This window comes from Rhea pennata, chromosome Z (genome assembly GCF_028389875.1).
Source record: "Rhea pennata isolate bPtePen1 chromosome Z, bPtePen1.pri, whole genome shotgun sequence".
Taxonomy (NCBI): domain Eukaryota; kingdom Metazoa; phylum Chordata; class Aves; order Rheiformes; family Rheidae; genus Rhea; species Rhea pennata.
In genome coordinates this window covers 7,841,626-8,129,983 of record NC_084702.1, presented here as the reverse complement: position 1 = coordinate 8,129,983, position 288,358 = coordinate 7,841,626, and the positions used below count along the sequence as shown (strand labels likewise).

The 288,358-nt window shown below is 39.1% G+C and overlaps 1 protein-coding gene and 1 long non-coding RNA gene across 6 annotated transcripts in view; both read left to right on the top strand.

The window, feature by feature from the left end:
- The first annotated feature begins 150,426 nt into the window (after positions 1-150,426).
- SMARCA2 (SWI/SNF related, matrix associated, actin dependent regulator of chromatin, subfamily a, member 2) lies at positions 150,427-259,827 on the top strand. 5 transcript variants are annotated; one of them, XM_062599040.1, is made up of 34 exons: positions 150,427-150,548; positions 160,368-160,628; positions 167,357-167,480; positions 173,293-173,622; positions 174,547-174,648; positions 176,711-176,960; positions 183,784-183,910; positions 185,192-185,365; positions 185,591-185,764; positions 189,843-190,013; positions 191,617-191,670; positions 192,932-193,062; positions 193,270-193,330; positions 195,498-195,598; positions 195,867-196,014; positions 197,638-197,801; positions 199,691-199,757; positions 200,234-200,344; positions 201,979-202,221; positions 202,512-202,625; positions 204,649-204,756; positions 207,171-207,257; positions 208,105-208,151; positions 211,521-211,687; positions 214,095-214,258; positions 216,293-216,520; positions 219,178-219,255; positions 222,996-223,214; positions 240,916-241,133; positions 253,544-253,649; positions 254,324-254,425; positions 256,451-256,583; positions 258,128-258,270; positions 258,898-259,827. In XM_062599040.1, the coding sequence occupies exons 2-34, from the start codon at positions 160,404-160,406 to the stop codon at positions 258,931-258,933; spliced, it is 4,707 nt and encodes a 1,568-aa protein (XP_062455024.1). In that variant the 5' UTR covers positions 150,427-150,548; positions 160,368-160,403; the 3' UTR covers positions 258,934-259,827. The 5 variants fall into 5 exon arrangements, with proteins under 5 accessions (XP_062455024.1, XP_062455028.1, XP_062455026.1 ...); XM_062599041.1 differs by lacking the exon at positions 150,427-150,548 and adding an exon at positions 151,581-151,787; XM_062599044.1 differs by lacking the exon at positions 160,368-160,628.
- A 23,782-nt stretch (positions 259,828-283,609) lies between these two features.
- Positions 283,610-288,358, top strand: part of LOC134153981 (uncharacterized) — a 9,637-nt gene continuing 4,888 nt past the window's right edge. The window contains exons 1-2 of the long non-coding RNA XR_009961288.1: positions 283,610-283,773; positions 283,971-284,163. This is a non-coding gene — a long non-coding RNA (uncharacterized LOC134153981). The remainder of the gene's footprint in view (positions 283,774-283,970; positions 284,164-288,358) is intronic.

Here is a 288,358-nt window from a genome sequence, read left to right as displayed (position 1 = left end):
CCCTGCATTGTTACTTCTGGTTAGAAGCAATATGAAATTTCCTTGTTACTAGCTGGGCAGGTTTTTGAATACAATCTGAAAAAGACTTCAAAAAGGAAGAATAAGCTACTATCTCGATTCAGAATCCTCCCATTAAATCCCTTTCTTTGTCCCACCAACTTCACTAAATCATCCCTCTCTTGCCGCTCTCCACTGCCTCTCCTTGCTCTACAGTTTAGCATAAAACACATGATTTTACTTTCAGAGCCCTTCACAGTCTCTGCACACCACTCACCAATCTCTCATTGGTGACTCAGATGTCAGTTTTCACCTCTACTGCTAACATCCATCACTCAGTTATTAGCTTCTCAAACAAGCGTTTTTGTGCCTTTTTTCCATGCTGCCTCTCTTGACTGAGAGTAGTGTCTTGTCAGTCTTCAGAAATTAAGACTGTTGTTGTCCTTCAGATCTCTACTTAAAACTCACCTTTCTCTTCAAAGCCTTGCCTGTCTGCTGGCCTGTCATACTAACCATTGCTGTCTTCTTCATATTTAAAATTTGGGATGAAATCATTATCTTACAGAGTTTTAGAAAAGGTTTAGAAAGTGTTACCTACAGATTGTCTGGCCTATCATCTTTGAGGCAGGTATTGTATCACTTAGTAAGATCTGAAAAAAAAGACCTAAACACACACACACACACACACACACACACACACACGTATGTATATGTATATACATACATACATATGTTTCTGTTACATATAATTTCTTATTGAAAATAACTTCCCTTGAAAAGGTGGAGCTGATATATCCAATTATTAGCAGAAATCAAACTTTCAGTAGTATCAGGCAGGAAAACAACTTGTCAAAAGTACTTGAAAGAAAATGGGAGTCATTTATAACTATGTGATCGTTTTGCTGTTCAAGAGCCCTCCTGGAGAGGTATAAGAAAAAAAAATCAGAAAGATAAGCAGTTTTAAAGCCTGCATTTTCTTCACTCTCTTATTGTGTACTTACACATGTGAGACTTTAACACCACATTGGGCTCGATAGGTACAGCATCGTGATACTGTCCTGCATCGTGATACTACCTGCAGACTGCTCTTTCTCAAAAAATCTCACATGTAGTTTTGTAATAACTCAAACATAAGACAACCTTTGGCTACTTTTTGCTGTAGTTATTTTCTGCTGGGAAAAATGGAAAGAGTTATTTTTAATGTGTCATTTAAAACAATTCAGTGAGCTAAATTGTAAAGCCCTCATTTATTTCTTTTTATTAAATCCCATGCAATTTGAGTTCATCAAGACTTTAGTGGCAAAAAGGATAGCTTATCTATTTGCACACTAAAATGGAAACACGGTTTATGAAAACGTGCTACTGATACTTTTTAACAACTTATTTCATAGTCTCTAGACTAAAAAGAGAAGAACATAAACAGACTTTAACAACTCCTAGCACCATAGAAATATAAAAGTAATTATAAATGTCCATATTACTTTACCTTATACAACTTCTTCATAAATCCACAGAGAGCATCTGTGGAATATAGTCAGTCTTCAGACAACGCTCCTGTCATTTTATAATGAAGACTAGCCCCAAAATTCAAGACTAGATGTTGAATTGTAGCATTTAGAGGAGTACACCAATATGCCCTCGAGCTTCCGGATGCATGTTCCCATGACATGTTTGCTCTCATGGTACTTGACTGTACTGAGAGCAGAGTAGTGCTTATTTTCCCAACCCAACATTTTTCACCACAAACGGCTGTGACGAGAAATAGATAGAACTGGGCCTTTGAATTAAAGACTGCCTTGAACTTTTTATCCTGAAATTCAAACGGAAGAGAGCTTATTAGTAAGTTTATAAAAGTTTCATAACATGCATTTGTGGGTATCATAATTATTTAGCATTTCTTTATTTTGACTAATAAAACAGTAGCACAAAAAGGATGACACTGCACTTCTATTCAGCCCAATAAAAACTAATGGCAGAAACAACAGAAAAATGTGACTGATAAAATTTTTACAATTATCTGTAGGTACAAAATGAATGACAAATGAATTATATTTCCAGACTCTGAGCTGCTAAAACTTACGGGATTTTACCTTTATCACCAGATGCAAGGACCTGTAGCATCTGATGGAGTTTAGCCTTCCAAACTGGTATAAAGATATGAACAGACTCTTCTTTCATGCATCATGCAGAAGAAATCAAAAGTAGAAGGACTTATACCAAGAGCTAAAGCCATGAATTTATTTAGTTTTTCATTTTTCTCTAGAAGGAAATAAAGTTTCATCAGGTTACCTACTAACAACTCTGAAGAAGAAGCAAAACTATTGTCAGTAGTTGTTTGGGTTCTATGTTTAAATTCTATATTCTACTAGGCATAAACCTTGATATATGTGTGTTGCTGTCTATCTGTATATCCCTACAAACACGCACATACTTGATTCTTCATGTAAGTGAATGAATATTGATTTCTCTGTATCATGCTACAAAACACAGATTATGCAAATGCAGAATACAAACTTTTCCTTACCAGGGCAGAGAGTCCAGTAATTACAAACATAATAGCTTTCCTGTAAGCAGGATTATTTTCATACTAGAAAAAAAATGCATATGTTTGTCCTTTCTCTTTCCTTTATTTACCTTTCACTTGGTTGTTCTTTCTACTTGTTAAGGAAATAAACGATCAAATAATTTTTTAGCTCTCAGTGCTCCCTTCTAAGCTGAACTTTTGACATCTTTCATTTCAGTTGTGAGAGACTAGGAAATCATAAAGAGTACAGACTGCAACAGTAAACCTAGTATAGAGCTTAAACTAAACCTGAAGGCTGGATAACCTCAGTTAGAGGGAGGAAGAGAGGGAGGGAGGACCAGAGTTTTAGAATTTCTACCCAAACCCAGAACATGTGGCTTGAACATATCTTCTGAAGAAAAGCTGGGTGGCAAGAAAGAAAGAGCAAGTTTCAACAACAGGTGAGGATGTGTCTTTTTTCTGTATTTTCTTTCTGAGAGCTACGCTTCATTGTGAAAATTCAGCTCTCTAATGCTTCCTTTTTGTCATTCTGTAATACTATAAATGTTCTGCATTCAGACAGAAGAGAGAGTTAGTGTGTTTTTTCCTCATTTAAATAGGTCATTGTCTACAAACCTGGCTTGGACTATTCTTACTTGAGGGTACAGGTGGCACCATCTGTCCCTATGAGCTATGTGCCAGATGATTCTGGCTTTGCTTCATATGTGAATTTTTTTCCTGCATAAAATTGCCGTATGCAGGCCATGTGAAACTGACTCTGCACAAAAGGCTATTAAATGCACAAAGTATACAAAGTAAAAAAAGAATTAAAGGATTTCTTGTATGTCAACAGCATATGAAAAAGCAAATTTCTATTTGATTCTTTCCCTCAACTTACCTTTTTCTCCATTAAAAATGATGGCCTACATCGCTATAGGTCAAGCATAGATTGTTTTTAGAGATTCCTTTCTGAAGAACCCAGACATTATCTGCCTTGTATTTCTTCCTAGCCATTCTGAGAGTAAAACATCTCTCTCTTGTGGCCAAGGGACTGGTGGAAGGCAGCCGTGTGGAGTTCATCTCCTGTGCCCATGCTGTTAGCACTCTGAGATCAACCTTGAACCTGCCCTAGGGATGCATTGGTATCATCCCAGTATCATCCCAGAACAGTGAAGAGGCACCCAACTCAGAGAGACTTGGTTCAGGTGCTGAAGATGATGAACCTGCTGCCCCATGGAAAGCCATGTCTGATTGTTGTCTGAGAGGCAGGACCCTGGTGACCTCTTGGGCCCATTCCCAGGTGCATATCCCGTTAGCAGTAGCTCCAGAACTAGTGTTCCCCACTGGATCTGAGCCTTCTCATCAGTCCCACATGCTGTAACAGAGGATTCATAGAACTCTGCCTCTTGGCAAGAAAATAATAGAACCACATTGCAATATTTACTTTAAAATCAGCCCACCAATCTGAAGGTGTTGAGTAGCAAAATCCACTGTCTGTCAGAATAACCATCTTTAGAGGAAACTTTCCATTCAGGGCACCACACTGGTAAAAGGATTTGCTCTCAAAGGTGCTTATCAATCAATAGGGCAGCTCTGGTCTCAGTTACACCCCTATGACTCCACTGAAGTCCATCAAACTTAGTCACTGGGAAGCACAACAGAGCTTCATCGGGATTAAACTCTCAGTTACATGCAAGCAACCCCAGTGGATTCAGCAGAGATGCAAAGACATATATGATGGCAAAAGCTGGCTTGTTGATATGTATCAGGATACAGGTGGCACCATATGCAATGGCTTTCTAGTTGCTTGGCAGATGTTCACAGCTGTTGGAGAGCAGAGAAAAGACACATAGTGCAATTCACATTTGGGCAGGGATCTATTTGAGAAAAATTACATTCATTTGCTTTTTCAGTTTGCTGATGTTATTTTTCACTTTGAAGTTTTCTGCTATTACTGGAGAGAAAAGGGGGGAAAAAATCCTACATGCTTCATGTAGTTACTGTTTATAGGAGAAAAATGAAGGGATATTTACTCAGATTTTATATATTTTCAATGTACAGATCGGCTAAATATAAGTTACTGGCTGTTTTTCTGCTCAACACCATTGTTTTTGTTCTGAGAGTCCTTTAATCTAATCTATTTATCTGTGCAGGTTTAAAAGCTTGAACTCAGCATGTATTTTGGAACGTCAGAAATGTATATTACTGTTTCATAGGAAACCTAACTAACTTTGTTGTGGTAAAGGACATGGGAGAGAGAAGTGCTTAAGTGTAAACAATTGTGATTTTATCCTTTGGAAAATTCAAGGGAAGTTATGTTTGTTGATAACAAAGTTTGTTGCTCTGCATAGCATAAGCAATTTTCTAATCTTCACTAATATACTCAGTTGCTTTCTTTCCTTCCCTCCCTTGCTCTTTTTTCTCCAGGAATACACTCAGGCAGATACGTACAGTAAAATGATCACCATCATCACACCTGCAGTGTAGCTGCAGAGTATAGCTCTTTAAATGATATTGCACTAGTTTGATATCCTGGATTTGGATGATTTTTTTTCAGCAGATTGCTGCATTCTGACCAGCCTTTAAACTCTCCCCAGTCACACAAACAGTATTACAGCATTTACAGACAAGGATGGGAAGCCCAGGCATCCCTCTGCTAGTGCAGTTCCCCAAAAGCAAAACCAGAGCACCTCAAACAGCTTCAGGAGGAATGAGACTATTTCACTGTTATCCACTAACAAAACGAAGGCAGAGAGGAAATTTTTGTGTTTTTCTCCAGCAAACAGTGAAGGCTCACTGCCATCTGTGGGCAGTGACTAGCATCAGCATGTAGTCAGTGCTGGGAAAAATCAGAGCCAAGAGAAGTTCAGAGAGCCACGATGTCTCTGTTGGGGAAGAACCTTGCCACGCTCCAAGAACTGCAGAGCACCGACCCGCAGCACCCTTGGTTGTAAACCTGTGACCTTCAGATCAGCTTCTTTAAACCAGAACGCTCTGTGAGCCATGGAGCAGGGGAAGTCTCCCCCGGGCTGGTCTGCTGGTGGCTAGACCCTGTTAAATCTGGACGCGAGCTCTGATTCACTGCTTCTTGCTGTGGGTAAAGCATTCATGGTGGCTCCGCGTATTCCAGGTCCTCTTGCCTCCTATGAGGGCATACATCCAGAAACTGATGAGTAGCCAAAAACACTTTCTTTCTGAATCATGTGTTTCTGGGATGGCAACTCTGTTAGTCAAATTTCATGTGATTTTAGTAGGGGTAAAACCAGTCTGTGTGTTTTGAATGTCCAAAGGAAGGAATCCTGTTGGGTTACAAAATACTGCCTTGAGCCTAGCTCATTTTTAAAATAAAATTCCAGCAAGGCTGGAAAATCCAAACAGAACGAAAAATGTTTAAAAAGGAAGCATACAGGCAAGGAATATTCTGCATTTTAAAAATTCTTAAACTTTTACAACGAAAAATGTTGGTAAACAAGAATAAACGTTTGTTCATTACTTTATGTGTTCTGTATGTAATTTTTGGTCTGTATGTATAACTTTATAAATATATCCTATGAGAATGCCAAGGTAACGCTATGCTTGGTTGCACTGAGCAGAAAGGCACTTTGCACAACATCGATCAGTTAAGACCTTAGACACTGCAAAAAGCAGAGTTCAGCCAGACTTCTTGGCTCTGAGTGAGTTGCCGAACACCACAATAGGTATGTGATCTTATCTTCCTAATAGCGTGTAAAAAACTTAGCACATTTTGGGCATAATATAAATATTGTTGACAGTGTTCCTTAACAAAATTATTCAGAGCAGCTTAGTTCCAGCTGCATAGCTCCTGCCATGTCTGTTTCTTGATAATACTCCTATAATAAACAATAGCAATTCAGTACCTATTTTCTCAAATGGTGCAAAGATATTTTTCAATGAATTTTTCTTAAATTTTTTTTTTCTCTGTATTTCCAGACTTTGCATAACTTATTACAGTTTTGACATTATCTTAGAAGGCTGTACATAAAAGGATTTAGAACATCTGTTAATCCTAGGAGATTTAATTAAATACTACCGCATAAACATAACATCTCACCACATATTTACATGTTGAGTAATGTGGAGCTATGAAATTTAATTTCATACCTATTCTTCTGAAGACTGGTATTTTCCTCAGCGCTCATGAACCTGAACTAGAAATTTCAAATAGAATTTTTTCTACTTCTCCCAGTAAATACAGGATGAGTCATAAAAAAGACAAACTCCTCTAACCTGGAGAAAAATATGCATGTTTGTGTTTGTGTGCAATACACATCTGCATAAAAGCAGCTAGACAAATTCAAGGAAGAAGAGTTATCAAGAAGTGTCTAACACAAAGACGCTGCCTCCAGCTCTGAAAGCCTGTGAGCTGCAGATACCTGGAATTCAGAAGTTTATGTAGGAAGCTCTCACTGTATGATTGCTTTTTTTCCTATATTGTTCCATAGACCCCCCAGCGCTGATCCCTGTGAGACAGAAAACACAGCTAAAGGGACCTTTTGTCTACCATATGATGGCTATTCTTATGTTATGCTTGTCTATTCCTAAAAAATACAATTTGTTACAAAACAATAATTTCTTCTGACTTCCTCCCTCTGCTGCTTTACAGACTGGGAATGGGCTTGGGGAGGAGCAAGGGGCTCCATCTGTAGCAGTGCAGACAGGCTAACATTTTTGAAGCAGGAAAAGTCACTAGAGAGAAACAAATCTGTTTCCTCCAAAAAATGGAACAGATTGCCCGTAAAATAAAAATGTGCCTTCATGCAGTTCCAGTCTGATCCCAGCTAGTCTTACTGATGCTTTCTTGTCAGTATAATTGCATTATATGTTCTTGGTCAATGACGGAGATAACCAATTGAAAAGCCAGCTGGCTCTTGTCTGCTGATCCCAATTCGACCTCTGTTTTCTACCTGCTACCTAGAGATCCAATTTTTCCTTATGAGTAAAAAAAATGTTTTTCCTCATAAAAGATGATGTTTGAGATGAGATACCATAAAAGGCAAGCTCTTTTTTTCAAATCTTTGCTACACTGACATTCCTGGTACAGATAAAAATATCTGCTCTGTCTACATGGGTTCTTATGCTCCTCTGAATACTGAAGTATGTGAAGGAAAACAGGAGAAGGCAAACGAAAGAGCGATAGACCCGGGAAGTGAACCTTCCTGTGGCCTGCTGTCAGCTCCCAGAAATTGTGCACTTTGACTTCACATTATTTCCATTTCCACCTCATGTCAATTTCTATTTGTCCTTCTCCCTCTCTGAATAGCTGGCAAACATATACCTGCCTTTACGTATCTGCCTTCTCTCTAGAACCATTCTGAATGAGCCCTGGAAAGATAACAAATGCAAACAAAAGGCTCGTAATAGGCATTTCCTCCTCATGCACCTGCAAACAGTGACAGTGCTACCTCCTTCTGGGGACATGAGGTCCTCGCACCGGTTCTGCTGGAAGGAAAGGCATGTTTCAATATTACACTAATTTCTTTTCACCTTAGTCACTAGGGCTTTAAGAGAGACATCACCATGTGAGTACAAAATACTTTTAGTAGCATACTTCTAATAGGTTTTCTTCACCAAATTAATTGTACTGTGTAGTGATCAGAGTAGCTCTGACTTCTTTGCCCCTCTTCTGTGAGGTAACATGGAACATACCCTCAGGTTCTGTGATCAAAATTTAATAGCTCTCCTCAGTACTGAAGATCATGGACCAAACAGAGACGAGTATGTATTTTCTCCAAGTAAGCTGGCTAATCTGATTTTGAGGCCTGAAGATGAAGGTTCAAAGGAAGTAATGAGAGATGTGGAGAACTACAGGGAAACTGGGAGCCCTTTTCTACCTTGCACACTTTCTTTTATGATTAATGCCACTAAAAGGAGCACCTTACCTAAAGCCTGGGTTGCGAAACAGAGATATGAAGAAAGGGTTGCCCTGAGACTAAAGCAGAGGAAGATCCCCTCCCTGTACCACACAGTGGGTCTTGTATGATGATGAGATGTGGCAGTGGTTAGGGGCAGGGTGCTCGACAGCTCAGGTGGTGGGAAATGCCTCTTTAGCCTGGGGAAGAGAAGACTGAGGGGAGATCTTAGCAACGTGTGTAAGTATCTGAAGGGAGGGTGTCAAGGGGATGGGGACAAACTCTTTTCAGTTGCCCCGTGTGACAGGACAAGAGGCAATGGGCAGAAATTGAAGCACAGGAAGTTCCACCTGAACGTGAGGGGGAATTTCTTCCCTGTGAGAGTGACGGAGCACTGGACCAGGTTGCCCAGAGAGGTTGTGGAGTCTCCTTCTCTGGAGATCTTCAAGGCCCACCTGGAGGCAACCCTGTCTAGCATGCTCTAGGTGACCCTGCTGAGGGGGGAGGTTGGACTAGATGATCTCCGGAGGTCCTTTCCAACCTTACTGATTCTATCATTCTATGATACATACCTATACTGTAATTCTGCTGGCTGCTATCAGACTGCCTCAGAGAGAGAGAAAAATTTGCCCTGCTGCATTTACCCACTTCAGGCATACGAAGCAGGCTCAGATGATGCAATTTCCAACTGGAATAAAGCTGTCACCTTGTGTGACAGCTGGGTCACCTACATGTCCAAGCTTTTTCCACTGCTTATAGTCAGTTTGGGATGTCCTTCCCCTTGCTGGCTTTAACTGGTCTCCTCTATTCTGTGAGCTTCTCTTTTTCTGCCAGGAAAATATAATAATACATACCAAACATCAACAAAAAAAAGTCATATAAATACATGCGGATGTCCTCACTTTTTCCATTTTATACGGCTTGCTCTTGCTTTTCTGACTCTGTTACTGAACTTCAGTCTTCCCTTTGTTTTCTGTCTTCTTTTCTGCCAATAATTGATTACAATTTTGCATTAAAAAAGAATAAAAGCTTGGATGACCTGACAGTAATTAAGCTCAAAATAATCACCTAGCTGTATTTTAAACTGACTGACAGGTCAGTTAATTTCACTAATGTTGAGACTTAAATGATCAGACTAGATAACTACTTCAACTAGCAAACAAACAAACAAACAAACAAAAAAACTTAAACTGTAGAAAAATCTCCCGATTCTTCATGTCTCCTGTAATACATATTGGGAGTTTCTGTCCAAAACCCACTGAATAACATTCTTTCTGTCCAGTCCATCTTCCCTCTTCTTTACTTCCTCCTTCTTCACCCTCCCTTCCCCTATCTGGATCTCCACCAGTTTTCAAGAAAGTTTTCTTTCCACAGCATTGTCTCATCAGTTACTCCCTTTCTTTTGCCTTTTCTCACATTGCTCCTGGCACCAAAACTTCTGCTTTTGCCTCCTATCCCCCAGCATTTCCCTTTCCTTCCTTGCACCACACTTCTACCTTCTGCACACTCCTGACTTTTGCAGTCACCCTCTGGCACTGTCCCATCTTCATGTTCAGCACTGGTTGTCCTGCTGCCACGTTGCACAGTGGGTCAGATCTTTTTCAGGCTTTCTAGCCCTAATTCTACTATATAACCAGTTCGCTATAGGTAGAGGCCTATTTTGATATTGCTTCCTGTTACATATTGGCCCAAGAGTCTAATTCCTAACTGGAAATCTAATGGAAGAGCAGCGACACATGCAAGCTATCCTGATGCCAAACACTGTACAGTTGCCATGTAGTTCTGTGATATTTTGAGAGTGCTAGTCTGGGCTCAAGCTTGCTATGAAAATGTCTCTATTTCTAACTTGTTTTCTTAAGAGGAAAATGTATTTTATAACATGCTAAACATTTCCACCTGGATTCACATTATGCGTGATTTATTGAATCATCTTTAACTTTGTTTATTTCCATGATGGTTTTCCTTCTTCTTTTTCTTTTCTTTTTTCCATTTGCATGCATGTGTGTGGCAGGAGAAAGGCATTACTGGAACATGTGTGCAGTGGCTCTTTCTGCAGTGTTTATTCTGGCCATGAGATTGGAGAGATGAACCTGGCCAAGATCTGTCAGACAGGATGAGTGGGTCATTTTTTTTTTCCAGGAGATGGTAGGAATTGCCTGACCTGAGGGCTCTTAAAAAAGGAGCTGGGTTTTCAGCAAGCAATGATTGTCTTCCTCTTGGAATATAGGTGTATTGACAGAGCAGACATTCAGTTGCTCTCAGTGATGTCTCAGTTCCAAAGATACATGGGCAAAGCCTGGCAAATGGCAACAGGCCAGAAGATTGCTGAGAGAGCAGCTGCTTCTTCCTGTCCCCCCAGGTCCTCTTTATCCCCCAGAATGGCCCAGAGTCTAGGACCATTACTATCACCAGAAACAATAAAATTGCTCCTCCTGGAAGAGTTGAGGTTGGAGGTCTCTGTTGGTGAGAAGAGCCTACAGCCTGAGAGTCAAAGGAAATACAAGGCTCTGGAAGGAGAAAGGAGTATCTTGGTCCAAGGATGAGGGCTGCAGCAGTGAGATGGTGTGGTATTATAACTTGCAATTAAACAGTAATGCCAGATCCCAGAGGGGGACCAGGAATAAGTTTTCCTCATTTCAAGTATGTGAGTTACTTGAAAGAATATCCTAAGCTGAAAATCATCCCCTTGTTTTCAGTTAACAACACTGTAAGTGTGACTGTTCCCTGTCACTGCTCATGCTTGCTCCCTTCACCTAGGAAAGACCTATTTGTAGACAGTTTCAGTGCAGTTCTTGTTTCTGTCTCAGAGTATTCAGCTGCACCCCCAAAGTAGCTCTGCTTTTTCATGAGCAATATGAGTTTTCTTTTTCCCATTTCCAGCCCTTCCAGGGGAGTTTAGTGTGAATTTCAGCTCTCTTGGCTTTAAGTGCTTGGTTGAGGACTGGGCACTAAAAAACTTCAAAAAATGTTTTGCTGCAGAAAGATGAGTACAGAAAAGAGCTTGCATGGAAGGAGTCCCAGTCTGTTACTGGAAGGGAAGCTTAGCAGCCTGTGCATGCTGACAGTTTCTCTGAAGAGCAGGTATTGCCAATGTTATCCTGAGAGTTCCTGTGGTTCTGTGCAAAAGCTACTGCCCATCCATCAGCAGAATACAGGCCTTTTAATTTAGCCATGGTGATATACATGTAACTGAGCCCAACAAAAAAATACAAGGAAAAATGCAGTTCCCCACTTCTAACCTCTTCCCCAACCCCCCGACCTCCCTCCTTCATCTGCAGTTGGAAAGTGAAAACAGAACTTTAGCTCTGTTTTCTCTCTCCTGGTAATCCTCTGTCAAGAGGCCGTCTGTCACTCTTTCCACCTCAATGAAAACATCATCAGCTTTTTCATTTTAAGTGTTGACTTGAGAGACAAACCAGCCCTCATTTGTACCTTAATGTTCGTCTAGAAAGTGTTTTAAGATTTCAGGTTACACTCAGCAAGCCAATGCCCACTGGGTTTAAAGGCTTAGATGGAGCTGGCCTCTCAGCTAGGAATTTATTGATTTGATACAGTTTCTTTTGTTACTTCTGTAACACAAGGCATGGGACAGGGGGGAAGACCTCAATTAATAAAAGCATGAAATAAAATGCATAAGTAACGGGAGGTAAATAATGGGCATGAAGCAGAAAATGCATGTACGTAGGAGTTGAGATTGCTAATAAAATGTAGTTCGTGTGGTTAGAAAGCACCAAGACATCCTCTAAATTGCTGTTGAACTAGAAAAGATGAAGAATTCCCAGCTTATTGCTCTCTGCTCCCCGCGGTCCCAGACAGCGCTGCGTGCTTCGAGGTCCCATGCCGGGCTGGTGGCACTGCTCACCAGGGCAGTCTGTAGCTCCCTCCTCTGTGTTTATTCTTCTGCAGCAGAGTTTATGATGTAGGAAAGAGTTACGGTCTACAAATTTAAGTTGAAGAGAGAATCAATGCAGCTAGTTAAGCTGGGTTACCCCAGGCTGCATAAAAGTCATTATTTACCAGCTGTTGTCATTTAGCAGTATATAACACATTACCAGTAAGAAAATGGGACTGTGTTTTGGATAATTTTGGGTGGATAACTGCAGGTTAGCACGGCCCTTTTGAGAGAGACTGTGCTCGCTGTAGTCATTCACTCCTATCTCAAATGTCTATGATTTTATTCCTGAAACACATGCAGTAGATATTATTTTCTTTCCCCATATAGAGGCTTGGTGGCTAGAAATGAAGTTTGTTGAGGCTGTATATTCTGGCATGCAGGAGAAGGTATCAGACTGCCCCAAACCAGCCAGGATGGCAGACAAATTGATTTAAAGCACAGATTGAGCATATCTCTGTGGGATGCTTATGGTGGTAACGATGATTGATAGAAACACGTAACACCCACATGAGCAGAACTGGGCAGAAGAGAGGACTCAAATGGCTATTCAGAAGAAAGTCAGAACATACAGATGTTTTCTCTTTTTTGTTACAGGACATCACCAGTACCCTTATGGACTAGTCCCTGATTTACATCAGAATGGATGAGGGAAGGGGGCTTTTACGGTTTAATATGATGGCGACTGAATGACAATAAACACCCAATAATGCTTGTACAGAATTTAGAAAATTGCAGAAAATGATAGAAAAATAGAGGCTGGGAACAAAAGGCTGAATGCTGGAATAATCATTCTCATGGGAGTATTTCAAAACTGTAAAAATTTGGAAGTCTTTAAGTAACAATAGCCGAATTGGAGCAGCACTGCTGACAAAGACAGACAATAATGTAATAATGAGGTACAAAGGCTGCTTTTGCTACCACAGTATTTATTAGTTTTATTAATGTTAGCTCTCTGGGGGCATTCACTAATTTGAGGTTTAAGATTTTGGTATTTTTATACTTACTTCATTATTGCTCTGCATCAATTTTTAAGGAGGGTGAAATAACAAACTTATTTCATTAGTTACATGGGAAAAGTCTGCAAATGATCTAGTCCAGAGGCATAGGGGAGCCTAGCCTTCTCTCACAGTAAGAGAAGATGTGCTTCAAAGTGTGTAATTTCCATTATATGAATTTCTTTGGTATCAGTAAATGTAGCTTCTCAAAAGAAAATACTAGCTTGAAAATAATTTTTCCTCTCTCTGTCTTTTTTGTAGCAGTTTAATAGTAGTCTTGAGCCACCACTGCTTTTCCCCATGAATGAAACCTCATGGAAAGTAATGTTCACATTTTTTGCAAAGGATATATTTATAAATGAGTTTAACATATAACTGATATTGTAATCCATGGTTAATCTACTTCTCTAGATCCTTAAAGAGTTCAACAACTCAATAGATAGTTTATAACCATCTAGAATACATTAATGTCTATAACATGGCTATAACATCTGTTAATCATTTGTTACTCCCTTGTACACCATTTATAAATGCAACCTTTACATAAAGTTTGACTGAAATATTTTGTGTTTGTACAACACGTTCCTTTCAAGGAATGCAAAGCACTTCGTAAGCATCATTTAGTGGAGGCTTATTACTCCCACATGTTATAGGTAAGCTGTACTCTTGCTTTACCAAGAGACAGACCAAGAAGTAGAGTTAAATCCACATTGCAAGAAGAAAGCAGGACTTGTGAGCTACACCAGATCAATAGGCTCCTGTATCCCACAAACTTCCTCTGCAAATTCCTGCCTGTAACTAATACCACACAGTATCCATATCATGCATGTGAAATCTCATGCCCACGTATGAGACTTTAGGCTCCTGCAAGCTCTTGATAAAATAGAGATGGGTGGATTCAAACCTACCAATGGGCCAGCATGATGATCTGCTTAAAGCCAGGCTCTGCACACAGGGCTTGCATCTCCTGTGCTGCCTCGTAGACTGAGTACAGAGGTGAAACTGGCCTTGCCCATGGTCATTCGTCCAAGCTTTTGACCTCTGAAACTTGGGTTAAAGCCTCACCTCAGTGGGAATTTGTATGTTAAAGTGTGAGTGGGCATGTGTGTGGTGGAAATCGGGTCCTCAAAGCAGGCGTCGACAGTATTCAGTTTTCCTGCCTGTAATACCTCAAGTCTTGCTGCTTTTCAGGAGACAGCAGAGGAAGGTGTGGCATGACTGAAAACAGAGCTCAATCTCTCTTGTACCATCTCAGCCACAAATTAGTTGTTTCCCCTGAACAGCCAATAGGTTGTACAAATAGCAGGTACATTCTCCTTTCTTCAGAGCCAAAACTACATGTTTCTGGGCTGAGTGGAACACCGATAACTTTGCAAGTCCTCTTTCCTATTTATATTAACAAAGACCTGTTTACAAACCAGCAGTGGCGAGTCTGTTGCACTGAACACTCTTTATTTTTTCCCCAATCTTGACACCATGCATTTATGCATTTCTTGTTGACAGCACAGTCTTCACTAACCACAAAAAAAAAATAAAGAAAAAAGGTGTCTTCTGTTTGCTCCTGAGTAAAGCTTGTCAACAAGCCACTAGTGGAAGAAGGGTTAAAGTTCAAAATGCAGTACAAGAATCGAGCTATTCAGAAGGTGAGGAATTCAAGTATGAATGATTGTTCTGATTGCCAAGCTCAACTCAGCTCATTTCCAGGTCCTTGGATGTATCCACATATCTGCTTTCTCGCTTGTGACAGGATATTTTACTGACTGTCTTACACATAAGCCTCCTATTCTTCTGAAACCAGGACATTTTTTATACCCTTTTCTGCCTAAAAAAACAATATACCTCAATATCCCATGCTTTTTTTGGATCTCTTTTTTGTATTTAGAATGAGTCAAAAGGCTATACCAGAATAATTTTAGAAGGAGTGAATTTGATAAATACACCTGGCCTGAAAAGGTTCCCCAGCCATGGAAACAGTTGCAGAAAAGTGAAGCCTGCTGATATCATGAGTATCTCGTAGCGGTTGGTTCACCTCAGCAACCCCTTAATAAAGCAGGATTTGCTGCTCTGTGGAATTGGAAGGAGAAGTTGTTGGAGTGGGAGATCCAGGGAACATACAGCCTCCCTCTGTGAGATCCTCAGCCACAGTTTCAGAGGAAATCAACTCTTAGGTCCCTATTGTGACTCAGCCAGCCTCGTGCAGGGCTGCTATTTACTTCCACAGTGAAGCTGTCTGTAACCACTCCTGCTCTGGGAGGCTCCATTCCAGGTAGCAAAATAAATACTGACCTAACCAGCCTCAACCCTGCACACTTAATCACAGCACAGTATTACTGCCTGCACCAAATCTGATGGGAATGCATAATGTAGCCCAAAGTTTGCTCACTAAAACCAACTTGTGATATATTTGCCTTGCAGACTGCTGTATGGGAGAGAGAGATCTGGGCTAACTCTAACCAGAGCTGGACTGAGTCGTGAATCCAAGGTAGCCATGATAGCAGAGAGTTTAGCAATATTCTGAATTAGAAACTAACTCATGCTGTTTCTTGCACAACTTTCAGTCTTTTTCTCTCTCTCTCTCTCTCTTTTTTTTTTTTTTTCTCACTTAGGGTTGACCATTTGGTGATGGCTTCCCTCATAAGCTAGTATCTGTTATATTATTCCACGACTCCATCACATGGTGATAGCTCCCCTCTGACCGTGATTTATCTTGTGGCATTCTATTCACAAGTGCTCTATCTTCTCCCTCCTTACAGAACTTCCTGGCTGAAAAGAGATTATTTCATTTTTGTGTGAAATGCAGCTTTTTGCAAATGTCTACACCACCATTTCATAATTAGCTGTCCAGGCTGTCAGTTGTCTAGGTTAACTGAAAATCATTTAACACCCAAAGCTCCTCAGAAGTGGTTATTGTCAGAAAGAAATTTTCCTCCGGGTGTTTTTTTTTTTTTTTTGCTGGGACTCATTGCAGATATGTAAGCACAGGACAACCAGTTGCATAAAGCTTCTCCACTTCAGCGTTACGCTACCATCTCAGGTTCAGTGGTGGCTTACATTGCTCTATGCTGCTGCACTGGGTATTTTCTAGCTCTTCACTTGATGCTCCAGGGTGCTTGCTCTGAGTGGAGGAGCCTGGCAGAGACACTTTCCCTGGAGTACCATGGTAACATGTAACATGAGGATGGATGGAGAAACCAAGGAAAGGATACAGTAGGTTTCCAGATTTCCTGCATAAAAGAAGTAATAGGTTGTTTCTCTGTAATACCTATCTGACTACTTTGTAACTCCTCCTTTCAGGTGCAGGCTCCCTGACTCAGTCTGCCAGATCAGCCTGAAAAGGTCCTCTCCCATTTGACCCATCTCAGGAGCTGAGCCTTGCCCCGTGCCCCACTGCCCACCTCTCCCTCCCTCAGAGGAATTAAGGCAGCTCAGCATTTTCAAGATTTTTTCTTCTTTACAGGAGATCTGTAAAACCCAAAGGGAGAAGCTCATTCCAGGGAACATGTGATATCTTATTCTGAAAGCCCTTTCTGCACTATGTGCAAAATACCAAACAGACATGGCATCCATGTGGCCATCTTGCAATGCCTGTTATTGCTGATTATTGCAGAACAAAACCAGAGAAAGACCTCTGGAAGCCAGCCAGACATTTCCTACTTGTTCTTGAAGCTCTGAGAGTATTTGGGCTGCTCTTTGATCTTTATGGAGTCCGGAAGTGCCAAGTGTGCATAGTTCGATACATATTTCAGAGGTTATATATTCAATATGTATGTAAACTGTAGGCTTGATAGACCAGAAAGTATAAATTCTTGCTTTTGGAGAGGCATCTTTTTCCTCAGTGTCTTCAGCTTTTTTAAACACCTGCCTTTGTGCATTTTGTTCTCTTTTGCCCTTCTCATGGTCTATTTCACACAGAAGTCAGTATGTAAATGCTGGCTGATCCCACTGTGAATCAGCTGAAAACCTTGTTTTGTGAATCTCCTGTATTTCTTAACTTTCCTTAATTATTGCATGTGCCCATGACAACTTCTTTCTCTTGAAGTCACTTGGAAACTTATTTAATAATAATAAAATAATAACAATAATAATAATAATAACATAAACATCTTCTGAAGTTACACGGGTTACTGCATATCTTTTCTATTTTTATTAGTTGATGTATTTCAGGCGGATCTTTTCCTTATGATCAGCTTCCCATTTCTCATATCAACATCTGCCAGTGGTAGCAAGAGTCCTGAGATTTTGTGACTGATTTTCCGGCAGAAGAGGTATCAGTGACATAGTACTGAAATTAGGGACAGTTCAATGCTCAAAGACTATGGTGTGTATTTCTCACGGGTGAATATTGGATGATTCAGCTAAAAACCAGGGAGCGTTTCCAGCAGCTAGAATTCTCTTGAATGCTAGAACAAAGTACGTAGAGATCAGGGGATAAAACCTTTACCTTAATGATATTGCATTGTGTATGTTATTAACATGCATGAGGCTTGTACAAGACAACAAGAAGACTTACTGTAGTTGCTGTTTAAGGAAGTCCAAGCTCAGCTTCAAGCCATAAAAGATTGGCCAACTGGCTTTCAAACAGAAAAGAGATAGCAGATCTGTGATAAGCAACTAAAATATAATTAAAATCTGGCTTTAAAACAGTTCATGTTTCAATTACTGCAGGCCACATCTTCACATGCCCCTCACTTCTAAAATCGAACTGTCTCTGTTATTCACTGCTCAAAAGCATGGCAGCCTATCTCACAGCTTTGAGAAGGAGGTATTTAAAAAAAAACATAGATCAGGTTTAATTTGAGGACCTGTTTCTGTTAAATGTAAAAATAAATTGAATATTTTGATATGCATATTAACAAGATTTGGCAATAATTAGCAACCTTCTACAGATTTAAAATGTTGTATAAGATCATTTTAAAAAATCAAAGTATTAGCAAAACTGTTGGCTGTTAATTAAGATACTGTGTCTCTCCTGTCAGTAAGGCTTCATGATTCTCACACCTCATAGCTTCCTGACAATTGCATAGATCATGATCTGTCTTAAAAATATGCTTTATGGCGTGCACAAATAATGAAGTCACCTGACTGACAACTTTCTATGCTACCTTCTGATATGAGGCAAACACTGTCTTAAGACCGTGAAGAAGTTTCATGCTTGCAGTTTGATTTCCAACAGGGCACATTCCACCTTGAGTTAGTTTTCAACTACTTGCCAAAAAAGAAAAATAAACTGCTGCATTTGGATATGGAGTGTGAAATCACCCGGATGGGAGCAATGTGAGTGCACATAATTGTACACCTGTTAGCTATTTCTGAGGCGCTAACCTGCTCGTGCTACAATTAGGTACAGTGTAAATCATGAAGATAGAAAACATATTCAATCAGTTGGACATGGTGACAGGGAAAAAATCAGATTTCATGGCTTGATAGAAAAATCACATTAGAGTTAAATGAATTATTTCTGAAACTCAAATAAATTATCATCCAGGCTTACATAGGTATTAACAAGAAGAACATTGTGGGGAGACAGCCTTATATACTCCTGGGAAAGGGAGGTGTAAATCACTGCAGTCAAAGACACAGAGGTTTAGCTAGGGTATGCACTGAGAGTTGCTCTTAGCTAGGGAAATGCACTTCTGGGGGGAGGCCAATGGGAAATTTTCTTGATGTGAATGGTAGCACAATTGGTGCATTTTCCAGATATAAGCCTGCAGAACTTCCAATTGCAGTGTCAGGATGATTTGCTGGCATCACAGCAGCAAGCCTACACTTCAAAGATAAATGTAAGCCAAGGCTGTGGCAACACCCTTCAACACCAAGTCAATAATGGGAAAGCAGTTTGCACTGCAGTGTTTTGGTGCAAGAGAGAAATGAGTGAGCTCTAAGCACTGCCACTGAGTTTGAAACATGCCCATTCATTATGGGCAGCTGCAAACACTGGGTTTGTGGTGGCAACGCTGGTAGCTTCACATGGTGCCATGTCCCTTTTGCGGTGGCTGCTGCCTCGCAGATCCACTTGTGTGCAGCTGCGGCATGAGGGATCATGTGTCAGGGCCAGGCACCTTCATGCACAGGCTTCCAAAATGCACAGCGCTTCTACGAGAAGTTGCTGCATTGGTTCAACCCTGTCACTCAACTGGAATGCATACAGCATGCCAAGCAACTGGTTTTGCAGGCTTCTGCAGGGTTGAACTAAAAATCACACTTTATCCATATCATCTAAAAACTCTTACAGAAAGAAATCTTCTGTAGCGCCTCAATGTTTTTGCACAAGAAGAGTATAAAAGCTCCTAGGTGTAAATACAGAGCTGTTTGGTGCAATGGTCTTTTCCCATTGCTGTAAGCCCTGAAATAATCACTTAGTTAAATCATCACAACAAGAATTGATTAAATAACATTGTTACACATAGTCCATTGGCCCTACCAGTGCTGGACTTTGCTTTGACTGCATAAGTCTTCATTCAAAACCGAGCTCAAGGCAGGATAAATCTTCTGTTGCTTGCAGCGGGCCTTGGATCAAACACACAACTAAGTACTGAACGTTTCCAACCTCCTTTTAGTAACAGTTAATCAGATGCAAGGCTAATGAAGTCCATGGAAGCTCAGTTACGTAAAATGACTAGATGATAAACAGGGGGCAAGGACATGCTGTGACTCTTAGGAGTCATTTAATCATCCATCATTTAATTCATTCTAACATACGTAATTTTACTTTGATTTGAGGCTGTTCCAAGCCAAAAGAGACTGACACAGAACCAGTAACTTAAATATCTCTTGATAACTATGATCCTCTGTGTGTGTATCCACTGCTAGTATCAATTCCACTTAGACAGGCCTTCTGAGGAAGTAGATGGTCCAAATAAATATTCTCCTCTACTGTGTCTTCAAACTTCTGGCATTTGGATTCTTGTGGAAACAAGTCTTTCTTTGTCAATGATAAAAAGCTTTGTCTGCCTGTTTATGTATCAACAAGGGTCAGCCTTAGGCCTGGTAAATTTGGCATAATCAGTTCCTGGCCCATGCAGTATTAAGCACCATTCTTCTCTTGATAAATGATAGTAGACCAATGAAAGTGAAAGGGATTATCAGAGCAGAACAGGTGGTGGAGTGACTTTGGAGCTTTATTATGTCATGCTTACTACGCAGTTTTAAATACACAAGGTATGAAGCAAGTTAGATTTAATGATGTTTTATCAGAATATTAAAAATGTAAGTAAGTAAGTTATTTATTAATTTAAGGTTATTTTAATGACATCTTAGTATGCTGTGAGACAGAGGATGGTCAGCATTAATTCTAAGATTAATTCTAAGAGAGTCAGATCATTCTCCGGAGCATATGCTGCTAGACCTCTAACAAGAGGAATTGCCTCTCCTTAGAAGGAAAAAGAGGAATGATAGAGTAGGATGGCTGTTCTGGGACTTACAGAGTTTATTTAGGATAAAACCTAACAGGACTTATAAGCACGCTTAAAAGGAGGATATGTACAACCTTTGCATACCAGGGCCAGCTTTGCACTACCACTTTCTTGCCATTAGTGGACTATGGGCTAATGCTAGCCACTTTCCAACTGAGGGGTAGCAGGACGGTGGCTACCTAAGTGCAGCTGGGGCTCGGCCTTTTTTTGTGTAGCCAAAGTAACTACTGTGCTTTGAGCAGTCTGTTACAATAATAAACACTAAGATGAATGATGGCAGTGGTGAAACAATCAACTGCACTTTCTGCTAAATTCATCCTGAGACTCTTTGCAGACTGCATATTTTTGATTTCATGTTAATGTTGAAACCACAATTCCAAAAATCCAACCTGGGAATTGTGAGTCAGATGAAATAAGTGTTAATTTGGTAAATTCTTGTACAAGATCCTCTTTCATGATTAGCAACCAAGGTGTGGACACTGGGCCTCCTGGAAGGGGTGCATCTGTCACCATTAACAAGATTAGAGCACACAGGCTTTGAATCAGAGGAAAGCTGATCTCCCAGTGTAGCTTGATTCCTTCAACACAATTTCCAGGGAATCAGCACATCTATAAGCAAAACAGAGAGAGTCATGGCAGCTGAAACAGTATGCGAAAGTGCAGGAGAATAGACAAGTCTCCAGTCTTCCTACCCTGCAGTGACAATACCTGCAGGGTCTAGCTAGCAGAGAGACACAAACCAGAGCGAAGGACTCATTCTTCCCACAGGGAAGAAATCTCCTTAGGTCCTACAGGGAGAAGAGCAGCCTGGAAAAGAGGAGAGGGACATTGCTTTTGCCTTCTGAAAGTGTAATGGTTGTTGCATGAACCATTAGCTCAGATAATTGCTTAAGGTAACTGACTCCAGCAATGAGCCAGAACAAGAAGCTGCAATTTGGAAAAGTGGTTTCAGCTGGTGGAAAGTAGCAGCAAATTTATCTCCCCCCAAAAAGGTATTTTTACTTAGGAAATTTGAAGAAATGACTGAACTTCACTTTCTATGGGAGATACTGCTGTGCAGCTTGGCTAACTCAAAAGGAGACTTCAGTGATGGCCTAGCTGCCAGAGACAGCATAGAGAGCCAAGGAGACCTATTGGTACTGAGCTCCTGCAGAAGCCTATTCATTATATTTAATATGGATCTGGGCAACCACCTCTATTGGAAAAGGGTGCCATGAATTGTTTGTTCTTACGCTGGCAGTGTCTGCAGTAAATATAATATGGCAAAAGCACAAAAAAGGAGATTTTTAAAGCTTTGAATTTCAAAAGTAGTTCAATGTGAATTAAATTGTATGCATGGGACAGAAAAAAAAGGGTGGAAGGTGAACGTTATGAGATAACCTGAATGATTCAGTCTTCAGATGGCAAAGTGATTTATATTTCTTTTTTTCTGCTTTTCTTTCTAAATCTATTTATTGCCAAAGTCTAGCAGGTTCTCAGTGTCAAACTGATATAATAGCTTTGCTCTGTCAAGAGAGAGAAAAGGGTTTGCTACATGCTTGCCTGACACTCCTCATTATCATCTGTGCAAAATGAACACTGAAAGCAAAGAAGTAAGAAAAACTAACTCCTTCTTCCTGGAGTCATTCATCAAGAGCTTTAGCAGCAAATGTTCCCAAACTTGCAACACAACCTCTTGAAACAAGAGCTGACTTCTTGCTAAATTCCAATATTAGTCACAGCTCTGTGGTCACAGCTCTTTGTTTTTAAATAGAAACCTTTCTCATGGCTGTGACAAGTTACTTTGGGAAGGTAAGAAAGGAAGGTACCAGGGCTTAGGCAACTGTTTGCCGTTCTCCACCGCAGGTGACCACAAAACGCAGCAGAGGGCAGGGCCGTGGGGGCAGCAACAAAACGGTCTCTTTGGAGGCTGACAGACACCATGCTTTCTGAAGGGTGGACAATGCAGGCAAATGGCACCTTTCAACACCCTTGGAAAGGAGAAAAGTTAAAAAATTAAACACTCTGCTGAAGGCTCCTAATGACTTATGCTCACCACCAGCTGTAGTCAAACAACCCTGCTTGTATAAGCTTGTTAATGGGGAGAAATACATCTGATTGGTATGTCATTTGAAGATGATTAATGTGAAGGCTTCTGACAGGATGAACTTTCTTTCCTTTTATATATCCTTGGCTTTAGGCGGCACCTGCTTGCTTGCAGTGACGCGCTATCTGGAGATCTGTCACTGCAACCCACCACCTGTGTTAGCCCAACCTAGAGGACTCCTGCACTGAGCAACAGGTTAATGTCAGCAACAGCAGGCACACGAGCAGAGGGTGCCAGGGCTCAGGTCACCCTGGACATGCACCCTGACTTGCTGTGACCACATGGAATAGCCATATAAAAGCTCATGTGAAACGTGTGACTGCAGCTGTGCTACCACTCGGCATATTCCCACCCACCAACCTCTCCTGAGGACAACAGGAGCAAGGTTTCTGGCTCCAAGAAGCTGGAAATTGCTCTGTCAGTCCGAGCTGGATCCTACTGGAGAGGATCCTGCTAGAAGGGCTGTGGTGGCAATTTTCTGCAGTATTAGCATAGCCTCTCCCTCTAACCTGAATGCTACCAGCAGTGCCCGAGCCAGAAGCATCCCAGCGCTATCTTCTCAGTTCACTGGCCTACCTGGAGAAGACTCCTGTAAAAGAAAATATCTGGAAAGCTAACTCAGTAAAAAATAGGTATCCACAGGATCAAAGGTCTTATCTTCTTCACCTTACTAGTTCTCTATGAGGAACAGTAAAAGGTAATGCAGGTCCTGGTTTTACTGTCCTTTTCCACCCTCTTTTTCCACCCTGATGCCTGTACTTCTAGGAGGCATACATATGACTGGAACTGCCAATGTGTCATAGCACTGAGGCAAGAGACTTAGTACAAAGCCTAGCACAAAAATCCTTAGAGTCCGAGGCTCAAGTTTTATGCTAGATATTCCCCCATCTGCTATGGAGGAATATTGGCAGAAAATTCACCAAAAGAACATGAATTACCACTTGCTGGCATGAACCTCCCTCATTTTTCTTGAAGTGTTAGCAACATGGGCACAATCATCTCAGGTACTGCTAATTTCAGTCCATGGGAATTCACTATTCGGTAGTAAAAATAAACGATTTGTATCTCATTGCACTATTCTAATTATTCCCAGAAAGTGCATGCCTTTTTTGACTTACACCCACAAGAGGCTGAGCCCAATTTGATTAAGAAAGAATGAATACTGCTTTATTCAAAAGTACTAGCTTGAAACTTTCACCAAAAAAAATAAAAAGACAAATAAAATCAAAACTTAAAATTGCCTATAAAAATGAACAACCCTACACGGAGGAAAAAGCGTATGTGCTAGTGTTGTGCTGCAAATTTGGACATCAAATTTAGCCTATTTATATCAACATAGTATCTGCAGGCAAATTTTAAACACTGAGATCTGATTATTTGGCACAGCCTGTAAGCAGAGAACCAAAAGAAGTGTCTCTCTTCCAAAAAGCCTGCAACAAAAAGAAGTAATAGAAAGAGATAGTCTGATCAGGGCACAGTGATTTTTAAACACCCATTGCTGCTTTTGCAGAGAGAAAGATGGTAAATGTAGGCTATACCTGTAAAAAAACTGCACAGCTACAGCAATTTGAAGACATCTCAACCTGGGAACCAACAACTCAGAATCTACATCAACGTGTACGCCAGCATATCTGGACTTTGGGATGATTAAAGACTGTGAAAAGGCCTCTGAGCACCAAGGATCATGCTGTGTCACTGCATGTCGAGGCAAATTCAAGAAAAGTGAGAAAGATAGTTAGGTATCTGCATGCTCCAGATAATCCACTGAGCGCTGCCTCTCTGGCAGAGCAAAAGTTAGAGGTGGGGAAAGTAGCCATACGACAGTTCTAAGCTTTTTTACAACTTCACAAAGTTAGCCGAAAGATTATTGCTCTATGGGTACTCAGAAAACAAATCCACCGTAACTCCTCAGTTTGGGGAGTATCTTTGAAGACCTTCCAGTTGACTGCTCCAGTGACCATTCTTGGGGTATAGAGTTTGCTGGTTCATGGTGCACATGTTTGAACATGCTATGAACAGCAGAAACAGCAGTAATTCAGTGTGTGTTTTCAGGTTTTGAACAACAAGGTATTTAAGTTTGGATTATACTCTTAGATATGAGTAATTTTCTGCCTTTAACATTGTCTATTTTTTTAGACTTCTGCAGGATTTCATTTAAAATCATGCCAAATTTTTTCAAAGACTTTTTAAATTTTAAGTATATGTTTGCCTTACACATGTAGCTCTGCACCTACGTAAAATATGACAATATTTGTTAACCATGGAAAAAGTGAAAATGTGTTCTTTCCTGTGAGAGTGACAGAACACTGGAGGAGGATGCCCAGAGAGGTTGTGGAGTCTCCTTCTCTGGAGATATTCAAGGCTCACCTAGATGCAACCCTGTCCGTGTTATAGGTAAAAGGAATATCTACAGAGTTCATTGTGTTGAATTTGCATTTTAGACAGAAATCTACCATTCACCTTTAATGGAACTAACTCTGTGTTTATCTTTGAATGATGAATTTATAACAGAAAAAAAATGTATCTTATATAAGAGCAAAAGAATTAAAACCAAACTCGAAAACTGACGGAATGGATGTCAGGAATTAATTCCTAACACTCGATACTAACTGAGCCATGGGCAAGTGCATAATGAAAGATATTACAGGATTTTAAACCCAGCCTTTTCACAAAAGGAAAACAACCATGCTCACTCTTTAAATTGTGCTAAAGTTAGGTCTTAGAGGCAGAGAACTAGCCTCTTTTTTCCTGCAATTGCACACTTACTTATCAACTTACATAATTTCAAATTAATTGATTGTAATTAAACAGTAAGGATAATAAATAACTTTCTTCTGCCAGTAACAACAGGCTAGAACTTTCCCAGCTTTATGGCTTATTTATTTAAGATGAGAGAATTTGGTAAAAAGCACCCAGCTATGTGTGGATGCAATGTTTATTTTCTATGAAAAGGCAAAAGCAATCAGTAGAAGCCAGAGTAAACAGCTGGCATAAGAGATGACAAGATGCATCAGCTGGAAAGAAGAGAAACAGTGAAATATGAAAAGGTTATAAATGCTCCTTCAAGCATACCATTTGGTCAATAAACATTTCAAGGGCCAGTGATGTACCTGGGAGATGACATCCAAAAGCAAGAGGCAGCTAGTGTGCTGTTTGGAAGAGAGCAGTTTCATACTGTTGATGCTGCAGAGCAGAATTTCAAAGAGTTCCAGACCAGAGTTATTTGCTGAAATATATGTATATGAATAACATGACTCCCCTGAACTTAAGAGTTAAGATAAAAATCTAAAAGTGAAAGTTCACTCTTCGGAGGGAGCACAGCCCAAAGGGTGATGTTTGGGAGTGTTTTCTGAAGAACCGAGGAGAGTTTAGACAGAATAGACTCCGACAGAAGGAGCATATTGGAAATATAAAAGCACCCATTTCAGCTTATATTTTCATTTGTTTCCATTCAAAGATGCTAAGTCCATAAGGAACAGATTGTTATTATCCAAAAAATTGATAATTGTGCCCCCAGGACAAAGCAGAACACTTCAGAGTTTTTGGAAAGGTATGAGGGACGAAGAACAGATCTGGCCTCATGGGTACAAACTGGCTTCTCTTCAGCTGGGCTCTCCTGCTGGAAGTGGCCTATCCAACATGCAGGCAGGGTTCACAGCTGACTGAAGCTGCACTGGCAGCTGTGCACTGGATGCATCTGGTAGTTTCTGTGTCCATCCAGATGGGAAACAACAGGGACTGGGCCCAAAAGGACTTGTGAGTAGCACACTTTTGAGAAACACTTAGTTGTTCACACAGCACTGCATGACTGGACCGGCGCTCTGCTTGAAGTCTGATGTTCAAGAATAAAACTGAATAATTAACTACATCTTGTAGGGAACACATGGAGCCCAAGTAACTAACTTTTCCTAGACTGGAGCTTGCTCAATTAAAGAAAATCTCTGTACTCTATAATATATCTTCTCTGCATATGTATCTTGTTTGCACTAGAAACTACTAGGGCCTTATAAAATCATACTCTGATCACTAAGCTCAAGTAATGGATTTTCCTCACTTAGTAGGAGTTCCAGTAATTGCTGGTGCAAAGGATTAAGAATAATGGATCAGACTTACCATATGGCAATGCAACAATCTGGTTCAAAGAAAAAAAAATCTTTTACAGACAATGGAAAGTTAGAAAGAATCATTTCCAGATACAATATTCATACAATACTCCTGGTTCCTGAATTCAAGTTTGCAGTTTCCATATGGCTACAGAGACACACTGCAAACAGAAAAATCTGGAAAAAATCTGGCTCTTAAGGAAATGTGTGCACTGTACCAGCTATTGCTGGTACATATTTCTCATTAAAAGGTCTGTAAGCTACCAATGTTTAATAGCAGCATTTTTTTCTAGGTGAGGGTTACGGATCACTTAAATTTCCCCAGACTGTGAATGCATAACTTGTGGCATTGCTACAGTGGTGAAGTTCAAAGATCAGGAAAATAATAGAGGAAATAACTTTTTGAAAGAGGAACTGTATAACTGTTGGGGGCAAGAATCTCACAATTTTTGCTGGTGTAAAATGAAGCAAGTAACCCTCTTATAAGGTAATTCTACAGGTTCCTCTATGCATCTTTTTCATGATAATTTCTGCCACCTATGAAGCCAGCCTCTGCAAAATGTAGTTCCCTTACGCTCATCATTGTGCCACTTTAACTTCAGTTGTAGACTTTTTTTAAGTCTCCAAAGACAACTCCAAGCAAATAAAAAGCCATTTTCTTCAAGTAGATAATAACCTTAAGTGGAAAAAGACCCCCTCCCCCCAACTTTGCCTGACTGCCATGCTAATATACCTGGGACAAAAGCTGCAGCAAGATAAAGAGGGCAAAATACTTCATAAAAACTATTAGATCTCTTCCTTACAAACATTAGAACCTTAGAACAAAACCATCTGAGAAAACTCCAGGCACATCCAAAAACACTTTTTAGTAAAGGAACACTAATCTTTTACGCTAGTGTAGACATTGTCAGCTCTGTGATTCCTTGAGTTCTTTTAATTGCTTAGCATTTAACAATGTAATTCTAATCATGAAAGGAATTTTGCTCTTTATACTTCAGTGATGAGGTGCTAGTATGTTTTCAGTCTGATTCCATTTCATTTTGAAGGTTTATGTTGCAAATCACACACGGAATGGTAGTAGTTACCTTGAAAGGTGCGAATGCTGCCAGCAAGTCTTTGATGCAAATAAAATTGTGGGCTTCCTCAAACACTACCCACTTGTCTTCAGGGTTCAATAGAAGGAGCAAAAGAAGTAAAAAACAGTCTTGGACAATATCTGAAGCATCAGCCACACAGGAGGCTGGAGCTGACCATGTACAAATGGAGCTTGTGGGTCAGCTGGGAAGGACTTTTCAGGCAGTCCAGCTATTGTTCGCTGATTTCTTTACTGTTTTACAGCCTGTGCTTTAACTGCAGGTAGGAGGCACTCCAGCATACAGCACCAGCTTAAGCAGAGGGAGCTAGCCAAACTGGAAAAGAGAAAAAGTAAAAATAAGCCATAATTGAGCATCCTTTTGTCCATGATCCCACCCTAAACATCTCTAAAGATGATCCAGATGTGATTTCTGTTAGTGTGGTGTAGTCTCTGGTACACTGCTAAACATCAAAACCCATGAGAGAATTACAAGATGAGAGCAATGTCAGAAGCACTGTTGTTCACAGCTTGTAGAGACCTTCTTTATTCTCAGACAACAGGAAACTTTCTGTGTTTTTCTAGATATTTACTTAAAATGGAGACATCAATGATACTTTAGGTATGCGTGTAACAAAAACAATCTTACTTTGTTAGTGAGAAGAATTATCATATTCTGTTTTCAAAGATTAAAAACAAGCATACCTGTTGTCAAATCTGGCCAGAACTTTACTGAAGTGCAAGTCTGCTGCAGCAGCAACTGAGTCCCGCTCTAAAACTTCGAGATTTGCATCCAAAAGGATCTTTCTGGTCTAACACAGAGAATGAAAGGTAGGATCTGATTTTCGTACCTAAGCCTTCCAGAAATCAAGTAGATACTTTACTTTTTATGGAATGGATAACTTTACAAGCAAAATAACAGACTACAATGATAACTGAGACAGCAAATTTCTGGGCAGATACAGACTGCTTATGAGCGCCAGGATCTTCTCTTGCATGTCACAGCTACTGTGTGTTCTCCTTTCCTTGCATGCCTTCAGAAGTACATTTCTGTCATCTTGAAAAAATGGCAACTCTAAGCCAGTTGGACAACTATTAGGAAGAAAACTTCTGCAAGATCCTGCAACTGGAAAATCCATACTTTCTATACTGATAGTCCAGGGTAGACTGCTTTAAACTGTGCCGTTGTTGCCATAGTCTGATTATTGAAATCAAGGTTATAAAAGCATCAAGACTGAGCAGCAAGCTCTTGGGACAAGAAGTTGGCATGGGTCACCCAGGATTTTTATGCCACATGCACCTCCCTAGGTTCTTCAAAACCAGGCCTTGCCTAAGCCCCTACTCAACATATATCTACATCCACGCACTCAATATGCACCAAAGCTCTGAAATAGTTAACCACCCGTGCTACACATGGATATTGGCCTCTATTTTGAAGTTTAAAGGAAGGAAAAAACTCTCCATCAGTAAAGATATTGCAAAATGCTATGCAAGTTCCTGCAGGTACAGCATAAAGGTGAAAAAGCCCTTACACATCTGTGTTTATTATGATAAATACCATTTAATCTCCCACCTGGCACTGCAATTGCTGGTGATTTTTAAAAATATGACAACAAAGAGGGAAAAATGGAAGGTGTGTCCTACCCTCCATCCCATGCCATTAACTGAAGAGCTATTCTGAGCAAATTACTGTGCAGGGTTATCTGTCAGCCTTCCACTGTCAATGTCAAACTAAAAGGAAAGACAGGAGACTAGCCCTGTGTTCTTTACATCTGAATAAGTAAACACTTTCCCAGCAATGTCAGCACAGGGATGACAGAAGTCAACTGTTAATAGACAAATCCACTCACAGGAAGTGAACAAACTAACAGGCAGGTTAACTTAAGTCTTAATTAGGTGATCACATCTACTGAATTTCCTAGCTCTGGAAATACAGAACCAGAGAGAAAACTCAAGTGGAACAAGAAGACCCAGAAGTTATCCATGTTGCTCTGAGTTTTCTGGCATCAGTTATGGGTACAAGATATGGGCAGTGTGTGGTGAAAAGCATCAGGTCGCAAGGACTGACATTTTATAAACCTTTGCACAGCAGGAACTCCCATATACTGGGATGGTCCAAGTGGAAAGCTGAACAAAAAAGTTACTGTGTAAAAACTCCTGGTACACTGTGTGGTGTGGAATTTCTACAGAATCTTCTACACATGGACTCAACAGTTTTTTCCATCTCATCTGGAACAAATGTCTCCTCAATATGTGTTTCTGTACTTATACCTGCTCCATGCCTCTCTGGCCTTGTGAATCTTAAAAGACTCAGTCTAAGATGAGTTCAGGTGTCAAGGGGCCCTAAGACAAGGAGGCACACACTGCACTTCCTTATGTTTAGCCTGGAGCCACCTCAGCTTGGACCTAAGGCTAGATACGGGTCATTGGCTGACCCCAGAAGCCTTGTAAAACCACACTTTCTGATATCTAAGGTATCTTGAATTAATATGTCCATTCAAGCCATTAACACAATGGTACCAGTACAAGATACTTTGGGAATTTTAGGACTGTGACTTTAAAATAGGTCTCAGAGAAGTAAGGCTAATCTTCACTGCATGATGAACCTTTTCAGCTTCTGTATTACTTGACTCATAAAGCCTGAGTTTTGCACGGTTATTCTAGGACCTATAAGCTCTTAAGAAAGATTTCCTTCCAGTACTTCAGTATTTATTCTCACAACATTGTTGTATCCTTACAACAAATAATAGGAAAAAAAAGAATTGCTTAGTGGCAATTCTGGCACTGGCAGTTATTACCTCCAATGAATTACTTCCCTTTCTAACTCATATGAGAGTTCATATTTTGGTTCAACTGTGAAAATAAAATGCTACTCCAGCATTTTAACCCATGATGTCCTCGTCAATAAAATACATGATCTAGATGTCAAGGTCGAAGGTGACTGCCCAGTCTCCCCAGGCATCTCTCTCCCATACACTCCCTGTAGTGCAGTGTTGCCGCTTGTGGCAGCATCACAGCACAAAGCGCTTACAGCAATGCCACACGATGCCTTATGATCCGCCACAGCTTTTTCCTACCCTCTAATCCAGCTGCAAGAAGTGTTACAGGAAGTTCTCATTGGAAAGTAAATTGTAAAGAAAACACCAGACAGCATTTTCTCTTCATACATACACATACATCTTTTTGTAAATCTGACTGGTGCAATCTAATAAATTGGATAGATAACTTGATGTATAAAGGCAGTTCCAGGAGAGATTAGGATCTGTATTACCCATGAAACAGCATCTCCCTGTCTGATGTGGAAGAGTATCTTTCTATCCCTCATCTGTATACTTTAAAGGAACACCTGAGTTAGAAATAATGAGATTATGATCTGGCTTTCAGAAAAAGACCAGTTCTGTTGCTCTTGAAGGTCTATAGGAAAAATCTTCAAAATGGAAAAATACGCCATCTTGATCAGCTGATATTTCTCTCAATACATACAATTGCTCTTTCATTAACATTGTTAGGCAAATTATCTCATTACTTTTGTCACTGTAGTTAGATGAATTGTTGTGTTTGGTTATATGTTTAGCTTCAACAGCTATCTGGGACTCCTTGTTTCGTTTTAGAACTGCAGTATTACAAAGTAAAGCTTACCATGGTTTTACTACTGTTCATTTGGCTTGGAAAAATAAAATTACAATTTTTCTTTCAAAATCTATGATTAAATGACTGTTTAAATTTTAAAGTTTTTCAATGACTTGTCAAGAGCATGTTTAGACATCCAGACCAGGGTGATCTACAGCAAGGTTTGTGGAAGAACCCTGAACTATCAAGAAATTAAAATGGAAAAGGATCACAATAGTTGTCCTGAAATACAGGACAGCTAAGATACATACAGAACACTAAGATATGTTTTTAAGAATCTTCCACTAAAAGCTTGATCCTGTCAGTGATTGTTTTTCATAGGTACTAGAGACACCTGTAACTTCAGATAGCAAGCTATGTAAATTGCAAAACAGCAAAATATTTCTACTTTTTTCTGTTCTGCAGTTTTGATGAAAAGCATAATTTTTCTATTTTTCTCTGAAACAGAAAACTTTTCTTTATTCTTTTTCTTTTCAATTCTAAGATTAATTCCATTTGCTATATTAAGAGGTTATTCTTAGATGCAACACATGAAACCACTTTATCAGCCCTGCTTCTTCAAAGTTGGACTTCCAAATTCTCAGGTCTACACGGGTATAGAGCCAAGTGTTACCAGCAAGCAGAGTGAAATGGTAAAAGGTTTCAGGGCAGGGGGAAGATGATTAAGTAAAAAGTGTGCTGAGCTCCTACAGGGAACTGAGTTTTCTCTTTTTCATGACATTTCTTCTGTGGGAGCATGGTATCTTTACTTTAGGTGGGTTCCATTGATCATGGATTTACTAGGAGAGTTTACCTTCTAACATTTTATCATAAAATGATTAGTATGAGCATCCTTCATTAGTCTGAGAACTGTCACATGGCTGCCTGGAGCAGTCAAGTGCCTGACCATAATGAAACTGCCTGAACACATCACATTGACTTCATTAAAGCTTGGGCTTTACTTAAAGGTTTTGTGAAATTAAAATGGAGAATAGCAAAAATAACCTTAGAGAAATCCTGATGAGTACCCTATGTCTTTTTGTGATGTACAAGAGTTGCTGACAAGCAAATCTCTGTCAAAATGAAAATCTAAGACATTTTTTCCCTGACCTGATTATGTGTCTTTGGGTCAGAAGGGTCTGCGAATACTTATACAAAAAGATATCTAGAGTTTAAATACTATTACAAGTGTGTACAGTGGATTTTGGATCTCCATGATGAGAGTGGCTAATCCGCACACTGATGGAGTCCTTGTTTATATTCACTTTCATGTAGAAGCAAACCGTGGAATACTAACCAATTTCAGTGCTATGTTTTTCTAGTGGCATATTCTACTCTTAAAACATGGTTAAAGGCGTGTTCCACACATGGTGACTAAGCTGTCAGAACTCTCCATAAACACAGAAAGACATTTTTTATTGAAGGTATATTCAAATATAAAATAATGAAATCTGGCTAGAATTTTTGTTTGGTCAAAGAAACATTCTTGAAATTTCAAAAGGAAATGTTCTCCATTAGTATGAATGCCTAAGGACTTTTGCTATGACAGTATTTTCTATTGCTATAGGTGTGTTTCAGTGTCCAAAAATTTAGAAATTTCCATAAGTATCCATAAGTAATGACACTGCAACATGGGGTCTTGGGCAAGAGACTGGTTATGATATCGGTATCCTTACTCCCATGTGGACTTTCTCATCTGCAGCACCATTAAACTCTCCAGAACAGGACAATGATGAGGTTTATTGTAAGCCATGTGTGCTCTAAGAGGGAGGAACTGTACATGCCGAGGGCTTTGCTAAGCCCCGGAGAGAGGACAAGAACAATGAAACAGGGGACTTGTAAAGGATTTATGATGCCTAGGATTAAGGAAATGTGTGAATGCTCTTGCTTAACTAGTCTGAGGAAAGAGAAACATGTGGAACACGTCAGTGCTGCATTACTGATGTTTCAGTGCAGGTGCTAAATAAAACAAATACTTCTACCAAAGCTGTTGTTCCAGATATCGCATAAATAAACAGAGTGAAAAACATAGTTTGAAAGTGAACTTGGAAAATGGTTTCAGTGACCTTAGACACAATGGTACCTCCCAGGCTATTATAGTGATTTAAGCTGTATTTCCAACCATGATTTTACCTGGCCTTACTTGCAATATCAGGAATCCCATCCCAACAGTCTTTGGGCTGCTGTTTTCATCAGAGGGTGAAGGACTGGAAGCATCTGCCACCGAAGAGCTAAGCAAAAGATGGACCCCATTGCTAATCTGTTATCTCCGAACCTGTGGTGATCAAACTCCTGCTCTACCTTAAGCTTTCCAGGAGACCTTAGGAAGATTATTTTATCTTCTGTGACCTGTCAGGAAATGACGGCAGTAGAACTCTGCGGATTAACACCTTTTAGTATATGAGAGGGCCCAGAGATCATTTTGCTCAATATCACAATGACAAAGGCTACAAAACTTTCCCCTATGCCTCTTGCACCATCTCATCGATGAAGCAATATTTTTTGACTACAGGTAAAGATGTTCTCAAGAGGGCAGAGATCCAGAGGTTTAGCAATGTGACATAAATGTGGAGGTCCCTGTGGCACTTGTAAAGCTATTTGCTGTGTCAAATGCAAGAACAACAGCTCTTGCCCACTCTCAGATCTTCTGCCGTCAGCCAGAACTGGCATGTTTCTTTTAACTTTATTATTTTGAGTTGTCTTCTGCAGGTGCTGAACAGTGATAACAGCTGTCACTACTGTATCAGTCGATCTCTGACTATTAACGACAATTTCTTATTTCTGATGTATTGTTGAATTTCCTTGCTGTTGGATCAAGAGATCCTCTCTGCTGATGGAGTGTACCTGTTCCTTCAGTCAGGTCACAGCTGCTGGAAATTTCACTGTTCCTGACTATGATTAAAAGACAATGAAGACATCTACAGCTAGCATTTACAAATGCAAAATCCTGCTGACAAAGGTGAGAGCATTTCAACAGCCTAAATTTAAGCAAATTCCTGTACCTCTACTCTTGTTGCTTCCCAGCCACCACCTCACTCTACGCCTTCTCCTTCCTGTATGCAAACACTGTATAGAATCCCTCTCCAGTGATGGATGCATGAAACTTTGTAAGCCTGAAACAAATTACATTATTGGTGGAGCCAAAGTCTCATTTGCCTTATCAGAGCCTTCATTATGCAACTGAATTAGTGGTGTTTTCAGAAGTTAATGTTCCCAAACTACTGCAGAATACATCTGTTGAGTGGTATAGCACCCTTACTGTTACTGGTATCTCTAATATGTTCTACTTAAAGGGCTGCCTTTTCAGAGTAAATCAATTTACGCATTATTAATTATGAAATTGTCCTTCTGAGCAATGTTAAAAAAGACCCTTTCCAAAGAGGGGATGCATGGGATAACGTAAGCGGTAACATCTGCTCAGGTTCTGTCCTGAAAAACAGACGTGATAGTCCTGACCAAAATACTACTCATAAACCTTTCCACCATCTGGCTATAGTAACTGTTGTTTGAACACAAGTGATCTACAGAGCCATGAACATCTTGCTTGATAAAAGCAGCAAGATGTCACAAAAGCAATAAAACTGACATTTCTGCAAAGCCAGCTGCACTAAGATGGGTCACATACCTGAGAAAGAAACAGCTAAAGTTCCTCTACATTCCTAGTCCTTGAAGTTAGAAAACATGTTATTATTGTACAACACAAAGAAGTGTTATAGCAGACTCTTGTTTTCAGTCCTCACAGTGATTTTATGGGCTTGAAGGAACTAGACAGTATTGGATTTTTTATATAGTAAGAGCTCATCCCTTTGAAAACTAATCACCTAGTTTTATTTAGTGAATGTAGAATAATGGCTTTCTGGGCAAAACATTTTTTTTTTCCGGCTGTTCATTTGATACTCCCTCACTTTAAACTGAAAAGTGATATGTGACTTTAACTTGTTAACAATGGCTCCAACAATAATGATATGATATGTCTGACACAGCGTCTGATGCACAGCATTTGGTTTTTAAGGCAGTATCCAGAAGAAAAATGCTTTATAGTTTTTGGATTTTTTACAGGTCATTTGTACTCAGCTGACAGTATTTCACTTGTCTTCCCCCAAGGTTATTAATGATAAGAGGCTACCATCTTCCTCACATGCTTATGAGGTGCTACCAAAAAAAGAGGCATGACTAATAACAGGAAAACCTCTTGTTCCAAGCGAACTATGAAGTATGAAAGCAAATAAATAAATAAAGTCTTGATTTGAGATGGCTGCCTTGCATTCTGATTCTAGCTGAGAAGCTTGTAAGAAATCTGTATGCTGTGACTGGTTCAGGGAGATTTAGAGCTGCTTCTCCCAAGAAATAAAACTCCCGTCATCACAAGGCCTCTTCAGCTATTTTTATAAATAATACTAACTGCACTATGGCACCACACAGAACTGACAGACAAAGATCTGCTTTCTGGACAGGCACTGTCTGGTCTCCCTCTTGCCTTGAACACACTGTAACTTTTAGAAAGCTCTTTTACCTTTTTTGTAAAAGCAAATGTTTAAAACATCAGAGTTTGCTATTTTACATCTTTTCTGGATGCTCCTGGTGTTGCAGTTCCAAAGGACTGGGGGAGGCAGAACAGGTCTTTAATAGATCTGGTTAATTAAGTGTGAAGGCTGCTTTCAGCCTAAAGTCCCCTCTTTCTGGTCTCCTGTTTCCTCTCTCCGCATGTCCATCTTTTCTCGCTTGCAATTTTCTGAATCCCTGCTGCCCTCACCTGTCCTTCCTGGGCAAGCTGCCCATTTCCCAAAGCACTTTCGAATTACAGCTTTGGATCCTCAACATCGATGTGCATCTGTTTTGTTCCTGCTGCTGAACAGGGGGTGTTCTTGTTAGAGAGCCTTCATGCAAAAGTGTCATCTTGTCAGTGTGCTAGCCACAAAGTGATGAGCAGCAAAGAGACAGAGTTGTGAAGAGAAGTTTAGGTATCTTGAATCTTTCATATATTCTGCAGGCTTTCCCACCACTCATTTCTATTCCTGTGGCGCTGAGTTTTTGAATAGATATGGTTTTCAGAAATAATAACATTCTACTCTTCTTTTCAGCCAAAGGAAATGTGTTAAGCTAACTTCACTTACTAACTTTAAAGACAATCTCAGTGGATTTGGTCTCAAGTAGGATAATGATACCACTGGGAATACTTGGAGAAATGACTTTTACTGTTTGGAGCAAGGCTTACAGAAAGTAGTCTCTGAAAGATAATGAAGAAGAAAAAGGATGTAGAGAAATAATAAAATATAGTGTAATCTCCTTGAGTCTAGCCTGCAGAAATTCTTCAAGTTGAGAACAAGACTTATAGGATTGGGCTCCTGAAAAAGGCACATAGTACTAGTCCCACAAAATGATGCCAGAAAGTAGCTGGAATTTAGGGATTTCTAACAAGCATTTGCTTGCTACCCACACTCAGATGTACCAAGGTTCCTCACATACCTAATAGTCTGCTTCCAGCAGTGGCTCATGCCAGCCAGCTCTGAAGCAACTTCAAACCCTACTCCTACCAAAAATTACAAATTGACACCAAGAGGCTCCTGAACATGGGTTTCTTGCAGCCACAGAGGTTGCACCAAATAGTACATAAAAACAGGCTCCATCAAGCTCCTCTGTTACATCTGGAACAAAGTGTCTGCTGAGGTCATGCCAGCTTCGCCCTCCACAGCTGACACATCCTTGGCTCTGGCCTCCGCGTCTGCTGCCTCCTGCTTTGGGGAGGTGAAAATTTATGTGGGGCTGAGCCCGGACTGCAGGGGTTGGCATGTTTAGAGCAGTTATGTGGTGGTGTATTGTTGCTTTGCCACTGAAATGTTCAATTCTCACTGCAGGGAAAAGGGTTTATTTAGTGAAAAATTCAGCTGTAGGCCACAACAGACCAAAAAGCAGACTAGTGTAGCTTCAGTTTTCATTCTCATGGCATCTTTGGGAAACAAATTTTCCTAGTTTGATTTTACTAGACCACCTTCCTGTCAGGCAGTACTCTTCTACTCCAGTTTTACACTAACTCTCTAAATTAGAAGATGAGTAGGCTAATGAAGCCACTGTGCACCTGATAGTTTTATTTGAGCTCCTAAACAATTCTCTTTTTTTTTCTCACACATGACAACTGCAGTGAAGAGCTACTTTTAGTCTGGAGTTTTTATTAACCTGTCCAATTTATTTCCTGAGGAAGTGTTTATGTCAGAAGAGATTTGAATTGTTTCTCTCCTCAAATGCTTCGATTTTTTTTCCTTAATCACTCCACTTTAATGAAACATCCCAACTGTAATCCCAATTAACTCTTAAGAGTGAAAGTGACCCTAGCAAAGTGTCTTCTTAAGTACATACAGAGTTGGGGCCAAACAGTCAATAGTTACTGTCTGAAATGTCTCAGAGGAGAACCATTCTGTGCCCAAGTGGTTTACATTGAAATTAATTTGCATTTAAAGTTTCATGGCAATGTCTAGATTATGGTAATAGGAAAAGCCATAAAAATGGCTCCTTGTGACTATCTGCTGGATTAAGAAAAAGAATGACGTTTAAGCAGAATCAGCCCTTAGACTTCAATGATCACTAAAAGTAGGTAAAAAGAAAACTGAGCTAAAATAAAACATTTAAAAGCCTGTTCCCAATAAACAAACTGTTTTTGTGTCTATAGCTGCCATGTGTTTAAGACTAAGATGAAATACACAGTATCAACCCACAGAAGCAATGAAGCCACTATTGCCTAATATGGCAATGACCTTTGGCCAATAATATTTCTAAAATAACACATCATAGCTGGTAGTTTAACTGAACTGAAAGTTTATATGGCTTTCATGAAAACGTACAGAAGTCTATCTACTGAGCTTCACAACAACAATATTGTTCTGAAGTGTCTCCATAAAGTTATTTTCCTATTTTGATGAACTATCTTCCCAATTTCACACAACTTTTTTTTTTTTTTTTTTTTTTTGTTAAGAGAAAAGAGAACCCGAAAATACAATAATCTATTTGGGAATTTAAGGGTAATTTCCACAATGCGAAATCATATCTTTTAAATGAGCTTTCTATTTTTTGTTGCTTAGTAATTGATATGTTCAAGCCTCAAGGAATGCAAGAGGTTTGCAATAAATACTGCTTGCATTAAAAAATCAAAAATAAATTTATTTATGAGCAGATTTCCTTTATCAAAATTTTCAGCCAGTTGCCCCAAGGTCTAACTGCAGGAAAATGTTGGACAGGAGGATTGAGGGCCAGCTATGGACTCCAGTAAGATGGTCAAGACAGAGGCTGTTTCATTAGGAAGCTTGGTGCTTTTAAATCTGGTGGGTGAGATCTGGGGCAAAGGTGAAATATTTGTGCCAGAGCTGATATGTGTTAAAGAAGCAGCTCCTGAACTTCATGACAGCTGAGGCATTAAGATGTCCAGAATACAGTTTTGTTTAGCACTTTATAGGATCAAATTAATCTTAATTAGTTAATTCAACTATTAATCAAAATCAATGAATCAATTGGATTTAATTAAATTTAATTTGATGCAATGCCTCTGCTGCTTTCTACCTATAATCAATGCATACATCCTTTTTTAAAAAGCAGCTCCTTTTTTTTGTGTGTGTAATATGAATATTGACTTTCTGTCTTCACAGCTTTTGTGTGGAATAGCGTGTGCCAAAGATTAAAAAGTTGATTGTGGAGTTGGGAAGGGTTGTTTAGTTTTGCTTCTTTTTTAAGCTGTCTCTCTTTTCCTGTCATAGATAACCCTCAAAAGGCAGGTCAGTCATCCGAGCCAACAAACATAACAGACATGGGCGTTTTTTCCACCCAAAGCCTAGAAAGAAACAATATGAACTTCTCAGACCAGCAGGGAGCATGTCTGGGCTCTCATGACTCAAGCAGGAGCCCAAGTTCCTTTCTGGAAAAATTACTGGGTTGACATGAATGGATTTTGGCACTTCTCTGATCTTGCTCCACCCAGTCCATCTGCAGACTTACTAATTTAATTTCTTTAATAGTCCAATGCAACTGAATTGTGAGACTTTTTTAGGTATTAAGTACTTTTCTAAGTCAAAATTAGAAATAATTTTAGCAGATCCAATCCAATATAAGAGAATATTTCACTTGCCCAGAAACAGAGCTCTGGTGAGTCATTTATTAGCACAATATGTCATAAGCCTGTTCTCAGAATAATGTAATTATAAATTTGTATCAGGAAAAGATTCATTATCATTTCTTGTTTCTTCTCTTAGGAAGAATATCTTATTAATAGTTTATTTCTGATATACTCTGAAACTGTATCAATAAATAAAAGTTATTGCTTTCAGTGCAGTGTGTATTATCTTTAAACACTGTTAAGATGGATTATTTTTTAATTTCCCTTGTAGTTTGTTTTGAATTTATCCTTTTTCATTACCTAGTTAAAAAGGTATCAATACCTTTCCTGTTGAGCAAATACAAGTACACTAAAATCTGTCCAGATTATCCTTATGATAGAACATATATTTTTATTAGCTTTACCAGCTGCAGTAGCTACCAACTGTAAAAAAAATCAGTGCTCCTGCACTGGAGAAATGGCTTCCAGAACTATGGGATGTCCATGGAAAAATGACAGTTTCAGGAATGGCTCATACATCAAATATTTCTGTGGAAAAGAAGTTGGTTTAAAAAGCTACCCTAATTTTTCTCTTGTTGAAGGTACTTTATAACTGAATTCATCACTGTGTGAAAAATCCAAAGTGTGGAGAAAGTCCTTTCTTGGTTAGCAAAATTTGGAGTTTTAATCTTTAGTGATGAGTCTGCAGGACTGTAGGATGAGTTGTAGGAGTGATATTTTTCTGTGAACTGACTTACATATGTGATAAAACAAAGCAGAGGAAAAACAAATGGATAGTCATTCATGTTGGGATAAGATCTCATGAAGAAAACCCCTGGAGGTAATTCACTGAGCTGAGAACTGGCAAAGGGTACCGAGTGGTAGGGATGGGACATTGCAATCCCCTCAGCTTGCAGAGGTGAGGTAAAGAAGGCTTTTCCTCCTTGTTTTTATCTTCTCCTCAGCCACCAGGTTTTGCAAGGGGGAGCAAAGATATGCCTGCTGACACCGATTGTATGGCTATAGCCCCTGTTCACTTCGTGAGGTAGGAAGTCTGCCAACCTGAATAGTATTTGTGCATGCACAACAGGCCAGGAGATTGAAAGGTCTTCAGCAAGATACATGGTTTTAGTCTGTTCTTGTATGCATGCACTGGGTGATGTGCAGCAGTATCATTTGCTCCCAGCTTCTTATAACTGAAGTATCTGTGACCTTTTTTTCCCTCTACTTGGGGAGCAAGGCATATCTCTTCTCCCAAAACAAAACGAAAAGCAATGATGTGGCAAATGAAAATTTCTTCATTGAGAATTGAGTATCCTTGAAAAGCTGTATTTCCCTGTGTGCATTTGTGCATGATTTTATACCAAAAGAAGTAGTAAAGGCTTTAAGCTAACAGGTCTGTGAGCAGTAGCTGAATTGTGAGTATGGGCCAGTGTGTCTGCATGCACAGCTCTAGGCTGGGCAGCTGGGACTGTCTGGGGTACAAAGCTTGAAGATGCCTCAGTACCTCTGTGCTGCTGTTATAGCAGTGATTGAGTAGAGCATATAATCCACAAAATCCTGCTGCATCGAGACGCTTACGTTCCAAAGAATAAAAGTAATTCTAAGGAGCATCTGTGGGCAAACAGGTGATAAAGTGTGTCTGTGCGGGTCGAGAAATTGAAATGAACTACCATCCATCCTCAGGTTGCTTTCCTTCCATTTTTTACTGCCTTAAGAAAAAAAAAAAAAAAAAGAAAAAGTGCTGAGTGTAAGATATAGATTGTACTCTGTAGCACTTTAAGTTTCAACCTCATCATCTGTAACAAAAATGGAGCACAAATTTTCAACAATAAGAACAACAAAAAAATCCCAACTCTGCCAGAGACGTAGTCTGAAACACTGCCAAAAATTTAAGGCTGGCAAATCAGCAAAGGAGCCAGATAAATCAGAATGAGTGTAACAGATCTCATCTATTTTTGCACAGCTTAGCCCCTTTACTATGTCACTGTCATCAATACCCAGAAATACTTAGCTGCAGGAATAAAAGTGTCTGGCTAATAAAGCAGAACCATTAAAAAAAGAAAAGAAAAGGAAAGTGAGAAGTGTGACCATAACCGTGTAATAATAATACAGCTGAATTATTCAGAGAAAAGCAAAAATATTTTGTGTATTAAGAGTAGAAAAAAAGTAGGTTTGTTTCTACTGCATAAAATAATCCAGTTTCCTGGTTTTATTTTACATTTACTGGTGACAGCTGCTTACAGGTCAGGTAATACTAGCATTCAAAAAGCAATCCTAATGAAAGCAACTATGCAGCTAATATTAGTGTTACTTCTAGTTTATGCTCCTGCAGTCTGTTGCATAAGGAAATGTTTAAAACAGAAATGCCTTGAAAATTCACTCCACAAAACACACAAATATGCACAATCTGCCATCAAAGCAAAACCCGAACTATAATTCTTTTTGCAAAAAAAGGTACAGCATGTACCATACATAAGTCTCCATCCAAGCCCAACCAGGTCCCTAGTGGTGCAGGAGGTCAAGGCACAGCTGAGACATCGTACTGCAGCAGTGTGAGAACCCTTCCACACTGAGCACCCTTGTGTTGAGCCTGGGATCATCTGCCAAGCTCTCCATGTGGGGTGCAAGCTGGTGACGCAGGGGAAAGCAGGCAAGCCGAGACTATGGCTGAGAAGCCTGTGTGTCTGCTGGCCCACACGCTGGCTACCGAGGGCAGTGCCTTGTCTCTCCCCCTCCCATAGTCTTGTAGCCACCAGGCAATAGTGCATGCTGCAAACAGGGCTGTGGATCCTGGTGTTGCTCATCATCAAATGTCTGTTCACATTGCCTCATCACCTGGGTTGTGTACTGCTGCATACCAAAAGAAAAGGTCTGAAACAGAACACCTTCTGGAAGTAGACATGTTTGATGTTAAGATGACTGAATTCTACAAGTTTGTGTGATTTCACAGCAAATTAATGGGAGAAAACTCTAAGGCAGGGCTGGAATATAAAATATACACTGAGGTCAGAATGTCCCTGGGGGTCTAATGGGTAGGGACTGGAAGAGTTTGATGATATTATGTGTTTGCCCTGCTCTTAGACTTTTCCTCAAGTGTCTGTTCTTAGGCACTGCCAGAGACAGACAGCAGGGTTAGATCAACATTTTTGGCTGGCCTGTGATAACTAGTTTATCTTGTTATCTTCATCCAATTGGTTTTAAGGACATGTATCAAGGACAGAACCACCTCTTGCAAGATAAGAGGTAAGATTTTAAGTAGGTTTCAAACAACATACCTATTTTCTTAATAAACCTCTGTGATCATGGAAACTTACCGGTCCATTTTCTATAGGTATTGCTGTATGCTTTAATTCTGTATCCAAGTGGTGGATTGTCCATGGTGCTATCAGCTGGAAGGATCTTGGTTACCATAAGCCACAGCCTCTATGGCTTTATCCACAGGTGAAGTTAGGGGCCAGCGGGGAGGCAGGACCCCTTGAGTATGTGAGACTCACTCCCACAGGTTGGATGTGCCACGCGGACCACTGATTCCAGCTCAACACCTTCCTATAAATCGTGGCTTTTTTGGCAGGTGCCTGTACCACTGGACAATGTTTAGAAAATAGGTATTATTTGTCTTGCTTTATCTAAATCAGTGGTGGCCTTTTATACACTACTTAGCCTTTGCAGCTGTACTGAAGCCAGGAAACTTCAGCAAGCATGGGTGTGTTGAAACACATACTATACACTTTAGCAGAAGTTTTCCAGTTGATATAGTTAAATCACCTATCTGGACTACATGAGGTAAGCGAACAACGTGTACCCCTACTCAGTCTAGCAGGGGGCTGCACAGAGGTGTACGTGGGTAGCAGACTACCAGCGTGTGAGTTTTCACGTGCATTTATTCTACTTTGTCACCACAAAAATGAGAAAAGCCTATACTAGCTGCAAGCTGTAACAAGGTACTCTATGAGAAATTTGGTTTAAAGCTTTTGAGGCACTTGGAAAATAAGACAACCAAGGCCCATTGGTAGTGGAGGCTTATCTCCATTTCACACTAGACCATGGTATCAGGAGCAGCAAGTGATGCAGCTCAGGCCTAGAGCTGGAAGCATGAGAGAGCTGAAATGAGGAGCAATTCAAACACTGCAGGTGGGTGCTCCAGCTTGAGTCAACTGGAAGATAAGCTTTGATTTTTCTGTTCAGAAATCTCAGAGCTTCACTTTGAAGAACCAAATCTAATCTAAACCAGACTACTCAGCCATAAAAGGGATATTACAGCAAGAAGGGGGAGATAAAAGATTATTTTATTAGCAGTTTCCCAGTAAAGATGGACACAAATCCTTATGGTGCAGAATCAGATAAATGTAATGTATAATGCTGTCTTCCAGAAATAGGGTTTTAGTATTAGAAAGACAACTAGTCATCAGAAAGGGAAGTTAAATCTGTCTGCTGTGACATTTAATCAAAAGTAAGCCATCAAATTTTAGTAGAGATCAGTGCAAATATGTAAAATTTTGGAGCTTTATTTTTCTGTGATGAGGTTAAATTAATATAAATGAGTTTTAACTACATTATTCTATCTGAAGTGGGGACTAAGACTCCATATCACTCAGACAGAGGTGGTAACTCAAGTGCTGCAGCAGGTGTGGACTTTCAGGCGTTGTTGTTTATGCAGTGTTATTAGGGCTTAACTATTGGTTTTACATAATAGGAAAATCACTTCAATGTAGCAAATTCAGGTCCCTTCTTGTTATTCCTGACATTCACACTGAGTGCACTTCCATTCTGAAACTGCTTTTTAAATTTTTTTTCCTTTATTTTTCTTTTTCCTGAGTCAGTGTCTTAAATCTGTTCATGGGACCTCAATCTGATCCAATACCAAGTGCGTACAGCTATGGTGGAACTAAGCCTGCTTTACACCGAAAGAGATGAGAGTTAGGACCTCTTTCTTCTTTGCTAATGGCGCAGGAAGACGACAGGATAATTTCTGTGTGGGAGAATGTATTTGATCACACTACATCTCTTTGTCTTTTTCTGTTTCAGTGATTTTTCAGCTTATCATCCGCCACTGTGGCAGGACTGAGTAGTCCACAGGCTACTTTTCAGAGGGTTGCAGAGGTGGAAGCAGGAAACCTATCGCCAGTGGACTATCTGCTGACATACGTTCACAGGGAAATGTTAAAAAAAGGAGGAAAAAAACCTGCTCTATAACTCTGCCCTCCTTACATCAGCGTCCAGCATCTTACTGGCCTTGGGGAGAAAAACAGCCTGAAGCCCAAGTTCTGTTCCTGAATCACAGCGCGGGCGGCGTCGTTGTGGCACCGGGCCGGGCAGCCCGCACAGAGCGCAATTAACGAAAGCAGCAGGTATTTGCGGCGAAGAGGTAAAACGCGCTTTCCCGTGCGTGGGCCGGGCCGGGCCGGGCAGCCGCGGGGAGCGGAAGGGAGCCGCGCGGCGCGCATTGCCCTCTCGTGGCTACCGGGGAAATCGCCGCGGCCTCTGCAGGACCCTCATCGAGACCTTCGGCGGGGAAGTACTCTCCTGGCCTTTTTTTTTTTTTTTTTTTTTTTTTTTTTGTGGCGTTTGCAAGTTGAATCGTTTCCACAGCGGCTTTTTGGCGTTTCCGTTAATTACAGAATCAAGAACCAGAGCAGGAGGTGTTGACCCTAGAATTTTTCAGACTGTCGTGCTTGCAAACACCCTGCATTCTCAGTCCCCATTTTTAGCTTGTTCACAGGAAACAAGCTCATTCGTGGTATCTCAGGCAGAAAACTGCAGATCAGTTTGGTGGAACAAAACAATAAATGGCCCAAACTTGTACTCTGCACCTGAATTTGGCATTTCAGGAGGTTTGATGGGGCTTGGATAATTTGTTGCTGGCCCTTTTTCCCCCTCCTTCTTCTTTGGTGAGATGCAAACTGCAAGAACTGATACAGCTATATATATATATATATATATGTATATATATGTATATATATATATATATACACACATACACACACATATATATATTTGATACTTCCGTATGATCCACATGAAGCAGATTAGAAACCTCCCATTAAAACTCAGTACTTGAATGTTTCTGATTTACTGGCTTAACACCAGCAACAACAGGTATCGTCACTGCTCAGCACCATTCTCCACTCTCAAACAACGGTAAGCTTATTAGCGTTGCTTGGTGGTGTATTTTACTTTGTGGTTATTGATACAAGTACAGACTATCATATACAGGAACTGAGCACATACCACAGTACAGCCTTTGGCCCAGTCCTGACTGATACCTTTTGGCATGGTTACTGTGCAACTAGCAAAGAAGTAAATATAGCAATAGATCATTTTTTAGAAAATACTGGAGGTCAGGTTTACATTTTTGTTTTTTTTCCCCCAGTAAACACACGAGGAAAGCAAAAAAAAGTAAAGTTTTGTTGCCTGAGTGTGCAAAGTCTGTGGTAGAGCACAGTCTGTGGTAACTAATTAAATATGAATGCATAAGTTGCACATTTGAAGGACATACTTTCTTCAAAGTATGGGAGAGGACAGCAATTTTCCTTACCCTGGAGCTTATCTGAAGTGTTTCTGTCACTTTTCTGTCTTTTTTTTAGGAACATAGAATATTGAACTGCCTGGATTAAAAAAAAAAATCTCTTCTGTATGAGTGGAGCATTTGGAATAGACTTTTTTTTCATGTTTTCAGACTGCAGTCAGCTTGTTTATCAGTCCAACAGCTTGTTACATGTTTTAAAAAATTCAGGAGAAGGGCCAGCCTTGCATCAGGGATTCTAGCCAAGAGCAGCTTAGAAAGTATCACTCCCAAGTACACTCAGCTTCTCTTGTTTCATTTATCTGGAAATCAGAGACATGCAACAAAGAACAGGAAAAGAAACCTTTCATCTGTGAGAGAGGCCCTAGTGACACACCATTCCAAATTAACAGGGAACACAGAATCACTGACAACTTGCTAGAACCATGCAATAAGATGATTTTAAACATATTTTTGCTTTCTGTACATTCAAAGTGCTTGTCCTAGGGAACAGGCTGTGAATATTGGGCTTGTTCTTTGGAGCAGTGTCTTCATCTCTGTGATCTTGCGCTTCAAAGAGCTTAAGAATTGTTATGCAAGAAAGTAATTATTTAACTTAAACTGTGAGTAAATTTTCCCTCTCTATTGTCTATAGATGCAGATAGATATAACAGATCATGTCGTTAACTTTCTTTGATTGGTTTTATCAGTAGTTAAGTTTGTGAACGTCTGGTAGAGTATAATGAAGCCATAAAATATGTATGAAGCCTAGATATTTCAGAAACAGTGGGACAGTGGTTTGGGTTGTTTGTGTCTCTATGCAGTCTTCGTGCGTGATGTTCATTACTATATCCAAGAGACTATTTGTGTTTCTTGAGCGGCGCTGCCTAGAAGGAAGCAGACTCAGATGGGAAATATAGTTTATGTAGTCCTTCTCAGTACCATGGAGAAAGTGGGTGCCTCACAGCAGTGAATATTTGGGGCTAATTCGTGAAAGTTGTGACCTCAGTTACCATTGCCCAGCTGAATACTGAGATGCAATGTCATCTCCAGCTTCTGTTCTGTATACACTGACAGTAGTAGGATAGCAAGGTTGAGGGTTTTTTTCCAGAAAAAAAAATAGATGTCTGAATTCCAACATGCCCTTTAAAAAAAGGATGAAGCCTTTATTATGCAAAGAGAAAGACAGCTGAAAGGCCCTCTGAGCGTTTTCCCTGTTTATACCTGTTGCCAGCTGCTGACCTTGTAGGAAAGGCTGAGGAGCCTTTTTTCTTCCCTGGCAGGAGGAGTTCATTATTCACAAGACGTCTGGACAGCCCAAGCTCAGTAAAATCCTGAATGTGTGGAAGGGTGTTCATTTCTCCATCAGTGTCAGGACCAGAACAAATACAAAATGGGGAGGCCTTGCCAAGTCCCCAGCTGTTTCGGGCACTGTGGCCACACTGGGCACTGTACCCAAGGGGCTGAAGAAGTGGGAATTACTAGTGCGAATCCTGACACCTCCAACATGTTTCCTTCCAGCCTCATCTGCCTTCATCCCCTCCTGAGAAGCCCCAGCCTCCAGCAGCAAATCTTTTCTCAGTAAGATCTCTAGACATTTCTCATCCCCTTTTCTCTGGAAAACATTTTACTTTTGCTTGGTATCTATTTTGTGCTGGCTGACATAGCCTCTTTTCCATGGTGCTCAGGAGAGGCTCAGGACTTCAATAATTTAGATAATGATTCTGGGGAGCCCTTCAGTCTGAAGTCTCCAATGACTGCCCATTTAGAGTTGGTAAGTGATGTGGTGATTGACTTGAAATTCTCCCTTAGATCTTTTCTGCTTCCAGGATTAAAGAGTAGGTGGCTTGCTGCATGTGAGTGGTAACTGTATGAAAAACATGGTGATGTAGAGAGCTGTATTACAGCAGCAGGCATGTTGGCAGTCCGACCCATTGCTGCAGGATCTGAAATAGTCTTCTATCCAGGGCATCTTTCTAAAAGGCAGAATAAGAGCCTGCTGACTTAGCCATCTGGTTTACCAGCACCAGGCAACATCTGCCCAGAAATCAAAAGATGGCTGTATATTTGGGAAGCCTGATTTCTAGGGCAGTCAATAACCAATTCAAGCTGCTTCTTTGTAGTTATGCCTGAGGCAGCTCTTTCTTTCCTGTTCTTGAAGAGGACCCATCTCATGTCCCACTCTTTTTCCAGGTGTTATTTCTTTTCCATCTCCTTCCAGAGGAGAAAATGGGCCCTCGTTCCCTGTACGGGTAGTTTAAATAGTAGTTAATTTCCATCCAGAAACAAAGGTGGTAGCTCAGATTTAAAGGGAAACTTGCCAGCCCTGCTTTCTGATGCTGCACATCTGAGAGTAGGTAGGATTTTGTACTCCCAGAACAGCTTCATGGCAAAATGAGCCCGAGAGAGCTAAATGAAGCAGCAGCTTGTTCCTCTCAGCTGTGGAAGGGACAACAGGCTGGAGGACAACTCGTTAATCTCAAATCAGCCGGTGTAAGTTTCTTTTAACCACCACCAACTGTGCAAGAAATCAATTGATGTCTTAACGACAGGTTAGGAATGAAAGAAACCTCTTGGTACCTGGGGAGAGAGGAAAGGAATTGCAGTGGTGAAGTCACTGACCTCTCATTTTGTACTTGCTTTGTAACTCTGCGTTTACAAAATTCCATGGCTGCCTTCACAGAGAACTTTTTAAGGGAGATAGAAAAAAACGGTGCCTGGAAAGTATGCAGGAGGGTTGTATGGACTTTTATGGACTGTGCAAAATAGAGGGGAAAGAAGCTGGCATCTGAGCTATGGAAGTTGTCTGAAAGATGTTAGAGGAGTCCAGATGACTTTCCAGGTCATTATAACTTGCCAGGAACAATTGGCAAAATTAGCACTGGGTGTTTCTTGGATACTCTTCCTTTTTCTGAAATCTGTGTAAGTGCTCTGGAAATCTTATGAGCATGAGCTAACACGAGATTCATAAGTCTGTTACAATCTGGACAGGAAATTTTCTTACAGTGTTTTCAGCTTTATCTGTTGTGCTCATATGACATGCAGGAATGTGGGAAAAATAATGGAGCAAAGGTGGAGGTAAACATGTTAATGAATGACAGTATTCTGTATCTTAAAAGGTCTTTGCCCAGGTTTAGCATGAAGAACAAGAAAAAACAATCATCTCAATTGTTCCCTCATTGTTGGTTTGTGTTTGCCTGTCCCTCCTAGGCTGAAGCTGTGAGCAAAACTCTCTGAGAAGGTCTTAGGTGACCTTTAAAAAGAGGAGAGCACTCTGAAAAGCAGAAGACTATGCCACGGGGAGGAAATACGCTGCTAAACAAGCAGTGTCTTGAAGAGTTACTCCTTTGGTCAACCTACACTTTCAGTTGCATTTCAACATAAATTACTCATTGCAGACTTTGTCAATATAATCAGATAAGCTTTCAGAAGTGGGAAATTTTGCTGTTTAAGATGTCCCACTGTGCCTCTGCAGCATGGGACAAAATATGAGGGATACTGAGGGAATAAGCTTTTTCTTCCCTATTGGACCCCTGTGCAAAGATTTCAAGCTTAACATAGGCTTCCCAGCATTAGTCACTGGGAGTTAGTATGTCCTTCCCAGCTGTTGCTTCTAGATGCTTGGCCAGACTGTAAAAACTAAATAGACTTCAGTGGAATGCCTAAAATTCATTTTCTCACTCAGATGCTTTCATCTCACCATTTCGCTGTATTTACAGGCTGGCAGGTTTCCTGAGGGCAGCCATGATTTAGATTTATGGTTCCCTGGCCAGTCTGATTCTAAAGAAAAGTTATAACACCTGTAACGTAATACTGTTTCCTAAAAGAATAAAATATGTCGTGGTCTGAGGAGGAAGCCTCTAAACTCCAATAATCACGGTATATCACATATCTCTGCACCCCATTGTGGCAGCTGAGGTTGCTTTTGCTCCAGAAGAGTTTCCTTGGTCTCCACCCACTCATTTTAAGGAAACCAGACCTGTCTAATCATGCGGGAGACTTGGCTTTAAAAACATCTGAGGGATTTTTCTCCTTTCTCATATCTAGGTCAGGCTAGGGAAATTCAGGCGGGGAACAACTTAGTTGGGATCTATGGGAGAGAAAGAATACAAATATGTTTCTTCTTGGCTACTTAAAGTGGCTGGACATCCATACTGTTTTCAGCCAAGTGTCAGCCTGGTTTTCACTCCTTGACACATAGGGCCTTTTACGTATAAGCTGAGGGATGTCAAAGTACTGTACTCACTTCACTGAGGATGCAAAATTTAGACTTCAGGCTGCAAAGAGCAGATGGTCAGAAATAACACCAAAGAATCACGTTTACAGACAGAGTCAAGAAGACAGAAGAAGTGTCAGAGAAAGAAGTGAGCCAGGAACAAACTGAAAGAGAAAACTCACTTGCTTTCTTCTAAGCAGGTTGTTTTTCCTTTTCTATTTTTGTTTCATCAACATATCTAGAAACTGTTCATTGAAGCTGTTCGTGACTACTGTTTTCTGAGAAGCTTAGTCCCCTCATGATTTCCATTTGAGTAAGATCCTCTCAGGAACATAAGCTTTCTGATCCACTGAAGCTTTTTAGCCCCTTCTTTTTTTGTTCCACATGCCTGTGTATTTCTTGCTACTAGCCCTTTTGAAAGCAGGAAATGCTCAGTCCTCTCTTGGAAAATACTCTTGTAGCAAGGTTTGCTGTTGAAATGTGCAGCCCTGGTGATCTATATCTTTCTTGAATGAGTCAGAGGGTCAAAAAAAGTCATAGGGGTAGGTAGGAAAAAAGAAACAGGCCCAGGAAGTCTGGAATTTCTAGCAGGGATATGCTTTTTAGTAGATACTCTTTCTGCATGAGCGACAAAGCCCTTCTGAGCCTTCTAAGGAACTATTCAATAGCAGTAGTTCAAGGCCCTGAGGATAAACAGGAAAATCACTGTGTTCTAGACATGCCTGGAATCCCATTAAGTGTATTATGTTAATCCAGATCTGACTGCATTCTCACTACTTAATGCTGAGTGTTGAATAATCACAAGCTGCTGTGTGAGGTCTATTAACAAAATGCTTTTATCAACTTTTATTAGACACAAAAGGTGCTTCCAAAAGAACAGGTCTTCAGATTACTTTGCTTCTCTACCAGTACCATTTCTCTGAGTAATCCCGAAAGCAGCTCTCCCCATCGAGCTTTAAGGTCATTTAAGATTCTTTAGCTTGAAAGCTGTGCTGGGAAGGAGCATATGTATATCATATATCACAGCCCTTCAAACTGGAGAAGAGAAGAAAGAGACAGACCACAAGTGACTTCATCTGTGCAGTGCCTGGGGACCCTAGATCAAGCCAAGATTTGATTTACTTCTTTTCAGCTGATTCTTCTTGGCAATTGGATCTGGTGCTAATGGAACATTTGGGTGCTTTCACCTGTAAAACTGGCAAGTTCTCTGTCACCTTCAGCTGCTAACAGCACAGAATTGATGGTCACTGTCTGTGCCTCTATCTTATGCTGATACCTGTCATTTGAATCCCTACATTGATGTCCCTTGTGCTTGGATAAAGCCAGGAGGGACTGAAGTCCTTTGAGCAGAAGACTGGATTAGATGACCCACTTCTTCGGGTCCATTTCAACCTGAATTATTTGGTCAAAGTCTGGCCTTGGTGCATTTCTTTGCTGCAAGAATACAAGGCCTGTCAGGAAACAACTCTGATGTGTTATCTGGCAAGTGTGCAATGTATTTTTGTGAGATACTTTGAAAAAAATCACATCATTTGCCACTTGCGTCTGCTGTGAAATACTGACCCAAAATTTGATGAACTAGAGCTGTAATGTGCAAAATTCCACACAAAATTTCCACTCCAGTCCAGATGCTTAATATGTCAGTAGTTCTGTGATACCTAGCAGTAGCTTGACTGACACCTCTCCTCTTCATAACCCCTAACTGCAGTCAAAAGAGCAGCCCATTTGTGGTAAAGAACGAGAGCCTCAAGAAGGCTTAGCCCTGAGCATACTCATCAATAACTCATGGTTTCTAAAGTGTTCTAGCTTTGCTTCAGGAGCAGAAGTTCAGGGAGGTCTGATACAGAGCAGAAGTGACACTGTAAATGGAGAAAGCTCATACTTCACAAACTAAGCTAAATACTTAGCTCTGCTTTCCTTGTATATTTATGGGTTTGGGGATCCACTCCCAAGTGTGAATCAACAAGATTTCAACCAAGTTCACAAAATTATTTCTCTCAGATATCTGACTGGTCTGCCTTTGGCCAATTTCATTTAATGCACATTACACACACAAAGCACTTGAGTTTGACACTACAGTTCTCCCCTTCTGCTGTAGAAATCTGCAAAACCTGAGATAACCTCTCCTGGGGTGTAAAAGAAAGAGATAGATAATAAACTACAGCCTTCAGTGAAATATAATCTGTATTATTCCTACAGTGAAGAGAATAATCCCGTAACTCAGATACAGAAGATTTGGAAGAGACAATGATTTTCAACAGACCTTTTATTTCAAGAAATTATTGTATTTTGTATATCAACACAAGTGCAATGTTTGAAAAGTTCATGCTATTCAAAGTGATTAACAAGCACTTGTGACTTGGTATTGTGTAAAAATAATAAAAATTGGAGTAAAAGCAAGATTCACCTTAATCTCTCATGTTTGGCAAATGTCTCGAAAGAGCCTGTCCCAATCCGTGCTCTTCTCACAACAGAGCTGTTTGAGAGTGGGGAGGGCAGAGTCTGGGAGTCTGCACTGAGATGCTGTATTCCTCCCTTGCATTATCCTGTTTTGTGCTTGTATGGGGTTAAATGGAATTGCTAGTAAGCACCAATGAGTTTACTCTGCAGTCTGTATGGAGTCTGTAGGGCAGAGAGCCCTACAGCGAAGCTAGAAAGAGGAGATAGCTATGTATAGGAGAAGGCAAGGTAAGATTGAAGTTGTTATGGTAATATAGTTGCCAGTAAAGCCAAATCCCAGTAAACTTTATAAGGTTTCAACTCTTTATCAGGCCCTGAATCTCCTCTGTTCTCAAGAAAGTTCTCTTTATTCCCAAATAGCTTGTTTCTATGAGAGTCTAATTTGCTCTAATCACTCAGGCATGATTTTCCTCTACCATTTTTCCTACAACCACTGCCCAGCTCCTTGCAGCCTTTCCTGCTGCCTGCAGGTGCTCTGGTAGAGAAGAAGGATCCCTTGTGATAGCTCTGGCTTCCATCACCCTGAGGGCATCCAGGTAGGATGGGGACCACTGGTCTTGAAGACATGACTAGGACATTCCCACAACCTTTTGCATGCCAGCTGTTATTGGAGATTTGCAAGCTTGGTCCCCACTGAGGGACTAAGTGGGACTACTGTCAGGGTAGTGATAGGTACTGCCATGTTGGAATAAAAGGATTTGAAGAACACACCTGAAAAGCAGACTTAGCTCAAGACATTCAGCAGTGAATTTTCCACCCTCACAGATACTTGATTTGTGATGGCAGCATAAAGCGCAGTATCTAAAGTAGAGTTGATTCTGATGGAAGATGATACAGGAAGCAGGAGCAATCCTTGCGCAGAGGCACCAGGATGTGCCCGAGTCTCTAAGGGCATTAAAGGGGGGGGGGGGGGGGTTGTCCACTGCAGGCCTCCTGGGGAGGGGAAGCCTGGCTGTCAGCTAAGGCTCAATGTGGAGCTTGGAGATAGCCTGGAGCCCTCCTTCAGGGGATGTAAGTGAATGGCTTGACCCAGCTGCGCTGCTGTTGCTTGCTATTGCTAAGCATTACTAGCACTATCCACATTTCTGGCAGAATCGGGGTTAGCCAGAGCTATTACTCTGGTTGCTCCTAAGTGGGCTGTGTGAATGTTACACTTACAAGCTGTATGTATTTAATGGGTTTGTGGTGATGCGTATTTTGTTCAGAGGTGGGAGTTGATCGAGAGTCCCCAGAGGTCCTCCTGTGCACCATGGAGATGGGAATGGACCTGGAGATGGGGTCTAGCCTAGGAGCAAGTAGCAGTGATAGTCTTAGCCTGTCCTCATCACTCCCCTCTTCCCTTTCCAGGAAGTCAGACAGCCATTGCGTCCATGCCAACGTAGTCCCATACTGTCAGTTTATGTGAGAGCCATGCAAGTTGCTTAAGGCACTGGAGATACAGTTTTGCTCCACATATCTCAAAGGGCTCAAAAAAAGAGACCCTGTGAGGCAGAGATCTCGTATGTGCTTACCTGCAGAGAATCAGCACTATACCTTATTAAATTCTCAGGCTGCATGAAGGTTATGCCACTTCCTATGTATTTGTAATGTCTCTCTTCAATGCAACGGTACATAATATTCCAGAAAACAATGTGTCATGAAGTATAACCACACAACCATAACACACCATTCATATTTTTGATCCATTGTATAAAATTTCCTTCAGGCAAAAATACTGCATTGCCCTCTTTTTGCTAATCTTCTGATATCTTTGCCTGCATTGCTATTGCTGTGTCAGGAGTCATCATGCAGGCAGCATGCTGATAAGGGGGGAGAAAATAATGAGAATACTATGGAACTACTGTTTGCTTTGAAAGAAAGCTAGTGGGAATTGCAATGTCAAATGTGGCCAGTGATGTTCAATATGGTGTTTGGATAAGGCCAGCTGCAAAGATCCCAAGCGAGGTTTTGCTTTGATAAATTTAGGCTGGTTATTAACTTACTGTGTTGTTGCAGGAAGGACCTGGATCTGAGTGCTAAAAATATCCATCATGCGCTTAGAAAGGCAAAAAAAGAATACACCCTATCTGACCAAATCATAAACATGCTGGCTAGGGAAACATCAAAAACACCAGAATATGAACACTAATCCATGTTTTTCTGAGGAAAAGTTGGAGACTGAAAGCATTTCTTTAACTTCACGAAGTCTAAACTTAAAGAGTTTTCTAAAATAACGTCATCTGATTAGCTGACCACCTCTAGTCTGTACACAGAAGCCTGCTCAAAGCAGTGCTGCCTGGCTGGAGCATATCTGCTAGGAATGCACCCTGTCTCGAAGGTCAAAAACCCACCTCTTACTTTACTAGTTTGCTCCAGGAGATAAAAATTGTAAAAAGCTCTGTGTCTTCTTTCTCACTTTAATATTTCATGCCACTGGTTATTCTTGTGCCTTTCTCTGCTAAATTAGAGGACTCCTAAATACCCAGTATTTTATGTCCGTGGAGATGTTTGTACACATTATGTCATCTCTCAATCTTATTTCTCCCTAACTCAAAATGATTAAAGATTTTAAATAGCTAAGAAGAGGTCTTTAAATCCTCACTCTTAGACATTTCTCCCACCCTGTAAAATCATTTTGTGGTTCTTTTCTGCACCCTCCAAAATTTTGATATCTCTCTGTGTGTGTGTCTGTGTGCATGCATGTGTGTATGGGAACTTCAGACCAGTGCAAGTGGTCAGTATCCATATCACCGATGCCACACAAAGAAGGCAAAGCATATTTTCTACTTCTGCACCTTCTACCTTTTTTGCCCATCCAAGAACTGCAATAACCTGCTTTGCCTCTGCACTGAATGACAGACTCCTGTTGAGCTGCATCTCCTGTTGTAGCCTCTCTACTTCTCACACTGCCATCCAGACTTCAGCCCTCCTGTTCATTGGCATGACTTGTAGGCGTTTCTCCCATGACCATGATCATGTCTTCAGTGGTCTCATCAAAACTTATTTTGCATGAATAATTCCAATTTTCCAGGCAAATCAGATTGCATGTACAAACATACATATATATCTATGTGTGTGTGTACGTGCGCACGCATATGTGTAGGTGTGTATGGGTGTGTATACCCAGTCTTCACTCTTATTTGCTGTCCCATCAACCTGTGTGTCATCCACAAACGTTGGAAGCCCCTGGGTTTCCAACTCTCTTCTTGGGCTTCAGCCTGGTTCTCTCTCAGACGCAGCTGTGGGCCACAAGGAACTAAGGGCCTAGTGGAAGAACTGGGCTGTCATAGCATGGCACAGATAGGTGAATAGGCAGGAAATGAAAGAGTCCTCATTTTTATTAAAAAATGGGAATTTTAATGTGCTATAACCCCGGTAAATTATCAAATTTACAGGCTTAGTTATTTTAAAGTCAAAAAGCTCAGCAGAAATGATGCTGTCACACACTGATACTCTCACACATTGCCTCCCTCATCATTTGTCTTGACTGCAGTTCTAATAGGACATAATTGTACATTTGTAAATGTTTAATTCCCTAGAGTCAAAGAAGTATTGCAAAAGCCAGCTCCTTACTTCTGTGTTGCTCTGCTTGACTTACTCTGCTCACACAGTTTCCAGTCTTCACATCCAGTATTAGGTTCTCATTTCACTTTTTAGGGGCTGCAAAAATTTGCTCTGATGTTTGTTTTTACTACTTATCCTTAGCAAACAGAGGCTTGACCTTGTATCTTCTGCCCTGCAGTGTATTTGTTAGAATGGCTGCGTTAGCTCAGACCTCTATACCTCTTTACAAGATCCAGCCACTAGAGGGGACAGAGATTTACACTGGTGTAAATGCAGTTTAGATTAGATTTTGTGAAATGTTTGTTTCTTAAACGAGGCTTGGTCTTTGAAAGCAAAGTGGCTCTGATAGGTGTCTGGAAAACAAAACCTGAAGGTCATTGGCAAAACAGGTTTTCTGTAGAGCTGGGATGGTGTGCCAAGGTGTTATTCCCCTTTGCCAGAAACAAAGTATGATTCTTTTCCAAAGGTGCTGTAATGGGAGTGAAAACAATGGTACCCACTTTGACAAAGTGCTTTGAGATCCTGAGAGGCAAAGGTGTGATATATGGCAAGTTTGGTATTGTTAATGTTCAGCATTGGCACACAGTATTCTCTTCTTGGTTGTGCAAGGGTTGCAATGACTCATTGCACTAAAATAAAGGAGCCAAATCCCTTTCTGGTTCTTCAGATCAGTTTGCTTTGCTTCTTCTCCCATATGAACTCGTTAGCTTTGTACATAACCAACATAATGTGTTTGAAAAATCTTAATGAACTTAATGTGAACTTCTCAGGGGTGCAGAACAAAAAGAGCCTCCTGTACCATGACTCTTTCTGTTGGGTGGTTGCTCACATTATGTGTGCTTTGGTTATACCTCCCTAGGTTAAGCTGGCTGAAAGGAGAGAAGTACATTCTCTCATTTATGGGTTGGCTGGAGGGCGCCATGGTATTTCATAACTGGTGAAATAAATCTTAAACTAGAAGCTTCATCTAGCCTAGCTTGTGGTTTGAAGGCATTCAGTGTGAATTCCAGGGGAAGCAAGAACTTTATAATGGCTGCTAAACTGCTGCATTTGTGGAACACGTCAGATCTGAAACATTGCATTTTGATTAAAAATGATGAAAACTAATAGTGCAGCACTTAAATGAATAAATATTGGGCAGTACTGCTATAACTATACTCTGCAGGTATCTGAAACTCAAAAGGGCATGGAGGAGTGTTATCTAATCTAGATAAGACACTTTCCAGTTTTGCCTTTCATTTACATCCAGTGATCATGATTAGACTTTTTATGATGCTGAGAATGAACTGATTTCCCTGTTACCAAAACATATGATTATTTTGTGATTAATAATTCCTTGAATACATTATTAGTAAAGCTGTACCACTATGTCTTAAAATACTTGGTAAGCTGAAAACAGTCTTTAAGCCTGAAGCCAGCAATGCTCTAATTCAGGTACTGAATAGAAACGTTAATTAAGAGACCTTAATGAAAAAGGAAGGAAGAAGTGACCCAAGCTGCTTCTTTTCCATATAATATGCCCACAGCCAGTCATTGGAGGTGAGGGACTGGTGAACCAGAAGATGGGGGGAAAAGGAGGAGGTGTTTCTACGTAAAATGGGGAAGGGCAAACAGATTGCCCAAAGCAATTGTCAGAAGTGGATCTAATGGTCATCATTAGCGATAAGAGCAGAAAAGATAAAGATCTAAAACTCTCCAGGACTTGCCAAGCTGAAAGGAAGCTGCAGGGACTGATTAGGCAGAAGAAAAAGCAACTAGATGCGCAGGTCTTTTACAATTTACTCTTTACAGTCTTTACTGTTAAACATAATCTTAACAATGCCTTTTGCTATTTGATCTTTTTGTAACTTTCTGCAGTTATTGTAAATCTACAGTGTTTAGTCTTCTTTTTATTTGTAAAAGTGGAATAATAAGGTGGCTGATGGAGTGGCCTTCCACATAAGGCTTTCTATACCAGTGGGTACTGCTTTCCTATAAAACCCCACTTGGGGAATATCATCACTGTCACCCGTGTGTCTCAGCTGCCCAAGGGGAAAGGATGCACCTACTTGGAGGTGTTCAGGAGCCAGGGAATGGTAGCTCCTCAGTGGTCTCCCTACAAAGAGCCTTTTCTGACGATCACCAGAAAATGACATGATTCAAGATCATTGGTTAAGTCTCTGCACATCTAGAAGGAACATCCAACAATCAGTTTCTCACCAGCCTGCAGTCACAGGTAAAACACTAGAGGTTATAATCCCGTAAACATGCATGCCACCGTGTACTCACGTGAACAGTGAGTAAATTTTGCTCGCTATACTACTCATGGTTATTAAGACTTGATGTATGTGCTGAGAAATGGCCTGTGTTCTTAAGACATATATCCCCCTTTTTATTTCTTCTTTCCCTTGAGTTTGCGGAGGAAGTATTGAAGTACTTTTTTTCAGGTGCTCAGGTGCTAAAGGACTTTATTGAGTTTTCTGTACCTTACCTGTCTCATAATCCCAGACTTCTGCTGGGTTGCTCATGGAGTAAATCAGAGCACACTCTTACCTAAAATGTCCAAGAGTGGCTAAAATCTAAGGCCAAACATTTTCCAAAAAGATACAGTATAAATCAGGGTGTTTGACAGCCAGTGCCACACAGGGCACTGCTTCTCCCTCTCGATGTCTCCCTGCTGTAACCCTGCCCATGCCCATGTCCATGCCCATGTCCCAAGGAATCAAGGCCCAGGTGTGCTCTGCACCCAGCTACGTAACTTTAGCTCAGGCTGTCTACCTTTTGGGTAGCAAACCAAGCTGTATACTTGCCAGCTGTGTGTATTCTGCTTGCAGAGCCCAGTTGCACATGGCTAAAAAAGCCTGAGCAAACTGATGAGAAAGAGGGATGACAGCAGGACTTCCTCCACAAAACATCACCCCAAGCCATTTTAGCACCAGGAGGTGGTACATGAAGCAGCCAACATACAGGAAAGAGGTTCTCACACAGGCATTCAGGTTTACAAAGCACAGAAAGCTGAGTCTCCACCTTGGGAGCCAGGTAAGTGCTTTAACTTTTACACCAGACATTCTGTGCCTTGCTTGTTCTGATTTATTAACAATGTATAAGATGATCCAGTATTTGGGCACTGCCTTTAAATCATAGGATTTTTCATTCTAAATGACAATCTTTGCATTTTATTAGTGTGGCTTAGTCTTTAATAAGCCTTTACATTGTCCATATATCATATCAACACTCTAAGAACAAGCTTTCAAACCTGTTATAAATTGTCTTGACAGTGGCATGACCACATCTCCTGGCATACTTGAGAATATAATGCTGCCATCTAGCTCTCAGCAAGCACATGTAGAGGAGGAGGTATTTGTAGTGCAGTTCTTCAGAGGTGTGGGTTTGCAGTGTAAGTAAACCTGCAGGCAGTGAAGCCTCCTGAACCCAACATTCCCCATTAAGACTGAATCTCTGTAAGCCCCGAGTAAGGCATTTAACTCCTCTTCCTCAATTTCCCCATCTGTGGAGGACACAGATTAGTTTCTCCCTCCTCAGAGGGACACAAGAATTGACCAATTAATGCCTATAAAATGCCGTGGAGAAAAGCACTGTGTAAATGCCTTACTAGATGATTACTACTCAGACTTTCAATGGAGCATCAAGCTATGTCTCATCTTGGAGCTCAGCTGGACCGTCAGAGGTGAGGCACAAACTGCATCTTAGCTGTGGAGCTGTTGCTTGATGCCCTCCATGAGCATGGGTGACCAATTTCACTGGGATCCCTGAGCTGAGGTTGCTTGCTCCCAATTCTTTTTCCTTTAGCAAGAGATGCATTATTATGTGTTAGTACTATTATCAAAGGTAAATTAGTTGATTGGCATTACCAGCTTATTGCTAATTTCTATTCATTCCTCCTCACTGACTCTTTGAATTAAGATTCAAACATTAGCTGTTTGACCACTGTTTTCCAAGACAATAGGAAGAATAAATTATAAGTGCTGTCTCCCAGACACCACCTGTATTCAAAATTCCTTGCCAAGAAAGTAGCTAAACATGACTAACAGTTTGTCTCATCTGAGCAAGCATGGAGGAAGATGTTGCTGTCTGAAGAAAGGACAAGAAACCATGAATATGTACTTAGCAAATTCCAGCAGTGATGTCGTGTCTTGCTCTGGCAGTGATACAGGAAGCAGATTACCTTCATACCCACAAGACATCAAGACTATTTCTGGAGGCACTTTGGTAGTAAATTTCTGTAATTGTTTTTTCTGGCTGTGTTCTGTGATATCACATCAGAAAACCAGTTTCTCATCTTTAGGCCTCAGCTCCTGGAGTGGTATCCCAGATGAGCTGGGATATGCCTATAAAGTTATTAAGAGAGTATAAACTGTTTGTCCTTCTAGCTGAATGACACCTCCAGTATGCACAACTCTTGAATGCTGTGACCCGAGGCTCCTGACTCTTGCTGCTGTAAAAACAAGTCAGCATTTTATTGTGGCTGGTGCTAGTACTACTGATGGGCTCTTTCACAGAGGGCTCTCCACAGGGTGTGGAGAAGTTGAACGTGATTGCACCGTCTGGAGGTTACCTCATATCATGCATCATACGGGAAAGCCTCTCAATGGCAGGAGAGGGGGAGTACATGTCTTTGGAAGTCTGCAGCAGCTCCCTCCAGGAAAACCGTGGGTTTGCCTAGAGGTAGAAAGGCCAGGGCTGATGCCATCTGCTTGCGCTATCATCGCTTTGACAATTTAGTGTCTTTGACTGTGGCAGAAGCATATTGTTCGCTAGCAGCTGTTGTTGCAGGCTCACCTGTGGATACCCAGCAATGGATACCCCAGCAATGGTGCTGCAGAGATGGAGAGAGCTCTCACAAACCCTCATCATGATAGCTTCCCAATGACTTGAGTTCACCTCCCTGCTCCAATGGTGGGATATATCCTCCACCCCCCTCTCCCCACCAGCCCTTAGCACCTTGATCTTCAGCTTTCTTATCTCCGACCTCCAATAGTTTATAGGGGAGGGTGCCACTTCTGCCACAGGAATAGATTTCTTTTCCTACATGATTACAGCAGAGGCTTGCTAAGTAGCAAGAATGCAGTGGACTGCATTCCAAATATAGGGGCCACTGCAGCCTGAAGTTAAGTGGTGAGCCTGTGTCTTCATAAAAACCTCCCAGTGTGCACAGTGCTGCGTGTACAAGCATAGAGGAGGCTTCATCAGGAGGCAGTGGGATGAGTGAGGGTGATTTTGGTCAGCCTCATCTTCTTCCAGTATCCTTGGATATCAAGCTGGTTCTTGTGCTTCAGTCTCATCTCCCACTCTTTGAAGAGACTATATCCCCAAGAGATAACTTGTAAACTTAAAAGCAGAGCCTAAACCAGAAGATATCTTTCTGTTGGGTGCAGTAGTGTGGTCATTTCAGTACATGTTTGTGACAGATACTCTGGATTTCATCAAAAGATTTAAGGTGCACAAGGAAGTGGCTATATTGGTTAGGCTGGTTTTATGGAGATCTATAGCTTATGGCTTATCTATACAATAAGTAAATATTGCTCATGGAAGACCTTACTCTGAAAGTAGATAACTTCCCAGCAAATCAAGTGTTTGAGGTGATCTCTTTAGCTAAGACCATATGTGAAAGAATGGTCTTCCAGTATTGAATGTTTGTGGGTCTAAATAAAAATCATAGGTACAAACACACTGGTTTATGCAGTAGTGGCAAAATGGTTTAGATCACAACCTTTTTATGGGGATGAGTTAAAAGTGAAAAGCTGTACCAATTGAAATTACCAAACTTGGCTGTGAAAAATTCCTAAGTTTGTTTTTATGCACTGACTTGATTAAGAAGTCAGAATGTCAGAAACAATCAGAAAACAGGCTTCCTATATCCCAAATCTTGTTTCATAAGATGGTATGCTAGCTCAAAGAACTGCCAGGAAAGATAAATTATTTCATTTGGATTCAATTTATATTCCTTTTCAGCATTAGTCTGGAACTTTAAGACTCTTAAAAGCTGAGCACTTTGTATCATCACCAGTGTAACTCAGCAAAATGTCTTGTTCATGGTTCACTTCTAATTCATTAGTGAGCATAACCCTGATTTTGAATCTGGCCAACTTCCAAGTCAAATAAAAATGCTTCGTAATCAGGTTTGTTCAGCTCCAACATTTGATTTCAGACTATTGCTGCTTCAAAGTATTTCTGGTTTTGAAGTTTTTTTTTTTTTTTTTTTTTTTTTTTTTTTTTACTTCAAGAAGTAATCTGCTTTTTTTTTTTCTACTTTGGAAATTTATTGGGGCCCTGCTATTTTGTCATTAATATGTTGTCTGACAAAGCATTGCACCATCTGCTTTCTGAGGCAAAAAATTGTCTTTGTTTACTTTTCCAAAAGTGTTTTCAACTTCAGATGTAAGATCAGATGACCTCTCTGACCTTTCCTAGCACTCTACATGATTTCTCAGCATAATGAAGGAATAAATTCCCTCTACAATTTATTACCTGTTGTACGGGTCTAATTGATGAAGCAGAGAGAATCTCTACTTCAGGATTGAATTTTTGCAGCCTTTACTAATTTAAAACATAATGTACATAATTTGAGACAATGTCATAATTTAAGTGATTTGCCAGATGGCCACATAGACTGCGATATAATTTAGATGAGTCCTATTATTACATTCTTGTGTGTGTGTGTGTGTTTTACGAATGATCATTGGTGCATTATCAGTGGCCAAAGCAACTAGAAAACTTTCATTCTGATCAATATTTAGCATTGTGATAGATTGATTTTTTCTTTTTTTTCTCTATCAGTTAATGATTTTTTTAATCCTGTCAGTTACATATCAAATCACCAATTAGAGACAAGCCAACTTGCTTTGCTTATGCAAATATACCCAAAACTTTTTATGCCTTTTTTATGCTTTGGAGATCTCAAATGAGCAAGGGTTTTTGTTCATTTTTTTCAGTCATAATCTAGAAACTGCACAGACATGCAAGGCCAGGGAAAAAAAGGGTAAAAAGCTTTCTCATCGTTTGGAAAAAGGGCATGGAATTTGCTCTACCTGAAGCGTAGAGCACTCGAACAACAGTGTTTGCTTATTCTCTCATTATTATAGAAATACACAGAAATCCCCAGCACCCTGATTATCTGCCAGTTCCAGTATATCCAGCCTCCTGAATGTAGCTGTCTAAACAGCAGCATCTTGCCTAGGTGGGAGCAACCTACCTCCTATATTGTCCAGTCCCATGGGCCAGCATGGGAGCCTTCCCCTCATCCTGCTTCGAGAGCATATTTATCCTGTCAGGTCAGTTTGCATCACAAGTTGCTCAGAGCAGAGAAGGTCTCTTAGGATGTTCTTGAACATGGCCATAAACAACAGAATACCATTCTCAATTAAAAAGGGCATTGTAATAGCTTTAATATTAATATTTTCCATCTTCTAACAGGGAATTATTAGTTATGAGGTCCTTTGGATAGTCTTTCCTTTGTGCCCACAGAGGGACCATGAAAGTAATGGATGGGAAAGGTAGGGTGACTGTATTGTGCAAAAGAAAGCCGACGAAAAACATCTGAAAACTTCCCTACCCACAAGAAAAATGCAATTTGAGATAGGACCATGTGTATTCTGATTTGGAATAATATTTCCTTCCTATGTTAGTCGCTATGAAAATGCAAAGAGGTGTTAGAAAGCTGGTGTTACTTTCTGACAAAATCTATTTAAACAGCAAGCCTGGGCTTGTCACAGTTTAGTGAAGATGGAGTGAGCCAAAGAGGAGGGAAATAAGAAGCAAGCTCCTCCTGGAGTCACTGTGCAGGTCACCTGGGTTTTAGGGATAATTTCACTTCTTTAATTTGCTCTTCTCTCTTCCACCCCCTGGATAATCATGCTTGTTGGCAGCATTTGCTCAGAAAGATATTGGGCTTTATGCTGGACTCCAACACTTCGTCCAGAAGGGAAGCGTTCCTACTGCGCCAGCAGAGTAACAAGGCTCCTGTCAGGGCTGGCAGCATGCAGCTGTGGCCAAAGAAAGGTGCCAGCGAGTAATCCTTCAGGTGTATTTCCCTGCCCCAGGGCTGGATCCTGGCCTGCGAGATGTGTCTGGACAAGAGCGTGTTTAGCAACTCTCCTGCCTCGGCCCTCGGAAGGGGAGGATGAGAAGAGCAGCTCCTTAGGCTCACTCCTTGAGCAAGTGCAGCGTGTGAGGAGCAAACGCAGAGAAGCAAGGACCAAGCAGATGTTTGACGTGGCAGTGGTCCTTGTGTGGCATGAGGGTGATACCTCTGCCCTTGCAGGAGAGAAGATGTGTGCAGCTGCAGACACGTGGTAGGTGTATGCCCTTGTTAGGAGCACACCCTGGAAAAGAGAACAAATCCCATACACCTGCTTTCTCAAGCTACTGCTTAGGTAATACAACAACAGGCAGCCTTGCACATCAAATCAATGGCAAAAATTTAGCCCATATTTTTTATTTTGATTTTTTTCTCCCTCTCCCTTTGCAAAGTAGTCAACTGACAGGATCACAAGACAATAGGGCTGGCTTCTAGTTTTTTTTTCCACCCCAAAGCTATGTCAACACAGTACCACAAACTTTTTCACATTGCCTTACAACACTCAGTTGTTTCTGCAGGTATGGTGATAAACCAAGTACGGTAAATAGTATTTTGAGGGAACTATTTGGACACTGTCAATTTCATTAGTCTGGCTTGCTTAGCTGCAGCTAAAAGAGGTTGAAGTAGCTTGCTTATCTTTTATTTTTCCTGGTCTACAAAGGAAAAGGCATCAAGTTAAGTTAAAGTAAATAGTTTGTGTAGTCAGAAAGCATTGTCTCTCCCCCTCTTTAGAAATGCCATGGATTTCTTTAGCGGTCTCCAGGACCAGGCTCTGGTCTAGTGTGTCACAAGCAATTGAAATGACAGCATGTTGCAGTGAGCTGGCAAATGCAATACACAACTTCCTTTTTTTGCTAGCTAATTCAATTGTATTTCAAAAGCATTTTCTATAAAATTAACCAATCCTATGTTTAGAAAGCAAGAACTTCCAGTACAGGTGCTCAGCTTTGACAGGACAAGTTGAAAGAAATCTGATTTCACTGAGGTTTCTCTGTGTCTGAGGTGGACTCCAAACCATCAGCTCAGACTTTGGCTGGATGATTTTTAAGAGTGCTGTTTTGTGAGGTACAGGATAAGGTGCTTCTATGGAGAACTTGAAAACTGGAGCTGAAAATAAAATCCTATGCAGTTAAAAAGAGATCGATATCAAAGATGTAGGTATAATGAAAAGACAGTGTATCAGCTTGGGGTAGAGATTACTAGTACCTCTCAGGGACAAGAAATAGTTGTGGGAAATATGGGGTAATATTTTTCTAAGTGGCCTTGTGGGGGCAAGCACAAGCCTTATTGAAGTTGTCCTTGAATAGATGGGTCTGAATAGATTGATGAAAGACTAACCTTGAGAGACTTGCTAATGTTTCAGGGATCCTGTTCTGTACATCCTCAATGTATCACTCATATAGCTGAAAATATTTAGCCATGCTTCTAAAAAAACAGCCTAATCCTATCATGCTTCACATAAAATTATTCAGTACAGTAACTACTTGCATCCATGCATTCCCCGGCTAGAGTTAACTGCAGATAAGATGGAGAAAATGCTACCTCGTGTACAGCATCTGCAGCTCATCACTGAGCAATTCGATGTATACACCGCTTGCAGCATTTAATGTTGCTTACAAGTATCAGCTGTTGAAATGCGTAACTCTTCTCTTACAAATCTGCGCTGTGGTGTCTTGGAAAAGGAAGGAATAGTATTACTTCCACAGATCTGTAAGAGTAAAAGGAGGAAATAGAGGTTTCTAGTACTGAAACTAGTGAATATCAGATCTACTGTTGGACTCAGTACTGCTCTGCACTTACATAATTTAATTGAGAACAGAATTTAATCTCATTGTTTTATTATACAAAAACTGACTGCATTCCTGGATGAATGTCTGAATGCTCAAGTCAATTTTCCCCTAATTATCTAGGAAAAAAAATGTGAAAAGGGTAGTGCTTTAATCATTTGATTTTTTTTACTCTAATTGAAACTTGTTTCCTTGTGAGTGGAGAGAGAACAGGTGCCTAATTAGAGTGCATGACAGTTCTCACACAGATATAATTAAGCAGGAAGATCAATGCAAATCTCTTCTTGCTGGATTGCTGCCATTTTGGGGCTAGAGGGTTTAAGTATACAGAAATAATCCTTCCCTTGGGTTCCCTTCCCAAGAACATGTGATGCTGTTGTTCTGGGGAAAATATTCTACTGGATTTATCTTCGTATTGACCATAGTGCTCATGAATAGAGTTGGCCCAGTGTTTTAGAAAGAAAAAGATTGGTGTTCTGCTGTTACTGAAGAATTGCATGAGTCTATACAAAAGTTTTTTTTTGTTTGTTTGTTTTTCCCCTAACAGCAAATTTGGTAGGAAATCTTTGGCCTTTTCAAGGTCTTCTGCAACTTTTAAACACTTTTAAAAAGCATTTTACCAATTTTTTATTTTTAATATATTCACAGAGTGACTGCAGATAGTAGAAGTATTGGATAATTGGAGAAACTGTAAAATTTCAAATTCCCAATTTTAAAAACTGTCAAAACTGCGAAAGAGGTAAAGGGCTTGTTCTAAACTCAGATTAATAAAGGCTTTCTGCCATGCAGTACTGCTGATTACTGAGTATACATTGTGTGACAGCATAGAAACGCTGCCACTAGGACTATTGTGTATATCCTTCAAAATTTCAAACAGATCAAAGGTAATCTTTTCTCCTTCGGTCCTCTTCTGAGCAGATGCTAGTTGACTAGTGAATTAAAAAACAAGAGAAAAGCACATTACACTGTGTCTTACCATGCTGCACACCTTACTTTTTGAGCGTAGCTAATGAGAAGAGATCCCACTGATAATCTCTCAAAGCAGCAGACAGTTATGTATACTTTTTTTTTGCATTGCATGGATCCACCATTTTTGTACCCTCTACAATGCTATAATGAAAGCAAAGTTCAGTGATTAAAGTACAGTGAAAGTAAGCATAGGGAAGAACATAAATGATCAGGAGATCATGTATTTTCACTTTGTATTTGGCCAAATGCTCGGAAGTAATGTAAAAGTACTTTCTTTCACAGTGACGTGTGGTGTTCTACACGCAGTAGAGAATTCTGCATATTTGTTAGATGACATAAATGTTAGATGTTAGATGACATGGGCAACTAACTACCAAGTCCTTCAATTTGTAATATACCTTCTGAATATCACTTTTTTGGAAAGTGCTGTAGTACTTCTGGTAATGATACTACAGTGTTCGAAAATGCACTTTACCATAATAATCCAGATAGCGAAGGCTGAATTACAATGAAAATCCTACAGAAGTGTCTCTGACACCTTCTACTAACGGCAAATGTGTTCTTCCTAATTAATGCAGGTATAATAAAACATCAGTGAAAATCACAGTGTTAATTTTTCTAATTTAGAAATAAGGCTGTTATAATAAGGCTGTTAATTTAGAGAGTCCTAAAGTAAAAACACAATTGATTGATGCTGTGTGACATCATTTTTAAAAGTCTTTTCTTCACGGGAAAAATAGCCACAGAAATGACAGCAGATCTCTTAAACTAAAAAGTTATTATTTCATTAATAAAAGAGGACATAGTGGTGTGCATGGTGTGCATCAGATTCAGGATTACATCATTTCTGAAAATACTTCCTGCTATAAATAGGCAAGTAATTGAAGATGGTGCTGATATACTTAACATCCTTAAACACCTCCTGAAATACTTCATATTAACAGCTGATTGTATCATCTTGCTTACCAATCTATTGTCAAGGAATACAGGAGAAAACAAATTGGATAAAAAAATGAGATTTATATTAAAAAGAATATACACAACTGTTGTGAACAACTTTTCTCCAAACTTTTTGTTGTGTTTCCTTCCTGCTGTGCACATACTCAGAGTGGAAAAGTCACACAGGCTAGACCTGGCCATTTTGTGCAGCCACGGATATCTATTCAAACTTCATGCTAGTAGGACATCTCCAAATATAGAGATTTTTCATTACTATTCCTACAGCTTTCTCATCATTTTCTGTCACCTATAGCTTTGCCAGCCATCGGTTTAGGGTGACCTCGTCAACTTTCTTATTATGGGTTGTATAGAAAATCCCGGGAGCTAGCAAAGCCTTTAAACTTCAAACTCTTTCTGAGATATTTGAAAATCTGACAGAAAAATAGAACCCAGTGCTTTTTTCCCTATCCCACATCTATCCTTTCTGGGAGAACATCTTCTCTCCGGCTATTGTTCCCTGTTTTGTTTCTGTCTCCTTCAGTTAGTACATCCAGAGGGGAGAAGCATAGGTGCTAAGTTTATACGTGAGTATAATTCACCTGTCTGATATTTCGGTCCAGGCAGTGAGCAGTGAATAAACTCTGTATTGTGCAAACTAAAAAGAGGCAAACACCATTTACCCAGGCTGTTCCTTTTCTCCATTATTGCTTGGGGGAAGGCTGTGGAAATTTCACAGAGCTGGTAATTATCTTCTGCATCTTTCTCAGACCGGGTAGTCTGATTTAAATTAGACATCTGACAACACAAGCAACCCTAGAAGGAACAACTGAAAGAAAAGAAATGAGACCCTCATAGTATGCTCTGCTTGATGAATGAAAGTCACAGAACACTGTTGCTCCAGTTTTATTGTTTCACCAAAATCCTTAAGCTGAGCAATCAGCTATTGGCCCTCTTGACATTTGCTTGCAGACCACAGCACTCAGAAAATGTGTATGTAGTTGTATGATCAAAGCTCCACTGAATATTAAAGCTGTTGTTGGTAGTGTGTCAGTGCGTAATACTACTTTTTGGCTGCAACTCAGGAATATGTTAAGAACTGAGTTGAATTTTTGTTACAGAAGAAGTTGTGCCTATGTTTGGTCCCTGCTACTTTCTTTTTTTTGGGGGGAGGGAGGGGAATTGTTATTATTGTTAATTACTTGTTTGAGAAAAGAGGAACATAAGGAGAAGGGAAGTTGAAGGAACTGACATGTAAGTAATGTCTGCACTGTGCGACAGTCCTTAGATCTGGTCACACTGCAGTTGTCTCAGTGAAGACAGAGATCGAAATAATCTGTTTTAGAGTTGGTTCGTCTTTCTCAGGCTGGCTCAGAAGCTGTGGCAATGGTTGACTTTGACCAATGAAAATTTGCTTACTGACTTTACACTGATTCCAGTTGTTCTTTGCACTAATTCCAGTTGTATTGTGAGTTCAGTTTGTAGATTTCTGTAATGGGAAGAGATGGAAAAATGTTTTCTTCCCTGATGAATCTTACTTGATTGTTCTGGTCCTCACTTAAAATGCATGTGTGTTTAAAGAGAGGTGCTTTCTCTTCTTATTTTCTTCTGCTACCACTTGTTAGAACATAAGGAAAATATGTTCTTTTTGATAGGAAAACTAAAATGTAAAACTAATGTTCAGGAGAACTTTTTCAGTTGTAGCCCTGGGAAAGCAGTTCTTAGCATCAGCAGAGGCAAATCTTGGTAAGAAAAGAACATTTCAGTCTGCCTACTTGCAAAGTAAGTTTTGAGAATTAGCAGGTGAGTTTGGGAATTAGTAGATAAGCCTGAAAATGTAATCCAGATTACATACTTTTGCATTTGATAGTATCTATTTTTATCTTAGCAAAGGTTTTTCAGACACACAGATCTTAAGCATGCATTGAAAACACGATATAGCTTCATGGATACGGTCCCAGAGAGACCTGGGTTTTGCTCTGACTTGTTTCTTTCGTGATCAGGATAATACAACTTGAAGCTGATGGTGTGCTCAAGAATATACCAACTAGTCTTTCCAGGCTTGTCATTTTAGTCCCTCACTTCTCCTGCAAGGGTGACTGATTTCCCAGTTTTGATTCCCATTATTTCGGCATAAATCCTGCTGGTTAAAGTTGTTGTTCCCAGGATCGTGGCAGCTGGTATTGTGAGGGCAACCTCTCTGAGCCCTGCTGAAGGATAGGAATAGGTATAGAAAAACAGCCTTCTTCTAAGGGTGAAAGAGAGAAAATAAGGCTCTGAACTGAAGACTCAGAGTCACTACAAGCTACCTTGCTCCTATACTACAGGTGTCTTCTTCTGCAGTCTAGAGCAACCTGCTTGTGTCCATCAGCTTACCACAATGGAGCTCTTTGTCCACCGCCAGCCTTGCCTACCTCTCATCTGACTTGTTTTGTTCACTTCTGTCAAAGCATTCCCCTGGTAACCTTGCTGTCTGCAGGACAAAGTACACTGTACATTTTGTCCTATATACAATTAAATTTTTGTATTTGTTTGGATGGGTACCGGAGAAGAGTGCAGCTGGTTGACTCTCAGTGAAGAAAAGACTCCCTGAAAATGGATCCATGTTGATCATGGGTGAGTTGATGTGCTTGCAAGGAGACTTTTACAGTCAGGGAAGCTGCTGGCCGCCTCTGGAAATATCTGAAGAGTCAAATTCAAGTGCATGCTTCGGGATAAACATGAAGCACACTGACTGCAATGGGAATGAGGTCAGTCCCTAGTCTGGTTATTTCCTGCTCCATTCATATGAAATACAAATGGAAGGAGAACAACAACAAAACTGGGAGGCTTATAGAGGTGTTCAGCGTGGTTGTATTACCTTATTAGAAAGATGATCACTAAAACAGTTTGGAAACATTTGTCACAGAATAACCCAAATACAATTTAGGTTCAAGTCAGGGCAGAAGTTTTGTTATTACAGTTACGTGAGCAAACACAGAGCAGCAGAGCAACAGCCTCTGCTGTATCAACCCTGCCCAAGGGAGGCAGTTACATAGATAAAGAGAAAGCTGATACACCTTGGAGTTATATGACTTGTCCTTCACAGAGCTACAGCTGTGTGGGCAAGCAGGATGTGGTAAATGACAATAAGAAATGAATTACTTCAGGAAAGGAAGCTCTGATGATACAGATAGTACATTCTCTTACAAGCAATACATACCTTGATAGTTGAGTCATATTGGCAAGGCCATTCCAGACATTTCTTTGCTAGTTAGGCCTGCAAAAGCTTATGAGGAGTTAACTATTTTACTTCCACGCTTTCTTCCTTGGAAAAACAACAGATTAGGAAAGTGTCTTACCAGTTAATAAAAATTGTGAACTCTTTGGCTTTGATAAGGTAAATAATAAAATTAGCAGCCAACCTCAGGTATTATCTATTTAAAAAGATGGATATGGAGCTGAGTAGCATAGAAGTTCACAGAATCACAGAATAGGTAAGGTTGGAAGGGACCTCTGGAGATCAGCTAGACCAACCTCCCTGCTCAAGCAGGGTCACCTAGAGCATGTTAGGGTTGCATCCAGGTGGGTTTTGAATATATACAGAGAAGGAGAAGCCACAACCTCTCTGGGCAACCTGTTCCAGTGCTCCGTCACTCTCATAGGGAAGAAATTCCCCCTCACCTTCAGGCAGAACTTCCTGTGCTTCAGTTTCTGCCTATTGCCTCTTGTCCTGTCACACAGGACAACTGAAAAGACTGTCTCTGTCCCCTTGACACCCTCCCTTCAGGTACTTATACACATTGGTAAGATCCAGCCTCAGTTTTCTCTTCCCCAGGCTGAAGAGGCCCAGCTCTCGCAGCCGTTCCTCATAGGACAGATGCTCCAGCCCTCTGATCATCTTCGTAGCCCTATGCTAGACTCTCTCCAGTATCTTGATGTCTCTCTTGTCCTGGGGAGCCCAGAACTGGACACAGTACTCGAGATCAGGCCTCACCAGGGCTGAGTAGAGCTGTGAGTTAAGACCATCTTGTTGGGATCTTTTGGCTTGGTCACCAAAATACTGTAAATGACTATAAGCCTTCCACTGCTGCTGTAGTATCACTCACAAGCACACTTCAGTTAACACAATAATGGGTGTCTGACTGACAAAAAGCATTATCTAAATCAATAAATATACTCCTCTACATCAGTTACTGCACATAGTTATTAAATATTGACTACTTTCACAATATGGTGCTTTGAAACACACTAATAAACTGGCTAAGATATTTTACTCAATAAAAACCAGAATGAATGTAATTATACTGGCATCTGAAGAAAAGAAGCTTAAATGGTCAGGGTTTTTTTGGTCACCACTATTCTGATATATAACTTGAGAATGGGTTCAACAAATTTTGATGGAGTAGATCTTTTCAAAAATAACTTAGTAAACAGAAGTCTTTCAGGAAATTGAAAGTTGGCTGGAGGAGATGCATTCAACTCAGTTTCCCCACTATGAGCAGATAGAAAGTGAAGTTCAACAGATACTCTTTTTGCCTGCCTGCTGTCATTGTGTATGCAACTTTTGACTATGTTGTCGTAATTAAATAATATAGGGAGCAAAGGAGGGCTCCCAGGGTTGCAGAGGGACTCCAAAGGCAGTGCTGGGAGAAGGGAGAAAGAAGGGAAGCTAGTTATTGTGGAAACACTATGCAGAGAAATAAGACACAAGCCAGTATAAAATCCGTCTTATTTACTTGTTTTATGGAATTTCTTTTAAAAGCGATATAGCAGAAATCAGAAACAAAACAATAGCTCATTAGACAGTGCTCCAGTGGGAGGACACTATATATATTTGGTTTAGCTCAGCTGGTTAGAGCATGGTGCACATAATGCCAAGTTTGTGAGTTTGATCCCCATATGGGCCACTTGTTTGAGGGTTGGACTAGATGATCTCCAAAGGTCCCTTCCAACCTTACTATGATTCTATTCTATATTTAACTTGAAAGTACTTTAGCTTTTGCACTTTACTTGCACATTATTTTCTTGCATTGTTGTGAAAGGGCAGAAGTTGCATTACTATTTGGTAAGGTGATACTGCTAGATGCAATATTGTGGAAGGCAAAATGTTACTGAAAGTTGATTATGTGTCTTCAGTAAAAAAGAAAGATAGGTATTCCATTAAACTTATCTAGCTGAATAGTACAGTAAATCTGAAATATAGATGGTCTAAGGCAAGATATTCCTACTTGTAGCACCTGTGTTCTCCTTTCCTTGGAAGAATGGGAGCTGGAGATCAGCCCCCACAGGTCTTCCATAGAGAGATCCAGCCACACTGGTAGTCACTGATGGCTGCCCTTGCTGTCACAGAGGACAAGCAGCTTAAACAGCCTTTTGAAAGCATATGAACAGCCTCTTATGTGAGTAATTGAAAAGGGAACTTTGGAGACTCAAGCTCATGTGAATTTCACATGCTCTGCCTTTCTTTCCCTACTATTGCCAAGAAGTCTGCAAAAGATTTTAACCTCCAGGCACTCTTTTCGGGCAATTTCACAGTATTTTAAAAGACCTGATATTGAAGGAAACTGCCTCCAACGCATAAACAAACTTCTAATGCATCAGTGGACTATTTTTCCTGGGCAGCTGAGCTCTGGCTGGTGTTTAATGTTCTTGGCTGGGTAATTTGACAGCAAAGAGCTGCTCAGATATAGATGTTCTTTATTTTTGTCAATTTTATGATGCCCTTGTCACAAAATATCCAGCTGTTCATATTCTCTACTAAAACAGCTTCACTGCTGAGAAAAGCAGATACCACCTTCATTCCTTGCTGCCAAGATGCATGCAGAGAAAGCAGATCTGTTTGTTCCTTAGCTATGCCTAAGTATTTCACGCTTGTAAGCTTTTTCCTGAAGCTGCATCTTGCCTGGATTGAGTTCTTACAGAGCAACATTCAGTTCAGCTTCTATGATGAAAACATACACTTTCGAGAGAGTGGTCTGCCCCACAGGTTTGGTTTTGAAGGAGTCTTCGCGTTTGGTTGTGAGGCCAACCCAGAGCTATTTCTTAAGAGTGACTAGCAACATGTAGGAAATGGTGTTCGGATCCCATGAAGCTAAATGAAGCTACAGAAATGAAGTCCTTTGTTTATTTCAGAATTAAATACCAATTATTTTCACAACTTTTAAGTGGGTAGTTTCCTGAACAGCAACGGTGAGGTAGGTGCTCAGCAGAGATGTGGGGAAAATCAGGTGTAGGTCTTACTCTTTTCTTTTCAAAACAGGCATTTGAAAATGTTGTTCTGAGCTGTAATCTGGAAATGTGTTTGTAAAGTGTATTTACCTATCTTCTTCACTGATCATTACTGCCTGTTCTATTCCTTATCAGAGCACGGCTCACAAAACTGAATGCTCAGTACTGAGAACATCTACGAGAGAAAACTGAGTTTGTCCCACTGATTTTAGAAAGTGCAGCCTTACTTGGTTATTCAGCCAGAACATCTGATGTGCTTTAATTCCCTTACTCTCTTAAGCATGATCCCACTTACCAGCTCTGCTGTGTGATGTTCAGGCACGTAAAAAACTTTTCTAACTTTGAGCTTTGTTTATAGGTAGTCATCACCTGGGCCTGTAAGATACTGTGTCAGTAGAAATGTAAAAAATTTTCTTCCACAGAATACTAACTCTATTAGTAGTACTTTCAGAGGAACAACAGCAAGAACTTCCTGTCTCACCCTTGTATTCCTTAACCTTGTGTGTGCTTTGTATCCTTACAAAACGTAGTATCTCATGATCCTTTAAATAACAAATGACCTTATTCCTTTTAATGGGGTCATTAAGAACTCTGACGTTCCACATATAAATTCCTGCTACTGCTGTGCACCTTAATTTACTATTCATATGTGAATCCCTTTGGGTTCCCAATTACTGTACAGCAACAGCAATTGGTTCTTGAAATTATTCCCATAGGACTGACTTTGCAAAGGACACTGCAGTTTACATCTTAGTTCCCTAATTAAAGACATAACGCTCGATAAACCTTGAACAACTAGTAATTGGAAGCTAACAGTTAGTCTCATTGAATCCCTGTTAACATGGATTTTGTTGCCTGATAACTGACCACAAGTGGGTCATGTGAGAAAGCAGGCTAGCAGAATAAAAATTAAGGTCAAATGCTAGTGAAACTGAGCCAGTGGGAATGGACTGAAAAATGTCCCTTGTGTAGCTGGTACCTTAACATCCACAATTCGATGCAAGCCAGTGCACAACATCTGAAACACCACAGGTGTTACAATCCCAGCTAAGAGTTGGGGCATTAAATAGCAAGTGGGACTGGTGGGGGAAGGAGGGATAGGTTTCAGAGAACTTGCCAGTAGCTATTTTCTTCTCTGCAAGTGCAATCTAGCCATAAAATGGCTCATGTCAGTGTAATCTAAAGTCTTAGGCTTGACATTATTTCAAGAGCAAAAAGTTCTTGTCGTTTTTTCTTTCTTCAGATTTGAGCACCTGAGAGAACTAAGAAAATAGCCAGGACCACAAGTTATTTAGCCTTGGCCATAATCCTTTTTAGCAAGTCAAAAGCAAAACATTTTTTATCACAATAACCTTCATTCTGTGCTGTATTTAGTACTGTACCCTCATCAAAGTGTAAGTAAGTGCAGGATTTCTTTGAAGAAGAGCACGTAACTTCACAGATATTCCAACTAATGATATAAGCACTATAAGATTACTAGTAGGAATGATTGCAGGTGAAAAATGGAACTGAGCAAGGCCATTGTGCTCTGATGAAATGTGCTATTTGTTATGCCAAGTAAGAAAAAGGTTTGTGTGAAATTAGAACAGCTTTTTTTTTTTTTATTTTGAGCCTGAGATTTTATAAATTAATTGGCAATTAAGTGCTACATGACAAAGATAGTTATTTTAAATAATCAGCAATTTCAAAACTCCATCTATTCTGCATTTATCCTGTTCTCTCCTCCCATTACTTACAATGATAAAAGCACAACATAAGAATAGCCATACAGTCTCAAAACCAGGCTGTGCTGAGCCCACCAGCCCATCTTTAGCACTTGCCATTAGCAGGTGTCCAGGAAAGTATAAGACCAATGTAAGGCTATTCCCCTGGCATGCACTGGGACTCTGCTGTCCTCCAGCTATTTTCTACATAGGGGATTTCCTGAGCCTGACATGCTATGCTGAGTAACTTATTTTCTAAACAGTAATCCCATCTTCCTCTGATGAAATACAAATATTTTGCATCCACACTGTCCTTTCGGAAGGGATTCCACAGGGTCACTGCCTCCTGAGTGAAAAAAAACTATTTGTTTTAAACTTGATTCCTTCGACAGTCTGTGCTTTTGTACCAAAATAACATTGTCAGAAGTTCCCAGGGAGCCTAGTAGATTTATTCTGCAAGTCTGCTGCAACATTTCCTGGCACTTATACAAGAGCATATTTCCCTCTTATGCAGACATTCACCCCAATAAGCATGCATTTTAAATGCTACACATTGAGAAGGGTGGCATGCTACATGTGCACTATGCCTGGTGCAAAAGCTGGCAGGAGGGCTGCAGAAGATCAGGCAAAGCAATCTCTCCACAGGGCTCTGCTGCTGCTGCTTGCTCTGTCTCATACTTCATCAGCTCCAGCTGCTCATGGGTTTCAGATGCAGGACAAGGCATAACCCTTCCCCCCCCCCCCCATGCCTGGGTTTAAATGCATACGCTTCATCATCCACTAATATTGAAAGCAGAGCACATTCACCAATTGGTTCGATCTGAGACAGTCTCCTGATATCCCAGAAATAGTTTTTTGTTCCACCACCTAATTGCTACAAAAGGGAGTACAACATCACAACAAGTGAAAACACTAAAATGTCTTCTCTTTTATTCCTTAAACCCTAGAATGAAGCTCTCTAATGAGACTCAAAGGCAGAATGACAAACAGAAATAAAAATACTACATCTCCAGATGGCAGTAAAGTTCATTTGATTTGAGCACCTGAGGTAGAAAATCAAAAGGTGAAGATGGGTATATCAAAAGATAGTACAATTCTTACTTTGCCTCGAAGAAGGCAGTTCACTAAAAAGTGAAACAGTGTATCTTTAACAGCAAAAATAGCAAAGGACTCACAGGTGTGGCATGAGCCGAGTGAGGAGTAAATGAAAGAGAAGCGTGATGAAAGATCTGCTTTACTTAGTATACAATTTGCGACAGGACTTGCTGAAAGTACAGCTGTGCTGGAAGCAGCTGTGCTGGGTAGTACAGACCACTGACCTGGGGGTATCCACTGCCTTCTTGCCCCTGGCATTTTTCCCCATCTGCACTTGGCAGGTTATCAGGTCTTTGCTGGTGGTGCAGGAGTGCAGCGCTGTCCTCCTCCCCTGAGCAGGTGCTGCATGCGCAAGCACATGCAGATGCAGCCCTGCCTCTGTGGAGTTTCACATGAAAACAGAAGAGAAGGCAAGAAAGAGGGACAGCACACAAAGACAGGGTAGCTGGGCCAGGTGTGAAATACATAAAATACAGGTTTTTCCCTGGTATCTCTCAAACTGTCTAGCAGAAGCACCAAGTACTTCTAATTTTTACAGAAACAGAAAGTTACTGTGAGGTATTGGAAAAAGGTGAGGAACAAACTTTTTGTTGTAACTTGGGCCTGGAGGTCCAGGATGTCTGGGAAGTCCCTTCTCGTGCAGTGAAATGTGATCACTGGGAAACCCTGAGCTCGCTCTGACCAGCCAACAGAGAGGGTCAGCAGAGCCAAGCCACTGGCCCTGCAGCCCACCTTCCTGCTCCCCCGGAAAAGAACGGGTTATTCCCGGCACTGCACACCAGCCCCGCGAGGAAACAGGCTTTTCTGTAATGAAAATGCAAGGCACAATTTCCTCCACCCAGGGAACTCGGAAAGAGTCGCTTGCCTGCCCACCACACCGCACAGCAAATGATACCACTTCTTCTTTACACACACTCATATATATTCATATATATTATTTACTGTATAGTTATACTTTCCTATGTGTGTGCACACATATACACGTATACATATAGTTTGCTGTGCCTGTTCGAGGAACAGTCTGGATCTGAGTGACTGTGGCAGGGCTGGCTGTGCACTCTGCCTTCCTAGGGAGCTGCGGAGTCTGATTAGCCTCCTGCATTACGAAGAGCCGGGGACACAACTACTTGTGGTTTGACAAGTAATCAGCAGATCACCCTACCAACACTGTTCTGTGCAAGCTGAACGCAGATCCTAAACAAGAGTTTGCTAACTGCCCATCAGCAATTGTTGAGTGATAACACATGCAGTTCCCCACATGTTTATGCAGATACTCATATTTATCTGACAGTTTTATACCCAGAAGCATGATACACAATAATTAAAATTAAAAATGTTTTGACAGCCAAAACAAATGGCTATATAAATTAGAAAGCTGTAAAAAGCAACAGTACCCAAAAATAAAGATCTATAGATAAATCAGAACATTGCAGCCAGGGAACATTTTAATATAAGTGTGTTTATGAACAGCAGCTCTTGAATATAGACTCAGGTTCTGCCTGGTAGAAGAGTAATTTGCAGAACCAAGGAAAGCTGTGAGAGTTTAGAGGGAAAAAATGTTTAAAAGGGCAAAGGGGAAAGCAGGGACAAGCCCTTCCAGTTGGAGGCAAAGCTTTCAAGGAGGTGGTGGGGCAGGGAGGTGCGCTGCTGTTTGGTTTCCTCCCTGGTGTCTTGTCAAGAGTGTTGGGGTGATGCTGCAGCAGTAGGAAGGACTGGAGGGAGACTTAGCCCTGCATCTTCTGCAGAGGGGGATGAGGACCAGTATGGTCCTGTCTTCTCCTGCCACTCTTGGGCAGCCACATACTGCTTGGCCTTGTGCTCCTGCAAGAGGAGAGGAGCTGTCCTGGCTCTGATTCCTACATGGATAGTTTTGCATCAGAGAGCAGTCGTGGACTATCTCTATCTGAAAAAGAAACAATGACTGAGCTGCAAATCTGAGACAAATTCCTTTCCCCTTGCTTCTCTCAAGGCTTTGCAGCTACTTGCCTCGCAGAGTGAGCAATGATTTGACCCCGAGCCCTTCTAATGGACCCTGTGGCTTGGCAACTGCTCTAGAACAAGTCTTTTCTGCTGCCAACATCAGTCATACTGCCCAGGATCCCTCTGATGACACCTCCCCTCCTGCTAATGACAGGTTCGGAGTGATGGTCTCTTTGAGGCAAAGAAGGGTCTCTATCAAGAAGTCTGTGAAGCTGAGAGCAGAATTAACATGTATCTGAAATAATACTTGCTTCTCAAACAGTCTCTGCACTTTATTGTGGTTCCACCTTGGCCTCCAAATCCCAGGACTTTGAGGGCTTGGGGGTGAAGAATGGGCTCATGAATGGCAACAGAGAGGATGACAAAATGCGAAGCCCCACTTGCTCTAGTGGGGCTCGCACCCTGGAAAAGTGATTTCCCACCAATTTCTCCTTCCAAGAGGCTTGCTGTCTCCTCAGAAACATTCTCTTTCAAAGGGCTCATCTCACCTTTAAATGTCCTGATGGACTTACCCAGGGTTTGGGGTACACAGCCCTGACCAATGCTAATAGGAAGATATGATAAAAAATATGAGCATGGTCAGATCAGGATCAGGAAGAGCAGCCTTTCTGTGGTAATTAAAACACCATTTTCTGAGGCAGAGTCCCTATCCTTGTACCCAACTGTATGAAAAACCTCTTGACCCTTCCTCAAATTGGATGAATTCACTAGGATGAATGTGGCCTGTCTCCAATTTCCCCTCCCTGGCAAAGCTCCAGCTAGCTTCAACGTGATGACTTGATTTACTCTAGGCACTAGTGAAAACAAAACATACTCCAGGCTATGGAGTTCAGAACTGTTTGTGCTGAGCAGAAATCTAACTAAGCAAAGGATAAATGTCAGACTGCAAATTATGATTTTTCTGGCTTAGTTTTTCTAATTAGTTGGTTATTGGAATGGCAAAGCTTCTGTGGAAGAAAGCAGGAGCGCTCCTTCCCAGGGAGGTTGTGCAATGTTTGTGTGAACTTCTGTTCAAGGGCCAACATAGATTTGCATCAAGGAACGGCCCATATACAACGAACTTCTTTCTCTTTAGGCCAAACAAACAAATTAATGTTGCTTTAGAAAGAAATCAAGTCGAGGTTGTGTGGCACCAGTCTTCCCTGTCTTTTGGGAAATGAGTCTTCAAGGCCACATAATCTCATAAAACTGTACTGATGACTTGGAAATGTAAGTTGTGGTTTATGTGTGTGCTTCTGATTGCTATCAAAATATTCAGGGACTGAGTAACTTAGTTAACTCTATTGGTGTTAATCTGTAAATTCATTTAAGTTACGTGGGTATAATTCTGTAGGACCACAATGAATATTTGGATCCTTTGAGCACATTGACATGACTTCTTTCTCGTGCTAATTGAAACTATGGCTGTTTTTTTTTTTGCCTTGGAGCTGCAAGGTCCTGAGGAATCAAAACAAACTGGTGTTACTTTCTCTGCTTCTGAGAGCTGACATGAGGGTAGTTGAACATGATAAGCTTTGTTTCCTTGATGGGAAAGTGACCCAGTATCTAGCCATTGTGCTGAGTGCTAGGAACAGCATTTCATTGTTCATTGGATGGCTTGGGGCAGTTGCCTTTGTTTTCCTATTCTGTCTTGTACCTGAGGCTTTTCAATGGCTACAATATTTTAACTGTTTGTTACAGTTAAAGAGAGGCACCCAGCAACACAGGAAGAGGACTTCTTAAATGAAACTCATCAGCAAAACAGGTGGTAGTCTGCAGCTAAATTGCCATATAGAGGAAATAACCAAGGTCTTCAGATTCTTGCCTGTATAATTGTGCAGTATATCTATGCAGCCAAAAAAATAAAGGTCAAAAAAATCCCCTTTTAATTCCTACTAGGAAGAATTGAGGTGCTGATGAACACAGGCAATATGCTCCCATCCTCCTAATCCCCAGCCACTTTTCCTTGGGAATCAACTTTCTGTGTGCTCCCACTACTACCTAGTGTCTATGCACACACTTGTAACTGAGAAGACTTAAATGGGGAAAAACTGGAGGGACACCATTCTTCACGCTCTTTGACTCAGCTGTGCATTGTCCTATCTCATCCACAGCTTGTTGCGCACATGGCGCTGATTTTTCAAAGAGCTGAGACTGTACCTAAACACACGAGTGTGAAGATGCTGCCGCTTAATTTTGTTCAGCCTTTCTCCAGGAAAAGTCAAATAATTTCTGATAACTTTCATGATCCTTAAGAGAGAAAACTGAAATGCAATCCCAAGCTGTGCTATGTGGTGTTTTTTTTTTTTTTTTGTTTCTATCTGATGATCACAGAATCACAGAATGGTTGAGGTTGGAAGGGACCTCTGGAGATCAGGTAGTCAAACCCCGCTGCTCAAACAGGGTCACCTAGAGTATGTTAGACAGGATTGCATCCAGGCAGGCCTTGAGTATCTCTAGGGAAGGAGACTCCACAATCTCTCTGGGCAACCTGCTCCAGTGCTCTGTCACTCTCACATGATGATGAAGAGGTGATATCCAGTGGTAATGGCTGCTGAAGGACACCTTCTAATTACCAGGGGTGTGGACAGTGGATTCAGACAGACCTCACAGCTCACTTGCACTCTGAAAGGTTGATCTGCTTCACTCCCCAGCAGTGGATCTCCCTAATTGTCAGATATTTTATTGAAATAATGAATAATAATAATAATGAAAATAATGAATAATGAATGATAGTTTTACATGTGTGCTGAAAACTGCCAATGTTTTCGTATATTGAAATATTATCAGTTAGGATGAATATGAAGGAAGTGTTTTTCTTTTAGAAGAGAAAAACAAGCAAGCCTCTTAAAGACCTGGATCTTGATTTTCATGTAAAGACTCATAATCCATAGCAGTAAGCCTATTCTTACAGTTCCTGATGTGGTTGAACAGCATTCACCATTGCTAGTCATCAACTCTGTAGTTAATTACAGGGACAGATACCCCAGTAATGTTTCTTTAAAAAATCTCTGTCAAATGTCTCCTGTCTTCAATTTCTGAGGAAAATCACATGAAATGTATGTGGTCTTTTCCACTAAGCTTGAATGCCACCAGATCACCTGTTACAGGTTCAGGGAATCATTATTTAAACCACTATTCAAATTATTTCAAGATTAAATTCTAAGCAGAACAACATGATCCTCACCTGCATAGTGTTCTTCGAGAAATCGCTGTCCCCATGTACTAACTACTTCTATATAGCAAAAGTTTTTAGTCTTTAATTCTGTAGTCAAGGATTGCTGAATGTGCACACATTCTAGAAAGTGAGAGACCAGCGTTTCAGACTGTGTGTAGTTAATAATGGGCTGCTGGTTCACTTGGCACTAACAAATGTTTATTTATAAGCAACTCAAATTACTGAAAATAAAAAAGTGTCCAGTAGTAAATTATGTGAAATAGACATATTGAAAAATGAAACACAATTAAACTTGCTACAATAAAAAAATAAATCAGAACTTTTTGTTAATGGATGGGTGATTGCTTCTATGTTGCCATGAAAGGTTTTCCTTTAACCTTGTTAGATAACAGGAAAAATAATTCTATGAATCTGCAATCTGACCTTTTAAATAAAAAACAACAGTGCAGTTTTATAAGTGTTTGAAATCACTTAAGACCTGACCTTGACATGAAGAAATTTCCAGAAAAAAATCTGCAAAAGCCTGTTTAGAAGGACTGACCGTTTGCATGACGTTAACCAGAACAGAGGATTTTTAGCCTTAACAGTAACTTTGAAGACAGACCTTTCAACAAACTATTTGCCAAAAAATTCATTTGCAGGTGTCTGATGCCACAGTTGATGGAGTAAGAGTAACATGATTTTCAAAGGTCTGGAGCATCCATAAGACACAATGGAGCTGATAGCAAATGTAGATGTCTTGTAATCCTGAAAACTGGATTATTTCTACCCAGCGATGACCTTTACCTTAGCTCCTATAGTCTTGTTAATACCTGAAACTCTGGGCTGTAGCAGAGTGACCAGCATGTATGAATTACATGAATTTTAATACATCCCTGTGAAGCTGAGGTACGTCTTGTACCTTCAGCTTAGAGCCTGGCATTGGGTCCTCTGAGCCCATACAAACAGAATAACTGCTTGGACCAGTCTCTGCCCACTGATAAGTTATGCTGTTCATGGCTTTAACTCCATTACCAGCTGGAAGCACTCAGACCTACAGTGCTAAATTAGGCCCAAGACTTGCTTGTGAGGAATTTTTTTTTCCTCCTAGGCAATATATGGAAAAGAGAGATTTCTGTCCTATTTAGCGTGTTTTTTTTTTCCTTTAATGCTGCTGCTGTGTTTCAGCTTTTTATGGGCATCACATGTACCATCCCTGCAGCTTCTGTTAGACAAGACAGGTGCCTTTCCCCTCCCTGCCTCCTAGCTGCAGAAAAAGAGTGAGGCATGAAAAGGCTGTCCTGTCAGCAGCAATGAGCTGCTAGCGGAGCTCTTGCATTTTTTTCTAATGTTCCCCTGAAATGAAAGAAGAAAGGCTCCAGGAGGAGGAAGGTGAACTTTTCCACTTGTCTCTGTGTCTCGTGTGACTTTCTTGCTGCTTTTTGGTTCTGAACATAAGTGAAGAAGATCTCCTTCTTCTTCATGGGAAAGCGTTGCCTTCCTGGGATCCATCCCAAATTGTAGGTTCAGAAGAAGAGTAAAAAACTACCTTTTTCCCCTATGTGTGAAAAGAGACCAGATGGCAGCTTTTTTAGTGCAGTGAGGTCTAACTGCAGCTGTCAGGCAGACCAAAAAGTGTGGCTGAGAGAAGGGCAGGGAAATTGCCAGTAAACAAACCTGGAACTAGTTGGGAAAGGACAGCAGGGTCCTCTCAGCCCTTCCATGGGAGACACTGTGTATCCTAACATATCGGTCCATCTCTGTGTCATGCTCTGCCTCACCAGATACGAGGCACCTTCACATCCTGTGGTCCACAGAGTGTTCCTTGCTCAGAGCCACCACTCAGCCCTAAATATGAAAATATTTTGGGGGAATGTTTTCAAAATGTGCTCTATAGCTGCCATATGGTATTGAAAGATCTGAAATCGAAGTAGCATGGGGGAGGAAAAAAAAGTTAATTAAATTGCTAGTAAATATCTACAAATGTTTGCATTATAGGCATTTAAGCTCAGTATGCTATCTCTCTTTTGTATCTCCTGCATCTGTTCTGATTTTCTGTTTCATTATAAACGTACGTACTCTGAGATAAGGCACCTTGTTTGTCTTTCATAGGGAGAAATTAAAGAGACAGCTGGTATTTTGGGGGCATCATTTTGTTAATATTAGCATAAAAGAAAAATTGCCTGGCTGCATGCAGTTTCCAGACCTTGTGGAGGCTACTGTAAGTATTTTGCATAGTGAATGTTGTGTATGTTGAAATTCAGCCCAATTTACAGTTAATAGTCAAGGATGATATTTTTGTCAGTTTTGCAGGTAGGGGTTTGTATTGTAGTGGCACCTAGAAACTCTGCCTTGATACAATTCTCTTACGCCAGATACTGCTGAAAGCAAGAGGAAAAAAAAAGTCTGTTGTAGCGAATTCGCAACATATCAGACAGACAAGAGCAATGTGATCTGATGAAACAGAGTGAAGGAAGACTTTGGGGATCTAGCAACTTATTCTATACTTATTTTTCTTGCATTTTTAGAACACAAATGATCTAATTTTGTTCACAAAAAGGGACTCCAGCATGCATGCTGCTGCAAAGTAGCTATTCCTAACCCTGCACTCCAGCTAGAGAAGAGAAATCAACCTTTTCTTTTAGTGAACATTTGAAACTAACAAAGACATCTGAAGGCTCTTTCAGTCCACTGCAGGGGAAAAAAAAAAAAAAAAAGGAGGGGGGAAGAAAAGAAAAGAGGAAGAGGAGAATAAGATGCTACTAATGCTGTTGCCCTTTAGATGGTGAAACCTTTGAAATAAGACCCTCCACGTTTTCCAAGTTTTGTTTAGAAACTTATAATTAAAGAGAGTTTGGCCAAAGACCATGTGCTAGTGCTAGTAAAGAGGAACTCAGGTACTTCTTGATGCCCTGCTTGAAGGTGTAAGAGAGTAATTAGGGTGTAATAGACAGGGAAATAGGCCTTCACCTCCATGCATTGCTGAATAGCAAAGGAAAAGATGCCTGGAAGGGTGTCGTAGCAGCCCATTGCTGTGCTCTGAATATGCTGGCAGCAACACACAAATCCAGCTGGAAAGCCAAGCTCAGGAAATATGCCTGCCTGCCAGGATAGGGCTGTGAGAGGATTTCAAAATCACAGCCTCATGGTTCACGCTTCCCTAAAGACTTCTAGCTCTGAAGACTTTTAGCTTTTTAGATTCATTCTTTTGCCTTAGGCCATCAAGCCTAAAAATACATATTTTTCCTTTTTGCTTCTATTTTCTGGCCTGTGAAAATGTTCATTCTCTCACTCACTACACCTCCTTCATGTCGTAATCTGAATGCACATTTATAGTCACGGATGGGTAAACGTGGAGGGGGGCTGCTCAGATGCCTTCAGCTTTGATCAGCGCCGTTCGCACAGCATAATGGGCGGCAGCACAACTGCTGCTTCGAGGTGGCATCGCACCACTATTACTTCTGCCAATCTGGGGAATATGGTTTCAAACCAAATGACTGGTGATTATACTAATTCTGGGATATTCAGCTCAAGATCATGACCTGGGCACTCATCTTCTGAAATCAGGCTTCTGGAGACATCTCAGAGTGAGCAAGCCAGAAACACAAAGCCACTTCAAAATCTCTACAAGAATTTCTAGACACTGGTTTCAAAATGCTAACTGTTTATCAGGACATTTATAAACATCCCTTGAACTCAGGTATCTTGAGGATTTTTACTTTCTTAGAGTTAAAAGCAGCACGAAATACAGACTTTTTTTTGTGAATAGAGCCATGTGAGCTTTTACACCTGCATGCAAAACAAAATAAATATATTTTGTTACTACTCTGAACCATATAGTCACTTCTATTAAAAGCTGCATGCAAACAGCTATCTTTAGAGAGCCACAGATTAGTCATATTTGTTTTCCAAGGAAGATTATAAATAGTCTGTAGAGGAGAAACAAAATGTATTTTGCAAATGAGCCCAGATGGAAAACTAACAGATGGCCTAGTACTGTATTTTGTATGCTCAGCCCCACATTTAAATTAAAAATTTTCATAATTAAGATGAAGGTCTGTAATACCAGTAGCTAGTTTTCCTGTGGCAGCATCATATATCATATATCACGGGTATCACCTGCAGACTTTTCATAAAATAGTTATAAAATGTATATACAAATTCTGCTACTTAGTGAAAACAGAGGGAGAGAATAAAATGTGATTCATGGAAATTAAGGAAAGGGGAAAAAAAAACCTTTTACGCAAACAAACATCATATAATAAAGATATCTGCCACCATCTGGCTCTTTTCCCCTGCAAACTGAATGACCCACCACTTCATCTGGGAGGGGAAAGAAAAGAAGAATCACATTTGTTGCATGACCTCAGCCAAAAACCGGAAGACTGGCACAATTTTCCTATTGCATTACCTGAAAGAAATGGAGTTCTTCAATTTGAAAAATTAGGAGAAGGTCAGGAGAAGATGGTCAGTTCACATGTGGCTGTGAGCGCACACTGTATTCTGAGGGGAGAATCAAGAGCAGTGATTTACATGCTCAGATTTTCTTGCAGCAAAGCAGTATGTGCATACACGTAGGTGTAACTGCCATAGACTCTGTGGTTCCCAAAGCAAGGGCAGTGCCTGGCCCACATCTCGCTGCTCAGGGAAAATACAGCCGTCTCCCCTCCTTGACATCAGGCTGAGTGGGGGCTGTTTTCTCGGCACACAAACCCAACCTGTGCTGCTGCCCAGAGCATTCACGCGGCCTGGGAGAGATGTAGCAACTGCACTTGCACTCATCAGCTTCTCTGCATCTCTGTCTTCAGCCTCATGCTGCCTGTAAGCAGAGGGAAGAGCTGATACGTTTAGAGAGTCTATAAACAGGCTGCATTTAAATCGATTGCAAGTTGCACTTGGTCTTGGGATGCCTAGAATTTAGGAAGAAGAAAAATGGCTTCAAGATATTTCCGCTTTTTTGTGCCCCCCGTGAGGTGTTTTTCTCAGTTGTCCTAGCTCAGAAGCCAAACCTTGTGACAGGAGGGACTGCCTTGGTACAAAGGCACATGCACCGCACAAATCTGACTGCCAGCATCAGCAGGGTTCAATCAAAAGGACACTGCCAGGAGACCCCCTAGCTGTGAATCAACAGCTCCCTGGTCTCACAAATCTGCTTGCTGTGATAGAAATTAGGTGCTTAACTATGAGACAGCTTCTTCTGTTCCTGTCACAGTCACAACATTTCAGTCTCTTACTGTAGTGTATTAAATAGAGTGGCTCAGGACTGTCATCTGGCTCCTTTTCTAGGTTGGCTTGTCCCTAAGGAGGGAATTCAGTGTGTTTTGCTTTTCTATGGCAAATGTTGTTTTTCTACATTCTGCTATGTGTACATTAGTAAAGAGATTGAAGATGTATGGCTTGTGTTGCAGCAGGACTGGGGATGTTTGTGATGTTTTTTCCCACCTGTAGGAGCTCATTTCGTGGTTACAGGTCAGCATCCAGGATGGCAAAGACCAGCTTGGCCTTATGGAACATTTGATAACAAAAATAGCCTGGAAAATGTAGAATAAGATGCCAAACCCTGGAATATGGTATTTCAGGTTAGCCAGTGTGATAGTAAATACTTCTTAGGCATTCATTTTACTGTTTGTACAACTCAGTAAGAAGCTTTTTCCTTCACAGGGGGAGGAATGCTGTTGTAATGCTGATCTTTGAATGCTCCTTCAGAATTTTCTACACAGGTTTGGCATTTATGGAAACACATTTTTGAGTGAAATGCCTGCTTATTAAATTCTTCCTCACCACCTTTTTCCCCCATGGATGGATCATCAATCAGGTGGCTGCAGAGACATCTGCTGGTTGTTATAATTTTGAGTATTTATTAATGGTAAGGAAGACATAAAATTCTTCAAATTTGTACTTAGAGTCTTTCATAACTTTCTGTTTCTCAAAACCTGTTTAAATCAGATTTGGCTTCCTTGGACACCTTTTGGAACTGCCTGAATTTCCCATTAGCTGGGAAATATATAAAGATAGTTATTACACAAAAATATGTCAGTTTCAATTCAGGTCTTGAGTGAAATGGAAGCTGAACTCAGTGCATGGAGGAGTAAGGAACTCAATGAGTCTGCTTCTGTGATAGGATTTACCAAACTTTCTGAGTTGCAAGAAATCTTGTTTGAGCATAGCTCTGATTTTTTCAAACTTGAGAACCGTACTAATGATTGAGCTCTTGATATCAGCAGTAGCATGGTTAGGTGTGATTAGAAGTTTAGGATGACCTCCACATCCTACATGCAACTTTCTAACATCTTGTGTACATCCCAAATTGTCTTTTGGCATTACTTCTGTATTGCAATTGGAAATTCATCGAAGTAAAAAATACTCTATATCAATTTATGCAGTATTTGGGAGAAGCCAAACTGCCATGAAGCTAGATACCACTTTCTACGTAAATAGTACAGCTACTTTTCTGCATGTGTGTCTCTGTGCAGAAGCTCCTGCAGCTCCTGCATAGGGCTGTTGCCTCCCTCCTCCTCACTGGAACAGTTAAAGGTAGAGGCAATTCCACCTTAAAAGGTTGATTCCAAAGTTATTAGCTAATTCCCACAGTTCTGCAGACCTGATAATTCACTAACATATGTTTTGCACTGAAACACCAGCTTGGTAATCAGGCAACATGCAGTCTCCTCTGAGCTTTCAAGGCATGTAAACTTGACTGTAAATCACTATCTGCATAGAAGTTTGTCTCTTCTGTTCTTAATTACATCTATATCTAACTCATTTGTTTATGGTTGTCTGAAATATCGTGTGGGATATTTGCATTTCCAGAAGGCACATTTCCATGTTGAACACTTCTCTGAGAATGAAAAAGTCTCAATCGTTAATTCAAATGCGAGGCACAAAAAAGTTAGTACTTCTCTTAGATGGTCTTACCTGACTTTTCAGCCCTTGCATCTGAAACAAATTTGCAGCTGTGAAAGTAGCAGACATAAAAGTCCAACTGCTTGTTAAGGATGGAGAAGAGAAAAATAAGTTTGTTCTTATTGTGGTTTGCACTGTAATTTTTTATTGTGTTTTGTGAGGTATTCTGAGTTCCCAAACTCTCTAAGTTCCTGGTTACATACTTTCATATAATACTTTCATTCAGTCACCAAAAAGATGGTGATCGGTGGTGAAACACATGATGAGATGTTTCTTCATACATATCTCCTCAGCTTGAAAAGAAAGACATTAAGTACATGTATTCATGAGGACCTTGAAACAAACTTTATTGTCTCTGTCACATTTCATGGAAAGACTGTAAACTAAAGGCTGGAGCTCAGTGCTGTTCCTTCTCTGAATATGGAACTGCTCCAGAATATGTTGGAGACCACAAATGGTGGTGGGAGTACACACAGAGCTGCAGAGACATGAGCAGGCACAGGAGCTAGAGGCTGGCTGCTTGCTTGAGGCATGCTCAGGCACCTGAATGGGACTGCAAAAACTGATATTAGGTCCCCGGCTTGAAGCTGCTAACAGCAAAGTCACAGCCTCTTTCCACCCCAACACATGGCCCACATGCCCCTGGCCTTTTCTGCCACAGGCACCTGGAGACTGGGACAGGACAAATCTTTCTAGTGCATGTGAAGTGGCTTGCACGGTGATGGCCCCCATTAAAATTTGGGTTTGGTATTGTGATAATATTTATTAGCAGTACAATCTTTGGGAAATACTCAAGGGACCCAATATGAGGATGAACTGGCGAAGGCTATCAACATGCTGCTAATGTTCTAGACCAGGAAAAGAAGAAAGAAAGGAAATATCAAGGTTTACCACAAAGAGATCTATGAATAAATCTATGATGAGATTTTCACTTAAATCATTAAACTGAAGAAGGCAGCATAGATAGACAAGATCTCCCAACAGCTCTACACAATTAGTGTATCAGACCATTGCCCAGATGACCTACCTGGTAGATGGGCTATTTCTTTCAGGTAAACACAACAGATTTTCTTTTTTCCCTATTCTGTTTTTCTCCCTAAGTGTATCCTTTGCATGACTGCATACCAGTGGCCATCTTATATCTTCATTTGTGAATAAACTGAATCTGTGCTTTGAAGAGGACTCCAGTGGAAATGCATGATCATCACTGCTAAAGCCGGGACCTAGGAGTGTCATTCCTATTAGCTGTTGCCTCTGTAACTTGCACTGTGATAGAGCAGCTCTCCCAAGGCTGACCAAAGCACAGGTTCAGAGATGAAATATGTTTCAGCTATGAAGTATCTGTATTTGTGCTGCATGATCTCACCAGTCTCTTATGAAAGAGCTTTTTATTCAAGGGTGGCTCAGACTGGAAGTTCCATTTAGATACTCACAATGTGAGATGCAAAATGGTGCTCTGGGAAGCAAGTGCTGGGGCATTGTATGGGAACTCTCCACCACTGGTAAAGGGAGGGGAGGGAATACCACCTGATATCTTCCTCCCAGCTAGAGTCAGAAATGGCTCTTTTAGGACAAGTTTTAGAAGCATCACTCTCAGAAAGTTTCCTCTGCCAAGGGACCCATCAGGTGGAAAACTATCAGTGTGACAAATGAATATGTGAGAGAAAACTTGAGGACAGCTGCAGACTGTAGAGTCTCAACATAATTGCACAGATAGAAGCAGTCACAGAGAGGAGGGGAGACCTTGCTCTCTGCACCAGTTTAATCATGGAATAGATGGAAGGCTTGACAGCAAGTGAGGTAACTCTGGGAAGGACCATTTCCTTCACTTTGAGCTTGGGATGTCCTTTCTCAAAGTATTCACCACCTGCTTCAATTCCTAAGTAATGAAATAGTCATTGTCAAGAACAACCCCTTTCCTCGAGATTGCCTCCACAGGATAAAAACTTCAGTGGCAACTGAAGCTGGAGTCTTGACCTTGATCTGTGAAAAGGAGGAACATGAGGATAAGAGAAAGCCTGAGTTGTTTTATGGCTTGAAGCAAACAGCAGTGCTTTGCTGCATCCGTCTCAGTCCTTCTCCCTTATACTGGCATGTTCTGACCAAGCCTAGATCTCTATTTAAGAAAGTAAACCTGTCATAACAATCATCAGATTGTTTTGTTATCTTGAGATGATAATTAGGTTTACGTGCAGCACCTGCAAGCTGATACAATTCTCTTTTCCCTAAACATTTTTTTTGTTTGTTTTGCCTTGAACAGGTTTGGGGGCATCTTTAAGGACCAAATTTTCAATGCACGGTGAAAGACTTTTTTACAAACGTTTTAACTAATGACAGATGAGGATTAAAACTTTTAAGTGGATTGTGTCACAGTATGACATAAAACACAGATGCTAGGGGAGGCATGGGGCTAGTACCATGTCTTAATGTATCTAAGAAAAAGTAGGCTTATGTCCATCATCTGATCTCTGTTCACTGTGATGTTGGCTAATGTGTTTTCCGCTGATTGCTGAAAACAGATCAAGAGAGATTTTTTAAAAAATCCTCAAAAAAATGCACCAAGCGCCTGGTGCACCAACTGGTGTCAGAGGTACAGCCGACGGCTGCAGGTAGGCCTTGCATGGGTCCCTGCTCCAGTGCACCACTTTGAGGGTCTGCAAGTACCAAGTGAGACCAAGGTGAAGGGAAGGATCTGTCTGAAGATAGCAGGGTGGGTAACTGATGGGTTAGTAGGTGGTAACTGTACTGCAAGTTTTGTTTCTGGTTGCAGAGCCCTTGAATAGCAGGCTGGGGTCTTTTCACAGGGCTGAAGATTGTTGCAGGGATTCAAGCAGAGCGTGATGCATTGGCCCATCCCTTTCAGAGGTGAACGTTGCTCAGTGGGATAGTTTGCATCTTAAGCTATTCTGCTTTGTTATTACACAGGATGTTGCTTCTGTGTCTTGCAGTGAAAATTCAGTGTTATGTCTTGAACAAGCAAGTAACTGAGACTGAAACTGCTACAGCAGTGGAGATAAAATGATAGCTACATTCTGCAGAAGTAATTTGGCATGCAAAATTAAGCACGGGAAGATTTATGTACCGGGTATTCCCACCAGTGAGATGGATGCAGTGAAAATCCAAGTGACTGCAGTTAGGGTTGCAGTTGGGGATCAGTTGGGATGCAAACCTAGCAAATTTCAGCAAAGGGGCTGAGAGTTGTTTTGTTTCCTGAAGCTGAACAACTGAGCAGCGGAAACATAACAGGCCTACTGTGCCCAGGAAGTGAGGGTTGCAGAGGGCTGTGGATGTGCTCTAAACCCCTTTTCAAGTTCTTTGAGCGGAAGGAAAACTACTCTCTCTTGCTGTTATGAAAGAAAATAGAATCTCTGAGTCAGATCCTGAAGTCTTTACCTAAGCTTTCTTTGCTGTTTGAGAATCTGCCTGAGGAAAGGCTAAGTAAAAAGATGCTTTATAATGGGAAAAAATTATGCTAGTTTCATTAAAGCAGTGTTGAATGTTAAGGTAACCATCTGAACAGCTGCTGGTGTATGTTGGTCTGCAGTCTGTGGACAGCCAGTTAGAGGAACAGCTCTAGCACTAGGATTTATGCCCCCTTTTCAAGGTCCTTGGGGGATGATGCACATACACTCCCATGCACTTCCTGAAAAAAATACATTTCCAGACTGCTGACAAATGGCTCCAGCAAGCACACCAGGGGCCCACAAAACTCACCCAAAATGCTTACGGCCACGCAGCAGACAGTGGCAGCAGTGCCTGGTCTGCAAGGCTGAGTTCCCCCAGCCAGGGCATGCATGACGGTGCATGCAGCCTGCACCCAAGGTCTGACTGCTCCAGCCCTCCACCAGTTGGTGAAGTCTCCAAGGATATCTGCGTTTCCTCTGTGCGAGTCCTAGCCAGTTTGACAATGGGTCGGCTATTTGGCCGCAGATATTAAGCAAGATGCTATTTCTGCTAATGAACAGTGCTCGAAAGCATTGTAGTATGTGGAATACTGTATTTTATTATGGTTTCTATAGTAGGTTTAGGGTTAATACAGGTTAAAAAATGCCTTTATGCAGACAGTTGCACCTGGAAGAGCTTCTTTCATTCCCTCTTTTGTGGCACAAGGCAAAGAGAAACAGACATGTAATACTCCGAATACAGTTTCTTAAGGCTGACATGTGGTTAGGGTTATTAGACTCCCTAATCTTCTGCAGTTACAGAAATGCAAAAGCTTGCACACTTGTGTTGATTTTTTTAGCTTTACCTCTGTAATAGAAGCATAATTGAGTGGTATTCCCAGTGTGTGGGCTAACTCCAGGTCTCTGTCACAAAGATGTCTCAAGGTTTTCTAAGTATGTGAGATAGACATCTCAGACAATCCTTCCACAGATAATTCGTAAATTAGTCTCGCAGAAATAGTTTTCTAAATCCTATGTCATGGCAGGGTACTGGAGTTTACAATAGGTAGAGACTAAAGAGACAGACTCAAGCTATTACCTTGCCTGTATTAGTGTATTTTTGAACAGCTGGGATGGCTGCTCTTTAAAAGCTCCCATTTTTGTTCTTATAATTTGCCTTTCAGCCTCTGTAAGGAAAGCAGAGATGGACCTTACTTTGGCCTTGGCCAGCACTGCAGTCCTTGGGGGTCAGGCCGCTGCTGGAGGGGTGGCCAGGCACCAGCCCTGTGTCCCCAAACTTTCCCTTGTTCCCACACAGCGTATTACGGAGGAGCACGGTCTGTCTGTGAGGTGCTGTTACTGCTACGCTGTCATCAACAAGGCACTTTGAAGCTAGTGAAAAGGAGCCACCTCAGCTTCCCAATGAGCCTCAGGCTTTGTGCTTTGTGCAATGAAGTTACTTGGTGATTTTATACTGTTTCTTGACAAAATGTACCAAACACCTTAATTAAGAGCAGCCAGATATCTCTTTTTAAAGAGCTTTTATTCCTACCATTGCAGCTGCAGCACAGTTATCAAAGCGAAGTTCTTCCTGCAGTCTTTTTGACACTTAGTGGCCTGAAGCATCATTATAATGTAGTCTATGTATTAGGATAAGAGATATTGACAAAGCTGTAGAGGAAAGCAGCAGGAGGACAACAACCTCTTAGAAATTAGGTTTGTTTGTACAATGCAAGGATTAAAAATATAATAAGCACAGCTGGTGCTAAACCGGTCTGGAGTGTGTCTTCCTGCCCTCCTTGTGACAACTGCTTCTCTTTGCTAGCTGCAGCGCAGTCACACTTGGCACTGTGCTGTCACCTTTCCCTCGTGGAGAGCCCTCATCATCGCCGCACAGCCAGACTGGGGCAGCGCCAAGCTCCTCTTGTCCACCATTCCCTTGGCTTTCTGTGCTGTCAAGATTTCACTCCATGCCCACTGCCCTCTTTCTGTGTCCATGCTTCCAGTGCTGCACACTGTTCTGGGATCGCCTGATTTCAGCTTCCTTGGCCAATCTTTCCTTTAAATACTGTATTTTCTGTAAGAGTGGTTGGACTCTGTCCCTCTTGTTTTGCTGTTCTCAGGGTCACATCTCCCCTCTTTGATTATCCATCCACCCTGGTTTCTCATCATCCTTCTGCCAAACAGGAGTGACTCTGGCCTGCTCACATTCATACCGCTTTTTTTTTTCTCCCTGACAGCAAGTTAAAAATCATACTTACTCAAGCAACTACTTTGTTTTTTCAAGTCTGGCCATCCACACAGAGAAATCTAAAACAAGAAAGAAACAACAGGGAAGGTTTCTCCTCCTCCTCTTATTTTCACTGAGAGCAAGTGTAAAAAGAAAAATACTCATGCAACTTTGTGCCACATTGGATCTGGCTAAGTCTGAAGGAGGAAAATGTGTGGATGCCCCTACCCACAGGCTGAACTTATGCCCAGAGATAAGAAAGAGAATCAAATTCTCAAGGGCATAAACCTCTGAGCCAATCTGATTATAGCTTTTGCTTTCTGGGCTTTTTTCTTTATTATTATTCTCTGGAGGTGTTTTATCCTTATTCCTGGAGTGGTAAATAAATGCTGAAAATCTATCTTCGTAGGGAAACAAAAGCACTGATAGGTCAGATCTGCCTTAGAGTTCACTGGCAAAATAGTAGAGGTGGAACAACATTATTCTTAGCCCTATCTTTCTGCTACATTTGTAAATTAGAACAGTATTACTGTTCAGGCAGCCAGAGAAAGGCATTTCACCCTGCTTTACTGGACATTACACTGTCTTTCCTCTGATCTTTTGCCCACCTCTGCTGGACATGGCTAGTTCATTACAAAGTAACTCCCGCAGAACTGCATTCTGGGGTGAAGCACAGGAAAAAGCCCTTTTTATACACTAAGAACAATGTGAAGGAGTCATTTATTGGATTGGCATGACGTTGTTCTTGCTGCTTGAATGGCAGATTTACTGGTCTTTGCTGTGTAGGTATTTATTGCTGAGATGGAGGAGGAAACTAAATCACAAACATTGCAGTGACTTTGAATAAAGGCTAAAGAAGTGCTGCAGTCACTCCAGCAGCTTGTGTTTGTGGAGGGCAACAGAAGGTGTTCGACAGAAGACGATACTTGCTTCAGCCATCTACACTAGAAATCTGCTTGAGTCACATTATTAAATATTATTTCTTTCTATGAATGAGGTGCAAGAGAAATGTACTCTCAGTAAACTATTCTGCCTGCACGTTGCTCTTCCCAGGAAGGTCCCTGTAATTACAATCTTCAAAAGTAAAATTAGATTTTAGCCAATAGGTTGTGTGGCAACAGAGTTATTGCAACCTCATCCCACTGTCCAGCCAAACATGGTATTTTATGTAATTATGTAATTCTGAGAGGCACAAAAATGCCTGAGTTCAGTTGCAAATACAAGTGAAGGAGATGGGATTAAGACAAGAGTGAACAGGAAAGCTGACAAAGGTGGGCTGCAGCCCCTGGGACACATCTCCGAGGAGACTCTTGGCTTCTCAGAGAGCAGAGCGTTGGCCTTTCTTCTAGCAGGCTGAACAGTGGTATGGGGACTGCTGAAGATTTTGATGTGGTTCTAGCCTTCTTGTGGTTCTGAAAAAGAAACAGCTGTTTAGAAAGCATTTTAATGCCTTCTATGAGTAGCTAATATATCTAATTGTAAGAAATTAGGTTTTTAGCAAGCAAACACAAACATCTTTCAAATATAGGACATTTTTGTGTGTATAGGTGTGCTGTGGTCAATTTCTATCACTGTCCAGTTCCTCTTTGATGTTGCAAACTAAACTTTTCATGTTGTCTTCACTTGGGAATGGCAGCCTTGTGTCCCAATCATATTGCAAGCAACAGTAAGGCTCAAAATGCTACAGGCCAAGACATAACCACAAATGGTATGTATATATCTTAGCACTTCAAACCTGATTTTAGCTCACTTTAGATTCCAACACCTGTCCAACCTTGACTACTAGTAAAGTAACTGATGAAACTTGATTTGTGAATTCACCGCAGATGAGCTCCCCTAGCACCTGACCTAAAGTGTATGAACTGCTGCTTCAAGCAAAGTGTTATTTCAGATAGGAATATCCAAGGTCTTCCAAGGAAAATACGACAGATCTCGTTACACACAGTTATGATTACACTAGACTTCTCCCCCTGTGTGTCACCTAAGTAGCCAAAACTGACATAGCTACCTTGAAACTAGCACCCTTAGGGAATTTTAACCATGTGACTCAAATCTCTTCTGTTCACTTTAATGAATCATTTAGTTAATTCATCCATCTTTCCAAGCAGTGCCCAATAGTGTAACATGAACCGCTTCTCCTACTCTACCTAAATCCATGGCTTATTGATCTGCAGTTCCAGCAATGGCTGCTCTGAAACCAATACAACATTAATGGATGGATGTGGCAAGATTTACAATAGCTGTCTGTTGTGTGTGATATGTAATCTGCATTTGCTTTAATGACTTTGAAGAAGTCTATCCAGCTGCTGCTATGTTATGGTTACATAAGGAAAAAAGAATAAGACAAAAGGGAGAGAATTTTTACCTTTTCTCCCTTCTCGGTCATTCAGCCCTCTCAAAGCCCCAACTGTCAGAAACAAAAGAGTATCATTCTGGGTTGCTTTCAGAGTCCTGGGGATCAATGTTTGCTTGATGGAGAGGTAATCTGTTTTCTGTCTAGTGGAATGTCCACGCATGCATTTTTTTTTCTCTCCCTTTTTAGGGTAAAAATATAACAGTTTGTGGTTTGCCAGGCCTTGACCAATGAACGGAAGCAGGTAACTCAATGTCTGTAACATCTGATTTATGGCATGAAAAGCTGGCTGCCAAACTCAGCATAATGTACTTTATCTGCAGTTCTGCTACCATGTCCCCAGGAAGCATCTCTTGTTCCTACTTGTAACAGGAAAATAATCCCAGCATTGACCCCAGAGGGGCTGTTGAGACCTGAAGAGTGAATATCTGCAGCCAGTACCTCTATTAACTGGAAAGTTCAAAGTTCTCCAACGAAAAAGAGCTCCTCAAAACTCAAGGATGGTGCAGTAACCACAGCTAGAAGAACAACTGCACAACTAATACATTGCCTATTCAGCTGGGTTGCCTCCAGCAGTGAAGAGCTACTCACACCACCAAAGACGTGTCTTGAGTGTAAGAAAGGGCCTGGCACTCCCTCAAGGTAGCAGATACATGCAGGTGTGTTATGGTGATGAGTCAATGTATTTGCTGCTCCAGAAGCATGATTTGAGTCTCACTCTTGATTTGTGCCCGTAGTGCTCCCAATCCCCCCTACAAGTCAACCTGACCCTTTGCTTTGAGGATGTCTGTAGGATAGACATGCTTTTAGCCTTTTCCATTTTTGCTTGATAGGGTGTGGCCTTTCTTACTTGATACTGACCTGGTGTCTTTCCCGTAAAAGGAGTTGTCACTTTCATTGAAAGTGTTAGGCAAAAGTCACATAAGACTCAGCTCTTGAAGGACATTTCTGGGAATCTGGAATATTGTAGGGCAATTGTATCAGGAAATAACTGAGATGATATTTGGTCATTCTCACTCTCTGAAAAAATCTGATAAAAGTCATGTGCCAACCAGTACTTCTTGGCCCACTGCATGTTGAAGGTCACCCTCATCCTTCTTGTCCCTTCTGTCCAAAGAGAGCAGCTGTCAGCCATACATTCCTGCATCTCTTTAATGCAAGCTTCTTCCATGGTGATTCACTCCCATTTGCTACTTCTGTGACATTTCTCTCCTTTGAAAGAAAAAAGGACCATCAGGGGAGCTCTTTAAGCCTGACTAAAATGTTTAATGTGGTTTTAGTCAGCCATTCCTTCGGGAGGGTAGGCAGTCGTACAGTGATGGTAGTAGTAGGTGGTAATGTCCCTGCAAGTGTTTGATATCTGAAAATTCTAGAGTCATGGCCTTTGAGGCCACATTCAAATCTTCCATTGATGGAAAAGGCTGGGATGAAGAGAACAGGTGTGTGCTTTAGCTAGAAATTCCCCTTTGAGAACAGACCTTTCTATGGAGAGCAAGTAGATGGAAAAAGGGAAGGAAGTCATGGACTTCAGATTGAATAGCAAGGAAAGCTAAACAGAGGAGGCCACAGGCAGCTGATGAAGGCTGAAGAACAAAGCTATGTCTAATATTTACATCCACAGGTATTCTAAAGGGTGCAATCAGAGGAAGCATTGTTAATTATTGGATCTGTTCAGTTGCATTGCTCCACCTAAGCTGGTGCTCATTTGCAGCAGCAGTTCCAGGAATCACATGGCAACAATGAATGTGTTGCCTGCTACAAACCAAGTGCACCGAGGGGCAACTACAAAAAGACAGAGTGAAAAAATTAGTGGGATAAAATTGCTGGCAATATGCCGTAGGTTCACGCAGCAGGTCACACACAGAGGGTGGCTTCACCTGGTGACAGGCAGCCAGGTATCCATTGATCTTGTGTCCTTCAAATGCCCTCTAGTGGCTGCAGCTCTGCCTGGGAACCATGTTTCACGGCATAAGCATTACCTGGAAGCTCATGTGCAGAAAACTTTTCGTGTGCACCAAAGGCTCCCTGAAATCCTGCTGCTGTCAGAGGTGAACACAAGGTAGTACCCAACAGTGCAGCTTTCTGCCTTGCTGGGCAGAAAAGTCAGGTCAGGAGGAGAATTGGCATGTGGGTGCTATGCACATGCTCTTTGCATTTGTTCAGGACACAGTGTTGTTTTAGAAAGAACTTTCCCTTCTGAAGCTCTCCTTAAACAGAGATGTGGTACACAAGGCACGAGGAAAGGAGATGAGGCTTGTGAGACAGCATGTCAGCTGAGATAACATGTTCAGAGGCCAGCAGTAAAGAATCCTAACAAATACCTGTGGGATTTGCCACAGAATCAAAAGGGTTCTTGGACACTGGAGATCTATTGCTGAAGGTCCTAAGAGATCACCAGAAGAACTTGTGTAAGAGATATAGCCTAGCAAAGGAGTTCAAGTAGCACTGGGACTTGTAGATTTACTTAGGGGAGTGAGAAGGGAACTACAGCCCCTTCCAGTCATCATGGAGCATAGCATGTATTTCTGAAGTCTCTGATTTGGCTGTGAAGCCTCCAGTTTCAGAGAGGGGCTGTCTTTGTAGGTATCCAGCATCTGTAAGCTGTAAAAGAGAAGAGTTTCTTGACTTAGATTCTGTTTCTGAAGATCATGAGAAATCAAATTGCTGTGACAATGACAATCAAAATATTTAACAGGGATATTGGTTGGTAATCCCACTCACATACTCTCAGATTTTTTTTTTTAGACCTTTGTCCTCTTGTTATTACAGAGCTGCTATTTTTGTCTTGTGAAGCAGTGTTCACTGAGTGTTCCTTGGCTGCCTCATGCTTATATAATGTTTGGGAGCATCACAGTTCTTACTTGGCTGGATCTGTGACTGCAAAATGGCCATGCTAAATCCTGGATCTGCATTTGGTATTCTTAAGTTCTCACATCTGCTGCAGACTTCTATATGTAATTTTAGTCAAGTTGTTTCTAATGATTGTGCTCTCCGGGTGTGAATGGAAGAGTTAAAGAAATCCTGTCTTCCATCCTTGTTCTTTTCAGCTTTAACTAGAGATTAAACTATTGGGGGAAGGGGACACTTTCTGAGACATTCGTACAGCACCTTACACAATAAAGTCCAGGAGACCTAATATTTTACTCCCCCTAAAAATGGGGAAGAAGAAATAATGCTCTGCATCCCCATATGAAGACTACCCTGATCTGTGCTGAGTGTGGATCTGTAAATTACAACAGATGATGCACTTAGCAATTATGTTCTTTGCATGCATAAGCAGGAACAGCAGCTCCCGAACTGCCAATATTTCTCTCAATTCTCACAGAACGGCTGTGTGTCACATGGTCACACAGCAAGGGGGCTGGAGGGAGGAATGGCAGAGGAGGAAGCTTCAAACAGGCAGACACACCCCTCTCCAAAAGGAGAATGAACAGCATTAACTTTTTCTAAAGGAAACTGAAATTCATCTGCACTTCAAACCTTCTCTTGTTTCAGGCAGTTATGTCTGAACAAGAAACATTTTTAAATCTACCACCTTGGAAAGGAGAAAGATGTCCTCACCTAACTATACTTCAGTGGGGCCAGTCTGAGGCTCTCTGTTCTGAGATCTAATTTAATGAACTCCCCTTTCTGCCCTATGTGTATGTCTTAGATATTCATTTAAAAGAAAACAAGAAAACAAACAAAAGAGAATGCATTTTCTTTTCTTCTGGAAGACCACTCCCTTTCTGATAATTTTTGCTTTTCATCCCTTACTTGATGAACTGCACCTCTCTGCTTATGCAAGAACCATGCAGTGTTAGTGCAGAGGGCATTTGCCTTCCCATCCATATCGTGTATCAAACTCTTCCTACAAGCTCCTGGAAAGCTAGAAACAGAGTGGGAACTACATGTGTTTTAGGAGTCACAGGTTGCTTCTCCTAGACCAAGGAGCTTGGAAATTTCAGCACTGATGTGCTGATAAAGAAGACTGCTGTTCCTGTGAATGTGATGGTGAACGAGCAGACATCCAGATAATCCTTCACATTATCTGGACACAGCCTTACCTGAATTGCAGCGTCTACTGATTTTTTAGTTTTGCTGTAAACTTAAGGAAAAATAAGCTCCTGGCTTCATTGGCCTGGGAAAATTTGTTGATACCTCCAAACTCAATCTTCCCAGAGATTTGGAAGATGACATAATTTGACAAGAGTCAGCATGATTGGCAGGTCAAAGCATAGAAATAGAGATGAGATGTTTCTTCCGCTTCCAAGAGGTAGTGACTGAAACAGTGACCCCAGGTGCAGAGCCACTTAGGGCGAGCTTTTGAAAGAGCATAGCCTGCTGGGTGGTGCTGAGCTGAGCTCTATTTAAAAAATCTGGCCGGAAGTGTTGCGATGGGAACAGCTGGATACTGAGTGGTTTTAAAAATCTGGCTCTTGTTTAGCTGCTTCCATGGGAGCTGAGCTAAATTGAAAACCTGGCCCTGGATGGGTGTGCTGAGCAGTTTAAAATTGGTCTTTTTGCTCTTTGGAAATTTTAGCTGATGTTGTGCTCTGTCTGTAGTTAGGATTTCCTTATTTAAACAGGAAACTTCCTGAAGCATTACTGATCTGTGTTCCACAGCTTTTGTTGCTACTTTATTTTCTTTTTCTGCTAACACAAACATCAGAGTCTGACAGTTTGGAAGTCTGTTCCAGTGTGGTTAAAACCTGCTAATTTCTTTGCTTATGTAGCAAAGGGTAGAAGTAACTGTCCATCACCTTTGAATTTATCACCTTTGAATCCTAGCCTGAATGAGTGCAGGCATCTTTCAGCCTGAGTCCAGAGTGGAGCTAAAATCCAAGCTTTATCTGCAGGGGGAACTCTCTACCACTAGAAACCCCAGCCAAGAATGAGGCCCTATCATGCTACTCACTGTGCAAATACACCCTGTCCCTTCTCTGCAGTGTAAACAGACAATATGAATGTTGAGTAGTGAGGGAGGCAGAAGGGATGAGGTATTGCAGCAGCTTATCTAAGGATGTGTAAAGAGTGAATAGCCAGGATGAGAAAAGTACTTAGATCATGTTGATATTCTTGTGTTTTAGCAGGACAGCTGGACGAGTTTGTTTACTGAACATCATCTGTTTTCAGCAGCCAGTGAAGAGTTTATTAACAAACGATGATAAAGACAAGATGGATGTTTTCAAAAATACGCAGAGGTATATGGCAAGGCTGCACCTTAGTTGTGACAGCTGCCAGTCTGAAACCTGTTTTGATGGTGTGCTCTGATGTTCTCATGGGGGTGGGAGAGGTGTCAGGATGACTACTTTGATGACTAGCATCAACTGTAAAATGCTATGAAATGGTGATTAGTGCTGTGCAATATATTAGTGAATTTGGGTGTTCTCACCTCCACACAAGGCTGTGAAGGTATCAGCAGCACTAGACAGACACTGATGTGACTTTGGGACACTGTGTGAAATCTGTGGAAACAAGCTCGAGTGCTTTCAGCAGCCTGCGTCCAAAGGGCCAAGTTAAGGTAGCAGGTTAATCTCTCTTTTCCTGCACCCCTGGTCATTGTATTGGCAGGGAGTAACGTGCTGCTTTTTGAAGCTGAGGAGAGGTGGTGGATAGAGCCCTGATGCCAACTACAAAGTACATGGCTGTTTCTGCTTTCACGTGAAAGGTATCAGGCCTGTTTGAGCTCCTTGACTCTCTGTGTAGAAGACAAATCTCTCTGCTGCTAACTTCCTGTTGACTTCCTGAATTTGAAAATTTCTCCCACTGGACAGTAAAGTCAAAGGCAAGAGTTTGACAAAAGGAGGAGTGATCCTACTCCAGCTCTCACTGCACCAGTGAACCTCGTGCTGAACCCAGTGGGTCTGCTCAGAAGAGAGTATCTGATTTCTTTTCTCCCCACATTTTAACAGACTTCATTCCTGTGGTAATGTTGCCTTGAAATTTGCATGCAAAGTATGATTTGCACTGTACTAAATACTACTTAGACTTACTGTTGTGTGATAAAATCATCTTGAGGAGGGTAGGTGAGGAAAATCCCCACTTGCTGTTTTCCTTCTGCTATCTGAGTCTTGAGTGGGTTTCTGAGAAAAAAATCACAACAGAAAGAGAGAGAGACAGCACTGCACAGTGCTAAGGAAAAGAGCCTTTTGATGGATAAATTTGATCATAAGGTACACAGTCTTCCTACCAGATTAAAGACCATGCTGCCTTTTGATAAGGTACCTCTGGCCACAAGGTTGGGTGCAGAGGCTGTGTCACCCTTCCTTTTGCAAGAGTTGCCTTCTGTCGCACAGGGTCTGCTCTTCTTCCCCTCTTTGTTGCTTTCTGGGGCCTGTGCTGTGCCCACTGACAGGAGTCAAGCCTCATATTTTACAAACTGAACACTTTGTGTAAGAGGTAATAAATTCACTGTCTCTCTGATGTCATAGTTTTACTACTGGCCTTGTTTGTGGAGGCATCTTGCTAAAGGCCTGATGTAGTACAGAAGTCATGCTGCAGTGCTGGGCGCTGCTGACAGCTTCTTTCTGATAAAAGTTTTGTTATGAGTGAAGGAGATTTTCCCTCCCTTCTGTTTCTTCAGTATCTTCAGGGTGGGGAGAGGAATGTGCTTTCAGATGTGCGTTCCTTCTCATAACTATTTCTAGCTATGAATAGTCCGAGCTTTAGAGTAGCTGGATCGGTGCATTTAGTGAATGACTACTCTGTTTGGGGAGATGAAACAGGTTTCCCTACAGTTAGGAACAATAATCTCATGATCGTTCAGGCTTTTTTTTTGTCCTGAGCAGAGTTACGCACAATCAGATCTTAAGGAAACAGAGGTCCATAAAGTTCAAAACATGCTACAGTTTTTGTGCAACTTTCTGTCACAGAAGAGATTCATTTATGAAGATGGAAATACAGAGATTTTCTATGTATATTGTGGAGAAATGTGGCAGTATGACATGAAACCCAGCGTCCAAGCTATAGGAGAAGAACTTCTTCCATCTGGCGCAAACATCAGCCTCAAGTCTCATCTTCACACCTTCTTGTATTTCAGTAGTAGCTGTTAGATACTTACATACAGGTTCATTCATATCAGTGCAAGAATGAGCTTTCGGCACTGAGAGGCTGCAAATCTCCCTCAGAAATGATAGCAGCTCTTGAAACAGAAGACGGAAAGATGAACCCCTTCACCTTGAGGAGGTCTACCACTCGTACCCCTGCCATGACTGACAATGAGTTTCCTGTTTGTCCCTCTCATTTGGCTTTTCCACCTACAGTTTAAAGTTTTGTGCCTGTGAAAAATGGCCATTTGAAAATCCTCAGAGGCCCAATTATTTCCACTCATCTGCATTCAGCATTGCCTCAGCAGCGCACTCTCCCACCAACACCTAAATTAGACCCACTTCTCTTAAAGGACCACTCTTGGGATAAGAAAAGTGGGAGAGTTGGCATGCCTATTCAGTGTGCATCCTGCTGGCCTGGAATGCTATTTGATACCACATGAATAATGGTCTTTTGTGTGAGGTGAAGACCTATCCTGCAGAAGCCCCAGAAGTCCCTTTCATGCACTTGCAGAGTTGTCATCATGCACAAATTCACTGCTGTTGTTTCATCTGGCTTAAATGGGCACCAGTGCCCATGAAGTCAGACTCAAGCCAGATCCAGCAGTATCCAGCAGTGTGCGGGCAGGATGACTCATGGCTAATGGCAAGTCTGCAACTTTAGATTTTCATTTTAAAAGCAGTTCTCAAGGCAGTTCCTAATCAGCTGCAAAAGCATCCTCAGGAGGATTGTGGCAATTACAAATTAATCTTTGTTTGAAACAGGAAAATATTTTCCACTAATGCATCAAAACCTGAATGTAAACTAGGCAGCAGGTGGCAGGATTTATTTTAATGACCTCTCAGCTCCCATTTGTTCTTCTCAAGGTATAGATAGCATCAAAGAAAATCATGATTCCATGAATCGTACAACTTACTGCTACTACAGAAATTAAAATTTGCCTTCACTATCGTGTAAACAAACTAGGGGGTGAAATGAATAACCTAAACTCTTCGCCCAAGACGGTGTTAGCATATAAGAAAAGATTGACAGATCAGTGGGATCTAGAGAGACACAAAAGCCGTCACCACAGCAGATCTCACAGACCAGTGACCTTCTAATTATATTGTATATATCTGTAACTGTATATCTGTAACAGAGTTGCACTATAACAGCAAGAACATACCTTCATTGATAAATAAAATGTTAACAGGTATGTCCGTGGAAGAATTAACAGGGAAAATGAGGCTTGTGCATATGCAGTAAGATAGGTACATATTACAAATTTCTCTCTCTACGTCCTGTTCCTGCCCAGAGAAATGTACTTAGATTTAATCCAGCTCTGGCGCACATGCCAGGATTCTGCAGCGGTCAGTGATGTTATGTACTGCAACCCCTACACATCCATTGTAAAACTGTGCTCATTATAAGGAATAAAATACAGTACCTGAATCCAAGCTGAAGTATTAATAATGAAAATGGATTATGTGCATCCTGTTTGCTGAGCAATTATCCCAGGAAAGAGATTGATTTTAGCTTTCACCTTACTGACTGAAAGGCAAAACATGAATAGAGAGACAGACACTTGCATGCAGGGTCTCTGGCCTGGAGAAAATGCCAGAAGTTTTATATATTCTAAAGAGAACTTCAAGTATTTATTGTTTGTTTTAGTGAGTGTGCAAGTATTATCTGTTGTATTACCTATTTTACTTCTTAGAAAAAAATGTTAATATAACATGTTAATATGAGAAAATGTTAATATAACTCACTTAATCAGAAACCTGCATAATCAGGAAGATGATCTATACTGGAATGTGACCCATTTTCAAATGTGTATTATTTTTAAGCCTGACAAGTTGTTGTTGATAGGTCTGTTAATGAGAACCTTGATTATGTATAATAGGCATATGCTCAGACAATGCAACTGTGCCTGCTTTTACTCCATCCCCAAGAGTTTCAGTTGCAGGCTACTTGCTCCTCTAGAAAAAAGCTTTCAGTGCCTGCTTAGCTATTATCTGAGCAGAAAATATATGAAACTCTCCACTGCTATCTATGTCTGCTTCTGGGCCTCCATCCACTGTCCCGGTACTGGAGAAATCACAAGCTCCATACATACCCCAGTGCAGGCAGCACCGTTCCCAATCTCTCCAGCCTGTCCTGAAGTTCCTGAGGCATGAATGTTGAGATGGTGTGTTCTCCTAACCAGAAACCGTGCTGAACTGGGGCAAATGACTGCAGCATCTTGACTGAATGGCTTGACAGGGAGTACACCCTAAAGCCGTGAAGGTTATCCCTTCCAAAGAGACTCAGCTGCTTTAAACAACAACAAATACAAAGGACAAAAACTGCCATGACAGTATCTGATCGCAGCATCCCGTATTGCTCCACAGAGAAGCCAGAGTATATCCAAACTTGTTGGTGATATTTATTGTTGCGGAAGGTATTCTGAAATCTTTCTAAACTTAATCCACATGTGAATCAAAGTCGTTTCATCTGGGATGAAGTGTGAGGACTTTCCTTCTATTTTTTCCTTCACGGTTTGAAGACGCAGCAGCACAGCACCACTGTATGCTTCAAAAAGGGCCATTCATATATCCGACCCCAGAAGCAAAACCTTTGGAAGCAGGGAGAAGTGTCTCTCCAGCAGTTACTGCCTCCTGGGTAAGTACAAGCCCCCGGGACAGGAGGGCGAGACGCCACTTTCCCACGGTCAGTATCTCACTCCAGAGCTGCCACAAGGTGCCAGGAGGTGCCCAGTGCTGCCTGTGAACAGATGGCTGTATCCATGGCAACAGGTAGTTCAGCTTCTAACTTTTCAACACATAAAAAGGGGAATTACATTATTTCATACTTGATATAATGACTGTCTGGCTGGACACCTACGACCAATAAATAATAAGCTTTGGGTCAGGTATTTCTTGGCAGCTCCTGGCCAGCTGTGCAAAAGCTGTCAGCTCTGGTAGTAATTCATCGAGTGTCAGGAAATGCCCTTTACATCAGTCACTATGACATCAGTAAAAAAGTTGTGTTTCAGATGTAATCAGCTTTATCACACTAATGCCTTTTCTGAGCAAAAATGGAAATAGCCTAAAATGTGAGCTGTGCTGTAACACACAACCAAACTTACATTTTAGTGAGGAAGAAATGTGTCAAGAGTGTGTTGGTATGCCAGCACTGAAAGCAGAATTTTGAAAGGAAGAACCAAAGTTGTTACTTTTCCAGGTAGAAAGCATTTAATGTTTTAAGATATGAGATTGTTTTGCAATCTTTTTTTTCTAGAAAGTCAGGCAAAGAAGGAAACATAGGACCACACTTCTATGACCGTGAATTCCACATCTATGAAAATCTGGGTAAAGAGTGTACCCTACAGGCATGTGAGAAGCTGTAAATAAACAAAAGCCATCTCAGCAGCTAGCACACAGTGCTGACAAGAACACGTGTATGAGGTTCTAAGTCGAAATGCTTTAAAATGACAAAAAGTCATATAAATTCTCACACTTGCACTGACCACATTTTTCCAAGTGCACCGTTTGTAGGGTCAACAGCCGCCAAGAGTCCCAAACTTGATGCATGTCAAAAGGAATCTATGTTTGAATTTTAATACATGCTTACTCTTTGCTTTCATATGCAAGCTGTAAAGATCTATTGATTTTTATGTAAATAATAAGTTGTAATAAAGCATGGAGGGAAAGCAAATCATCTTCTGTTCTCTTTCTCACAGAAAACTCTTTCTTCTCCTTTGGTGAAGAAAACACTTGGATCTTCGGTTAAATTGAGCTGTAGGTTTAATGTAGGTGCAACAGGGTGCAGCCCTTAGGCCAAAGCTAGACAGAAGGTCAGACAAGAGGATCGTAACAGCTTTATCTGCAGCTTGAAAATGTGTGTTGTCTGTTGGTGCTGAAGTCTGAAGCTTCTCACCCCTCAAAGGCAGTGCAGCTTTGACCAGATACCAGGGGGCAGAGCAATTCAGGCAACTTCTATGGATACTTGACAATTGGTAGGCAATTGCACTGCTGGCAGAAAAATAAACGGGAGTGATCGGAATCAGCATGTCTGGATGTTAAACTGAACTCAGCACTTGAGGAGTCCAGCCTGATTAACATGATTTTTGTTATGTGCTGGCAGATGAGCTGAGCAGAGCTTTCACATACAGAAGAGCAGGATGGAAAGAAGAGAGATGATCACGGGAAAAAGAGAATGAGCAGAATAATGATGTGGCCTCGCTAGCAAACAGCAAAGAGCAGTAATTTGGAAGGAGTTATAGGGACAGTGATAAAGGACAAATAAAAAGACTAAACTTGCAAAAGAAAGCCAATGGAATGACAGTGTAGAGAGAAGCAGGGAAGAATTAAAAGTTAGAGGTGGAAGATGGTAAAATAATGGCTTTTATATCCTAGTGTACAAGTATGTTTTTTGTTTTTTTTTTTTTTTTAATAAATACGTGTAAAAACTCACTCTTATTGTGGAAATTCCTGTTGAATTTAATAATTTCTGCAGAGTTGGTTCGAAGTCTCTCATGTCTTTGCCAGCAGTGTTGTCTCTAGTCCTTATAGTTTTGGAGATGAAAATGAGGTGAACATGAATTACAATGTCTTCAAAGTTTGCTGACAGCCTGCAGGAACACCAAAGATAACATTGAACTTCCTGGATTCTGAAACCTGAAGATGATGATCTCTACCTTGTTAAAAACAAGGACAATCTAAAATTAAATGTAATATAATATCAAATTATTATAAGACTTAATGAATGCCCCAGTACTCTACTGAAGCAGTTCTGTATCTTCCACAGTGTTCCACGAACTCCAGAAGACCCCATATGAAGACAGAACTGGTCGGAAGTGGAGCATACTCAGACCTGAATGTTTTGCAGTAAATGACAGACAGTTTTTGTCACTGGGTAATGTAGTGCTCTGCTGTCTAAATTCACTGCAAATTGGGACCCTGAAAAAATGTGGCCACATATATATGCAAACTCATGCTCCTTGCCCCCTGTAAGATGATGTGTTAGGTACTGTTGCAGAGAGATTTTAAAAGTCAAAGAAAACCTACTCAGACTTGGCATTGTTTTTTTACTTCCTCAGGCATAAAAAGGGACTTAAAAGGTCATCTAAGGGAGGCATATATCATCCCACCAGGGACAAAAGTGATTGAGGAAAATTATAACAAAGTTATCACAAAAGTATGAGGTCAAGAAGTGTGAATGTTGCCAAAATGACTTATGTATGAGTCATTCAAAGGGATTTTTTTTACTGAAACTGTGGAAGGAATGTAAAATGTTAGGTTTTGGTATGTTTTTCGTAAAAGTTCTCTCTCTCTCTCTCTTTTTTTTTTTTTTTTTTTTTTTTTTGATACAGATTAGGTTTAATGTCTTACAAGAAAGAATGTACAACTTTCCTCTCCAGTTTTTGTTCAAGAGAAATCACTGCCAAATAAGGTAAGCAGTGATTTTAAAGCAAATGGTATTCTGCAGAAAATCTTTATATAAAATCTTCTCTCTTTCTAACTTCCTGACTGTAATTTAGCTTTATCCACCTCCAAAATGGGCAAAGCTCGACCCATGTAAAAGCACTGCTCACTGAGAGCAAATGAACACCCAGTGAATGAACACATCCAAGGAAAAGTAAATGAGCACATCTGCGAAAAATAACTGTAGTAGATGAGATATTTGGATTAATTCCATGTGAAGACAAGTCTGGCAGACCCATTTGTGCTGTACAAATAAAAATTAATCCTAAAGCAGATGAATCTTCAAATATGCTGAAAGAGGGAAGTCTCATTTTGGAGACCAAAACTGAGCTCACGCTGTATTACCTAATGGACTTTTTGTAGTACATAATTGGCAAAAATTGGAAGAGGTTTGAAATCTCCCAGGTCACTGTTCACTGTTTTTAGTGGCAAGAACATCCTTCTTTCTTATATTACTTATAGCACCAATTTCACAAAGAAAAGTAACAAGAGTCATTTTGAACAGCAGGTAATGAAAGTATTGGTCTTGATTCTCACTTGTGCCAAAACCCCTTTACACTATCTTAGGAGACTGGAGAGTCCTAAAAGCAGCACTTTATCAGGTGTGGAGCAACCCTAATGAACATGAAAATCAAACCCATTACTTGAGAGAGGGTATGATAAAGTGCCTGGCTGCCAATAACCCCCACACAGGAGCCTCGCTCACTGGGAGATACAGAAAGAAAAACATCAAAGTAAGTAGGAAAGGAAATTGTTCCATTAGCTGCAGAAGTCAGGAAAAAAAAGCAGTTCCAAGTAAGGTGATGCCATGTCCTTGAAAAGAGGGAGAGCCTCTTCCTCACTCTGCAGCTGGTTTTCCAGAAGGGGAAAGGAAAAAAAAGAGAAAAAGAAGAAAGAAAGAAAGAAGGAAGGAACAAATTGCTTGAACACTGGTCATCTAAGCATCTACTAACTTGGTCAGCTGGCAGAGAGACACAGCTAAAGATATCTGGAGAGACAGGAGTTTCTCCTAAAAGCTCGTTTCTCATTAAATGAGGTAAAGAGAACACAAAAGCTGAGAAAATGTTACTATAGGAAAACTTCGAGGAGTGAAGAATCAAAAGTGAAGGGAGAAAAATGAAAAAAAACAAACAAACAAACAAAAAAAAAAAAACAAAAAAAACCCCACTCTTAAACAAATATCCCTCCAGACTTAAAGCAGATGTTTCTAATAGGAGGCTGTGCTGCCAGTACAGTAAAAGCCTGAGCCTAAGAGAAAACAAGAAACAAGACAAGGGGATAAATTTTCTTCCAGTTTGTCCATGTTTGTTACATACCCTGATTTTACAGCTAAAAAGGGAAAGCCTAAAGGCTGACAAGGCTCCTCTGTTGATACTATTTACCTTCTTGCTTCCCACCCATTTACTGGAGCTTTTCACTTTGGCCATTGGTGTTCCCTCAATGCTGCCTATGCTGCAGCCCTGTCCAGAGCGTGCTGGCTGGACACCATAGGATTTGTGGGATGCAGCTGGGATGGAGAGGGTGGAAGCAACACTCAAAGCTAGTTCGAGTCAATTTCCCGCAAGAAAGGCATGAAGGCATCACACTGCTCAGAGCAGACTTGCGTGGAGATTAGCAAAGCAACCTGGGATGAGAAACGCCAATTTCAGCAGCACAGAGACACTCCGTGCTTGCTCCTGGGGCGGAGAGGACGATTAGGGAGCTAGGTGTGGCAAGGCACCGACAAGGCTCTGCTGCATGCGGCAGCCCATGTGGCACCGAGCCAGGCCCCAATGGCATACCAGCATGCTGGGAGAAGGCACAGCATGCTCCAGCACGGCTCGACACAGCCTCGTGCAATGCAGTTGCAGCCAGGGCTCCACCACCTCCACGGTCCTCCACGTTCTGCTGCTGGAGAATCTCTGAACCTAACCTCTGCCATTTTGTGCAGCATGTGTTTCTTCTGCAGGGTCCCTCCCTGCACGGGAGGCCCAACACCTTGGTTTTTGCTGCGTGAGTGATACTGCCCAAGTCTGTAAAGGACAAGCATTAATGGACCATCTGTCCATGGTCTTCTCATGGTCTACTATGTTCCAGGCAAAATGATGACTCCCATTATATTTTTAGCTCCCTTGGCCTCTGATTCATTAAGGCACTGCATGTGCGGTGTCAAAATCTTGATGCAATAGGAAGGAATATAAATGACTGTGAGCTAAAGGGGAATGACATGTATTTCTGAAATGGTAGTAGCTATTACTTTGCATAATGCCTACCCAACCCCAAATTGATGTGGCAGATGGAAGAAGGGAAAACAAGTTACATGCCTGCAGTGTTAGTGTACTGACAGGCTTCGCCCTGCCAACTAGCTCAATGACTCTAGATAACTTGGCATGCCTCTCTCAGAGTGGTTTCTAAAAGCACACAAAATTGCAGTTTAGACTGTAATTTATGACTGTTTTATACATGAGAAGAGCCTGTTGAAGCACAGGTCTGGCTGCAGGTATCAGGCCTTGAGTTAAAAAAGAAGTTGTTTCGTAAAGACAAAAAAAATTCTTTATCCTTTGCATAAAGAGAACAAACAGTAAGCCTTGATCAGAGTCTCCCAACAGGAAGCCCGTTGAAAAATCCTGGAGTCATTATATTTATCACTTTGTGACATTAAAGCAAAGAAAAATCAAATCAGAACATTTTACTTTCATTTGGAGACAAATGAAAGTGGCTCTTGGCTACTTTATCATTTCATAAGCTGTTCCAGTCCCAACACCAGCATACAAGACTGGCCTATCTTACTTTCTCTAAGCACACACCTAAAATCAGGTCTAAAAACTTTTGAAGCTGGGTGATAAAGTCCTCCAAATTCATGCTCACTAAGGACTGTCCTGAGAACACCAAATTGTCTAATCTGAGCAGTCAGCAGCCAGTGCTACTTTTGAGTCTTGGTGTGATACATGGGTTGGGTTTGAACAAACAGTATTTAAGTGAAGAGCTGCATAGCTTGTTACTAGAGCCAGATTTTTGTGTAATCTATGTGTGACCCACAGATCTGTAATATGTGTTTCACTGCCGTCGGTGCACAAAAAATATTTTTATAGTATTTTAATGAGAAAATATACTTTCAACGAAAGTTACTTCAGCAGACATCTTCATTTGGAAGCAGGTATGAGATACTATAGCTGAGGGCTGAAATTGTGTGAAAGAGGCTGAAGTTCAAAACAAGTTTACAGAATATTGGCCAAATTCATATTGGTTTGTTCCTGATGGAGTCTGTAGCTGAGCATGTACAACTAACATGTTTTAAAGGTGTGAATCTTTAGCCAGAAGCCAACCATTTTAAAATTGTAGTACTGAATGCATTTTTTAACAAAAATCCCTGTATTCAAAACAGGTCTACACACTGATAATCTAGGCAAGAAGAAGAGAATGCTGCTAACTGTCCCTTGAAGTTCTGGTTTCCAAGAACCATTTTCTTTCCAGTGTACTTTCCAATGTCCTTGTAGCTTTGGGACCTAGGAAAGCATTTGAGTCCCTGCATGCATGGCCTGGTGAGGTCCACGTTTTCTGAGGAACACTGTCACCCACAACACCATGATTTCCACCGACAAGAAACTGAGATGAGAGGCCCAGAAAGGAGACGGTGTGTCCTGACCTGAGCAATCAGGGAATCAGGGCTTCAAGGCTCCTGGAGGGATACACTTGCCACCCAATATAGATGTAGTCAGAGGGACCAAATACCTTCTGACTCCGCATAATGTGGACATGTTCACATTGGCTCTGTTGTCAGGACTTGCAGGCTCTGTGCTGAACATGATGAGACGCCTCACCTGAGTTAATAAGATTTTCCCTGCTTTCAAGTTTAAAGGCAGCATGGTAGGTAAACGGGCTCTACATCATAACCCGGGACTTGCCTGGAAGCATATCATGTTCACACAGGAGTTGTGTGATGGAGCAAGGAACTGAACATGTCTTAATGCCCTAAACAGTCCAACATGGCCCCAAGATCCAACATGTCCTAATAAGTTGCAGTTTCTCTGCTGCGTTTTGGATGGAGTGGCACTGCTTGCACATCTTTAACCCCCTGCCGGTTTAAACAAACCAGCAAAAACCTTTTGTGATATGATTTAAATCAGCATCAGAGAGGAGCTTGTGCTTGTCTGGGATCTAAATCCCTTCCCAGCACCGAAAGGGGTTTCTGCTAAGTACCTGTGCCTGCTTCAACACTGTATGTTCGTAACAGTCCCCCACAGAAGCCTGACACAAGGATTTGGTGGGTTTTTCACACCACAAAGCTCACAAACCAACAGTCACCATTTCCTTCTCCTCCAGTATTTCTAGATCTCCATTGCTGTTCCACACAATAGGACAGCAAAGACGACAAACTGTCACTACAGGAACAAGATTCAGTCTTTTCATCTAGGGTAGTAATATACTGTAGCCTCGCCATGTCTCTGATATTTCCCTCTCATTACTGTTGCCTTCTCTGATCCTTCCCATGTCGGCTCTTTTATCAGCGTCACACTCAGCCCTTGGTGACACAGAACCATCAGCAGCTTCCTCAAAGCCAGTGCACCAGCTGATCCTGACCTTTACTTCCTAGTGGGCTCTTTGTCAGGGATTTTTAAATTCAAATTAAGTGTAGCTGCATCAGCTCTCTCGCACGTGAAGGGAGACTAGCAAGTACTGAGGCACCAGCCGGTGGGTAAGCAGACAGTTATGAGGAAGCAACCCTGATCCTTTGGCAGCACTGCTTTTCTTTGCACAGTGTGTCCCATTTGGCTCCTTTGTGTGTGTTTTGAAAATCTCCTCCTAAATTAAAAAAAAATAAACCCTCTCACATTAAAGCGCAACGCACATGTGGGCCTCAGGCTTCTGAACTGCCACTGCAAAACAGTAGGTTAAACTTTTTAATTCCCATACATCAATTCAGCAGGAACAACGGAGCCAAATGAAGCTTTTCTACTTGTTTGGTTTCTGTGGTCTAATGTCTGCCAAATGTTTGGCCACAGCTCTTTGGCTCATGTCCACAGCATCAAGGATCCTGAGGTGGCTTAAATCCAGCTACTCGCTGAGCCTGCGAGGGCTTAGCCGCCAAGGGCAGTGCAGACCACATGCATGTAGTTCTGCCAGGCCGTGGGCACCTTACAGGCAGGCTTTTTTTTCTTCTGTTGCCTTTCCCAAATTGTGATTGTTTTTATCTAGGGTCATTTGTAAAATTGGCATTGGCCAGCCTGAAGGTGTTTTTCAGAACAGGAAGATCAAATGGGGACATTTTAAAAGGCATATTGCTGCACCAAATGTTTTGAACTATGAAAGGGTAGAAAGTTTTAAGTGGATTTTAAATTGTCTCCAAATAAGTGGATTTTATTACAAATAGAGAAATATGACAGGCAAGAGAAGAACTGACTTTCTGCGTTGCAGAATAATATTTTTTGGCAGCATCTACATCAGCATTTTAGTTTCGATTAGAAGTGTACTCCTGCCCCTAAGGATGTTCAATCTGTGGGATCAGACTAGAGCAAAGTCCAAAACAAAAAGAAAAGGGGGGGAAGGGGGAAAGGCCTGAAATGTGTACAGTGGGAGTCCTTGACACCAGCTGTTTCATACACAGAACTTCTGGGAGAGAAGTAGGAGCAGTCCACACCACTTGCTAATGCAGATGTAGGCTGTGACAACCTCCTCCACTCAGCTGGAGGGCTGAGGACATGAACTGGGCAGTGCAGGGATAACAGTTTCTGCTCTCAACATGGGAAAATGCAGCTGGCTCACAACTGACACTCAAATATTATTGCTGCTAGATATTAAAGCAGCACCCAGAGGCTCTTAACAGGGACTAGCCAAATGTTACAGGCACTGCTCAGATTTCATAAACTAGTCCCTATTTCGAACAATGTGAATAAAAAATATGCTGAGCTACACTCTATTTGTAGAGGGAGCAAGACAGTGGAGAGGTTACTGCTAAAGCCATATAACTCCCCAGACTAGGCATAAATTGGGTTGCAAGTGAAAAATGACTTCGGACTCATTCTAGCCCAGATCAAAGCTCACCACTAAAGCTGCAAATAATCTGGTGCAATTAGCCAGCTGGGCTCAGTGCCAGCCTTAAGAAAGCATAAATGCTGCAGGTTGGGAGAGAGGTAGACCAGCCAAGATGGGCAGGCAAAGCTCAGATAGCCTCCTTCTGTCAATGTGCCTGGCTCTGAAAGTCTCTGCTGGGAGTAGAGCACCCTCAGCACTGAATCCACCCTTGACAAGGACTGAAAGTCTTTGCTTTGTATGAGTAAATTTCAAAATGTCCTGTGATTGCAGCATCGTAATATTCTGAAAGCAGATGACAGGCACAGCTGATGTGACAGTAGTTGTAAGTGCAATAGGAGGTGGCAAGGAGGAAGGGGGAGATGCAGAGCTGGCTCTGGAAAACAGTGTAAGAAAAGGAGCTCTTATTTTGAAGATGCAACCAAATGATGAAAGCAGGTAGGGAGGATTTGGTTGCAACAGTGGAGCAGTGGGAGAAAAACATCCAGCTTTGCTCCTTGACCATAGTATGCTATGTATTTAGATATCTTAGTAAACATACCAGAGAGGGACAGAGAGAGAGAGAGAAAAGCAAAAAATGATTAATACATGCAACTGCACTTGACCCTTAGGAGCATCACTCTGCTCTCCTAGTAAATAAACAGAAACTAAACATCTAGCCCCTAGAAAAATACACACAATAAATCCCAGGTCCCCCAGAGCACCTCCTTACTTCTGGATCAGGTGATGGAGTTCACCAGTCTGACAAAAACCTTGTATTTTTCTAAATCATGTCATGAAACAGAGTAGTAGATGGCATTTATCAGCTGATCCTGAGATACTCTTGGAAAATCATTACATCTGTACCGCAATTCTTGAGGTGATGCTTACATCATTAAGATGCACAAGGGAACATGGAGCCATCCACAGTGTTAAACGTTAAGTTCTGACAGCGTCTCTCCCAAACACTTCCTTTCTCACAACCCACTGTAAAGAGGGATTATTTTCCTCTTTCCCTCAACTCATGCTGCTACTTAAAGAGTTAACTCATGGAGAGGAAATCTCAAGAAAGAGACTCTGTGTGTCTTTTCTCCCCCTCCCCTCATTTTTTTTAAGCATAGCGTACATCAAAGTAAAAACTGACATGCAGTGCCCTGAAGCTCTCTGCAGCATGCTTTTAGGTTTTTGAAATTTCATTTTCTACCTTGCAATGATTACATGAAAGAGGATGAAATGCTTGCTTTGAGGTTCATTTTAGACAGAGACGTAATAAATGTTGTGGTTTCCCACTGCAATGGAACAAATTCTTTTGCAGATGAGTTGCAGGGGGGAGTATGTGGTTTAGTTCGTATCTGAGTACTTAAAAACAAGTGGGAATGCAGTATGGGGAGTATTTGGAAGACAGAAGCGGGGAGAGGTAGAAGAAAAGGAGGGACTGGTGTCTTAGCCAGTGATGTACTTATTTTTGTTCTGAGTTCAGTCAGTCCTGGTTGAAAATGAGTTTTCCAGCCACAGTCCCCACTGAACTACAGTTGTCCACACACACACACACAACCTCCAAATCCTGTACTAAATAATTCATCAGTTTGCAGCTTCTCCTCAGCTGAGGACCAAGAGAGAGCCAGCACAGAGACTGCATCCTCTCTGCTCTGCCACAAAAGCTTTGAGTTTCTCCAGGCATACAAGACAAGGTGGAGATCATAAACATGCAGTTTTACACGTTTGCTTTTTGTCTTTGTGGGCCACTGCTCCTCAGAAGCGGCTACATCAAGGCGATAAATTCACCTTACTTTGGGACCTCCAACTACTAAGCGGGAAAATAGCTCCACGTTGCCCCTTCATAACGTCTATAAAAAGCCATAAATGATTCCATACCTGAGAAGGAGGAGACCATCACGGCAAAACCTGATTCCAACATGTTTTCATACTGATCACCAGGTGAAAGTTCCTGCTCAGGTTTACCTTTCAGCATGGCATACTGTTTTGGGTCTCCTTCAGAAACGTCTGAATTGTGCTGGTGTCTTGACATGCAGCTGCAGGCGGGTCCGTCCCCAGTGTATTAATGGGATTTGCTCTGGCTTCCCCCAGCCTGTCAGATGAAGGAGGCAGTAGTGGCAAGCAATGCCAGGCAGAGCAGGGGAATGGGGCTGGGACCTGGACATGGCTCTCCTGGGTGGCACTGCTCACAACTGCTTGCAATCTTTGCTTCCTCGGGTTCACCTTGACAGTCTTGTTATACAGCAAAAATGTCACCAGCACACCAACAGCGTGGGAAGCAGAAATCTGGAGTATAGCTCCTTCATGCCCCAAGCTGCTGTGTCAAGCACAGCAAGGTTAGAGAGGTAAATATGCCCAGAAAGTAATGGCTTGGAAGAGTGAACTGTACCCAAATTGCCAGCTACTTTTTAGAGGCCATAAGCAGCGGGATTGACAGTAGACTTTCTCTGTAGCAGGAGCTGCTGTGCACCAAATGCTGGAATGGGCACTCTGCTAGATCCACTGCATGAGGTCTGATGGGCATCCATGTCGGCATCATCTGGATATTGCATCTGGTGGTAGTTATGAGTTAGTCTCCAAACTTGCCCACTTCACATCACCCGTCTTTTGAGAGTGTAGTGATATTGCTTGATAGACTTCAGAGTGCACACATTGCACTTTCATTGTGCAGACTGTCTTGTTTGCAAGCCCAGAGTCCCTGGACGCACTGTGTAGCTTGGCTGAGGGCCCCTGCAACCTGTTCTCCAGTTCTGTGGGCATCCTATCTTGGTGTTTTGCCTCTCTCTGTGCAGGATATAGATTTCAGTGGATTGATTTCATTTATTGTAGATTGTATGCCACCTCAGTCCATTAGCTGTTGACAGATTGATCCCTTCCCAAAAGGTCTGTTCATCCAGTGTTTAGACTTGCACCCTAGTAGTGAAGGTTATGCATCTCTTTGTTTTAGGTGTTACTGCAAATAAACAAAAGTCTCGTAATAAGGCAAGACTACATTGATAAAAACTTGAATTAAACCCAAATGCAGCTGAGCCTTTCACACAGCCTGCTTCTACTGAAGCTAAAGACAGCCGTACCCACTAAAATGGCACTTCATTTCACTTCCATTTTTCCAGTTTCTGTAGCATATTCAATCACCGCTTGGAGGTGGAGAGAAGACAGAGATAAAGCCCATTTCAGAATGGATCTACTTCTACGATTTTAGCAGTTATTGAACTAGCAAATTTGAGAAGGATTCATGTGTGACTCCTCTACAGTGTTGGAAAGATCTTGTCAAGCACCAGGCTGCCAAAGCCAAGGAGATATTTGAATGTTAATTGCCCTTTTTATCAGTTCTTCTGGGGACCATACTATCACCTTTTGAAAAATCAGTAATGTGACATACACTGATTATGGCAGAGAGTTGAAACCACGGTTTCTACTCAGACAGTTGTACTGAAACACAGAGAAAAAAACAACAAAGCTATTCCCAATATCAGGACATCACAAGGTTTTAATCTCTAGTCCAAGAATAGTTCGCAGTACATTAGGAAAAGTGACGAGCTTTGTTATGCAGAGGCCTGGGCATCTTCTGCTACAGGCCCCAAACTAGCACAGTTCAGTTTAATTTGTCTTGGAAATAAAAAATTGTGAAGGAATTAGCAGTTTACCTGAAGATACTGGGCTGCAAACCGCAGTGATTCAGAAACTGCTTTACACACAGCTTAGCTCTCCATGGAGCAAAATGGGACAGTTAGCTGATGAAGGTCATTTTATCAGCCCTCCTGTTCATAAATTGTCCTTACATAAGAGTCATATAGCCTATATGCACTTCCTGTTCTGATTTTCTTGTTTTTTGATTTTTCTACAAGTTTAGTCATTGCAATTTTATGTGGATGCTTTTTATTTATGATATGATCTAATAACTATTTGGGCTAAAACAGCTTAATAAACTAATTTTCCTCCTCCCTCGTAGAAGAATTTAAATTAACTATCTTTGTTTTGCTCTGCCAGGGAGCAAGCATACACATAGCCTCAGCTGGAGACTGGCAGCTTAAACTGTTCCCCCTTGATCATTTTAAGATTAATTTGTTCACGTTCTTTCCAAGAGCAGCTATGTTCCAGCAGAGAAACATTTCCAGCAGAAGTGCTGGGCAGATAGTGGAGTGGTCTGCTCTGAGCTATGCTGAAGTGACTCCATGGCATTTTTTTGAATTAGAACATGTTTGAAAACAAGATAACTGGTTGCAAAACAGCATATAGCCTGGGGGGGCTGCTTTAAATATAAGTTACTACCTTTTTGAGGCATAGGAGAGAATGGAAAGGTTCTTCCAGTGCAAAGGCAGCCATGATCTAGGCAGTCATGAGGAGTCTTATTATGAGACTAACATTTTAGAGAATCCAGACCTCAGCATAGTTATCATTTAAAAAATTTTTTTTTCTGCATTCCCTGTTATACTGACTTAGGCATGTCTTTACAGGTACAGCAGAGCTTTCACAGAATGGTTGTGGTTGGAAGGGACCTCTGGAGATCAGCTAGTCCAACCCCCCTGCTCAAGCAGGGTCACCTAGGGCATGTTATACAGGGTTGCATCCAGGTGGGCCTTGAAGATTTCCAGAGAAGGAGACTCCACAACCTCTCTGGGCAACCTCTTCCAGTGCTCCGTCACTCTCACAGGGAAGAAATTCCCCCTCATGTTCAGATAGAACTGCTTGTGCTTCAGTTTCTGCCCTTTCCTCTTGTCCTGTCACACGAGGCAACTGAAAAGAGTTTGTCCTCATCCTCTTGACACCCTCCCTTCAGGTGCTTATACACATTGATAAGATCCCCCCTCGGTCTTCTCTTCCCCAGGTTAAACAGGCCCAGCTCTCGCCGCCGTTCCTCATAGGGCAGATGCTCCAGCCCTCTCATCATCTTTGTAGCCCTACGCTGGACTCTCTCCAGTAATTTCAGGGGTTTATAATTCAGTCAACATGAATGTTAGAATGTCCTCAACTGTTGATTTTTGCTTTCAACTACAGCTTCTGTTGTAAACTCTAGAACTATTTCTTCATTTTTAGAATTACATTTGTGCTCCTTCCTTAAGATTTTATATGGACCATATTACAAGTAAAATGCCTCAAATATGGGGAGAAGAAGAGAAGATTACTATGGCAGTTAATCTTCTAGTTTTCCCACCGTACCCCACTATCTGGCTTCTCTGTCTGTACTTCGCAGCCTGGATCTCTCCTGGTTTATTTCAAGTGCATTAGTATATATGCCCTTGTTTTATCTGGAGAGTCTACTTCTAAATCCTTAGATGTTAAAAAATAGTAAATCTTGAGTATTAAAAATGCACTGCACACCCCCGAAGTCATTTACACTGGGGGGGGGGGGGGAACAGAGTAAAAAAAGTGAAGTTTTAGGCTGGCTAGTGTGAATATCCACCCCTATATAAAAGTGATATCACCTTTACTCTGACACCGTGAAGACAGTAACAGGAATTGACAAAATAACCAGCCTCTTCCTCTTCATTTTCTCTGTGTTTACTACTGCACAACAGCCGTATCTTTTTTCACACAGCCCACACATTATCTATACACTGTTTAGGGCAATGGTGGAGTAGTAGTAAGGAAACACTGCCAACAATTTCCTGTTTCACTTACAAGAATATCCACCTTGAATGACTTGCCAGAAAGTAGAATGGAAATTCTTATCTGAAATTTTCCCTCTGTCAGGAATAAATGCAGCAATAGGACAACTTTTACATTAGCAGAAGACAGACAATTTCAATACCAAGAGAAGTGTCATGTTGTTCACAGTATGAATATTTTACCATCTCTCAGAAATATATCCAGATTTTCTATTCAAAGCTATTCAGTATTAGGACTCTGTCTAGGAAATTGACTGGTGTCTTTGCTTGTCAGTAAGGTGAATCTCCCAAGACATCCTTCCTATCTCTCAGACACATATACACCCATTATATGCCATTATATGCCACCCATGCACCTCATACAGATAACACACATCTATTTGTGCTTTAGACTGCCTAATTTAGATGTTAACACAAGGATCAGCCTAATTCATAGTTTTTTCACATTTCCTAGTAACTTCAGGTGTTACATTATGTTATTGTGCCAGTATGTGAGGAGCGTTAAGCTGAAAGGAGTTCTTATTCATAATAATGTGCTTGCAAGCTTTTTTAGTGTCCTTCCTATGTGGTGCTTATATGTCTAGCAGCCAGAATTTAATCACGAGGTTTTCCATCAACGTAGGAATATTGCAAAAAGCCTTGCTTAGCTGAGTACAGTCAAGCTCAATCATTTAAGTGGGGTTCCTACTAGATAAACCAGGCCTGGGCCTTGAATTAAATCATCTCAATGGCATATCTGAAAAAGAAATTACTATAAGGAGTCTATTAACATATTTCCTTTGTAGATATGTGATTTTTGTATCCTGTTATTTCTGAGCCCAATGCAGCAAAAGCTATATTGAAAACATAATGCACCAAAATGATGTAAATCCAAATCAATGCGAGAGCCACAATATATTTAAATAGAAATGTAAGTTAATCTTAAAACAAAGAGAGAATCCATCACTTTTAGAATATTTTGCCGGCATCACTTCCTATTTTGTCACAACCTTTCTCTGAAGTCAGATATCTTTGTTGATAATGGTCTCTCAAAACATGTTCTATATACCAGAAAGCCATTCTGAATAACCACCAGCGTCGAAGCACAAATGGAAAAGTGACAGAAATATCCAAAAAGGAGTAGGAATACGATTTTCTTGTTCAATGATGGGAATTTACATATCTTTTTATTTCAGGTTCAGAAGGATCATAGCTTGGGCTCCTGGTTATTACCTCCATCACATTCCTTCCAAAGCTTAGTACCCTAGCATACTCCCTCAAACACGTTTTCAAAACACTCTCATCCATTACACCTGGGTAAGGTGGTCAAATGACTTCATTCGTACATTGTTCCTCCAGCAGACAAATAAGCAGCAATGCCTTGGTTTCTCAAATACCCTTGATGAATTAAATCTTTATCTGGCATTGTTACTATGCATGCTGTTCCCAGTAATGCAAGAAGTGCAAGCTCTCATGCCAAATGTTTTTGCCATCTGACTTTCATTTACCTGCAACATCACTGATTTTCCACAGTCCACACAAGGAGCAGATAGACCAGGGCCCTGGGAACTCACTGCTATGCCAAGTGTTCTGAACAGCAATGGACATCACCAGTTTAGTAATTATTCCTCTGTTTTGTCATTTCAATATGCCTCTGGTGTTGCATGGAAAGCTCTATTTCTCAGCTATATTTATGGCTATTCTCAGCTGTTTGCAGTTACTGTGTAGCTCTGATTAATACTTCCTTCTCTCTGACACAGAAGGAGCTGCATTCTAATACTGTCTTTATTATTTTCCAGCAGATTCCATACTTCCGCATTAAAAAAAAAAGTGTAAATCAAGGAAGCAGTGTTGGAGGTCCATAAAATGTAAGACTATGAATATGTCATCACTGTACATTTTATTTTCCTGTCTATTTTGAATCTCCCAAATGTTGTTTGTTTATTTATGGCTGTATTGTTCATTTAGGATATCTTATTTGTAATAGAGAGTCTGTCCCAGACTTGCAGCTCCGCTTTCATGTTTTAGGTTCTATTTGAAATAGTTATTTCAAGTTCTCTCTTCAGGTGCAAGCTCAAGTCCATCTGCCAATCCCTATAGTAAGCTTAAGGCATGTACTGAGAACTGTAATTTTGTTGACTCCCATGTCTAGCAAAACGACTTGTTACTATACTTTAGTTAGGTTAGTTCTATGTATTTTAATTTCCTTCAACGACCTATGCTATTTCTGTTTGTCTAGAGTAGCCAGTAATAGGCTTCTGTAGCAGATCTGGGCAAAGAAAATCACACTGTACAATTGACTTCTGCCCTAGCCCTGTAGGAATGATTTGTATGAACCAGCCTGACTTGCAAAAAGATGTAGAGCTACTGCCTATTTTTTTTTCTAACAAAATTTGAGTAATTTAATGGCCAGAGAATCTTAGTCTCCACTCAATGGGAGGTTACAGCCCAATTTTAAGTTGGCCTTCTCCACTTGTACCACAGGGTGCAATCGATACAAGCCTAATTCTTGGTTCACCTTATTCTTGGTTCAGTCTGCAAAAATAATAGCAATTATATCAGTGCGTTTCAGTAATGAAATAATGTTGCTTTTTCTCTTATTCTATAGTCCTCAGATTAATAACAACCTATGGGGCTTGTAATTTCTAGCTGTGAGCCCTTCTTCAGAGGCAGAAGGAAACAATCCAGATCAATTCCAGCAGCTCTGTGATTACTCCATGATTAAAATGTTGCTTTTAATATTATATTAAGACAAATTATTCAGATTTATGCTATCGTGTACTTAAAAGTAGTAACTCAGCTGCCTTAAAGGGGGTGCCACAGATTTATCACTGTTTAACTGAAATAAGGAAAGCAGTTTTTGTCTGTTTATTACCAGCATGAGTGCGCACTCTCTCAGGAGCAAATAGTGGAGTAAGTGTATGTTTGTGTCAGTGCAGCAGAGCATGGTGTTCTGTACTTGGAAATCCTTCCCCAAGACCCTGTCTCCTGCACTGGCAAAGAAAAAAGTGCCTTTTGTGTATTTTGGTAGCTACTGCAGAGCAAAATGAAGGGAACAATCAAACCAGACAGAAGATAGTCCTTCCAGGTTGCTCTTCAGGAGGTAGACAGACCCATTAATAAAGCATTCCATGTGATTCTTCAGAACCCATTTATTGCTGTAGCCAAGACAAATGTCACAGCTCATATCTAACATTTGAAAAGTCATACAAAATGAAATGATGGATTAATAAGGCCAAGGACACAACAATAGAGAGAAAATATAATATAGGGAATGATGCCAGGGCCAATCAAAGTGGAAGAAAAGGAAGCTGGAGTGGAAATAGAAAGAAAACATATACTGTCCCCAAATGGGGGGAGGGGATCTATCCTGCTGTTTACCTTAAAAATTAGTGTTTCGTGAGTTCTTTGTTGGTGATGGCAGTGCTTTCTAGATGGTTGTCTTCAGATAATTTGAGTTTTCTTTCGGTAATCTCTATTGTGGTAATAACTGATTGAACAACAAACAGAATATACTATATGTACCTCTATAATTATTGGTAATAATATTCTGCATGCGTTTATATTCTCATTCCTCATTGTGGGTACAATGAAGTTAATCCCGTACTTTCTGCATGAACTGTTGTAACACTCAAAGCGACAGTACAATACATTATCAAGCATGAGTATGCTGACAGAAAATCCAGCATTATGGAGATCATTTATAATGATATGTCACATTATGGGTGGTGTAAACACACAAGGAACTGTGACACAGGTACTTGTCACACAATCAGAGTCATGTCTGACCCAACATGCCACATTTTGAAACGCAAGGAGTATAAAGTAACGAGTCATCCTGTGAAATGTGTAATAGAAAAGGTATGATTACGAAAGATTTGTATTATTTCCTTAAAAAAATAAACTCTGTCTTATTCATAGTGTCCTGAAATTTTACAATGTATGATACAGTAATGACCAGGGAGGAAGAAGCACTGCTTAAAACAAAAATCACAAGATAACAGCCCGGGTAGGTACGGCTGTTGTGCAGTTGTATGAGGCTGGAGGTAGTGGGCCCACGAGCCAGCCCCCTGCTCTGCCCACACTGGAAGAAGAAGCACAGCCTGGACAGTGGGCACAAGCAGGCTGGCTCCCAGCACTCTTGCACTTACCAAGAATAATGCTGCTGGTGACACTGGTAGTAACTCAGACTCCTAACCCGTCCTGAAAAGGATTAAAGCTCGGTGTACTTTCATGTGGCCTTGGCTGGGGTATGAAGATCCTTGGAACTTTTCAAGAGTGTAAAGGACATAGTTCACCCAGACTAAGGCATGGATCATGCTTACTTGTTCTCCTGAAGCGTACTGTGGATGTGGGAGTGCCTTAGCATTAACTTGCAAGCAAAAACCCCTTGTCAAGCAAACATGGGCTCAAAGCATAATGAGGTCCATGTTTAAATAGCTGCACAGAAGTATCTCAGCTCGGGGTGCACGGCTGCAGCCTTTTCAGTGCCACTCACTTGAAGCCAGTTACTCTTCAGTTATATCTGAAACAATGATGAGAACAAGTGTATTTCATCCTGTTCTTCCAGTAATCTGAACCTCGCATAGACAAGGAAGCTCCTTCTTCCTGATGGAGCAATGATTAAAACTATACAGCGTGGCTTGAAAGCCCTAAGTCTGACAGTTATTGGCAACCCTTCCTGGTGACTCAGATCCCTCTGCTGGACTTCCTTATATCTGAACTAGGCTTTCCACATGCCTTTTCCATAACAGCTACTGAAATAGCCAAGAGGCACAGAAAACATTCGTGTTGTCTGATTCACCACATCTTTTTCATGACCAAATAATTGACAAAAAAAGTACATTAAGAACTAAAGAGAGACCTTGGAAGGACCAGCGGAGCCCTATCACAGCATGTATAATCACAATCAGGGGCAAAATACCCATTTTTTAAGAGGATATCCTTAAAGTTATTGTCTTCTCATTTTCTGTTGTGTCATCAGTTTAGCAGCTTCTTCACAAACTGTGAGAATTAGAGATACAAGCCTCAGTTCAAAAGAGCACGTGCTTTAAGTCTCATTAGATGCTATGGGATTTAAGCACATACTTTCAGTTAAACACATGCTTATGTCTTTTCACAATGCTGAATCCATCACTTCTGTAAGCAGGTATGTCTTCATCAGAATAAAATAGGTTTTCTTTCAACAAAGAGGGATTTGAAGCTGCTATTTGAGTTTTAATACCAGCACTGATTTCTAGCTCAAGTTCTAGCAGTTTTATAAAGAGTGACAGGTAAAAACACTGTATGTGTGTCACAGCTGAAGTGGTAGTTTTAGAAAGAGTAAGAGAGCAAGCAGAAAGATGTGATTTTGTAGACCTACAGGCCACTGTGACAGGGGAATGAAAGCAAAGTTGAAAACTGTGACAGCACCCTCACCTCTTATGAACGGGTACAGATTGAACTCAAGAGCATCACGTGAGCTCTGCTGACACAAAAAGACACAGAAGGAGATGTGTCTTTGCGGTAGGCAGACCCTGGGCCATTTTTGTCTTGGTACATCAAATCAGAAACATTAAATTAATCTCAGGTTTGAAAAAAAAGTTCAATTCTGAACCCACAATTAAAATCAGCATAAGATCTGTTGAACAACATCTACTTCGGTCTTGACTGCTTTCACATACGCTGATCCATCACAAAAATCACACAGCATCACCGATGTACTGTAACTGTACATTGCCCTAAGATTATTTCTAATACTGTCCAAAAAGGGCCAGTCATATCTGAGTAATTGTGCTCCACCATACGAAAGTAATCACTGATATAAACCACCCAATATCTGTAGCTCTGAAGAGTATCTCCCATACCAACTACCTGTAGACCTTGCTAAATTATTCACACCCTACGTGTCCTTGAGAGTGTTGAAAAGTGTATTTGCTGTACAAAGATAGCCAGGCCAGTGTTATCTGCATTCAGGTGCCAGTCTGACTGAATGTAGACTAGAGCACATTAATTCAAGCACAACAAGGGTGATGTGGTCTCTCAACTTTCCCAAGGAGGAAACAGTTAAATTTTAGTGTTTTCTGTGAAGGTAAAGCATTAATTACGAGGTTTGTAACACAACAATGTGAGCAATTACTGGGAAATGCTTCTTATACAGTGCTTTATTATGGTCAGATTGCACCGTGTATTGGCTTTTCTCCAGAACTGGAAGAACATAGTTAAATTCCATAATTTGCTCAAATTTAGTTAAATTCCATAATTTGCTCAAATTTAGCACTTGAGTTTTTAATAAACTGTGTTAAAAATATTTTACTTAAAGATAAGTCAGTTTCATCCACTGTTGTTGATACATGGTTCCTCTATCAAAGAGGAAGAAAACATTCAAAGGCTGTGGATGTCTTGGTACCTTTCAAGATAGAGGTCTGTTAGACACATAATTGTTAAAAAACACACTACAATGACAGATGACAGCAATGAATCAATAGACAAGGTTTCAAGCAGGCTCTTTTCTGAGGAGAAAAGAGTGAAATTAGTACTGATGTTTGGATAAAAAGCATGTTAAAAACTATCAATATCAAAGTAGTTCTATAGATACACATGGTAAAATTTTCCAGTTTTCACTCAGTCATTCAGCTGGGTATTATAGTAGTCCTCCCTGTCATCCTTCTTCTCAGACGGTTCAATATGTTCTTTACTTTTTTGGGGCCTTCATTTAAAACACACTTTGCCTTTAGCACTTTCAAGCATGTGAGTAGAAATCAGTGGTTAGATTTATGAAATTAACCATATATGTTAGGTTCTGCCTGGTAGGTGGCACAGGTACTTTAGACAGGCTACATTTTCTTTAGGATCTTTGCTTGCTGTTGATCCTTTTATCCTTAGCAAGTATGCAGTCAGATCCTGCAGAGCAGAGTGGCTCTGAATTTAAGAAAAAGTGCACCAGAATGGCTTCTTATTGCAAGATCATATCCTTGGGGAAGGACCATCATATAAATAACATTTCCTTCTTCCTTGACCAGCTTTTCAGGGGCTCACCATTTCCCTCAGAAATGATTTTTTCCTCAGATAAATAATGCAAATATTCTGCATATTCAAATGGCATTTATTACGATTTTCCCATATTTCCATCCTTCTCTTACCAAGGAAGGCAACTCTTTCATGAAGTGTGAAAACCATACAAAACATTTTTAGGCGGGAAAGAGCACAATGGTTTTGAAACAAAGTGTATTAGCAGTCTCCATCTCTCTTGACAGGTCCTCTGTCAAGCTAGTTGCAGTTTAAAGGCTCTCTGATCAGTCAACACTATCAAATAATGAAAAACAAGGGAGATAAGTCAAAGACTGCAGGGATTCGATGTCACTTCTTCACCTGATGGCGTTCTCCAAACACAAGGATTCTCTCCACCTGTTCAATGCTCTTCTTTTCTATAGCCATTATGGTATAAAATTGGCCCAGGAAACAGCACTTCAGCACATGTTTAAATTTCATTATTTCAGGGGTTTCAAAATTTACCTCAAAGATGCTGACCTGGGAATGGATATCTACATGATTCACACTAAAACACTTCAAATCAATAACTGCCCACTGCTAGATAACCCTGTTTCTGGACCACTTGGCAAATGCATGAATCCTTTCAGTGAGACCTTTGACAGTCACATATCCACAGTTTTTGTACGTAACATTGTGAAAATATGCACAAAGCGAATCCTCTTCTGTGTCTGTGTAGTAACTATAAAACAAATCGCTTTTGCAATGAATAAATATAATTTGCTTGAAAGTATTTTTCTAATATGGCATAGATCTTCTTTCCTGGGTAGGTTCTTTCATGGACGCTCTCTATAGGGATTTACCATAATGGAGCCACTTCCAACTTTAACATGCTAATTAAACTAAAATTAGGTATGTTTCCTATCTTCGGTTCACTTATCATAGCTTTGATAAACAGTTTAACTTTACTGATTAAGTTCTACCCAACAGTTTCTCTTTAAGTAATTTGCACTTGATAGGAATTATTTCACTTACTTACACTGAAATAATAACTGCAGTCAGGGTGACAGCGCGCCAAACTCCTTTGAAGTCACTAGAGCTGTATTTGCTTACACAACCTCTAATGCTTAGCGTAGCCCCTAATGTTTATCAAAATTTTCAAAGCATCAGTAGCTCTTGGCAAACTAGATGGCTCAGGGGTTTGGGTTGCTAGCTGTCTATTTGAAAATTGACAGTTGTCATGGTATCTAAGCACCACTGGAAAGGCAGCTTGTTGCTCTAGGCCTACAAACCATATCCAGCCTAGCTGAGATTTTAGAAGTATTGCCAAGTCAAGCCTGTTCAGCAACATGCATGCACTGGACTGGAAAGAAAATGAGTAAATTTGAACTGTTCTCTGGAAGCTGTAATTTTGAACTTCCTGATATTGTTGAATATCAAGAAACTGGGTTTCTTGTTTGCTGGGAAAGAGCTGTTGCCCTGACTGCTATCTGCATTTAAGAATGAAAATGACTGCTGTCGGTCTCTTTTGGGATGATTCAGTGACAGAACTATGCACTCAGACACGATTTAAGCATAGCCATGGTGTCAGATCCCTTTGGAGATGCAGGCACAGTATCACTTACTGAGAAAATGCTAGAAGGGCTCAGGCATGACCTTGACTGCACAGACTCAAAACTGTCCAGGCAGTTGCAGCCTGAGGACAGATCTAGAGTACCTAGAGCACATTAAGATAAAATCTTAGATGTCCACCTACCTAGGTGTTTTTACAAACTGGCTATACGTGAGTCTATGGGACCTGATAGGATGCACTCACAAGCATTGAGAGAAGTGGCCATGTCATTGGAAGGCCAGTCTTGATTATGTTTGAAAGATCATGGTGACTGGGGGAGGTCACCTCCAGTCTTCAAGAAAGCAAGAAAGAGAATATGGGGAACTTCAGGGTGCTCAGCTTGGGAAGGTGGTGGAGCAACTAATCCTGGAAACCATTTCCAAAAATATTAAGGACAAGAGGGTGACTGGGAGTAGTTATCATGAATTATGATGGGGAAATCATGCCTAACCAGCCTCATAACCTTCTACAATGAGATGATTGGCTTGGTGGATGAAGTGAGATCAGTGAATATTGTTCATCTTGACTAGATAAACTTGGGAGAGAGTAAATATTCTCTCCCATAACTTCCTTATAGATAACTGATGAAATATGGAGTAAATAAGTAGACAGTGAGGTAGATATTGAAAACTGGTTGAACTGATGGACTTAGAGGGTTGTGATCAGCATCATGAAGTCCAGTTGGAGGCCTGTTGCTAGTGGTGTACCCCAGGATCAATACTGGGGCCAGTGCAACTTACCATCAGCACTAAGGACCTGCATGATGAGACCAAGGGCATCCTCTGCAAGTTTGCAGATGATACAAAACTGGGAGGGGTGGCTGATAGACCAGATGGCTGTGCTGCCATTCAGAGGGACTTCAACAGACTGGAGAAATAGGCAGAGAGGATCCTCATGATACTCTACAAGGGGAAGTGTTAAGTCCTGCACATAGGGAGGAATAACTCCATGCACTGGGGTATGACAAGCTGGAAAGCAGCTTGGCTTCTGGTGGACACCAACCTGAATTTTAGCCAGCAGTGTGCCCTTTCACCAAAGAAGGCCAAGAGCATCCTGGACTAGACTGGGAAGGGCATTGCCCATAGGTGGAGGGAGGTGATCCTTCCCCTCTACTCAGCACTGATGAGATGTGTCTGGAGCACTGGGCTCCCCAGCACAGGAGAGACAGGGAGATATTGGATTGGGTTCAGTAAAGGGTCACAAAAATGATTAAGGGACTAGAGCATCTCTCATACATGGAGAGGCTGAGAGAGCTTGGACTGTTCTGCTAGATGTAGCTAACACATTTTAATTAACCCTGTCTGAAGGGCATATTTTCCATAGTGAAGGTTAGCACATCTTATTTGAGTTTCCCTGGGTACAGGCTGATCTTTAGAGAAAGCTAACAAGCTCAGCACCTGAATCACTTCCCCTTTCAGAAGCCTTAGCCATTTTCTGCGTGGCCTTTGAGAGCAGAATCTCCACAGATTGTTTTTCCCTGTGGAGGAGGCTTTTCAGCATGACGCATGCCCAATTTACAGCACTTGCAGACTTGCCAGTATTTTACCTTACAGCTTGTTTATACATGCACCTTCCTCCAAGCATTGCCCAATCTGTCATAAACAATGGAAATAAGATGAAAGTCTCCAGGTTTTCATCTACACAGTTTCCCAACTCTATTTAAATAAACCCTTGGGAGGGAAATCTTAAACTACCCCTGAAAAGGGGGAACATCTGAGCTCTGATCAGCTTCAAATTTGATCCCAGAGCTTCTCAAGAAATTTTACTTGTAAGCCCAAGTATCGTTCTGATGGCTGAAGAAGTGAAATGGGTCATTTGGAAGATTTGCTAGTATTTATGAATGGTTTATTTATGGAAACATTATACATGATGTAACTGTAAGTGCAGAAGTAAAAAAAATCATTAGCCGTGCACCTACAAGTAAGCTCACGCATCAGTACCATTGATAAACCTAACAGCTAAGTGGTGGTAAAGGTACCCCATTTTTAAAAGAAATTTTTGCCTCATTAGTTTGCGTCTGTGGAAATAGGAAAGTGGCTTTAACTGCATTGTTTTGAATTGCTGATGGAAGAACCTGTCAACCACAAGATGCTCTGCTGCTGAATTCAGCCAAAAAGCTGTTAATACCTCCAGCAGACATTTCTGCTTTTTAGGCGATAGGACTCCCTCCCCCTTCTCCCCACCCTTTTTTAGAATCCAACAACAACCTGACCAAATTCCAGAATTCTCCATAGCTACTACTACAGATGAAAAAAACCCATCAGCTAGTCAGTGGTCATACAACTTTCTGTGCACAGTCACTGTGATAGCAAAATTTCATCCAGGTACTCTTACTGCGGTGAGTACTGTTATTTTAGCCAAGAACGCTACTCTTGTGAAAAAGAATGTAAAGCTCAGCCCCATATTTTCATGACTAATAGTTTTCATTTCTAAAAATGTTGCTCTTGATTGTGAATATTAAAGAGGTGGATTAATTTAAATACCATATTATCTGTTGTTGAGCTCATGGCTGTTCAGCTGACAACTTTCTCAGAAAATAGCATGTGCTCTATCAGATTCACAGCATGGTGTCACTTCCTTTCTTTCAGGACCAGACTGTTTTTTGATGCTCTGGCCTTCATAGTCTGGAATATTAGAAATGTACTTTATAAATACTACTACTTCTCTTCTCTGTGCTGCACTTGCTGTACAAAAGCAAACCTTGACACTGCAGCAGTCAGACTCTTACTGTTAGCATCTTCATGCTGTTGTGAACCTGAAATCTTAAATGAAATCTCTGTTCTATGCTTTTTCTAATGAGACGAGAAAATGATGAAAAAAAAAGAGAGATCTGTTTTCCTCTTCTTGGAGTACAGCGCTTAACAGACATTCTTAAAGTAAGCTATAGTGACCAGGAAAATACAGGCATCAACATATTCATGGAAAAAAACATATGTTGTACACTTCTTATGCACAAAAAAGCAGTGTTTTGGTATTTCAAAACAAATGACTGATTCCTGACTCAGTATGTATTCTGCTGTTATTTAATTGAAAATAAGAATTATCTGAGCTCAGAAGTACATCTGCACTCAATAGCCACAGTACTCTGACACAGAAGAACTCATTTTATAATATTTTGTTAAAGGTAAGAACTCCTTTTTCCCACGCGTTTTCAAAACCTATGTTTGCTAGCTAACTCTCACTTGCCACATTAAGTGAGGTTTGTGAATCTGTCAGAAAAGACTCTAACCACAAAGGAGTATTTCTGGTGGCAGAAAGTGTGGGAATAGTAGCCTCAGTACCACAGAACGGCTTTGTTGTCTTTTTTTCACAGATTCCTACTGAGCAAATTGTATGCCAGTGGTGCTCAGTGACATTAACTAAGTCTCACACAAATTAGTGTTCTTTGCCATAGTCATACCAGGTGATATTACCAATCTTAGAGCTTAAAAAAACAAAAGAAAACAGAGCATGCAGCTACAAAAACTTCTATTTCCTGTGCAATAGCAGGTATATCAGAAAAAGAAGCTAAATTCAGGCATATTCAGTTCTCTCCCTCACTTGAAATGCTTAGGAAATTATTATGGGAAAAATACAAGAGAGACTGTGTGTAGACAAAAATAACATGGATAGAGATCTGCATGTTGTGTTGGGAGGTGTGCTTTACGCCTAGGAGTTGAAAAATCATTAGCCTCCTCAATCTTTGAGAAACACGCAGCACAAGATGTTAAAATTTCTTGTGCAAGAGTGCAATTCCAACACTGAAAAAAATAAAACTCCAGGTTCTGGACAAAATGTGAGCTTGTTACAGTCAAACTACCTACACCAGCTGCAAAGCATTCGGGTCATTTAAATTAAAGAACTATTCATGGAAAAACAGCAGTAGCACTATTTTATCTGTGCAACACTTTACACCATTTCAGTGATATGTAGAGTATCACAGGCCGCTAAAATTCTGAAACAGTCAGAAGCAAATAACTTCTACCTGCAACCAAAGCTTTCATTGGTGAAAGTACCAGAAATTCGAAAGGGCTTGCAGTCAGCCACGAATATCTGGTACACAAATACAGTTTCTGCTGGGCCCTATATGAGCATCTGCCATGTGTCAGTGGCATCTTTGACTTTATGTGGTAACCTGCTTACACTTAAAGTGTGGCTACCTGATTTTCTTATTTCAAACTGTGCTGAAGATTAAAATAGACAGTACTTCTTCTAAAATCCATTTTTCCAAATATTTGTAGCATATTACTCAGGACTCTTTCAATTATGAGAAATTATGGGAGTAGCTGACTGAGTGAATTAAAGAACCATCAATCAGTTAAAAAAAATTACCCTGTTGAAATTATAAATTACATATAGAATTGACTATTTTATGGTGATATAGTTAGGATTATCATATGAAGATTGGCCTCAGTTCCTATGTCATGTTATGTATGTGCAGTTCCTCAGGTTGTACAGTATCTGTGTATTTTAAAAGAATATTGAGCTTTAATTCCAACCATATAAAAAAATTTCTTTTTACATCAGTTTGATTTATGAAAGCATGGGAAACAACAGCTTTTCCATAATTTTGCCAGGAAATCATGTGAGTTTTCACATGCAATTTCCCATGTGTTGTCTGGTTGTGCTCAGTAGGTTAACACAAAAACCATCTTTGCTTGTGGGAAGGATCATGTCTTTCCTGTCAGAACCTGTCATCGTGTTCTGAATTGTTGTTATTCAATGAGCACATTTATCAGTTAGGAAGATGGATCTGAAGCATTGATTTCTTTATTCTTTTCTTATAGAGAAATTGAGAGCTAGAAAAGAATATTGTACAGGCAGATGAGGGAAAAGATAATATCATGAACACTCAGACTTTAGGAGAATGTTAGGTATCTTTTGCAGAGAAATATTTGTTTGGGTGGTGCTAAATTCCATTCTTTCTAACAGTCAAATACAACTGCAGCCTTAGAGTAAAGAGTCCTTGATGAATTTCTGTTATATATACTTTACATTCATCAGATATCATTCTTCATTGCAGAATATAGAGCAGAAATATTTTTGTTAGGGATCTCAAGGTCTCTTCTCTTTACTGTGTGAGATGCAACAAGCTTATCTGCACTGGAGGACATTCAACAACATGTAATAAATAAATCTGCCACAGATTAGAGAAAATCCACCTCAATGTCAATAGTACCATTATTCCTGCTCTCATTCATGACAGAAGGTGTCACCTCATTTCCTAAGAGCTCCTTATATATCCTCATAACTCCAAGCTGGAATCTGTGTATCAGGGGATTCTTCTCAAAGGAGCAGCATATAAAAGGGATGTTAATCAGAGACCACAGCAGAGTTCTCAGTGCACTTGTCAGAAACAAAACTGTCTGGAGATTACGGCCTTCTATCATTAATACACATCTCTTAAGCATTCCTTGGTATTAACGGTCTACAAATGTTCACAATTCACGGGTCAGCTTGTATAATCAGCTTTGAAACGTGATTCTTTTTATTGGGAACCAGCTGAAGAGGAATCTGGCTTGGGCTAAAGTGGTGCAGAATGGGCTTCACCTCCAAGTGAGCAGCTGTGAAGACTGCAACAGAGGATGAAATGCTGAGAAGGAAGGGAGAGGGCATGCTGTATATCAGGTGACACATTCTCCCATCAAAATGGAAGAAGCTCTTGGCATTGAATAGACTTTTTTTGTCAAGCCATGACAAGGAAAAAACAATACAGTCTGAAGTGAAGGAACGTTCATAGTCACGTCCTGAATTTCACTCACATTCTCCAGTAAGTGTAAGATGAAGAGTAAATCGTAGAGAAACACAAATATATTAGCAGCGAAGCTAAGCACATTCCTAACAAGTTTGTTTCCAAAATAACAGCACTGAACTCCTTTGTAAACATACAACAGCAAAGCATCTTTTTCATGTATTACTTCAAATTAAGAACTCAGTTGCAATATTCTACAGATATTTCCTCAGCTCATAGAAATTAGCTGAATAACTTAATCTGACTTCCATTACAGAGGATCATACAACACTCTTATCTCCTTTAATGCCTTTTCTTAATAGGCATGTATCTCTAGTGAAGCTATTTCCAGTTTAAAAGGGGAAAATTCCTTCCCTCAGGGAGATTAGAACTGGGGTATTTTATACAAAGAATTATATGCTACATATTCAAATGAGTTTTAGAAAAGTCATCTAGCTTTCAAGTGGGAAATCTGTAAACATGTGCTTAGTATTACTTATTGCAAGCAATCCTGCTGAAATCAACAGAATAATCCTGTGTGTGCCAAGTTTGCCATGCGCTCGAGTTGGAGGCCTGAGGTCTGTGTCCACTTGCAAATCTGGATTACTAGTGTACTCTAGGGCTAAGAGAATTCAAACTGCCATAGAAACCTCTGGAGCTGGGAATTGCAAACATTTTTTGAAGTAAGATGTTGACTTCAGATGACAGTTTTGTTTTTCAAGGGCAGGTGGTTGAGTTAGTGAACTGAACGTGCAGTACCTGTCTTAGCTATGTTTAGGACTATCATAAATCAGAAATAGAATTTTCTTTGGACCATATTTTTGGACTTCAATTTAAATTTGTTAGCTTTAAACCAGAAATAAAGCTCTTTAAATTCATATTTATTAAAATCTCCTGCAAAAACTGAAGTGGTTATTTAATACAACAGTCAGAAAAACAACATAGCACATCTTGTTATTAGATTAGGCCTTCAAGAATCTACATGAGGGAAAGTAGAGATGATACTTCCTTTTCCTGAGTTCAGTGGGACTTGTCAACCACAGTATCTCTGAAAATTGGATAGCTATTCAAATGGCTGACCAGAAATTCCAGAGCCTTGTTTTAGAAACTTGTTTTACTGCATGGTGTCCTCTCTAGTGAAAGGTAATAATTAAGTTATGGTTTTAATATTGAACATTTGCCTTAGCTGTATTTAAACACATGAAATTGGCTGTGCCTTGGTTACACGACTGAAGGTCAACCTGCCCAAATAATTTTGCTGAGGCAAATGTCCCTGAAATAAAAGAATTTGGAATAGAGTCAACATGAACAAACATTCATATAAAATAATTTTTTTCAGCTTCTAGAATATTTAGAAGTAGATGAGGGGATCCTCAAGCACACTTTATATTCTTTATCTCAGAAGATAAACAACTACCTTCAGAAAAAGTAGTCTAGTAAAGTAACTAAGAAAATGCTTTAAACAAGCCTAGCATTTATTTTCCTCTATTTTGATTTAACAATAGAGTTGAATAAAATGAGCACTTTCAAAATACAGTATTTTAGGAAGCTCTGAGAGGTTTTTCTTTTTCTTTTTCTTTTTTTTTTTCTTTTTTCTTTCTTTTTCTTTTTTTTTTTTTTTTTTGAGAAAAATGTGTTCTAAAATGTACCTGAATCTTTGCAAAAATTGTTTTTAAAATGGTTGTTGGTACTGACCTGGCTTAACGTACAAGCAAATTAAACAACCTTGGAAATGCTTACAGAGTGGCAAGAAAGTAGAAATTACGCATAAGGCAGTCTGTTACTATAGGATTTCACCCTAAGTGTGAGGGGATTTAAATCTTCTTTTTGTCTGCATTACATCTGTGCATGTTGCTGCTTAGACAGACATGCAGTTGAGTGTGTTGTCAGTAGAAATCACTGCTATGACAGACATGCCCATTCCCTCCTGGAAAGGTTTTATTAATTTTGCACTCTTGGCTTGGAGTAAGGGGCATTAAAAGTATTAAAGTAGAATAGTCATTAAGATTACAGTTGAGACATGATTAATTATCTCCTTTCTGTCACCTCTGCTTGTCTGTCTCCTTTTCCTCTGACCTGCTTCTATTCTCCTTTCCTCAGTGGTCTAAGGACCAGATTCTGATTGGTGACATCAGTGATGCTGAGATCAGAAATTGGCTCCTTGCCTCTATTTTTCCCTTGTCTTCCCTCTAATTTGCCTTTCCCTGTGTCTCTCTTCAAAGTCTCCTTGCTGCAGTTTCCAGTGCTTTGCAGGTATCCTTGACTACAGCTTGCATTCCCCGGTCTCTGGCCAGCTGGAGCAGCTCCCTGGTATGATATAACATAGATCAAAAGCAGGTGGCCGATCAGCCAACGAGTTACTCGCTGGCACACAACAGAGGTGACTCAGCCGCTATTCGTTCCCATCTTTTCAGGCTTAGATTTGGCCAAAAGCAGTTGCGACAGCTTGAAGAGAGTGGATCGTGAGTGACAGTGAGATGTACCAACTGAAAACAAAAAACGGCTTTTCTGGAACTGGAAGAATACTCACAGATTGAGCTAATCAGCAGTCCAACTGGAAGGCCAAGTGGACACAGCCTGTCACTGTAACAGATTTGCAGTGTGGTTTGGAGTAGCGGCCACAAGAACTTTGTAATGCAAAAATCTGCAATCAGATGGACAGTGGCATTTCCATGGAATGGGAAAGGAAATTGCAAAGTATCTTAACAAACCTTTGAAGTCATTTTTCACACAAACATCAATTAGTCAAGATGGCCTATGTATAACCGGAATACAAACTTCATGCTCTATGTTCTAGGCATAAACAAAGCCATTCTGTGCATAGTGGTTTGAACATTTATAGAGCACTATTTACATTTGAAATAAAAGGATATCCTCCTACAAACAATTACACATCTATGAAGTTACTCAGCAAGTTGTTTCAAGGATAACCTAAGTAATTTGTTTATTTTCATTACTTACTCTTGGAAGGCTTGGTTTTTAAAGACCTTTTTGCTAGATGGGCACAGAATTTAAAAACATAGGTTTTTAAACATACCTGTAATAATTTTTGTTTGTTCTATCACGGAATCCCAGAAGGATGCCTCTTCTCTCCCCATTGAGTAATTCATGCAGTTCTGGAAACTGCCACGGAGAATTTGTAATATCAAAGATTCAACATTTCCAGCAGTTGGATCACAGAATAAAGAATTGACCTCTGTCAATTCTAGTACAGATGTGGATAGGACACAGATTACTACTAGATTACTATTTCTTTTAGGGAAGTTACTTGGTTTCTTTGTACTTTTGAAATGAGAATCATCTACCTTGCAAGAATTTTGGTTCTTAGACAAACTACATTTTTAACAGGAGAATATTATTATCCGTAATATACTTGCAAACATATAGAAACAATAGTGGAAAAAAATCACCTCTGTGGACCTGCTGAGCTAGAAATTCTACCACTATGTGTCAATGTAGCTTCATAAACCAGGTGTGCAAGATAAGAAAGCCAGTGCTAGGACTCTGAACAAAATAGCTAATATAGTTTACTAGCCCCAATTATGATCCAAAGTAAATTAATTCTGTTTTCTTTAACTCAAGGTCCAAGAAGAAGTGGAAGGACTATTTCTTGGAGAAAGAAAAATATGGTAATTACGTGCAGTATAGTTCCAGCACAGCTGGGCTGAAGTTTTCATGCTGTTATTTAAATTAAAAATTAAAGAATTTCCAGAGAGAGGCAAGCCGAGGTTAAACGTGTGTACTTCCAAAAGTAAAACAGAAAAGGTTCCAACCATGCCATTTTAAATCCAGCTTGTACTAACATCTTTGGTAATTCTTGAGATTGGTGCCATCTTTGATTTTCCTGAGGGTCAGAGAAACTCAACATGCTTATAGACCATCCTTCTTGACTCCATGATCTGAGAGTTGCACTGGTCCCTTGTAGGGTCCATGGTTACTGTCACAGTCATTTTCTCCACCACTTTTCTACTCAACAGTGTCTTGTAAAAGTCACAATAGTTCTTGAGTAAAATTATCCCATAATGTGAAAGAAACAAGCTGTAACTTCAATTAGCATGCTTGAAAAATGTCACATTCTTAATGACTGAAATCTGAGATCTTCTCTGAAAGCTGATTTCCTCACTTCTCAATCTATCTGTAACCTCTCCAGGATCTCTGCAGTGTTTACTTACTTCTTCCTTAAATTAGCCGCCATTGCTCCAACTGCAGTAGAAAATAACAAAGTGAACCAAGTGAGCACACAGAGATGGTTTCTTGTTTACAAGTTCTATGAAATCTACTTTATCCCTGAAGGCATACTCTGACCAACTACAGTTACAAGGGCACCCCTGTGAAGTCACTTCTGCAGGATGTTCCAAAACCACCTAAAAGATAAAACAATGCATAGAACTTAGTCTTCCTCTAATTACACCAGATACCAGCAAAAGCTGTGGTAACTACAAGGAGTCAAAAGAACTGGCTCAGCCAAATGCTTTTTCCTCTAGCTGCCAGGAACCTCCATTTTTCCTTCCTTTGCCAGAATTTCTTCCCACTGATTACTTGTAATTCTAGCTACTTTTCTTGCTGCCAGTATAGTTTCTCTCTTGTTCTTAATTCCTCTAGTGCTTCCTCTCATCCTCATTGCATTTCTTCTGTTCTTCCCTCCAATATACAAAATCTTAGTTTTCTCCTGAACACATCATGCATACCGGTTAGGAACAGAAGGTCTCAAGTATATTAGAAGACAGATTAAAAAAAGAAAAAGAAAATACAAAAAGGGGGGAAAAATAAAAAGAGAAAAAAAAAAAAAAAAAAAGGAAAAGAAGAAAAGAAGAAAAAGCCTGATCTGAAAGAAGCCCAACTAGAGTTGGCAAAGTTATACAGTATCAAACCTCTGCTGAGTGTGTTTTGGCTGTAGGTGATGACTACACAGCAGTGGGATCCACTGTCTCCATGGTATTTGTGTTAACAGTTCATGAGTTTGTTAACAGTTTTACTTCCAAGTTGCCCACTGATTTAAATATTTTGTTGCTACTGTCTTTACTCATGGACATGGGCAGATCCTTTCCTTCCAAAGTCCTTTAAGTAGTGACAAGTACAGCCTTATGGGTCTGCTGTGCAGACCAACTTGCTAAACATCACAAGCAGCTCAAAATTAGTCCACCAGCTAATCCATTTGAAAGTGGGTAATTTCTATTTAATGTTTGGGATGGTTTCAGAATTTAATATGCTGCCAGCACATTGAGGCTTAACTTGTCAATTCAGATCCATCCTATATGAGGGTTTGGGCTACACTTTGGCTCTCAGGGGTTGTTTGAGAAGGTCCTCAGTATACTGGCTTCAGAAGCAGGGATGGTGGTAGGTTCTCTTTTCAATTACTCTGAATTTAGCTCCTTCCTAGGTTCTAAAATTCAGTCTGTTCAGAAGTGAACAAAATCAGCTTTTTTTTGGCTTAAGCAAAGTAGGCAGCAACTCAGGGCAGCAGACTGCCTACTTTGTCTGCTCTAAGATGACAATAATCAGCTGCTTCAGCAGTCTATGCAACCTGAAGAGTCAGTTTTCGTTTCCTACTTGCATAATGATCACTGCTGTGAAAATGTTGAGGAATACATGACAGCAAGAGAAACAGACATTAGTGACGAGAAGTAAATGCTTTTCTTCTCCTACCTCTTACATAACCCTTCTTTACAATAGAAGATGTTGGGTTCTTTGTCCCTTCTCTGCAGCCTGTTCTGTGCAGGGTTTCAGCCAGCTGTGGCAGGAGGAATGCAGGAAGGAGAGATTTTGGTGCAGAGTAAGGCAAAAGAGGGAAGAGAAATGCATTTCTAAGCACAGCCCCAGATCAATTTTTCCTGCTGCAACAGCCTTTATCACTCTCTGCCAAGCAGGAAGAGAAGGTGATGATCATAAATCCTAATTTATTAACATTAATGCACCACTCTTCTTTAAGTACAAACAAAATAGCTCCAACTATTTACTGTGGTGCAGGATAATGAATTATTTGTAAGAAAGATTTCCGCATCTTTTATACCTATCTCAGGCTCTACAACAGTGTCTCCAATTACACTGTCACTAGTCACACTAATTACACTTTCTTTATCTTATCCTTCCGATAAGATATGGCTATATTAGCATATTTTCCTAACTGGTGATAGTTCCCATTTTGCTGGGGCTCTCTTAAAACAGCAAGCTAGTACTGGTTCCCACTTGTCTTTTAAATGTGACCTTATCTTTAGTTACTGTATAGAGAGTTGTCTTATCACTTCCTCATTGCAGACTGCTTATATCTACCCACTCAAAAATTTGTCTTCTTACTTGCTGGTTATTCTCAACACATCTACTCTTAATAGAAGGTTGATGATCAAAATTCAGGTTCTCTTTGCTTTTTCAAAGGCTCCAAGTTAATTGTGAAGTCTGACACAATTATTCATCAGTGCTGCTTAACAGCTTGTATACTACCTGCAGTAACATACAACATTAAATATTGGTAACATCTGAACTGAAACTTTATATACTTAAACTGAGGCCATGTTTGCTCACAAAATTACAGTAGTTTCTTCGAGCAGTCAGACCTCAAGCTTCCACTGCTTGATGATTTGCCCACAAGGTCGGATCCAGTGAAAAAGCAGATGGTGGTTAGGGGCAAAAGGGGCACAGCCAAAACCTATAATAATAATATTATTGAGGGCATGAACCAAAACGGATGGTGGCAACACTGAGGCAGGCAAACATCTCTGACATCCCTAGGGAAATCCATTTATATTACTAACTGGGGGATAAAAACAAAACCCAGTAATGTATATTAAGATTCTGTGGCATCTTTCCCTTCAGTATCTTATAGTAATTCTTTTCAAATACTTTTACATACTCTTAAACCCTTTTTGACCCCAACAACTACCTCAGATAAAGAATAACTGAAATTTTCCCAGATGTTTTTTTCATGGGGAGAGGCTTCATGTTTAAGATTCTGAGCTTGATTTTGTTGTTGTTATTGCTCTTAGCAGGTCATTCTACATACATTTTACGGTAAAAGAAAACTGTCCTTAAAGCCACTTGAGACAGGAGTTTGGGGCTTTTTCAAGAACTGGACAACTGTCAGAAATCAGGGAGGTTCCATTAACTGCATCTGCTTTATGCAGTCAAAAGGAAGTGAAATAAACAAACATAAAACCCTGCTTCTTAGAAGTTTCTAGCTGAAGTAGCTGAAGATCATGAATATCTTATAGTTCCAGCCCAGCCTGTTACACAAAAATGAGCTTAAGTATGTTTTTTTTAAATAAATCAGAAGTGGGTCATTTTCAAATTGTTCAAAACTAGAATCCAATTCTGCTTCCTTACCTCCTAGAAGCATAACAATTGACTTTTGTAACACTATTAACAATATTTCTTCCTTTAAAATATTGTTCTGATGATTCTCTGTGGGGAAAAAAAAAAAAAAAAAAACATTAGAGATCCACATCTTCCGCATTTGTGAGGTGAAGAGGTTTTCAGACTTATACATGCTTTAGTAGTCAATTAAATGAAACAAGTGGAGCAGAAGCCAACATTTCCAAAGTGATAATGTCCTCTCGTATATGCTACCTCCTACCTGAGGACTAAGGAGTGCTTGGAAAGAGATTTAGAGCTCTGACTCACATGCATTGCAACAAACAGCTGCAGCAGTTTAAGACTTAACCAACACACAGCCTGTTCTGCCTTCTGCCAGTTGGGACAACACAGTACCCTAGTCACTATGATGTAAAGTCTCTTCAGCAGATTTTATTTCCAGTTCAACAAAAGAGCAGAGTGACTTTGTGAAAAGGGCAGTAGCACAACCTCTCTTCTCCTTCAGGTCAGGCAGCACCAACCTTTCATGTTTTTCAGAAGACTTTGCTTCACCTGTAAAACTTGTGTCTATTCTTTTTTCTTCATCGTATACACCCAGTTCCATCCTACATTTTCACAACTGGAAACCTATTTAACTTCATCTGCAGGAACTCAGATCCCTAGCTGATCCTCAGAAAAAGTTGCTTTTCTGCATTCTTGCAAGACCATCTAAGCCTGTTCCACATTCCCAGATGCAGACTAAACCCTGTGACAGAAGTTACTGTCCTTACGTCTTTGGTTCAGAAGCAATGATCAAGTCCCTGGAATTTACAAACATGAGCTCTTTTCAGATTTGAAGGCAATATGTAGCTACAGCTGTTCTGAGAATTTTCTTTGCCCTCAGCTTAGTTCTCTAACTTACAGTTGTTTTGCAAGACACACTGGTCAATAAGTACTGTTAGAACTATCCCATCTTCAAGCTTTCAAGCACATCATAGTGGCATATGCAAGCAGGTTACCCAGGAAGATTAAAATATCCTGTATTAAAATAGTACTTCAAGTTTGTGGAGTTTAACAAGCATACACTGTATAAAATGGTAAAAGGTGAACAGGTTCTATCTCACTGTCAGAGAGAGAGCAGGGAAAGTCAATGCAATCATGAATTAACACAAAACCCACAGAAGCTAAGCTAGCAGCATCTACCTGGATACACAAGGAAACAGGCACAAAGGTTGAGCAACTCATAGGGTTTCTAAAAGCAGCATATAGATCTGTTTAACACAGAGACACCCAGTAACTTAACTAAAATGTGTGAATTTAGAATGATTTAACCAAACTAACACAACTCCTTGGGTGAACATCCAGGGTGTGTTTGTGGATGGATGTTCCTTTCTAGATTCAACTGTTTTGTAGGATTAAATGTTGTCTTCAATGATTCATCACTCATTACCACCTTTCTTGTGAAGATTTAAGTTCTCTACACTGGTTTGAAAATAAAGTTTGCAACAGCAGTACTGTGGCAAAATCTGCAGGATTGGCTCACACTGTTTACATTAACAGTTAAAATTGATCTGATTTACCTGAACCTCTGGTATTAGGGATTGATCTTACAAATTGTTCTGTCAGCAGATCACCCACCAGTAGCAGTGACTGTTGTAAATGGCAGTGAGAGACAGCTAACATCTACATCTTCCACTGGCACAGTTAAAACTACACATACAGCCTCACGGTGAGCGATGCATTTCGGTTTTAAGTTCGGTTTAAGAACCGAAGCTAAACAGAAACAAGCTACTTTTACACCCTAACTAGTGAGTGAACACTACATAAGGGAAAGTCTGCATACTGATAAGGCCAGTATATATATTCTGTCTGAAACTATAAATTCCACACCCTAAATAACAAACACCTTCATTGTCAAGTAGCCATACTACTTTTCTACTTCTGATATAGTGAGGGACAAGTACACATATAAAATAAAAATATCTATGGAGTCCTACTTACCTATAATTGTTAACAACAAGCTCATAAATGAGCATGCACAGAGCAACCTTAAGGCTGTATCTTGCCCTCATTCTACAAGTTGAATGGCAAGTGAGTATAGCCCTAATTTGTCCAGGTGTTTGACAGCATCTAGAGAAGTTTACGTATTAGATCTGCTATTTGCTTTCAGCACTTATGATCAATTTGTGTGGTAGAGCAAGTAGCTGTCATCCACCTGAGGAAATTATATCAGTAGTACACATGACAAAACTATCCTTGTCTGCTGAAAAAATACTTAACAAACTACTGAAACAACTTGCTTTCAAGGAATCCTTTTCCCTCCTCCTTTTGGTGTTTGATTTTTAATTATCATCATACCCCAATGGGCTGACTCTTGCTAAAATGTATCTTGAGATATGAAAGCTAATGAAAAATCTGCTTAATTCTGGACTTGTCTCACAAGTTCCACCTTAAGGTAGGAAGGAATCTCAAGTAAGCACATTCCGCTACTTCTTGCTGTAAAATAGATTTTTTTTATTTGGTTCAGATAGAATATACTGATTGTCTTGTCTAATAAATCTCTCTCTCTCTCTTTTTTTTTTTTTTTTTTTAAGAATCTTCTATTGCATCAGGCAAAATAAATAAGATGCCAGAATTGGGAAAATATAAATACATCCTACTTTCAAGAAGCTTCACAGTCTCACTTCTGAGGATACATGAACCATATGACAGCCCATAATAATAAGTAAAAGTAGGGGTGGGGACAAAAGGAAAAAAAGAAGATCTCGGCATTTTCTCTTCAGATAGTGAGATTCAACATTGTTTTTCCCTGTGGTATAGTTTCTCTGCAGGCTGCTAGGACAAAGATGTCCCATCTTTGATGCTATGAAGCAAGTTTGAGATAAAATGCATATTTAGCAAAAATAAAAGCAATGTTGGTGGGTAAATGTAATTTCCAAAGATATTTAATAAACTTTCCAAGAAATCCATAACACCTAAAAATAACAAAGTTATAGATTCTTTAGCTTAGGCCAAACCCTATCTTATTTTAGTTCTGTTGTCTTAAGCATACTGGCACCTGGACAAAACCTAGTCCAAATCTCAAAAAGTAGAAACAGTATTGATAGCTGACCCTCAACTAAATGGCAAGCAGCAGCTTATTAAAATGAATGCTTCTTATTAGTTAGTGCAATTCTATCTCACACCATTATGCATAACCCTTATTGGATAATTGTGCTCACAAGCAGAAAAAAGAAAAAAAAAGAAAAAAGCAAGCAAGAATAACATAAATTAACGAAGTGGGCAACTGTACAAAGGGAGAAGCTGCAAAGTGAAAAATTAGGTACTTGTGAGCAAAACCACATAAAACAGAATTCACAAAAATCAGACTGAAGGAGGGGAAAACAGAGAACAGAAGTGCAAGCTATGATAAATTCTACTGCCTTGAGCATCTAGTTTTTTGCAATGGTCTTTGGGTAGTCTTTGTGACCACTGCCCTCAATAAACAAAACAGTCACAAGATTTCCTCGCATTAGGAAGCCAAGTGGTCTGTAATGTAACTTATACAGAACTCAAGTGCAAGTCATCCTTTCCAAAGGCTGTGATATTTTTTGCCTGAATAGATTCCTTTTGTTACCTACTTTCATACTGCAAACTGGAACAGAACCTGTAATAGAAACGTCATTAGCCCAATCCTCATTTGAGTGGTAGTCTGGCTTGAGCTGAGTGTTAGCAGAAGAAAAGGACTCGGTCCTCTACGCTTGACTTTCACTATGATTAAATCAAATTACCATAATTTTCAGAGTTGCACAACATAGAATTTATTCTTCCCAACCCATTATACTCATGGTCTTTGCTGTTTATAGGATAAAAATCTTACAGCAGTAATTTTCATTACATCTCCCCCCACTGCCCTACAATTAGCACAACTCCAATAGTGGGAACACTAGAATAAGCCAGTCACCAGAGCTTTTAGCTTTGTTTCTCACACTCAGAGCCAAGTAAAGAGATAGTGTTTAAAAGTGGGTGTGTAAGTTCATATTTACAGTAGGAACATTACCAACCACAAGAAGAATAGCAGAATGGACCATCCAAGAACTACTAGTATCAACTCAAAATCCTGGATTTGCTCTACTGAGCGAAGGTTGTTTGGCCGTTTCCAGTGAATAGTTTTATGGCTCAGAAATATTCCTCGGAAACTCAGAAATGGCTGATAGCACTGAAAACACAGGAAAACAAAACTGGCTGCCCGAAACAAAGCAGCTTGGTACCCAGGAATGAATCCACAACTACTGAAGACATTTCAAACAGATTCCTAGAAAAATCCTTTCTGGGCATGTTTCTATTCAATATTCTTTTTAATGACATAGAACTAATGGGGTTTGGCAAACACCTTAGGGGAGAGATTAGAACTGAAAATAATGTTGAGAAATTGCAGAGAGGCTCTGAAACTTAAGGTAATATTCAATAAAATCAAGTATAAAGTGATACTCTTGGAAAAACATAGACACAAGACCAGGATCACCTGGTTAGGCCACAAAGCAGCAGCTTGATCATACTTACCTCTTCTTTTTCAACAATATAATTTCTTCCCCTCTCTTTTAAAATAAGAAATCAAATCCAACCCTGGAATTTTGCAGATTACAAAATAAATAGGCATGCAAGCACAATACAAGCCACAGTACCTTTCCTGCTTGATCTTCACTTCACAGACATAATACACTCACCTTTGTTTTGGAATGAATTCATAAAGGCACTTTAGACAAAGGAGATAATTCAGCACTGGGAAGACCTCAGCTAAATATTGTTTTTTCGACATCACACTCATATAAACGCACCTCAAGAGTTTACAGCAGATCAACTCCTTTGGAAGAGGCTGTATATTTTAGATTTATGAAGAAAGCCAGATGTGTTTGTTTTTAGAAAAAAAGACTGAAGAAAAAGTATTCCAAAGAAGAGGGCAGAAGTACAAGGCATATTCATGAATGTCATGTTAGAATAAAAGTTTTACACAAAAAATACGTTATTTTCCACAGGAGGAGGAAAAACTATAACAAGCTGTATACTACTCAGTTGCATTGTTGCGAATTATATCAGGTCATGATCCACACTTTTAATGGAGTCTTTCAAACTCATAGTATCACATATTGCAAATCCACAGATGAGTAGATAAGAGTATCTTCTCTCTAGCATACATTTACTTTTCGAAAAAAATAAAACTCTTTCCAATGTATGATGTAGAGAGCATGAGAAGACTTGCCAATCTTCCCTGACAAACAAAACTGATACTTTCCAGGGTTTCTGATCTCAGTGTTTTACCTCATCATTCAAAAAAGTCTGCTTTTTTTTTGTCTTGGGTAACTAAGACATACAAACCATCCTAACGTAAATGACAAGACATTACCACTTCACTGCGGGCATACTGATGGAGGTCAGTCTCATCTCCCCACGTGATCATGATGTCAATGAACTTCACTACAAATCTGAACTGTTTTGCCTTCACTACGTTTTCACCCTTGAGAGCTTGCGTTAAAGTTCAAACAACTAAGTATGCTTTTCCTCTTTCCTTTCTTGTGTGAACACAAAACAGCAGTCAGCACAATCAGAAATCCCTTTTCCTAAAGCAAGTCTTAAGTTCACACATCTATGGCTTCCCCAGGTATATAATATTTTTTTGATTATTTATACAGAAACCTGAGCATGAAGTCATCTTCATGCAGTGTTTTAGCATAAGCCCACTTCCACTGGCCAGTTAAGCTAAGCAAATAGCCTTTGCTAGGAACTGGCTGAAGTACTAAAAGATCTTCCTTTCTGCCATTTCTGCCGCAGGGGAGGTAACATCCAGAAGGTTGGTAGCAAGGCAGTAAATAACACCCTGAAAATGGTGAAAATATAACCCCTTCACAGATTGGTACTTTTTCTTGTGTGAAAATTTTCTGTTCAATTGCACTGTTGATGGCAGCAGCCCAAAACTATTAATTCAATTAAGTAACCTCAGTTTTTCTCTCTTGCTAAGCTGGACAAATCAACCCATGAAAAGCCAAATTTACCCTTTCGTTGTTTTGCACATTTGCTATTCATGGAACTTTTGCAACCAAAGTTCACATACTGAACTCTTATTGAACAGATCAATTCCAGTAAAGATTTCTAAGTCAATTGAACATACCTGCCTCGACAGAAAAAGAGGTGTATCAAATACAGCAAGGAAAAGCCTTCAGCTTCACACTATGCCCATTCAACAAAGATTTTGTAACCAACCATTGCATTTATCTCTGATGTTCAATGGATACTTTATAGTGCTCAGAATATTAATTTTTATATTCTTTCCTTTCTCTCTGTACCCTTTCTGCCAAAAGGAACAGCCATTAGGTTTGAGTTCTGCATGTCCAAACAGCAAGTGAGCGATCTGGTAAGCAAGTGTCTCCCTTGCTTTCTTCCGAAGAGAGGAAAAGCACAAGGCCGACAGATTTCCCAGGGAGGGGGAAAGGTCAGAGGGAAAGGAAAGAGAGGGAAGCGTAATGCAATGAGAGCTGTGGTACAAATAGAGAGAGTTACAGTACCAAGTGGGAGAGTTACAGTACACAAAGAACAACCCCTTTCATTTGTATCACCTTCCTTTCCCCAAGAATGTTCACTGCCTTCCTTTATCTGAACTTAAAAGACACTGGATATAAAACTAGAGCTTAAGACATAAAAATATAACCACAGTTTTGAATTATTCACAGATAAATATCATTACCTAAAACTATTTTAATTTGGGTATTTTGTATGCGTTTGTATATAGACTAGAATGTTTCCCCATTTGATTTTGCTGCCAAGTGCTTTTCCTATACACACTGGTAAACTCAATATATAGTCTTAAAAAAAACCCAAAAGCTATGTTATCTGGTACTCAGTCCTCTCCAGTATTGATTCTCTCTTACACACTGCTCTTCCAACATTTTGATACTCACTTTACATAACCAGCAGGAAAAGGTAATGATAACATCTTGAAAAGAAACAGCAATAATTAGCAGTAGATATGCATCATTAAAACAGAGTGATTATTGATCGTGGTTCTACCAAAAAAAAGAATGCCGTGCAGACAGCACTTGTCACTTAATGACCATGCAGACAGCGTCTAGTGCTCCCGGCGTTGCTTCAGGTCTTCAATTACTCCAGCTGGTGGCTAAATTCTGCAGAGGAACTTCATTTTAGACACCGTCACTTCAAGGTGTGTAACCAGCTATTTTAATACCAGGACGTCTCTTAATATGAAATTTTACTCTAGTGCAGTAATTATAATACACACACCCAAAGGCGGTTCCAGCGCCTTCTTCACCTGCCCCAAATCGCCAACAGCCAATCCCCCCTCTCCCCCTCCCATTCCCTCACCCTCCTCCCCTGGAGGCTCGCTCCGCTCCGCGCTAGGAAAGGGGAGAGGGGAAGGAGGGGACGGCCGCGCGCGCGGCGGCAGCAGCCCCCACGGCCCCACGGGGCGTCCGATCGTTCCCGTTCCCGCCGCCGCCGTCGCCCCGCACCACAGCACAGCACAGCTCAGCACAGCTCAGCACACCCCTACCTCCCCCCGCCCAACCCTGCCGCTGAGTGACAGCCGCCAGGCCCCAATGGGACCGCCCCCGTGGCGCGGGGAGGGGTGGGCGCTGCAGCGGCGGCGAGCCAATGGGAGCGGCGCTTCCTGCGTGACGGGCAGGGCGGGGCCGGCGTTTCGGAAGAGGAGGGCATGGCTGTCATCAGTGAAGTCATGTTCCTCGTCTAGCCCCTCGCTCCGGCGCCGGACTCCGGGTGGCTCACGCAGCGGGAGAGTGGCGACATCCAGCACGGCACTCCGCCCCGCCGAAGGGTGAGCGCAACTTACAGCTCCCTCTCTCTGCCCCAGCCCCGTCGCGCCCCTCGCGCGCTCTCAGCCTGCGCCGTCTGATGTTTTCACGGTCCTTCATTGTTATTGATCCCACGCGCACGCACCTCCTCTCCCTCCCCGCATGAATACAAGCAAATAAACAGATGAGCCCCGACTGGGCCCCAGGGGTGATTATGCGACCTTCTGCCTGTCCTCCGACGTCCACCATCCCTTCCAAAAAATATATTCTCCAGTGGGTGGAGAGAAGAAAGTTTTGATCCAGTGTTTCTGGACTAATCATAACGTGAATCTCCGATGAGAGAGAGAGAGGAGGGAAGAAGAAGGAGAAAAAAAAAAAAAAAAAAAAAAGGATCCGTGGTCGCTGACTTGTGAGTCAGCTGCACTAACAGGCAGAGAGCGGGAGGAGGAGGAGGCAGTGGAGGAGCGCGCCGTGTATGTGTGTGTGTGTATTTATAATCCACGTATTTCCGTGCGTGTGTGCGGGGACGTAACGGGTAAAAGCAGCGAGGGGCACAACAGCCCCGCGTGGCGGCCGGAGGCAGCGGGGCCGCGGCGGGGCGAGGGCAGCCGGGAGGCGGCGATCCGCGGCTGCCTGTCAGCAGCGCTACGCTGCTTCCCCTTCGGCGCCTTTCGGCCTGGGTTTCTCGATCCGTCAGTCGCTCCTTCTGTAAAGGTGTCGCGGTGCGCGTCCCAAAATAGCGCTTCCCCCTCCCCCTTCTCCCCCGGTGCAGGGACCATGCCCGGCACGCGAGGCGGAGAAGCAAAAAACATGCGCTAGCAATTTTATAATCGCCTTCTAAGCCAAAAAAAAAAAAAAAAAAAAAAAACAAAAAAAAACAAAAAAAACCACTTTATTTCCGGTGTGCGCGGATTTTTTTTTTTTTTTTTTCCTGAGCAGGGCGGGCGGGAGGACGCGCACCCACGCGGGCGCCCAGGTAGAGGCAGGCGGCTGGGAAGGGGGCGTCCGCGGCGGCGTGGTCAGCGCCGGGAGAAGTTCTCCGCTGCGGGCGGAGGCCGTCCGTGTGGCGGATTTCCCTTTCCTTCCTTCGCTCTGCGTGTGCGAGTGGCGGCGGGCAATCAGGAAGTCACCGCCGCCGCACACGGAGGCGCGTTTGATCGGCGCGACACGGCGACGCACGGCGCGGCGGGCGGCCTAGCCCCGCCGCCGGGCCCTTCCCCCGCCGCCGCTAGCCCACCTGCCGCCGGCCCCCCGCCGCCGAGGTAGAGGCTGCGGGGCCGAGCCGCTGCTTGGCGAGGAGGGGGCGGGCAGGGCGCGGCGCGGGCGCTTCTAGCCTATCGGCGGGGGCGAAAAACTTTCTAGAAGGGCAGGCGAGCCGCGGGCCCTGCTGGCTGCGCCGGTGGAGGGAGGCGGCGGGCGGCCGGCGGCGCGCCGCTGAGGCCTACGCGTCGCCCGGCGCTGCCGGAAGAGCCGCGCGCGGCGCCCGGGGGCGGGGGGACGGGGGGAGCGTTAACGGTCGCGTGCGGCGGCCGTTAACGGTCGCGCGGCGGCGGCGGGGGGCTCGAGCCCTCTGCCGGGGCAGCACCGAAGTTCGCCAGAGCCTCAAACACATGGTGCCTTCCCACCGCCGTGCCTGGCTCTCGCTTTGAGAGCAGTGGAGTTTCCGATCTCCCTCCATCCCTCCAACCGAGCATTTAGCCTCTTGGGACAACACAGTGCACAAGACTGAAAAAAAAGTTGCTGCTCTTAACTCTTTCCTTTGTATTTTTTTTCTTTCTTTCTGAAATACACGTTGTTATCAAATAAATGCCGTGGCTGAGTGTCGGTGTAGCTGCCTAGATCATGCCGAATTGATTTTTCTTGATACCTGCTGTTCAGTTTGTTGTTGATGTTAAGACCTGCCAGACGTTAGGTGAAATCTGTTCTTTTTAGATGTCTTTGATGAATGTTTTAGATAGGTAAGTAATTAATTAGTTGAGTTGAATAGATTTCATATATATGTATATACACACACACACATAAAGCTTTTCCTATATTAAGTAAAATAGTACAAAAACGTAAAAAAGGTACTACTTAACTTTTGCTAGAAAATGACGTGGCACTCAATGCCATATCAGTCAGTACTGCATTGTTTGATTTGTATTCTTTTCTGCTTTTTTAGATTTCTTAAGTGTTTCTTAATTTTAACCATGGTCACTAAGACTGAGACAAATTAACATTATGCCACAATTTAATTCCTTTAGCGGTATACTCCTTGATTGTTCAGAGGTGGGGCAGCCTTCTCTGTGCAAGTTAGTGTATTGTTATGCAAATAAAGGCACACTTTCTCTTTGGGGAAACTAATTGCTCTATTACTCTCCTTGACTTCTGTTTCTTTTGTCCGTTTGTTACTCTGAGGAAAAGATGATGTACCAAAGGGATAGGCTTAGAGATAAGTTTTTATGTCCAATTGTAATATATCAGTAACAGTAGGCAAGAAGATTGTATGGGTAATGAGCATCTTAGAATAAATTCATTTAGGGGTACCCTGTAGCACATGTGAGCTTGACAGAGGTGAGGAAGCATCATCATTAAATACACTATTTCTCTCATGAGTTCTGTGTCAGCTTTAGGACTAGTGTTCTGCAGTGCTTCACAGGACCATGCACCACAAGAGTGTGTTCAGTGCAGTTTTAGATCTTTTGTTCATTTCTAAAATGGTCTGTTAGCATTTCTTGTCAAGTTTGAAAAGTGCTTTGGCCAACACCTGAGGTTTGAAACTGACAAGAAAAAGGTGCTCTAGCTAGCATTTTTATATTAAATGTATTTTTGACAAAGATGTAACTGAAATTAATATCTGCAGGTGTATTTTTTCAGTTTTTATTGGACTTTGAACTTAGGGTCAGAATGTGCACGGTAGCCAAAAAACGTGCACTTTTTCAAATCCTGAGGTTTTGATCTTAATTAATTATGATCCTGATTAATAATATTGTTTGATCCTGATAAATAATATTTCTATGATCTAGTGATTCTTTTCAGAAGGATTTCCTTTTTTATATGAATAAGACTATTATTACAAATCATTAACTAAAATGGTTCTTATATTTTGGATTTCTTTCTACTATAGTGGAAAATCTCCATGTATACAAAGTGCTTCCTTGATCTCCACATTTTTTGCAGTTCATTAATTAAGTTTTCCGTTTCTGTTTGATCCTGAAGTGAAGTAATAAATATGAAGTTATGACATAAAGATCACTTACCATGAAAATGGCAACGTGGAGAAGCTTATGCTATATTTACAGGATAAAACAATTGCATATGAATAAGTGAAAGAAGTAAGCCCTCCTTAAAAGCATTTGTGGTAGTTTGCGAATGTAGCAGGATAAGAAGACAGAGAGATTCAAAACTGTTTTTTTTCTGATATGTTTAAAATCATCGCTTCTTGTGTACAAACATTTTTATTTCTGCCTCCTCTTCATAGAAAATTTTCTATGTCTTGCTTTAGGCTATGAGCACAGAACGAGAATTGTTTTTTTTTCTTCAGGAAAAATGTTAAAAATAAGTTCATTGTCCTGCAAATCATACTATTATATTATCTTCAGTGATATTTTGTCTTAAGTAACTTTTATTAATAACAAACTTCTTGTTTCTTCCTCCTCTTCCCTTCTCTAAGTAAAGACAAGTCTTGCCAGCAATACACTGAATTTCTTTCCTTCTACCCACCTCTAATTATGGCTTTTGTTTTTCAGAATCTAATGTGAAGATGATAATCAATAACTGTGATTGATGCCTGTAGAAAAGGTCACAGCATGGAAACTTAATCCGTAACCAGTCAGCACTCTCATGAGTCAGTTTTGTATCCCCTAAATGTACAGTAGAATCTGCACATGTAGCACTGAGTAGTGCTAATCCAAATGTGGACTTGATTTTAGACATTGACAGCTTGTCTGTGATGATTATGGTTGTGGGGTTGAAGAGCAGTTCACTAACCTCCTAACTCCAGCTGTCAGCTCTAGCCTTTCCCAAAGGCTGCTGCCTTCTGAGGCAAAGCCATCCAAAGGGATTGCATGCCTGTGTTTAAGCATCTTAGGTGAAAACTTTGATGAGAAAGCTTATACCTAACTTCTGTGAACTCTGACTTGGGATGACATCCCTTGGACTGGCAGGTTTAGATCCCACCCCAGATTTTTAGCTAGTGTTTTCTTGGTGCTGATTTTAGTTTCTCATATTAGGACTATCCTAAAGTAAGCTGTCTCAGCATGCAATTGCGTTACATGACTCCAGAGTGAAATGTATGGTGCAAGCACACATCCTTTCTGCTAGCTGTGCCGTGGGGGAGGGTAGCAATGTTTGGTAGAGGGCTGGAGAAACCTGTGAGACGGTGTCCAGAGCTTGTTTGTCTCTGTCTGAAGTATCTGCATATGCAACTGAAGTTCTGTGTTTCTGATTATGTGGTTTGAATGACAAACTGCAATTTCCCTTGCAGAAGTGATCTTGAAGTTACAATAAAGTTAATACCTGGGTATGTAAAGGCACATCTTCAGCTGTTAGTGTGTTCTAATTCTTTTATGTGAATTGAACGACACTATTTTATGTCAGTTGAAAATTTGACTCTTCTCCTTTGCTGATTTTATGTTGTTTCATATATACCTGTTAATTGACTAAATTGTTGTTTGATGGAATGGCAATAGTGAAGTCCTAGTAAATATTAATACGCAGTGTCCTATGAGACATACATGAGAAATACAGAGTACTGACTTGCTTATAAATTTTCTAAATTATTTGTTTAATTATCAGTTCTTCAATTCAGTCAATTCTTAAACTTCCCACATTTTCATTTAGTTGTTGCGGGGACAGGTTTAGCTCAGTTGGTTAGAGCGTAGTGCTGCTAATGCCAAGATCGTGGGTTCAATCCCTGTATGGGCTATGCTGAGGGTTGCACTAGATGATCTCCCGAGGTCCCTTCCAACCTTACCATTCTATGATTCTATGATTGTTAGCAAATTAAGCAAAAACCACAAATCATTGATGACATCACTGCACTTTCTATGGCAGCATAAGAAAGGAAATCCTGAGTTACCCTGTTCGCAGTAACAGGATATCGTGCTTTCATAATGTATCTTTCCAAAACTATCAGTGTCTCATAACTCCAGTTGGGAATGAAGGGGGAAAGTGGACTGTGGTTAACTGTTTTCCTGTAGAGGTACACTTAGGAAGAGGTAGTCTGCTTTGCAGTGTGATAATAGCATGTGGCTAATGGTTGGATCTGCATTGCCTTTTCATCATCTAAGTGGTGCAGTTATCCTTGCTTTCTATTGTCTATCCAGAGCTGAGAATCTGGCTGAAAACACTCTGGCTGAGACTCAGTTTGGGTTGACTCAATCTGGAAAAGGCAGAAGTTACATTGTATGATGAAGAGACACAGCTAAAGAAATTACAAATACTCAACTATTCCATCTTCCTAGACTCAGTCTAACTACTGTATGCCAAAGCAATTCACAATCTCTGGATCTGTTGGGGTGTCCAGCTGGCCTCGAATTCCAAAGTAGTGGTGGTAGTTTCTTGCCTTTTCTGTTTTAGTTTTAGATCTACTATACTTTTTCTCATCTGAAGGAAATCCATGCCTATGTTACTCTGGGGTTTGTAGCAGCTTTATACCAAGGTATGTGCAATATGCTTGGATGCTGTGTGCACCAAAATACTGAGCTAATAGCAACCTCACTGTACAATAAAACAGCTGCGTCTACAAAGCTTTGTGAGTGTATATAAATGAAAGTGCAGAACATTTGTGCTTAAGGATTATCCTTGTCCTAATACCATTCTCAAAATTTTTGTAATGTAGATACTCACAATTCTGAATCTTTCATCCAGAAATAGTTGAGCATTTTGGCCAGATGCTAGATCTTTCTCTTTAGCTCTTGGTATTGAGGCTCCTTTTATGTTTGTATCTGGCTAAGTCACCTTGGCACTGATAATTTTTTTTTTCTGTCTAAGCTCTGATATGTCCAGAAGAGGTGGGAGAAAATTTCTGAGACCACAGGAAGAACTGCATGATTCACCGCAACTGATTCAATCCCTGCTTGTTCTTTGGCATGGGCTCAAAATATAGAAATGGTTTGATTTGAATACATATTCTGTCTGGCAGAAAGAGCTACCTTCATCTGAGGGGGCAAAAAAAGGAAAAAATAACGGATGGTACATAGCAGGAATCTCTGTGTTCAAAGCTAAGAGAAAAGGATCTGGCCTGCTATTTGAGGCTGTTAATGGAATAAATCTGGTGATGCTGATGTATGTTAATCTAGGCAATGTTTTGGTTTTACAGTTAAAAGCTGTCTCTTTTTCGAAGTTGCGTGAATACTCCTGTGAGAGTTGTGAGGAAATTGTGGGACTGGACACTTGAGAAACAGTTAGACAGTATGTAATACTTTTGAGGATCTGGGTCAGCAGCAGCATCATTTGGGGGCAATGTGATGGAAATTTTTTTTCTCACTTCATTACAATCCAATTCATTAAAAATGTTGTAAGTGTTTACACTTTTTTTCATGACTCTGAATAGGTACTCAGTAAATCAGTACTCCAAATATCTAACTTTTGCAGAGATCTGGTTAATATTGTTTATCTGAATATATGCACCAGAATTTACCTAAGCTATGTGAGTGTTAGACGCTGGCCACTGTTGCATCTGGTGTCTATTGGCAGATTTTTGCTTTGACTTCAATGAGATTTTTGTAAGAGCCTAAAGGAATTGGGTATCTAGTGCTTATTAAATTTTGATTAGAATCAATTGCCTAATTTATACAGGCTTTTTGTAGAATCTCAATCTTATCAAATAAAAACTGAGTCAAAAGCTTTTTAGCAGTTCTGCAAACAGATCCTGAGTTGACAGGGTCATGTATAATGTGTTTTAGTTTATGGCAGTGGCTGTTTTTCCCTTTTACCAGAGAAAACCACTTCCTCTCTTTAAATATCTTGGTGTTCTTGGGCAGGACCTGTGCACAGGTGTTCAGGTAATATTTTCCAATATTTTCTATTCCCTTGAGTATAGGTCTTACTCCTTTTGTTTTCATGAAAACTGTTCTTTGACAAATAGAATCTGTTAATACACATCTATCTAAGAAGATTCACAATATTATCTTCTCATAAGATTGGGTGAATTTATCTCCTCTGAACAAAAACAAAATGAAAGGACTTGATCTGGAATAAGGAGTGCAGCATTCCCCTCTGGTAGTGATTGTTTTTTACAGCTTGGGCACTTACTAACCCATTAAAAAGAATATTAAATCTTTATAATTTGCTTACTGGAACTTTTTAATGTGTGTATATAAATAAAATTGCGACCAGGAGCGTGGAAACTGAGACCAATAAATTTTTATGAGAACCATAAGTTAAGTTTGAAATAAAGGTGCATGGGATGAGGGATTTTGATAACCTTTTTGTTAGACAGATTTAGGCAAAAGTATTTTGTAAAATATGACATTATGTGATATTGTGCACTGTTAGTAATTGTTTTACTTAAAAATTGATGGTGTAACAACTCTGTATACATTTTTCATGATAATGGTCTTGGTGTTAGGTTCTACCTTGTTAAACTGACTGAATTTAGCTTCCAGCATACAGAGGGATTCAGCTGTAAGGGTGCAGTCTTAGCACACTCCTGTATTTTGCAATGTAGGAATCATCTCTCATAAAAATTCTTTGCTCTGTGGAAATATCTGTTGTCCTTCATACAGTGAAATTGCATATATCATGGCATGATATATGCAGTTGTGATAATTTTTAAAACATGATTCTTTTTGTGGTGATGTTGTGGGATTATGAGGGACTAATTAGCCACTCAAGTGCTCGTTGTTGTCTTATGTCTTGAACAGAGAAACTTCAAAGGTACCACCCTGCCTTACCTTGCAAGGAAATAGGATCCTAAGGTAGTTTATTTTGAGTGAGAATATTTTATTTTAAATGATTTAAACAGCCCTTGTGCTAGTTTGTTGTCTTGAATCAGAGGAGAGTAAGCAACTAATAAAGCGTAAGAGGGAATTAATAAGCATTTTGGTAGCATTTTGTCTGCTGTATTGGTTCTAATTGCTAAATACTCTTTTGATTGTGGAAGAAAAAGGATCGTCAGTTCTATAAAATTTAAATTGCCAAATTACCAGCAGAAAGCACCAATACACTTTTTCTTATCCCTATCATGTCTTACAAATGGACTTCTTTTTTTGTTTGGTAGGAATCTTGGGAGGGTGCTTTATTTTTTTTTTTTTTTTTTGAGCATTGCTTTCTTAGTATGACTTTGGCTAGCCAGGGTACTGGCAGGGTTGTAATGTGGGTTTGTACAAGTTGTCTCATAGCAGGGTTTACACTAGTCCCTCACACCAGAAAGGAACTACTGGTAATTATGGATAATGATAAACCTGTAAGTTGAAAGTGGAACACTATCTTCTGCTGAAAGTCCTGTAAGGAGAGAAGATGGGTTAGGGAGATCTCCTAGGTCTTAAAACGTACTATCGAAATATTGCAGAATAGAACACTTCTGTAAAATACTTGGTTTTCTTTCTATTGGTTTAATTGTTATGGGACAAGTACCCAAGGGCAGGTAACCTTATTATAAAACTACACTCAAAGTAAATTTTAAAAAAGTAAGTAGGCTAAGCCCATCTAATAGTGAATTACGGCTGGATGTGGGGAACTTAACTTGCTTTCTTGGGCTGGCACTGAGATTCTACTTGCTTTCTTATGCTAGCACCAAGACTCCCGTGTCCTTAAAGGAAAGCAATTTAGAAATTGAAATGAGCATTTTTTTTAAACAAGGTTACTTATCTGCTGATTTGACTCCTCAGATAATGAGATCATTGTGTGATCAAGCGCATCAAAATGGTGCTGCTAGGAAGTGGGGAGTACCAGGCAAGGTGACTGGTTTTGTTGATAGCAGCTGATCATCACTTCTGTAAAAGTATGGCAACCCTGTCACGATGGTACAATACACAGGCATTAGCAGACTAAAAGTTCCCAATGTTAGACACCAGTGAAAGTTCTTGGAAAGTTGGAGAAGAAGAATGTTTCAAGTCTGCCTCAATCTGTTCTTTTAGGAACACAGAAACAAAAAATAGCAAAAGGTAGTTTTCTAGCAAGTGAAGGCCTATAATTCATTTTCTGAGCTCATACCATTTTGTAAGTCACTTGAGCTGCATTCTTGTGGCTTGTGACATCAGCAGAACCCCTCAAGTAAGTTACAACTGGGTTCAGTCCAAAGCAATCTGTTGTCTTTTATGTTGTCTGTTTCGTTTGATATTGTGATTGCATACAGAGATAACCAGAGAGGTCTTAAGTTAAATATTTTTTAAAAAGTCATGAAATAGTTTTAGAATGATTTTTAATACTTTTCCTGCTCTCTCACTGTGCGTTTTATAAATAAGAATTGCACTGTATCTGATGAATTAGGGGGAGATTTCAGAACAAGCATGTCTGCTCAGAGATGCGGAACAGTCTTATGTGCCTTTAGGTGTTCTGTGCTTTACTCTTTGTAATGTAATTTGATGATTTCAATTCAGCTGAATTCATATTCCCTGGTAGACGCTTCTCTTAGCATAGAAACTTTTCTTATGTGGATGATACATAAACATCCAGAAACTGACTGAACTGTCAAGTTCCTTGAACCTTCTAGGCGGCTTTTTGAAGGATGGGCATACTAATATATCATGTTAGGGATCACTTAGGCATTTTCTACTGATGAGAGCTTGTGTGTGTGTGTGTGTGTGTGTGTGTGTGTGTGTGTGTAATGCTTACCAGCAGATTTTCTTCATTAAGTATTTTTTTCAATGCCCCTAATGTCACATAGAAATTCTGTTTTCATTTTGTTTTGTTATTAGAGCGATTCTGCTTATTGAAAAGGAGACAGAAAATAGATGTCCACGCCTACAGACCCTGGTGCCATGCCTCATCCTGGTCCTTCCCCTGGACCAGGACCTTCACCTGGACCGATTCTAGGACCTAGCCCAGGACCAGGGCCATCTCCTGGCTCAGTACACAGCATGATGGGGCCAAGTCCTGGTCCACCCAGTGTCCCGCACCCAGTGCCGACAATGGGGCCTACTGATTATCCACAGGAAGGCATGCATCAAATGCATAAGGTAATAGCTTTTTACAAGTGAACCTTTTTCCCCTAGAGTTTTCTCCACTGATAAAAAACATACTTGTACTACATTTAGACCTGCATAAGACGTATTCTATTTCATGTGGAAGTGGAGCTACAATCTTAATTCTATCTTTATTATTAAAGATAATAATAAATATATCAGACTAAACACAGCTTGCTTGTTTTTCAACAACAACTTTCAACAACTTCAACTTTTCAACAGGATAGACCTTACTAGAGAATAAATTTGGAGTAGTGTAAAATCATTCTAACATTTTTTTTTGTAATTAAATAAATGTTCTTGTAAGATATTTTTTCTTGTGCTCCGTTTTGTGGTCTGCTACCATATTGCATATTTTCTGAGTTTTTTTTTTTTTTTTTTTTTTTGTTTTACGTGAAAATAGGTCTCTTAAAAATTATTTTAACTCTTAAAATGCTCATGTCTACAAATTTGTTTAATATTCTGTGTGGATGGAGAAAGTTTGTTTCCGGATTAATTTACATAGGCTTTGTTTCACTAAGGAATTTTAAACTATATAATTTAGAAAAGGTGAATAATCTGACTTCAGTCATTGTTGTTTTATGCTTAAAGTTACATGTGTGCTTAGACAATCATCAGTGTCCTTTGGTTCGAGGAAGTATTTTTCTGTCTAGAGTATTTCTTTGAGAATATTCTATTAAATATTCACATTTTATTAAATTGTGAAGCAAAGGTTTAGAATTTATGATAATTTTAATTTTACTTGCAGAAATATACAATAACAGCTTATAGAGCCAAGTTCAGAACAGTGTTGGTGCTACTTGGTATTGTTATAAGCACATGCAGAAAACATCAAATAATAGTTTTAAAAGCATTTCGTTTTTTTTTTCCTTTTGAATTGGCAACTTCGTCAAGTTTCTACTTTTGTGTCTGTATTAATTTAAGTCATTAAAACAGAAGTTGTTTTATCCAGTCAGTGAGGATACAATACTGTCATCTTTTGCATGAAAAATTGTATCATTAAAACTTTTGATAACACAAAGACAGTTGAGGTGATGGAGAACCATGATCCAGCTCCCCATCTGTGCAGAACTGTTGTAATTGTAATCTCTGAGAGGTTAGCACACTGAGTACTTAGTTTTGCATGTGAATCTTGAAGAATCTAATTTAGCTGCTAGCCAGATTAGACATTTGCAATTGATATTCCTTGTTTATGGAGTCAGTTACAGTCCAAGCTTCCAGGGGTCTGGTAAATTCCTAAGGCTTCACAAACAGCCAGGGTTTACATCTTCAGCTCTCTGTTATTTCTGTTTTGAAATACTGTACAGCCACACAAAAGAGTGGCAGCACCATGAACTTTCTGTAGAACAGCTGAATGCTCCATACAGTATATCTTTAACTGCTATATCCTGGTTTACCTTTTGTGTTCCTTAGTAGATATTTGCTATGTCAGCGTTAGAAAAAGAACAGCAAATACCATCCTACAAAGTTCTTCTGGAGAGTCTAGAATCATCTGAGAAATTCTGTGAGGAAGAGTAGAATTTCTCACATTGTAATGTCTCAAGGCATTGACAAGTTTTGAAGAATGTACCATGACTCTGAAGAGTCTGGATAGTACACTAAAAGGTGATCAGTCAGTATACCCAGAGAAAAATTACTTTCCCTCTTCTGTCCTATGATTGTGAGAATGAGATTAAGGCTATAATTTCCCAAGTATTTTTTTTTCAGTAGCAACATTGTTTGAATGCCCTTGCTCTTCTCTAGGCTCCCTCTGCCTCTCCTTCTCCCTCTCCCTCTCTGTGAGAAAGGGTGAGTGCAGGAGCATGCAAGACACAAAATCGGTCTGTTGAACTGATACAGGTGAAAAATTAATATTTTTTTCTTGTTAAATATTTTATTTTAGATCAATTTCCTGGTCTCTCTTCCTGTGCAGCCCACAAGTAGTGTATTGGGACAGCTGAGGGAAGGACAAGGGGAATGGTTAATTTAAAACTGCTGTCAAAGTGTGCCTTCAGAAAATTTTGCAGATAATCTTGAGTGTTGTTCCATGTAATTCAAAAAGTGTCTAATCAAAATGTGGTCAGCCAGGTGCAGTTTACAGTTTGGCTAGATAATTATTTTCTTTCTGCGTAGTGTTATATAAAGCAATTTGACTTTTAAGTCATGATGCAAGACTGTACTTTACTTTTCCTAATGAGAACAAATGAAAGAAGTGAGAGATTGGGCAAAATATGTTCCAGTTCTGCAACTACTTTTAGGATATGTATATCTCTGCATACATATGCAAATTAGAGTGGTTCTTACGTTAAAATTCACAAACTAAACAGAGAAAGGCCTTCATTTTATATTGGATATCTGACTAGATTACAGAGAATAATGTAATGCATACAGAATAAAAAAAAATGCGTTAAGTACAAAAGTGAACTGATTGAGATAAGTTGTAATAGTAAATCATAACTCCCACAGTTTATTAACAGCAGTTAATTATTAACAATTAATTAAATTATTAATTTATTAACAGCAGTTTATTTAACAGCAGGCAATGTGAAGGTTAAAGACTCTATTCAGGTAATAACCAGAAAACTCGTCCATGAGAGAATTTATTGCAGTTAGGACAGAAGAAATAAATTAATCATCTTTCTTGGTACTTTCTGAAGTAATCTTTAGACTTAATGAAATTCTTAGGAGAGTCACTACAATTCTAATTTTTACTGAAGTATGTTGTGGCTGCGAGACAGCTCCACTGGTTCAAGGAGACATACCTAGAAGTCTTTGGGAAGGGGACAAACCATTACAGCCTAAAAGTGCTCTGAGCTGAAAATACTTGGAGGTCGCAAAGATAACTGAGGGAAACATTGTTATGTGGATGTCCTAATCTTACTCTTCTTGAGCATCCACTTATGGGGCCCTTTTGGAGGCATACCATAAGGATGGATGGTACTAGTCTGAATGGACTGAGTTGTCTGTATATACTTATGCCACGTGACTTTTAACGCTCTCATTTAGTTTTGACAACAATATATCTGTTTAATTTGCATGGTTCTTATTTGAGGAATGGAAAGCGCACTGTGTGCTCTGAGTTTATTTTCTGTTCTGTGTAATCATAACCTGAAACATAGTGACTTCTTTTGTGAATTTATAATGGAGTGTACTGTAAATGATTACTAGCTCTGGAAAAACTATTATAATGTCACAGACAATAGTATTACTTTGCTAGAATTGAGTGACAGAAAAAATAGTTTTCCTACAAAAATGACTTTTCTAAAACTGTTTAATGTATTATTTGTTCATTCAAATGTTCCATTAAAACAGAAAGCAAATGTTCTCCCCTTTCTTGATTGGTTAATAGATCTTTGAATATTAGACATCTTGGGTACCTTAAGGTGCTGTTCTGGTCCTGAAAGTAACACTTTTCTATTCAGTGAAGTGTTCCCTCCATTCCCTCTATTGTATTTGTTTACTTTATTAAGAGGAAAAAAGGTATTGCTGTGGGCATTAAAGGATTAGCAGAGCCCTAGGAAAAAAACTATATTTTAATGATTTACATATGATAGACAGGATTGTTGGCCAAGTCCCTACCGTAAGGGCAACCAGAGTCAGTCTCATTGTCCATTAGTTCAGCCTTCAGTTGCACTATGCAGTTACATGACAACAGACTGCTGTGTGGCTTATATAGAAGGTGCAGGATCTAGAAGAAGTCTAGTTTTATACTCAGCTCTTGGTCTCTGATTTCAAGGTGAGTGGTCTTAATCTTTTTTAAGGAAGGAAGCAGGAAAAAAGAAGACACTTTAATCTGATAGTTTTCCTAGAAGTAGATTAAATAGTGATTTAATGCAGTTTGTGGGAAGACCTTGGTTCCTAAATGAAGAGCAAAAGTGATATAGTTAAAATATTCCCTGTACTTAAGGCACTACCTAAAATGCCAGCTCTTGTAAGTATGGGCTTGTGTGTAGTTAAAGGTATCTCATGATTTCTGGAAGCACTGTTCCCTGTTAAGCCTGTACTGCACCAATTCTTACTTACATGGAACAATGAAAAAGAGTAATGTGTGCTTACGGTTGAATATGTCTCAACTTTATATTTCCCTTCTGTGCTATGATAATATCAAAAGAAATGAAAAGAACCTTACAACAGTGGTGCTGTTTCGGTGTTACAGGTTATATTTTTCATGCCAACGATGTCTCTTAGGAAGATATCTTTAATAATTTATACAGGATTGAAGGATTTACAGAAATTGCATGAGTATAAGGTCTTTTCTGTAGAGTTGTGTTTTTTTTGTTGTTATCCAACTCTGTAACTATACAGTGATTCAAAGAGGTTATGAAAAATAATCATTTTTCAATTTTTATAGTCCTCTGCTCATTTATCTTCTCTATTTAATAGTTTTTTTCTTGGACAGTAGAGCTGCTTTCAGATTAAAAATATACTTGAAAGCATAAAGCCATCTGCATAAGTTAGCAATACTGTAATAATTAAAACTGATTTTATCCTCAAATGGAAAAATTCATGTCATTTTTATCTTTCATAGCTTTGACAATAAAAAACAGATTAATCAAGTCTACCTTTCCCAATCTGTTTCTAATGAATTGCACTTTCAGTTTCTTACAGCATAATTTCTACAAACAAAAACAAGCCTTTTTTGCTATATTTAGGCTCCCTTCCATTATGCTTGAAACATTTCAATTGGCTAGAGATTTTGTTTATTTGAAATATTTCTCTTAAAAAAAAATTCTTTTGTCAACTCTTTGCACAGAACCATTTCTTCAATTGAAGTTCCTTTGTGTCACCACAGATCCTTTATTTTCCTTTTTTTCTTCTTTAATTCTCTTTTCAAAAAAGTAATTCTACCCAGGCATTTGCTTTCGTCTTCACTGCTGCTCTACCTCTTCACTGGTGCTCTTTGTTAATGTCAGCCCCTTCCCCTGCCTCCATGTGCTTGTATCCTAGTGCCCTCACTCTGTATGCTGTGTCACATCCTAGTCCATTCAGAGCTGTCTGTATCCAGAGAGGTGCTGCTTCTGCTTTCCATCAGTGTAGTGACATCCTCCCTGCAGTGACACCACAGATGTGTTGCTATCAGGAGTCCTCTGCTCTAAAAAGGAGATCCAGTCTTCTGCACAATCTCTCTCTCTCCTCTTGGAGGCTCTAAAGATTTGGTCCTGGACGTGTACCATGATTTTTGTAATAAAAAATAGCTTCTCAAATAACAAATTTTTTTCTTTTTATCTGATATAGGCTCTGTCTTTTCTTTTTTTTCTTTTTTTTTTTTTTTTTTCATGAAAACGACATGTTTTGTTGAAAAGTAAGAAATCCATGTTGCTTCTCTCTTTTTAGCCTGGAGTTTCTGATAAGGAAAAAAATCATATCAGTGGAATCTTTCAGAAGCAACAGTAAGCCAAAGAAACAAATGATTACAGATTTTTATTATTTTATTATTATTCCAAAGGAAAATGGGAAAACTATATGAAGGATTTATCAATTAAAATTTAGAATTATTTTTCCCTCTATGTACATAGAAAGAATGACCAGTGCTTAGTTCTGTTAATTGATTCGTGTACAACAGATTGCTCAAACAGAAGAAATGCAACAGTTTCTTTTTTTATAACTTCATGTAGCTTCTTTTACATACTTTCCATTAATTGACTGTGTTTTCCATTGGAATAAGTTTTCCTAACTCTGTATTTTTTTTCTTTGAAAGCGTTCTCAATGAGTAGGTGTGCATTAAGATACAACAGTCTGATTTCATGCTAGGGCTTGCAAGACCAGTTAATATTTAGTATACATTCATGTATATATTACAAAGAGAGGCAGAGTTGCAGATTTTAGTAGGGAGAAATGGAGTGAATGCTGCCAGCTTTTTTCTTCCTTGTACAAAGCCTCGCAAGCATTCTAAGTCAGCAGTTAATGAGCGGAATCTCTGTCATGCTTATGGACCTGATGGAATTCTTGCTTTCAGGTAAATATTTTTGGTTTTCTTAAGGTCTCTTTTCATTCTGATGTTACAGCATTTTCTGGTATTACCTATTTTCACATCCAGATTCTTGCAGCTTCTGTTGGGAGCCTTTTCCAGTGCTCTGTATGCCTTCAGCATATTTTTCTGACTCTAAGTTGTCTTCTCTTTGCTTTCTTAGAGAGTCGCTTGTCCTTGTTTTGCCTTTTAAATACCATTGAGATTGTTGTTTTTCAGGAGTGAATGAGGCGACAGTGACTGTAGGGGAGCAAGTAGTTGAACAGAACCAAGTCTTCCTTTATTCCGGTGCTTTTCTCTGTTTTTTGCCTGCAAAGAGGCTACCTCCTGCAATGAAACTTTTATGTTTGAAGAGAAGCAGTGTTTGGAGTGTTCCAGTAGAACAGTGACTGAAAGGGCAAAGTTTGGGTTAAAAATAACTCAGGCAAAGCCACAAGCTGTACTTTCCTGAGTTGGTGTGTGTTACAGTGTTTTGTAATATGAGGCCAATACAGTTCATGTGTTTGTATTTGGACAGTTTGCCTTCCTGGCATTGCCTAAAGCACATCAGGAAAAAAAAAAGGTGTTGGGGGAAGGAGGCAGAGAGAGGTAAGCCTTGTAGTGCTGTGCTTTACAAAATTTCTGATTCTGGAGGTGAAGTTTCCCATTGTTTTTACATTTCAAGAGCTTTAAGAGATATTTTTACTTTTCTGTATGTACATGTGTAAATTTTGAGTTAAAGTCCCTTAGATTTTTACATGCTATCTCTGTATAAATATTTATTTTGTTTTCACAGACCATTGATGGCTTGCATGAAAAAGGAATAGTTGAAGATGTTCATTGTAGCTCCATGAAGAGTATGCGACCTCCTCACCCTGGAATGGGCCCACCTCAGAGTCCAATGGACCAGCATAGTCAAGGTTTATAAACACTATGCATGCAATATTATTTAGAGTCCCCTTTGTGTCACAAAGAGTCAGAAGTAACATGGAACAGTTTTCGAGTTACTTCCTTTCTGCCGTATTTGGAAAGGATAAAGTGCAGTATCAGAGGATGAGGGGAATAACTTAATCCCCTTGCTCTCTAGAGTGCTCATCAGTCATGTACTGGAAAAAGGTTAATCCTTTTGGATCCAAGTCTGTGTCTTGGGCAAATAAACTATTACAGGTTGCAGTTCATATCTATAAAATAAATATTTTTTCTGATATTATGTGGTTATCATAAATTTAAATGGATTAGAATAGGACCTATTTTAAATGTATGATGAAGAAACATGATGTAAGAAAGAAGAATCCAAGCAGACCTGGAGTGACCTTCTTTAATATTAATCATGTTTGGCCAAGAGCTGAGCAAAGTTCTTGCCAAAAACGTGCATCCCAGAAATTAGAAACTTATTTCATTACAATTCTGCATGTCGTCTTTACATCATTTAGCTTGCAACATAAAAGGACATACATTCTCTAAGCAGCTCAGTATGCTGGAGATTTAACTGGACTAGTAACACCTGCTAGTATTAATTAGTTGAATAGATAAGGTTTGGTATGTTGTATAATTAGTTACTGTATACCAACACCTGAAGATACCAACTGAAATTAGGGAGCTAGTTTGCCTCTCTCTGCACAAACCTATTAATAGATGGTCCCTGTTTGATGTATTTACATGTTTGTAAGATTGAAAAAGAGAAATGGTGGAAGGAGGAGATGGATACAGATTAGCAAAATGATTTTACCTGACTTGTGTGACTTTTCAGTATCAATTTTTTGAAGTAGAACTGACTTTTGAAGGGAAAATTCTTCCTCAGAGAGGAAGAATCCACGAGAGTGGATTCTGGCCCATATATGGGACCTTTCTGTGCTACAGTAAAGCTAGTAGTAGTAACCATAGACACAACTTTGGCAGATGGACTTACAAAAGGCACTTGACTTGCTTCTGTATGACACTTCAATTTAGGATAAAAATAACACTAAGCAAAACCAATATAATGTATAGTAAACAGATTCACTTTAGCTAGTTAGGTGGCAGATTATTAAAAAAATGTAAATAAAGGATCAGTATCCGGTTGAGGATATTTCTAGGTAGACTATAATTTAGATACAGCTTTATTCTTGGTTTAGTGTTGTTCACTGGTTCAGAGATCCGGAAAAAACGTAAAATTAGTGCTAATTTACAGGTAGCACTGAGATTTAGCCTTAGATAACAAAAAGATAAATTACAAATGCTGGTCAGGATGCTCAATAGAGAGGGTTTATTTCTACAGCATGGATTTTAACACAGCCAATAACATAGTATATCTAGGAAAAATGTATTTTTTGTGTAGGTGGCATGAGACTATTATACCAAGCAGTAATACTGAAGGGAGTTTTAAGTTGTCATGGCAGACTTAAATGTGCGTTGTCATGTACATTGGAATGTACTACCTGCATTGATAAACAGGGGCATATTAAATGAAAAGCTATACCACCTTTGCTAATGAAAAAGGTGAGAGCTTTATAGTAATATTGTATTCTACTTGTATGTCTGCACTTCAGAAAAATATTGGAAAATTGTGCCATGTTTAGAAGGCACATACATGAGTCACTTGCAACTTGAAAGACTTGTGCTTTTGCCTGTAGAAAGTTAAACTTGAATATTTATTCTGTCAGGGTGAGAATTAACAGGTAACTGTGATTAGTCTGCACATTTCCAGTAGGTAAAAAAGGTTGTATTAGATGACTTGTATATCTAGCAAAAAAGTGAAATGGATTTTACACAAAGTTTAAATCAGACAAGTTCAGACCATATTCGATAGCTACATCTGATTTCATGAGGATAATTAACCCTTGGGACAAGGATTACCTGAAGATTTGAGGTATTTTTTTCTATATAAAATGCACACAGAGTTGTGATGAACAATCTTGAAATAAAGATCGCAAACTTACTAGCTAGAAAAGAGTATTTCCAAGGCAAATTGATACAGAATTTTGAGAGTAATGACTCTTGCAGTCTGTAGTGAGAATCAGTAATCTGACAGTTGTTGAGGTGGCTGGGCTTACTTTGATCAGCAAGTCAAAACCATGCATAAAAACTGAATCTGTAACAACTTTGTCATTCTGCTGGTAAATGTGTATTTGCTGTCTTGATAGCAGTAACTCTTCTGAGATGTTTACTTTTTTTTTTAACTGAAGATCACAGCTAAAATAAACTATGCAGCTTTATTATTTAGATTTTCTTAATATTCAGTGGTATGCTAGCATGCGTAAGGTTTCCCTTGTACTAGTTGAGACAGATTGTCAAATTTTTAATGCAGCCATATCCTGACAGAGTGTTTTTACAAACATCTGACATTGATTTGTGGGTGAAAAAACTCTTGAATTGGTATCTGTCTCCCCAACAGTTCTTCCTTTCCTCTAGAGTGGCAAATTGAAGGAGGAGTAACATTTCTGACTATTTCAAGTGACCAATTGTCTTTTCTTGAACTCATGCATGATATTGATGTTTCTGTTTAGTCTTGGTACCTTTCTTTTCATATTAACAGATTTAACAGAAAGAAGAATCTGTTGCTCTGAATTCGTATATAGCTGTTTATATAGTTTACTAGATTGATCTGAGTTTGGATTGCATTAGAAACTGTTCATCCTCTGTAGAAGAGCTGTGCTGAAAATACCAGGATCGATACCAGATATATGGAATTTACTGGTAAAATTTACTTTGCTAAACTGCTGAGCAGAATTATACAAAAATGAAAACTATGTTTAACTTATTTTTAAGAGGAATGGGGAGAAATTGCAGAGATGAGATCCTGAGCAACCTGATACGGCTTGGAAGTTGTCCCGCCTTTGGGGATTTAGCATTCAATATTTTGCTGCCTACTCTTTCACAGATTAAGCTAAACTGAATAGGTTAGGCTAAATTAAATTCAAAATCCTATATGGAGAATCTACAGGAAAGGAGTAGCTTTTTTCTGAGCAATTAACGAACTAGGTCTTTTAAGAATTTGCTGAACATTTATTGTGGGAATTCCTGTATGCCAGAAAAAAATGTATCTGAAATATCTTGTAGCAGAAAATTCAAAAGAAGGCCAGATCCTTTTTGTCTGTATCTTAAACATTCTTAAGCTCTGTATCCTATTTATTTATTTATTTAGAAGTACTTGTTAACCTCTGTCTTCATCCGTTACTCAGATCCCATGTGTGCATCCTAACCTATTAGTGGACTATGTGTAGTAAGTATGGAAAAAAGTCATTTGGGGAATTTATTAGGAGTAGCTTGTGACTACATGTTACCACCCTAGTAAACCTTCAGAAAGATTTTGGATTTAAAAAGGAAAACTTCCATATAGCATCACAAAATTTAGATCCTGTAAATGTCATATTTTACAGCTTTTATGAGAATTTTGGAAGGCTTTTGTCCTTTTCTCAAATGTTCTACTGAAATTTAGTTTTAATCCTTACTCTTGCAAATCCTAGTTTCCTTGTTGCCAAAAATCCTAGTGCGAAGGACTTTGAGGAAGGGAAAAAGTGTAATTAATATATGCCTAGAAATTTCCAAAGTAGTCTGCTTCCAAAAACTCCTCTGTGTCTAAGTCAAGGACTTGCTATTAATCCTGACAATTTCAGTTGTAAGTGCTGAATAGTATCCTGCCTTTCTGACTTCAATTTGGTAGTTCGGGTGGGTTTCTAGATCCTGAATCTTAAATCTATCAGTGATTCGGGACTGTATGACTTGGATAAATGTAATGTTGAGGAGGAAAGAAACTTTGAAAGGCAATTTTGGAAACAGTATATTTCAAGGCAGTTGTTAAAGCAGATTCTGAGATTTAGAAATGTAGTAGTAATGAATAAACTTTGCAGTATATCTCAGATTTTTAAAGTATATAGCCATAACACAATTCGATGTTTTACTTCTTGTTATGGCACAGTGTTTGTTCTTTTAAAGCAGTGAGTTTACAAGAGGGATTTTTAGCTTCTCTCCTTTCTTAACAAATAAATTAAAAAAAATTTCTAGGCAAAAGCAAATTAGTGGAAGGAGATTAATAAATGGAATAAATTTAAGATTATTTATCGTAGCTTTTATCATCATCAGTGGATATATAAACAATTTTTATGTTGACCTAGTAAATAACTTAAGGGATGCAAATATTAGAATTACTTACTTGCTTTCCTTTGGTTTCCTTAGCCCACTGGCCATATTTTTCCCTTATGTTACTTAATCTTACTCCCATCAGAGCTGTCATCTGTCTTTGAGTTCTTTAGTTATAATACTGAATTCAGTTTGTTTCTCTCTTACCTAGTCTTTTTCATATAAAACCTTTTTTCTCCAGTGTACCTTTATTTCATTTTTATTTTTTGTAGAACTGAAATCCTCTGTTCTCTTTCTTTTTTTCTTAGATATTTCAACCTTTAGTTTATTGTAGAATGTATTTATTCCTAGATTCCAGCGTTAGTGGATTCCTAGTTCTTTAGCACTCCCATCTATCCCCTTGTATAAATTCTAGGACTTAAAAATACTGGCATTTGCAAAATGAAGTTGAAACTACTACTAGATTTGCCCATGTTGCACATACTGGAAGACAAATGAGAACAGTGAAATTGTCTGGCTCACAGAAGCCTTCCTCTACGTATACATGAAGTTGCTGTAGTTTCACTTTGGAGTGTCAGAACAGTGGAGGAAGAGTAGATTTAGTGTAACAGAAATTAGGATGTTGGCATGAACTTCAGAGTTTCTGTGACCCACAAGTTTGTGAAGTGCATGGAAGATTTTTTGTTTTATTAGGCTTATCAAATTGATACAAGCATTAATTGTGCTGTACAACACAGGAGTGAAGTGGGTAAATATCTACCTCTTTCTCACAGATGGTGGACATCTTTAAAATCTAGCTGTATGTATTGCATTACTTGAAGGATCGATCTTTGTATTTTTCCTGTAACATGCTATGTGGTCTTAGACATCTCACCTGAAATTCTGTATCGTCACTTTTCATGGATGTGTTGTGAAGCTTTAGCAAATATATTTTAAGTGGAATTAAAATTCAAGCCTGAAACCACTGCATTGGCAAGGATTCTAATAGGGCGCAAGTACTGTTCGCTCCAGAATCATGCCTCTTCTGCTGGAACTTTGTAGTGTGCCACAATCTTCAGCAGTTTCTTCAGAAGATGAAATTTTACTCAGAGTTGAAATGCAGCATTCTTGAGCACTCAGGTCATAAAGGGTATTGAATGTTGTTCATCTAACTCAAAGTTTTAATCCATATAAACTAGAGCAACTGTGCAAAAATATGAATTGGATACTGTCTACTGTGTGTTGGAGATTATTGGCAAAGAGGGCCCCTATCAATGAGTGAGTGTTCCTTGATGTGTGTGCATCAAAATAAATGCGTAGTATTAAGCTCTAAAATAGGCAGACCTTGTTGCATATGTTTCATTACAAAATATTTGTCCAATATGCTAGTGACCCTGTACCCCATCCTGGTATTTCTGGGTACTGTACTTATGTTTTAATTTGTCTTCTAAATGTGATAGTAGTTACTTTTAGAAATTATTGGATGATACAATCATAGTTCAGTACAAATAATAGCTCATGTAGCCATCTTACTATTCCAGGGAATTTAGATTACACTTTTGTTCTTGCAGAAAATACTCCAACTATTCTAACTTGAGAGACATCTTTACACTGGAAGTTCTATTATAGAAAGTTAATGGAATTTAGATATGACTAACCATTAAGTTAAATTTTTGATCCTCTTATCTGTTCTAGGTTATATGTCTCCACACCCATCTCCACTAGGAGCCCCAGAGCATGTGTCCAGTCCGATGTCTGGAGGAGGTCCAACTCCACCGCAGATGACTCCCAATCAGCCAGGACCCATTATACCAGGAGACCCACAAGTTATGAGTCAACCTAACAGAGGTCCTTCGCCTTTCAGCCCTGTACAGCTGCATCAGCTCCGAGCTCAGATTCTAGCCTACAAAATGTTAGCTAGAGGTCAGCCTTTACCAGAAAACCTCCAGCTTGCTGTTCAGGGAAAGAGGACCCTGCCTGGCATTCAACAGCAACAGGCTCCCAATGCCTTCAACAGACAGTCTGGTAAGTGAATCTGACACTGTGTCACTGCCCAGGTAATTCTTCAAATTCTGCCTTGAAATATAACAGAAATGTGTGGTGTAGGAGGATATAACTTGAGATTGTATTCTAGCATCAGTTTGTACAGTGGTCTTTGGTTTTAAGCTTGAGCAAGTGCATAAAACGGTTATATTATTAGTAGGATATTGAAACTTGATTTTAGCGTGATAAACTCTGTCCACTCTGATTATGCCCGACATTTTTTGAATGCCAATCATACTTTACCAAACATAATTTTAGTGCTTTTCTTGGAGTGAATTTTCAGTCCCCTGTCACTATGCAGAAAAATGGATGTGAAATCTGGAAAAAGTTGGCTGATTATATAGGATGTGAAAAGTAAAGCAAACTATGTTCAGTGGACTGTCAAGTGCATAACAAGGAAAAGAAAAAAAATATTCTTACTCTGTTTCTCCAAATCATAGAATCATAAAATTGGTAAGGTTGGAAGAGACCGCTAGAGATCATCTAGTCCAGCCCCAAATGATAGTAGGTGCTATAGTACAATAAGCAAGCACCTTCTGGTTTTAAGAAAACTAGACTGCATTAAACACTCTACATATGTTGTATTTTTTGAATACTTTCATTACTGAGTTAGTATTAGAAATGAGGGTTAAGATGGTCCTATTTTCGTCGTTTTTTTTTTTTTAATGACTTGTTTTAATAACTCCACTGGTCACTTTGCTATCAAGTAGAGGGTCTTTTCAGAAGACATTATTTTAATATGCTTCATTACGTTTATTTTTAACAGTAGAATTTATTTAAAACTATATTTAATGCACAAAAATACTATTTGCCTAAACAGACTAGCATGCTGGAAGGCAGGGTGATTTTTGTATATTTAGAAATGCTTTGTATCTTAATAAGTTTCTTTCCTCTGTCAAATTGCAGGTATTGGGTTACATGCAATAAGTGGTCCTGTAGCTGGACCAGGGCCTGCTCCAGGAATACCTGGACATACAGCTGCCATTACCCCTAAAACTTGGACTGAAGGTAGAGGGAGTATAATGCTAATTTTATATCATACCTAGAGTTATGGATAAACTGTGTGGGTAGGGATTGGGAAAAAGAGGCAGGAAAAAGAATGGGGAAGTAAAGAGGCATACTGGAGAAATAGTGTGACCTTTACTTTGCTTAGGACTTAAATATTGAGGAGTGTCTTACCACTTATTCAGCTACAGAGTATTTGACCTGGTGAAATCATTGCAGCTGCTGCATGGCCTGAACATGAAGCACCTCTCTACAATCAGAATGAAATGTATAAGTTGGCTGAGGGACACTCATAAAATCTACTGAATAAATTATGTACTGAGCATGCTTAACTGTAGCAAGCTGTCCTTCCTAAGAATACTCCTTATTCTATTGTAAACAAAAAAATTTGCATAGCCTAGTAGACTGAGGCTAGTTTTTATTAGCTTACCTTTGAAAGCACGGTGTAGTCTTTAAGGTCTAATGAACAATGTAACATTTTTTTTTCTTCCTTGATAGTAATTGTGTGAATCAGATTATCCATGTGTGGATTTACAAGCTAATATTGTTGTCTGAAAACAAGGAAAGAAGGATTATATTGCAAGGAATTTGGAATCTCTAATAATACATCTTTTGTTTGAAGGGTTTTCTTTTTCTTTAGACCATTTTAAAATAGATACAATATTGCCAGCTTGCCAGTTGTACAGGCTTCTCATACTGTAGAAATCTTAGGCTGTATTAATGCTTGTGGGTGAGTCCTGGGACAGTGATCACTCTGTGATAGTTGGTGTCATAAAATTCTCTGTTGCTAGTCAGCAATTTATGGCAACATAAAAAGAAAATAAAATACTAGTACATGATCAGTTTTAGAGTTACATTTCTTAGAGTACTCCAGCAAATGGTTACTATTTGAGTAGGATAATGAAGAGGGAAAAAGTGTTTCCTGAGAAACTGTATGTATGAGTTTACTGACCGTGTTGTCTCCTAGCTCAAACGCTGCTGCCAGGAAAAGCTAGCAAGTGTACAGAATTACTAGATGGATGGTTTACCTGAATAATCCGTTATGTCATAATAATGTCTGTTGTGTTCAACTATAAGCAGCTTACTGTTTGTCTTTTTTATCGTTGCGTGGTTAAAACACAGAATTCAAAACTTGTGCTTATGGTTCCTTTTCTGTACTTCAGTGCAGATATGTGAATGACAAACAGTGGTCTCTGAACACCCAGAATCTAAAGATTTCAGGATGTTGGATTTGAACTAAAGTTGTCAATGAGATCACAGGCATGCTTTGTATTATTTTTCCTAGTACCGGCTATTATGATTCTGCAGACAATTAGATGATATCTATATGTTGCAACATCTTTTGTTCTACATGTCAGTTTGCCTCCACATCTGTATGCATGAGTGCCTTGTTGACTTGATGGCATACTGAAATGTGTAATCCTTGGTATCTATAACTGGCAAATGCTATATTCATGTTACCTGAAGAGAGAATTTATTTTCAAAATGATTAAAATCTTGCAAGATACAGGTGCAATCAAGTGCCTGGTATTTGAAACATTTAAATACAATTAATTGAGAGTTAGGAACAAAAAAGAGGCTATTTATATTTGACAGATACCTTCAAGTACAATTTTAAGAATTTTAATATGTCTGTCTGGTTACCACAGAGCTCTAGAAGCAGAGATATTCATGCTTGCAGTTGGGTTGTGATTATAGATACATTCTTTTAAGCAAGGAGAGTGAACAAGAGGCAGAATGATGTCCTGCACTTACATGAAATAAATTCTAGGGCTGTTCTACTTTTTTAGATGTTAGCCTTCATAGAAAGCTAGTGAGAATGGAAAAAAAAATGGTGTTCATTATAAAGTTTCAGATGCTTTTACTTTCTTTGAATGACTTCCTGCACTATATATTTTAGTATGTTTTTTAATAGTGAAGTCTATCTCAGCATGTTTTCCTTTTTATTTTTTGGTAATTTTGAATATTTGTGTTAGCTTCATGTTCTGTCTTGAAAAGTCATCTTGAATTTCTTACTGTGTTGCATATTTCATGTTACAAAATAAGCATTGTTTCTCTGATCCAGGCCAAGCCCCGGATATGAGTGTTTCCAGTGCACCACAAAAGCTTGCTGCACCACCGCCTAGTGGAAGGCCTTCTCCTGCTCCCCCTGCTGCCCAGCCTGCTGCTGCCATGCCTGGGCCTTCTGTACCACAGCCACCACCTGGCCAACCTTCACCCATTGTTCAGCTGCAGCAAAAACAGAATCGTATCAGCCCTATCCAGAAACCACAGGGGCTGGATCCTGTTGAAATACTCCAGGAACGTGAATACAGGTAAAAGCAAAATAAAAAGGTTCAAATGCTTGTGCTTGTTACTTCTTACTTTCTCCACTGATATTCTTTGTGATTAAGTATAATATTGTAGTGGTCATAGTTTAAATAGTTTCCAGAGAGAGATCATATCAGAAGGAAGAACAAAAACATCAAGCTCTAAACTATGGTTTGATTCCAGACCAAGTTATGAACTAGCAAAGCATATTGGCAGTATCACTGCAAACATACTTAAGTTTAGAACAAATTGAAAGATTTTACTGGATTAGTGTATTCCTTGGATAGCTGCAAAAAGTAAAAATTAGGAAACCAAAAACTTTTTAGTTTACATGGAAACCACTTTAGTGCAAAAGCTTTTCAAAATTATGAACACAAAAGGAAATCAGAAGGGAACAGTGGAAGTCAAAAGACTGATGAACTATTGGGCAAGGAAAACGAAATGATCATGATGATCACTGGTTGGCTAGACTACCAAAGAATAGAGAAAGTTAATGAGGTCAAGACCAAGAATAAAAGAAAGGTTGCCAGGAAGCATGATCTTTAAAAGTTTCATGCTCATCATTCATGAAAAGATGATGAATTATGTTCATAACAACATACAGGAGATAACGTTCCTTATGCTTTTCTGAGGTTGTAGGTGAAATTTCTCCTGTTCTCTCACATCAACAGGACTATGACACAATTGCCCTTGAGAAGCTGTGGGTGAGAAGGAATTGACTTACACCTCAAGTATGTTTCTAGCAACTATTAGTGGGAGGATTAGTGCATACAGCATAGTGGTTTGGTTTGGAATGATGATGCATCTTCCAGTTACTAAAACAATGAATTAGTAAGGGAAAAGTAATCCAAAGGGATAGTGAAGACACTGAAGACAAGATCTAGTTATTTTTGTTCTTCATGAAAGTGTTTTTCTGGTTTAGATATCAGAGAATGTAAATGGTATGGACTTCGGTAGGAAATGAAGTGTTTTAGGATCTAGCGCCATGTCTGGAATATAGGCCATGATCCAAGAAAAGCTCTCATACTTGTGTCAGATCATGCTTAATTGATTTTATGGCATATGGTTGTAGTCAGTTTCAGTGTTTTTACATAGGGCTGAATGGCCACAGTTCAGTGTGAGCAGTGATTGTGATCTAGCAGCTTTCAGAACACTTGTGGGATGTACCACAAAGCGGTTGCGCTGGTGCTTTGAGTGAAAGGATTGTGTAGCATTAACCTGAGTCAGGAATTATATGGCCCAATATAGGATAACATTTCTTCATCTGTTAACCTTGATCTGCTCTGCACTCTGTTTGTGCGAACTTATTATGATCTAGTGTGCGTAACTGGATGGAAGTAAAGGGTGAATAATATAACTGGTATGTGTCTATACTAATGTATAGAACTGGTTGCAGTTACAGCATATCTAGGTTCTAAATAGCCTGATCTTTTTTGCAAAGTAAACGAGGTAGACATTTGGTAGGGATTCCGTAATAGGAGGCTAAGCTTTAGTGCTGAACATTGCTGGAATTTGAGTGTTTTTTGGATGTCAGAATGTTTATAACTTCTGGAAGTCTTTTCATTATTTAAAAGTGTAAGTAACATCACAGAAAAGCTTTGAAAAAAGCAGTTTAATGATTTTTATGCTTTGGATGGTACTAGATTTAGCCTTAGTGTAAGTAGGTTTAATATAGCAACGTAAAGTATTTACCCTTTCTTAGTAAAATGGTAATAGAAGAGAATTGGTAAAAACATTTGCATCCTGATAAATCTGTAAAGTTAGCAATAGCTTTATGAAACAATTGTCTCTTAAGTTCTGTCAGTTAATTTTTTTAAATAAAGGTGCATTTTGCTAAGAAGTACTCAGAAAAATGGCTGAATTACTGACCTCTTCGTGAAAAGATAGAAGTATCACATAGTTATTTAACCGTTCCCTAATTCAGACATACAAACCCAAAAGGCAAAATGTTTGTGTACTGCCTCGTTGTGGGAAATCTGATCTGACTTAGGAATTCTTACAAATGACAAGCTATGTTTACTCAGTGGTTTTGAGCATGGTGTTTCTTGACTGAAGATGTGAAACATGCTGTTGGGAACCCTGTCTCACATTCAGTTACTGCTAATTTATCTGCTATAAAATAAGAAATTGCTTGATGGATTATTTGGCCATTTCTCTCAGTGTATTTACGCTTTCTACGTGGTTAATAATTGATTTTGGGGGAGAAGTAGATCCTACTCTACATCTTTTTATTTTTTTATAGATCACTTGTATAGTTCACATATTAGAACATGTCTTAGTTGCACACAGGACCATATCATAAACATGAAATAGTTTAGTTTTTGCTGTTACACGAAAGAAATTACATCTATTTGTTTTCCAGTGACAATAATTCCATTTTCCTTACACTTCCTTGTTACCAGGAAGGTATGTAGTTTGTCTTATAATTGATCAAATAGCACATAAAAGGTATGGTGTAGCATTCTTATTTATTAACCCTGTATTAAATAGAGCACTACATGTGAACAGGCAGTGACGGACCTATTAACATATGGCTTGCTCTGAAAAAGTTTTGAATCCGATGACACATCAGTAGACTACTTTTTCTCCCTGAAAAGCCTTGCTCTTCTTATAAAAATGGCTTTGAATAAATTAACATAGAGAAAGAAAACTGAGAGTTAATATTACTGTCTCGTTCACATGGTTGTACCTAGCAGCTATTTGCAGTTACATGTTGCTTTGAGGAAGGATTATATGCTAATTGTTGTTAATCTGTAGGTGACTGAAGGTAGGTGAAAAAAAATTACATATTTAAAATTATTACTGCTTAAAGAATTTTAAATTATTTTTATGTGGAGAACTGTTAAAGTTGCTGTGCTCCTTGAAATCTGACAGAAGTAATAAACTCAACCATTTTACTTTTGTAAAATTCTCCTTAACTCTTTCTTGAAAAGGAAGTACTGCTTTTTAATCTTAAGTTTCCAAAATCTAATAATATGCAATATAATTCAGAGTCATTCCTTTACGTGGAAAGATTTTTTTCCTACTTTCTCAACACTATTTTTTTTAAATGCAGTTAACCAGCGTCCTGTAGAATGTCAGTGGTTTCTTTTTGTTATCTGAAAAATCTCCTTTTGTATGGGTTCATTGCTTGCTGTATGGCATCCATGCTATGAAAGTTTAAATATGTAAGCATAACCTATGTAGCTGACCTGAGTTAATGAGGAAGGGGTATACGTCAGTTATTTTGCAAAGGGGTCTATATCTTTGACTGCAAATGTGCTAGCCACTTTATGCATGGGTGAAGATAAATTGCTGAACTGCAGAGATTAATTACATGTATCCTTTAAACAAAGTTGCCTTTTATCCCTGGGGTGGTTGTGAAAGGCATCTAGAAAACCTTTCACCTTGGATTCTGTTGTGATTTACGTAATAATAGCTATTAGTATCTTTCCATGAAGATAGCAGTAGTCTAACAAATTATTACCATTCTCTTTAAGGATTAGAAGGCAACTATAGTTTTAAAATGCCTTAAGTAGTTGTTGCATTCATGTGAAGTGAAATGTATTTCAAGAAATTCTTTTAAAAATCCTTTTGCTACTCAAGAAAATATAATTAATAGTTCTGGGAAAGTCTGAAATAAAACTGTCAAATATGTTTTTTTTTTTTTTTTTTTTTTTTTGTAATTTTGTGTGTGAGCCATCTGGTTGTCCTTTCTTGTTCTTTCCATATGTATGCTCTAGATTTCCACTAGTATTTAAACAGTTTTAACCCGGATTTATTTTGAGAAAGTACAGGAGTTTTTGTAAGAGTTCGCTGAGGTAATATCTCTATTAATTTACAAATACTGTTGTCTTTCTACTTCTTTCTTGTGGCTGAATTACAAGTGGAATGTAATCACCCATCATCAAAGAATTTAAGTGAATTGTGTGATAACCTGTGTTTTTGCAATTGTTTCAACGTATGGAGAAAAAAAAACAGGAAAAAATGATCTTGAAAATGCTAAACTGTTTTATAATTTAATAGTCCAGTTTTACAGACATTCATTTCTAGTCACTGTCCCTACTAAGCTGGACTGAGAACATCAAAGAGATTGATTAGCAATGTGAAGAGTTTCTTATGTAGGGAGAGATGAGCTGTTCAGTATGAAGCTGGGACATAGTAGAACACGGTATAAGCTTGCATCATATTTAGTCATATATTTAGTCATATCTCAAAAATATGATATGTTTGGATTTCTATTGATAATTTAGATGACAGCAATGTAAATCCCAGCCCAAATTTGGCTTTCATTGTAATTATTACTGTGTAAGCTTTTCTGTTAAGAAACACTTCCACCTGTTTTATACCCAGAGTTATACTTGCAGAGTGGGTCATCCTTTTAGTTATCCAAAGCAAAAAGCTGCAGTAAGGAGAAGGTAGATGGATTTCTTATGCTCATCCTGTAGTGCTAGAAGGAAAGAAGAAATTTTCAATATATTTTTTTTCAAAAAAGGAAATTACAAAGTTTACAGACTAAAAATATGTTCATGTGTTCTGTATTCAACTGCCTTATTAAGTCTACAGCTCAAAAGAGCAGCTTGGAAAAGTTGCTGTTGCTCCCCTCACAAACATTTAATTAACTTCACTGAAACCAGAATTTGGCCTTATCTGTTTTGGAGTTGGATCATTTAGAAGACTCATCAGAGTTATTTGGGGAGTGATATAGATGAACAAATCATAGTTGTGATCTGTGATTACATCCACGTGTGAGTAAGCAATAGGCAGAGTGCCTGTTTACAATTTAGAACAGTATTTTTTTTGTACATCACAGCTACTTTTTTTGTATGAATGTGTGATAGTAACTCTAATCTTCAAGAAAATCACAGGATTTCTTAGGATTTTGCATCTGTAGTTGCACTAGGATCTCAGTCACTGAGCAGTCCAGTTATATAGTTAATTGTACAAAAATTTTTTTTTTTTTGAAGTATAGTATGGCTACTTGAAGGAGCAAGATGTGCCTATGTCATTTTATGAACAAATAATTTTCCTGTAAGAATCGTAAACTTCTCTGGATCTGGCCAAATATCTGTAACTTTCAGTAGAATTCCTTCTGTTCTCTTGAGGACGCTGAATGTGTCTTCTGCAGTTACGCAGTTTTACATCCTTTTTGTTGTTTCAGGAGCTTCAGAAGTCTTTCAAGAAGACCCAAAATGAATAGTTGTAGAGTGTTTGGAAGGAGTACGTTACAGAACAGATACTATATGCAACTTTACAAGTAATTCCAGTAGCCTTTCAGATGATGCATGAGTTGTTATGCATATAGTTACTGTCGGATACTAATATTTTGATTTGTTGGCAAGGTATTTATCAGAATTTCTGAATATTCTACTATACAAGTAGTGGATTTCTTGCATCTGTTCTACTGTGGTGAAATAGTGGTAAATAACAGTTTGTCTGTGAACTTGTTTGTAGAAATTAATTGATTCAAGCCATTAAATTCTTGTATTCAGGTTTCCAGCGGGAATTGTTAGTGTGTTTGCATTAAAACTTGTGTTTTCAGAGACAAACTTTTGTGTTTATTGTCTTACCATGACATCTCTATCTCCTGCATGTGACAGTTTTGGCAGTATGCTCTGGTCAGATAAAACGTGCCTTTTACTGGGACTCTTTTGGTCAAGGGTACCACTATCAGAAACAAGTCTTTGTATTTGTTACTCTCTCTGCATACTCAGCAGATTTAATCTCTTGCTCTGACTCACCAGGTTCAGTCAGTGTGTCTGATCTGTGATCCACCTTTCAGCTGCAGGGCTGACATGTTAATACTCTTGTGTGATGTGGAAGAGAAAGGGTTGGGGAAGTAGGGAGGATGATCCATCACTGTATGCAAAGAAGCCCAACGGAAACAGTTTTCCTTCTGCCTTCAGGCTAATTCCAAAGTTCTTAATGCAGGAGAACAACAGTAGACACCTGTTCTAACGAGATCTGATGTTTTATGCTCGGTGAAAGTAAAAATGGAGATCTTGTGAGTCATATGCAGTGGTGGGAGGTTAGCCATCTTCCCAGTCCTGTGCCTTTAGGTTTTTAACTTGCAGAAAGAGAGGACTCTCTTTTTTTTTTCCTACCCTCCTTCCCCCCCCCCCCTTTTTTTTGAAGCATATGAGAAATGAAGGGGACTGATAAAGTGTTTAAGAAATGTAAAATTTGGAGTTCTGTAATTATAATGCCTAAGCAAAATTTGAGGTTCACAAAAAATACTTAATTGTAAATTAGAAATACTTACAAAAACTGTGTAACTTTTAGCTCTCTGAATTTAGTTTTCAGTGTGAAAAATAAATTCTTTCTGGTTCGTGCATTACTCTCTCTAATTTGAATGGATTTGACTAAGGATTCTGTAAAGTAAGAGTGAAGTACCGTTTACATAGCCATTAGACTGTAAATCAGATCTAACGAATTTATCAATAAAAAAGCAGGTAGAATCCTCAGTGTTGAGAGGATAAGGGTTTGTTATTTAAGAAAGTTCCATTTGTGCCTAGTGACTGACTAAGCTGTGCATAAAATAATACTCATGAAAGAAGCCTAAAACCAGAATTCTATTGTATAAATAAAAGAATTCCCAACTCACTTTTTGCATAAACTTTAAGCCAAAATTCAAATAGGGCAAAGGAGAGTTTTCATTATTTGGCAATTTATTCTCTAAATGGGGAAGGACACCTAATTTCATCTCCATCTCTATAAAAGCCTGTTAGTTCAGAAACAAGTATTAAAAGTCAAATAATAACTGAGATAAATTGCCCATTTTTACTGTGTAAGTTTGATAACCTTTCACAGATTTCTCCTGGTATTTTTTCTGATCCTGTGTTTGTTTAGGCTTCAGGCTCGAATTGCTCACAGAATCCAGGAGCTGGAGAACTTGCCTGGCTCGTTGCCTCCTGATCTGCGAACCAAAGCTACAGTGGAGTTGAAGGCACTTAGGTTACTGAATTTCCAACGCCAGGTAATGCCTTTTGCCTCAGGGAAATTCTTATTGCCAAGTATGATGATGTGTCATAGGATGAACTGGCAAGAAATTTTACCACAGCAGTGAGATGAACCAGGAGATTTTTGCATGAGAGCAAGCCCAGTTATAGGAAGCATTTTACAGAACTTACTGTTTAACTTAATCTTAATTTTGTTTATTTTTTTGGAAATGTTTAAATGTAAAATACCTGATGTTCCCCCCTTTCCCCACCCCCCCATCCTCCCCCCTTCTCCCTCCTCCCCCCTTGCTTTATCCTGTAGTCTAAGATGTAACCCTAGAATGGTGTATTTCATACAGATAACAGCAGTAACACAAAGAAAACAGCAGGACAGGCTGCAAGCCGATTTTCAAACAGCAAACAAATAGCATACACATCTTTCTAGACATTCTTTGTATTTGTCATGGCCCCTCTTATTTTGGAAGAGTTGTATACAGTTGTTGCTTGTCTTACATCTGCAAGATCTGTTTTCAGAATTTCCACTGTGGCACACAGGTTTTGAAAATTTGGCTTAACAAGATCAGCTCTAAGATTCAATTTGAATCTTGAGTGTGTGTGTAAACATAAGAATTTCAGAAAGGGAAACACAGTGCTATAAAGTTATTGGCCCTTTGCCATTGGCTTTCCTCGCTAATCTGGAACAGCAAAGATGTAAATTGGCAGGTCAAGCAAAAAAGATCCTGACAGAAGTCTTTGGCATCAGTTGCATTGTGCTGTCTTGAGTTTTCCTTCCCACTGCCCTGGTACTCCTTTGTACTGAGTTTTTCTCAGAGGTCAGATGAAAAGTGGCTGCACTACTGGGACTATAGTAATTTTTAAGCCTTTACCGTTTCCTACTCCCTGTTAGCTCTTGTACAGCTGACAAAGAAAACAATTGTCAGCTATCTTCAGCACCAGCTCTAGGAAGGTATGTTGTATTTATTGTTCATTCATACTTCAATTTAATAGTGTAACATCTTAGCTAATGCCTTGCATTTCAGCAGAACAGTCATTTTCATCAGTATCTTGTGAGGAAAAAAAATGTGATATACCTGCAATGATTGGCCATCCTATGGAGACTTAAAGTTTTATTTAGGGAGGCAGACCTATTTGCTGCAACGGTGAAGCTGTGGAATACATGTTTTCAGAACTGCAGTGGAACAGGAAAATGGAACAAGATGTCTTTTAAACTGTTACCATTCTACTGTATCATATTAATCATTAAAGGTCTTCTTCCATGCGTTAACTTTTTTTTAAATGTTTCTTTTTCTCACTGCTAGCTAAGACAAGAGGTAGTAGCTTGCATGCGTCGTGACACAACACTGGAGACAGCGCTGAACTCCAAAGCCTACAAGCGAAGCAAACGCCAGACTCTGAGGGAGGCCCGTATGACAGAAAAGCTTGAGAAACAGCAGAAGATAGAACAGGAGAGAAAGCGTAGACAGAAACATCAGGTATTTTAATTTATTGGCTGTTTGCCCAGTCACAGAAAAGTACCTTGCTTTGCTCTGCCAGTCTTTAGCATTACAAGTTTTATCACCTTTGGAGTTTCTGAGGTACACAAAATCCCAGGTCATGTAACAAGCAATCAGAACACTCTAAGATTTGAACTTGGGTGCTCCTGATTTAAAATTCTATGTTTTGTCAAACGTTTGCAGTAATTTGTTTTCTTTTTCTAGGAATACCTGAACAGCATATTACAGCACGCTAAAGATTTTAAAGAATACCACCGGTCAGTGGCTGGGAAAATTCAGAAGCTTTCTAAAGCTGTGGCAACTTGGCATGCCAACACTGAGCGTGAGCAGAAGAAGGAAACAGAGAGAATTGAGAAAGAAAGAATGAGAAGATTGATGGTAAGGAGTGAAGGGAGAGGTATGACTATTTTAGCTAAAATCACATACCTTTTGCTTTTAATATCTTATATACACTCTCAAATGCTTGTGTGTTTCCTTTGTAGAGTAAAGCCTCTGCAACCCCAAAAGTATAAATCTAAAATTGCTGCAGTTTGAATGTGTGTATTTCTGATATTGGTAGTGAATGTGATAGAGTTCTCTTTAAGCCATAGCTACTACTTTTTCTGAGTTTTATGATAAGAGGATAGTTCTTTTATTTACCAGCTTCAAAACTTATCAGTGCAATTTTTGTATAATATTACTTAATCTCTTTAATTTCGTATATGAACATTTTTACAAAAATGTAGGGATATTTATTCATCATACAAATACTGTATTTTAGGTTTTATAGTTTTGAAGACTGCATGTGATCAACTTGTTAATGGCATTACTCAGCAGGCTTTACATAAAACTGATTTCACATGCAAGCACAGATAACCAGTAGATGTAAATGCATGCAGCTTGGGAATTAATGGTAGTCAGCTCTACCCATTAATGACACATGACCATTCTCCTTGCTGCTGTTGCTTCATATTTTTCCTCCCTTGCACCTGCACAATATTCGATACCTCTCTTATTAAGACAGAACATAATGATTTTATGTATGACTGTGTCTTCTGAGGACATTGTGGAACTGATCAGAGGACTGCCAACATTTCTGTAGTAAAAATAGTTTTAGAACTTTTGAGTGTAGACATAGGAATTTGTATGTACAACCGTGTAGAGCAACAGTGGTTGGTTAGCTCCTTTTAAAACTTTGTTTTTCTTTCAATATTTGAAATCTACAAACAGTAGGCCTCAGGGAAGATAGGGATCTTCATAGAATCATAGAATGGGTAAGGTTGGAAGGGACTTCTGGAGATCATGTAGTCCAAACCCCCTGCTCAAGCAGGGTTGCGTAGAGCATGGTAGACAGGGTTGCATCCAGGCAGGCCTTGAATATCTCCAGAGAAGGAGACTCCACAACCTCTCTGGGCAACCTGTTCCAGTGCTCCGTCACTCTCACAGTGAGGAAATCCCTCCTCACGTTCAGGCGGAACTTCCTGTAGTTCAGTTTTTGCCTGTTGCCTCTAGCCCTTTCACATGGGACAACTGAAGAAAGTTTAGTCCCATCCCCTTGACATCCTTATAGACATTGATAAAATGCTGGTCTTAATTCAGCATCTTACTGGAACTGAAATAGAATTGAATGGTAATGGACATGCTTTCTCTAAAACACAGTGCTAGTAAAAAGCAATCAAAAATCTAAGGTTCTACAGCCTGGGGCAGAAAACTTCAATCCTTGTCTAAGTCTGCTCCCACCATGTTAAGGACTGAAGAGCTTGGTTTTGAAAATTGCAAAACAAAATTCGGAAGTGACTAAATTTTAAAATGACTAGAAGTTTAGAAATGCATATAAAATGTAATGAAGGACTTGCATAAAAGAAAAACATGATTAGACTCTAGTGTCCTTCTCAAACTTATATACTAATCTGTATTATAGAGCTTTTTTGCAATTAGACATAACTACCAGCACTCTCTCTGCTCAAACTGTTATAGTAAATTGTTAGAGAAAAGAGCTGTTTGAAAGACAAACAAAATAATCTTGATTTTATTAAGAATATTGTTGTGTGTTGTGAGGTTAGTAAGTTTAAGTCACTCCGAGATACTTGATATAATCTGTGATAAATATGTCTACAGCTAAAAAATTTGAAATGGATTTGCATGTCGAGAAATAGTGCAGAATACTGTTAGCAGTGTTTCCTCCTAAAACCTTCTAACTAAAGTCTGCAACTAGCTCTTACCACAGACAGAGCACCTCGTAGTCATTTTTAGTTGGAGTTTTTTCAGTCAGAAGTACGTGCCCAAAATGCACAATTAAAATCTTCTGCAAAAACGAATTGTGCATGTTATGCTAGTGGGGTATTTTATCTATTTAATTTCAGTCCAGTTGTGATGTTTTTAATTTAGAGCTGTATACTAGAGGATTTTAAAACATCTCTATTCGGACACCTTGGCCAAGTCTAGGAAAATGTGTTATGTCTAAAACTCTCTTAACGTATCTATCTTCTCAGCAGCATTGAATTCATTATACATGCTGTCCTTCATTGACTAGAATTAGAAATGGTGGTTGTGTCACAGCTCATTAATACTATTGTGTATCTCATACAAGAGTCTTAAGTGGTATGCTTCAGAAAAAAACGCAGTCAGATGCTTAAAAGGAAGTACCTTAGCTAGATTACAGTGATTCTGTGTTCAGTAATAATAGTTATAAAAGCTTACTTGTTGAGCTTTTTAGCTGTGTTATCTTAAACATTACAATTGAATTTTACAAATTGATTTTTATCAGCTGAATTTGAGCATTATAGCAACTCTTGCCAGCTTAGTGTGGTTCTGGTACATCTCCAGAAAAGCAGGAGATTGTACCTTCCAGTGTACTGTCTTTTTGGGAGTAAATGTCTTTAAAACGTCTTTTTGCTCATATTTGCTTTTATGAGGCATTGTATATTTCCTTGATTGTTAATTTGTTTATCAAGTTGTTTTGGCCAAAATTGTCACTGGCATCTGTGATTTTTCTATTATATTTTCCTAACATGCTCAAAGAATGAATTGTATCTGCATGGCACCCACAAATCATGGTAGGTCTTACCCCTAACAGCACACTTAGGCACATAAAGATGCAGCAGTTACCAGAATGACTCAGATGAGGCTGATCTGGTGAATCCTGTCTCTGATAGTGGCCTGTATCAAAATGAAATAATACCCGAGTAGACAGATGATAGATAAACTGCTCAAAATAAAATTCCTTCCAACACCCAGAGGAAAAAGATAATTATTCATACTGGAAAGAGGACTAACTGCAGGTTTGGCATCCAACTCTAGATAACAGGCTTAGCTGAACTTTACATCATTGAAAAATCATCTCTGTAGGAGACTTACCAATTACATCTGTTTCCCAGGATTGTAACCTGTCCAGTGTGCTTTTGCATGTATTTTTCCCATTCCATGACATAACTGTTGGAGAATTTCCCATCACCAGTCCATGAGAGCAGATCTTTAGAATCATAAATCCCTGAATCCCAGAGTCACTCAAGCTGCCTGGGAATGCAGGTCCCTAGTCCAGCCTCCTGCCCAAAGCAGAATCAGTGATGAAGACAGACCTGATTGCTCAAGGCTTTTGTTCAGTTGGATCTTGAAAACTTTCTACTTGGGCCTTGTTCCACTGCTTGTCTGGAGAAAAGGTTCTGATACCGAGTCTGAAACTCTTGCACCTGTTGTCTCTCATCATCCTGCAAAGCACTGCTGTTGAGAACTTGGCTCTGTGTCCTCAATAACCTCCATATACCTATTAGAGGACAGTTGTTAGGTCTCCATGAAGTTCCCTCTTCTTTGGGCTTAACAAACCCGTGTACTTCAGAATTTGTTCACAGGGCTTGTGCTCCAGCCCCTGACCACCTTGGTGGCTTTCCACTGAACTTACTGCAGTTTATTGATGCCTTTCTGTGTTAAAGGGCCCCAAAACTACTGAGCACCTTGTTGGCTCACATTTAGCTGAAATGAGCCCCCAGCTTTTTAAGCTGAAGATTTCATTGGTGTGTACCATAGCCAGGGAATCTTCTTTTTCAAAACTTTTTGCCGTTCCTAAATTTCACCAGGTTCCTGTTGACTCAGTTGACCTACCTGTCCAGGTCTCTCTGAGTGGCATCCGTACCTTTGAGCAAATCTACTGATCCTCCCAATTTTGTATCATCTGCAGACTTGACAAGAGTGCCCTTCATCCTTTACTTCTGGGTCCCTGAGAGAGGTATTAAAGAGGATAGATGCCAAGATATATCCATGTGGTATCCCACTTGTTATCCACCCCCAAATATATTACAGCCCATTAACATAAGCATACGACCTCCTTGTACTGATCTTCAAAACATTTTTTTGCCAATTATTTTTCTTCCCACACAGATCGTAACATCCCAACTAAGGTGACGTGATTGTAGAGATAGGAGCTTTAGGTATTTCTTCTGAAGTATTTCTATCATAGCTGATGTTTGTTTTGTATTGCTAGGCTGAAGATGAAGAAGGCTACCGTAAGTTGATTGACCAAAAGAAAGACAGACGCCTGGCCTACCTATTGCAGCAAACAGATGAGTACGTGGCTAACTTGACTAATCTGGTATGGGAACACAAACAGGCACAAGCTGCCAAAGAGAAGAAGAAGAGGAGGAGGAGAAAGAAGGCAAGTAGTTACAGCTGACAATTCTAGGCTATCTCGCCCTCGAACCTGATTTTAACATTTGTAAATGTAGTGATCTCCAGTTGTCTTACAGTTATCACAATGCCTAAAGTCATCTACACTGCCACATTCTTAATACTAGGTGAAATAACCTTCCTTCACTGAAATCTGTAAGAAATCTGCAACATTAATTCCAGAGAGGACAAGAAAGAAGTGTAAATAGAAAATTGTGAACTGTTAATATTTGATTTGTTGATAAATTTTCCACAGGCAAAAATGGGCTAGAAATATAAGTTAGAAGTAAAGTATATGGCTCCAAAATACAATGATATAATCTCTTTTAAGCAGTTGATACATACAGGTAGCTTGCTTAGACGTACAGATTCAAAACTCAGTTCAGGTCCATTTTGTGGGAGAATTGGAAATGGCTATTGATAAAGAACTTGGAGAGGTTTATTTTTAATATATGGGTATTCTGCATGTGGCATTGATCGTTGTGTGCATTCTTAACATTTAATTTGAAGCTTTTGAAAATTACCTTTTTATATATGAAATTAATTTATGATGTCAGAAAGACTGGTTGTGGAAGCCAAAATGCGTTGTGAAAAACAACTTCTATGTATGAAGTGGTAATTAAGTAGTGATTTGTCATTTCTGTGACCCCTGAGTACCTTCCATATCTAGGGGGGTGGATAAGAGGATTTTTATAATCCATGTCCATCTGTAGTTTGTCTGGAAGGAATATTACTGGTAACTGATATAAGCATAAACAACATATCTACATTGTTTACAAGCAGCATTCTAGGTATGGTAATAAATAACAGCATTTAGAAGATGATAATTTTGAGGATGGTGGACCAAAATAATTCCCTTTTCCCCCATCCATCTTTAAGACTTGTATACTTTTGTGAGAGTATGTTTATAACACGTAAGAGTCTACTGTTTCCAATGTTAAGATATAACTTAAACAGCGTTCCCGATCTGTATTATCATTAAGAACAGTCCTGATTTTAATGTACTGAATTGGCATTAGAGACAATCTTTAATGAGACAACATGTGAAGTAAATACACTGCTGTAATGCTTGTTTTTCTTGACAGTCCATTGACTGTCCTTTGTGATGTGAACCTATCTCTTTATCAGTTTTGCTGAGGAATAGAGTATCTTCTGAGAATGTCAGTTGATACATAATTTTCTGTCACTGAAGTAAAAAGCAAATATACTCCATTAATATCCAGTGATACATACTCTTCCCAGCCTAAAATCTAAAGGAATATTAGGAGAAAAATATGTTAACCTTTTATTGATCATCTGCAGCCTGTTGATTTTTACTTCTTTCTGCCCAAGCAATTTTTGCTCTGTTAGTTACAATCTTTTGCATATAAAAACTGCCATTATTTACATTTACCTCCTTTTTAAAGTATGTTTTCTACTTTCCTTTTCATGTGACTCTGCATGCTTCTTTTACAACTTTAACTGAGTTTGTCTCATGCCACATAGGCATGAAGTGAAACCTTGTTTGTGTTCAAATTGCTTGTGTTATATAAAGTACCCTTTTTATACTTATAAACTGTCTGTGATATTTTTCACTTCTTGATCTGTTGTAGAAGGCTGAAGAAAATGCGGAAGGGATGGCATCTGGTCTTGGTCCTGATGGAGAGGTGAGAGTTTTGCAAGTTGCTTTTTTTTTAAATATTTTTTTTCCTAGTGCTTAAGTGATGTGAGTCAGTGCCATAGCTTAAAAAAAATAACCACAAATACAAATTCCTTAAGACTTGTTGTTCATAAACAGGAGAAAAGTTACCAAGATTAATATCTGTGCTAACTTGTTTCTCTTCAGAAAGTTGAAGACTGAAGCAAAAGTCTATCACTGAGTATACTGAGAATTCTCTCTCAGCTTTGGCACATGGTTAAATTTTTTTTGGTGATCTACGTATAGTTCATAATTTACTTTTTAAGATGTGTCTGTAAGTACAACATATTCTAGCATCTCATTTTTAGAAAAAAGATTGTTTACACTGCATGTCAATTACCTTTATCAGGCATAGGATAGACTATACTATTTTGATGGTTTAAGACATCTGAATGTTCTTTCTTTTTACAGAAACAGCTGAAAATGAGTAATTTTCCTTTATCATTCTTCAAATACTTACCTTTTTCTTTTTGTAATAGAACCAGAGAGCGTATGCTGCCTGCTAAAGATCTATCACGCTATACCCTTTTTCTATTCAGTTATAGAAGGACTTAGAAAGTGTTAGAAAGTGTGTCTTTTAATTTTCTTCTGGCCTTACTTGCAATTTCAAGTGATAACCTATGTTGATGTAGTTAAAGAGGTATAGGAAAACCTTTAATATAGTTACAGCTGCAGCTGGAAAATACACACATATTTCTTTTATTTCATCATTTATGAAAAGAGACTAAGTTTTATACTCTCCATGAGTGGGTAACCATCTTTACAAGTATTTAGAATTATTTTTTCAGTTTTGTGTTTTTATATATTATGAAAAGGTTCTTTAGTAATAGTAGCAGTAGTAGTAGTCAAAAAGTATTTAAAGTAGAAAATCCGTGATTAGACAGGACAAAGGAACTTCTTATTGCAGATATTCAACAGCTTAATTGAAGAAGTTGGGAAAGCTAATCTGTCTTCTTTCAGGGAAGCCAACAGTTATTTCAGTTTCACAGTGCTCTAATTTGTTTATCTGTAATTCTGTGATATATGTGTGGATATTACATACAGAGCTTTGTTACACACAAGAATATTGTGACTCAGTTTTGGCCAGGTACCATGTGGGAAGCTGTGGTTACTAATAATGAAACTTTACTACTTGTAAATTTTTCAGGTGCTTTTAGCTCTTTTTGTTACATATGACAAACATAAAAGATTGGTAGTCTTACGCTGTAGAATGTCATTTGAATTTTTAGCCCATAGATGAGAGCAGTCAAATGAGTGACCTTCCAGTCAAAGTGACTCATACTGAAACTGGCAAAGTTCTTCTTGGGCCAGAAGCACCAAAAGCAAGTCAGCTGGATGCCTGGCTGGAAATGAACCCTGGGTAAGTAGCTAGCACACATGTAAGTGGCTTTTCAATTTTGACTTACATTGGTATTTTTCATGAGTTTCTCTCTTGTTTTTCTTCTTTTTTCACCTATTCCGTTCTCTTTTCAATTTATTACATGTAAGCAGAGAAGGAATTGTATTGAACCTATTCCCTTCCTTCTTTTGTATCACTAATTCCTATATTTTCATTTTATTTATACAGCTATGAAGTTGCTCCCAGATCAGACAGTGAAGATGAAAGTGGCTCTGAGTATGAGGAGGAGGTATGTGCCCTCTTAAAAAAAAAAAAAAAAAAAAAACACACACGCGCGCGCACACACACACACACACACACACAAAGACCTTTGTGTCAGACAAATTCTTATCCCATATGACATTTATGTGTCCTTATATGTATGTTCTTGTCCCATATGACATTTTCCTCTTTTTCATAAGGAAGGAGAAAAAAGAAGTAGCAAGAACATACAAGAGCTTGTGAGAGCAAGAGAAAAGAAGCATATTTTAAGTATAACGCCAACAGGAAAAAAATATTTTTTGTCACAATGTTCATTTCATAGTAGTTGCCCTTACATATGTTGTAAATGCCTAACTGGTAACCTAGATGAGGAAGAGAAAAGGTTTTACTCTGGTAATTGATAAACATGACCCAGAGTATATAAACAAGCTCCTATCTTATAATTTGCCTCAAGAAAAGACATACAGTGGCTTTGTGCTGAAGAAAGTTAACATCTTTTATCATTTGAAATCCTCTTGTATACATTATTAAATACTTTTCTACAGAAAACACTACTTTGGTAGTCACAGCGTTGAAGCATCTCCCATTGAGATAATACGACAAATTTTATTTATTGTGATATAATTCTGACTCAGGTGGTTTTAGAAATTCCGAAAGTTCATCTGGATCTTGTGCTAGAAACATGTACTGCAGCCCTAATTTACCCTAGCGCATGCTGGTTTTTGAGAGCTTTCAGGATGTTTTTGCTTTTTTTCCTTAATAATTCTTCAGTGGAGACAGGAGATTTTGAGGAAGAGGAAGTGGGACTTAGGCCAGTGTAGTAAGGTACATTAGGCCAATGTACTTAGGTGCATTCATTTGTCCACTTGTGTGACAGCATCTTACATATCCTTTAGGACAAGAATATGCTTATTGAGGTTTGGCTTAACTTTGAGCATAGAAGTATTCATATCGCGTTTGCTTGAATTTTAAATTCAGTAAGACATTTTAGGGATATATTGTTGGTAGTGGAAGCTCTAAAGACTGTAGAATGTGTTTATGTAGTGAAAGCTGCATTAGCAATTCTGAATAACAGAGTTGTTACTATATATTATGCTAATTAAAATACTAAGATTATGTCAGGGCCATATGCTCAAACTGTTATACCTAGACTTATTTGATTCAATATTTTGTAGTGATTTAAATACTTGATTACAAAAGTTCTAAAAAAGAATCTTAAGCTAATAAAAAAATAAACTAAAATTCTGACCTTGTAGGGCCACAGTATTAGATACTGTGACTCATCAATACTAAAAGAGCATTTTTCAGCAGCATACTTTCTAAAGGAGAGAAAGACTGAAGAGTAGAGAAGAGCAATGTTCAGTAGGCTAGTGATAGAACGGGGAATAGAATTTAGATACCGAGTGTAGGACTAGTCACTGTTAATATTGTTAAATCCTGCAAGGCAGTCAATATTGAGGTAGGTGGTGATGCATGATACCTGTTAGATTTGGACTACATCCTGTAATATTCTAGGATGAATGTCAAAAGAGATAAGCCTGCATTTTTAGTAAAAATTTTTTAGCCTTGATTGTCTTTAGAGCTGGGGAAATAATTATAACAAGAATGCACCTGCAAAAGTCAGAGCACTGTTTTGTTCTGCTTTATTGATGAGAATTTTTGTTGTTGAACAGTACCCTTTTCTTCAAATTTTTCAGGTGCTGTTGAAGAGCCCTCAATAAATGCAGAATTTATCCACCTGTCATACATTGCAACTATAGCCAGAATGCAAATGAAATGATTTAGAGGAAAATAAAGATGCGATCTGTTTCCAAAAAGTTAATAAATCAAAAGGCTAAACAGCAACACACACCATTTTTTTAAGCAGTATTAAAATACGGCATATCTAGAATATGATATAAACATATGGACAGTATGGGAATCCTTTTCATGAATAGGATAGACAGAACAAAGCTCTTCTAATAAAGAAATCATTAAAGAGAGAATACTTTCTTTTTCCCTCTGATATATTTTGTTGTGTTACAGTGCAATTTTGTTGCAGGATAGGTGTCAGTTGAACTTTCTGGTCCTGGTTCCTGTTACCATAAAAGATTGTCCAATGAAAGCTACCAATAAGAACAAGAACGTTAGTTGAAGGTATGATTTAGGAAGATGATGTGATCGCCAGTGCTTCTGTTCTTTTTGTGTCTTTATAGGATGATGAAGAAGAATCAAGCAGATTAGAAGCAGATGAGAAGATACTTCTAGATCCTAACAGTGAGGAAGTTTCTGAGAAAGATGCTAAGCAAATCATTGAGTGAGTGTTCTTTAGGTGCTGCTTTTTGTTAGGAATTATGATCTCTTACAATGAGGTTCCCCCAAAATAGGTTACTATAGATCTCAGTGAGTGAACATGGGCAGGAAAAGGAACATCATTATTTGGTATTGGCTTTATACTACTTAAAGTAGCTTCTGTGCTCTGGGTGCACTCACTACAGCTGGGGATTTCCACTTAAAGATGTGTGGTCAAAAAAACACCTGTTTTTTTTGTGGGAATTTACCTTAGTTCTTCATGTGCTTTCCAGGACAGCCAAACAAGATGTGGATGATGAATACAGTATGCAGTATAGTGCTAGAGGATCTCAATCTTACTACACTGTTGCTCATGCGATCACAGAAAGGGTGGAGAAGCAGTCTTCCCTTCTCATTAATGGCACACTAAAACATTATCAGGTGAGAAATCTATTTGGAATTGACTTAAATTTGCAAAAAACCTCCTGTTCCAGAGCTGTCTGTTGGGTAGTGATGCTAGGCTCCTGCATGATATACCTCTCATTGAGTAAAACATGCTAAAATATTTAAGTTACAAAATATCTAAAATTTAGATTTTACTAGACATTTCAGTATGATACATCAAAACCTATGACAAATTGCAAAATTTTTTAAAAATACAAGTTCTCTATTAGACTAGAAATCAGGGATTGTGTGGACAAAGCAATAATGCTCATCTTATAATGTTATCAATGATTGTATTTCATTCATACTACTTGAATAATATTATCAACTAACTGTACATGCAGCAGTTTTTTTATTGCAGACCAACTGTTTTATTTTTGCTATCCTTTTGGACCTAGGATTTGAATTTTACTTACTGTTTTCTTTTCTAGGGGGTTCTTTAAATTTAAGTATTTCAATGCACTGACAGAAAAAAAATCAGAAATTAAGAAAACATTTTACTATGAAGATTGATGTCTTGTGTTCTTTACAGACGTACAGTAGATTTAGCAGCTAAGAATTTCTGTCTTCTGACAGAAGCAAAATTTGTGCATTACTGAAAATGTCCTTGGTGCATGCTTTCAACACATCTGCTACTCTGTACTTTCTGAGAAGCCACTGGGAGCTGCAACTTCTCAGCTTCTTTTCTCCGGGCAGGCGACTAAATTATTTCTATTTCCGCGTGAAAAAAAGTGTAATACTTTTTCACCAAGATGAGATAAAGAACTTGTGCTTGTAGAGAACTAGAAGGAGGAGTGTTTCTTAATCATGCAGATGATAACAGCTGCTGCTTACTCTGCCCTTCAGCATTGCCTTCTATTACAGTAGCTTGTTTAAAAGACTTAAAATTCAAGAGTTAAGCTGATTTCTCTTTTTCAAAGCACTTCAATATTTTCATAGCAGGCTCTTCACAGCAATGCATATTGGGAGGACAAATGACAGTGAACATAAGTTTAAAAAAGGATCAGATGTATTATAGAGGAAAACCTTTTTCCCAGTAGGACAGTCTCAGGGACTCGGAGAACTTGTACCATCTCTATTATTAGGTGTTTGCAAGCCCGGACTGGAGACTGCCTGAGGTCCATTCCCAACTGAATTGTTCTGTGTTTGTAGCAAAAATCCCATCTGAATTTGAGTTCTGTTGTGGATCCCTAGCACTTCTACCTGTCTTATGTTGAGCTCCTACCAGAAAGAGAATGTTTAATTCACTAACCATTCCAGAACGTTATATAAAATAATTTTTCTGGCGTCATTGGGAAGCTCTGTGGCTAAGATAGGGTAGGAGTCAGTCATTCAGAGAAATATGTCATGTTCTCAACTGTAAGGCTCTCTTCTTTTTTGCTGCAACATTGTCAATACGTTGTCCAGCGTGTGCATCGAAGGAAGAGGGATCCAATAGAGGCAGTCAGCAGCCTTGTTTATTGTGGGGGTGTTATGGAATGCAGATCCCTATACACGTACTACTTTTGAAGGAACTCCAATATCTAAGTAGGCAGGGACATGAGAAGCTTGCTTCTGTCATACTGGTGTTAATTACTAGTGTAGGTTTTAAATAACTGAAGTTATTATTCTTCATTTCAGCTACAGGGACTGGAATGGATGGTCTCACTCTATAATAACAATTTGAATGGAATTTTAGCTGATGAAATGGGGCTAGGAAAAACCATACAGACTATTGCACTCATCACTTACCTGATGGAGCACAAAAGACTCAATGGCCCCTATCTCATTATTGTTCCCCTTTCGTAAGTAAAGAATTTCACTCTGTTATTATCATTCTAAGCATTGCAGATAGGCTTATTAGCAAACAATATTTGTTTTTCACTTAATGACAAGAGAGGTGCATGGTGAGATTACACCGAGCCTGTATTCTGAATTTTCTTTGATCATTGTTTCCCAGCTGATTATCTGGCGTTGGATGGGTGACCAGATGGCTAGTAAAAGCACTTGATTCCATTAGTTTAACTGAGCACTCTTTTGGCAAACTGTGTGATGTATTTACTGTTACTTAGTCCACATGTAAACCACAAGAGAGTAATCGTGTTTCTTTCATGTTACATGCCTGCAATTTTCTTCATTGAACTTTAAGTGTGATATTAAAAATTTAGGTTTTAGTTCTTTTAAAGGTGCCCCATCAAACATTAAATAATCGTACTTCAACGATGTTGGATAATCTTTTAAGTACTATGTAACTAGTCCTTGACATAGAAATCTGTGATAATCAAAATCTTGGTCTCAAAATATCATCCAGATTATGGTTATTTGTCATGTTGCTCCCTTTTCCTTGTTTCCTGGTTTTCCAAGATGCCACTTCTTTTGTAGTTTTTAAATACCTTTTCCTTTCTCTGAAGGCAAGATGTAGATTTTAGCTATTTGAAATGCTATGTTTCAAATGGATGCTGTTAGGCAGAGTAAAACTACTGGGTTTGGAGGATCTGTTTGTTTGCTTGTTTCTGTGTGTACGTGGTAAATGCCTTCCATTTGTGTGGAAGTTCTCTGGTGCTTTATAATAGATATGCTAGATAATTCATCTACCAATCTTAAAATCAAACAATTGTGCAGAGCATGTAGATGCATGGCACAATTGGAATATAATTTATTCATGGCCATTTATTGTAATTTCTTTTGAGGTATCCTGCCTTCTGGCTCTGCTACTGTAGTTACTGACTAACTAACATAAATTCCAGAGCTGTGTCTAGTAGTATGGCATAGTATAAATAGTGATGATACAATATATGTTGTACACAAATACATATACATTGTATATATATACAAAATACAATAATATGAAAGTAATGAACTCTAGAAGAAATGGATGGGGCAACCCTATTAACTAAAACAAAAAGTGAATTGGGAGTGTTACTAAGTCTCAGCTTTCACAGGAATACAGTGGAACTCCCCCTCCCCCCCTTTTTTTTAAAGTAATATGATAGTTTTCCTTAAGTTTCTAACAGAAAGCGTCTGAAACTAACTCCCTTAGACGTTTTAACATATTTTTTTTTGCTGCCATCTTCCTCCCCCAACATTATTACGTATTACTGCTGCTGTCATAGGTCCAGTGAATTTAAGAATTCTAGCTCTTTCCTGCCAGCAGTCAGCTTAGCCATTTTGAAAAGCATTTATTGTGATCGTACTGCAGAAGCAACACAATGCCAAAATAAAGCTGCACAGTGGCACTGGGTGGCAATAGCATATCATTACAGCAGAACACAAATGAATTCTGTTGAGACTATGTCCAAAAGGTTGCAACCTCAGTTTGTGGGAAATCAGTAGCACAAAATAACATACAAGTCTGTTTCTGTGCAGAGATCTTTCATCTGCTTAATACATCTAAAATACAAAGGGGTATGTAAAGCACTATTCTGAATTGGTTGTGAAGTGGCCCCTGAGATGAAAGACATTTTTCCCATTTTTTTCTGTTTCTTCTCCTCTAAAAGATGCAGATACTCTTTTACAGTATATAAACTACTTATTTTTAGTACACTGTTAATTGTGGGGATTGATTACATGAAATGTATTGAAAATGCATTGAATATTCAGCAACTAAATGGAAACATGGTGTATGCATGAAGTTCAGTGTGTTTTTACTAAGCAAATAATGAAATATATTACTTTTTCTTAACAATCTTTGTAGGACCTTATCCAATTGGACATATGAATTTGACAAATGGGCTCCTTCTGTGGTGAAAATATCTTACAAGGTTTGATTTGCTTTTTTATATGAATAAAGTGAAAGGAATGAGAATAGAGCCTACTTTTCCTCTGTCTGTAGATGTTTGTAAGTTATTCACTTGTGGAGTTTTGTCATGTACTAAGCAGTGACAGTTAACATTCCTAAGATGATGACTATAATAAACTGTAATTACTTTTAGATAATGAAATACGGAAGAAAACTGTTAATTATCAGATTACAAGGCTTTTAACTAGAGCAATATGAATGATAAATACTTCACATTTTGTACAAAGCTAAATACTGTTTGGCTGCTTTACTGCTGGTAAGGCCAAGTAATCACTAAGGAGACTAGACTGACACAAAAGGAGCTTAACAATCCAGAAGCTAGTCGGGGAAATCACTCTAGTGTATACTGTAGGTTCATGTACTTGCTCTGTGTCTGCAAATTCATGACTGTAAAGATCTGTGTATCTGTTTTATTTCATTCTTTCCTCTCTGTTTTAGGGTACACCTGCAATGCGCCGCTCACTTGTTCCTCAGCTTCGAAGCGGAAAATTTAATGTTCTTTTAACTACATATGAGTACATAATAAAGGACAAACACATTCTTGCTAAGGTAGTGATGAATGTCTGTCATCTCTTAATAGCAAGACCTTCAAGATACCATAAAACGATGCAGATCACAAAACACATTCTTGTTTTACAGAGAAGTCTTGTGTTGTTGTTTTATCTTCCTATGAAAGTTAAGCCTTTCATTTACTTTTCCATTCCTCTGTGTATAATTGGACTTCTCAGTTGCCAGTTTTCTCCCTGAAGACATCAAGATTTTCCAGAATATGGCTAGTAAAATTTTATCAGTACTGTTGAACCCTCTGCCTTTTGAAAAGCAGGAATTTTTTTGCCAACTGCATAATAACATTTGTCCTAATCTATAGTCCTGACCCTAATATTCTTTTCATTCTGTTTCTGACCTGAAGCTCACTTTTATTAGAGCTTCTCCAGCTATATGATGTTTCTCCCCAAGTGGCTAAATATTTACATATATCATGAATTCGGTATCACAGTTTACTACACAGGACCCAGTTTTGAAAGACTCGCAGTCCAGGCCGCAGATAGTCTTGGAAATGGGATTAGTTAGCATCTGTGAAAGTACTTGAAGAGTATAAACTGAGGCCTTCCTAGTCATCTGGTCAGTGTGTCATAGCCTTATTATGGTGCTGTAAATGCATATGCATACCCCATCATGTGACTGAAATATTTCATATATGTTCACATACAACAGAGGTATTATCTGACTTAGAAGAGCATGATCATGGCGTGTGTGGATTGACTTATGTATTTAAGTCACGTTGCCTAGGGTTCATGTATATGCCTAACATCTGGTGGAGGGAAATTTTATTTTAGTAACATTGCACATGCTTATCTGCTGTTTATCTGGTCCACTTTGCCAGTGAGAGAGTGCATAAAGCAGCAAGTGGTGCAGAAAGCTTTAAATCTGTAAGCTTGGCAGCTTTCTTGCAAAGAGCGCTGTGAGGAAGTGTATGCTATTAAAACCGAAACAGCTGACATCAAGCTTCTGGAAACAGCAAGCTATAGAACTCTGTCACTGAAGTGTTTAGACTCAAGCAATGATCCATACAGTTCATCCAAAGGCACGTATGTTGACCCTCTGTGTCTTATGACAGAAAATAATAGAGAACTCGGACAACTTTGTTTCTGTATCTTCCCAGGCTGCATTTAAGCTGACCCATTAAGAACTGGAAACTTTATATAAGAAGATGCACTGAATTTATCTTAATTATATTTCTCTGTTCCTGAATTAAAAGATAGAGATTAGCTGAAACACAGCAAAGTTCAGGGTTGCTGTATTTTGAGAACATAGTTATGTCAAAATGCTGTTGCCTCTTGTCTGTATTCTTATTTCAGACACATTTATTTGAAGTTCTTCTACTCTTTTTCTTTCCTAGTAAAACACATTTTGGCCTTGAAGAGACAGTCACCTGAATTCCTCCTGAGAAATGGGAGGAATCAGCTGTTCACTGTTGCAAGTCAAGTTACAGATTTCAGCATACCTGTTTTTATTCCTATTTTTGTGGCTTGTAAGGCCGCTGATTCTTGAATACTGCCTAATTTGGCGTTTCTCATAAATGAGAATGACAGATGTTTCACATTTCAAATGTCCCTGTTTTAAATAGATGGGAGTGATCTCAGTCTGTCCTGCTCAAACTTCACCAACTTTTCTTCTTGCAGATTCGATGGAAATACATGATAGTAGATGAAGGCCATCGAATGAAGAACCATCACTGCAAGCTGACTCAGGTCTTGAACACTCACTATGTAGCCCCTAGGCGGATATTGCTGACTGGAACTCCACTGCAGAACAAATTGCCTGAACTTTGGGCTCTTCTCAACTTCCTCCTTCCGACCATTTTCAAGAGCTGTAGCACATTTGAACAGTGGTTCAATGCGCCATTTGCCATGACTGGAGAAAGGGTACTGTGGCAGAATTGTTCATCAATTGTGCATCAGAAAAAAAAAAATATTGTGAAAAACAAAATTGAGTGTACTCTGAAAGAATAATGTTTGACCTCTCCCTTTTACTTAATTAACATAACTAAAAGCTACTTCTGTGTCTGTAAAAGTTTTAATTAAGTGTCTCTTTTTTGGCACTGAGTCAGTTCATTTGTACAGATAATTACTGCAAATGCTTGTCTTTCATATGAGAGAAAATATTATATAGTATACTTGAGTTATCTTGCAGTAATTTTTATATACTTCTGTAGGTGGACTTAAATGAAGAAGAGACTATTCTGATCATCCGTCGTCTCCACAAAGTTCTTCGACCCTTCTTGCTGAGAAGATTGAAAAAAGAGGTTGAGTCCCAACTGCCAGAAAAGGTCTGCAATGAGAGAAGTTGTGGAAAGGGTTTAATACTTTTTTTTTTCTTTTTTTTTTTTTTAAGGCATCTTACAATGCTTCTTTTTCTGACCAATGAGGAATCCTGGAGACCTGAAGTTTCTGCAGTCTTAAGACATCTTCTTCACTCCTACAGTTTATAGTTCTGTTTCTTTTCGTATCATCTGTGGTTTATATAAGACATGCAGCTTATTTTCATAGTATTTGGTTTTGAGAAGTAACTGTTTGGCCATACACTGAGAGTTAGATTGTTTCTCTCCTGCTTGTGCTGAGTAGAACCTTTGCCCCCTGAATTATTTCATGGAAACTCCTAAAGGACTACTAGATACTATAAAGCAAGCAAAATAGGTTAACATTCTAGGATTTTTAAGTTGTGTGAATTGTTCCATTGAAATTCTACATTTTAACTAGGAGCTGAATCTCAGAATATAAAATTCATCTCTGATTTGAAAGATCACTACTTTTAATCTCCTGGCAGCTCATCCTGCACTAGTCTATCCTCTTCTGCAATCCCACATCTCCTTTTCCAGTCACCCTTCCCAAAAACTGCAACAACTAAAACAAAAAGTAAATCTGGAGGCAGGTTGGAGAACATTTGGTGCTAAAGTTGGGTAGGTTAAAGCCATTCTAAAAATGAAGTTGTTGCAAGTTTGTTATGGGTTGACGAACACTGGCTGAATGAACGAAGAGCTCTTTGTGCGCAGTGACACAAATGCTCAGTGACAGTATCTAAATGTTAGACCTGATTATTAAATTTCATTCTCATCTTTATAGTGTTTTAAACATTATTACTGTTGTGACTTTCTGTTCCTTCAATGGTCAAATGCATGGTACCTTCCTACACAACACTGATTTGAGAAGGAAGCATGCTAAAATCTGTAAATACTACTGAAATTTTTATTGTTATTCCAATTTTTGCCGACTAGAGACACTGTATTTCATAAATCCATTAATAGGTATTAAAGGAAAAGGATTTGCATGTAGTTATTTAGTGGACCATGTTTCATTCATTTCTGTATTTTTCTTAGCAAAAAATTTTAGTCCAAACTAGGGTAAGGACTTGTTGATTAACCCTGTTAATCAGTTCCATCTGATCTGAAAAGTCCTGATAAAGAAGTCACTAAATTAATACTCACTTCTCTTATCTCTGAGCTCATCCTTCTGTCTTTCTATGTAGAAAATAACATGGTAATTTTTATTCAATCTGTTTATTAACCATTAGATAGTTTCTTTTAACCACCACTGGCAAAATTTCTAGCTATTAATCTGACTTTATTCTGTGATGATTTTACTTTAGTTTTTATAGACAGGATTACTGTAATCTGTAAATTAGATAATAGAAAAAATGTTGCATTAGGATAGAAAATCTTCATGTTCCTGGATATAAGAGTGATGTGCAGTAAACACCTGCTGTATTAAATACCGTTTTACCAAACTGAACTAGATGGTGAACTGATCCAGGAGGTTGTACATAATTTCCCTTATTTCTAGCTGATATTAAGGAAGACAGCGTTTTTCCATCCCAACATCTGTAAGTAAAATGCTAGTAGGCTTACTTGTTTTGTGCAAGCTATACAGTGATGGCTGATGTTTTTATAGTGTTTTGCAAGTATAATATGAGTTCACAAGTTATTAAACATTCAGGGATATTTTAAGTTACATATTAAGCATTTAAATTAAACATTAAACATAAAATATTTTCTTAAAATTATAGAAAGAAGTAAAAAATAAAATATTCATGCAGCAAAACAGCACTGAATCTGCAGTCATGTTCTTAGAATCCTAATGTCTTGTAGTAACTGTGAATCTCAGATAATCTCTTGAGCTACCCATTCCAGTGCTTGCTGAATTGCTGCTCACAGAAATCAAAGATACTGTTAGGATACAGATAAAAGATGCATAGCTTTGTTGTTGGATGAAAAGAGCTTGCAGTTAGATCCTGTTACCATTTTTGTATCATGGCAGAATTTTACTTTTTTTTTTTTGTATTGTTTTTTACACTAGGTGGAATATGTGATCAAATGTGATATGTCTGCTCTTCAGAAGATTCTGTACCGTCACATGCAAGCCAAGGGAATCCTCCTCACAGATGGTTCTGAGAAAGACAAGAAGGTAAAAAGGGAAGACTAGAACACCTGGGAAACAATGATATGATTAAATGCTAACTGTATGAGTTCAGTATTATAAAATTAATATGTAGGTTCTTACTGTGTGTATCTTTCATGGAAAAAAAATCTGTATCAGATACATTTTTTATTTTTAAAAATGGCAGTTTTTGCTTTATATTCATGAGGAAAAAATAATGCTTGTATTCACTGCAGTTACCATGCATTTCTGAGAACAAACAACACTTGAAAAAGCAGCATTTCTTTTACATGAATTTAATCCATTAAGGAACCTGAATAACTGTTATTGTGTCAGCACAGTCTACTGAAGGTTATTCATCTTGTCTTCCAGAATTATTAGTTAAGCACAAATCTTATTTCAGTTTCCTAGGGTATTTTGTCTGCCTTCAAACATCCTTATAAAATCTGTTAATAAAAAGAATTTTAAGTGAACAATAATATTCAAGGTCAAATAGATTCTGGACTATGCAAAGTAAGTGTTGATTACATTGCTGTGGGACTTTCCTTAGTCAAGTACCAGAGAAAGTAAGTTGCCATTCATTACCTTGTTTGCATATACACATTTAGCATTACAATATCTGTGAGGTACCCTGAATTCACCATGGAAGTTCTTACAGTGATAATATAGAGACAGTGTAGAACAACTGATGTGTAATGCCTTGTCTTTGTAATAGGCCTTAATATGGCCCCATTATGTTTATATGAGTGATACAATGCAATCAAAAACTATTTTTCCACCATCCTGTTGAAGACGGAATTGCTACAATGGGTGGCGTTTACTGTTTAGCATCTTAATTTGTTTTAACCTCTTTATTTTGTGCAGTCAACTGTTTTATCTACGGTTAGTTATTCAGATTCTGGTCAAAGCTGATACTTCTCTCATCAGATATTCTTTCATACTCATCCCCATAGTTTGAGTACTTTTTAAATATTAACTTACTTCCTTTTGTTGTATTTTTAATGTAGTTTTGTAGTTCTTTTTGCCCTCCAAGTTTCATTTTGCATCCTTGTCTCCTACTTGCCTTCCTTTCTGATCTCTTTCCTTTCACAGACTGCCTCAGAATTTGCTTTATTTTTTCCTTACTCACTCCTCCTGCTAGTTTTTTGCTTAAACAGGCCTAATTGTCTCTGCTGTCTTTGATACTCCTCCCTCCCCTGACTAGAGGTCTAAAATTTTTCCCATCCTTCATCATTATCTACTTCATCAAACTCTCTTATCCATGCTCCCCGGTGCCAGCAGAGGGGGGTAGTGGTTGTTGAGCACTCTTGGCTTCAGCCATGCAACAACTACAGTCTTAGGAAAAAAATCCTGTCTTTCGGCAACTCTGACCTGGAACCAGCCCAGACTAGTGAGAATTCAGTAAGCTGCAAAGCTCTAGGAATTCTCATTTGAACAAATGCAAACTGCATTTTTGGAGCATAGTGGAGGGGAATTTGAGAAAAAGAAACAAGATTTAGATGTGTAAACCCCCCTCTTCAAATGTAAATACCCTGGTCTAGAAATTAAGATTTGGCAATACTTTGCAGAGAAGAATAAAATATTACTAGTATATAACATGATAAAATAGTACACTTTTCCCTTTTTTTTGTCTTAGAAATTGCTGGATTGTATTGCCTGAGATTTTAAAAATAAATCTGAATCAGTCAAATTGCAGTCACTCTAACTACAATTTCCTAAAGTTACAACAAATGAAAATGGCACCTAAAAGAGGCTGAGTTGTATGATTACGATCTAATTACCACTGGTAGACTTGGGTTTGGTAACACTGTCACTGGTCAAACACCTAGTAATGCTTATTGTTCTGAAGATGGCATAGTTCCTTATATATGAATTAGCTATTGTCTGAAATCTATCGTGTTTCCAAATTGAATTTACTATAGAGTAGGTTCTGAGATTTTGTTGTTGTTGTTAAATATCAAGATGACTCGTGTGATGTGGTCATTTCTACCTATCTAGAGCCCTGTGTTTCACTTGTGCTGGAAAAAGAATCCCATATGTTCAGTTAACTGCCAGGGAAAGATGCTGGAGGTTTGAACAGCATCTGGCTATTGTCATTCCGTGCCAGGAGTCTTCATACCCAATGTAATTCATACTAAGCAATACGAATATGCAGTAAGCAAGACAGTAGTTGCACTTCCTCCCACTGTGACTACAATAGATAGATATGAGATGCCTTGCACTTGGCAAATTACTTGCGGGTCTTTGTATTCTTTTTCTTTATGGATCATCCTCATGGTAGGTAAATTTGTGCAACAAGATAACTACACTATATTTTACAGTTTCTGGTATTCAGTTTTGTCACAGAAATATCTTTGTGTCTTCATGTAAAATGTTTTCAAAAGTTTCATTCATAAACTAGGTAAATGAATTCATTGGATTTGCATTATTTATTCCCACAGGGAAAAGGTGGTGCAAAGACTCTAATGAACACTATCATGCAATTGAGGAAGATATGCAACCACCCTTACATGTTTCAGCACATTGAGGTAAGACTGCTATTTTTAATTGCAAGAATCTTTTTGTAAGAATTGTAAGATTTTTTTTTTTTTTTTCAGATGGCTAACATAATAGAAAACTAATGTTGCAGTTTATATATGCAGGAGGTAATGTCCCTGTCTCTATCATTTGTGCTAGAAATGACACATTAAAATAAAGGGCTGGAATGAGTATGTTTTTCTAAGATTAAGATATTCCAGAGCAACATTGCATTACCTGTTGATATTTATAAAACTATATTTTGGAAAGAGATAGTATTTCAAAGTTCTTTGTAGTAGAATCTTGCTGACTAACAGACTGTCAGTCTTTTGGAATATCTACTTTTTTCCTACTTTTTTTAGCAAAAATGTACTCTCTATAGCATTACTTATTAGAACCTAATGCTTATAAATACGTGAGTATATCTGGAAATGTGTTGTAAATATATAAAATCTAACTGCAGTTTATGAATAAATGGACAAGTACCTCCTGTGATATATTGTCATTGTAGTTTTGTTAAAGTTTTTTATAGTTCTGTTACATATTAATTCATAGAATTCAGTAATTTACAAGAGGATCTTCCAGTAATTAGTCTAAATTAATTAGGTTCAACAGTATTTTTAGTAATGCATTTAGTAAAATCCATACTGAGAGAAGTTACTCCTGTAAACAGAGAATTACAAATAATATAGGAAAATGTTAAGTAGAGTACTAGTGCTACAAAGCGTATTCCAGGGGTATGAATATAATGGTACTCAAGCCTCAACATTCATGTATTTAGCTGATGAAAGTATGTATAATCATTAGCCACTGTATAGTCTATCTCCAATAATCTGTTTATTGTTTATAACTCTGCAGGAGTCCTTTGCTGAACATCTAGGCTACTCAAATGGTGTCATCAATGGGTAACTCTTCTTATTTTTCTTCCCGTTCATATAAATTCTGTTCAAACTGCTGTATCACACACTACTTCTAGAAGATATATGGTACCACATTGAAGCAGTTTCTAAAATAAATATAATCAGTTCTAGAAATGCCTTATTTTAAAAGGAGCCTAGTCAATTTAAAGCTATTGCTATAGTCCTCAAGTCTAAGAGGTTGCCTCTTACTTGAAGGAATATTTCCTGAATTAGCAACTTAATGTTGTTATTATTCTTAAGGTTAACGAGGATCATCTGGGTTCTCCCTTTGAATTATGCTGAATCTATGTTGCATCACTAATTTCTGAGCAATAAGTTGTTTCTCTGACTGATGTGAAGGAGTCTTGCATTAGCATTCAGCTAAAGCAGGTAATGGTTAGGAGAACTTGGGAAAATGGATTCTGAGTGATTTTCATCGGCATCAGACTGGTGATTTGTATATACGGTACTTTCTTTCACAGAAGAAAGATAGAACTTTCACAGTTCTTGGAACTGGATAGAATGTGGAAGAAGTATTTCTAGTTCTACAGAAAGCTTTTCCTTTATAGTGGCAAAAGCCCTTTTTGTTCTCCCTTTCCCACCACATAAATTATAGAAGTCACATGCAGGTTTATCATTCTTAGACACTGATATATTGCTAAAAGTACACCAATCCATTCTAAATTAGCGACAAGCTTAACACCTAGGCCCAGCTGCAGAATGCTCTCTAGCCTTCATTGCATAGGTTCATGGTGTTTCCTTTTCTATATTTATTATCCTTTACAATGTGATTCCCCAACTTCCATTCATCTTCTCTTTCCCTTTATTATTTTACAAATTAGTGAAATCCTAGCAAACTTTCTGTAGTGGTACCTTTTAAATTTCTTTGTTCTCAGAACTTCTGTAAATACTGAATTAGGAGTGATTTCCAACAAGCCTTAATATGATGTTATAGTGACGTGGAGGAATGTTTTCTTAAAGCAGTCTCAGTTAATGGTACCTGTTCACTTGTAAATTTCCCTTTTTTTGTGAGCAATTAAAATAAACGATGTCATAACAAAATTATTTATTTACTGGCACACTATTAATAATCGTTTAACTAATGGCTTCTGGGTAGCTTTTAACAGGAATACATACTTATTTACTCCAGCAGCTTGTATTGATTTATTGATCTGTCAACTGTATTGATGTTATCAAAAGCAACTAATATACTGAAGCTGACAGTGTATATTTATACCCAGTTATTAGTAGTCCAATGTAATGTAGTAATATCAGTCATTTTCATAAACAGTGACTGTATTTTAAGATCTCTTTGCATTTGTTCACAGGTTTTTTTTAAACGTCTACTTTTTTCCTAAGGTGTGGACCTTAGAAAAGCCATTAGAGTACATGTAAAAGTAGATCTTTCTGAAAGCTTGCATGTTTGAAACATATGCAACTCTCCCATCCTTTTACGTAATCCAGACCAATGAGGTAAAACGTGGAGGATGAGCTTCTGAATATTTAATAGATCACACAAATCTGAAAGCCTTTCAAGTCTTTGTGCTAATTTTGCACAACTGTTTGTGTCAGCTGATTATATCTAGCTACATTATCGAGATTTTCCGTGTGCAAGACTCTCTTGTGATAGATCTCACACAAGCCAACTTTTATCATTTGCTCATTCTGAAAATTGACTTAATTACTGCTCAGACATTCATTATATTAAATGTAATTTACATTAGATTAAAGGGGAGTTAGGAGGTCAGCTTCTGGATCTCAACCTTTGAAGCATGGATGAAGCAGGTTTTTCTTTCTCTTTCTGCTAGAGAAAGCTAGATACTCATTGTGCTAGTCTTCAGCAAAATGCACATGTTGTGAGACACAAGTGTAAAATTTTACCTTAGAATCGCTTCTTCAAAGTTAACATCCCAAGAAAATGGACAGAAACTGCTACTACCAGAAACACCAGCATCATTCAGTGTCCTTTATACAAACAGAAGATTACCTTGTCAGTATAGCATTGGCTAAAGGGAGGTGACTATTTTAGAGGAATTTTCCCATGAATATCTTACCACTTACACATTTTACTGCCTTACTCCCTATCTACTCTGTCCATTTAAGGATCAGTCTCACTAGTTTCTGCACATAGAAGTGCATTGCTTTTAAAGTTTCAGAATGTATTCAGGATATTTCAGAAAATAGTTCAGTTAGCAAAATGTTACGATATTTTCTCATTCCGAACAAGAAAAGAGTGTGTTCTTCCACCCTGAATCCAAGTGCATATATCATTCTCAGTGCTTTATAAAAGTACTTGCCTCCCTCGTTCTTACTCTCAAACTCAACACTGTTCTTAGCTCTTGAGTTGCACAGACAATCTCCCTTTCTTTTGTCAAAGGAGATTTTCCAGATTTTCAATAGAAACTGGTTGATACCAGGATGTCTGCTTGAGCGTTATCCCCAGTGTTAGAAATTCTCAGGGTGACAGGATGTAATGGCAGGACCTGTTAAATTCTGAAGAGTACTTATACGTAGATTGTTTGCTGATCAGAGGCGAATGACAGCCTTGTATTATGCAATCTTGTCCCAGCATTTTCTCAGCACTGTGGGCTTCAGTCTGTGAAGGAACTCAAGAATAATCCCAATCACTTTATCCTTTATGTGCTTTTATACAAAAGTGGAGACAACACAGGACACATACCTGAAGAAAGAGATACCGATACTAAAAATTTTGTGAAGGTTTTATGACCCGTAATCTCCCTAAGGAGAATAGGCAGAGAAGATGGTCTACTGATGTGTTACTTTCCCCTTATTTAAAAAAAACATAAATACCATAAAAATAGAAATAAATTTGTTCTTGGTATTTCTTTGTACAGCTATCTAGAAATTCTCTCTAGCTTATGGATTCTCTCTAGCTTGAACAAGGGATGGAAACATCCCATGTCCAACTTACCCATTACTTTTGTATTGGCCTGGTTTTGAATACTTCACTGTCACATGCATTATAGTTGAATGGGAAGAGTGTCGATTACGGCTGCTGTAAAATCCAGTGAAAGCAAAACCGGCAGATGAATGTCTTAACTGATCAAAGGCTTATCTATTTCAGCAATAATGCTTATTTGATGAGTAATGAAGCAGAATGCTAGTTTTGTAAAGGAAGGTATTCCACAGGATTTTTATTTTTTAAAAAATATTTCTGATGAGTAACTATATACAAATAACTATATACAAATAATATATACAATAATTTTTATCTTCTTATTTTACATAATCAATTTTATAGAGAGAAGAGTTCCAGTAGTCAATTTTCCTGTATTTATATTCTGACAGAATGACTAAAAGCTTTTCTAAATGCAGGCTCATTGTGGCATTTACAGTGTTTTTTCTCTTCAACAGAGCTGAACTGTATCGGGCCTCAGGGAAGTTTGAACTACTTGATCGTATTTTACCAAAGTTACGAGCCACTAACCATCGTGTGCTTCTTTTCTGTCAAATGACATCACTCATGACCATTATGGAAGACTACTTTGCATTTCGAAATTTCCTTTACCTGCGTCTCGATGGTAAGCTAAATGAAAATAAAGGAAGGATTAAAAATAAGTTAGAATGCAGTGTGCTTCATTAGTTTTGAAAATGGGAGATGTTTTCTTCCTAGCACTTTAACTAGTGATGTCATGCCGTTATACAAAAGTGCAAAACAGGTTCAAAAAATGATTTGACAGATTCATGAAGGAAAGGTCTGTCAGAACTCATGAAGATTTGTTAGGGCTTCAGTCATGAAGATACTGCTGTAGACCCTAAAGTTGCAACTTGCTAGAATTTTCTCCCTTCCTACAGGCAAGATACTGAGTAGGGTATGTGTTTGGCTTTTCTCAGTAGATTTTAAGTATTTCTCTGTCTCCCTGTCTTTTATTATTTTCTTTAATCTGTTTGACCTGTAAACTCATGGTATGGGAACTGTCTTTGTGCACAGTCAAGTCTGTTCCTTGGAATGCAGATACTCTAGAGATCTAGTATTTTGTGGGCAGATCTTCTTTTTCAAACACTATTAACAATATGCTTCTGACTACAGATGTTAATGCTAATGTTTTTGCTAGATTCCAGTAGAATTAATGCATTCTTACTTATTTAAAGTCCCATTGCAGTTCTCCACAGAATAGCTGCATTTCAGTGACAGGTAAAGTAATACCTATAGATTTTTGCCTAGATTTCACAGAAGCTCAGTAGCTTCCACTAGTTAGTCTATAGAAATATTTTATTATTTTTGAATTAAAAGATGGTTTAGAAAAATGATGAAGGGATATAAAAAGGAAAAAGAACTAAATGCAAACAATATACAGCTAAAAATTGCATATGTCATCTGAGGATTAAACCTGTTTGAAAGAAGTTTCCATCTCAGCTTTCTTCCATGGTAATGATCTCTGTCTAATACTAATCTTCTAAAATAATGATTATTTTTACTACTATATTTAGTTCAAATGTTACAATATTGTACAGAGCAAGCAGCATTTTGCCAGAATATCCTTCTAGGAGAAAAGCAATGATTTAAGGAAAGCATAAAGAACAGCATGAATAAAATGAGTTTAATGTCTGTTTATTTGAAGTTTATTTGACTATTCTTGTTCTAGCATTTTAACTTGGCTCTTTGCTTCATGCTTTATTTGGAAGAAAATTTGATGTTGAGAAGTTACGAATATTAATGAACTTAATCATCAGATGCCTTTATCCACAAATGTAAAATGGGGTAATGAAACTGAGACTTGAACTGTCTTGCTGTGTCATGGGAAGTCTTTACAGAGCTGATTGAAACACATACTACCATGCTACAAAACCTTCTTTGCACCTCTGACCTGCGACTGATTTACTACCCTTATTAATACTGCAGCTATTGTTCAGAAAGTGAACAAAATTACATTTTTACATTTTTTAAATTACTTCTTGTATGTGTAAAGATATGTATATACCCTTATGTATAGATAAACATATATGTATTTTAGAAAGAATTCTTTCTTATTCTAGAGTATTTCTGGCAATATACAATATGCTAAATATAGCTCCTTGTTTTTGTGAATGTTCTACAAATAATTCATGAGATTTTGAACCTTTCTTCTTTCCCACTTCTGTGATGACACATGCCCTCCATACTGGAATCTAATCAATGTGTAGATTTTAACTAACTACCTTTAAGTTAACATGTGAAGCCATTTTAGAGGACTAGCTTTTTGAGGATCAGTAGTTTGACTGTGTAATACAGGAACTTCATCTTCTTCATTGTATGCATATGGATACTGGAATAAATATGTCAAAATTTGTTGGCCTTCATGTAAAGACAGAAATCTAAAATGTTAAGGCAGGCAGCAGACCATACTGGGCTGATCCGTATGAACTGTTGTCAAAGTACCTCAAATTGATCTGGTTGCCACAGTGCAGTGTGCTTTGTTTTTGCTTAGAACTCTTAAGTTTCTGCTACAGTTGAATTTCTTGCCTTCCCTTCCTCGCTCATGGTGACTATTTGCCCTTAAGAGAAGACACGTCAATAACTCTTTGTACTAATTATGGCTCTCGAGGCCAAGAAATATATTTCGATAAATCTCTCTATATTTTTTAAAAGATTTAGATGCTCTGGTGAGCAGACAGCCGAAATCAAAACTGAAGCTCTGCTCTGTGTGTAACCTCTGTTAAAATTTGTGTGAGTCATAGAATTTTGGATAATAGATATTTTTATCTTTATAAAGTCCACTTTTGAAATGTCAAGTGTACTCAAATGTTTAGGATCTCTTCTCTCAGGTGTGATAGTTGACCAAAAACATCTATGGGCACTGTATTATTCTGTTATGGAAAATATGGCTACAGTGGCAAAAAACAAGTGAGCTAAAATTTCCCTTCCAAATGTACCTTTAGTAATTGACATTGTCTCCAGATTATTTCAGTTAACATATTTGTTATGCCTTTCTATTAATTCCTTCTCAGGTACAACAAAATCAGAGGATCGAGCTGCTCTGCTGAAGAAGTTTAATGAACCTGGGTCACAATACTTTATCTTCTTGCTGAGTACAAGGGCTGGAGGCCTAGGTCTAAATCTCCAGGCTGCGGACACCGTTATAATCTTTGATAGTGACTGGAATCCTCACCAGGTTATCTTTACTCACTTCATATACTATGCAGTGAATTCGTAGTGTTCTTCTGGGCTGCTTCTTAGGTAGAGGTAGACTGAGCTGAAAGGAATAGATGTAGGTATATTAAAAAGTGCTGCTTTGAGAGATGTTACTAATACAAATTGCTACAATCCACTGGTGTTTTTCTTTGAAGCAGTAAAATAATTTTGTATCTCTGTATATATTTAACCTGAGTCAAAGGGAGTCCTCAGAGTTACAGCCTTATAGACCTGTTTCATTGGTATAGCTGTATTTATTCTTTAACTTTAGGGTACTACTAAGTAGCTTCCCATTTTAAGTCTTCAGTAAGTTGCAGTATTTTAGTAAAAGCTGTGGAGAACATTGCATGTCTTAAGAAGTCAGTAATGGTACTTGGGCAGCAGTCTTGGCCTGAAACACTCTGCTTGCAGTGTTGCTGTAGGTAGATAGTGGTAAGTATAGGATATGATCATGAGGCAAAGAAGATATCAAAACGCTTGGGCTTAAACAAAAAAGACAAAAAATAGGTAATTGCTGTCTGCCTTTGTCACTTAGTGCTTTAAAAAAATAAAAAAGAATATACCTCTGTGGAAGTACATGGCTATACATGTGCTTTCATTTATTGTGGGAATATATTCAAAGCACACGATAGTCAATTGCCACATGCAAAGCTAAAGGAAGTGAGACTAAAAGGCATTTTATATAGAACTGCTGAGAACAGCACTCCCATAGGTGCCATGATGACCACGATAAAATCAAACTTAAGAAATTCAAAGCAATTGTATTTGTAGGTTTTAAAATCATCTAAGAAGGCACTTCATTCTTTGTATTTTGTTATCTTTTTATTTTTATCTGTCTATCTATATAAATTTTTTATGTATGTGTGTCTTTATCTGGGTGAGCAGATTGCTAAATTATGAAGTGCATTCAATTTGTCTTCCTTTGAGATGGGAGTGATTTGTAAATTTTGTAAATTTTAATGAGACATGTGCTAAAAGGGAGACTTTTTTTGCGCTTAAAACATTTCTAGAAACAAAAATTTCTTTTTCCTCACTTTATTGTTTCCTGTGCTCATGTACATAATTAGATAAACAAATTCATATTATAACTTCATCTTCACTGTTATGCAAGTGGCAAGTATGTTTTTATGGTGCAACAACCACATAGTATATAGTGTTGAAGGAGGGAACTGTGGGAGGGAAGAGGATTCCCCCCCACCTAGAGTAGGAGTTTGACTTTATGAGATAGTGTAAAACTGTGATAGCATTTTTAGGTTAGCTACCCTACATTATCCAACCATACTGAATCACTATTGTGTGATTTTTTTTAGGAGTGTTCTTTTGGTTTGTGCTTTTTTTCTTCTTTATCTGAAAGAAAATAGGATAGGATTTTGCATATATAAAAGCAATTCTTTGCCTCTGGCCTGCAGCATACTTTTTATATCTGTTATTTTCTAAGTGCAAACACCTGATCAAAAAAGAGTTTTAGTGGTTCAGAATCCTCTGAAAATGAACTTGAAATTAGGGAGTTTCATGTTAATTAAGATCATGCTTCAGTATATTCAAATTAAAAGCCTATGCAACAGATCATGTAACTTTTAGTTAACATACTTAAGAACTAGTGGCATATTTCAGATGCACAGCTTCGCCTGGCTTTTATAGTACTAATCTTGTTGCCTTTTTGTCCTGAAGTAGAAAGTTGTTTTACTTCAGGGTTCTTTCTGGCTTGGAAGGCCATGAACTTTGAGTGGAAAGGTGAGGATAGATACTTCAGCCCTTCTCAGTCACGTACCATCAGGAAGTGTTTGACTTGCTCTATCTGTGCTGTACAGAGCATGTCTGTATTTTTTCCTCTTCAATTTTCCCCCGCCTGTGTCTGATGAGCTTCTGGGAAAGCAGACAATCAGGAATGAGCAACATGAATTGTGGTGCGCTGTAGGCTTGCCTTCTGCCAAGAAAGAAATTTGGCTTTACGATGTCCAACTAGTAAGCTGGTAGCGCACACATAAATCACTTTGTGTTCTTTACCTAATAGGATTTGCAGGCCCAGGACAGAGCTCACCGAATTGGTCAGCAGAATGAAGTTCGAGTCCTGCGACTGTGTACTGTGAACAGTGTGGAAGAGAAGATACTTGCTGCTGCAAAGTATAAGCTGAATGTGGATCAAAAAGTTATTCAGGCTGGAATGTTTGATCAGAAGTCCTCCAGCCATGAAAGGAGGGCTTTCCTACAGGCCATACTGGAGCATGAAGAAGAAAATGAGGTAAGATGGTTAGAAAGAATTAGAAAGATGATGTTTCAGGGTGTGCTTACTCTTATTTTTCATCAGTTTCCTAAGTTTGGCAAATATTTTTCTTCAAAGATTTTTACAAAACAGATAGTAAAACTAATCTGTGTTGATATGGTAAAATAATAGGCTGATCTGCAGAAATGCTAAATATGTTAAATATGTTAATATGCTAAATAAATGCACTGTCTAGTTCAATCATAAAAGACCTTGTTTTCCTGGCACTTTCCTGCCATGGACAGTTCTCCATGGTTGGATTAAGGTTTGCTTTTATGTGCTTTGGGCTTAGAGCAAGCCAGCAAAGTAGTTGTTTTTTACTGGTCCTATGTCCAACCTGGAATTACAGTTACTTCCTTTTCAAGATCCAAACAGTGTTTCAAAAAAACTGTTAAATATTTCTTTATAATAATGGAGTGGGAGATTTTAGATTCACTGACTTCCTTTTCATTGTATGTCTTTTCATTATGTTCTTCTCTGCAACTGCTGTCGTGAATGGTAAACCCCCTCCTTTGCCTGCCGCTGCAGAGTGTTCTCTTAATGTAAACAAAGTTCATCATTTGGATAAAATCTGCATTAGGAGGAGAGAGGAAAAATGTATCAACTATATTAAAAATGGACAAAAAAATGATTCTGCAGTGACTTTGTTTCCCATTTAGAATAATATCCTGTGTAGTAAAAGAATGCAGAGATTTGAAGCCTGATTTTTCTCTGAGTGTATTTTTTAAGTTTTGAATATGGTATGTACCGAAAGAAAACCAGGTTTTGTAGGCTCTATTCTATGGACATCCTTCATTATACCATGTAAATTTTCAAAGGTGAAGTTTACTTCTTCAGTAGTTTTGTATAAACTCTTACCATTGCTTTACGTTTAGAAAAAAGTAGTACCTCATTAAGAGAAAAGGTACTTGTTGTTTTGGATTGTTATTTTAGTCTTTCTATCAGAAATGAAAGAAATATCACAAGCTGGCTATTTTATAGGAAATGACATTTTATTTAGGTGGTAAATTCTGAACTGGGATGGTTAATATGTACTATTTTTGATGAGGGAAAAGTGGAGTTCTCTCCCAGCCAACACCATCCACATGATGAGGTGCATTAGCTTGAAACCAATAAAAATCCCTCTCAAACAGCTTTTGAATTAGTTTTGAAAATTCGGAACATTCTATCATGCTTTCAAAGTCCTAGAAAATATTACTTGAAAGTACTTCAAATGCAAAATTCCTTTTTGACCAAGGGCACCTCTTTGGCAACATGATTATTCAGATTAATCACCAGTAGTCAGCCTCTTCTGTTACAGTTTCTACTGTGGGATCCCTTTTATTTTTAGGTTATGGAGAGTGATGGAAATTTGAGGTGATGGAAAGCTTGTGAAACTTGCATGAGTTAACATTCTTCACTGGTCATAAAAAAATGCAAGAGAGATCTTTATTCTATGTATGTGTGTGTTTAAGTATGTAACTTCCTTTTCCTGTATATTGAAGGAGCATTAACTAGAAGTGGGAAGAGCTAACTATCTTTTTGTCAGCAGCATAGCTTATTTCATGCTTTGGTTAAATTTAAAGTCTATGTCCATTAAGTTACACAGGTATTCCTTAGGAATTGTAGCAGTAAGAACTGTACTATTTTCGGCAGTGTAAAAATCTTACCAGTGGAGGGAAGATTTCATATATGGATAATAAGTACAGACTTCTTTTGGTTATTTAGGAATAAAAGGCTGCAGAATGTTAGTTTAGAGGCAATATATGCAGCATTTTACACTACTTTTTCAATCAGCAGAAAATGTGAGTTTCCATGAAAAGCTTAAGGTCAACAGTATAATGTCACGTAGATTCAGTAAGATTCAGTAATTTTAGGCTGTTATGTGGGAACCAGTCGATAATTTGTGGTTCTGGTTGACCTGTTCTGTTGTCAGATTTGAACTGCCTTGTGCTTTCAAAATAACTTGGAGAGGGAAACTGAACCCTATGGAGCCTGGTTATGTTAAAAATAGGTATCATAACTGTTTGGCATTATTTTTTTTAACTGAATTCTAGAGTTCTGATTTATTTTTCCAATCAATGTTTTGTTCTTATGAAATAACTTCCTTTCTGGAGACAGAAGTTTGCATCTCAATTTATGAGTGTATAACGGTCTAGACAAAGTGGGATTCAGCAGGCATTTATTCCAGTGTAATGTATGACGTTTTTCTTCTTCTTTTTTTTTTTTTCTTTTCTTTTTTCTTTCTTTTTAAACCAGGACTGTTTTCATTCTACTTTGACCAGAACGGCAGAATGGTATCTCTGGGGAGGTACTGTAGAAAAGCAGAACGGAAATGCATATGTTTTAACTGAAAATGATCTAAAACTGACTGTGTTTGTGAGCCAGGAAAACCACAAACCAACAATTTGTGGTTGCATATTTGCTCATTTCCTCATTCTCAATTTATGAAGGTAGCAATAAGTCCCAATTGTCTCTTTGATGAAGTCCATTTTGCCGTGCTTCTGAATTGCACTCCAAAAGTTTGTTTGGTCTGAGTTTTTCATGTATATCTTGGTTGAAGGAAGTTCGGTGCAACACTGAGTTGATGCAGACTGTTGCTCTAGGTCAGATACAGCTTTCTTCTTTCTAATGCCTTTATCTATCTGTGTAACTAGGAAGAAGATGAAGTTCCAGATGATGAGACTCTGAATCAGATGATTGCTCGACGTGAGGAGGAATTTGATCTCTTCATGGTAAGGGCTGTATGATCATGAGTAGAATATCTTTATTCTTTTTAACCTTTTATGATTCAAGTGTTGGAAAAACGTGGTGGAGCAATAGGCTTCATTTACTGTTGTTGTTCATCTGAGGAAAGAAGAGCAATCTATTTAAGCAGAGAGTTCATCACATGACACACAGACTTCAAAGTATAGCAGACAATGTAGTGGAACAGTCCTAGTCTAGAGGAAGACTCTGAGATGATTTGAGGAAATTAGACAGTGAAAAGCTGGTAGTTACTGTTTGGCTTGCAACTTTGACGTCATATTCTATTTTTTGTAATGTTTCTTCTCGCTTCTCTGCTGTGTTGTTGGCAAGGACGATTACAGGGACTTAACAAGATAGTAAGAGAGAATAGGTTGGGAGTTAGTTTGGATTTGTGATGATTTTGTCGAGGGCACAGTTAGCTAGCTGCCTCTCTTCTGCTAGAACTGTTGAACAGTTATCAAAGCAGAGCTAAGTAACAGTGATTCATATATGAACAATTCATTTACATTAGCACTTCCCTTATTACTACTTTTACAACATTGATGCAATAACTAGTAAGGTGTCAGTGTAGGCATGGCTCTTGCCTTTTAGCGACTGTGCAATATGAAGATTGCTGGAGGACCTCTCAGAATCACTGAAACGGTCACAGGAGAACACTTAAATAATTGTTGAGAGGAAGCCACCATCCTTTCTCATTTTACGGAGACTGCTTTATTCTGCAGGATGGAACAATGCAGACATTCTCATAGGTGCATGAATATGAGAGTGTATCAGGAAGTATCCACAGAAACAATCATTTCTAGGACCACGAGTTTTTACTAGTCTCACACTAGTTTTTAGCCTCGTACCATCTCCTGCTCAAGGATTTGTCTTTCATCTTTACATAAGTGTGCAGAGACCCTTTTTATGTAAATTAAGGTGGACAACTGGCAAAGGCCATACGCCTTATTACTGAATTGCCAGTTTAATCATCTTGTGCTAAGTTTTATTTAATGTTATCTAAGAAGAACTGAAATCCCTAAAGACAAGATGCACTGAAAATAAGTGCTCACAGATACCTGTCTCTTTAAGCTTAACCTCAGCATGATTCAGATGTAAGGGGATTTATATGACAGGAACCAAGAGGTGATCATTTGATCCAGAATTCAAAAGGAGTACTTACACCCAAATATCTCCTTTCTGATCTCAATTACCTCTTTTCTTCTGCCCATTTTATAGCATTTTCTGCAGCTATATCCATTTTCCCTAGCTAAGAGTACAAGATGTATAGTGATCAATATGAGTGCTTTTATATCAAAAGCACAGTTAAAACAAAGTACTCATAGTTCTGTGAATGCAGATATGCTGCTGGAAACAGCTTTTCAGTATTGTTCCTTCAGATTGAGAAGGAAAGAACTAATCCATGAATTGAAAGTAGTTGATGAATTTATGATTATTTTCAATAAAATTCTAAAACTTTTCAGATTGTGTTTGAAGGTTATAGCAGCCAGTCAGTAAAATAGTTGAGAGGGCTAGAATAAAGACAGTTTTACATTTTGTGTGATTAATTTGTGTTCTTCATACTAATCTACTTGAAGGTTTCTAAGCAAGGAGCTGTTAGTAGGCAATAAAAAATGAAGGTGCAAATTTGTTGTGCTGTGAAATCCAAGAATGTGAAAATATTAGGTAGAAATACTGAAGACATGTATTAATAGCAATGAGATATATTTTAATTGTTGTTGAAGGAAGTTGTTTGTCATGTATCAGGGAGCTCATCAAAAGAAAGTATGAAAAATAACGAGATCTTTCTCTTCTTTTTATCAATATTCTAGGTCTTATATAGCCAATTAAAGAGTACAAAAGGTTTGTATTCTCAAGTCTTGCATATTTAGATTTGAATCTAGAGACAATCAGAAATATAAAAGCATTTTTCACTTTACTGCAGTGGTATCAACGCAGCATTATTCCCTCTATAGAGTTGTACAGATATAATCAGAATTCAGCAAACTATCAGCAGGATATTCAGTAATATCCAAGAAGAAGTAGTGTTTTGGCTTGGTATTTTAACTCATCTTAGTAATTTAAAAGCATGTAATTTGCTATTTAAAAGCATGTGGTTTGCCTGTGGTCGCTTTTCAGGTTAGAACTGTTCTTGGACATGGATCCTGAGATGTAGGTGCAGAGCTAAACACACTGTTCAGTAACAGGATGTGTACAAGTGGTCTTCTGCTGGCTCCATGCTTCATTTGGAGAAGCCAGCAGAGTCTGAGACAGTAGCTGAGGATGTTTCCCTGCCCTGTTATCCCAAGAGTGAATATACAGTTCCATAGATCCTTGGAATTGAGTTCTTTTTGTCACAGTTAATGCATGCTTAAGGAGCTGTCTCTGTATTGCATTCTTAATGGTTCTACAAGAATACTTCTTTATTCTGGGGATGTTGGCTTAAAAGTACTTCTACATGAAAAAGAGAAAAGTAGAAGCTTTCGTAAGGGGTCCGTGAAATAATTTTCATAGGCAATTTTACGTTTTGTTACCAAATTAGTCCTCTCACTGAAGCAGTTGTCTCAATCATGGAACTGCTTGATCTGTACTCAGCAGTGATAGCATACGCAGTAGCCATTCCTTGCTCACAATCTAACTATATTTGTTGAAAAATGTTTTGTAATTTCTGTGGAACTAGAATTAAGAATGTATTTTATCATATTTTTTAATTGTGACATTAGCAGAGTCATTAGTGCAGAAAAAGAGCTACTTTGGTCTTAGATGTTCTGAATGACTACATTCTGCTCCATAACACATTGCTCTGGCATATACACAGTAAAATGTAGCAAGTCTGATTCATAACCAGCTTAAGAAAATCTCCAGGCACTTTTATTGAAATTAACACAGTACAAATATTTGGAATGCTTTATGCAAGCTGCTCACCCCTTGAATTAGTTTCACATCTGTTATATCTTCAGCTGTATTGCTTTGTTTACCCATACCTACCCTGTGAGCATTTCAAGGTGACCTCTTACAGATCTTTCATATTTATTGTTAAGGCCTATCTTCCCCATTATTCTACAATTCTGAATCTGATTTTTCTAATTAGCATCAGGAAAGGATTCCTGTTTCTAGGCCAAGGACTGTTTGAGTTTCACAGCAAGTTATTAAGACAATTGCTTTCTGTGTGTTTAAGACACAGTAATAGATCAGAATACTGTATGAATTTGGGATATTGATTTTACTGCAGTTGATACTGGTAATGAAATGTAGCTGTTGCATATTTTTTCAGAATTCTTTCTTCTGATACTCAGACTCCCATAACTAGTCTGTTTTCAGTTACTTTTTTTAATTGCATAATAATCATAACATAGGGGCATATTGTCAGGAAATGATTGGTATTTACAGATCCCACTTATGAATATGAAGAAGCCATAAAAATTGTGCAAGAAGGAAAATGGTTTAATCAACAGCTACTGCTGCATTTTCGAAACTTGATTTGTTTTATTTAAGTGTTGTCCATCTGGTGCTCCCAGTAAATTCAGTGAAAGTTACCCGTTGAGTCATGAACTTGACTAAGATCAACAGTCAAGTGTAGCTCTTGCCTTTTGTAGATGCACTTTAGAAGTATTAGGCTGGAGGAAGGGAAATACCACCAAAGGATGTGATTTGAAGTGTCAAGCAAAACTAAATAGTCAGGAATTCCCAGGGTGTGTTTAATAGTGGCCCTTACAACTATTGTGTCCCTTCCCAACTGCCATTGCAGCGCATGGACATGGACCGTCGTAGGGAGGATGCCAGAAACCCCAAGCGCAAGCCCCGCTTGATGGAAGAGGATGAATTGCCATCTTGGATTATTAAGGATGATGCTGAAGTTGAAAGACTCACATGTGAAGAAGAGGAGGAGAAAATATTTGGAAGAGGGTCCCGTCAACGCAGGGATGTGGACTATAGTGATGCTCTCACAGAAAAACAGTGGCTGCGGGTAGGTACTGCTTTTTTCTTTTTACAGTTGATAATTACTTATTTGATGGAGGTTTTGTTTTGTTTTTTTGGGGGCGGAAAGGGGGTGTTACTCAATGAAGACTCCACAGTTGCACTAGGGATAGCACTGTGTAATAGCTAAGGCCCAGGTATTCTTACATTCCATTTTTTACAAATGTATTCAAGGCAGAAGTTAAAATCTAAAGCTATGCTGCTGAAACTTTAGTCATAGTTGGTAGATGCTGAATCAGAACTACAATTCTTTGTTTGGCGACTCTTCTTTTGCTATGGTTCTTGACATAATTCACCTTTATGTTTTCAGATGTTATTTAGTAAGTGTTATCTTTAAGACACATACAGTCAGTTCTTCTACAGTAGAGCAGACCAGTGGTCAGTATATAATACAACTTTCTGTGCTGCTTCGCGCCCCCCCCCCCCGAAAAAAAAAAAAAAAAAAACAAAAAAAACCCCCACACTTCTAAATTTGGAAACTTTTGCATGGGTCAACTTTCTTTCTCATGCTTTTTCATTTCCAATTGCCTGGGCATTTCTTTACTTTGCTGAGATCAAAAACTTCAATAAATTCCTGACCTGAAATACAAAAATTCCTGACCTGAAAGTATAGATTCAAGACTTATTCATACCACATCTGTGATTTTGTTGAACTTGTTACTCATCCTTGTCATTCTTTTGCCTAAAAAGATACACATCTAATGAATACTAATACATATGCCTTCTCAGAATGGTAATAGTAGGGATGGCAAGGGGATGAGGATAGGTTATTGCAAAGTCTTTTCAAAACTAGGAAATTTTGTAGTGTCTTATTACATTATGATTTTCAAAATAATACAGTACTGCACATGCAAAACCAGTTACATGATTTGATGGACAGACTATTCTACTGTGGGAGAATAATCAGACTTGCATCAGCATTATGGTACAATGCAGTTTGTGTGTATATCCCACTAAAGATGGGCAGAAAACCTACCTACTGTAGTTACAAAAGAGATGTTAGTTACTGAAGAGTGTAGTTACCACACAGAAAGTCTACCTTGTGAGACTATTGTGAGAAGAGGGATGAAGAGCTGATCCAGATACAGCTGCTGTTTGTAAAGTTTAAGGGAATAAAGATGAGAGTTATACATCACCTATAAATTTAAACAAATTAAGCAGACTAGAGGAGTTTGATATTTGTGTTTCAAGTAGTCAGTCCAGAAGAAACACCTAAAGACAAAAACTGCCCCTAGCTTCTCCTGGGTTTATGCTTTCCTATTGTGGAAGTGCTTGCAGTATAGCATACATCTACCCAAGGTGATTTTAAACTAGTTATCTTCAATACTGAAATACTCTGGCTATTGCAACATACAAGTCAGCTTGAACTTACACACTCTCTCTACATCTCAGATTCTGTAACTTATCTTAAGCTCTTCTCTGTCGAAACATGGCAGCCCTGAAAAAGTCATCTAATACATCTTCCTAACACAAAGCAGGATCAACCAATCCTATGTCATTCATGTTAGATATTCACCTATTCTGTTCTTAAAGGCTTTCACTAGCAGAGAATTTTGAACCCCTCAAGAGAATCAATTTTAGTGCTTAGTTTTCTGTAGTTTTTTAATCTGTAGTATTTTATCTGAATTTCCTTGCTGGATTTTAAGGCTATTACTGCTTGTTCTAGTCACTGTGATTGTATAAAAGAAACTGTTCCCTCTTTTCCCAACATCTCTTTATGCTGTGAAAGACTGCTTCCATTTCCTTGTTCACCCAATTCCTATTAAAGTTTTCAACCACTGCTCATTCACTCTTTCCCCATATATCTTGTTTTCTAGATCTCTTAATTATTTTCATTGCTTTTACCTAGCTGCTGTTCATGTGATGGATATCTTTGTATAGGTTTGGTCAAAAGCTAGCCACCAGTATTCCAGATGCAGCTTCATTTGAATAAAGAGGAGTTCTTTTACATGCCTTCTCTCTTGTTTATATTTCCTGGTACAGTACTTTGTTTTCTTAACAGCAAAGATACTGACTTCTATAGTATACAATTTGAGATCCAGTATAAGCTCTTAATCCTTTTCTGTGGATCTGCTCCCTACACAGTTTTTTGATATACTGTTTTGTACAGTTGATCTTCCTTTCCTTTTAAGAGGATTTAGCATATGTCCTTGTTGAAAAATATCTAGGTTTTCTGAGTTCACAGTACCAATTCAGCAAAACAAATTTGAATTTTTTGCTTATCCTCAGGTGGTCTTGTTTTACTAGGTTGGTGTTCTTTGCAGGTCTAGTAGGCATACTTTCTCTTCCATCTTCCAGATCACCAGAAAAGACTGCATAGCACTGAACTACCTGGAACATTACTTCCACAACCTTCAATTTGATAAAGCAAAATTAAGTAGCTATTCTGAATATAATTTCTGACCAGTTTACCACGTACCTGGTAATAATTTTATCTAGTCCATGCTTTCGTTGCTTGTTTGCGAGATTGTTGTGTGAGATGAGGTCATAAACCTTGCTAAAGTTAAGATGCAACATGTAGTACTGTTTTTTTCAATGTTGCTTGTTTTCTTACTGAAGAAAACTAGTTTCCTTCCTCTTCCACTGTTGAGATGTTAAGCATGTTCTCTTACTAGCTAAGTTAAGGCTAAGTCACGTCTCTCTACAGTGCATTGTAGGCACTTGTATGATTCTGTTTTGTACATATTTTAAATTGTACTTTCAGGTGACAGCTGTATACTTGAGAGAGCTGAAACAAATGCAAGTGTTGGAACTACTGATATTTTTCAAGTCGTTTATTGTGAGGAATTAAATTTGCCCTGTAACACTGCTTATGCAGATTTAGAATAAAAAGTCTTCTTCATTGCATGCACACTGAAAATCTAAATCAGATTAGAGTTTTCTGAGTGTTCTCATGATGTTCTCACAACATTGTCATAGATAGAATTGCTTATAAACTATCTCATGGCTTTGCCGTGGAAAATTTAAATTAATCATTTCATGTTAGTTCGGATGCAGTAAGCTACTTAAATCAGCAAAAAATGGAAAAACAAAAGAGGCAATACCTACCGACTTAAGGATGGTACTTTGATTCACAGGTTGCCCCTTAGCCATATATTTTATCAAGCCACTCTCCACACGTCTGTATCTATGGATACTTCTGTTTTTATTGAGGTGTTAAAAAACAACTGGATTTGTTTGCTAACAGCAAGATTTACTTCTAAATTTTCTCTTGCTGTAGCTGCTGTGCATCTTTAGCCTCTTACACAGCTTTCCAGAAGAAAACGTCACATTTCTTGTTTTCTGATATGATAATACCAGTATTCAGTGCTTAGCTGTCTCTTTGGCTGCAGTTGTCTTGGGGAGGTTGACTTTATCTGTTCCTTTCTGAGGAGTTTTGCCTGGATCAGCAACCAGACTTCTCATTCTGGGCATCAACTACCTCTGCTTCTCAGCAAGGCTTTGACCCTGCTGCTGAAACCCCAGTGCCAAAAGGTCCAGTTAAGGTGCATTAAAGCCTAATCTCTTCTTGTTGCCTTAAAAAATAATAATAATAATAATAATAAAAATAATAATAATAAAAAAAAAATCCTGGAATTCTGGATGCTGACTAGTCCCTAATGCCTGTTCTCACTTCACGAGTATAGGCTATGTGGCAAATCCCTAAAGGAAAGACAGTGTCTGAAGACCTGTGTACGTGCATATACCAACAAAAGTTTGTCAGCTCTCTGACACCTGAATTTGGAAACAGGGTGCAAAATACTCTCAGAAGCCAAAAGAATAGACACATTCAACGTCTAGTGAGATTGTGCACCTGCCCTGAACTACCTGTATTTGAATATCGGTCAGCCTCCTTGAGAAAATGTAACACAAGAACAGGCTCTGTCACTAGCTGTCGCTGCAGCCTGGTATTTTGTAACTGTTGGCATGACAACCATATTTCCTTTAAAAAAAAAGAAAGGAGTTTGATATCTGATGTACTTACACTGTCCTCATCTCTATTCCAATTGCATTGACTGAGGTACAGATATCAAGACCACCCTTGCTTGACTGGAGACAGTTCATCTAGTTCTGCTGCTCTTTATCTCATCCTCCAAACAACTACTCTGAGACTAAGTCTCTCATAACAGCTGAAATATTTTTATTTGCATTCAGCCTCTCCTTCAACTTGTTTGCTGACTGAGTGAAATGAATAAAGTTCTGTTCATTTGATGTGCAGATTAAATTCAAAATAATTTTCTGTGTTGGCCAGTGAAATATGTTTGAGACCAAAATGGGCTGTGTTTTCTTTACATCATACAGATACACCAAACCCAACTATTGTGGACTACTTATTTTGCTGATTTAAAAATGTGAAGTGAAATTCTAGCATTTAATCTGCAATTACTCAATCTGACTTAAATGGAAGAAAGTCAGTAGCAGTTTACACTGCTTTAACTACTTTCTCATCAGTTGGAACTTCATAAAGCTTTCTGAATTTACACACTAACTTTTGTAGTCTGGTAAAAGGCAGCTCTAGCATCCGAGGTAGAAAAAGTTGGGCCAGCTTGTCACTACAACTTGACAAAAATTATGAAAAGTTTTTTTACTTTAGGTTTGTGTTTTCTGAGGCATTTTTGCACTGATACTTTTAGTATCAGTGTTAAGATAATTCAAAAGAACTGTTTTGTAAACTGTGATCATGGACTCAATTCAATCTTACGTTAGACTTACAAGATAATGAAGTAGCTATGTTGAATATCTTCATTATGTTCAGTATTTGTTTTAGCTTCATTTGTCATCTAGTGGTTACTGTATGTAACCATTATGTTATGTATATGTATGTGTAATGTATATGTATGCTAAATGTGTAAGTTCATGCTCGTAATTCTTTCCCACTTGTTTTCCCTTTCTTCCTTATTCCTTCATACCTTTTCTGGTTACAGTTGCAAAGTTCCCTGAGGTGCTACTAAACCTATTTAATAGCTGAATTAAGTAAGTATATACCCAGGGCGCTTGATGGTATTCTGTTCCAAACTATGTGCTCTGTAATACTGAACTGCAGATCTGATTGAATTTGTTAAGCTTTAGGGGGAAAACACATTTCAGAAACTTTGTCACTCTGGACTTAGAAAGTTCACGGATCCCAGGATGTTGGCCATTTCATGACCAATGATTTTTCAGGATGTCCTAGTCACTAGCACCCTTTTCTAATGTGTGAGGTGATGCCTTGTCAGTTTTAAGCATTTGAAAACTGATTTCTTGAAGGATTAGGAAGTTAGACATGACACTGCTTACCATCAGGAAATGGGGAAGTGCAAAATACTGTATCCTTTGCCTGATTTTGATTTTGCTACCAGGGTGTTGAGGAAGGAAGCATTGCTGACCAATAGCTTTAAGCCCACGTGGAGCCAAGTTGTTTTTATGTTCCGTGTGCAATATCTTCTGAGTCTCTTTCAGGAAATTCAGTTTAGAACCTATTTAAAAAAAGAAAAAGGAGTGAGACTATTATGACTACTTTTAAAGTGGAATGAAATTGAAACCAATGAGGAAAGGAGCTTCTGTGGCTTTGAATGTATGAATGGGAATTCAAATGCGTCTAGCTTATACTTTTCATTCTCTTTTCTGGCAGGATGGATTTGTTTGTTTATAAAGAAAACGTTCAAACCTGATACACAGCTTAGTTTGTCATTGAGAATCTGGAAGTACAATTGATCGCTACTGAAGGCTACCCAAATGCTTTGAAATGCTTTTATGTTTGAAAATTATTCTCAGTAAATTCTAGTGTTTCAGAAACTGTTCTTATATGTAGAAGACCTGAAGGCAGGAAAACTAAACAGCTATTTTAGAAAAATATCGATCAGTAAGACATCATGCCATACTTTCATAAGATTCTTTTTTTCTTTAGAAAACATTAAAATAATGGCATCATGTAAACATCCTTTCATGTTTTTAAAAAATGTGAATAGTATTGTTGAGAACATTAGGCTAAAATAAACTGCATTTTCTTTGAAAAGGCTATACTTATCTGACAAGTTTATATATCTTGGTAACCCTATATTAAAACTCTGGGTTTCAGGCTCTAATTATTATTATTGTTGACTTTTCATTCAAAATTTTGCATGAAGCAGACACTGCCTTTAGGATGCCTGAGCTAGTCTTCATATGGAAAGTAAATACTAAAATCAGTTACCAAATTGAAACTCAAACAAATTTTTAAAAATGCACAAAACTCACCCCCAAAAAAGAAAATTCACATTAAAATTTTTAAACCTTTCTGTCCCTAGGGACTTTTGGCATCTGAAGGAGAATAAGCAAATTTAATATTTGGTGTCCACTGGGTTGTATTTTTTCTGAGATACTAACAGCCCTGATAGTAACAGTGATTGGTCTTATACAGTAGACTGGAATCTTTAGTCATTTATCAGAATTTTGAATAGTAGTTGTAAAGTTTCCTATGCCAATTTGCATTTACAGCATGGATAAGAAGTTGCCCATACTTTTCTAAGCATATGTTTTGGCCAAAGTACTCAGTCTGGAATGGAGTGGAGAGTGAGGGAGGCGAGAAACACTTAATTTTTCACCTTGTCATCAGGAGCAAATTCTGAGATTGCAGGTGTAAAGTGACGTATCTTGTTGGCAGACTGCAACAGGTAATAGGAATCTTCACACCCTTTGTTTTCTGTGTAGCAAACATGACAGGCAAAAGCAATTATTCTGATGGATTGTTTGTCCTGCACAGTCTGTCGAGCTGTTCTGCTGGCTCAACAGAACAACTGTATAGAAAAACGGCTGGCCCACAACAACTTGAACGAAAGGAAAGTTTGTCTCTCCTAATGTGTAAAAAAGAAAAGAAGTACTAACTTAACAAGTATGAAAGAACTGTTAAGTTTCATATTTGGACATCTCAAAAACAATTGACCCCATCTTTGGACATGTCGTAAGTGGAAAGCCGTAGGCAATTAATTTCTTGGGTCGTCCTAAAGTGTTCTGTTCAATGAGTAGAGTGGTATGTTTCCTTAACTCAGGAATAGATTTCTGTTTTTAAAAATGGAAGAATATTTAAAAGCTTTCTAGTAGTCATAACCCTATAATTTCATTCTGTAATCTGAAACTATTAAATTTAGAAAGTTACAGATTATGGGTTAGTGTACTAGATATACATTTCAGTTAAATCTGGTAACTTAATAAAATAGGTGGATTTTGGACTCAGAGTCGTAGTACTTCGTTGCTGCTTACAGCCTCGTTTTATTTTTTCATATGTGTGCTTATATTGTATCCTCTCTTCTGCAGAGAAACTTCAGTTCCTTTTAGCTTCAGTGCCTTTACAGGAGATTTCTTTGTATTTTTCAGTGAGTCTTGCTTACATAGTCCAAAGAGCAAATACTATTATGTAATTTTTCCTGGAAGACTAAGAAGTCCTTCTAGACAGATACTATTCATGTTAGATTTTTTTCTTTTAGGCTATAACATTCACATTAATGGATCAAAATCTACTGTAAATTCTGCAACAGCCTAATGATTATAGCAGCATCCTGAAAACATGGAACTCGTGTTTTCACAGCATCACTGCATCACTGCTAGAGGTTAGCCTTGCAAAATATTGTTTGAATATAAAATACATTAAAAATATAGATAGTTTTTTATTTTATTTTCTTCTCTAAATTTACTTAATATATAATACAGATTTTCCCAGTGAGTTGTCCAATGTATGACTTAGTTTTAGTTCATGCCACTTAATCTTCTTCTAAATTCCTCCAAGTTATTAAAAATTATGTTGGGATTCTCTTACAGTGGAACCTCCTATCTGTGCTAGCATTTGTTCTTTGAACATAATTATTTCTTTAAATTAAATTTTTCCTTTTTTCTACACAGCAAGGGAATAATCATACTTTTGCTATACATTTTCTCATTTTGTACCCTCTCATATTGCATACTTCCCACTTATAACAGCTGCTAATACCAATATTAATAGGTAAAAATCTCTACAACAGATTTGCCATTCTCCTGGAAAAATTCCTAGGCCAGTTCATCTAAATAAGTGGATGCAAGAGATCCTTACGAACATCCGGTGAAAAATGTAATGAAACCGTAAAGGTCTCTGAAACCAGTTCTTTTTTGTAGTTATTTTTTTTCTAGAAACTTTGTTTTGTTTTTAATTAATTTTCTCTTTTTTGCTTCCCCTTGGTTATCTTGCACATTTTATAATTGGAATAAAAAACCACTTGTTTAAGAAAGTGTTAAAATGCTCAAATATGAGGAAGAAAGAGAACATATGAAAGTACGTACTTAATGGTATCACTTCGTTGGCAGAAGTTGGGTTTAGCTTGACAATACACAGGAGTGCTGCTTCACTCATTATAGCACATTGTCCTATATGCATCCTATATTGTACCATTAAAAATGGTGGTGTTTCAGGGTGCTCATAAGATTTATACCCACCTGTAAAATAGGAGAAGTATTTGGTAACTCAGTTTATAGATCAAAAGAGGACAAAGTACATTTAATAATTTTTCTGAAAAATTAGAGTCACTGGATGTCTGTTAACTTGAATGCTAAATAATTCAGTTAATTCTAAGGCTAGAGATGAGACTAGAAATGAGTGTTTTCCCATTCATTCCTTTGTGCTCTATGTAATCATTCCTTTGTTCTATAGGGTCCAGTTGTGTTCTTTCTGTAGTAGAAGAAAAGGCAGCATACTCTGATTAGGAAATTGCCTATTCAGATGTGATATCTAGCTGTTCTGTGTGCTGTAGAATCAGAATTGGTACTGTCTACTTAACTTTACCAGTGCTTCAAGTTTACAAAGCCAAAGGTTATTTTTACTATAGATGCAGCATCTATAACTAAAAATGTGCTGGTTTTTGTCTCTAAAATTAGCTCTTCCGTAGCCTGACCATAGCAAGGTGTATTGCAAGCAAATAGTGTCTAGGAAGGAGCTAAGACTGCACGATCTTTCCAAGAGTCTGAGCTGGTGAGAGTATATGCTCTGTCTTTATGCCAATATTTTCTGATTTAATTAGTAAAATCTCAAAATCAGAAAGAGGGCAGTGCTGTCTGGATGATGCAAAGCTAATTTATACCTGAAAACTTGGAAAAAAAAAATCAAAAAATCATTCTGTAATTCTCATTCTGAAGGAATGAATTTTGAGAATTTACTCATAATTAACAAAATCAAACATGAGAAGTTTCTCTCAAGTATTTAATGTTGTGATGTGTAAAATACTAGACACACTACCAGTCTGCCAGGGCAAATAACATTGCAAAGTGAAGATTTCACAGTTTTTCTCTAAAAAGAGCTACTTCGTTTTTAAAACAGAGGTATTTCATTTTTGGTAAACCTGCATGAAAACAATCCCATTATTCAAAGGAAGAAAGCTAAATTAACATTCAGTGAGGCTAAGTAACTAAAGGCCTCCATTAATATGGGAACCATTAGGTAAAACAAATGCAACATTATTTGGTGAAAGACATGGTGAACCCTAAGAGGGAGTATTTATCTCAAGAGTGGGAAGAGAAGCTATCCTACAAAAACATTTAGTAGTGACCGTGTAAATGAGTTTCTGGTTTTATGTATGGTCTCCCCTGGAAAGCAAACTGTGGTCTTACCTGACTAGAAAACAGTAAGTCCTTGGAATCTTGTAGAATTCCTATTTTGGGGAGTCATCTAGTCTTTATTGTTGAGTCTGTTCATGACTTCAATGTGGTTTGTTTCCCCTGCTTTGAGACATTTGTCTGTGAGCCTCAATGTGATGTAATCGTTACCAGAAATGCTACTAAACTACCTTAAACATTTTTCTTAAGCCCTAAACTAATTAATGATCTCTAATAACAAAATACTAAAAATGAATGAAAAATTGCATCTCTGAAGGGCAGCAGAAGAGTATGTCTCACCAGTAAGAGATATATTTTGGAGGTAGTCTATTCCAAATGAGGAATAGAACTGGAAGAGAAATCCGCAATACAAACTGTGCCAAAACTACCTTTTCTTTCTTTCAAAACTATAAGATTCCAAGAAGACAGAACATCTTCTATTGTGCAACACAGAAGAGTTGTGCTCTTGATTGTATTTTTGTTATTTGAAATAAATCTAAGAGAAATGAGGAAGATACTCTGCCCTCTCTCCCCGAAAAGGTAATTTTTTCAAGGAATTAATTTTCCTTGCTTCCTCTACTAGGAAGGTAGTATACTTGGTGAAGAAAAAAGGATGGCTGTTCTACTCATTGTCCTGCAATACCTTGTCAGCGCAATCTGCTCTACACTGCTAAAATAGCTTGTTTCTGAACCATAATTGTGAATATGTGTGAGAGAAAATGCTGATAAAAGCAGAGGAGGAAAAAAGCCCTTCCCCTTTTTCCCTGAAAAAAGTAGAAACTACATGCATCCAGAATCCTGTCTATACAACAAACATATGCTCTTACAGAGCAAGATAAATGGGAGAAAGTGAGACATTTCAGACATACTAGATTTTTCTTTAAGATGGATTACCCGTGAATCTGAAACCAGGAAACGTGCATCTTCCATCAACTGTTTTGCTATCCTGCTTGAAAATCACATGTAATAGATGATTCACAAAACAAAAGACTGTAACAGACAACAAGAAAAACCTGTCTACAGTCAGAGCCATTTTGCACAGAGTATCTCTTAGTGTGAAGTAAGAGACTCTCTACTTGAATTCGTGTGAGAGGATTTCCTCTCATCCGTTTCTACTGTAGCAAATCTTTCCTATGTGTAGGCATGAAAAAACAAACATTTGCTGTGCTTATCAGGCTTATTGAGAGATTCTTAAAACTACATCCTGGACTTCAGGCTTGTGTAAGTAAACAAGGAAGAGTATAACTACTGATGACTTCTGAGTGCTAATTGTAAATCTTGTAGAAATGGGGTAATGAGCTAATTGAGATGCATAAAAATGGCAGTTTATGAACTGACATGCATGCATGCATGCACATAGGTAACTGATCTTTTTCTTTGTACTACATAGAAGAATAAGGATGCATAGAAAAGTTTATATTATCTTTCCAAATAAACTGTACTGTGTCTTGATCATAGTTATTTCCTGTTTTGTCATCATTTAATTCTTCCAAATTAGAATTGCAAACTGAAATTAATTTTTAACACTTCAGTTAAATCAGTCTTAAAAGGTGGCTCGAGTGAGATGAAAACCGTTCTTTTAAAACTAAGTCTGTAAATGGTGAACTTCATATTTTTCAGTAAATTTGCCTGTGATGTTTACATAGATGATAGTCTTGCAGTGTAGATCTCTAAGTTAGTTATGTCTCAGGCAATCTACAAATTTTGCTTCTAATTATACTTCCAAAATTCCTGCAAATATTTCCAATTCCAGTCTGTTTAACAGATGTAGGTTACACCCTGAGTCATCGAGATTCTGAACAATGCGATGTAGGATGGCATCTATTTCAGAACAATTATAACATTTCTTTCAGAATGTGACATTTATTGTGTAGTAACTTTCACATGCAGTATTTCACAAATCCATTACATATCTCCTCCAGTTTTGAATGAGAGTTTCGTCATTGTGTTTAGAAACAGGATATTTTCCCAAATAATGAGAACTGTACCATATATGATGCAGATTTTTAAACAGAGGGAGAGATTAAAAAAAGACTGTTCAGTGATAAAGAGTAAGAAGCTGATACTCATAATTTCTGGTTTGGCTATATTTTGCTCCTTCTGCTTGCAGCTTAGATTAGATTGGGTGAAGAAGCTGTTTATTTAAGTAAAGGCTTCCTAAGAAGATGTAACACACAAATGGACTTAAAATGGGAGAGGTGAATCACACTGACTTCTGAAAACCTACAGAAGACCCTTATAGATAGTTCTGTAGATCTTTTAAGAATGTGGCTGAGTTGCTGTTGAACTGCAGAATAACGGCAGATCAATATTGTTTGTCTCACTGTAGTGAGTACACTTTTCCCCAGTGCTTGGGTTGGCTAAGGCTTGCAAATCTTCGCAGTCAGCCTGATAAAACTAGTATTTTTCCTTTTTCTCATCCATTTTCTTCTCCCTCTTGATCTACCTTTCCTTGTACTCTTTTGGTAGTCTGTAGGTTCCAATATTTCTGGTTAAGGTACCCTTCATTCTTTCTGTTGCCAAAGTTTATGAAAAGCTCACAAAGAGCAAAATGAGATTTGACTATTCCCATTTAAAATTATTACTTATGTTTAGGGACATTGGGGGGAGGGAGGATTACTGATTTTTAACCAGGTTTGACTTTTGAATGAAAGAAAATGTAGGTTGTTGCCAACGTAGTTTGTTCTGACTTGGATAAAATTTATCAGTGCTGGCTCAAGATAATACTTTGCTTAGTAATTGTCATATTAAATAGATATTTTATCAGAAATTTTTTTCTCAAAGCAGAAACATCACAGTGAAGATAAAAATTTTGATCCTAAAAATATTTTAAATAGATACCTTTTTTTAATAGTTTTTTTAATAATCTATTGCTTTGGATGAGACCATTCTTCTTTAATGGTAAGTATGTACTTGTATTGTGCTATCAGATTTTGGCATTAGTCTTTAAATCAAAATGCAAGGAAAAAGTTATTCATCATGTACGTTATTATTATCCTTAACAAACAACAAAAAGAGTCACCTTAAGTTTGTATGCTAATAATTAGGCATCTGTGCATAGTTTTCAAATGCAAAACAAAACCGTCTACCTTCTCCTAACCTCTCAAAAGTAAACAAACTTTAGTGATGTGAAGGTGGGAACACTGATAATTGAGTATCTGGCTGAAGGATTCATTTTCCATATCTTGTGGAAGTTCAGTATATCTAAGAAAAACATTTATTTGGAATTTTCTTTATCTGAATGTCTCTGATCAGTTTTTTCTGGAGCAGACTGGATCAACAGGACAAGAAGAAATTAGATGTGTTGCATAATTCTCTGCCTTTGACAGAATTTAATGTGTACTGTACTTTAACTTACAACTCCAGGAAAATCAGCCTTTCTGATCTGTTGTGTGATACTGTCCAACAAGGAAAGGAAGTTCAGTGACCTTGACTGTACCAACCTTGTATATACCTTCAGATTTTTAGTCATTGAACTATTGATAGAATATCTTGTGTTTGTGTTATCTGATTGTCCTTGTATGCAGCATTTTGCTGTTTTTCTTCTTCAGAATCTTCCTCAATAGTGTACTGACATATATACTATAGCATTGCGAGAGCTATTCAATTGTGGAGCAGGGGAAGTAGCTGTAGTGAGCCAGCAAATGATTTAACTGTGTGGAAGTTATAAGCAGCCCTAGACATCAAGGATCAGTGTTGAAAAACTGAAAAGGAGAATTAGATTTTAAAGAGGAGGAACTTTTGGAAAAGATGAACTTCAATTTGGATCAGTCATCAGAAATGATATGAGCAAAAATGTAAAACAAAGAGGGATAGGATTTCAGGTAGAGCGTAGAAGGAAGAAAATGGAATTTTTTTGGAACCTCTGTGCAGGACTTGGAGGATGATGAAGAGAGGTGTTGTTGACAGCAAGTAAAAAGATGACATTTGCTTTTGATGTTTATTATTAGACTTCTCCAGGGTTCTTCTACTTCTTTCTTTTCTTCCAAATTTGTAAACGAGAACTTCATTTTGTAAAAATAACCTCTTCAGTTATGCATTGCTGACATGTTGTTGTTTTTGATTAAATGCTTAGCAGCTTCAAAATTCTCTATTTAGTTCCTCTTGGTGAGTTACAGTGCCCAGATAAGATACTCTTTTTTCCAAGTTCATACTTCAAGAAACCTTGCATTGTTGGGTTCATATTTCTGTTTAGAGTATTAGAAAACTTTGTTGTTTACCTAGGGTTTTTATACCATCTGTGAAAGCACCAAGTTGAATAATGAGCATGTTAGCAAGTCTGTTTGCATGGAAAAGTTAGTTGCTAGAGCTCTATGTTTTCTAACTTACAGGTTGGAGAGACACTGGACGCTGATGTCCAGAGGGAAAGGGGTTCAAAAGGCTTAACCTCAAAAAGGCTGAGAAATTATATGATGAGGAAAACTTACTTGCAGGTAGCAGTAGGAAGGCCTACTGTTTCAAAAGCAACTTCTCTTGCCTTCTGAAAAATCCACTTTTGTTTGTGCTTAACTTGGAGGGTTTTTTGGAGGAGAGAGGCTTTTTTTCTTCCATTTTATGGTCAATATACTCTTTAAAATTCTGGTGTCTTGAGAAGCTTGTATGGTCTTAAGTCTTTAGCTAAATGTATATACATACATACACTTATATACATACTTTCAGAACACAGTAACAAGGGTTTGGAAAGCAGGAGGATTTTGTCAGTACTAAACTTTAATGTTAAGTCCTCACACTTCCACTGATTTCCTTGGAAACTGAAGATATCCTATGCCTTTTTGGAGAATCTCAACCCTTTGCAAAATTGGACACAGCTCTTTCAAAATAAAAAAAAGACTTCAAACTTCACTGTAGTCTTTTGTCCTGTTTTCTTACAGGAAGGAAAGTGTTAAATTTTCATTTGTATACTATTTCCCTTGACCGCCTTTCTATTCGTCTGACTAATCTGCAGGCATTTCAGCATGGGAGATGTCTGCGTTGTGTCTTACACTCTTGCGCAACATGTCATCTGTTAGGAACAGGAGATTTGCATCTGGGATTTGTATAAATGCTCTTACTGGTAACTTTTTGATGCGGTACTTCAGGCCTACCATAGTAAGTTTTTCTAGCAAATAGCTCAGTCAGATGAATTAGTTTAATAAATGTTTTACTGTTCATGAGCCTAATTTTCTGTGACACATATACACACCTATTTGTATGTGTATAGATACATGTGTAGAGGTTAAACATCTCTGCCGATACTTGATTTACATAAACTAGTTTTAAGCCATCTTCTGGGGCAGCATAAATTGTAAGCTTGGTATTAAATATTGCTGTTTATATCCAAGAGATAAATTCACCATTTGAGAGCTAATGTTAGTTAGGTGTCATATTAACAACTAGTTAGTCTACTGTTTGTGTAATACTGGTTTTCTAGTGCTGACACTGAAGTTTAATTTAAGGAATATTGAGTTCACATGCATGCATATAAAATTTGAAAGCTAAGTTTAGTAATTAATTCATGCATTACTAGCCAAGTAATGAGTTTCTTTTAATATTCTTTTGCTGATAAACAGTATGCTAAAATTAATTTGCTGTCTACTAGTCACTAATTTGAGGAGTAGAAGACTGGGTAGCTTTCAGTTTTCTTTATTTCTCGTTTTTGCTGTGTTCATAAATGTAGTATTAAAAATTCTTTATACTTTGTGCCTTTTTCTCACAAAATAATATATGCCCCAATCAAGAATTATATGCAGTATTCTCAAATGAGGTATTAGTACTGTTTGGTGACAACACTGTTATTGAGGTGGGGGGAGGGAAGGCAATTTAGCAAGAAAACAAAAATATAATATATTTGAATTGAGTGAATACTGATTTTTCTGAAGGAAAACACATCTTTATTTTTTTATTTCTTTTCAGTTTGAGTAGTTTAACATTTTCAATAATGGAAACCTGATCTGTTCACTACAGAGCAATATATTCATTTTCTGTAATAAACATTTTTAAACGCATGCAATCTATTTTAGTTTTAAAAGCATACATAAAATTGTCTGATTTTGCTATTATAATTAGAATGCTAACAAGAATCAATAACTGCCCAGCAAAATATCTAATCTTGGTGTCTGGAATAACAAGGGGAGAAATATGATAAGTAGTTGTCAATATTAAAGCTGGCTGAAGGAAGAAGGCTTCGGGCCTTGTAGTAGGTAGAATGAAACAGCAGATTTGAGTATCCACAATCCTTTCAGTATTAAATTTTCAGTAAAATAAAATTACTCGTATATGAAAACATAGCCTTTCCCGAGCTCTCTTTTTTTTCCTGATCAGCTGATGAAGAGACTAGCAGCTCGCTGCTTTGCTGGCTTGTTAATTTTATCCCCACTAACTGTGATTTCCGATAGCCGGCCTGCTGATAGTGGTAAGGTAAATATCCTTTTTCATTGCCGTCTTGAAGATTCAGTAGGACTACATCACAGGCATGTGTAGGTGTGTAACACATCAAAAGCCGGTGTTCTCTGTATTTCTGTGTACAACTGAGTGCTTAAGGAGAGCAATGACATTAACTGTTGACAGCCTTGCATGCTGTATTTATTATTAGTATTTCTGGCTTCCAAGATTTGCAGAGAAATTTCTTAATCTTTGCTAGCTGCAGTGATGTGTAGTGGGTGTCCTGCTTTAGCCAAATGAATATTAATGAATTTGTGTGCAGATTTTTTTTCCTTCCTTTTTCCTCTTAACTCATCAGATCTCAAGCCTCCTTCGTAGTGGTTATCTGAATGCTGTGGAAGCATGATGGAAATTGTCTTTTGATTATTAAGGCCTAGTTTCAGACTGTCCCTCAGGATTCTGTGTTTGTGTTTGTTCTGTGGATTTGCATATCAGAGAATGCATAGGAAACAGATTTTGAAATCTCACTGGTGTTTTTAACATGCCAGGTTGTTTTGTGTTGTGCACCAGGTTTCTTCACAAAATGTTTTTCAAGAGACATTGTACACAAGTGAAAGAAATTGTCTGGGCTGTAATCACTCTTTTTAAATAGATTGTTATACTCACATGATCATAGATATTAGCTGTGTTTGGTGCTGTGGAGAAATGAAGGTAATTGCCTTATGATTAGAGCTCTTTCAGCTACGAGAAAGGATTGATTAGTATTTGCATGTACTCAAGGCAATATTGAGAGGCAAAAGGGACAAATATCAACATCAGTAATGTTCTGAGAAAGCATTAATCAGAAAGTCTGATTTTAAGATTTTTAAGGTTTTTTCAATTTCAGTTCTCTTATTACCCAATATTTTTTTTCTTTTGTTGATTTTCCCAAAGCACAAAAAGTTCAGCTTCTAGGTTTATCGCATGGATAAAATAATCAGTGTATGAACAGGTTTCCTTTACTTCTAGTTGGTTTTTATAGAAATTTTATTATCATTCTGCATAGTGCTGCTGGGTCTGGTTAAAAGTGCTCGTTTGCAGGTAATTGAAACTAGTGTTCATTGTTTGTCACTGTGTGTATTTTTTTCTCATCCCATGAGTGCCTTTTACTGTAAAACACTGTACTGTCAGTGCTTCTGCCTCTTTGTTAGTTGCTATTCTGAACGAAAATTACAGATTCTAGAAATGATTTTAAAACCTAAGCGAATTGTAAGCCATTTCAACTGTTTGGAAGAGAGGATGAGCCTGCTGTGTTACTACATAAATTGTCCGTGTGTTTGTGTTCAAAAAGAACTGTATGTGATTTCCTTATTGGAAGCCAAGCAGTGTAGACTATCCTGTTTGAAAGCATGAACATCAGTGTTATATTTCACTTGTATCTACATTCTCAAGAACTGCCACTGATGTCAGCAAGTTAGTGTCTCTTGCATACTTTCTGACACAATACCAGAGGCCCTCATTGTGTATGAAATTGTGACTTGGTGTGGAAGGTTCAGTAGAGTGTGCCTCTTTTTAGTGGTAGTGGGATTCTTACAACTAATTAAAGTGTAGTGGCTCTTTGATTGCCAGCACCTCCATTAGTTCTTCAACTCTTATTTGTAAATAAACTAGGCATTGAGAGTTGAATTCTCTACATCTTGTTGGGTTGTGTTTCTGTTGCTTTTAAACACAGCTTGTTACTTCTCTTTGAAGTATTTCTTCTATTTAAAAATACTGTTGTTTGAATCCATGGTTGTCAGGCAATTGAAGACGGCAATTTGGAAGAAATGGAAGAGGAAGTCCGGCTTAAAAAACGAAAGAGACGAAGAAATGTGGATAAGGATTCTGGGAAAGAAGATGGAGAGAAGGCAAAGAAAAGAAGAGGCAGACCTCCTGCAGAGAAGTTGTCACCCAACCCACCTAAACTGACAAAACAGATGAATGCTATTATTGATACTGTGATAAACTACAAAGATAGGTGAGCTCAGATTGTTTCTCTCTCTGCATGTCCTTCTCTCTGTGCCTCTCTCTCTCTCTCTGTGCCTCCTTCTCTCTCCCTCTCTCTCTCTCTGCACCTCCCTCTCTCTCCCTCCCTCACCCTCTCTCTCTTTGTGCCTCCCCCTCCCTCTCTCTCTGCGCCTCCCTCCCCCTCCCTCTCTCTCTGTGCCTCCCTCCTTCTCTCTCTGTGCCTCCCTCCCTCTCTCTCTGTGCCTCCCTCTCTCTCTCTCTGCACCTCCCTCCCTCTCTCTCTCTCTCTGCACCTCCCTCCCTCTCTCTGCGCCTCCCTCTCTCTCCCTCTCTCTGTGCCTCCCTCTCTCTCCCTCGCTCTCTGCGCCTCCCTCTCTGCCTCTCTCTCTCCATGCCTCCATCTTCATACCAGTCTTTAAAATAATTTGCTGACCAGTTTATTTCTGAAAAGTAATTCCATTTAGGGCCTCATCCCCTAAGTCTCCTGGTGTAGAAGACCTTTGAAGGACCACTTAGTTGGAAGTTGTTGAAATACAACTTAAAAAATAGGCATAGAATGACTCCTTGGAAGTATATTCTTTCTACTCAGGAAGTATATTTCAGAACATTAAGCTCAAGAAAGGCTTTGCTTTAGGTTAGTGGGGCATCCTGTGTTAGTACTATCAGTCTTTCCGAATACAGGGCTTCAGATTTGTTAATGCAAGTTCTCACTATGACCTGCAAGTTTACCCAGAATACGTAGGGATCATATCGTGAGTTCTTCATTTCCAAGAAGAAAACCTGCAGGGAATACTGAGTATAATGTGTTGTCAGCAGATGAGCTGAAAGCCTGTTTATCGTGAAAACCCAATTTTCCACCAAATGAATTTTCAAAATGCTCTATCTTAGCAGCAAGTATAACTTCTAATGCAAAATGTAGTTTGGAGGCTTCTGTTTTGCAGATTTTCAAACTGAAAATCACCTTGTTTAATGAAGAAGTTGAGAAACTGCTCATCTTGGACTGTTAGTTAATAGCATCTTTGAATCAGACTGCTTTGTGGGGAAGTTGTGCTGTTTGAACTCAAGCTTCTATTTGCCAGTAATCAGTGTAGCAGGTGCCTATTCTTGCTTTACATTAAGTTGCCTAGGTCATGTAAAGAGCAAGTGTAAACTAAATGAATACCAAATGCATTCAGAGAGAATTGAGGAGTGTTTGAGGAGGACGACCTGCAGCAGCATAACCTACTTGTTGTCTGAACGTGGATTACTACAATTTTCTCAAACTTTCAGAGTGTAAGACTCCAAATGGCAAGTTGAGCTTCTTACTTTTCCAGCTACTGTTTTGGGTGTGCTTGCACATACTTAAATTGGGCAATATCCACTGAGAGGGACAAAGTTGTGGGTGCCTTAGTTTTTTAGCACATAAGTGTTGAAGTGGAACATCCTATGATCTGCTGGAGCTCTGCAGAGTGTATTGAAGTTTATTGTGTCAGAATGGGCTCCACAACAATGAACTTGATGCTAATTAGAAACTCAGCATATTCAGCTCACTGTGACCTTCAACAGTCAGGGAACCTGAGAAATGTTCAGAATTCAAGTATTCCAATCAGAGCTGCAAGAAAGGATCTTCTTCCATTTTGGGTCCCTAGCCTTGAACCTTCTCTAGAAGCCAAGCACTTCTGCTGAGGGCTCCTACCTCCCATTTTAAAAACAGTAAGCTAAGTCACTTCCAGAGGTCTTCACTGTATCCTAAAGCAATCAATGGGGAATAAAACATTTTTGCCATTTGCTCATGGCCAGGAAATTCAAATCTGATCTCTTATCACCATGTAACTGATATGCTACTATAAAAGTGTGTGGAGCCTTAATTTGTTAGGAACTAAGAATGTGTGCTATGTTGAGCTCTTGGACAGAATGAATTAGGTAGAGGAGTTCCAAGTTCTTGTACTCACTAGTGTCAAATCACTTGATCCTGTTAAGGCTAGGACAGCACGGAATTGCTAATTTAGACTCTAAAGAACTTTAATATCTAAAAAAACTATATTTAAGGATGCTTTATTGTTAGAGTAACATTCTGAGGATTTGCAGCTTTAGAATTCAATTTTTAGGCATCTGAAGCTTTTGGTTTTGGTTTCAGTGGGGAATTCTGTTTGTTCAGCTCTGGGCTTGTGTGTGTGTAAAGACAATTGGGGCAAGTACAGAGGGACAGGTTAATTGGAAGGAAAGTAGGCCATTTGAGTTATTTGGAGAAAAAAAGGTTTTCTTGTGAATTTAGTGTTTGAATTCTTGAAATCTTTCTTATCTTTAACATAAATTTTCAGTGCTAATAAATGTTTCATCTCTACTTTATGATAAAGTCCAGAGGACTAATGCAGACCACAGAGAGTTGATTTTGTCCCAAAAGATGAGCAGGTGGTATTCATCCAAAAATCTGACAGACTCTACCCTGAGATACTTTGACAAAACCTAGTCTAATTTCTTTACTAAGTTTTATTACAGTTAATAAACCAGGAGAAAGAAAATCAAAAGAATACAATGCCAAGACAAAGCTATGAAATATTTGTGATTTCTCTCATTTTTTCCCCTTGCATTTGAGAAGAACTCCTTATAAATACTTAGAGAATCACTTTCCTGTTCTGTTTAAAATCTTTATTTAAAAAAAAAATACCTTTTCCATGGTGTTCACAAAAGTCATGGGTACAAATTGGCTACTTCTATGTGGAAACTTGTGTAATGTTGACAGGAGGAAGCTGTGTCCATGTACCTTGTCAACTGTTCTCTTGTGTTTGAGTTCTGTTGTAGACATTTTTGGACCTGTGCAACCTTTTCCTTCCTTCTTGAAAAAGTATCCAAAACAATGAGCTGTGTTGCCTGTGTTCAGAAAACCTGAAGGCTGCAATAATACAGGAAGTAAGCACTAGTGGACTGAAGTTTAGTTATGCAGTTATTAAATTAAAGTGAAATAAGACTTTTGGTGTAGTGAAAAGCAGCATATAGTTCTTCTAAATCCTACAGAAGGAAATTCAGAGCTAGATATCCAGCTGGTTGTAAACCCCAGGTAAAGAACTTTATCCAAGGCACTGCAAGCTAGCATTGAGGTCAAATTACTGTTTGTTTCTGTCATGTCCTCAGTGCACATTCAAGCTTTCTTCTTTCTCTATGTTATGTGATGTTACATAGCAGCTCTCATATTTCCTTCCTTCCCATCCTACTTCCCGACACAAGTACTGATTCTGATGAAACATTCCAGTAATCAGATGTTCAGTATTTGTCACAGAGCACTTTATAGCGATAGTTTCTCTGGGTTTTTCTACAGAACTAGGAACATGGTTACTTAAGGAGAGAAAATCTGAAGTATTTTTGCTGATATTTGAGTTTTCTGGCAGCCTGTTTGCTGGAATTTTTGTACCTGGGGAGTCTTCCATGTAATAGCAACAAAATAGTAACGGAGAAAAAGGAAAAAAAAATACAATGCGACATTTAGCTTTGAGTGGGCCCCTTTGGTGTGGAGTCCTTGTCAAGTTTGCACTACTGGACTCTAGCAGGCTGCTGTGCTTTGGATTCCAGTATTGGGTTATGTGCTTTAAGCTGTTCTTTGAGTGGATAGACATGTCTTTATGATATCTTTGTATTTATCTTCCTTTACTTTGAAACAAAAATCATGCCTTGTTCTTCAGAACTGTGGGGTCGAAATCACTAAGTAGTCAAAAAACTTGTTGCATTCACTGCTACATTGTTAAACTGCACCTGTGCTCCAAGCCACAGCATCTTACTCAGCTTTGAGTATCACACCACAAAATGTATTATCAGCTACAGATCCAGAGCAGTTTCCCTTTTTCTTCTGCATTAATTTGCCGATAACAAAGGTTATAGAGCTGTATGTATTCAAAAAATCAAAACAAAACAAAAAGCTGAGAATCTGAAACTCTACCCTTAGCTACTACTTTAATGATGCTTGTAACTGACTTTGAAAATCCTTCAGGATAGAGAAAATGTGTGCCCATTTGCAGACAAAATACCTTTTGAAGGGGTGTGAGAAGGGACAGTAGATGTTCTGGTTTTTTCTGCATGTGTGTCGAGATGCATTGAATTTTTGTGCATTTAGCAACTGGAACAGAAATAGTATGTTTGTGGCCACACTGTAGGAACAAGATTCACAAATAATCCCATGTCAAAAATCATCTCATGTTAATATGTTGTTAAACTCTCTTTGGAAGAAATTGGCCAAAAGCAACAGAAAGTCTCATGTTTTGAAAGACCATTTGTAAAATATTTACTCTTAATAAAAATATCCGGAATACCAGATAGAAAAGATACTCAGCTTTTAAAACACAAAAGTAAATAGTGGATTACAGAAAAACTTTCCTTCAACAATATTTATTACTTAATTTAGACCTCATTTATATGTGGTCTAAAGTGAAATAGAAGAGAGTGAAAAGTGCTAAAGGAACATATGAAAAACAAGGGCTCCTATCTATAAAATGATTTAATGTATTGCTTTCCTTTTTGTCCCCTTTGTCTACCACCTATTGACTAGTTTTATGTGGTAGGGCAGGGATGTTTTACATCACTTCTTTTTTTTTTTTTTTTTTTTTTTTTTTTTTTTTTTTATGGATTAAAAAAGCCTAGCCTTCATCTGAGATGATTTAGAATGGAGAATAAATCTGGAAGGAAGCAGAAGTAAGATAGGAAAGGTGGTCAAAATCCTCTGACTTCAAGAAATATCCTAAGTAAATTTATGGAATTATATTATATATTGGTAATAATTTTGAATTATATTATAGAAGGACTACAGAAGTTCTTGAAGAACTAGTGTTGGGATTGACTATAAAATACTGATGATATTTATTAAAAAATAGAAATGTCATAGAGTATAAGGTTTAAAAATAAAAGTATCAAAAGAAATTGGGATGTTCTTGTGGAGAACTGAACGCAGTTATGTCTGGACTAAAAGAACTGGCATGAAATTCGGTAGCTAGGTATTCAGAATACCTAACAAGATACTAATAGTTTAAAAATGGGAAACTTTTCCGAGTTGGAAGCTCACTATTTGGACATTTTAAAAAGAAAGATCCAGGCAAAGTAACTATTTGAAGGATATATACAAGCATCAGTATTGTTCAACCACAAAAACGATGAATCTGGCCATTCACAGCGTTGCCAGTAGAGACAAAGAAATACTGATGCCAGTGTACATTTGCTGTATACAGCTCCTGAAATTCTTACCTGTTCAAGAAAGGTAAGTTTAAATTGAAACAAGTGTAAATAAAGAGTTGAAAGATAAGTGGCGTTGGAGAGTCTTGCATGAGGAAGCAGATTGGTTGGTTTATCCTAACACAGCACAGTCTGAGAGGGGAAGATGATTGCTGTCAGTAAATTTTCTTGAGAAAGAAGAGAAGCATACAAACAGTGTAGAACTCTTTAATGTACAGGATCACAAGGTCATGGTATAACCAGTCATAAATAAATAAAGGTTGGTAACTAAAAGAGTTCAGGAACATCTTTCCATAAAGAATAGTGGATCAGAAATACCTGGCTAGATTTGGAAGAGGGATATCCTTTATTAAAAAGCTAATGTTATATGATAAATACCAAGGATCTAGATTCAAGGACCTGGAGACCTTTCCAGTTTCCTTGTTACAAGAGGGTCCTAATTCTCCAGTGTGAAGTATGGGTTTTACCAAAGTTGTTTTCATCAATATATTGTGTGCTTACATGTATGAACTTTTTAGTCCTGATCTTCTTATGAGTTGATTTGCAGTCTTTTATGACAGAAGTTCAGAAACAGGTTCTAAGGAGATAGTTGTTGCGGAGGCATTGAGGTGGATTTCTATTTTGCTTTTTTCCCACCCACTGCTGAATAGTCACAGAGGGAGCTGATGGTGCAACACTCTGAAGTTCAGTGATAGAGAAGGTGGTTAATACGTGTTAAGTTTTGGCATTGTCACTAAAATTAGAGCTGAAATTTGTTGCGGATATAGTGGTATAAACGTCCTTACCTTATAGTTTCAAGGTCAGTACTTGAAGAATTAAAAATACTTGTGCATCAGTAAATCTTGTTTCCTTGTGTATATGCGTATGATGAGCTGTTAAAGGCAAATTTCATGTTTTCTTTCTCTGTTTGGCCCGGAAGACCTAACAAGGGAAATAGCAGCATTGCTGTGGACTCTTGGCTAGCAGAAGTCTACCCAGTTCGTCAATGGTTTTTGCCCAGCCTGAGTGGCATGAGAAGTTAAGAGATACTTTGTTGTAGCTGTTGAGACAGGAAAGTTAGATTTCTGCGGTTAATCTTCACTGAATGTATATAAACTAGCTTTTCTCAGTGTTAGAAGGAGGTTGAATTCAATCAAGGAGAAGGGATATAGTTTAACAGCAGAGCACTTACATAAAGGGAAACCCATTCCCCTTATATGTTGTTGCATCCCTACTTAAAACAGGGAAGCAGCTAAGCAGGCCTGCATTAGGAAAAAGAAAAAAAAAAAAAAAAAAAAAAAAAAGAAAAAAGAAAAAGTCTGGCGAGTTCATTTTACAAAGTCACAAAAAATAGAAAATATATATTTATATATTCAGTTATATGCAGCTTCTTCTACCTGCGCTGTAGTTACTGGAGTCTCTGATTCTGAATTTCTGGCACCAGCTCAACTAAGTGGGATATTACTTCTTTTTTGATAGCTACAAGCGCAACTTGTGTGCCCTCTGTGTCAGAGTCACAAATGGGAGAAAAACTTGCTTTTAATTCTTACATTTTTAGGCACAAGCATCATCTTTGCAGACTCCATTTGCATAATACTGGTGTATTTTAATTTGGGGTCTTGTTACAATTGTTTTTGCACTTTAACCGGTATTTAGATGCCCTTGCACTTGTTTCACCTTTTTTCAATCTTGCCATACAAAACACCTGGTTAGAAGAAAAAGACTCAAAATACATCAGTCTCTCAGTTCTAATGTTCTTTTTCCAGTTCTCATCTTCACTTTGCAACTTTCATTCCATCAAAATCAGGAATCCCAAAGAGAAGAGTAGATAATGTGTAAACCTTAGGTTTTCAGGAAGCAAAGTTAGCGTGTATGTCCGGTTTAATTATTTTAGAGTGTTTATTTTAGAGTGTTTTCCTTTAGTTTTGATATCAGTGGAAGACAGGCCGTAAGTTTAGCTTCCTTAGGAGTTACCTTTTTTGACTGTAGGAATTCAGCTGAGAAAAAGAATGATATATTATACACGGTGGTCGTCTGGCTTCCCTGTGGATTCACTGTTTTATTGTTTGGTGCCAGGGTTTGTTATTTAGTGTCTAGATGCCAGTTTGCTGCACTAGCTACTTTGCATTGTTTTTGTTAGATAGCATCAGTTAGTGTGCTTCTTCAAAACACTGTAATGGCAACAACTCTATTGTGTAAACTGATTTGTTTCTGTGATGCACCTGCTTTTTGCTTTGCTTATGAGACTCAGATGTAGGGAGTTGCATGATGTATACACTAGCTTCACAAAAACTCCTTTTAGAGAGTGGTCTTTAACCACATCTAATAAGTATGATAAGTTGATGGGTGGGGTGGTTGTGTCCTACCCATATTTCCTACTTGAGCAGGAGGCTTTCCCTGTCTGTGATGTTTAGTGTTGTCATCACTGCATCATTAAAGCTTAAATGTTGAAATTAATGCCCATAGTATTCTAATGCTGAGCATAGCTCAGGGAAATTCATATGTGAAAATAATTTAATTAAGACTTTTTCAGCTGTTTCTTCAAGTCACCAGTTTTTAGCTGTGTTATAAAATGGCGAGTAATATAATTAGCTATTAGTAATTTAACTAGCAGTTAATTCTTTCAGTGGACACTGTTAAGTCTTCAGACATGTAGAGCAAATAATTCTTAGTTAAAACAAAGTCAAAGTTGCAGAGTATGTCAAAACCAGAACTTAATATTTCTACTCATTTCCATTTCAGTAGTACGGAAAGATCCACCACACATTACTGAAGTCAATTCCAAATGAAGAAATATTTAAATACATTTTTAAAAAAAATACAATCTCATTACTTACCTGAATTAATACTGAAGTTGTTAAATACAGAGGAACAAGCTTACTCTGAAGGCTTGTTACTGCTGCTCCCTGCCCTTTGTAAAGAATGTCATTGTGAATTGCATTCAAAGAGGAGCTGTGATTTGCCCACTAGTTTTTTTTGTGAGCGCTCTGGGTTGGGTGAGCATGTAGGAGTTTTCTGTAAAAGTAATTTTAGTGTTTGTTAAGAAATACGAAATTTGCCAAGGAACAATGAACACTTTGCAGTTTCCACTTCATTTTTTTGTGCCATTGGTTTTAAAAACCTGACGGAGAAAGGTGTTTGATAGTAGGTCAGTGGCAGTTTTCTTCTGGTCACATATGTCTAAGGCACCAAAAAAAATGTCTACAAATTAGGCTTATTTTTTCTTATATTTTTCAATTGAAGATAATACTGTCTTTATAACAGATAAATATTCTTTTAGGTTCCTTGAAAGCAGTTATATGAGATTAATTTCATGTTGAGAGTACAGATTTTCCTTCAAAGCAAAAATCTCTTTAAAATGAGTAGTAATCTTGCATGAGTAATTATTCATGTGTGAACACACGTAAGACTAAAATAGACCTAATGCAGTAGTAGTGAACTGTCACTCATAGTTCTTTCACAGTCAAATCTTAATTTATTCTGGTCTTTCTTCCCTTCAGCATGTATCCTACTGGTTGCTAGGCAACTGTGATTTTACTGCGCATGCTTTTTATGTGGCAGTTGTTGTGGTTATTAATTTTTAATTACAAAAGTGAAGAAAAGGATTAAAATCAAAGTAGCATTAGTAATTGCTAATTTACTCCTTTTGTACCCACAACACAGTGTTTGGAATTGGTGTCTTCATTTACTGTATAGATTGACATACACAAAGGGAACAGAAGACAATATTTCTAGGTTCTATAATAAAGGTAAAACAAAAAGAAGTTATTGATCTGGGTAGAAAAGATCAAACTATAGTCTTCTGTCTGTTGCATATTTTATGCCCTTAATGCTTTTTCTTTCACAGCTTTAAATGATTTTCAGTAATTAATCATAACAAGCAAAAGCTTGCAATTTTTTTAAGGCATTTTTAATTTAATACAATGCGTGAACAAGCCACAGTTGGCTAAAATTCTGTCTCAAAGAATAGGATGTAGTTTTAAAATAATTTATTACTGTTATACTTTAATATAAAATTTATGTGTGTGTGTGTATATATATGTTCATATATTTTTATGAATACATATTTATATGTATACGTACGTATGACAACGAGATGAAAAGCTATATAAACTTCAGGGGCTTTTTTAATAGGACAAACATGTGGTTTAAAATTTGATTACAATTAGATGATAATTAGTAACTGTTTCCTTTTTACTTAAAGAATAAGATTATTCATAGTTGTATTTGTTGTTATACTTCAGAGTATAACTGGGGCCATACCAACATCAGAGTAGTTTAGTATTTTCCTTTGGACTCAATCTTTTTCTTCTCAAGCAGATACATATGCTAGAAGAAAGCTGTTGGAGTTTTGAACATAGCAGTGATAATTCAGTTTTTCTGCATAGCAAATTGAAAATGCATATTGCGCAAAGAGTTTTGAATGTAATTTTTTGCACTTTTTAAAGGATTAGCTTACTTCTGCATCATATATGTGCATATTGCACAGATTTCTGTTAAAAGAACATTACAAGGCTTGCCAAGTCAAGCACTCAGAAATCTGAATGTGACAGAGAAGAGTTGCAAATTTGATGTGATTCCCTCAGGAACATGCATTATAATGTGGTCTGTAAAGGCGTAACAGTGTACTGATTTGCTTTGTTTTGCTGTACTTTCGCTTTGCTTTGCTTTGGTTTTCCATAGGGCATATTCCTTGCAAGCACAGAATGGACACTGATCACTTAATGAAAAGCTAAATTCCTCCAGGGTTTCTTGATGGTGCCTTGCAGTATAAAGTGTCTGATTGTTTTGCAAATATGTAGTGGATTTTTCACAGCACCTCTATAAGCATTGCTCTCATTTTACAAATGAAGAATAAATAGCATTTGGATAGCAGAGATACGATTTTTCAGGGTACTTACAGTCCTCTGTGTTCTGAAACAACTTTCACTGACCTCAGTTGCCACTGCGAGTGCTCAACACTTCCCTTTATTAGCAAAAAAGTCTTCAAATTACAGAAAAGGAGGAGCACTTTTAATATAATAAACTATGTAGTATATTTTAATGCATTGATTTTGTTTGGGACTTCCTTTTTTTCTCTGAGAGGACAATCTGAGATGAAAACAAGTTTTGTCACATGGCATGATGTTGTCTCTCTCACAGCTTATTGATGAGATTGATGCCTTTGAACTCCTCCACTTTGACGAGGGAAGTGGGAAGGCAAAGACTGGTCACTTCTGTGTGAATCATGACTAAAGAGAATAAGAGACACAGTGACCTTGACAGTTTCATAATTATTTACTGGTAGTAGAAAAATAGTAAGAACTGGGAGGAGATTTATCTGGTCATTTTATCATTTTGCTATTTTAGTATCAAGATGCTTCCCAAGTAAATTAGATCTGTCTGGGGAAGTTGGTAGTAAACTTCCTAGAGTCTTAACTGCTTTTCTCATGTGCAGGGCAGGTGATCTTGCCTTGACAACAGCTTGGGTGGATCTAGATTCAGAACGCTTCAGTCTCTCCTTCTGTGGATGGAAATCTCAGTCAACCTTCTTTTCTCACAAAGCAGCAGCAACAGCCAGATACATGTTCCTGCACGCATGATCTAGGAGGCAATCTGGCAGTAACTGCAAGCAGGGGAAGTCAGTGGCTACTGCTGCTGCAAATCAGGCCAAAGTTATCAGAGTGAGGCAGAGTTACGTGGCTTCTAGGTTCACAGTGGAAGGAAAAATACTCTAGATTCAAGGTTTGCCCCACAGGATATTAGTTGGACAACACTGAGTAGGAAGCTGTGCTTAGAACATTTATATTACTGTCTTTCTCTCTGATGCAAGGTGTATAAGGAGCAGAAATGTCATAGGATTAAACCAAGAATATTAAGAAATCTTGGACTGGGTAAGCAGCAGCTGCATAGGAAATGAGGAAATACTGTTTGTTTTTTATTGTTATTGGCCTGCCAGGTTCATTGTCAAAATAGTATCCCCTCAACTTCTAATGCCATCTCAGAGATTAAGAGATGTCTAATTTGGAAAAGGCATTCATGACTTTCATAAAGGACGAGAGCCATCCTGTGCTTTTTATCATGCTCTTCCTCCATGATAGAATTGCCTTGGTTATTCTTTGATTTAGCATTAGTTTAATGTGTCTGATGGGATTCCCTGCAATTACAACATCACTGTTGCAGGCTGGTTACAAAACAGAACCTCAGGTAGAGATTCAGGACTTGGCAGCAGCCTTCACTTTGCCCAACTCCTGTGAAGGTCTTGTATGTTTGAATTGCTATGCAAAGATGGAAGTGAGGAAACAGACTGATTTGAAGTAAGTTGTGAGAAAAGGAAGTATGTGATTGTAGTTTGGGGAAATGCTTGTGAATGCTGTCCGTTTGCAATGTATTACAGTTTTTCTCTTCCTAAAGTGCTTTCTTCTGCTATCTTGTCTGTGAGATAAATGGCAAAAAAAAAAAAAAAAAAAAAAAAAAAAGTGCCTAAATGCATAAAATGCGTAACAGCCATCAACAGATACATCTCTCCAGATAACTTAGAGTCATCTGTTATTCAGGAAGCAGCAAATGAGAAGATGAGAACCACCTCAATTTGGAAGTTTGAAAAAAGCTATTAATGAAGGACGGGTAGTGGGAAATCTGGAAGTCTTAGACTCTGCCTGTAAATCATAGGAAATGTTCTCAGAATATGACAGGATTTTAGAGAATCCATTTATATCGGCTGATCGAAGACACACAGACTGCTCTACAGATTTTCCGTGTGCAGTTACAATGGTCCTCCCAGAAACCTAACCTTCATTAATGGAAGTTAATGATTTTATTTGTTGTAACAACTAGTTCTTCTGATTGCGAACAGTATCTAGTTGGGAACTAGTATGAACAAGTAGTTTTCTATGACCATGAGCTGCAAAAATAACTATTAAGTGACCAAGAGTAAGATAGAATGATAGAGAAGATACGTGTTAAAAACTATGTAACAAAATGAAGAAAAGGATAAGACTGTACTTGGATGAAGTGCCACAGAATTCAAATTCCTATCCTAATGTTATAACAACAGTTATATATTAAGACAACAACATAGAACATGTGTATTAAATTGTAAATTAATTATTTTTACCAAATCAGTAAGAGTAAGTCAAAGCAGAGTTCAATTTCTGATCCTTTGAAAGAGAAGAAAAATTTTGAAGCTTTTGTTACTGGATTGTATAAATTCTTGTGAGGAGAAAGTTGTAGTAATTCTTTGCATTGTGGGTTTATTTTTCTCAACAGTTCAGGACGGCAGCTAAGTGAAGTCTTCATTCAGCTCCCATCTAGGAAAGAATTACCAGAATATTATGAATTGATTAGGAAACCAGTGGACTTCAAAAAAATAAAGGTAATATCCTTGTGCAGAATTGGAGATTTCTACATTTCTTTCTGTTATGTGGAAAGATGAACATTTAACTCATCATTAAAGTTATAATGATGTAATGACATGGATATTGAATTTACCTGTGTTTCTGGCTTAGATTTTAAATATTGTTACACACCTTGTTGTGAATTTGTTTAGTGTGTATTGCAGTATTTCACTAGCATTTAAGGCAAATAAAGATGCAGCAGTGTGACCTTTGGAGATGACATTTTGGAATAGCCAGGCTGAATTCAAATACAGGTGGACAGATGAGGATTAGGCTACTTGTTGCATCTTAGATGATGTCATAAATCTGTGACCTCTGTTCACATTGTACCTTGTATGTTTCTGTCTAGGGAAGGAGAAGCTGGAAACTTCTCTTACCCATAGAGTACAATTTCGGTTGGTTTAGGCTCTCACAGTTCACATAGCTATTACATAATTTTTACTCAGTTACAGTGGTGTGTATTTTGTCAGGAGTATGTTGACAATAGGTTTCAGAGTTTGCTTGTTTTAAATGGGTACTTGTCCTGACACTTAGGTAAAGTTGTTAAAGAGAACATACTTTAATGTATTGAAATGTTGTATTAACTTAGTTTCTTGTGTATTATTTTTCTTTCCCCACCTCTGCCAATCCACGTTTCACATTTCATCAACAGGAAAGAATTCGTAACCATAAGTATCGGAGTCTTAGTGACTTGGAGAAAGATGTCATGTTGCTGTGTCACAATGCTCAGACATTCAATTTGGAGGGATCACAGGTCTGACTGAACTATTTTGTGTTAAATGTGTTTTCCCTCCATAGTGTTTTCAATACTTGATTATTATAATTATGTATATAAACTTTATTAATTTGTTTTTGAATTAGTGAAAGAGTTCTGAATTTATTTTCAAATAATTTGTTTTTGAATTCACAATTTTGAGATAAGTTTTTTTCTAATATAGTTTTATATGTGTAGTTTAGAGCTGCTGTAGGGCTGTTTGAATCTATGCTAAATGGCTGTACTATAGAGTCATATGTCAGTTTGGACTTATCAGAGTGCATGGCAGAAGGAACAGAGGTAACAGTCTAGCTTAGGACCACATGGTGAGGAAGTGCTTAATAGTAAACTTCAGCTCTGCTAATGGAAGACTAATGGTTTACTGCTTATTGTTGTAGCAGTAAAATAACTATGAATATGCAATGAAAACAAATGGAAAAAAAATGAAGGAAAGCTGATACCAGAAGTATCACTGAAACATAAGAAATTGTTAGAAGTTGGCAGAGGAGATGAAAAGATGCAAGGAAAAAGCCCTAGTTAATTGAGAAAAGTAAATAAGATTATTCTTACCAGAATGAATTTGTTTTCTAATGGGACACTTTTTTTTTTTGTTAGAGAGATGGTAGAGTTGATGACAATAACCATAAATGGGTAGAACTATTTAGTAGGTATTTCTGCTGTCCGTTATGATGGAATGATGCAGAAGTATTTTCCTTTCCAACATACCGACATTAATTAAGCCATTTCAAATCAGTCAGGATCATTTTCAGTGTAAACAAACAAGTTTTACTGTGGTCAGGAGCAGTCAAAAAACATAGTAGTACTTACCAGAACAGAGGATAGTCTGCATTGAGAGGCTGTTGCTCTAAAATGGACTTGGCAGTCAATGAAACAGGAGAGACCATGTATGTTGTATCATGTATTCTGAACAAAGTTTTACGTAATTCCTGTTGCTGAACCTGCAAAGCATTAGAGCAGTTTTAGCAGTTTTAACATTATCCACATTATATAATGGCAGCCAAAAATCCCCTTCTTTGTTTTTATGACAAATACCTAATTTCATTTTATACAAATCTTTAATTTAGCGAAGGGAATAGTGTGGCAGCCTGAGTATTTTAAATGATTATGATTAGAAAACCAAATGCATATTTAACTCTGTACCCTTCTAGTAACTACTCTTAATTTAGTTAGAGTTTTTAAACTTTTGACTCAATACTTTTGAGCCATTTGTGCAATCTTGTTTTCTGTAGAGATACATACTGAATTGTCCAGTGCATTATCTTCCACATTTTACCGAGCAATACGTATGTCGTTTATTAAGACAATTATGAACAATTATGACAGTCAATCAGCAAGTAAAGGATCTTTCTGTTGTATGAATCTGAAAAGTACATTATGAGCCAGTCATAATTACCAGTCCTGTCATTCATAGATTTTTGAGTTTAAATAAAAACTGGTAGACCAAAGATGTTTAGCAATCTATGGAATGTTAGAGAATAAACAGTAAGTTCAGGATAAGCACTGATTTTCAGTGCTTTTTAGATCTGAGGGAAAGGAAGGAATAAACTGCTTGGTACAAATTAATTTCTTTGTAGTTTCTTTGGATTTCAGGACAACTAAGGATAATGAACAGAAGGGTTAGCCACATCTTGTCAGACTGTAGTCCAAATTAAGGCTCATACTGCGAAAGACTCACTTTGGCAGTTTTTCAAAGCTGTTATGAGCTAAAGAAAATATAGCATAGTTCCTGTGGTAATAAAAATAATTACGGAAGAAAAACACTTGTATTCCAGGAAGAACTCTAGGAGTGGTATTTCTGAGGGTTGTTATTGGCAAATTTCTTCATTTAGAGCATGAAAAATTAATGTTGGCATTTCTTGTAAAATCCATGCAACAAGCATTGTTACTTGTAATTAAAAAGGCCATATACTCTGTGGGTTTGCACTGAAAATGAAATTCCATGCTGTGAACTTTTGATGATGCTTGACTTAACAGTTCTGACATAAGTTTGTATTCATACTGTAGATCTATGAGGATTCCATTGTCCTCCAGTCTGTGTTTAAAAGTGCACGACAGAAGATTGCCAAAGAAGAAGAAAGCGAAGATGAAAGCAATGATGATGAAGATGATGATGATGAAGAGGAGTCAGAGTCAGAATGTAAGTACCCTGCTAAAAAATGAAAGGGGCGTACATGCAAGCTGCGGGGGGAGGTAATTTTTTTTTCCTCAGTTTCTGCACTGAGACTGGTTTTAAGGTTATATTTTTCCATTGTTGGAAGTAGTTTCTTATGAGGTTTGCTGGTTTAGCTGTTTACATTCAGCTTAAATCTTTGGGTGCTCTACTCTGGCTATACCTCTTACAGTACAGTAGGCTATTTTTAAGCCAGAAACAAATCACAGAGCTGCTTTGCAGGGGGAGATCTTACTGTCCATGAGTGTTTATACACTCTTCTGTTCCTATTCATCTTATTTGTAAATTGAAGTGCTTGGAAAGGCTAGAGACAGCCTTTTTCCATGCGTGCTCAACCTCTTGAACTTGGTGCAATGTACATAAAAATTAAGAACCAGGAGATGTAGCAAACATACCTCTGTGAGACAAGGACAAAGTAAAACTCAGGTTGTTTTGGAAGCAAGAAATGACACCCATTCTTCAAGGGCCCTGTCTAACCTGCTTTGGAATAGGACTGGGCTGGACTGAAAATTCAGCTGGCATCTAGAACATGGTAAGGAAAAGCTGGAGCATTCTAGAAGTGCCCTTTCATCTGTTGTTGAAATACATTGCAAATAAATATATTATCCCAATTGGTGAAAATCTTTACTTCCAATTTGAACTTTAATCTGCCGTATATATGCCATTCCACAGATTTACCTGTGGATTCAAATTGTTGCAACAAACTGATGGCCAAAATTTAGCCAGGAGTGCCCATATAAGAATCATCTCCATACTACCTCTCAGTTACCCTGACTAATTCAGGTTTCCTCAGCAACATAACCTCTGAACCTTAAGTTTCTGCAGACTTGGAAATATTACAGAGTTGAATAGCAAGGATTCCTTAATTCTATCTATGACCCAGTAGTTCTGCCCATCCCCTCTAGCTGTCCAGTTCTGACTATTTACAGAGCCTGTACTATTTTCTCCTGAGCTACTCTTCACATTTCACAAGCAGCTGTGCAAAGTGTGAGACTTCATCAGTTCATCTGGAAATGAGGGTTATTCTGGAATCAAGTACTAAACATTTTCACGGGAAAGGTGTCAGGTCAAAGTTTACCAGTTCAAAATAACAAAAATTTCTCATTCCTACAAAAAATATTTTTAGATGTGCATCCCCTCATGCAAAGTTCCTTGAACACAATCACAGCATGAAATACTACCTGTAGACACCATCAGTTCTGAGAGTGAAAAGAAGATATAAGTGGTCAATCTGAAGTTTTCCTGCATGGTTTAATATTAAAGTTACTGTTACAACTATCAGGAAGTAGACAAATTAGAGCAAATATCTCTTAATTGTTCCACAGTCCAAATATAAAGCAGAGAGATTTTTTTTTCAGGCTGCCACCAGAGGTGAATTTCTGTGAATATGGATAGCATTTGAAAGTTGAATGGTGATTTTCAATAGTTAATTTTGTTGAATTAGTGGGATGTTGCAACATAGTAAATAAAGACAGATCTTACATTCATGTGCACTGTTCAACTTTTTGCAGCAAAATCAGTGAAAGTCAAAATCAAGCTAAGTAAGAAGGATGAAAAAAGTCGGGAGAAAGGGAAAGGCAAGAAGAGACAAAGCCGAACAAAAGCCAAGCCTGTTGTGAGTGATGATGATAGTGATGAAGATCAAGATGAAAATGTAAGTTTTGTTGACTGAGACTGTGGAAGTGGTTGCAGGGATTGCAACTTTTCCCTCTCCTGCTTGCTTTCAGAATTCTCACCTAATCATGCCTGGAAATATTAAGCATGTTTTATTCTGTGGTCATCATCTTGAGAGAGTGAGGGTGGTGTTAACCATGTCAGGGTGTGTTTATGAGTTCTGGTCACAGTGCTGAAAGACCAGAAGTGTAAAACATGTTTGGAGTGTATTTGTTGAAGCTGTTACTACTTTTACTGAACCTTTAAACTTCATGGTTTGTTTTGGTCCCCACACTAAAAACACTTAGGGATTTTTTTTTGTGTGTGTGTGTGGGGTGGTGTTTCTATTAATGCCATGAATGAGAACCAATCTCTTCCTAGTCATTTTTAAAATGCTTGGAAAGGCAGAAGGAACTAGTGTTTCCTGACGGTGCCTTTTCTCTAAAGAAGCCTACAGCAATTGAATGAAATGTCGTGAAAGAGAACTATCAGGATATTTCTAAAGGCTATCTTGATTTGTCAATTTTATTGTCATTTTTTTCTTTCTTTTTCTTTCTTTCTTCTTTAGCAAATTCTATAGAACAGCTGGCAAAGAATTTCTGACTTTTCTTGTATCTCTTACCTCTAGGACCAGTCGGAAGCAAGCGGAAGTGATGATGAGTGATCCATAGGGTTTATTTTCTTGGCAGAACTGACCCCTTCCCCTTCTCTTCTCCCTTCTCCTATTTTACACCCAGTGAATTCATTTTGTCAAATAGACATTGGGTTGTTTCTGTATTCTCATTCTCTATAAACTAGCTTTAGGATAGTGCCAGACAAACATATGATATCATGGTGTAAAAAAGGAAAAATGTAACATATTGTGACCAAATTGGCCTCAAAGATTTAAAAACAAAACAAGAAAAAAAGTTTTTGATGGAAAATGTGGGTTGATAGTATATTTCTATGGGTTGGGTTTAGCTTGGTAATGATTTGATTGTGCCTGGTTTTATTGTTTGATAGAATGTTTTTCAATGGCATCAGAAAGACAAAAACAATGTTTTTTGTAGCAGTGATAACGAGGAGAAGCCATTAAAAGCCACTGGTTATTTTATTTTTCATCAGGCAGTTTTCCAGGTTTTTATTTGTTCTGGGTTTTCTTCTCTCCCCCCCCCCCACCCTTTTTTTTTTACACTGTGGTACATGTATGCAACTTTTTTTAATAGCTTATAAATGTACAGTAGTTAGCCTTCACCCATCTTGTCCCATGTATGTTTTTCCACTTTATGCTTGACGATCTTCAGAAAAATGCTTTTTGAATTATATCAAATTTATGTCTACTGTAAACTTTGCTTAACTTTTTTCTCCTTGATTAAAAAAAAGTTAGGTTGAAAAATGCTATTGAATATTGCAATCTATATAGTGTAATGGATGGCTTCTTTCATCAGACTGATCTATGTTACCAATGTGGATTATCACCTTTTCCCTAAAGTGTACTTAATCTTTGCTTTCTTTGCACAATGTCTTTGGTTGCAAGTCATAAGCCTGAGGCAAATAAAATTCCAGTAATTTTGAAGAATGTGGTGTTGGTGCTTTCCTAATAAACAGATAATACGGTTAAATTGATAAAGCCTTGTGTTACGAGTTCCATGGAAATCTTTCTCATAGTTCAGGACAAGAGTGCCTCCTGTAGACAGCTCTGCTGTAGTCTGTCCTGAACAGGAAAAACAAGAACTCATTCAAATTCCATAGAAGTATTTTCAAAGCTATAAAGAGAATATTTTATTAAAATCTTGAAATAACAAAATAGTAGTTTGAAATAAAAGTGTAATTCAGTCCTTAATTACAATTCAGGTGAGTAAGTATTAAAATAAATATGTTTTTTCTTTTTCTGTGGGGAAATGCATATGTCCATGGGCTTCAGTGAGAAGGAATACAATTAGTTATGCAGACAGTCATGTAGGCATAGATCAGTTTATTCTCTTAATTAAGTATTGCCTTGAGATATCACAATTGAGATGTAGTACTGTAAACACTTTAACTCCATAATATCTACTGTTAATATTGCTACTCCCTGTGGAAATCATAATTTTTGCTTTTTGAACATATGCTGAGTATACAATGGGCACAACTAGGACTTGAGTTGTAAACAGAAGATTTGTAAGTTACCTGAACCATTGGTTTTTAGTATGTGCCTACATCACTTCTCTGTACTGCTCTCTTGTATACTAACTACTTTGGATTTTTCTCCTTCAATTTCAGAGTGATTTGTAAGTTTATCTGGCACTCATTTGTGTGTCCCCATATTGAAATAAAGAACTAGATGTGACTGAATTAGGTAGTTAATCTAACAGGTATTTGTTGACAAAATAAAACAAAAGAGACTGTTGTTTATCCTCCTCTAAGACTTTTGAACTCACTATGCAAGGCTGGTGGTGTATTTTCAAAGAACTACATAGACTGGTGCTTGAAAAATACTTCTGTGACCTTTGCTTAGCTCTAGCAAGTTCAAGCATTTTGTTTGTTGTGCTAGAGATGAAATAATCCTATATGGCAACAGTACATGCAGCTGGAAGTAAGAGAATTTTGCTTGCTTGTAAGTTTGCCTTGAATGATAGGAAAAGAAATGGAAGTCATCTGCTTTCTGTAGCACCTATCTGGCTTCCACAAAAGAGGTAGTTACGGTAATTTACCTTACAGAACCTCCAAAAAAAGTTTTGAAGCACATTTTACGTGCTTTCCTGACTTCTGACCGTAAGGGATTCCATGCGTTATCTTACCAGAAGGTAACTGATGACTTCTCACGGTTTGGTGACACTGAAAAATTAACTTTCCCAGAAATAATTCCTCCCCAGACTCACTCCCTTCTGTGTACCATGTCTGAACTGGAGACAGTACCCTTGACAGATATGCGATAGTTTAGTCTGCAGACACCATTCTGTCTTTGGTTTCTGTACTGTCAGCAGTGATTGAGTTCCAGAAGGTTTCATTTATATATAAATATATAAATATATATAGTGTGTGTGTGTATATATATATATATATATATACACTGTATACTATAGTGTATGAATATATATATAAATATATATATAAAAATATATATATATATAAAAAAAAATATATAAATATATGTATTTAATTTTTGCATTGCAATATGAACTAAGGGTATCAACCCCCTTCACATGGTAAGAAACACCTGGCAATAAGCTACAGTCACTGCTAGTCTAGACTGGAATTTAACTGGTGACTTAGATGTAAAAGGCACCATATCACATTGCTCATCCCCAGAGATCCTACTGACTTTCTAGTGACCCAGTTTGATTTATTTTTCAAGAACTCATTATTTACAGATGGATGTTCATCTGGAGAATAAAACTGAACTAAACACCATGACATTTGTGTTTAAAATCTAAATAGGTCTATTTTAGTAACTGTAGCTGTATTAAGAAGCTGGTCTACATGAAGCAGTACATTCTAATTCTTAACTACAGTGTTTGTTTCTGATTTTCAGTTTTAGGTCACTTCAAAATGTCTTCAGTTCTCCTTGGAGTTCCAAGATAAATACAGTTATTTTGTCATTAGATTAAAACTGATTTATTACTGTTGTTATTAGGCCATGTCTATGCCTCCACTAGAGTCAGTCCTTCTATTTTGTCTAGGATTTGAATTCTATTCATATCCAGCTTATTTTTTTTCATTGCTGTCTTAATTCTCATTCTGTGTAAACTTAACTGTATTTTTCATGGAAAAAGGTGAACTTTTTCCTAGTAAACTAATCACATCAGTATATGAGAAAGGGCGTTCTGATTACATCATTCTCATTATATAAAGAATTTGGAATGTTATATAAGAAAGACAACCTTGTTTTAAGGTTAGTAAAAATCTGTGTTAAATATGGAAGCATACTTACCCATTTACAATATTCCCTTCCTAATACAAAATGAAAATATGTAAAGCACTTTGAGCATTTTATGGATGATAAATAATAGAAGCACAATGCTGTAATCTATACAGAGGGAAATCAATCCATTTTCTATCTGAATTTCAGCAACTGATTTTTAAAACAAACCTGTCTAATAAAATTGGATGCAGTGCAGCTTGAGCATTGTAGGAAGCAAGCAATAGAAGGAAATATGATGAGGTTTGCTTGTTGCATCTTATTCTAGGAAGTAGGCAGCATTGTGGGTGGACCAGATTAATAAAATTTTAATCTTTTGTGCATTTTCTTTAATTAAAGCAAATGATTTCGTTCTTAAATATGTCTCATCCTCAATGCAATATATTCTGGATATTTTTTCAGACACACACAAATTTTCATACTATATGTTTTGCTTTCATTGTCATTCATACCACATTTGGAATAAAAGCATCAGACCATTCCTCCTCCCATTCACCCTCTGGCCTTGGAGGTACACTATTCACTCTTGACTCCCGAAGGAAGCTGGTAGTTCAGTGACTGCTGAGGCAGTGAGGCATGACAAGGTGCATCATGGCAAATGCTGCCTTAGTTTGTGTGATAAGTCAAAGACAAAACTAATGTAGCAACAAACCGCAAAGTGCTGTGCAGTTAGTAGACTGCTGTTACATGCTTAGTACTGTCAAATGCCTAATAAGTGCATTAATTAGTAATGGAACAATCTAGTGTAACTCATAATTATTGCTATTGTTTGTTCATAAAAAAACCAAGATACATTGAACACATCTAGTGTACAAAACAGTTCATAACAGTTCAGAGAAGTTTGCATAAACAGATTTTTTAAACTATTTTTTCCTTTCCCATCTGCTCATCTTCTGAAAAACCCTGAAATCTTAAATTCCTGCACAATTTAATTACCTCTCAGATCAGTTTTCTGCTTTACGTAGAGTCTTAAACATGAACTGCAACATGGATGTAAATTGAGTTCTGTACACAAAAGGGGCTCACAGAAGAATGTGTGCGTGTTTTGATCTTAAGGACAAAGGGGAAGTATATTCAGAGGATATATATCAGACACAATTTTTACTCATTTGCAGTAGAATTGTGCGTTATTTTAAAAGAAGTCCCTCATCCCTAATTCTGGTGTTCTAAAGCAGAAGTAGAAGAGAGATAAGACATAAACTTGTCAGTCAAGCCATCAGTCAGTATCTGTCTGGTTTTCTTTATTCATACTGGACATCCCATTAAGTGGGTACAAGTTGTTGGACTTAGGGACTGTACAATCATACCTTTTAATGTTTAAAACTTTTTTTTGTCAAGCAAGTGAGTAAGTTTGTATCTAACAATTATTTAAGCATGGCATGAAACAAGCTAACTGGAAGTTGTACCACCACTCCTCTATCTGCTTTCAACAGCTCAGAGCTCGCCCTCTTCTCTGATGAGAAGGTTTTTGTGGTGTGTCTTCACTCCTTTTGTAAGAGGTCATGACTGCTCTCCAGGCACTTACATTAGTCTTTGTCTTTTCCTCCTTCTTACTTGTAAGGGTTGTGAATGAGGCAGTTTTGATCATCCTCTTGACTTCACTGTCACGCAAAAAACCAGCTGTGTTCTAGGGAACATGCCGAATTCCCTACCTTGATCTGGCACTCTTACAGGGTAAAATATTTTTGTGTTTAAAGAGTTTCTGTCTTAATGCTTATGGTATTATTACTTATCCCTTTTTCTATATGACCACAGCAGGTATGGTAAGAACAGAGTTCTGCTTTTGTTTTGAAAACAGAAAATGTTTGTGTTTTCATCCTGCTTTTCCCAACTTTGCTGTCAAAGACAGAGTCACAAGTAATGCTCTAACATGAAGGTCTTGTACTTCTAAAGTGACCAAAGGACTTGTATTTGGAAATGATACCGGAAGGAAGGGCCATTTCCATGACAACTTTCAGACCTGGGAAACTTTCTGAGCATGTGTTTGACAGTCAGTGCCATAGTCTTATGCATAATTCATTGCTATAGTGATATACTGTCATACTGCTTCATTTCATTTACTGCTTTCAACGGAATTGACTATATGAGCTTTATTTTACATATTTTAGTTACATGGGCTATTTTCCCTCCAAGAGATGAAGCTAAAAATAAAAGGTTACAGAGGAGACCCCGATATTGTAATGTGAATGCACTATAACTATCAATGTTAAATGTTATTTTCTTTGAAAGAGGACTAGTTTCTAGTGGAAATTATTTTCTATTCACTGGTATTATTTGTATTATAGCATGCTGTTTAATCTATTTTACTATAGTAGTATTTATTATGTACATTCTCCCTTTGGGGATTTAAGCGTTGTTGCTCCTCTTTCCATCACTTTCCCTTAAATCAGTTTTATATGTGCTTAGACACCTGATGGACTCGAAGCAGTTACTGCTGAACATTGTGCAGCTTTACTTCCTATCTCCCTTGTCCTTTTAACATGAAATGAGTGAGAAAAGGAGGGAGAAAAGGGGGATTCTCTGACCATTCACTCAGGGCTTCTCATTTTCTGAGACCAGGAAAACTTGTAGCTCTTAGTGTTGTTGCCTGCTAGTGTAACCCCAGGACCACTTCACTGCTACTAAAATTTTTGAAGTATATTTGAGCAGTTGTTAAGGTCAAGGAACAATGCAGTGAAGCTGAGCCTGTCTGACATTCTGCAGATTTACAGAGTGTTCCTTTGAGTGCTTCTGGCAATGCACTTAGGTGCTCAGAAGTAGTAATAAAAAAGTTTAAAAAAAGGGGGGGTGATATTTAAGACTTCAGAATTCCTTAAAACTGTATGTAAAGGACAAGCTTATCAAAATTACTTTTGTTTTGGAAACCTTAATTAGACCAATATCCTTTGCTGCACTACTTGCAGTTAACATCATTTCAGCGTCTCCTCCTTCTCTCTCATTCCTTCAGTGTGAAAAGCTATGTCCCAGGACCAGTAACAAATGAAAAAGGGTTGAGGTAGGAGGGATGAGCTAGAGCATATTACTCTATGTAGAGATCCTGGTCATCCTGAATGTTTATAGGCAGGTCATTCACTCCACATCCTGAATCTGACATCATCTTTCCCTACTTCTTGGGAGATTGGAAGATACAGAAACACTGTGTTAAGAGGATCTAAGTACTTTACAGAGATGGTTTCCCTGAAATGATCAGGTTAAAAACAAAAAAAAAAAAAAAAAAAAAAAAAAAAAAGAAAGCCTGTTGTCTATATGGCAAGATGATTATTTCTGCTTAGAGTGTAAGCTTACTGAAAAGGCTGTGCTGTCTCTTCTATGTCACTCAGCCTCGCACACTTAAAAGCCTCTTACTCATTCCCAGAATATAATTGCCAGGTTCAGGCCATTGGAGACCTGGTCACAAAGCTATCAGTTAAAAGGAAAAGCTTTAGTTTATTCTTTCTTAAGCACTCATCTCAAGAGACACTTTTTTTCTCAGTAGGTGGCATGCCGTTACTCTGTTATTCTGACTGCATCTAGGGCAGGCACTATCTGCCTTTCTGACTGTATTAATGATAGGTCTAATGGCAAGTTAGCCCTTGGGAGACATTGTTCCTAGAGTTCTTGGAGCTAGTAAGTGGCTAAAAACATATTAACAAAACATTAAAAACCTATTTCCCTGCACTGTACTCAGGGATTAAAAAAAAAAAAAAAAAAACATTCAGGAGGCCCAGCGATGCTGGTGGTGAGCCCCTTCCTTCTCTGAGAGTGCAGGTGAGCACTACCATTTCAACCCTAGCCTGCAAAGGCTGAAAGGCCATGCTGAATTCAGCATTAGTCTGAGTACTGCTTGCTTCCTTAGGACTGGTTGCTTTTAACGGCTAAATATCTGTATAAGAGATTTTTGGTCTTGAGGAACAACCCTCTTACTTGTCTGCTAACAGCCAGTTAGTGCTAGCTTTCTCATGGTTTTCTAACAATTTTTGACATTCTTCCTGAGGATATCTCTGTCACTGTTCCACTTTGTACACGCTTGCTGTTGCACCCTCCTTTGAATTAATTCTACTCTATTATACACAGGGATGTAAGTAGGTAAACTAACTCACAGACACTACATAGGATGTCACTATTTGACTTGTCTGGAATATTTAGTCCTGAAAAATATTGGAAAGATAAATGTAAAATTTTGGTATGCATTTTTAACCTCAGTAATACAGAGAACTACAAATAAAAAAAATATACTTTTATGAGGGGTACATTGACTTCTGTCAAAAGCAATACACCATCAACTGTGTATTAAATGATCCCTGATTGCCAAAGACTAGATTTTTCCTTAAAGGCTTTGGAAAGCAAGGTCAAAGGGGTAAATCTTGGTGGGGGGGGGGGATGGGACTTTAAATTAAATTGTATCTCAGTAAGCCAGGAGTGGGGAGTTTAAAAACACCTACTTTCATAAATGAGAAGGTGGGTTTTTAAGGTTTATACTGCAGTATCTCTTACTCTGTAACACGGAAATGCCTTTGAGGCTGATGACAGGGTCTGCAGACTCCCTTCAGCGAGCTCTGAAGAGCCTTGTCAGTCCCTAGGTTGTCTGAAGGAAATCTCCCACCACATGTTCTCCCCCTTCCAGCCAGGAGCTTCTTAGTCACAGCAGGGGAGGAGAGCTCAGAGAAATCTGCCTTCTCAAGCACCAATAAGCAGATCAGCCAGCCTATGCCTTGGGGTCCCTAGGCTGGTAGCCTGAGAGGCAAAATTAATGCTAGAGGAAAACCTTGATCCTATTTATTTGTATTAGCTAAAAAGTGGTGACAAAATATTTATTGTAGGATATGCAAAGATCGTTTAGTCTTCTGCTTGTGTATTATAAGGTACTTAGGAAAATATGTCCAAATGTGAACAGGAGAAACCATTGCTACATGCTAAAGGAATATCTTGTTCTTTATGCTCTTCAACTACTGGTCTTTTTAGATGCTGCAAGCATCTCAGGCACTGCCAGGTTTGCACTGAGGATACCTGTATAGTAGGAACTAGAGTTATGCTGTCAATCTGTCAGGTAAGCCATCAAGCTGATGACAAATGGTTACAGCTCTTGTGTGAATAAACTTTTATCTCAACTTTTATGTCTGCCAACTTGAACTGGAATTGAGCTGCCAGGTGTTTCAGAGCTTATTGTTCTACTGAGCTATGCAGTACCTGGTTTTTATTTTTATTAAACAGTGTTTTATTCTAATTCACAGCTGCATGACTGATCATGTCAGTAGTGAAGTAGCGTGAGCAGAGTCTAAATTTCAACATCACAATAGGAAATACTTTGGCAGTAACAGCACTGATATGACCTAACTGTAAATGTACAGTGAGTGGAGAGCAGACTGGTTTTTTTATTCTTGAGAGGAAGAAAAGTTACTGAGATTTCTTCTGAAATTCACATTCTTCTCCCATAAAGTTCACAATGACAGGCTTCCATTATAAAGAATAAATATTATAATATATGAAGCGTTTCTCTACACTCCTCTCTGTTTGTATCTCTGAATCCCATCAAACTTTCTGTTAAGCTTTTGATTCTACAGATGATTCACAGTGGCCACGGAGAAACAGCTCAGCTAACTGAAATCAAGATGCAGAAGAAGCTAACTGGAAAAATATCTTCTATTAGGATGACATTCTGTACATTTTTTTTACTCTGTCTTGGTTTTGGACTCACATAAAACAGTTTTAGAAGGCAACTGTCTGTATTCAGGAGCCAAAAACACCTGTCCTAGGTGTCTCAAGGTTTGGAAATGAAGTCATCAGTGGTGTTGGAGAAGGTAAGGGAAGACTTTTTGGGGGGAAAAAAAAGTCTATTTGAAAAATAATAGAAAGACCTTTGAATTTTTATTCAAAAACATGAAGATCATACACAAAATATGTTTTTCCATAAATGGAGATGGCATTATTTATTTGCCTCTATGAACCCTCTTACTGAATTGTCCTGCTCCACTGTGGTTACCAGATTTGTATCATTTCCTTGCACTTGCTTATGGTTTTGCTCAATGTCACATGATTTGATTTCCTTTCTCAGGCTTTTAAGCACTTTTACAGATGTCGAAGCCTTGACTAGTGCTATTCATTGATCTGCTTTTCTCCCTAGGCATTAGAAGGGCCATTGTAAATAGGTACTGGTTCAATATGTCATGTTCTCCTAAGTGACCAGAAATCCTTTGCTGTTCCAAAGCCTCAAGAGTCTGGGTTTTCTGACACTGAGACCAAATGGACAGAAAGTTGCATTTCTCATAAACAAAAAGAAAAATAAACCAAAAAAAAAAAAAAAACAGTAAAGCTGTGGAATTAGTTTATTCCACGAAATACACACTGTTTTTTCTTTTTTTTTTTTTTTTTTAAAAAAGACAACAACAAGCAGAATTATAGCAAAACTGACAGAACAAGACAATGAACAAGATAAAATGAAAACTAAGGTGACATCATTGGATGCTAGAAAAGACCCTTACCTCCTGGTTTAGAAAAACTTTTTTAAAAGTTAAAAAAAAAAAAAAAAAGATAAAAAGCTTGTTTGCTCAGTTGCCGGCTGGAGTATTTTGCTTATGCTTCATCCCTTTCCATTTCTCCTCTAGACTTTCACAGTCCGAGGAACAGGAAGCATTTCTCCCAGAATTTTTGTCTAGGGCTAAGCACTGACGTATGTCAAGCCTAATGATATCTTTGGATGGTATCAAAATGCAGATACTAGGAAAAAATGTATTCAAACAAATAAAAAATACCCTCTCAAGCTTTCTTGGATACTGGGCTTTCTTGGATATCAGTGGGAGATACTGCTATAATGCTTTCTTAAGCAGTCCATCAATGTCTTGGTTTTATAACAGAGCTGATCCTGAGTTTAAACACATGACCTGGAGAGTGGTCCCTGGCTACCCAGATTCATAGGAAACCCCAGCCATTAATGAAAGGCTGCCTGGTGTTTTACTTCTGGTCAATGTTGTGGAAGGGAGAAATCACCTGTACAGAACCCATGTGGCATTTGAGGTCATCTCTGTCCGCACCTTCAAGGCTATTTCACTATCAAAAGTGCCCTTCTGGCATGAAACCTCCCATAGCTTCTCTCCCAGTCTCTGCACCTGCTGGTCTGCTTAGGATAATTATAATTAAAAGTCTGAAGTGCAGGAAAACAATGGAATTTAGTTAAATAAACTGAACCTCTGATCCTGGAGGGAATAATCTGAACTTCTGAAGAGCTTTTCCCCACAGACTCATGCACTGAATAGTGAAAGTCCAGAAATTATCCTGATGAAGTGCTGAAGTGAGATGCAATCATATATCCTTTGAGCAAGCCCACGTTGCCTGGTCACACTTTGAGGTATTACAGTGTCCTCACAGCCAGCTGAGAATAATGTTTCTGAAACAAACACTTTTGTGGGTGGCAGATGAGTATAAAACCAGGCTGATTGCTGGGCTCCAGCATTTTACATCTCTGTAAGCAGAGGGACTGTGCAAGCACAGTCTGCTGTTCAACTAATGCCTTTCTGCAGAAAGGCATTAAGAAAGGCATTAAGCAAACATGGGTTTTTCTTAAAGGACAATTTTTTCAAAGTGAGTCCTTGTTTTCATTAGGCATGGTCTGGAAATAAACCTTTGGGGGAGACAAAAAGCCAAAAACATTAGAAACCTAATCAGTGAGGATGTGCACAAGTCCTCATGGTCAGTGTCTGGCTAACAATCATGTTCAGGGACTCTTAATTCAGCTTGTGTCAGTCTCGGGCTGTTCCTGGTCACTCTTTCTCCTCTGCTGCTTGTCCGCAGGAGAAGCATTTCTTGCTTGTGGACTTTCTGTTCAGCAGAAGGCAGCAACAAGGATCATAATGCAAAAGCCAGCCTACAAAAGCGTATTTAATTCTGGACCAAGATAATAAAGTTCAAATGACTGTAATATCTCACCAGAGCATACTTTCCCCATACTTTAAATCATAGGGTACAGAATATAAACCTCAACTTCATTTTGAAGAAACTCAAAGCTTTTCTGAGATCATTCTGAAGAAATAAAATGTTATTTCTTTCCTCATTTCCTGGACAACGTAACATAAGCTGAACTATTTCTTCCACTCTAGAATTGCACTTTTCAAATGATGAATTGATGGGTGATCAACTAGCACAGCAAAAGTTGATCAGATCATGATAGATCATCATAAAAAGATCATCATAAGCTACACAGGATTCTTCAATGATAAAAGAATTTTATAAAATATCATCCAAGAAAGGGGAAAGTACCTTTTTCTGCTTGATGCCCTACAAAATGTAAGAAGGTAAAATCCCTGAAGCTGTCCTTGCCCCAGACCACCAGCCTGTAAGTGGGCATGGCTCACCCACAGCCCTGATATCTCACCCCATGTGACTCAACGCTGTCTGTCAAGTCCTGTGGCTGGATCCTGCTGCTTCAGGAAAGCCTCATTTTGCCCCTGTCTTAATTAGCTGGCACAGCAAAGTCAGCTAATGTTCAGGTAGATCTTAGAAGAGCCTGCTCAGCCTGAAAGGAGCTCCTCCTGCCTCAGTGACCTCAGGTCTGGAAGGAATAGATGTGCTGTTTCCTTTTACTTTCCTGGCTACAAGAAGACACTGAAATTAAGTGCTTTTTTGTGTCAGCATTTTTTTCCTCATCGTGCCTAAACTAAAACTTTCCTGGGAGGTCCATAGTTTTGATTTTTTTGTTTGTTTGTTTGTTTTTCTGTATAAATTTGGCTTTTTTGACTGTTTATATTGACAGTAGTAGGTATAAACTCTTTAAGAAATGCAATTAAGCCCACATCAACCAGCTCTGTAAGGAGCCACAGTAGCCCTGAATTTTTATGGTGTATTTTTGCCAAAGTTTGGTGAGAGGGTTTGATTTTATTTCTATTCTCTTGTTCAGCTGAGTTGTTTAATCAGGCAATATAAGCCTGATATTCTTTTTATTCTTTATTTCTTCTTTCAGCCTATCTTCTCTCCTGCTCTGACCTCCTCTCCTGATTTCCCATGAAGTGGCTTTGGGAATTAACTCATTTAATTTGCCACTATCACAGTGTGAGGCCAGGCAGGCTTAGTGCTAAGGAGTCCTGTGAGCATATGCTAAGTGTTATCACCAGACTGTGACCCACTGAAAATCACTGTTGCATATAGGCCTCTTGTTGGTCCTGCAAGGAGGAATTATACCTCTAATGCAGTAAATTCTAAGACACTCTTGCTTTTGCAATATCTCTATGTTTAGGCATTTTCATCTGTAGCACAGATCTTGTAATTTCTTTTTTCTTTATTGTCTAGAGGAATTGGCAGTGCCTGAAAGAGTGCTTTTTAGCAGTTAAAGAATGAAACAGCAGGAGTTTCCAGGCCATACTTCCTTCCTGGCACTTCACCCAGATTTCTCTTACCTATTGAATACTGTTTAATAAAGCATTACATTCCCACTGGAATTTTATGTAATGATTCAGTAACTTAAGACATCCTTTTGAATTTCAGACTTCATCCATTTTGTATCTGGTAAGACCTTCTCTGAGGAAATGACAGCTCTTTTCCCCAGATGAAGGCCAGTAAGTTAGAGGAAAGATAACCCTTTTAAGAAATTTCATCCTTAAGTTAAATAGTATTTTCTGTCAATTGAAATAAGTGAAACTAAGGTTTAGCTCCAGTGAATGGCTGATCAGGTTACTCGTGCTTTGCATGCACCTCCTGACAACAGTTGTATCCTGTTCGTGATTTTTTCTGCAGCTCCTGATGTTGACTTCTGGACTTTGATGCCATTTCTGTTGTGCACTGGAAAGCAATGACCAATTCTTCTACTTTCTGTGTATCTCCTGGCTGTTCCAAAAGTTCTCCTCAGTTTTTCAGACTCATTTATTAAAACAATCGTTTCTTCTTCTTCATTTCTTTTAGGATCATCTGTCCTAGAGTCCTGCCCAGATACATACTTTAATTCTTTTGACTACCCTATATCTGTAACACATTTATGTATCGCATCTATCTGCTCGTCTAGTTCACAAACAACCAACTTTGGAATAAAAACAGAGTTTACGGTGGGTGTGTTCTCACGACAACCAACCACCACCTCTATGGCAATTACAGTCCAAGAGTTCTTGTATGCCAAACAGATAGCAAAGATGGTCAAAACTGTAGTTACAATAAGTGTTAAAACACTGGTATGACTGACTGAATTTTGAGGAAAATGGATGACTGGCTCAGTGACTGAGGAGAGCCTGGCTGATGGTAGGGGCAGCCAGCAAGGCAGCAGTTGGTGCACCAGCGCACATGGAGCATGGAGGAGTTTGTCTTCATTGCATGCAGGTGCTCAGCAGGGTGATGACACATCATGGGGCAGGATCCCAGCACCTACTGGAGCAATTTCCTCAGCATATCTGAGCTCTTGACCCAGACCAAACTCCCAAGAGGATGCAGCTCTGTAGATGAGTGTCTACAGAGCAGGTTCAGAGCCCCAGAAGTGGACAAGATGCATGAGCTGTGTCCAGTGAGGCCTCTCCAGTGAAGCCAACTGCTCTCAAGCCCCCCAGGAGCACAGGGGGAAGTGGTGAGTGATGGTGGTGGGAGCCTCCCCACTGTGGGGAACAGAGGTCCCCATCTGCCAATCTAAGCTGTTGTGTAAGGAACTTGATAGATCAGGATTAGCAGGCAGACCAGCATGAGCAGCTTTGTGGTGGGTGTCCAATACAGACCATTTGCTCAGGAAGAAATAGCAGACAAGACTTTCTTCACACAACTCAAAGAAACCTCACATTCACAGGCCCTACTTGTCATAGGTTACTTGAACCACCCCTGTATCTTCTGGAGGGATGGCACAGCAAGGCATAAGTAATCTAAGAAGTTTCTGGAGTATATTGGTAACAACTTCCTAACACAGCTGGTGAAGGAGCTGACAAGAAGAGGTTCTTTCTTAGACTTTGTGTGTAAGTAAGAACTAATCAGGGATGTGAAGGACAGGGTAGCCTTGCTGCAGTGATCATAAGATGGTAGAGTTCAGGATCACCTCCTCCAAGCTCAAGAATGGTCCGTTCTGGTGAGCAGGAAATCAAGCAAGGGTGGCAGGAAGCCTGCATGGATGAACAAGAAGCTCAAGACAAAACTCAAGCATAAAAAGGAAGCATACAAGAAGTGGAATGCTTATCTTTGGTGGATGAGGAGCAGATTAGGGAACATTTAAATGAACTGGATATACACAAGTCTATGGTTCCTGAAGGGATACATCCACGAGGGCTGAGGGAGCTGGTCAATGTCATTGTAAAGCCACTCTTGATTATCCTTGAAAGATCATGGCAATGGTGAAAGGTTCCTAAGGACTGGAAAAAAGCAAACATCCCTCCTGTCTTCAAAAAGAACAAGAAAGGAGATCCAGAGAACTACAGGCTAGCCAACCTCACCTCAGTCCCGGGAAAGTGATGGAGCAACTAATCCTTGAAACCATTTCCAAACATATAAAGTAGTCAGCATGGATTTATGACGGGAATATCATATGTGACCAAGCTCATAGTCTTCAACGGTGTGAAGAATGACGTGATGAATGATAGGAGAGCAGTGAGTGTTGTTTATCTCAATTTTAACAAGACTTTTGTCATTGTCTCCCATAATGTCCTCATAGAGAAACTGATGAAGTATAAGCTAGACAAATGGACAGTGAAGTGGATGGGAAATTGGCTGAACTGCTGGGCTCAGGGGGTTATGATCAGCAGCACAAACTCCTGAAAAAGGCCAGTCACCAGCAGTGTGACCCAAGGGGTGATACTGGGTCCAATACTGTTTAACCTCTTCATTAATGACCTGGATGATGGGATCCACTACATCCTTAGAAAGTTTCCAAGTGAGTGTTTGGTGGATCAGATGAGGGACCATTCAGAAGGACCTTGACAGGCTGGAGAAATGGGCAGAGAGGATCCTTATGAAGTTCAACAGAAGGAAATGCCAAGTCCTGCATCCAGGGAGCAACTACCCTGTGCACCAGGACAGACTCAGGGCTGATCTGGTGGGAAGCAGCTTTACAGGGAAGGACCTGGGGGTCTTGGTGAACACCAAATTGAACATCACCCAGCAATGTGTCCTCATGGCAAAAAGGGCCAGCATTGTCCAGGGCTGCATTAGACAGAGAACACTATAGGTGGAGTGAAGTGATCCTTCCGCTCTACTCAGCACTGGAGAAGCCAAATCTGAAGTGCTGGGTCCAGTTCTGGGCAGCCCAGTACAAGAAACATATGGACATACTGGAGAGCGTCCAGCAAAAGGCCAGGAAGATGATGAAGGGCTTGGGGTATCTGATATTCACAGAAGAGGCTGATAGAACTGGGACTGTTTAGCTGGAGAAGAGAAAGCCCCAGGGGGATTTTATGTAGGTGTATAACTACCTAATGTGTGCAGGGGAAGTAAAAAAGATGGAGCCAGACTCTTCTCAGTGACATTCAGAGGTAGGATAAAAGACAGTATGTATGCATAAACTGAAACACAGGAAATCTCATTTAAATATTAAAAGCTTTTTTAAAGTGAGGATGGATGAACACTGGAACAGGTTTCCCAGAGAGCTTGTGGAGTCTCCATCCCTAGAAATATTCAAACCCCCACTGGACACAGCCCTGGGCCACCTTCTCTAGTTGACCCTGCTTTCAGCAGAAGGGATGGACCAGATGATCTCCTGAGGTCCTTCTAACTTCAGCGACTCTGTGTTTTTGTGACCTGATCTGAGAATTAACCTAAATGTTGGAAAGAGCAAAAACTTTTGTGGAAGATGTAGATGACAAGGAAATGCAGTGAACCAGAATTATGAGGCTTCAAGTGAAGGATCTGGGGTGTAAACAAGATGTAGAGCAGAGAAATCTGGTTCTTGTAACTTCTTAACAGTAGTAGTTTGCAAACTTCAGTGGTTGTGATCCCACTTCTGGTTGTAACCTTCAGTGTCCCTGCGACTGTGACAAGCAATAGGAATACAGAAACTGAATACCTGTTGGATCATTGCCTTTTCCTGTAGAAGCTTTGATGTTTACATGGAACTGTGTCACTGAGGTTGGAAACAGTTGTTTCAAGGGTTGGTTTGCAAGAACACTATAAACCAAAAACTTCAACAGAAAGGAGTTTCCTGAATTAGGGAGTCAGCTGCTCTTCCAGTGTAGAAATGTGTAATACATACCATAGGAAAGAAAGGCTGCGAAAGAAAGGCTTAGAACAATGGCCAGACAAAAACTAGGTTTCTGATGTATACAATAGATTCAAGAACTGTTTACTTGGAAAGTATTTTGATGCTTGTCTGTTGGGTAATTTATACACTGGTGGTGACAGCTGCTTACCGTGGCAGATGAAAGTGCAACATTTCCGCCCTCTTTGTGTTTCTTTTTTATCCCAAGGCCGAGTCTCCCTTAGCGTTTCTGGAGGAATAAAAATGTTGATTGTGAAAAGAAGATTTTCTTTTAGATATTTGACACTGGGATTTTACCTAGATGTCAAGAGGAGAATGTGAAGATACAGGAGGTGCAGCTTTGTCAGTGTCAGCTTCTTCAAACACCCACCACTACAAGTACATCTACTTTATTTTTAGAGAGAAACTATAATGCAACTGTCTGCCATGAAGTGATATCTCTTTTATAAGGCATGGACTGTTTCCAGGGTTAGAGGTGCTTTTTGTACTTAAGAACCAGACAGAGATTGCTTATCTTTGGCTACCTCTTTTTTCTCTTTTGTCATTGTCTCTGCTTAACAAAGAAAGGCCAAAACATGAGTAAAAACAACAGAACTAGAGAGAAACTACCAGATCAAGTAGGACCTCTCCTGATCCTGTTTCTCGCAGAGGCATATATTAAGCATATTAGAGGACTGTGCAAGAAAGCATCTCACTTACTAAAATCAGCCCAAAGGGTAACCTAAGTAGGGCAGAGAAACTAGCATACTTCTCTATTTCTTTCCCCTTAATTCTGAGGTGACACTATAGCCATTACATGCTTATCGACTACTATTTATAGTTGCAAAAAAATGTATTTAATGTTAGCAGAACACCAATAAAACACTGTTTCTACTATGACTAACTTACAGTCTTCAAAATAGCCATAGACTAAATTCACAGGATCACTTAGGGGAAGTCTCTGAGGGATTCTTCTGGGCTAGAAAAGGCATTTGGCAGACTGGGGATAACACCTACGAAAGACGAAAATTTCAGTAAACAGTCGAGGGCCTGACTTCGCTAGACTGCATAGAAGACAACTGTTTCTATGATTGAGGGTGATGTAATGAGTCACTGAGCTCCTCAGGCTGCAGCCTAAGGAAATGGTGCTACCGGGAAGGACCTCGCCTGGGTGGGCTGCATGAGGACCTCCCGCCGCAGCCTGCCCAGCCTGAGAGACGCTGAGTATGCTCTACCGACAGGACCTGAATGAGCAGCAGCAGGATCACGCTGACCTGGGATGGGGAAGTTTTGCTTGGTAGCCTGGGACTTTAGGGGAATATTCTTTGACTGTCAGTGTAAAGCATAAGAAGGAGAGGGAAAAGCAGTAAAACAACAAACAATTAGGCAGTGCAGGGGTCCTGATCAGGAGAAATAGATTAATTTCTGGCTGTAATACTGTCATGCAAGGATAGGAGTAAAGGCCTGAATAAAACAGAAGGAAGATCATTGTTGGCTGTATTTTTTTCTCTAACTTTGCCTTCTGGACTAGTTTCTTTCTTGGCAATTTATCTGATACGGTCTCCCCAAGTCACAATCATCTTAGATTCCTGTTGACCTCTTTTGTTTCATCTGTCATCCAGGGCACAATAATGTATATATATATATATATCTTTTTCTTTTTAGTGGTACTGCCTATCCAAGGGGTTTTCATCCTATCCGGTGTAATACAACTCTTTTTCCTTATCTGCTTTTAATAAATCTTAGGCCCAGAAGGCACCATTAGGTTGCTTCCAGTGAATTTGTATTCGATGCACACCATACAATTTGCCTAGCTAACCTGGGCTGAGTCTTGCAATTTGTGTCTAATGAGAGCATTTTTCCTTCAGGGACAAAAAAAAAAAAAAAAAAAAGAAGAAGAAGAAGAAGAAGAAGATACATTCTCTTTCAGGAAAATGCAAGAAACAGAGGATCCATTGTTTTTTGCACAGCTTTACTTTTGCCTTCATAAACCAAGCAAAAAGAAATCCTATGTCGATAAGCTTAGACATCCATTTTTGCTTAAAACTTAAAAGTGATACTGCACCAGTGTGATCCGAAAGCATCAGAGTGAGTTTGTTCTAGGGGCATCGCTCTGCTGAGCCCTGCTGAGTAACACGGTGTGGACGCCCCTGCGATAGAGTCTTTCCCTTCCAATGCTTGGAGGGGAAGAAGGGAACAGGGGACTGTGCCAACATCCCTCAGAAAAACAGTAACACCTACGAAGAACTATTGTGAAGAGATAAACAAAACACACCGTTGCCACAATTAAAAATGACTTGTGCTTCAAAAATAAACATTATAAACATTCTTTAGCACTAATTTAACAAGAAGAGACCATTATTCTGCGAAAACAACCCATTTGGTTAACACTCTCCCCACTTGTGTCCATGGACTCCATCAATGGAGTCCGAATGTACCAGCAGCCAAAAAGGTGGTACAGGGCTCTGGCTGCATTGCATGCTGTTTGATGTGAGATTTACTCATCAAATTCAGGCAGATAGAACCAGTCCTGCTCTCATCAGGCTTAATGAGAATTTAAACACTGATCTCAAAGGAAATACCACCAAAGTTATACGTAACACAAAGTCTAAGCTAACGAATGAAGCTGCGGGAATACAAGAAAATCTCCGGGTCTGTCCGTCCTGCATCTGTTGTGCATTTAGGAATTGGAGGTAGGTTATAACACATTTGTTACTATGGGGAGAAAACGATGCACATCCACGCTATGATGCGACTTCACACTGCTTACCTAATGCTGATGCCTTCCAAAGATGTCTTCCAGCACAATATTCCCTAGACGAGGATACCAGCTACTGGCTGTTTTACACTGCAAACTGGTAAGAGCTGTTGTCTTCACAAGCAACAAGCTGTATGCTTTTTGACAAAGTATTATTTTGCTGAAAGCGGTAGAGATTTCAGGAATTTATGTTTCAGGGAGAAGTTTGCTGTGCGGATGATGTGCAATGCTTTTGCTGTTTTCTATTTCCTAACAGGGTAGTGATAACACGCATGGGCACAGATACAATAAGTAAAAGGGAAAAGCATTAAATAAGCCGTGAGACATAAATTTTAACATCCTGTTTGCAGGTATTTCAACACTGAAACCTGCTTTAGAAGCCTGATTTACAGGATGTCTTCTGCAGATAAATTCTGAAGTGCTGCCACATTTTCTGAAGAACTGACTCTCGGTCATTTCATCATAAGCCCCAAAGCAGCAAAACAATCTATTCCTTGCTTTTCTGTTTGAGAAGCTAAAAGCCTTCCTATAATCTGTGGTGCTCATATAAGAACAAATCCCTTATTTACCTGCTGGCCACCTTCCTGCTATTGTGACGACAGGTGACCAAGAGTAGTCCAATATCTGAGGGTCCTGTCCTACCTTCTAGTGCATGAATAACATTTTCCCCTAAAGTCAAGGCATTGCTTTTTAGATGTCTTTCCACGAGGGGAGGCTGTCCTATCCACGAGGCGAGTTGCTGTCCTTTCCCAGGCAAGAAGCAAGACAGCTGCAAATGGCGTATGGTTTTCCCAAACGCCTGCAGCTGATTGCTGCGACTCCATCCTGCCCCGAAGGCAGCGCTGCAACCAAAGGCCTTGTCCTTGCTCTCTGCCAGCAAATCGAGGCCAGCTAGTGTCAAGCTCTCCCGGGGTTTCTTTCCTCGCCTCACTCTCTTCTCTCAATCCCATTAGGCTTGACTGGCCAGAAATCCTGAAGCAATGCAAGCTTGGCATCCTGCTCCTTGGCACACAAGCTCTCCAAGTGCCATTACAGCTCTCTGAAGTCCCTTTTCCAGGCGTGAGCATTCAGTTAATTAAGTGGAAAGGTTTAAATACACAGCTAGATGGTGTAAAAGGGCAAGGTCTGCAGGAGCACCTGGGGGAACGGTGTGCACGTGGAGCCCAGGTAATGCAATTCGTCAGGTACTGCAAGTGGAAAACAGTGCTGCAGTTTCACCTATTGCTGGTACAGATGGACAGCGCATGGCCCCTAAAGCCATCCAGCTTTAATGTGCAAGCCCTCAATATAAAGCCCCACTGAAATAGAGAAACAAACCCCTCTTTCTCCATCTTCCTTCACCTCCGACCTCCCCTGGCACTTTCTGCTGTGGGTAGACAATGCCTCGCCCCTGCTCCCGGAGGAGGCTCCAGCACCTGGTGTCTCCAGCAGCTTTGCAATGCTCAGTCCCAAAGAGGGCACCAAAGAGCGTTGCATTGGGGTAGCCTTCCTCGCCAGGTGCCTAACTGGCATTTCAGCCAAAAAGGTGACTGTTCGGGGCAGATCGTCTGAAGTGGGAACGCACAGGCTTGGAAAGGGGAAATAAAAGGCATTGTGAATTGCTAAAGCCTGAAAGAAGCCTGTGCTTCTTCAGTCCAAGACAGCAAGCTTGACGAAGAGTCTCTGAGGCTCCCAGGGCTTATCCAAGGGAACATTCAACTGTCATGGGAAGAAATTCAGGAAACTCTTCCTCCGAGGCTATTCCAAGAGAGGGGACCAGATAGGACTGTACATGCCACCCCTTAAGCAAAAGTGAAAGCTGTTTTCTGGGATCACTGCTCATAGTACGAGATGTCCCAGCTCACTTTGAGCGCCTGGCAGCATTAAGTCCAGTTTGTGGTTCCGGCCTTGATGGTCTCCCTTCTAAAACGTCCCTTTGGTTCGTGTCCAAAAATGCAGTATAGTTCTGTCAGCAGCTGCTGTGCTCCATTTTGCTGGTACTTTCTTGTGTGTTATGATCTCAAGACGTAAGCCTTATCATACCTCCTCCGTATGTTAGTATTTTGCCTGCTAACCAGGACTGTTGTATATATAACATAATTTCTTTAGCGAGTAAAGTTATTTGATATCTCTTATCTATCACAGTTTTCAGCTGTTAGGAGGTGTTGCTATATTACAAATCCTCTGGGTTTTACAGTATGCACAATATATATTGAAATTCGATAGCTCTCTTTCTTTTCAGATTTAGAGAGATTGAATTTAAAAGGCTGGTAAGTGTCTCAGATAATCAACTACTATCATTTCAATAACTGCTATTTCCTGAGTTATTTTCTATGCCATATTATTGATTTATTTCCATTTGTAGTATAAGCCCCTGTATTTGGCTCTTTGCTCTTTGCTAACATTTTTGTGATAGGTAAGAAAAAAATTACATCAAACTATAGAAAATATTACAAATGACTGAAGGCAAAAACCTAATTATTTTGAGTATTACAAAAATGTTATTGTAATAAACAGTCTAAAGCTTCTTCAGAATAGTTTGCATCTGAAGAGAGAAGGTATTCTATCTATATGCATAAAAATCTCTGACTGCCTTTCTACAAAAAAAATGTACTTTTTTGCCTATCAAATGTCATCTAAATTCCACTTCTACTGTAGTCTTGCGCTGCTGCTAGCAAGCAAGTCTCCTTGCATTTCACTTTAAATCAAATGAAAAATAAATGATGTGGCCTCTAATGCACACTGGGGGAGGAAAGAGAGTTGCTTCAGCAAATCTTCGCTGCAACAGGGGGCCCCTTTGAGGAACGCCTACAAGCCAGGGTGCATATCCACGCACTTGCACCTGGGGAAGCTTTCTCCTGCTCCCATAGTGACCTGCCAACCACCTAGTTGAAAAAAAGCAAGAAATAGATGAATAGATGAGCTCTGGCTGGCGGGGGTCTGTTTGTGATGGGGAAAAAAGCAGAGGGCCACCCAGGAGGAGAGTATTACCTCCTGCTTTTTCTGGAGTGAAGACCATGGTGAGAAGGTTGTAGGCTTGGCAGGACGACTTAAAAATGAGCTACTGCTGCTATGTTTTGAAATCCCTGCAGAAAACACACTTGCTGTCTTCTTCCAGGGGTCTGATTTCTCACTCATGCTGAAAACCTGGCTGCTGAACGGCTGGGGTCTCGCGACGGTTCATGCACAGCTGCAGATGCCCCAGCCAGTGTTGCAGGAGCTTGGACTTCCCCCATGCGTCGGCCGGTTTTGCACCAGCAATAGCGCAGCTTTTGCTAGTCTGTGCTGGCAGAAACCAGTGGAAAATCAGGCCCGACACACCTACTGTTTCGCATACCATGACAAACAATTTTATTTACGTTAACCATGGAATTCCCCTTGTGCATAAGATAATATTTTGGCTTTGTGGAGATGCAGAAACTACTTAGTATTCAGGCTGCAAATCCCCCAGCCCTTCCCTGCCTGCAGCAATCCTCAAGCCTGAGCTTAGGCTTAAGCACATGCTGTGTTGCATGGACCTGTCTGTACTGCTGTATGGAGAATTAAGTTTGTGTTTAAAGAGGGTCGGAGTGTTTGATCTCCCCTGCTTACTCATGCTGGCCTCTGGCTCTCATGCAAGCCATCTGCGTGTGAGCAAGGGCTTCCCTGATTCAACTGGATGCAGGTAGCTCTTACATCCCCCTCAGGCTGATGGCACAGGGGTATTTTTGGTGTCTCCCCAGGTGCATAATTTTTTGAAACCTTTCCTGACGCTGCTGTTGTGACAGCCACAGTTTCTTGGTGAAAATTACAGTGTGGCAGAGCCTGATCCGGCTGTCTCTGCCTGCAGATACGACTGACCTAATTATTCCAGGCATTTGTGCGTCTTGAAACACCACCGATCACAAGTGGTTAGTAATGTCATGTGCAAATGAGACTGCCTCTCTCTACCCTCATTGCTCTTCCATCCTGCTCAAGTCAGATTGTAGGATCTTCATGCTCTCACTCCCTTCCTTTGCTCTGCAGCTGCAGTGTTCCCCCTTATTCTGCATTTTGCTGATTTCATGTCACTCGGTTACTTTCAGAATGCTTTAAAATGCAGAGAAACTTCCCCTCTGTTTTAACGTCATGGTCTTTGCACTGTCTGCTGCTATAGCTCTTAAAGTAGCTGTGGTAACTGCGCTGTGAAAGTTGTTCTGCTGAGCTGTGGGGCAGAACGAACAGTTTCATTATCACGAAAATGTATTTCTGCTCATCCCATGCTGTTTGCATAAAGGGGTTGAACTTGGGGCTGGTGGACCACAGGCACTTCGCCAGTGAAACGGTTCCTCTTGCCAAGTAACCACGTAAGGGCTGCACCTGCCTTGGATGTGAGTAACCAGTGTTTGGCACATTCCCCCAATCCAGGGAATTGCCATAGAAATTTGGTGGTTAAATCACTGCAGCATTGGTTGGTGCTGGGATGGGAACCTTCACCTTCTTGCACGCTACTTGCTGACGGAACTGCTTGGGTGCTTCACTCAGTAAGTAATTAAATGCTTCATACGAAGCGGAAGGCCACCATCACCAGGAGCAGTGTTGGCGTCACTGGGGGAGCCTGCCCATCCGCACGGGAGCACCGAGGATGGGGCTGGACGCAGTCCCTGCTCCTGGAGGGATGCCCATAGCAGCTGGAAAGGAGGACCACCTCCGTGAGAAACAGCCGTGCTGCAGCTGGGGGCCGAAGCTGGGAGTGACCCACCGGTCCCCAATACTGAGGAGTCACGCGGTTGGTTGGTTTCTTTACAGAACTGTTAAGTTCACATAGTGCATGGAAAGGACTGAAAACCTAACTTGGGCTAAGGTTCAGAAACAGAAAGCTGATTTAAAAACAACTCAAAACAGACATCTATATTTAAAAAAAGTCTTGTGAAAATTTGTGTTTGTTTAGGATCTCACTCAAGATTTGGGTGCAGCAGCATTATACAAAATAGGTAGATCTTTTTTTCTCTCCCAGTACCTACATCATCCTTTTTCTCATTTAGATGTTTTTAACTTAGGTCTGAACTGAAATAATTTGAAGATCTTGATTTGAAGAGCAAGGAGCGAGCGCACTGGCTCGTGGGCCCCCACTGCTGCCACTTGTGCGGCAGGAGCCTCTGACGGAGACATGCGGGTCTCACTGGGACCACGATGTCCTCCTCCCCGCAGCGAAGCCTGTTGACAAGCCCAGAAGCAGCCCCTGCGTTTGCGTGATGCATTTCCACATCTTCTTTCTGTTCATATCCTAGTCCTCTATTTTTATTTATTTATTTATTTTTGGAGGGGAGGGGAGCAGGGGGAAGCAGGGTATTTGCTGTGTCTGGAGGAACACAAACTGCTCTGAGGTTTCTATCTCCTTGCTCAAAGCTGGCCAAATCCCCCCAGAGGGTGGAAGGTTGCTGCGGGAGGGGGAATATTCACAGGCAGAAACAGCTGGATCCCCCTCAGGCTTCGTTGCCTCTGGATTGCAGGCTTAAAATATGCAATTTTCCACATCTGCACCATTTCTTTTCAGATTAAAGGCGTGACGGCAGAGACGGAGGCACGCCTGTGCCTTTTCCGCCCCCAGTGCCGTTCCGCAAACAATACGCATCATGGCGCACTGACAGGCTCGGGCGCTGCCATGCTTTTAGCAGTTTTTTGATGCAGGCTGCTTCCAGCTGCATGGTCAGATGGGAGAAATTTCCCTGTCCCCACGTGCGTCTGGTGAGGGGAGGTTTTGCATGGATGGCACACAGGACTTCTAGCACGCTGCGGTCAGGATCGCGCAGGCCAATTACCTGAAGAACGGGTAAAGACGTCTACATTTATTTAAGACTTAATTATGCTAACCCAGAAACAGGGATGGACCGTCACATGCATGCTGCTCTTGGGCTTGTTGTTCAGCTGTAGATGACCTCATTCAAAAAAATTCTCTGATGCCGGGATCCCCAGTGATCAGCTCCAGCTTTCTTTTTGACAATTCTTTTTTTTTTTTTTCCTTCATAGAGCGATCCCATCTCAGAGTTCGCGGGAGGCATGTAATTGCTTAGTGAGAGACAAGAAATTGTTTTACAAGAACAAATGCTGGTTGCCATGGTTTCCAAGAGGCAGAAACTCCAAGGTCATTCCCTGAAAATTCTTCACCATTGATGCCAGCAGCGAGGAGACTCCCCCACGGAGTTACCCTCCCTCGCCTCTGGTATGTACCTTCCCATTTGAGCCACAATAACACTGATAAGAGTATGATGTGAAAAGTCTGCAATGTGTCTGAAAACAAAGAAAGTCAAAAGCAGATTCGCAAGCCGGAGGCTGTTTTCCAGCTCTGCTGTAAGTCTGCTGGAAAACCCAATGCACCGGCTGTGTTTCGTGGCCATGCAGTTGTGGGTGCAAATGAGAAACTTCCACCTTGAGGCTGGAAGGTTTAACACAGAGCCTAACCAAAGGTCAAACAGAAAGTGAAATTGCAAGAGTAGCCTGGTTGGAGAAGGCTGACAAATGGACAAGCAAATGGAAAAGACTTGCTATTATGTTGGGGGGGAGGGGAGAGAGGAAGACAAAAGCAAGTGTTTCATAGGTTCCTCCTTCAGGTCTAGGGAAGAAGTAGAAGGAAAAAAAACATTTGTTTCCACAACCAAGCTGCACAACATTCTTACTGCTCCTATACACGTGGGTACTGACCTGTGCATTCGTGACGATAAAAAACAGTTCCGCATACACATGTTCTAAGTCAGTCCTTGTGCATTCCCTTCAGCATCCTGCTGCAACGCCAGCAGCTTTGCAGGGCTGGCGTACCAACCTCTCAGCATGGCACACTGGCTACCACCGCTGAGGAGGCACCCCTCACCCCAGAATCTTCCAGGGCAAATTAACTAACAGGTAACATTATGCAGATATTTCTTTAAAACAAGAGTTTTCATTCTGGCATGAAATTACAATGAAAGGCTTGTGATTCCACGGCCTTTTGTTTGCATTTGTACAAATGCCCAGACCTTTGTGCCTATTTATAAACTCCAGTTTACTAGACTAGCTTCAAGTGAAAAGAAAATGCATCCTTCTAAGATGCAGCCAAAGCCTTTTCAGTGCAGCAGGCCAACTTTTTGCATAAGGAGGTGTGCATGTTCACCAATGACATAAAAATCAGTGACTTTCCAGTCAATACAAAAAGGGAAAAGAACTATCAAAAATTAGAATTCATCTGGGAAATACCTACACTTAGGTGACAGAAATAACATTTTGCAGTGGGCCACTGTGCACAACCCTCAGCCTGCCAAACCACTGTCTCAGCAGCCGAACGTCTTGTGCAGCAGGTAAAAGATTAATTATTAGAGCACAGGAGAGTGTATAAGCTGCCTGCACTACGAACTCCTTTCTGATGAAAATCTTGGCACCAGATAGGCAAGAAGATTTTGAGACCTTCTGTTGTTAGTTTACCACTCAAATCAGTGCAGACTGAAGTGCAAGTTTATTACAGAAAAACAGAAACAGAGATGGAGATTCGAGGGCTAAATTTTATAAAGGATTTAAGGCCAGTATTCTGTTTCAGCCCAGCTTTCAGCTTCTAAATTCCCAACTACTTTTGCAAGACCTTTGCACAGATGCCGCCTGAGCTGGAAGGCTGTGAACTCCGTGGCACCCTGGTTTTGCCCTAAAACTGCCTAAATGCATGCAGCCATGCTTCTGTATACGCCTACTCTTGCCTAAGCACAAATTGCTCCGCAGCTCCCTTACGCTTAGCGCTGGTTGGGTATTGCTATGCCTGAGCCCAGCTCCACATCTCTGAAGTCCATTATCAGAAGTGCAAGTGGAAATTCCACAAGGAGTAAATAATGAGCAGTGCTCATCATCTGGCACTGGCAAGGGAGTCAGCACACCCAATAGCTGTGACCCTGGCCTGGAAATCTGAACAACAACACTCCATGTGGGGCCACCTCTGACTCACTATCTGTCCTTGGAGGAATCATGTTGACCTCTCTGTGGCCTGATTTTCCCAGCTTTGAAATAATAATGATATGTTCCCACACTGGAGCTATGTGGTTGGAAAGAGCTAACAATCATTTCTCAGTGACCCCCTTGTGAAAGCTGGAGGCAGCTTTGCTTTGGGAGTTCAGCTGCTGACCCCTCTTAATTTCCTCACAAGTGCTGCTTCTGGTCTGCCTTGTCTTCATTTCCAGGGACAGGCCAAATTTGCTGAGTAAGCTGCATACAGAAGTTTTACTCAGTGGTATCCCTGAAAACGATTTTTCACAGGGAAAATTACATTATATAAGTATACGTACTTCAAGTAAATATATGTGTTCATAGCATCCATACTGAAGATATTGAGAAATTTTTATTTTTAACTATCATACCTTTGTCTGTGGATGCCAAATACTTCAAAATCTGGCCCTTTGTCTAAAGAATAAGTAATTCCATACTGAAGACCAGTTTACATTGCTCAGCATTATCACGTACTCGCATTCATGTCCTTTACAAACCCTAAGAAACAAAGAAGAGCACAATCCTAGGCTATCCACTGTGCAACAGATTTTGTTGATCTAGGTACAAGGAAATGACTATTTTGGCAAAACTTTCCAAACTTTAAAATACTCAGGTTTGATTTCCTTGAAGAACCAGCAGAACTCTCATTTTCAAAGTCTTTTTTTTTTTTCCTTTTTTGTGCCATGTTCTTGTCCCCTGTTCCTTCTCTTTTCTTTTAAAATGTCATTCATTTCCTGATTAGTCTTTCCCTTTGGTTCAGCCCCTCTTCCCAGTGTACAGTGTCCATGCAATGCACCCCTCCCTGTCCCATTTTCTTCACTCCTTTTTTTCACCCGTTCTTCAGCCTTTGCTTTCCCTTGTCCTCAAGACCCCTTTGCTCTCCGCTGCCTATCGAGGCCCCCTTGGCCCCTCCACCAGCACTCAGGCGCTTATGGGGACAAGGGCTTGTCCCTCCACTAGGCAGGGCAGGAAGCAGCTCCAGTGGCCGGGCTGGCCTCGCCGCTAACACGCAGCGCGAGCTGAGCACCAACAGAGCTCGTGGCACATGCTACCAGGCACTGTCCGTGAGAGGGAGCGGGCTCCTTGCAGGGCAGCCCCTGGAAACCCACGAGGTGGCCTGACCCCGCAGGGGCTCCAAGAGGTTCTGGGCAAACCTATGTCCTCCCTCCTCTCTTCCTTGGGGAAAAAGACAAAAACATGGAGGAGGGAGAGAGATCACAATCACATTTTCAGGAAAGACACTGGAAATCCCCCTGCCCCTCCCCATAAAGCCCTCTTGATTTCTCTCCCTATGTTATTCCAGCTTTCTCCCACATTGCACCTGAGCTGTAGCAGAACAAGCTGTCAGACAGTTTCTTATTGCCAGTTACTTTTGGTCTAATTTTGACTTGATAAATGAAATGTTTTGGCTCACTTGAAATAAACTTTGTAGAGGATCAATGATGTAAGTAAGTGATGTGCTTTATGTAGCTTAAGTACCCAATGGTTCCCCCAGTCCAGTACTCAGCTGGGATCCAGTTTGTGTATGTAGCTGGCTTTTCTCTTGGGACACAGGGAAGAGGACAGTGATATAAAAAAGCAGCAATAAGAAAAAAATAACCCATAAAGCTTTCCAAACTAAAAATTAAATCCATTCCAGGTTTACATGGCTACATAATAAAAAATGTGCATTTATACATACAAATAGCTAAATTTTACATAGACATATATATGCACACATATTCGTCTAAAATTTTCCATCTTATGTCTGCCCAGTCTTCATTTACAAACCATCTATCTACAGCTAGTTTTATTTTATAGAATACAGCTGTTTGCTAAAATTTAACACTACTCTGTTATCCAGCAAACAACCATCAGCACAGTAATTATGAGATTAAAAAGAGGATGTCTCCCACAGTTCACATTAGAAGTAAGGAGGACAATTCACAGCACAGGCTACAGGCAGGAAACAAGAGTTTCTCTCCAGCCCCCACTTCATGTGGACTGCAGAGATAAATGCACTTTCTCTATGCTACTCGTTGTTGCTCTCTGTGTTAAAATAAACCAGAAATCCATAGATACAAGTATCTTCAGCTTATCTGCTGTGGGGTTTTATACTGCTGTTATATACTGTTTGGGATATGAGATTTAAATAGTGAAGCTGCTGATGAACTTCATACCCTCTCTGACTCCTGCTGCCCTCCGCAGCCAGGAGCTTAGCAGAGCACATGCGTGTGCATGTATGTGCACAGTACGTGTGTGGGGAGGGAAGGTGGTTTTGAGAAGTTATTGATGTTGCATCTGGGTGAGCAAGCAAAGGGCTCAAGACCCCAACCAGGCCTGCCATAGTATTGTGTGAAATGGTCACCTATCTTTGGGGGGAAGGCCAGCCAATACCATAAGACAGTCTTGTACTAATAAGTATCTTCCAAAGTAAT

Excerpts from the sequence above, each read along its gene's own strand:
- SMARCA2 (XM_062599040.1), top strand. The coding sequence starts at position 160,404 with ATGTCCACGCCTACAGACCCTGGTGCCATGCCTCATCCTGGTCCTTCC. Across the intron at positions 190,014-191,616 it reads AGAGGAGGAGGAGAAAGAAG|AAGGCTGAAGAAAATGCGGA; the intron begins GCAAGTAGTTAC and ends GATCTGTTGTAG. Across the intron at positions 202,222-202,511 it reads TTGCCATGACTGGAGAAAGG|GTGGACTTAAATGAAGAAGA; the intron begins GTACTGTGGCAG and ends ATACTTCTGTAG.